Source organism: Lissotriton vulgaris, chromosome 2_1 (genome assembly GCF_964263255.1).
Source record: "Lissotriton vulgaris chromosome 2_1, aLisVul1.2, whole genome shotgun sequence".
NCBI classification, from domain to species: domain Eukaryota; kingdom Metazoa; phylum Chordata; class Amphibia; order Caudata; family Salamandridae; genus Lissotriton; species Lissotriton vulgaris.
The window spans coordinates 861,263,736-861,523,108 of NC_141687.1; the positions used below are offsets into that span (position 1 = coordinate 861,263,736).

The 259,373-nt window shown below is 45.4% G+C and overlaps 1 protein-coding gene across 1 annotated transcript; it reads right to left on the reverse strand.

The window, feature by feature from the left end:
• Positions 1 to 111,806: 111,806 nt before the first annotated feature.
• Positions 111,807 to 242,923, reverse strand: LOC147731308 (putative methyltransferase DDB_G0268948). The gene is made up of 7 exons (XM_086954179.1): positions 242,729 to 242,923; positions 233,241 to 233,369; positions 232,478 to 232,638; positions 210,904 to 211,117; positions 196,039 to 196,139; positions 195,475 to 195,612; positions 111,807 to 112,139 (listed from the first exon to the last, which is right to left on the reverse strand). Exons 1-7 carry the CDS (start codon positions 242,921 to 242,923, stop codon positions 112,049 to 112,051), a joined length of 1,029 nt encoding a protein of 342 aa, XP_086810305.1. The 3' UTR covers positions 111,807 to 112,048.
• Between the last annotated feature and the right edge of the window lie 16,450 nt (positions 242,924 to 259,373).

Consider the following 259,373-nt stretch of genomic DNA (forward strand, 5'->3'; position numbering starts at 1 on the left):
TGAAGTAACTATAACGGGGGAATTTCAATGGTTGAGTGAAATGTCCAGCTAACTATAACATGTGTAAAACCTATGGTTTTTTCAGTGACTTTCAAAGGTTTTTTAAATGCTACTTCCTAACTATAATGTGTATAAAACCTAAGTTTTTTTCAGTGAATTTCAAAAATCGTGACTGCAACCTATAGTTTTTTCAATGAATTTCGGCAAATGTTTTCATCAGAAAAAAAAGTTTTCTTGACTGGCGGAGTTGTTTAGGGACTCCCTGAAAAGCTCTAGGGGATCAGGGAGTGTCTACCTTGCTTCCTTTTTATGTTTTAAAACATTTATGTTATTAGAGCAAAACGCCATTTTAAACCGGAGTGCGCGACCCGGTGCGCGCACCCCGCTATATTTTTTTTAAAAAATTGGGTTTTTCGACCCATCGAGATTCTTCTTAGACCCCCTGAGAAGCTGTAATAGGTCAAGGAGTGTCTACCTTGTCTTCTTTTTAACGTTTTGAAACTTTTAGGTAAATGGAGCAAAACGCCTTTTTAAACTGCCATGCGCGACCGGGTGCGCGCACCCCGCTATATTGTTAAGAATAAAAAAGGTTTTATGGTTTATCGAGATTCTTCTTGGACCCCCCCTGAGAAGGTGTACGGGGTCAGAGAGTGTCTACCTTGCCTCCTTTTCACGTTTTGAAACTTATGTTAATTAGAGCGATACGCCATTTCCAAACGACATACGTGACCGGGTAATCTCACCGCGTAGACGTCCTGATGCACGCATGTCAAGTCATGTGACTCAAAAACAACACTTTCTATTGGTTCATAGTAGTTTCTGTTCTTGAATTTTCAACAACGCCTCCCACTTCCCTCACTATCTTTTTTACTCTCACGGGAGAAGAATCCTTTACATCTTTCCGGAGACTTTTGTGAAATGGCTGCCACACAGAATTCATCTTCTGAATCTGAGGAAAATTATCGGCTGCCTCTAACAAAAAGAAAGGAATCTTTCATCTGGAAATGTTTTACTTATCCTGAGGATCAAAAAAAAGTGAATGCCCCAAAAGTCACTTGCACATTATGTAACGCTGTTCTTTCAAGAGGAAATCCTTCAAAAAAGTATTCTTTTTCGATACATACGATGATGAGGCATGTCAGACAAGTGCACCCTGTGCAATATGCACACGCACCTACAAGAGCTCTGGCAACACAACTACCACCAGCTGTGGCCAGCACATCATCTGGGGGACGACCCGCATCTCCATACACTGCAGAGTTGGACTTAAGATCATTCTTGTCGAGAGTGCATATGAAATGCAACTTGTGTTCTGAAATTATTGTGTACGGGGAGCAGAGCCTCACTCTGATTGAGAAAAGAATGAATGAACATCAATGCTCCCAGAGAAGATGAATTTTTTCAAAGTTTCGATTTATTTTGTTCCTGTTTAACAGTTTTGCAGTTGAAGATTTCGGTTCCTGTTGAAAAAAATCAAAAACAATATAAAACTTGTCAAAAAAAATAAATAAATAAAACAACAAAAGAAAAAAAAAGTTATTTTCAGAACAAACTCATTGTACCAAAAAGAGCTCTATTCACAAGCTGAAGTATCGACGCTTTCTCAGCACAATTATTCATGAAAGCTGCGATACTTGGGGCATATTATCAAGGAGACGTGATACGTTATCGTCGCTTTTATCGGCAGGACACTTCCGATAAAGCGACGATAATGGCCTTCATAATATGTTCTATGAATTCCAATTGAAACCTATGTTAGATGTGTTTACATCTATGTTGGAACTGGGGTCACCAGCTCCCCGGGGGTAGCATGGCACAAGTGGGTAGGCATCCGAAAGCTTACGTGTAAAGCGACCATACATGAACGGACATCGCAGCGCCGCTTGTGATTGACGCTGGGCACTCCCCCCACCCACCGGAGCCGCCATCTTGGATAGGGAAGGGAGACGGTACAGTCTATCGTCCCTCCCGCCTTCCCAGACTACTTAAGGGCTGCAATACCTGACATCGGTATTGTCTGTTTCTATTCTCCCTGAGGCGGAAGCCGGGGATTCTCAGCGCTCTCTGCGCCTTTCTCAGAGATATAATACTATTGACTACTAATATTATTGTGGAACTTAGAGCTGATACGAGCGCTGCCTTTAGCATTGGAGGATCAGGAGCAATTTTAAAGAGTGTATATATTTTAATCACAGCTTTTAGCCAGATCCTTACCTGGGGCGAGATTGCTTCGCTCCAGGCAGCGTCACGAACGGACATCGCAGCGCCGCTTGTGATTGACGCTGGGCACTCCCCCCACCCACCGGAGCCGCCATCTTGGGTAGGGAAGGGAGACGGTACAGTCTATCGTCCCTCCCGCCTTCCCAGACTACTTAAGGGCTGCAATACCTGACATCGGTATTGTCTGTTTCTATTCTCCCTGAGGCGGAAGCCGGGGATTCTCAGCGCTCTCTTGCGCCTTTCTCAGAGATATAATACTATTGACTACTAATATTATTGTGGAACTTAGAGCTGATACGAGCGCTGCCTTTAGCATTGGAGGATCAGGAGCAATTTTAAAGAGTGTATATATTTTAATCACAGCTTTTAGCCAGATCCTTACCTGGGGCGAGATTGCTTCGCTCCAGGCAGCGTCACGAACGGACATCGCAGCGCCGCTTGTGATTGACGCTGGGCACTCCCCCCACCCACCGGAGCCGCAATCTTGGATAGGGAAGGGAGACGGTACAGTCTATCGTCCCTCCCGCCTTCCCAGACTACTTAAGGGCTGCAATACCTGACATCGGTATTGTCTGTTTCTATTCTCCCTGAGGCGGAAGCCGGGGATTCTCAGCGCTCTCTTGCGCCTTTCTCAGAGATATAATACTATTGACTACTAATATTATTGTGGAACTTAGAGCTGATACGAGCGCTGCCTTTAGCATTGGAGGATCAGGAGCAATTTTAAAGAGTGTATATATTTTAATCACAGATTTTAGCCAGATCCTTACCTGGGGCGAGATTGCTTCGCTCCAGGCAGCGTCACGAACGGACATCGCAGCGCCGCTTGTGATTGACGCTGGGCACTCCCCCCACCCACCGGAGCCGCCATCTTGGATAGGGAACGGAGACGGTACAGTCTATCGTCCCTCCCACCCTCCTCACCCAATCAATGGATAAATACACTCGCATCTCCCGTCCGCGCAGCGGGCGGGCGCAGCGGGCGCGCCTAAGGCAAGCCTGTCTGCGCCCGTCCGCGACCGGACGGGACCAGGGGCCACCCCCCCTGCTTGAACCAGCACAGACGGCACTCTGCCTATACGGTATGACTTTCACTCCCTGAAAAATCTAACCTATTCAAGATAACTGCTGCCACTCAATTCATCCGAACTCAACTACTGGCACTTGTTCTCACTGTAACTATACCCTTACCAGTCATAGAGGCTCTTCCCACAGCATCAAACATTATAAAATGTTTCTCCTAAACTGTCGCTCTCTAACTAAACATTCAGTACAGATGGCGCTACTCCTAGAAGAAACCAAACCTGATGTAATATTTTTAACAGAGACTTGGCTTAAAGATGCATCTGACCCAGACATCACTGCCCTTATGCAACTGGGAAATGCCCTTTATAGGATGGATAGACCACAACGTAGAGGAGGGGGCTTAGCTATTCTCCTGAAAAACCACTACCAATGCAGGATTAGTCCAACTACGATATCCAATTGTGAGAGTATGTACTTCTCCTTGGATTTTGAGCCCACCGCCACTTTCTCAGGCATTCTTATTTACCGCCCTCCTGACCAAATAGGAGATTTTCTTGACTCACTCCACGTAAAAGTCGCTGAATCAGTGATCACTTGTCCCCATTTCTCACTATTAGGAGATGTTAATATCCATCTGGATGATCCTAGCAACATGATGGCCAGATCCTTGGTAGATGATCTGGCAGCCCTTCAAATTACTCAGAAGGGCTTCCAACCTACTCATGAAAAAGGCCATCTCCTAGACTGGGTATTTAGTAACGACCAAAGATTAGAGGTAGGTACACCTCTGCCCCTCGCCTGGACAGACCACTACTTGGTTCCGATCCAATGGACACCAGTTATCTCTGCACCAGTTGTCCCCCGCACTGTTTTGCAGGGGAGAGAATGGTCAAAAATATCCTTGGACCAATGGACTGAATCCCTGTCCCGTGCTCCCCCCCAATTGGGAACAGACCCTACATCTCTTTATGACAATTACACCAATTGGGTGCATTCAACCTTGGATCATGTTGCACCCCTGAGAGAGCTCAAAGAAAAAACTAAATCAAAAAACTCACCTTGGTATACCCCCCAACTTAAAGAGCTGAAAAGATGCTGTAGGAAATTGGAACGAACCTGGAGGGTTTCCCGCAAAAACTCTGATAAACTCAACCATCAAGAGGCAATCAAAAAATACAAAGCAGAAATTAGAACTACGAAAGCTGTTTATTTTGAAAGCAAAATCATCAGCGCCTCGAATTCATCAAGGGAAATCTTAAAAATTGCAAAATTCCTCATGGATACCCCGACCATTCCCCTTGATCCTAATAAAATCCAACTACGGTGTGACAACCAGGCAGAATATTTTTACAAGAAAATACAGAACATCATCTCCAACTTTGAACCAGTTACTGGGGCCACTGATACCGGAACTATTCCATCATACTCTATGCCTCAGACACTGGATGAATTCCCTCTACTCAATGAGGACTCACTTGATATCTTAATGCGGAAGGTCAAATCCGGGGCACCTAGTGATCCCGCCCCCCCCTGTTATCTTATTAAGATCATAGACACCATCAGGCCTGTTATTCTTAAAGTCCTAAACGTGCCCAAGTTAGAGCACTATTAAAAAAAAACACCCTGGACCCAGATAACATGGCCAATTATCGTCCAATTTCACTTCTCCCCTGGGTCAGCAAACTGTTGGAGAAACATATTAATGCCTCCATTACTCAATATCTGGAAGACAATCTTCTGCTTCATGAGTCCCAAGCAGGTTTTCGACCAAAGTTAGGAACGGAAGCGGCGCTTCTGACAGTGACTGAGGTGGCTAGGAAACAGATGGATCGAGGCGGCACTGTAGCAATTATGTTGCTTGACCTTAGTGCCGCCTTCGACACCATCAATACCAGCATCCTTCTCCACCGCCTACGCCAAATAGGAATTTCGGGGAAGGCCATACTCTGGCTCCAATCTTTTTTGGAGAACCGCTCATTTGAGGTAGTTGAGAGCAACGCTCACTCAAAAATCTGGCCCCTTGATCAAGGTGTACCACAGGGCTCGTCTCTGAGCCCTACCTTATTTAATGTGTACCTACAACCCCTCGCTGAAATTGTGCATTCGTTCGGCCTAGATATTGTAACCTACGCCGACGATACACAACTGGTTGTATCCATGAACCAGCCTAATACCTCCCCCCCTAATCTCACTAAATGTTTAGTTGCAGTAAATCAGTGGATGACCTCCTCACACCTAAAGCTCAATGGTGAGAAAACTGAGCTTATGATCCTGGGCAACTCATTCACTCCTGGTCCCATGTTAGAATGGGAAACCCGCCTCAACCTAAAACCCAAATAAAGAGTCTGGGCATGTGGCTGGATACAAAGCTAAATTTCAACCACCAAGCTACTGTCCTGTCCGCCACCTGCTTTGGCTTGATGCGGATGCTTAGGAAAGTGTTGCCACTTCTACCTTTCCAAGCTCGGAGAATCATGGTGCAAGCCATTATTCTATCTCGATTGGACTACGGAAACTCCCTATACCTGGGAGCTCCTATCTCCACCACAAAAAAACTCCAGATCACCCAAAATTCAGCTGCTCGCCTCCTTTTAGGCTTGAGCCGGCGAGAATCTGGTACAGCAGCTTTGAAGGAACTACACTGGCTGCCCATCAAGGCCAGAGTTATGTTCAAATCCATGTGCATTATGCACAAGGCCATGTGGAGGACTGCCCCATCCATGATCTGCTCTCTGGCAACCCCTTATCTTCCCTATAGAACCCTGAGATCCAGTTCAGCCTTCTTAGCCACTGTAAACAGAATCAAACGGGCCAGATGGGGAGGGCGATCCTTCTCCTGGAATGCCGCCAAGGCTTGGAACTCCTTGCCTGATACTCTTCGCGGCGAATCCAACTTGTTGAAATTTCGGAAATACTTGAAAACGCTCCTCTTTATCTAAATCGGTCCTCTGGCCCTCTCCTGACTCAGATAATATAGCGCTACGAGGCCTCCGGGTTGTATGCGCTCAACAAAACACTATTAATAATAATAATAATAATAATAATAATAATAATAATAATACAGCACACGCAACGACTGAGACAGTAAAATGGGCACACAATGAGTGACACCACTCCAATTAGTTTGTATAACAAATTAGATAACTTTTATATAGAGCAGAGGCAGGGTACTCACACAGTGCAGTATCAATTACTTATTAGTTTTCCTTTCAAATACATGTGTTTCAACACTTGGCAATGGAGACTAGATAAATAAATATGCAATATAAGATAAATAGTAAATATTAGATAATATTAAGTGTAGATAACCACAGGCCTGACCGTAGCCTTGCTTCTTGTCAGCACCTGTAAGGAACACATTAAGGAGACAACCAAATGACATTGCATCACATTGGTACTGCAGGCATTTTATCCACTTCTCACCAAGCAAGGGTGAGCGTTTTACAGCAGAAAACATGTAAATAAATAACTGTAGGCTTCCAGTAATGCGGCACTAAAGGGGAGAAAACATTTCATTAAGGATAAATATCCCCTTGTGCGGGTTTAACCATTTTAAGAATCCCTCCCAGCAGGAATGAGCATTTAGCAGTTCCATAGTAGAAGTAGTACTTGTTATGCACCAACATTTCATCCAGGAAGTAACCACTTCTCTGAGCAGAAGTAAACATATAATCACAGGTAAACCATGCATAAGGCCTAGGCTGAGCAGGGCACTAGGCGAAATATGGATAATCCCTGGGTTTGGGCCTAGCCCTCGCTAATACTTTTCATCCTGGTACTGTAGGCATTCTATTACATCCTCCAATCAGGGGTTAACCTTTATGAATTGAGACCTATAAACTGTGGGCCTTGGGACCTCTATAACAGTCCAATACCAGGGTAAACACCCCCTTAATCTAGTAGAGACCTTTCATTAGGAAGTATCCTGTTCGCAGGTGAGAACAACATTTCATGTAGAGCCATTCATATTCTCATTAGCAGAAACATATTTCAATAAAGGTGAAAACGTTACATTACCCAGCATTAAACAATTCCTGGAGTTGTACTTAAGGAACACTTGGCATATAACCCTTCGCTATGCAGACACATTTCATTATATAAATGTAGGTGTTTCAGAGACCCTGGCATCAGGCAAGAGTAGAAAACGCTTCCTTAAAGATCAGGCAACATGTCATTATGCAAAAACCCACATTTGCATTTAACTGGGGGTCAACATTTCATTATGTGAGCAAAGGGAGCAAGTTATTAATCCCTGTAGCATCAATAACCAATTCATCAGGAATAAACATTACAGCAAGGAGATATTGCATCAAGAATAAACCTGGCATCAAAGATAACCATTGCATTAGCCAGCACTAACCCGGTATAAGGCCAAAATGAGCACTTAACTTTACTCCCAGGCCGGGGTTAACCATAGTGGCCCAGCCCCTTAACGTGTTAACCCTTCTCAGTGGCAAGAATCACCAGGGCCATAATAGACCCCTAACCGGGGGGATAATTCTTAAATGGGACAAGGCCCAGTTCAGATGCTTTTATGGGCCTGATCAGGGCCAACAGGGCCCAACTACAGTTTCTCCTCATAGCACTCTACACTTCCACAGCACTCGCACTGGCTGAGGTGTTCTGGGGCATAACAGCGCTCTTCCTCACAGTGCTCTCCACAGCCTCAGCGCTCACACTAGCTCACACTAGCGGCAATAATCTTGGGCACAGGGCACTTTCTGACACAGCGCCAGGCAGCAAATTCAGGTCCTGGGCCCACAGCGCCTCGCTGATCCAGCGCTTGAAATTAATGACAGATGCTGGATGTACAGCGCTTCACAGTACCTCAAGGGTCCCCAGGCAACAGCAGAGCTCACAGGTTCACAACGCTTCGCAGTCACAGCGCTGGTAGTGGGTTTCAGGGATCAGGTACACAGTGCGACCCATTCACAGCGCTGGTAATGGGTTTCTGGTGTCAGTTGTAGGGGAAGGGAATATGGCAGTCCTGGAGATAGCGCTTCTCTGGTACAGCGCTTCGCAGGGGCCCTTACCATAGATCAGTCAATCAATCAATCAATCATCGTATTTATATAGCACACCAGAGGGTCTCAAGGCGCTGGGGGGGGGGGGTCCACTACTGCTCGAACAACCAGGTCTTGAGTTGCTTCCTGAAGGCGAGGTGGTCCTGGGTCAGGCGGAGGTGGGTGGGGAGGGAGTTCCATGTCTTGGCGGCGAGGTAGGAGAAGGACCGTCCCCCTGTGGTGGCTCTGCGGATGCGGGGGACGGCGGCGAGGGCGTGGCTGGTCGAACGGAGCTGGCGTTTGGGAGCATAGAAGTTGAGGCGGCTGTTGAGGTATCCTGGGCCTTGGCTGTGTAGGGCTTTGTGTGCATGGGTGAGGAGACGGAAGGTGATTCTCTTGTTGACCGGGAGCCAATGCAGATCTCTCTGTTGTCCGGAGATGTGGCTGCGACAGGGGATGTCCAGGATGAGTCGTGCTGAGGCGTTCTGGATCCGCTGGAGTCTCTTCTGGAGTTTGGCGGTGGTTCCGGCGTAGAGGGTGTTGCCGTAGTCCAGACGGCTGGTGACGAGGGCCTGGGTGACCGTCTTCCTGGTCTCGGTGGGGATCCACCGGAAGATCTTACGTAGCATGCGCAGGATATTGAAGCATGACGAGGAGACGGCGTTGACTTGTCTGGTCATGGAGAGGGAGGAGTCCAAGATGAAGCCCAGGTTGCGTGCGTGGTCTGTTGGTTTGGGTGCACTGCCTAGGGCGGGGGGCCACCAGGAGTTGTCCCAGGCGGAGGGTGAGGATCCCAGGATGAGGACTTCCGTATTGTCCGAATTCAGTTTCAGGCGGCTGTTCTTCATCCATTCGGCTACCTCTTTCATCCCTTCGTGAAGGTTGGGTCTGGCGGTGGCGGGGTCGTTGGTAAGGGAGAGGATCAGCTGGGTGTCGTCGGCGTAGGAGATGATGTTGAGGTTGTGCTGGCGTGCGATGTCTGCGAGGGGGCTCATGTAGATGTTGAAGAGGGTTGGACTGAGTGAGGAGCCTTGAGGGACGCCGCAGATGACTTCGGTGGCTTCAGATCTGAACGGGGGGAGGCGGACTCTCTGTGTTCTTCCGGCGAGGAAGGAGATGATCCACTCCAGTGCCTTCTCCTGGACACCGACGTTGCTGAGGCGTTGTGCTAGGGTGCGATGGCAAACAGTGTCGAAGGCCGCAGATAGGTCAAGGAGGATGAGGGCCGCTGTTTCTCCGTTGTCGAGCAGCGCTTGGATGTCATCTGTGACTGCGATCAGGGCGGTCTCGGTGCTGTGGTTGGCCCGGAAGCCAGACTGTGAGGGGTCGAGGGATCCGTTCGTCTCGAGGAAGGCGGCCAGCTGCTTGTTGACGGTCTTCTCGATGACTTTTGCAGGAAATGGGAGCAGCGAGATGGGGCGGTAGTTCTTGAGGTCGGTGGGGTCAGCCGATGGCTTCTTGAGTAGAGCGCTGAGTTCGACGTGCTTCCAGCTCTCCGGGAAGGTAGCGGTGTCGAAGGAGGTGTTGATGATGTCCCGCAGGTGGGGTGCGATGATAGCGTCGGCCTTGTTGAAGACGTGGTGGGGGCAGGGGTCGGTCGGAGATCCGGAGTGGATGGAGTTCATTGTGCGGATGGTGTCTTCGGTGTTGATCGGAGTCCAGGCGCGGAGGGTGGTGGTGGGGGACGGTGGTTCGGTCGTGGTGCTAGTCGGTTGAGTGCTGAAGCTGTTGTGTATGTCCGCGATCTTGTTGTGGAAGTAGGAGGCGAGGGAGTTGCAGAGGTCTTGCGAAGGGGTGATGTCGTTGTTTCCGGCGTTGGGGTTGGAGAGCTCTTTGACGATGTTGAAGAGTTCTTTGCTGTTGTGTGCGTTGTTGTCCAGTCGTTCCTGGAAAGCAGTTTTCTTGGTGGCGCGGATGAGTTGGTGTTTCCGGGTGGCGAACTTAAGGGCAGTCATGTTGTCCGGTGTTGGGTCTCTGCGCCAGGTTCTCTTGAGGGCTCGGCAGTTCTTCTTGGAGCTCATGAGTTCGTCGGTGAACCATGGGGCTTTCTTGCTGCCGGGTCTGCTGGGCGGGGTCCTCAGGGGGGCGAGCTCGTCTGCGCAGTCGTTGATCCACTTCGTGAGGTTGGTGGCCGCCTGGCTGGGGTTCGTTGTGCTGGTGGGAGGGTTCGTGCTCAGGGAGGACGCGAGCTGGTCGGCTGTGATCTTGTTCCAGTTCCTGCGTGCCGCCTGTTGCTGGTGGTGGTGGATCGTGGTCCTTGCGAAGCTGAAGTGGACGCAGCTGTGGTCTGTCCAGTGGAGTCCGGTGGCGTTGCTGAAGGCGATGTCCTTGCTGGATGAGAAGACGGGTCGAGTGTGTGTCCGGCGTAGTGGGTGGGGGTGGTCACCAGTTGCTTGAGTCCCAGGTTGGCGAGGTTGTCCAGCAGGGTGGTGGTGTTGCGGTCGTTGTTGTTTTCCAGGTGGAAGTTGAGGTCCCCTAGGAGGATGTAGTCCGCGGAGCAGAGGGCGTGCGGGAAGTCGGCGATGTCTTTGCTGAATTGTGTGCGTTGTCCAGGGGGTCTGTAGATGAGGGTGCCTCTGAGGGTGGTCTTGGGGTTGATGTGGACTTGGAAGTGCAGGTGCTCGGTGGTAGAGAGGGTGTCATCAGTGTTGGTCGTGATGCGGATGGTGTTCCTGTGGATGATGGCGATGCCTCCTCCGGTGTGATTGATGCGGTCCCTACGGATGATCTTGTAGCCGTCTGGGATGGCGATGGCGATGTCAGGCACGGAGGAGGCGTTCATCCAGGTTTCCGTGAAGAAGGCGACGTCTGGGGCTGTGGTGTCGAGCAGGTTCCAGATCTCGATGGCGTGCCTGTGGACGGAGCGGGTGTTCAGCAGGATGCATCTCAGGTGGCTGCTGCTGTTGCTCGTCGAGGTCTTAGGTACTGCTGAAGTGGTGCAGGTCCGGATGCAGGTGAACTTGCAGGCATTGCAGCAGAAGTTCAGTCAGCACCGGCAGGACAGGTAGTCCAGGATGCTAGCGCTAGGGAATAGGGGCGCTTAGCCAGCAGACTGTTCATTTAAGTTGGAATCAGATCAGCAGGACCAACAGGACAGGCCACACAACAGTGGCAAACCAGCAAAAGGGGTCCCAGGTGGCGTCAGGGAGCGCGGGGAGCGACACAGCGCCAATACCTGGTTGATTTCTCAATAGTCCTGTGGTGGTTTGGTTTCTTCTTGGCGCTTTATGTTTCTTGCGCCCTTGTAAATAGCAGTCTCTGGGTTCCTTGAGGGGGGGGGTTGAGTTGTTGGCTGATATCAAATCTCCTCAGCCAGTACCCTTCAAGTGGTCCTTGGGTTCCCCTTCCGCCGGGCCAGATCAGGGGGCAAGTTCAGGATCCCTCAACACTTGGAAGGCAGCACCTAGGCCCTGTCACTCCCAGTGTCATAGGTCCCTGTCTAGGCCCCACTGCCTAGAACTCCTGCGTAGGTTCTCCCCCAGGTTAGTGTTCCCTCAATCTGACAGGAAAGTTTCCCTCCCTTTCCTTCTATAGTGCCAGTTGACAGTTGGTAGTGGCAGTTCGTGTCACCTCACCTGTTCCAGAAGGTTCCAGGAGGTTCTAGGAGGTTCCACCATTCTGGCTATGGCAGGCTGGCAGGCTAGTATGGATACTTTGTCTGAGGGTTCTAGCCAGCTCCTGTCTTCTAGAATATGCCTACAAAGACAGCGCTGCAGTAGCAGGGGTCACTGGTGGCCATGTTAGGGAAAGAAAGCACCTGCTCCTTAACATTAGTTTGACAATACACAGGGCTTTTTCCACTACACAAGGCCTATACCCTTTTATTACAATGTGGGACACCCTAAATTAAGGGAATGAAAAGCGAAAAATTTCCGGGTAAAGGGCCAAGTCCTACACGTCTCCCCCCCAGCCAAAAGCCAGGGTAGACCGATCATCACCTCGATGGGCTTCCCTGCTTGGGGCGGAAAAAGGTGGACGCAGGCCCGTTACTCCAATGTCATCCGCCAGCTCTTCGTCAATCAAACCACCCCACTGGTGTTCCATAGTGGGATGCGGCCAGGACTGACCTCTAGGCAGTTCAGAAGCCTCTGGCCCTTGCTTTCTCTCAGAGTGGGGGGCAGTAGCCCCAGGCCCGTGGTACCTTTGGACCACTCTTCTTCTCAACCTAGAGTCTAAACCCTTAGGTTGAACTGGTGACAGGGGTGAGTCCTCCCTCTCCCTGCACCCCCTCTCAGAGTTCTGCACCCTCCCAACTGGAGTAGTACCCCTAGGAGTCACAACCGGGGGGACTCTGATTATAGAGATCCCTCCCACTAGGTCAGGCAACTCCTGAACCTGGCCACCCAACCAGGGATCTGCACCCTGTGGCTAGTCCGGTGCCAGAGGAGAGTCCTTCCTCCCTCCGCACCCCCTCCCAGAGTTCCGCACCCTCCTACCCGGAGAGGTACCCCTGGGAGTCACACCGGTAGTGTCCTTAGTTACCGGTACCCCACCCTCCAGGTCAGGCAACTCCTGAACCTGAAACCCCATTCCAGATTCTACACCCTGTGACTGGTCTGAACCCCGAACCTCGGGTACGCTGCCACCATTAGGAGTACCTGGCACACATGATTCCAAGGATACCAGCTCTAACTCCTTTAGCTGAAGCCTGTGCACCAGCTTCCTTTCTTTCATTGCAAGATTCGCCCTCTCGTGCTCTAGCATCTTCGAGGAGGCACACCCCCAGACACTCTACTCCCTGCCCCGGAACATCTTCCCGGTAGCACATTGGAAGACACAACAATGTTGAGTAGGCCTGGGTCTTCTGGTGTGCCCGCCTCCCGGGGTGTGACCTGCCCCTCCTGTCCCCAATCCCCTCTCCCCTCTGGGTGGGCTCCTACCCATGCCCTCAAAGTGGTACGGAGTTCCTTATTCCCGGTTCTCCGTCCAACAGGCACCCCCATCCCCTGACAAAACTCCATTATGCCAGGTGGGGACTCAGATAAATCTGGGAAAACATACCAGGACGTGGGTGACAGGATTAGGTCAAACAGGTCTTGATACACTCTACAGGCTAGGCAGTGGAGGGGTCAATTACCTAGGCTTGCACACACAATAGGTGTGCAGCCTAATTGCTGTGCATCCTGTCCCACTGGAGGGTGCTGCATGGTCACAGGTCCTGGATCCCACCGCTCAGCACCAATATGTTGGAACTGGGGTCACCAGCTCCCCAAGGGTAGCATGGCACGAGCGGGTAGGCATCCGAAAGCTTACGTGTAAAGCGACCATACAGCACACGCATCCACTGAGACGGTAAAATGGGCATGCAATGAGTGACACCACTCCAGTTAGTTTGTATAAAAAATTAGATAACTTTTATATACAGCAGAGGCAGGGTAATCAAAAATTACAGTATCAATTACTTATTAGTTTTCCTTTCAAATATATGTGTTTCAACACTTGGCAATGGAGGCTAGATAAATAAATATGCAATATAAGATAAATAGTAAATATTAGATAATATTAAGTGTAGATAACCTCAGGCCTGACCGTAGCCTTGCTTCTTGTCAGCACCTGTAAGGAACACATTAAGGAGACAAACAAATGACATTGCATCACATTGGTACTGCAGGCATTTTACCCACTTCTCACCAAGCAAGGGTGAGCGTTTTACAGCAGAAAACATGTAAATAAATAACTGTAGGCTTCCAGTAATGCGGCACTAAAGGGTAGAAAACATTTCATTAAGGATAAACATCTCCTTGTTTGGGTTTAACCATTTTAAGAATCACTCCCAGCAGGAATGAGCATTTAGCAGTTCCAAAGTAGAAGTAGAACTTGTTATGCACCAACATTTCATCCAGGAAGTAACCACTTCTCTGAGCAGAAGTAAACATATAATAACAGGTAAAACATGCATAAGGCCTAGTCTGAGCAGGACACTAGGCGAAATATGGATAATCCCTGGGTTTGGGCCTAGCCCTCGCTAATACTTTTCATCCTGGTACTGTAGGCATTCTATTACATCCACTAATCAGGGGTTAATCTTTTATGAATTGAGGCCTATAAACTGTGGGCCTTGGGACCTCTAAAACAGTCCAATACCAGGGTAAACACCCCCTTAATCTGGTAGGTAGCTTTCATTAGGAAGTATCCTGTTCGCAGGTGAGAACAACATTTCATGTAGAGCCATTCATATTCTCATTAGCAGTAACTTATTTCAATAAAGGTTAAAACGTTACATTACCCAGCATTAAACATTTCCTGGAGTTGTACTTAAGGAACATTGCACTTGGCATATAACCCTTCCCTATGCAGACACATTTCATTACATAAATGTAGGTGTTTCAGAGACCCTGGCATCAGGCAGGAGTAGAAAACACTTCCTTAAAGATCAGGCAACATGTCATTATGCAAAAACCCCCATTTCTTTAGGCCAGGATAACCTTTGCATTTAACTGGGGGTCAACAATTCATTATGTGAGCAAAGGGAGCAAGTTATTAATCCCTGTAGCATCAATAACCAATTCATCAGGAATAAACATTACAGCAAGGAGATATTGCATCAAGATTAAACCTGGCATCAAAGATAACCATTGCATTAGCCAGCACTAGCCCGGTATAAGGCCAAAATGAGCACTTAACTTTACTCCCAGGCCGGGGTTAACCTTAGTGGCCCAGCAGCCCCTTAGCTTGTTAACCCTCCTCAGTGGCAAAAATCACCAGGGCCATAATAGACCCCTAACCGAGGGTTAATTCTTAAATGGGACCAGGCCCAGTTCAGATGCTTTTATGGGCCTGATCAGGGCCAACAGGGCCCAACTCCAGTTTCTCCTCATAGCACTCTACACTTCCACAGCGCTCGCACTGGCTGAGGTGTTCTGGGGCATAACAGCGCTCTTCCTCACAGTGCTCTCCACAGCCTAAGCGCTCACACTAGCGGCAATGATCTTGGGCACAGGGCGCTTTCTGACACAGCACCAGGCAGCAAATTCAGGTCCTGGGCCCACAGCGCCTCGCTGATGCAGCGCTTGAAATTAATGACAGATGCTGGATGTACAGCGCTTCACAGTACCTCAAGGGTCCCCAGGCAGCAGCAGAGCTCACAGGTTCACAACGCTTCGCAGTCACAGCGCTGGTAGTGGGTTTCAGGGATCAGGTACACAGTGCGACCCATTCACAGCGCTGGTAATGGATTTCTGGAGTCAGTTGTAGGGGAAGGGAATCTGGCAGTCCTGGAGATAGCGCTTCTCTGGTACAGCACTTCCCAGGGGTCCTTCCCATAGATAAGACAGTTCAGTCAGCACCGGCAGGACAGATAGTCCAGGATGCTAGCGATAGGGAATAGGGGCGCTTAGCCAGCAGACAGTTCATTTAAGTTGGAATCAGATAAGCAGGACCAACAGGACAGGCCACACAACAGTGGCAAACCAGCAAAAGGCGACCCAGGTGGCTTCAGGGAGCACGGGGAGCGACACAGCGCCAATACCTGGTTGATTTCTCAATAGTCCTGTGGTGGTTTGGTTTCTTCTTGGCGCTTTATGTTTCTTGCGCCCTTGTAAATAGCAGTCTCTGGGTTCCTTGAGGGGGGGGGAGGTTTGAGTTGTTGGCTGATATCAAATCTCCACAGCCAGTACCCTTCAAGTGGTCCCTGGGTTCCCCTTCCGCCGGGCCAGATCAGGGGGCAAGTTCAGGATTCCTTAACACTTGGAAGGCAGCACCTAGGCCCTGTCACTCCCAGTGTCATAGGTCCCTGTCTAGGCCCCACTGCCTAGAACTCCTGCATAGGTTCTCCCCCAGGTCAGTGTTCCCTCAATCTGACAGGAAAGTTTCCCTCCCTTTCCTTCTATAGTGCCAGTTGACAGTTGGTAGTGGCAGTTCGTGTCACCTCACCTGTTCCAGAAGGTTCCAGGAGGTTCCACCATTCTGGCTATGGCAGGCTGGCAGGCTAGGATGGATACTTTGTCTGAGGGCTCTAGCCAGCTCCTGGCTACTATAATGCTCCCACAAAGACAGCGCTGCAGTAGCAGGGGTCAGTGGCGGCCATGTTAGGGGAAGAAAGCGCCTGCTCCTTAACATTAGTTTGACAATACACAGGGCTTTTTCCACTACACAAGGCCTATACCCTTTTATTACAATGTGGGACACCCTAAATTAACAAACCTTCCTTTCCTGCCATTGTGTTTGTGGATAGCCAGTGAAGATTGCCCAGAGATAGGGTTGTTTCCAGTCCAACTCCCACTCGCGATGTTACTTGCTACATTGGGAGGACCGGACCACTTAACCTCTGGCATAATCATTGGACTTTAATTATTATTTCTCGCTCCATGCTTTTAAGGCAGACCAAAGCTTAACAGACTTCGCCCCTCCACATAGTGTATCTAATCTACTCACCGCCATGATGTTTTTGAGACAATCAGCAAATTTTGGAGGGAGTTCTGACTTCCACTCTTTACAAATCTCTCTTCTGGGGATGACCACCACATAAAAAATAAACTGTGATATATAGCTGTTAATGTCATAATCAGATTGAAAACCAAAGAGGACTAATCTGGGGGTACATATAATTGGTAATGACAGTACCTCTTCCAAGAAACCACACACTTGTATCCAATAGCTACCTACTTCAGGGCATTCGACAAACATATGTGTATCATCTGCTGCTGGAAGCTTACATCTGGGACAAGAATATTGTACCGTTGACATTTTGGAGAGTTTCGCCGGAGTCCAGTAAGCCCTATACACTGTAAATAGGTTATTTCTTCTCAGGTTTGAAGGTTTAATAATTTTTTGAGACATTATAAAATAATCTGTCCAAACTTTCACTATATTATCTGAGATCTGAGCCGTGGAGGTATCCCATAATTTAATAATTTCTGCCTCTAGATTGTCTTTACTTCCCACTAAGATTTTATACCACTCATCAGTCTCACCCTTCCATCCCTTATTCCTACTTATTAGTTCCAACAAAGGGCTCTCTTCTTCTGTATTCCAATTTTGACTCCCCCACCAGGCAGACAGTGGGTAGAATTTGAATCTTGTAAGGGTGCCCCCTGTTAAACTTACTAAGGATTCCCAGCTTAATAATGTCGAAGCATCACAAAGGTCCCCCCATTTTGTAAGACCGGCTTTCCTCAATGGAAGAGCTAATTGATCCATTCAGCATTCCTGAGTGCCGAGGGAGTCCCAAATTGGGGCTTGAGAGTGGTAATAAGGAATGCCTAAAATTTTCTGAATCTGTTGCCATTTATCTAGGGCTGTCCGTAAAAGCTTCAGGCGAATTTTTTGTTTACATTTTTGATCACCAAACTTAAACAAAAAAAATCTGCACTATGTGGGAGGACTAATAGCATAGCCTGAAAAAGTCTACCGTGTGAAGTAGAGTCCTGCTTATTGGCTAGAAGTCTAAAATTTTTGAATTGGAAGGCGCAGCAATAAAGAAGTAAGTCTGGAAGTGCCAAACCGCCGAGTTTTAATCCTCTCCTCAACTTCTTCCAAGCAATTCTGGGCGATTTTGTAGCCCAAATAAAATATCCTATCCTTCCTTGCAGGTTAAGGATATCTTTTTTATTAAAGATTAAGGGAATGGAATTGAAAAGAAATGTTACCTTTGGCAAGATTATCATTTTAATTAAATTCACCCTACCATAGATGTTTAAGGGTCGGGTGTTCCACCTAGTCAAGAGTTTTTTTACCTCTTTTATTACAATTACCCAGCTGGTCTTAGGGGTATCTTCCAGATTTTGAGTAAGTTGGATCCCGAGATATCTGATTGTAGGTTTTGCTTCTGGGATAGGAACAGGGTTATTCCAGCTCATTATATCAGTTTTGTCTCTGTTAATACTATACCCAGATACTGAACCAAAATCCTCGGCCAATTTAAATAATCTTGGTATTGCTTCCTCTGGATTCGATGTATAGAGGAGGAGGTCATCTGCATACAGGGCTGTCTTGAGTGTTAAATCTCCTATTTTGAATGGTTTGATTACTGGATCTTGTCTTAGGGAACAAACAAAGGGCTCAATATATATATCGAATAAAAGAGGAGATAGGGGACAACCCTGCCTTGTCCCTCTAAAAATGCTCAACCATTCAGACAGACTACCATTTACCAAAATCTTAGCTCTGGGGCCCCTATACAGAGTTTCAATTCCCTTAACAAAGATCTCTGGGAAGCCGAATTTTATCATCGACTTCCATAGAAAGAGCCAGTTCACTTGATCAAACGCTTTAGCCGCGTCTATTGCTACGATGGTGAGCGGCATCTTCTTCTCAATTGCGATATCTATAGCTCCGATAACTTGAAAGGTTAGTTCATTCAATTGACGGCCTGGTATAAATCCCCTCTGGTCTGGGTGGATAATTGATTTTATAACTTTAGCAAGCCTGGACGCCAAGATACCCGAGTATATTTTTGAGTCTGAACTCAAAAGCGAGATAGGGCGGTACGACTCTATTTTTTCCGGATCTTTGTTTTGTTTGGCTATCAAAGAAATTGTGGCATCTAGCCAGGAAGACGGAATTTGTTCTCCATGGATGAATATTTTGTTAAAGAGTCTCTGTAATGGGGCTAAAGTTTCTTCCACGATATCTTTATAAACCTCTATCGGGAGTCCATCAGGACCGGAGGCCTTATTTATGGTCATCTTTTTTAATTGTGAACTAATCTCTCCCTCCGTTATCTCCGTAACCAAGGAAGCTTTATCTATATCACTCAACTGTGGCAACTCTCTTAAAGTCCACCAATTATCCAATTCTCCCACCGACCAATTGATCTTCTCTTGGTATAATTCTTCATAAAAAATTCTGGCTTCCCTTTTGATCTCTGTGTCTTCTGTTAAGAACACTCCAGTCCCACGCTGTGTTAAGGATTTAATGTTGTTCCTGCTCCTCTCCGTCCTAGCCTTCCATGCTAGCAATGACTCACATTTCTCACTGTATTCAAAGTTACGTAGCTTACTTACTTCCCATTTATCTTTGAGTATTTTTCCGCTCTTGTTCTAAAGTTTGTTTGTAGTTCTAGTATTTCCTTCTCAAGTCTTGGAATACTAGCTCTATCATCCAAGGCAGCGGATTGAAGTTGCTGTTCTTTTAATTTATTTAAGTTAAGCTCTTGAATATCTCTTTCTTTTTTAAGCTTCCTGTTTAAAATCATTTGGGAGCCATATATTCCTCTTATGTAGGACTTAAATGTGTCCCATATAATATGGTCTGAGGCAGTATTTTCATTAAACCTGAAGAATTCCACTGAACTTTCCTTAATTTTATTTCTAAACTCGTCATTTAATAGGATGGTCCTGTCTAGTGTCCACCTATATTCTAAGATATTGTTTTTGAAATTTATTTTTAACTCAACCACAGAGTGGTCTGACAGGCCCACCGGGATATAGGAAACGGAGGAAATATTAGCTAAGAAAGATTGGTCTAACAAAAAGAAATCTATTCTTGAAAACTGGCGATATTTTTTGCTATAAAAAGAGAATTCTCTTTGGGTACCATGTTTGACTCTCCAAGCATCTCGTAATGTATAATCTTTCATGATATTTTTTAAAACTAAAAGGGATTTTTTTGGAGGGTTATATTTGGCTTTCGAAGTGCGATCTAGTTGGGGATCTAGCAATAAGTTAAAATCATCCCCTAATACGACTGGAATTGTATGTTGTAGCATATATTTTTCTAGCTTTTGTAGGAAGCAAGCATTGTCTTCGTTAGGACCATAGTATACCCCACAAAAAAATTTAGCATTACCAATTGAAACAACTGCGGCCAGCCACCTTCCTGACTGGTCTGTACTCCAGTCATAAACCCTAACCCCTTTATTAACGCTTACTACCATTGCTACCACTCTGGTGACACCAATTTGTTTCGAACACAGAATTTCCTGAACCCAATTATGCCTTACAAATATTTTCCTACATTCTTCTACTCCCAAATGAGTTTCCTGTAAAAGAAATATACGTGCTTCAGTGTTTTTCAAAAAGTTGCAGACATTTTGTTGTTTCTTACGGCTTCCCAAACCGTTCAAGTTCCAGGAAAGGATTTTACTGCAACTAGACGAGATCATCATATGATATAGCTACCCCTTCACCTACAACCAGTGGTGACCTGTAATTACATTTGGACTTAAAAAAATAAAGATTTATGGCAAATGAGGACATTTTTATATGTTTTTTCCCCTCTCCCCTGTGAACCCTCCCAACCCTCCCCCCAAGGAACCCAACCCTCCTGTTTGGCATAGATACGCCCTAGGAGGCCCTATACCCTTGACAGCAACGCATGTTTTCGCGCGGTAATGTTAACTGCCGCCGGCTGTTACAGGATTTACTATTGCCTATGTGTTCGCATTGATAATAACGCGCTAACACTGCGAAGAAATCCGGCGATAGCCGGCGATAGTCAAATGTGCAATGTGCATTCTTCAACACACATCTTGCTAATATGCCCCTGTGTCATCTTTCTTATCAATGAATGTGTAGTGTTTAAATAAGTAAATGAAATTAATGAGAAAAAATACAGTAAGGGGCTGACGAAATTAGTAAGGTAAAAGAAGTGTAGTGATTGAAGAAAGTGAAGTAAATGAGTGACTAAAGCAAGGGGGCTAATGTATGTTACATAGCGCATCTCTGCAAATCATCAAGGATGCACCATTGACCTACGACAAAAAAAAACACCCGTGCACCACCATTGATGTATCTCATTTACAATGTGGCACACCATGGGGAAAAACAGAACACATGTGTGACACATCTGTGCCGTAAAGGTGTTGCATTGTTGGAGTTGCACTGCATGAACAATGTAGCTTCAGCAATGCTCCTGGCGGGCCCATTCAACTAATACTGCTTCAAGCATTACGCCTGCTTCAAGCACGTGCAGAGTTTTCACATAGCATTGGCCTAAAAGTGATTGAGTAAAATCTTTCACTCACCCACTCTTAGCAGACGTTCCTGCACAGGAACGTCCCCCCCTGTACCAGAACGCCTCCTTAAGGCACAGGTCTTTACAACATAACACATCTCACAGATATATCAAGTTGTATATATATTCCACACCATGATCCATCTTTTGCACTGCTGCTGCATCACAAAAGTGACGCAATAGCGGCACAAAAGAGATATAAAGTTCTTTTAAATGTGCCAAGATGTCTAAAGATAGAGTAGTGAATTAAGGGAAATTAAGAATTAGAAGAAAAGCAGTATGGAAAAGAAAGGAAAAGTGACGAAGTCAGAAAAGGGGACTGAGGATGCACATATGGAAGAAAACTAAGGTAGAAAGAGAGATATATAGAGTAGGGTTAGGGGACTGAAAGTAAAACACATAGAAAGATGTTGAAGGAAGGAGATTTGAGGATAATAAAAAGTAGGTAAGTGAAAGTGAAGAGTTGGAAATAACTGATTTAAAAATTGATTAATGGAATGAAGGGACTTTGTAAACCGTAGAGACGGAATACAACAGAGACACAGATTTACATTACCCAACACATCTATGAAAAATAGCATAGATACGCCAGGAAAAACGCGACATACAAATTAATCTTTGCACCAGTCATGATGGACCACATTTCCAAATCAGTTTTATCATGTCGGAGGAATAAACAGATGCGTATCAGATCTAGGGCTGAAAGTTGACACAGTCTTTAAATTGTGTTCCATGCACAACGCAACTCCAGCACTTTCAAACTTGTTCTATCTGTAACGTGGTACATCAACCTTTACAGTTACGTCAATAGCTTCAATGATTTCACACATCAGCGTTGGTGAACTGACTCAATAAAATGTTGGTGATTTCATAAAATCACTTTTTAAAGGGCTTCTTGTGACAGAAGTGCCACTCCTGCGTGGAAGTGCTCACATAAAACATGACACTGGTTTGACCAGGATAGAAAAAGAAGTGAGACCGTCATGGAAAAGTATTTTTATTTTTTATGCTTACCTTAGAAATAGTAAACTTCTTTAAAAAGCATAGTATCTGTGGAAGAAAAGTAAAAATAAGTTTATAATGTACATTTCATAAAACAAAACAAAGTAGGAGTGAATGAAACAGAAAGTGAAAGAAAGGAAGAGTGAGGGAGAGAGAGAGACAGAGACAGAATGTGCAGTATATAAATCAATTGACTAAGATAATTAATTGAAAGAGATAATGGCACTGAAGGAATGACTGTGTAAAGGAAAGTATAGTGAGAGAGAAAATGAGAGTATGATGAGTGATAGTAGACGAAACAAACAGTCTCTAAAAGAAACAGACTAAGAGTACGGGAATGTGTTAAGGAGATAGATAAAATAAAGGAAGAACACTAAGAGAAACAGAGTGAAAAAGGGTGAGTAACAGAAGATGAACGGGGTAGAAACAGACAAGGACTGTAAGAGACAGATAAACAGAAATAAAGTAGGGTAAGGGAACTGAAGTATAGATTTAAGTTTGGGAAATGAGCATAAGTGATGGAAGCAGAGTAAGGGAACAAATATTAAGGTACGGTAAAAGAAAGGAATTAAGATTCAGGAAACAACGGTGATAGAGGGTCGATAAAGGTGAGTCACCATGGAGACAACGGGAGTAACAAACTAAAGAGATAGAAAGAGTGAAGGAAATAGTGACAGAAAAGATGTAAGAGAAGCAGGAAAGAAAATTAAACAACCACAAATGTGGATTGGTTAAAGGGAGTGAGCGTGAGAGAACGGCACTGACAAACGAAGGGGATGAAAGGAGTAAGGATAAGAGAGAGGGAGTGAAGGAACTATAGGGAGAAATATAAATAAGAAACTAATGAATTTTTTTTTCTTATTAGTCGTACTTACCTTATAAATGTAATATCTGTGGAAGACAATAAACAAATCTGTTATAATAAATATTTCTAAATCCAATCTAACAAAATAACTTGGACAACATAATACATGGTTTATTTTGAATGTCCTCAGAATATATTGATTTTCACTATGAGCAGTGATTTCAATAGTACTCATCATATGACAGCGGGCAAAAAAAAAACACAATCAAAATGATTGTGTTTAAAAAACCCGTACAACATCTCTATACATAATGTAATTACCTGAAAAAAACATGTCTTACATTTTTTTCTCTAATTCACAATTTCTTGAGTAAGGACACTACATCTTCAACAGTTACAAACTAATTAAACCATACCACTTACTTTTAAATACCTCTCAATAAACTTTTGTGCAAGTATGTTCTAAAAACATTTATCTCAAGTACACATTTTGTTGTCTCATACTTTTCCGCGTGGCCAAATAGCATGAGTAAACTCATTTTTCCAAATTACTTAATTGTACTCTTATCCATTCTTTTCTCGACCTTTCGAGTGAAAATTCCAACATGTTCTGTACCATCAAACATTAAGTAAACCTGTACCTGATACTATCAGTATGCCAAATACAAGTTTCATTTCTAAATTTGCACACCCTCAGTCACACAATATTTCTAAACAACAGAGTTTCTTTTCTTTACAGTATTAATCTTCCTACACCAAGTAATTTTACTGAAATTTGGGTTGCAAAATAGCAGATAAGAATTTGTTAAGTCAAAAGGCAAACGTTTTTTAAAAGTCAATTGACTATCATTGCAGTGCGTCCAGCCTGTTGGAGACTTCAAATAAGCTGTGTAAGTCCTGATGATGTTGAAGGGCCTTAATGAAAGATAATTGCTACAGTTACAAATGTTCTTCTAGAAATAGATATTTGAGAAGCCACAACATTTTTAATTAAAGTTGACAATTTACTTCCATCGGCTCTGCATCATTGAAACATTAAAATTACATACTGTCCATATCTTTGGATAAATTATGTTGATAACATTTCTGAGTTACATTGAGAGCAGACCATGTTTTGATGCACATCTTTAACTAGTTTATTAAAGGACACTGCTTTACAGTCTGGTAATGTTAAATATATAAATCTTTCTGTGTGTATGTCAGTACTACATGAAAATGAACAATTATCGCAATTATGTTCCCATTTATAAGAAAGGCCAAAAAGACTATCAATATCTACACCTTAATCTTCCAAAACTGCAAGCATATACATAATAAATTCCTGACAATCTTGCTGAATATTCTGAGAAAATTGATTTAGTCCAGCACATATGTCTAAAACATTCCGTAGTTCTGAAACACTTGCTACTTCACTATTATCACTGCTAAATTTTTCAAAGACAGAATTTAATGAACAACGAAATGTTTGCTCCCGATTTTGTACAATCTGTTGCTGTAAAGTTTTAAGAAAAAAAACAACATTAACCACTACATTTGCATAGCAGTTGACACCAGAACTGTTTTCAAATTTAAATCCAACAATCTCTTCAATAGTAACCTTTTTCTTTTTGCTACCAATGACAGCTTCATCTTTTTTTCTTCGTTTCTCTACTACTTCATTACATTTTCCCTCATATCTCCTTTTTTGATCTACCATACACTTTTAAATTAAAGGATATTGAGGTAAACTTGGAGCATATTCTCTTCTTAACCTATTATACTCCTTCACACAATTTAGATCTGCACTAATCTTTGTTCCATCAAAATCAATTAGATAAAGTCCAGATAAAGTTCTAGCTCGAGATAATGCAACATAGGCCATACCTTCTTTGAATACAGTGCTTCCAATATTTACCAAAGCACAATCTACACTTAAACCTTGAGATTTTTGAATAGTCACTGCATATGCCAAACAAATAGGAAATTTCTTCCGACGGACATATACATCTTTCACAAGCAAAAAACGAGTTGAACAACGACTGAATTGTTGAACTTCCTCAATTCCATCAAATTTGATTCTTAAAAATTCAATCTCATCTCTATTTGGGTAATTCACATAACCAACAACATTACCCATTGCTCCATTCACCAAACCTCTTTCTACATGTAAATTTCTCCATAAAATAATCCGACAATTTAAACATACATACAGATTCTTTTCTAAGCCAGCAGTTTTAGATATAGATTTCTGTAGAGAATCCAATTTTAGCTTCAACCTTTGGGACAAAATAATAGTACTTCCTTCATGCTCTATTCTATCTTTAGCTTCCAGTTTCTTAATTTGTTGATTTTCTTACTTCAACATTTTTCATTGAACACCGAACATTCTTGTAGAGTTGGCATCAAGCATATGACTGACTTATCTTCTGCCTCTTTAGTATATATTTTCTCAGCTACATTATCTTCTTTGGGGAACAAATTGGAAAGTAATCATGTTTGTAAAGTTTCTTTTCCATCTTCACTTAGTTTTCCAATTCTTATATCTTGAAGAATATTTCCATATTTAGTATCCTTTGCCTGTCGCATATATTTGAAATGTGACCATATATTAATATATCCAATACTGCCCGGCACTTTCTGGTGTTTTCATGTGTAAAAGTTTCAAATACAGGTTGTCCTTTTACAGGAGTTAGCTGCAATAGATCTCCAGAAACTATGACATGTTTGCCTCCAAAGAACACATCATACTCTGTTTTAAGAATCTGTTGCATTCTGAAATGCACAAAGGTAAGCATTAAATTTGATACCATGCTTACCTCATCAATAATGAGAAGTTTCATTTTTTTAAGGACTCTAGAAACTTCACAACAAGCTTCTCCAGATAGCTTGTGATATTGTAATTTATTTTCATGTTCAACAGGCAGCATCAATAAACGATGTACAGTAATACCTTTAATATTATGTCCTGCCAATCCAGTTGGAGCAGTAACAACACAAGACAGTGTTGACTGACTTATTTGCTGTAGATTTGTAGTAATTCCTTTAATTAGAAAACTTTTACCAGTTCCAGCTTCTCCACTTACATATAGTCGTACAGGTTCAAATGTCATACATGAGCGTTCTTTTTTCTCATGACGAAAACCATGCTCAATCTGCTCTGTCACTTCATCATATATCTGTTTTTGCTCAAGATTAAGTTGCTTCTCCAATTCTTCTAAGTTTATTACATCCTCTTGAGCTTGCTCCATTGCTCTTTCCACCTCATCCATGGCATTGGCTGCTTCATTTTGGATAATTGGTTGTCCCAGTGGATCTTGACTCAACGAAGCAGAACTTTGACTAACTGTCTCTAGCAATCTCCGCTGCAATTGTTGCTTCTTGCTCTATTTCGTCGTTCAACATTTGGAGATAATTACTTAAATCAGGTCATTCTATACTATTTTTAGATGCGTTGAATGAATCTTCATAACTATCAAACTTACCAAGTAGGTCCTCTTCTGTACGCCATGGTTTAAAGAGTTGCAAAAGAGCTAAATAGTAAAATAGTAAAATTCTCTTTTGTCAGGAGTTTTGCAACTCAGTTTTCGGTGATTAATCAAGTGTCCTTTTCTTTGTTTGACCAGACATCCTTCATGTCCAATCACAGCGTATACACCTTTTTCAATATTCTCTGTAATATTCCTTTTAAAAGTGTAGTTTTGAAGTATTTCATACAGACAAATGTTTTCAAGCAGAGTACTTCTATTTGGATAGTATGTATCCTACATATTTGTCTTCAGAATGTCTGTACTGTTTGGTTCTTTCTGTACTAAATATTCAATTTCTTGAACAGGTTTCAAAACACTGTTTCGTGTTCATGCAAGACCTAAACTCACCCACAGGATAGTCCTAGATTTCGCATAAAGACTTGCTGATGATAATCGATTACAACATTCATATGCTCCAATTTCTCGATGAGATAACATCTTCAAACTACGTATACAATTTCTTGCTTAGGCTCTTTTCATGAGAAATGTCTTCCTACATCTCCTTCAGTTCCGTCTTTTCAGATTTGGTGATATAAGACGTTACATATCGAGACACAGCAATAGAGTTGTCTGCAACATATATAATAGCCATGTTAGCATTCCACATGGACAAAATGACTGGGTTATAGTCATTTATATATTTAGACTCTTCACCTCTTCTTAAATTGTAGGTATTTTTGGGTGATCTTCTTGTGATATTATGTCGCAAAGATGACATAAAATTGTTGACTCTTCCTTTTGAAAGTACCGGTCATGGAAATCCAAAACGACATTTGGTATAGAATTTATCCTTTGATTTGAATTTTCGCCGAAAATATTTTTCACAACGATGGCTTTGAAATCGTAACACTTTTCCTCTTAAGTCCTTATCAGTTGTACTTTTAGGTATCTTACACGTTGCATATTCTTCAATGACAGACAGTACAGTGTCATCTGAGTCTGTTCCAAATTTAAGAGCATCCTTGATCCATAATAGCATATGAATATGAGGAGCACCTCTCGCTTGAAGTTGATACTCTTTTCTCCAAAAGAATTCCAGAACTTCGCCAAGAGGTGGATTTTTCTTGTTTGTAATAAAAGATATCATAGCTTCAAATCTATGATTAAAATATCTGCAAACATTAACCGGATCCAACAAACACAGTACTCCAGGTGTCTTGTAGTTTATATTTTCTATATTTGCATTTGCCTCCCGAAGAAATTCAAGTAAATCTTCCCAAGCATACTCAGCACAGCTTAGAGTTAAAAACCATGTAGGTGCTCCTAGGTTTCTTAGCATCCATTTCAAATCTCCATGACGACGGTGCCAATACTCATTAGTACCAGGCTGACATGCCATTAAATTAATTAGGTGAGCATCCAAAACACTGTCTTTCTGTTGCACTTTATCCATAAATTCCTTTGCTGAAACATTTTGCAGATGCACTCCACTTTTTAAGATATAGTTTACTGCATAAGAAAGTCCAGATAAGTCACTCTCAAACAGAAGATGAAACAAATATGGAATACATTGATGAAATCTCGGATCTTCTGCATATAATCTTGTTGTCCGGTACTCAGATGCAGGAATCTGCATAGGTCGATCATCATATCGTGCACCTTGACCTGTTGGAAATAACTGTGGGAAACAACGACCTTCCAAACTTTCTTCCCATACACTAATAGGACTTCCTTTTGCTTTTTTCATCTGAAATAGTTCAAAAGCATTCCCCATTGCTTCTTTGGAATGCAGTGGATGGACACTGTAATGTTCATAAATTTCTTCGCTTCTGGACAGGTCCACTTTTTCAATTTGTCCAATAGACAAATCATTATCCTCTTCTTCACTTACTTCCTCTTCTTCTACGTATACATTTTTATAGTATTTATTGTTTTTGACTAAATACAACATTGCCTTTTTGACTTTTCTAACATCCACTAAATCTTGCCAGATTTTCTTAATCTTTGTAGTTACACCATTAACTAGAATAACTAGAGGTTCCTCTTCTACATTTTCAACCCCAATTTTCTCAATATTTTTCTTTAAATCAAGTGGCAAATATACAACTCTACCCTTTAATCCTCTTTGTAAATCTGAAGGATTTAATTTCCCAGTCTTAGGCTCCATCCGAACATTAGCCTGAAAAGGATGTACACATTGAATCAGAAGAGTCTCATAAGAATTTAAATCCTTCAGTTCAGATGGAATATTTATCAACTCAAGATTATTATGTACAGCTCTAGCAGGCATTCTATTTTCATTTAATTTATTATAACAATATTTACAAATACGTTGCTCAAAACCCAAATCAAAACAGTTTTATACCAACAAATAAGTCGCAAAATCTATCCACTGACTATTATTTTCCTCTTCACTTTTTAAATATAAATCAACTAACCTAGTTTGACTTTTGTAATGAATGCGTCGACAACACACACAAAGAAAATTTGTTTTTTCTCCTGCAATGACCTTAAACTTTGTTATTTCCTGTTCAAAATCTTCAGTATTAAAATTTCCGACATTTTCTACCACATTTCCTTCTATAACTGTATCAGTTTCTGCATGTCTTCTTCTGGACCAAAGTAACTAACCTCAATTTCTGCACAAATCTTCTTAACATCTAATTCACATCCATGCAAAAGAGCACTATTTAACTGTTTAAGTTTAAGTGCTGGAATTTTGCATAATACAACTTTCTCACTAATTTCCTCATTTTGGTATGATGCACTGCTAACACCCTGAAGTGATGAAAAACACTTTGGCATATTTATTTAGAAAGACAAGCCAGAGAATGGCCTTGGAGACCTGTTTTTTCTCTCACTCTGCAACGGTCTAATTCTTGCAACATTACAATCTTTTTTTTTAGACTTTCCTTAATATACTTACGTAAGAAATTGCGAAAGAAATCAATTGAATCCTGTTGTACACTGCAAATACTACTACAATTCCAACTGTAAACAGGAACGTTAGGACGTGCCTCTAAAACTTCTTCAGCTATCACCTCTTCTGCATTTCTAAGCACAATTTTCTCTTTTTCAATAGAACAACCATCCTTCACCTCATATGCTCGACCACTGGTGTCAACTGTATGCAACAAATTGTTACTTTGAAAGTAACTCTCTTCATTAAAAAATGGCTCAGAACTTGAAGTATGCATCCATTTCCCAGAAAAAACTTTGCAAAAATTACTTCTATTTATGTGTCTCTTCCATTTACTCTTAGCTTTTAAAACTCTGATTGCCTCATTCAGTGTATTTATTCTATTAATTACTAAAATAAATTTAAAAAAATTGTCTCAAACGCGCGCTCAACAACATCCTCAATATATATTTTTTCTTATAAAAAGCTGATTTCCTTTTAGAAAGTTTTTTCTTTTTTAATAAATTCAAAACTACTCTATTATAAAACATGCGCTTACTGATTTTCGCAAACTGATTAGTACGTCTTTTACTGTACATATTTTCCTCACCGCAGAGTTGAGAAACATTTTTCTTTTTTCTCTGATTTCTCCTTATAGATACTGACAACTGTTTTTTGAACCTTATCCAATTTTTTTTTCCTTTGAGACAACTTTTTTATGAAATCCTTGCTTCTCTTACCAGGAGCACTCTTGTTTTTATCCGTCCTTTGTTGATTACGTAATTCTTCTAATTCTTTTCTCTTCGAATGGTATGTCCGTTTATACAGCTTTCTTTTTTCATTTCTGGTCGGCATACTGATTTATGTTTGTGATAAAAATGACAATCTGTTAAGAAAAAAGTAAAAAAAATGTTATAGACCTCTACTAGCATATAACATAGAAATTATAACCACTGGTTTACTTTATAAGTAGAATAAAGACAAAGCAACAGTCTCTGAACAGAGTAGGAAATGATGTAGTAAATGCTGTTTCTAAGTTTATGACAGTCCATAGCTGTGTCAACATTATAGACGTATTTTCTGATAATAATTTTTCAGGCTTATGAACAGTAAACTGATTTTCAGGCACTGTAGGTAATCATACTGCAATTAATATTTTTGACTATAATCTCTAACACACTTCATGAAAACATTTATTCTCATTCTCATAAAGCAGATCAACGATGAATAGTAGAAGAAAACTGACTTAAAGAATGTTCTTATATCAAAAATAATTGTATTCATTTAAAAATTCATATTCTAGTAATACTTGTAACATAATTTCATCAGGTACTTCTCTTCATAATCAAAATTGTGATCTTCCAAAATCTCTTCTTCCCCTTTTAATTCTTCCACCATTTCTAAATATGCACTGTCCAAAGTGTTGTCCATAAAATCCTCATTTTCAGAGTCAATATCCTCTTCAAAAACTCCATCTATTAATACCGCTATCAAGTCATTGGCAATTTCGAAATGTAAATCAATGCTCTCTGAATAATTTTCCATTTTACAATTTTTTTTTCTTCTTTGTCCTTTCAAAAAAATATAAAGACTAAATTATATCTTTTTCATGAATTGATAACTAAAAAGTACCTTTACTAATTTTTTAACTACATACATTATCATACTTTGTAACACATTAACTACATAGATTAAGGTAGCACCTTCCTCTTCTTGAAAATAAACTGACACTGTGATCCTAGACAGTAACACTATCCCTTTTAATTTTTTAAAATAATTACTGCAGTGAAAAGACATCTTACTGTGAAATTTGTTTTTAGGTTTTCTGGACTGTAGAACTGTTGAACGACTTTATAATTTATTTGTAGGGATCGATTTTCTGAGTTTACCACTATAAACTGCTATTCAAACTGTATACAGTCTGAAGGCGGGACTCATAATGTACAAATCAAAACACTCACTAAACAGATTACTACTTGCCACAGAGACAGTTGCTTTTACATTTCAACAGCATACTCAGCATCTGAATTTCACAGCATGTACAAAATGTCAACCATATCATAATAGACCCCTTCAAATGCATATAAAAGGGTGCAGACAGATGGTACAGCCACAGATATGCAGAGAAGATGCCCAACACACCAACAGCCATATCATAATACACCTCTGTAAATGCAGAAGAATGAGTGCACACAGATGGTACAGCATGAGTTAGAGAGAGAATGAAGACTTAGCAAGAATTAATGCACACTGACAGTAAACTGTTACAGTCAAAGGATAGTTGAAGCAGAACTGCAAAGAAAAGAACACATGGACCAGGCCCATAAAAAGATAGAGCCAACAGACAGTAAAAAAGTATGTCAAAATACATATGTAGTGCAAGCAGATACAGACATGGTAGAAATAGAAGATAAAATGCTCCAACAGAAGAGAAACAGTGCAAACATTCTGAAAAATGTTGCTTATTATTTTAATCTGCACAAAAATGAATTCCCTTTAAAAAATACCAACTCACCTTTAAAAATGGTTTTGAACGTTGAAAACTTTATTTAGTACAATGCAGATTCTTGCTTTTCAGCAGCAAACACTATAAAAAAGAAAAATACTCAAATTTATTAACATATTACACACATATGTATTACACAACATACACCCTTTGTGGCAAATAACAAGCCTAACAGATATATCCCCTAAGATTCTCTACCATTAGATATCCTAAAGCCTAAGTTCAAGAAATGTTTTTTAAACACATCAAATAACCAAATTTTTCACCCAGATTCAAATCAAGGGCACATCAAGGGGGGCATCTTGTGCCCCTAGTGTGGCAAATGCTTTTATGGGGGAATGGGAATTACGGAACATCTATAATGAAATGGCCCCATTTTTTGAAAATATATCTATTTGGAAACGCTTTATAGATGCTATTTTTTTATTTGGAGCGGACATGTTGGCATGCTACAGGCATTTGTTCTTTGGCCTAATGCCAGTGATACAAACCTTGAGTCCACAGTGAATTATAGCCACTCTCAAGTCGATTTTTTAGACATCAGAATTGATAGTACTAGTGGACAACTAAAAGTGAGTCTCTTCAGGAAAGCCCCGGCAAAGAATACAATCTTACAATTTGACAGCTACCATCCTAACTGCCAAAGGGAATCCATTCCCTTTGGTGAGTTCCTATGAATTCGCCGTAATTGCACAGACATGGCTGCCTTCCATGAACATGGAGATGCGTTGAAAGACAGGCTCCTGAAGAGGGGCTATCCCCATCGACTTGTACGACACTCTTACAAAAGAGCGAAGTACTATAATAGAGAAGCACTGTTACAGGGGTCATAGCGTTTAAACCAGAATCGGATCACATGTGTAATAAACCACTCGACCCTTAACTTCAAAATCAGGAATATCATAAATAAAAACTGGAGAATTCTGAACTTGGATGAGAATGTTCATCCATGCCATTACCCATGTTAGCCTATAGAAGAAATAAGAATCTTAAAGATATGTTGGTTCATACACGTAAGGTTAAAAAACTCACCCCTAGACGGCCAGCTATCTATTACAGGCTTACCGGTCATATTGGGTAATCATAGATGTGGTTCTTGCCATGCCTGTGATTCAGCAATGATATCTGATGTAATTAAATATAATGACAAAAGAATCAACCTACGCCATTTAACCAACTGTCGTAGTAGTAATGTCATTTATATTTTGTTCTGTCTTTGCGGGCTGGCTTATGTAGGAGAAACAGGCCGTGAATTTCGAGTACGATTCAACGAACACAAGTCCGCAATCAGAACTAAAAAATTGATGGTACCTTTGGTCCAACATTGCTTGAATATGAACCATAGTGAACAGGAACTTAAATGGTCAATTTTAGAGAAAGTGCAACCCAAATTAGGCCAGCCAATAGAAATCACACGTAAAAAACGTGAAACCTTCTGGATTTACCATCTTGACTGTATTAAGCGTGGCCTGTACGAAGAGATAGCCTTGTATGTCACAAAATAGATGTTGCCAATGTATACTCAGCTGTTATCTGTCATTCCAGCATCTGGGCTGTGTATTCATTCATGGTTACACTTTTTTTCACCTATCAAGTTGACATTGTTTAAACTTGATATAGACAAACCATATTGTGTGACTTGACTTTCCCTTAAGCGTATGTCCATGATGGCAATGCTTATTTCCACCATACATTGGTTTGTGCAGTTTTTGATAATTTTTTAGTTATTAAATGTATTCTATCGGCACAGATGTGATTTGTATGATAGTGCCAATATACTTTTTGGTCTTCAAATTGTTATTTCCTCTATTATCATGTCTTACATATGACATTGCTGTTGTATGGTCATAATACGTGACGTATTACTAATTGTTACTTATTCATAGTCCTTAAATCGGGGCGTGTATTACATGAAGACTTCAATTCATTAAATATCTAGGATTCCAAGTATTCATCAAGGGACATTTTGTATCCCTCGTTTGTCGTTTCTTTAATCATCCCCAATTGTTATATATGCACTGCTACTACGTGTTATATAATGTTTCGATTGCGACTATTCTCACTGCTGCCGTCGGGATTGTAGTCCGTTTTTTTATTTTTAGTCTTCTTTTGCTTTAATGACATCCTCTTCCGACGGTGACTTGTTATCGCGGGAATTTTTACGTACTCGTAGTGTTTAAAAACACAGCTACTCTTGGCGTTTGTCATCTTAAATCGTGTTACGTAGCTGGAGGACACGCTGGCCAGCAATCATTGTGGAATCTAGTAAGTACGAGCATGCATATGCTATGCGCGGCATACTAGAACGTAGGGGTATTGATCTTCGAATACTCTGCGCCTTTGAGTAATATCTTAGAAACATTGCTCGATTACCAGCAATAGGAGATTGGTTTTAAAGGAGAAAATCTTCTGCGTAGACACTTTATTATGTTAATGTAATATCAACGGTAGTCTTTCCCCTCTCAACAACCAGAGCTTAATGTGCATATAGAGGAGTGCATGTTACTGGGACTTATAGTTTGTCGTGTACTCTGCCTCGGTGTGTTTAAGCATAAGGATATGACCCCCAGCCGGTTCTATATTAGTCGCATCATCTGTACTTTGGGTGTTCACGCTATACATATGTGACTCTGAAATATATAACATCTTTCCTCGTCCTGCATATTTATGAGACCTACTCGCATATTTGGATACGTTTTCATGCGATTTACTTTATTGACTTTGGGCATTTTGATACTGTGACCAGGACATGAGCATCTTGGCACTTAGATGCAGGGTCTTTTTCTCGCACATGCGACCTGTCTTTAAACGTGAAGGTTAAGATACCGATTTCTTTTATAATTTGCATACATTTGAAAGCATAGCCTCACAATTGACCGGAAAGAGACTGAAGTTTTGGACGGAAGAGAAAGATGCTTCTGAACTACAAAATAAAAAGGTGGGTTTAATCTATCGTATACAGTCATAGAAGCGAGACACTTTTGGACATATGGATAGATCTCATTCCCCTATTATTATTTTTTGTAGCTGAGGGGAATATCACGATCTGAACCGCCGAGGATATTCAATACGATCCTTTAGAAAAATCCATTCCAGCATAAACAAAACGTCTCCTTGTTGGGGGTAAGAGAAGCCTTAATATCTAGATCTTAATTCTGTTGCACAAACAATATGGAGATCATGGTAGTTACTTTGATCTCTTGACTTCTAGGGAGCCACAGTGGAATCCTTCTGATCTGGGATATTCAGAATCATATACAGTTTATTTGTTGAAACCCTCCCCAATGGGCAAGGATTAGTAATCTGTTGTTTTTAACGTAAGGACCTTAGTGTTAATTAACAATGTGGAGCATGCTCACCATGTGAGATCTTTGGAAATAAATAGCGATATTAGGAAGATGAAATTGAATCCCTATTGCTATGATACTGTTATACCTTCTGTTATTGATCTATTTTTCTTCCTCATCCTGGGCGAACGATTACCTCTTGAGGATTTTATTGTTGGTTGGTCACATTGGGTTGTGTTGTGTTATTTTCTAGCAATGATACAAATTGGTGCACCCATTTTTGCTCTCTTTTTCGGATTATATATGGTGACTGTATTTATTGTATATATTTTAGGTCCCCTGGTCATATGGGTTTGGTTATCTGGAAGAGGTCCTGAGGAAGGTTGTCTTGCGCCGCCGAAACGTGCGTCGACCAAATGCAGTGTCTCATACTGTGACCTGAGACCTGCAGATTAGCAGGGTGTCTCTGCTAATTTGGTTTCAGTTTCCTTTTTTGCAGATGTTGTGGCTATGTATGTAGTGAGGGTATGATTGTGTGTGAATGTTGTGACAGACTGTTAGTTACCAGGGGCATAATTATTTAGGTGAATTGAATTTTTTTGTATATTGCTATGTATTGTGTTTACTTTATTGTGTTTTTTTCTCTTTTGTATGAATCACAAAATTGTCTATGAACTTAATACTGATGTTTGGAAAAAATACATTTCTCTACTACTAAATAACTATGAAAAAAGATTAAAATAAAAAAGAAATGATAAATTGGAAATAAAACTTTACACTCTTTGAAGAAAATGTATAAGATTGTTGTTTATCTGTCACCAATATTTTATTAAAAATTGGATACATACTTATATTGAAATATTGTGGCCATTGAGGGAAACTGTTCTCCTTGCTGTGCCTTTTCATTCCCCTCCTTTCCCTGGCAGTACTTAATTCTGAGGGGGTCCCATTAAACTTGCTGTTGCCAATGATTATAACAAGCCTCATACAAAGAAGCAGGCCTGGTTAGGCCCAAAGCCAATGCAGTAACAGAAGCCCAGGGTGCCTAGGTCGGAATTGGCTTTTTGTTTGTTTTGCAGACGCTAATGGTGGAATGAAGACAAAGAAAAAAAAAGAAAAATTGTGACGTTAAATTGTTTTATCTATCAACTCAAAGTCTATGTTTCTAACCGGGTTAGGAATCTTTTTTTGTTGTGTTTTCACTATTTTATTGTTTGAAGTGTTGCACAAATACTTTACACATTGCCTCCAAGTTAAGCCTGACTGTTCTGTGTGAAACTCGTGAGGGTGAGCACAGCTATATTATTAGATTGTGTGTGCCTTTCCCGAACTAGGATTGCGGTTACTGCTTCACCTGGGCTGATACCCCAGTCAACCAGAACTAGAGATGGGTGAAGCTCACTTGTTTGTACTCCGCTGAACTCCACGGAGTAACAAAAAAAACTGGTGAGATTCTGTGGAGTCCCTCCCACCTTAAAATAGTTGACGGCCATGATGATGAGTGGAAAAGTAGCCTGAAACTGTCCTTAGAGAATACTTTCTGCCCTTTGCTTCATAGCATGCCTTAAAAAACAGTGTGGATGCATGTGTTGTATTGTTAAACAGCAGCATTAAGCATGCAAAATGGTACATTAGTCATAAGATTTAGAAAATACCAAGATTACTCATTGAACAAGTGCAACAAATGAAACAATTTTTTTGTGTCGGGTGGCTGCATAGGTGAAAAGTTAAACTTAAACTTGAATTCACCATGAATGGCTAGATGGTACATACTTTACCTTGATGTGTATGCTTCTTTAATGCAACTCTGAATTCTGATTCTTATAAGGTTATTTTGTGGATGTAATGCATTAGTCAAGGTCATCAAATAAAAGTGTATCTCTGTCTCTAATAAGATGCTTTAAAACAGTGCAGGCATGTGTTATATCCACAGTGCTCACTAGTGTTGCTGTTTCACTTAACTGGAGTATGTTTAAGAGCATGTATGTCAGAATAACATATAAATATATATTACTCAGTAAATACCCATAGCTGAAGGCTATGTTTGTAAGAGGGAACCCTGAGTTAAGGGGTTCTCTGCCTCACTATTTGCTGTCCCAGCTGAGCTGCGGTGCTATTCGGGCACCAGATAGAAATGGTTGTAGCAGAATAATCACTGACAACTCAAGTAGACGTTCTGAAAGTGGGAGCAGAAGTGGCATTCTGGGTCGTGTGATGACACATTTCCTTTGCACGATCCCCCACTAAAACAGGGCATGGTGCCTGTTGCTAGGACTCTGTCACTGTGCTATTGTATATGGTCCAAAGTGTGACCAGAAGTGTTGACATCACAAATAGAGTTGGTGCCACATGCCGGTAAACTCTGGCATCAGGCAGTAGGCAGACTTTATGCCAAACTTTGTGCTCAAGCAGAGTGGCAAAACTCCACAAACTCTGCCAGCAGGGCGGCGTTTGCCACCCTCCCATACCAAGAACCCAATTTCTAGAAATAGCACATTATGATGCACCACTGTACATACTGTTTCTGGATCCACACAACCACCTGAAGGCAGCATTATATACATCAATATGATACAGAATTAATGCATGGGTCTAACTGAGGACTCTCGTATGATATGATATCAAGATATTTACCCCACTGGAATGAGGGGAGAATAGATTAGACTGTAATGAAAAAGGGCTCAAACAGAAAGTAAACCTAAATGTACCCTAAAAAGATAATATCACAAACTAAATACGGTGATCCCCAATACAGTAGTGGGGTCGGAGCTCCTGCATGAAGCGCTCCACAGGCTAAACATTACTAGTGTCTCCAACCCCCCACCATCTCGCCGGTGCCAGATGAATGATCTAATATCAAGAGCAGCACCCTGTAACTGTGAAGAATGGAATATTACCTCCTGCTAATCTCAGACTGTAAAGATGGTACAGTCGTCATGCTGACACAGGTCCAACACCGACCTCAGTGCAGAGAGCAGCCTTGAACTATAATGATGCTGACAGCTCTCAACCTTGCCGTACAGCTCAGATACTCCTTTAGTCATCCTGCCCTGCTCATGGCATGAAAAGGAGTACAGGTAGGTCAGGTGGAGGCTTTATGCAATGAGTCCAAAGATCAACTTTGAAGAGATAGAGGAGATGATGCATAGTCCTAACTACTGATAGGTTGTAAATAGCTTCTACTGCCCAAGAGGCAGTCAGCTCTATGCCAAAATAAAGTAACAGTCAACTTTCTTATCCAGCCCTTCTGTGTGCAGGAGTTCAGATCTCTTCTAGTGCAAAACGCTCTGATACCTATTGGTTCATGTTTGCACTATAGACAACTGCAAACTAAAAAAAAACTAAAAAGTAAATAAATATGCAATGAGCCAAAATTAAACAAAAAACATAAAAAGAAACAAAATTAAAATAAAAAAACAGCTATAATGATAAAATTACCATGGTCTGTATCGTCTGGAGAAAACCGAGACTAGCAATGCCAGTCATAAGTGCTACATGTGCTCTAACTCATATTTTGTTTACCTGAGAAAAATTACAAAGCATCCATATACTTGAGAAGGACGGTAGAAGTATGTGTCAAGTACCAGTGTTAACAGCTGTAAATTCCTGTTCTTGCTCAGCCGTCCCATTTGGCTCACACAATTGGCAGAGGGCAACTTGCCCAATCTTAACCTGATGAGAAACATTAACTAGACAGACATCAAGTGCAAGTTCAAGATAAAAACACTGCTCCCTTTATGGTTAAGAATTTTGAAAAGGAATAAGGGGCTGATTCACAGAACTAAACTGAGACAAAATCCTAAATTGACTACTTTTGGTATTCACAGAAGGCCCTTATGATAGTTAGTATTCACAGAATGCACTTACGACTCCTAACTTTATGTCTGCACTCGGGCCGTAATTTCTGCATCCGGGATAGAAATTCTGCACTTGTGCTGGAATTTCCACTCCCGGGATGGAATTTCTGCACGCGGGCCGCAATCTCCGTATCTGGGCCGGAATACCTACCTTGGGGTATGATGATCATTTCAAGTGCCTACCGTCCCCCACCATGCTCCAGCTGTAGTCAAATAGCAATATCTGCAAGACTAGCCCCACAAACCACATAAAAGCAACACACATTCAAGGAACAGGTTTGGCCATAGAGAGTTCCAATTTTTATTTGCTGTTTATTGCTACTGGAAAATGTATAAAATGAGGAGGAAGAAGAACTTCCCAACTGAGGAGACCACCATGATTGGTAGAGTTTATTGTGAGGCACCACAAAAGCCTTTATGGTCTCCCACCTTACAGCACCAGTTGCACACAGAAGGCAGCTCTATGGTAGCATTTAGCCACTGCTGTCACAGCATTGGGGGAGGATGTACGCACAGTCCATCCCATCAAGAAGAAGTGGCAGGAAAAAAGTGGAGGGTGAAGGAGGAGTACTCCAGGATCGAGTTGGACAGGATTCTCCCTGCCCCACTATCTGGAACCCACCTACCTCTCACACCAATTGAGGAGGATGTCTTACTACAACCTACCCCCAAATGCTCCAGTGGCTGCCTGTGATTGATGTCTGCAACATGGTAGCAGGTAAATGGAATTACATGAACAAGTATACAAAATGAATGTCTGTGTTGCTCTGCCATTGTGAGTAAGGAAGCTGTCCAAAGTTCATATAAAAATATAGTCAGTCAGAGGCTCATGTGTTTCCCTCTGTATGTTGCACCAGAATTCTAACCCTGGGTAAAGCACTACGCTACGCTGCCGTAGTTTGCGAAGTTTGCGCAACTTCACTCTATGTGAGCTGCACGTAGCACAGTGCGAACACGCGTAGTGCAGCGGTCATTTTTTGCTTGTTTGCGGTCCTCAATGTCATGTTCGCGACCGAGAGCAAGCAAAATGACATCCCGGTGAGATTTTTTATTGATATTGAGATGCCCAACCCTCACCTTCTGATTTCTTCTTTCTGGCGATTGAAGGTCCCTTCTTTATCAATGATGACTCCTAGGTATTTGTATTCTGTTGTTGGTTCAAGCTGCGTATCTCCCAAGTGCCATCTCCTCAGCTGGAATAGAGATTCCCCTTATCATATAATACCAATAAGGTCCAGCCCACAAGTGCAACCACAATATCCCATTAAACAAGATGCCAAGTCAAGTCAAAAGTGCTTTATTCGAGTAATTACTCATAAAAGCGACAAACAAACATATAATAAAATACAATTAAATTACAGAGTCAGCATGACTTTAAGCACAGACACATTAAAAAGGAAGTTTTTTTTTCCCTTTTTTTTTTTAAAAACGGATTTCATCAAGTTTTAAACATCAAGGTGAAAAGTTCATATTATAAAAACATACTTGATTAAAAATTAATTTGAATAAGATTTCGTCAGAAAGACACCAGGCATGGGAACAGGGAATAGATAAACTAGCAGTCCCTGAACAACTAGGCAGAGTGTAGTCACTCTACTAGCAATCTCTGCCTAATTACCCACGCCCACCCCAAATACTTTGCAGTTGCTATGACAATCCAATTTAAAGGGGTAGTTTTAATGATACGTAAGGCTACCATAGAACTTTTAGTACCCAAATTCCTGCACATGGGAGCCAACCAGACTCGTCTCGGAACAGAATATGCTTGACAGACAAACAAGAAATGCCCCAGAGTCTCTTTCCCTTCCCCACATGCTAAACAAGTTGCTGGGCCTCTATTTCTCCATTTGGATGTTAAATTCCCAAGAGGTAGAGAGCCAGCCCTCAGTTGGAAAAACAGTTTCCTATCCAGGGATTTAGATATAATATCCCAGTACATCTCAAACATTGGAAACAGTTTAGCTTCGAGGAAGGCAGTCGTCATAGACCCATTACTATTACTAAGAAGGCTCTTATTTGCAACATGTTCCCAGTAGAGATTTTTTATAAGCAACTTAGGTGGAAAGGAGGACCCGGTTGGATCCGACCACAGTTCACTCAACCCTAGTTCACTTAATGCAGTTCTCAGAGATCTAAACCATTCAATTTCATGAAATCGATCTGCCTTGATTACATCAGCAAATCCTTCTGCATATTGTGACAGTTCAGGGGTGGTCCAGATTCTGCGCCAATATAATATTGGTCGAAGTTTACACATTGCAGAAATTTCCTTTCTACCAAGTTCATATCTGAGTGGCAGAAGGGGAGTACTCTGTGGGGTACCAGTTAGTTTACGGAGGAAAGTATTCTCTGACCTCTGTAACTCCTGGAGATTTTCTTGCCCCCACAGTTCTGCCCCATATAGTGCAGACCCTATTGCTTTAGCCTCATAAATGATCAGTGGCGGTTTAATTGGCTTAGTTAAGGATTTCGCGTGCTCCTTAATGATGGTACCAGCAAGCTGTCTATGCCTTAATATAGCTAAGTCTAAGTGGTGGTTCCATCTGTTATTATTTGAGATATGTATCCCCAAATAAGTAAAGGAGTTCACGACTTCAAGGCAGCGCCCACTCAAGGTAATTTTGGGTTTGAATTTCCTACTGGGATTAAAGACCATGAGCTTTGTCTTCGCTGCATTTACCTCCAGGCCATGATCACAACAAAATTTATCAAAGATTGTCAATGCCTTTTGCAGACCACTTGGGGATTTTGATAAAATTAGGGTGTCGTCTGCGAACATTAAAATTGGAACTTTTGCACCAGCAAGAGAGGGAGCGTCTAGAGGCTCAGCTTGCATAAGGGGAACAATTCCATTTATAAAAAGAGTAAACAGTGTTGGAGCCATTGAACAGCCCTGCCGTACCCCCCGCTCGACAGGGAAGTCAATAGTGTCATTGCCATAGCCCCCCCATTGAATCTTTGCATAAGTACCCTCATGGAGTCTCATAATCAAAGTTAAGATAATCATCGGGACCCCTAGGGCAGCCAGCACCTCCCACAATTTTGCCCTTGGCACCAGGTCGAATGCAGCCCGCAAGTCAACAAAAGCTGCATACAGGCTGCTTCCACCCAGTACCACTGTCCGCCATTGTATAAGTTGAAAGCGAAAAACCTGGTCTACAGTACTTGTTGCTTTGCGAAAGCCCGCCTGAAAAGGGGATAAAATGTTCTGCTCCTCAGCCCAATCAAGCAGATTGTTGATGATAACACGTCCTACCACCTTTTGGACCGTATCTATTAGGCTGATAGGGCGATAGTTACAGGGTTGCGCCCGGTCCCCCTTTTTATATACTGGTATAATGACGGCACCCTTCCAAGAAACCGGAATTTCAGCGCCTCTGGCTATGAGGTTTAATAAAAGGCAGATGTACTTACTCCACCGGTCGATGTCATCTAGGAAGACATCCGCCGGAACACCATCATTACCCGGGGCTCTGCCCCTATGGACGGATTTCAAAGCAGACAGGATTTCGCTTAACATAAAAACATCTTCGTCTGCGAACAGATAAGTGGGATTAACATTACTTGCAGGCTGACCCCTGGAAGAATACTGCTCTTTAAAAAATGTAACCCAGGCATCGTGAGGGACATTATTATTAGGAGGCTCTGGAGGTCTATCATGTCCCCATTTGACGATGTGCCAGAATTGTCTAGAATTTTTACTTTCGCTAGCACATCTCAGTCTCTGCCAATGATCTTCGTCCCAGTCTTTTTTTGCCCTGGCGATACAATTTTTATAGTGCTTTCTAGCAGACCGAGTCTCAGTCAGAATGTTATTTTTAATTGCAGCTCCTAGTTTCGATCTTGCTTTCCTGCAATCTTGGTTATACCACTTTGCTGTTTTAAATGGACAAGCCTTGATGTTTCGTGCGGGCTTTAAGAATTTTTTTTTAACTTCGTCAAAAAGAGACGTATGAACATTTCTAACCTCACCTTGTCCATTTACTAAATCAGTGATATTTTCCAGAGCCCGAATGGCCTTGTCTGCAGCTGCACCTATCTTTTCCCGGGCCTGCTGGTCCGTCTTGACACCAGACCATCTTAGCCTACGCATATTATTGGATTGCGTGATCGTTGGTGGCACAAGTAAATGACAATTAGTTGGGGGGTTTACATTAGATGTCCACCAGTTATGTAAGACGCATAACGGGTCATGGTCACTTTCTATTCTGGCAGTGACTACCATATCAATAAGGGATGGCCATAGCGATGTACTACAAATAACGTAGTCAATACGACTTTTGCTTCGACCATTATTAAATGTCATGGCGGGTACACGGTCTGATTGGGTTCGGCCGTTCAGGGCGCGTAACCCGTGCTCCAAGCACATGGCATTTAGACCTAAGATGTCAGCTGTCCATCTGGTTATCGGGGGGGACTCAAGTGTGGGAATGTCCCAAAGTTTGTCTTCCTCTGATCCCAGGGGAGAATCACCAGTTATTAAAGGTTCAAATGTCCGATTCAAATCACCTGCAATTAAGATGTTTTTTCCTGCAAATTCAATGTCAAGAATATTAGAAAGGCTCATAAGTACCTCGGATCTACCTTTACTACCACCTCTGGCATAGATATTATATACATCCATGGAGAGGGGTAGATCACTGGACAATCGTATAAGCTGAATATCTTTTTGGTCAAGTTCTACACTTTTTACAGCAATCTTTAGGGACTGCCTAATCCATATTGTAAGGCCCCCCATAGGCCGCCCTTTGGGACCCTTGGTGGCCGGAACATAAAAGTTTAAATACCCCAAAGCAAAAGTAGGCTCACACGCCCAAGTTTCTTGGAAAATACAGAGGTCGTACCTATTTATAAATTCAAACCATTCTGCACTTTCCATTTTAGAAGATATGCCTGCTACATTCCAAGACAGGATATTCCCTGAAGTTGGTGTCATAGGAATACCATTGGTTGTAGAATACATGTTTGACACCATACCCCCTGTACCCCGGTCTACATTCGTAGTATTCGGTGCCCCAGCTAAGTCAGCAATCAAAGGCCCCAACGGGCTAGTTGTTATAGGGTCATGAGCTAAACCTGATAGACTTATGGCATGAGCAGGTGCAGACACAGCATTAGAAATAGGTGGTTGTCAATCACAGTCACTTAAATTGGATAATGAGGAAAATCGATTTTCTAGCCCCAGACCCCAGTCAACTGAGGCAACATCCTTCCTCCCCCTCTTAGACACAATGTTCCATTTAGTTCTTAGAATACTTGAATTTGGTCCGCTTCCCTTTCTTGGGTAAAAGAAGTCCAAAGTCAAAGGAACAATTGAAGTTGTTCGTCTTTGCGGTGGTAAGATATTTGGTAGGATGTTGGGCAAAACCCCGGGGTCAGAGAAGTGGAGAACAACACACTCCCCTTTAAACTTTTTTACTCTATCCCCTATCCACTGAACCCTTTGTGCTTTGACAAGTTCTTCAGAAAGTTGCTGCTTTCCCCAAGGAGTAATTACCATATTGGTGGTTAACCATGATAAAGATTTGTTTCGTAGAGAGGATGCTGTTTCCCTCTCACCTTGAGCCAGAGCTGGAACATTGGCAAGGACAAGTACCAGTGGGGAAGCTTCAACCACAAGTTCAAAGGTCCCGTTTTCAATAGGCGGGTCTTCAGCAGCAGGAGCAGGGATCGAGGCAGTATGAGAAACACCTGGGAGAGTATTATTCATTGCCGTTAGGGTGTTCGTTACTGGAGCAGTGACAGGGTTGAGACCACCAACGGCTGCAATTACAGACTTATTAACAGATTCCTCTATCTTTGCAAGGACACTTTCTGGTGGTTTTCCAGTCTCGTCTATTGATTTTTGTAGTAGACCTTCCAAACGGTTGACCTCAGAAGTTAGCTTGTCTATTTTGCTAACTAAGGGCTTCATTGCACCTTTGATTTTTGAGTCCATTAAGGTAATCAGTTTATTAAATTGCGCGTTCGAAAGTGTAATATAGGCTTCACTAGACAGATCATGCTCCTCCTCCTCAGAGTATTTCCTCGGGGGGTTTGCTACTCTATTTTTGGCTGACCTAAGGCATTCCCGTTTACCCAGAACTGGTGCTGGAGGAGAAATAGATTGATCCTGGCTAATAGTAAAATCAGCCAGTACCTCGTTGGCACTAAGATCTTCAACTCCAGCAACAGTACCACTTGGCTGTATAGTAATAGTATCTGGGAACAAATCAGGAGTGGCACTAATAGTGCTGTTATTTACTAAAAGGCCAAAAGGGTCATCAGCCTCGATATCAATAAATGGAGATTGAGCAGATAAGTCGATTCCCAAAGAGGCTCTTCTATCAAGGTTGATTTTTTCTACTACCTGCACCAGATAATTTTCCATAGTGTTAGTAGACGTGGTTAACTTTTTAGGGGGCATTATGAACTGTATGAGCAACCAGAGTCAATATAACTTACGTAACAAGCTGGTCGACAGTATTCGCAGCTCAGCAACAGCAACTCCAGGGCAGCGAGCCAAGAGACCAGGCCCAACCCAACCTTGGCCAACCTCGGACGACCTCAGACGGCCCGCCCTTTGTCCGGGCTTCGTCCGGGCGTCCCGCTCGCGTCCCGCGAAGCGGGTGTCAGCGCCGCTTTTGTGCGCCTCCTGGCGCCCTCGCGTCACTGAGAAGCGCGCCGCCGCGTAGGCTGCCGGGAATTGAAGTCCCGGAGCGGCGACGCGTGCAGACTGTGCAAAGAATGACTCTCGGCGGTGGCGGCGTGTCTCCTGTGCCCCTACAGCCAGGAATGAAAGGTCCGGTCTGTGGCAGCGTCAGCAGGTAAGTAAAAATGCTCCCCCAGCTCCGCCGGTGTCAGCGCCGCTTTTGTGCGCCTCCTGGCGCCCTCGCGTCACTGAGAAGCGCGCCGCCGCGTAGGCTGCCGGGAATTGAAGTCCCGGAGCGGCGACGCGTGCAGACTGTGCAAAGAATGACTCTCGGCGGTGGCGGCGTGTCTCCTGTGCCCCTACAGCCAGGAATGAAAGGTCCGGTCTGTGGCAGCGTCAGCAGGTAAGTAAAAATGCTCCCCCACTAAAACAGGGCATGGTGCCTGTTGCTAGGACTCTGTCACTGTGCTATTGTATATGGTCCAAAGTGTGACCAGAAGTGTTGACATCACAAATAGAGTTGGTGCCACATGCCGGTAAACTCTGGCATCAGGCGGTAGGCAGACTTTATGCCAAACTTTGTGCTCAAGCAGAGTGGCAAAACTCCACAAACTCTGCCAGCAGGGCGGCGTTTGCCACCCTCCCATACCAAGAACCCAATTTCTAGAAATAGCACATTATGATGCACCACTGTACATACTGTTTCTGGATCCACACAACCACCTGAAGGCAGCATTATATACATCAATATGATACAGAATTAATGCATGGGTCTAACTGAGGACTCTCGTATGATATGATATCAAGATATTTACCCCACTGGAATGAGGGGAGAATAGATTAGACTGTAATGAAAAAGGGCTCAAACAGAAAGTAAACCTAAATGTACCCTAAAAAGATAATATCACAAACTAAATACGGTGAACCCCAATACAGTAGTGGGGTCGGAGCTCCTGCATGAAGCGCTCCACAGGCTAAACATTACTAGTGTCTCCAACCCCCCACCATCTCGCCGGTGCCAGATGAATGATCTAATATCAAGAGCAGCACCCTGTAACTGTGAAGAATGGAATATTACCTCCTGCTAATCTCAGACTGTAAAGATGGTACAGTCGTCATGCTGACACAGGTCCAACACCGACCTCAGTGCAGAGAGCAGCCTTGAACTATAATGATGCTGACAGCTCTCAACCTTGCCGTACAGCTCAGATACTCCTTTAGTCATCCTGCCCTGCTCATGGCATGAAAAGGAGTACAGGTAGGTCAGGTGGAGGCTTTATGCAATGAGTCCAAAGATCAACTTTGAAGAGATAGAGGAGATGATGCATAGTCCTAACTACTGATAGGTTGTAAATAGCTTCTACTGCCCAAGAGGCAGTCAGCTCTATGCCAAAATAAAGTAACAGTCAACTTTCTTATCCAGCCCTTCTGTGTGCAGGAGTTCAGATCTCTTCTAGTGCAAAACGCTCTGATACCTATTGGTTCATGTTTGCACTATAGACAACTGCAAACTAAAAAAAAACTAAAAAGTAAATAAATATGCAATGAGCCAAAATTAAACAAAAAACATAAAAAAAAAACAAAATTAAAATAAAAAAACAGCTATAATGATAAAATTACCATGGTCTGTATCGTCTAGAGAAAACCGAGACTAGCAATGCCAGTCATATGTGCTACATGTGCTCTAACTCATATTTTGTTTACCTGAGAAAAATTACAAAGTATCCATATACTTGAGAAGGACGGTAGAAGTATGTGTCAAGTACCAGTGTTAACAGCTGTAAATTCCTGTTCTTGCTCAGCCGTCCCATTTGGCTCACACAATTGGCAGAGGGCAACTTGCCCAATCTTAACCTGATGAGAAACATTAACTAGACAGACATCAAGTGCAAGTTCAAGATAAAAACACTGCTCCCTTTATGGTTAAGAATTTTTAAAAGGAATAAGGGGCTGATTCACAGAACTAAACTGAGACAAAATCCTAAATTGACTACTTTTGGTATTCACAGAAGGCCCTTATGATAGTTAGTATTCACAGAATGCACTTACGACTCCTAACTTTATGTCTGCACTCGGGCCGTAATTTCTGCATCCGGGATAGAAATTCTGCACTTGTGCTGGAATTTCCACTCCCGGGATGGAATTTCTGCACGCGGGCCGCAATCTCCGTATCTGGGCCGGAATACCTACCTTGGGGTATGATGATCATTTCAAGTGCCTACCGTCCCCCACCATGCTCCAGCTGTAGTCAAATAGCAATATCTGCAAGACTAGCCCCACAAACCACATAAAAGCAACACACATTCAAGGAACAGGTTTGGCCATAGAGAGTTCCAATTTTTATTTGCTGTTTATTGCTACTGGAAAATGTATAAAATGAGGAGGAAGAAGAACTTCCCAACTGAGGAGACCACCATGATTGGTAGAGTTTATTGTGAGGCACCACAAAAGCCTTTATGGTCTCCCACCTTACAGCACCAGTTGCACACAGAAGGCAGCTCTATGGTAGCATTTAGCCACTGCTGTCACAGCATTGGGGGAGGATGTACGCACAGTCCATCCCATCAAGAAGAAGTGGCAGGAAAAAAGTGGAGGGTGAAGGAGGAGTACACCAGGATCGAGTTGGACAGGATTCTCCCTGCCACACTATCTGGAACCCACCTACCTCTCACACCAATTGAGGAGGATGTCTTACTACAACCTACCCCCAAATGCTCCAGTGGCTGCCTGTGATTGATGTCTGCAACATGGTAGCAGGTAAATGGAATTACATGAACAAGTATACAAAATGAATGTCTGTGTTGCTCTGCCATTGTGAGTAAGGAAGCTGTCCAAAGTTCATATAAAAATATAGTCAGTCAGAGGCTCATGTGTTTCCCTCTGTATGTTGCACCAGAATTCTAACCCTGGGTAAAGCACTACGCTACGCTGCCGTAGTTTGCGAAGTTTGCGCAACTTCACTCTACGTGAGCTGCACGTAGCACAGTGCGAACACGCGTAGTGCAGCGGTCATTTTTTGCTTGTTTGCGGTCCTCAATGTCATGTTCGCGACCGAGAGCAAGCAAAATGACATCCCGGCGAGATTTTTTATTGATATTGAGATGCCCAACCCTCACCTTCTGATTTCTTCTTTCTGGCGAGTGAAGGTCCCTTCTTTATCAATGATGACTCCTAGGTATTTGTATTCTGTTGTTGGTTCAAGCTGCGTATCTCCCAAGTGCCATCTCCTCAGCTGGAATAGAGATTCCCCTTATCATATAATACCAATAAGGTCCAGCCCACAAGTGCAACCACAATATCCCATTAAACAAGATGCTAAAGTACCTGTTAGAGAAATATTCTCCTAGTTGGATTATCAGGGAGTAATTGAACACTGTGTGGCTCAATGGTTAGAGTGGCAGACCCTGATGCAGAGTGCTAACCCGGGACCAGGGTTCAATTCCCGCCTCGTCGGGTCTCGGGCTCAATTTCCGTGGACCTGATAATTCTTGCCTCGGTGCCTATTCTAATCATGGGTCTCACTCTTAAACTCTGGGCAATAGCTTGCTTAATCTCCACAACGTCCCCAACAACGCTAGGATGCCTGGCTTCACCTTGGGGGTGCCCAGGAGTGGGCATTTCACAGGGAAAAGCCAGGAAGGGTTCCACAGCGGTATGCGTAAAAGTGCCTGAGACACCCCTTCGGGGGTCGATTCGGTGCGCTATACAAATACTACTACATTTACATTTACTGTGTTTCTCAAATGAATAATAACTTTTTTCCTGTTTTGAAACAGGAGCATTCATATCACATAGTCTTAGACTACAGACATTCATACAGTCATACACACACATTTGCAATACAAACACAGTACACCACTCATAAATAATATACTTTGTAAAAAACTATTTAAAACAAATATTATACAATTTCAATATCTTTTTTTCTGTCAAAATATAGTGCCTGAAAGCAGGTATTGGACTGCCTTCTCGACACTTGCCGTTCAGAGTCATTTTTGTCGACTCCCGATGGGGTATAATCACAGTCCTGGACTGTTTGTTGCGAGCATTGTGTCAATTCTACAAGATACTGACCCCGACATGTTCTCCTATGTAGATGATATCTACTTGACGGATGATGAGTTAAACACACATTTGGCCACAGTGGATCACATAATATTGGGATTCACCGACTTTGGCTATACATTCAACTTTAAGAAATCTAACATTCCATTTCTAATTGTCCGATTTTAAAGTTACATACTACACATGAAGGAAAAAGTCTAGAATCAGTCTTCCTAGAGAAGCGTGCTCTGCTGCAGCCTCCGAATATTCTAGAAAAACTGCAATCCTTGTTAGGATGCCTTAATTTGGCAGAACCTATTTACCTGATTATGCACAACGTATTAAATCATTATATGACTTGATTCATCTTGATTTTTTAAGTTCTGCTTGGACATTAGTACACACAAGCATACTCAGATCACTACAAGCTGATTTGTTTGTAACACAACACTTACATTCATGTGTCAACACAACAAAACTCGACATCCGTATAGTTGCTGGTGCCATTGGATTTACCCATGCCACCTTTAACAAAGGTGAAACAGTGTATGTAAGTGCATGTAAGTCACATGTATATTACTGTGTGGAAATGCATTCTGTGTCCACTTAAAAAATACTAACTACAGAGCAGATTGATATATACAAAGAGCAGCCAATTGCACAAGGAAAACGCATTGTTGTTGTTACTCCTGTGCGCCAGTGTTCTTGGTGTGATGATTAACAGAAAATTCCAACCACAAAAAATGACACAAAGTTCTTAAGGGCCTGCACTGCACACTTGGCTGAAATGAAAGCCTTGTTACATGCACTGGCACATACGTATTCTGAATTACCCATACTCATAGTGTGTGGTTTGTATTACTGTATCCAGTCTTGTAACACAAATATGCATTATTGGCACCAAAATGGATTCAAAGATTCTAAGGGCAAAACAATAAAGCATAAAACTCTTTCAGTGTGGAGTATTACCAACAGTACCTTCTTACACTGCAAGAGGTTAAGATGCCTGGAATAACTGCTACCTGTCTCCTTGGCAGGGTGGTGAGACTGGGCATCGAGGGGAAGGACTCCTAGTCCCAAGTAAACACACCATCAGAGCTGTCACCTTCTGAGCATTGCACCTTGTAGACATCATTCACCCTGCTGTTGTGGTCCATGTTTCCATATACTGATCTGCACTTGAATTTCTCATTCTAACCTCATCATGTTAACCACCATAACAGATTTCATCCACTACAACAGTTAGCTCATTCTCAGAAAAGCAAAGGACTCTCCTGCCTGTCATTGTTTGACTTCTATTGAAGAGTAGAACAGGCCTGAGGTGTGAGTGGCCAATTGATTTGTTTTTGTAAATTCTGTTTTGTAGTGGAGGCAGCAAGTGTTTGTAATTAGTAGATGTACAGCATGTGTGTTTTAAATGATCATCTACTTCATTTTGATGGATTTCTGCCATATGTTTTGTTGTCTCATATTGGCGTTCTCTGTAACATCGTCTCATCTGTCACCCCAGGGTGGCAGCTAACTCTTGATATGACGCACAGTGTTCTGTTACTCCAATGTCGATGGGCATGTAACTGCCAAAAAAATAAGGTCCAACCTCTGACAGAAGAGGGATGGACCGCCAATGATCATTACTGTTCCTTGTTGGTTGGCAGACATGACTACTGGTATGCTAAATATGGGAACTGCACTCTGATTCACATCAACATTCTGCCATACAGAAGACCAGTGGCACATCCGTAAAACTCTAAATAAGGCCCTTTATTTTGTGGAAAAAAACACTTCTGAAAATAAAATGCTTAGGAGCCACTCTAGCGCACATGCTTGTGATCTGTGGAAAACTTACATTTTGGTGGACTGAAATAGCTCAACGAATGTATTTGGAAAATTCTCTTGGCATTCCTGTTTCAAAGTTAAAGCTATTTTCTTCAAAGTAAGCATGATTGACATTTGACAAAACTCAAAAAGGTAGGAATGTCAAACGCCTAATGGTGGTAAAAAAATAATGCTCATAGCCTAAATATCCTCCTCAAATTTGAGAAAATAATCCTGCTCTTTTATGTTACAATGGTTCCTCACTGGGCCTATCTTGTAGAAATGCATGATGATACCCCAACATTTCAGTTCAACAAAGGTGACTCTGGGAACTCTCACTAAAAGTGCCCACTTTATTGTTGTTATACATTCTGTGTCAAGAACTTGAATTTCTTTTACATTCTTTGGAAGAAAAGCCTTCTGTTTTGTTGGATAAAAAGAGGGTGTTGTAATGAAGAGTTGATTGAAGCCATAGCAGCCTAAAGAGGACATCTGAAAGAGCAAGCACCCCAACTGGTTCTACAGTTAGTGACAGTGGGTCCATATCCCCTTTCTGAAAAAGTTAAATATGACGATGAGGAGGGACAAATAATACATGTTGTCTTTTTGTCGTCTGTCTATACACTCCCTCACATCCGGCCCCACCCCTCATACCTGCATGGGCTGGGGCTGCAAAGGACCTATGTGCAACTAACGTTGGTGTCAATCCAACAGCCTGTCTCCCGCAGGTGAGAGGATATCACCTGAAGTTTGTACTTTATGCTGGAGGAGCTCAGGATCAGTCTGAAGTGGCTAAACCCCACCTGCCTACCTGTTTAGAGAGGGAAAGAACCCGACTGGCCATGCAGGGAAAGAGACAGTCCTTGAGGAGAGAGGCTTGGTGTTTCACCAGGGACTAGGGGACATCCAGAAAAACTGACTACATGCGAGTCAGTGTATAGTTACCAGCATTGCAAATGGTCTACCTGTTCTCACTTCCCTGGTTCATGGTTGAAACCATTTAGGCTGTTGTGCTCTTCGACCTTTTGGGGCCGCCTCTGCCGTGATCATTTATTGCAGCAACTGCATTTGGCTCATTCAGGGTTGCATTTTCTGTGATTTATTTTGGGGCTGATTGGGGCTGCGACTGCTTTTGGCCTATGTGGGGCAGCCAATGCAAGGATCATATAATTGTTTGGTCCTAATGGGGTGGCAACTGTCATTTGCCCGGGTGGGGCCCTACTTGCCTTGATCCATGCATCTGTTGACAGGAGCCGCATCTGCCAACTTCAGTCCGGGTGGGGCTCATTACATTCCCATTATCAAAGAAGACTGCAATGGCTGGGACAAACCTGTACCAGAGCTACTGCATGACAAGAATGAGCAGGGTGCGCTTAAACCAACTCGACCTGTACCTAGCCTACGCAATAGCCTTGGGATATTTTGTTCTTCACTGTCCCTGCCATAACAGAGTTGAGGGGTCAAATAAATGACTCCAAAGGATGAACAAACAACCACCTACTTCCTTCTTCACAGGGAGAAAGAATTGAGGTTAATCACAAACTAAGGGAACGATCTACAAGGAAGTGCCAACATAAGCCCTTTGGCTGCGCCACGCTGCAGGACTTCCAAAGCACAGGAGTGCAGAAAATGTACAATAATATGTCGCATTCCTGTGCTTCTCCCTGCACTGGCGCACAAAATGCAGCCATACGCCGGTGCCAGCACCCTTGCACCATGGTGCAAGGATGCCTGCGTCATGGGGGAGATTGTTCATGTGCAGAAAGGTGCATATTCCGCCAGAAAAGCGATAACTACAGACATTTTCCTCTTTCAATGAGTGCTGTAGAATGCAGCACGCTTTAAAAGAGGAAAAACAAGGAGAAATGAAAACATTTATAAAGAGGAATGAGCTGGTGTAGCACCATGAAGAAAGATTACATCCAGTGGCACCGCTTTGTTTATTTGGTTAGTCTGTGCACTAAATACTGCTGTGTGAAAAAAGTCCTCTTTTACTTCAATGAGAAACTGGACATTAAAGTAATTGTGTCTGTTAATTAATTGTTGAGTGCTGAGCTCAGGGACCTTACAATTTCTCCCCTAGATGCTCTGACTGCATGGAACCACAATCTTGAGAGTGAATTGCAGAAATGGTTGTACTGTGCCCAGTTTTCACAACCATAGTAGGACAGAACTCAGAACACCAGTGGCAAACGACCTCAACCTCCACGGTTGAAGCCTAGTAGTCTCTGAATATGGTCTGACACTGCTCTACATATAAACTTGGATTTAATATCATCAGCCAGCCAGTAAGACTGCTTAGGGAGGATCACACTACATAAAGACCTCCTTCAAGTGTGAAAATAAATACAAAAGTATGATGCATAGCTGTCACACCTGACAGCCTTAGGGTGGTTCCCCACCAACTTTTGCCTGCTTCCTCCACTTTATCACTGGTACCAGTGCTAAAGTGCTCATGCTGTATCCCCTAAACACAGTTCATCCCCAGTTGCCATATTTAATGTACTATTAAGTTCCTAGGAAAGTGGCACCACATGTAAGCAGGGCTTGTTCATTAAATGCTAGTAGTGAGGCTGCAGGACTAATTGTGCACCGAATTAAGTAGCCCTTTGATCATGTCTTAGGCCCGCCATTGCAGAGTCTGTGTGTGCAGTTTTCACTGTCATTTCAAACTGGAAAAATGAACCTTTTTCCAGGTCTAAACCTTAAATTTTAAAAGTGTAATTTCCAATTGTTTGGAGATAAAACCCCCAAGTCTGGTGTCTTTGGAATCCTAATTTAAAATCCTAACTTATAGTTAGGATTTTAGGTATAGTAAAGTTGTATTTTAAATTATAATTCCCAAAATGCCCCTATTAGAAAGTTAGTCATAATAGGGGTTACGCCAGTCTGTGGCCAGATAGGGCGTGGTAAAACTTGAAACATTAAGAAATTACCTCACCACTTTTTTAGTCGCTGCTATTTTATTTAAAGCAGACTAAGAACCAATCTAATATTTTCTTGGTTTTACCAATTAATTGGCAAACATTAAGTCATGACAAAAACGATGCACTTTTGAATCACCAATAAATTAATATGTTTGTGCACCTTATATTTACATTTCTATGATCATGTCTTTCAACAAAATTAAATACAATTGAATCAAAACAACTTATAAACAACTTATATACTATGGAAAATCATGTTAAGCCATATGCAATTTGTCAAAAACAAGGGTAGTGAGTTATAGTAGATTAACTCCCATGACATTAGTTGCCTATTTCTTTCAGAGAATTAATAACCACGGGGATATTGACTAAGAGCCACTATTAATTATTATCCCTCATGGCTTTTGCCTTTGTCGAATCACCAAGAAAGGAATATGTGTGTGCACCTTATATTTACCTTCCTACAATCACATATTTCAACAAAATTAAATACAATTAATCAAAACAACTTATAAACAAATTATCTACTATGGAAAATCATGTTACACCATATCATATGCAATTTGTCACAGCAGTGAGTTATTGTAGATTAACTCCCATGACATTAGTTACTTATTACTTTCAGAGAGTTAATAACCACAGGGATATTGACTATGTTCAGCAGGCCTAACAGGGTCCTAGTAGCCAGCCAGAGCTCCATCACGGTCAGCCGGAATTAGTGACTTTGTCCCAGTCCGGCGCAACCAGATATTCCCAAGAGCGCTTTGTGGTTTTTGGTGATATTTTCCACTATTTTGGACTTGTTTATCCATCTTTTTTTTTCTTTGATTTTCATCAACCCACAATCTTTACAAATGAATCCAAAAAGCTTTTGCACAACAACCACTAATTACAATATTTTCATTTAACGTGGAGCGTACCCTTGCAGTCATCTTAAGCTTAAATTGAACCTAGCATTAGTTATTTTTGTGGTTTGGGTAATGACTTCATAAATTCGCTCTCTAGTGCACAAATGGGTTTATTTTTCTGTTTGATATTAATTGCCCGGAGGGATATCTGTAAACTGTGGAAAGACTCCAGGCCCCCGTTGTATGAGAACTGGATGAGTGCTGCATTTGGTATGGATCGTATGGACCTGGAAAGTCTGATGATAACCAAAGTATTTGGTCATCACTACTATCTTGGGGCATCGGAATTAGGTTGGTTTAATGCTTCCTTGGTCCAATGATTACAACAAGCCTCATACAAAGAAGCAGGCCTGGTTAGGCCCAAAACCATTGCAGTAACAGAAGGCCAGTGTGCCTAGGTCGGAATTGGCTTTTTGTTTGTTTTGCAGACGGTAATTGTGGAATGAAGACAAGAAAAATAAAATTGTGACGTTAAATTGTTTTATCTATTAACTCAAAGTCTATGTTTGTAACCGGGTTAGGAATCTTTTTTTGTTGTGTTTTCACTGTTTTATTGTTCGAAGTGTTGCACAAATACTTTACACATTGCCTCCAAGTTAAGCCTGACTGTTCTGTGTGAAGCTTGTGAGGGTGACCACAGCTAATTTATTAGATTGTGTGTGCCTTTTCGTAACTAGGATTGAGGTTACTGCTTCACCTGGGCTGATACCCCAGTCAACCAGAACTAGAGGTGGGTGGAGCTCACTTGTTTGTACTCCGCTGAACTCCACGGAGTAACAAAAAACCTGGTGAGATTCCGTGGAGTCCCACCCACCTTAAAATAGTTGACGTCCTCTGATGATGAGTGGAAAAGTAGCCTGAAACTGTTATTAAAGGATACTTTCGGCCCTTTGCTTCATAGCATGCCTTAAAAAACAGTGTGGATGCATGTGTTGTATTGTTAGAGCAGGAGCATTAAGCATGCAAAATGGTACATTAGTCATAAAATTTTGAAAATACCAAGATTACTCTTTGAACACGTGCAGCGAATGAAACAATTTTTTTTTGAGTCAGGTGGCTTCATAGGTAAAAAGTGAAACTTATACTTGAATTCACAATGAATGGCTAGAAGGTACATACTTTACCTTGATGTGTATGCTTGTTTAATGCAACTCTGGACTCTGATTCTTATTTTTTTTTTTTTAACATCGTTTTTATTGCATCACCAATATAATTGTACAGACAGTCGAATCAAACTGCAATTCAGCATAGAGCAAGAAAGGACATTGTGCACCGCACCCCGTATTAGGCGGCCCGCCCTCTCATTAAGGACAATTCAGCCCCCATCCGTTAAGAGTTCTTGCTGTATCTTACATTGTCTGACGCCAGCACTGCAAAAGAAAAGATGGGTTGCTTTTGTAATTTTCACCCCTCCCCTACCCCAAAATTTCGATCCCCAACAGCCCTCCAATTCCAATAACCTCCCCCCCGTGGTCTGGTCACGCTGTGCTAAATCACTGTCGAAAAGAGCGTCTGGTATGGCTTCGGAAGTTCATACATTTACTACGGTGTGTCCCCCGGTAAGGTGACGGGGTTAGCAGTACCCAGCTCCTCCCCTTCCCCTTGCTCCTCGTCGGCGGCCTCTCGGAGCGCCTGTACCATCAATTCCCATGCAGTCGCCCTCTCCATAGCCTTCTCATCATTCGTTCTCCATGCCATCTGGTACCTCAAGGTGCTTTCACATGCCGCCCACCACAAGCATTCGTTATACCATCTCTTATATGTGGGCCCCGTCCTCGATTTCCAATTTCTCGTTATCTCCCGCTTAGCCAGAATGAGCCCTAAGTCTATGAATTTGCTGGTATTCTTATTTCTAGGCGTGTGCGGAAACCAATGGAGGACCCCCACTGCTTTCGTGTACTGAATGTCTCTGTCTGTTGCATTATTGAGGGCCTTCCCAATCTCCTGCCAATAATCCCCCAAGGTAGGGCAATCCCATAACATGTGACCCAAGTCTGCACCAACTGTGTTGCACCTGGGGCAGGCAGCTTGTTCCACCCCAAAGTATTGTCGTACTTTCCCCGGCGTGAGGTATGCCCTATGAATGATGTAAAAATGGATTAACTGAAACCTGGCGTTCCTCGAACTTTTCCGCGCCCATCGCAGCAGCTGGCCCCAGGTCGTATCAGGGATCTCCAATTGGAGGTCCAACTCCCACTTGGCCTTCAGAGCCGCTAGAGGCTGTAGAGCTTCCCGCAGCATTCTGGAGTATAAGCAAGTGACGGCCTTAAAGGTCCCGGCTGCCATCATCGTGTATTGACACGCCATAGAGATGCCCGGTTCCTGCAAGCCTTCCCCCCAATGAGCCTGCATGATGCCCGTGACCGCCGCATGCAACAAGTAGTCGCCCCGCGGTAGGTCGAACCGCTCCTGCAGCTCCTGGGATGGCAGCAGCACCCCATCCTCGTATAAGTCGCCCAGCATTTGGATCCCCGCCTCTTCGCATCCCAGCAAACGCGACCAGTCCCCTCCGTGAGGGAGGGCCGTAACCATCCCCAACGGGATTTCAGGAGCATACATGAGGCGGACCCCCGCTCGTTTACGTGCCCGATTCCAGCAGAGTCGGAATGTCTGTTCCTCCACCGTCAGGTCCCTAACTAAGAGCTTCTGGTGCAATGTGATGTACGCCAGCACATGTCGCGGGGTGCCTTCTTCTCTTGCTTCCTCAGGGCCTCTAAACACTCTCGCGACTTCCTGAGTGAAGACTTGCAACTGCGCCACCAGATAATACCCTTCAAAATCAGGTACCGCTAAGCCTCCCTCATCCTTGGGGCGCATTAGGGTGTCCAGCGCTATACGCCTCCTCCCTGTGCCCCATAAGAATGCTATGACCCGAGACCTCAGGCGCCTGAAAACAGAGCTTGGGATCCACACCGGGAGCGTCCTGAAAAAATACAACAGCCTGGGCAGAGCCACCATCTTAAGCAGGGAGATCCGACCAGCCACGGATAGCGGCAGTGTGGACCAAAAATCCATACTCCCTCTCAGAGCGTTGATACAACGGGTGATGTTGCCCTCCAGCATATCCGCCGGGGTGTGGTAGACATAGACTCCCAGATAATGCAAACAGCGCGGTTCCCACCGGAGTTCCTGCGCCGTGAGTGGGCACGGTTCTCCCAATCTCATGGGGAATAGGCATGATTTAGGCCAGTTGACCCTCAGGCCCGACAATCGCCCAAACTGCTCCAGCAATCGTCTCGCCCCTAAAAGCTCAGAGCCCGCGTTTGCTAAGTACATCAGCAGATCATCCGCGTATAGTGAGATGAGGTGCGGCCTGTCCCTATATAACAATCCGGCGTAGTGGCGGCACGACCTGGCCTCCACAGCAAAGGGTTCCATCGCCAGGGCAAACAAGAGAGGGGAAAGGGAGCACCCCTGTCTGGTGCCTCGCCGGATGAGGTACTGCCTCCAATCAAAGTGCCAACCCGGACTCTAGCTACCGCGTCGGTGTACAGGACCCTGGTCCAGTTTATGTAGCCATCTCCCAGCCCGAAGCGCCGCATCACCTCATACAAGTATCCCCATTCAAGACTGTCGAAGGCCTTCTCGATGTCAATAGAGAGAACAAATGGAGAGATGGCGTCCGGCCAGTCAGCCCCCATCAATCTCGTGAGCCTACGGATATTGTGAGTGGTGTTACGTGTCGGGATAAAGCCGCATTGGTCCTTATGAACAAGGCCAGTCATGTGTATTAGCAGCCTGTTCACAAGGATTTTACTTAGGATTTTATAGTCCGTCGTTAGCATGGACAACGGACGGTAGGAGGATAAAGTCGCTCCCTCCCTGCCCGGTTTTAACAGCGGGATCATGAGGGCTTCACACATGGAGCCCGGGAGCCGACCTCTCGACTGTGCCTCGTTGTAGACTGCTTGCAGCTGGGGGGCAAGGTACTCCAGATATTTACTGTAGAACTCGATTGGGAGGCCGTCGAGACCCGGGGTCTTATTTCTGGCCATCTGTTTCACTGCACACCCTATCTCCCCGATCGTAATGGGCCGACCCAGCTCCTCTGCTTCCGAGTCTTCCACCCTCGGCAGTTGTAACCCGTCCAAGAAGTCGCCCAACTCGTCCAACCCCCCTGTCTCTCCACTCTCGTAAAGACCTTCATAATACGCCCGGAATTTATTCAGTATCCCGGTTTGGGTATGGCAAGGCTCCTCCCCGTCTCCTGGATCATCATGATCGGCATACCCCGCCTGACTGGGTTGGCAAGCCATGCCAGCATTGACCCCGCCTTATCGCCTTCCGCATGCGCCTTCGTCATGTACGCTTTATGATCAAAGCTGCGCAACCGTTCCAGTTCCACTGCCAGCTCCTCCCTGGCACCACTAAGCCCCTCCTGTAACTCAGGGTGATTCGGGCGACCCCTCTCCAATTCCCTCAACCGCTTCTCCGCCTTATCCAGGTCATCCATCAAAGTCTTACGAGCCCCGGCCGTATGCCCAATACAGTGCCCTCGCACCACCACCTTAAACGCATCCCACTCCACCGCCCTTGTGGAGGCGGAGCCACAATTCTCCTCAAAATAACGCTCTATACAGTCTCCAAGGGCCTCCCTAAATAACAAGTCATCCAGGGTGTCGGGTTGCAGGCGCCATGTTGGTACGCAGTTAACGTCCACCATCCAGTTCAGGGACAGCAACAAAGGATTGTGGTCCGACATCGTCCGAGCCAAGTATTCTGCCCCCCCCACTGCGGGAAGCACATGTGATGAACACAAAAACGCGTCCAGTCTAACATGCAGATCGTGCAATTGCGAGTGAAAGGAGTAATCCCTAGTGGTGGGGTGCAATGCCCTCCATGCATCTGTAAGAGCCCAACTCTCTTGCCACTCCAGTCTGCGCTTGGCCACCCTATGTGCTGGGGACGCGCGCAGCGGGGGATGGGACCTATCCAAAGCTACATCCGCCACCGAGTTAAAATCCCCCCCTAGTAGCCCGCCAGTTTACCCGAGAGTGCGGACAAAAATGCGGGCAAATCCACATTGGGAGCATACACACTACAGAGGGACACTACCCTGCCTCTCAACCTCCCCTCCACCGCCACATATCTACCCTCAGGGTCCACCAGTGTTTTAGTGACTTGGAAGGGGACCCCCGCACGTATCCAAATCAGCGTCCCTCTTGCAAAAGCTGAGAACGTCGTGTTAAACAGCTGCCCCCTCCACCTTCTCTGCAGGGCTATCCCTTCCTGCCTGTTAAGATGCGTTTCTTGCAGGAACGCTATGTGCACCCCCCTACGCTTGAGGTATGCCTGAACTTTGTGCCTACGTGTCATGGATTGCATACCCCGCACATTCCAGGACACACATTTCAAAGCCCCAGTACTAGCCATTCCCCTTCGCCCATCTAGACCGAACAATAGAAATCATTGACCATGCACGCCCCTCGACCACGGGTTGTCCCCCCCCACCCTCTCCAAACAGAAAAACATGCCCCCCATCTAACAGCAACAACCAGAGCAACCCCAACTGCTCTCGATTCCCTCCCCCCCCAGGACAGGCCCCCCCGCAATTGGAAGTACCCCCATCCAAACTAGCACACCCAACCACCCCTCAAAGAATGGCAATGAAATTCGCAGTCTACACTGCGATGACCATAAGGGCCAGTAGGGCGCGGATCGATGCGAAAGGTTCGTAAAAGCAAATCAGTCCCGCACACTCCGCCCCACAATGCCCACATCATAGCGCCCCAAAACCTCAATTAACAGTGTCCCGCTTCCACGGGCCCAACGCCCCAGCGCCAATCCAGCAAGTCCGCTCCTCCTGTCCAGTGTATCACGCCTCAAGGATCTCCTCCGAAGTCTGTGGCGTCACTATAGGGCCTCTGGCTCCACCAAATTCCGAGAGTCCCGTCTCCGACCCCGTGCCTGGGTCCTCCGATTCCATACCCTTCCCGGACTGGCTCCTGGTGTTGTTGGATAAGTTCACCACTGCCTGCAGGGCCGCCTGCCTCTCCGTCTCCGTTTGCGACACCGAAGGTCTGCCGGTCCTCCGGCGGTTCTTCCGGATCCGTTGAGATTTCCTGATCGGTTGTGCCACTTTAGCCGCCTCCTCCCTGGCCTTGGCGCCATCTGTCCCCGCTTTATAGGTGTCCCACCAGGCCCAGGCGTCCGCCGAGGATGTAAAGAAGAGTGCCTGTTCATCCACCACCACTCTCAACTTCGCTGGGAAGAGCAGGGAATAATTAATGCCCTCATCACGGAGCTCCCGCTTAAGGGACAGGAAACTGGCCCTGAGCTTCTGAGTCTCAAACGTGTAATCTGGGAACATAGTGACCCTGTTGTCATCCACCTGAGAAGGTCCTGCTTCCCTCGCTCTTTGCAACAACCAGTCTCTGTCCCTGTAGTGGAGTAACTTGAACACCACCGGGCGAGGTGGGAGGCCCGGGGCCGGCGGACACGCTGGCACCCTATGTGCACGCTCAAGGGAGAAAAAGGGGGACAAACCCTCCGGCGCCACCTCAGTTCGTATCCAGTTGTCGAGATAGCCCACCATATCGTCTCCTTCGATTTTTTCCGGCAGGCCTACGAGGCGCACGTTGTTGTGTCTATTTCGGTTTTCCTCAGCCCTCCGTTCCAGCACCTTCAACCGGTCCATCACATCCGCCATCTGTGCCTTCACCGCTGCGTGGCTCGGGGTCAATTCTTGAACCGTGATTTCCACGGATTTCACCCTGTCCTTAAGCTTATCATGATCAGCTTTTAGGAGGCCCAAGCCTGTCGCCACTTGAGCTATGTCCTGCTGCAAAGCGTCCTTTGTGGTGGCGATGGCCTCCAAGATCCGGTCTTGCATACGTTGAAGAGCCGACTGGTCCCGGTCCGCTCCTTCCGTAGCCTCGGTATCGGTCGCAGCATCCCCCTTCCCTTTCAGCTTCCCCATCTGTGTTGGAAAGAGTTGTGGCCTCCAAAGTCGTCACTGCACCGCTCCCCACTCCACTGGGCGTCGCCCTCCGGAGAGTCCCCGTACAGCCGTAGAAGGAAGGCCCACTGCGTTCCACACCTCGAGCACCACTCCAAACTCCGTGGCCAAAGCTGCCTCTTGGGGTTAGGGTCTCCAATGGGCCGTTGAGCCGTCCGGCGCCAATCGTGCTCAGAGAGCCAGGGCCATCGTCACTGGGTTGCCGCCATGTTGTCGCCTCTACTACCAAAGGCTCGACTCCCATCCACTCCAGGTGGTGCGTGCAAGGTCCGCTCTAGGCCCCCGAAGGAGGTTAGGAATGTCCGCCTACCCCCTCAGCGGGAAAGAGGAGCAGCCCAGTAAGGGGTCCGGATTCGTGTCTCCGTCGTCCCCGTTCTTCAGGCCACAGCCGCCATCTTAGCTCGATGACTTCATGCCTGATACAGACTTTCAGATACAAATCCCGGGCTGGGAACGGCCTTGGGTCGACCGCTGCAGGCGCCGGACCCTCCGTGACGCCTTCCAATATCGGATTATATCAGGTTTGTCGGGGTCCGATCAGGTATTCAGGATGATTTTCAGGATCGGGCGCGGAGCTCCGGGCTCCCGCTGCCTACCTCCTCGGCATCCAAGCCACGCCCCTGGACTCTGATTCTTATAAGGTTATTTTGTGGATGGAATGCATTAGTCAAGGTCATCAAATAAAAGTATATCTCTGTCTCTAATAAGATGCTTTAAAATAGTGCAGGCATGTGTTATATCCACAGTGCTCACTAGTGTTGCTGTTTCACTTCACTGGAGTATGTTTAAGAGCATGTATGTCAGAATAACATATAAATATATATTACTTAGTAAATACCCATAGCTGAAGGCTATGTTTGTAAGAGGGAACCCTGAGTTAAGGGGTTCTCTGCCTCACTATTTGCTGTCCCAGGTGAGCTGCGGTGCTATTCGGGCACCAGATAGAAATGGTTGTAGCAGAATAATCACTGACAACTCAAGTAGATGTTCAGAAAGTGGGAGCAGAAGTGGCATTCTGGAAAGTGTGAGGAAACATTTCCTTTGCACGATCCCCCACTAAAACAGGGTATGGTGCCTGTTGCTAGGACTCTGTCACTGTGCTATTGTATATGGTCCAAAGTGTGACCAGAAGTGTTGACATCACAAATAGGGTAGGTGCCACATGCCGGTAAACTCTGGCAACAGGCGGTAGGCATACTTCAGCTCTGCGTTCGAGGGGTAGGAGGCCAAATGGGTCCTGTCAAACCGTTGCTATATTGAGCTGGAAGACAACCCCCAGTACAACGCTAAGGCTCATGAGGCCATCTAGCCTAATCTGTGAAGTCTGACCGTATCAACGCCAATTGGGTACAACAGACTGATACATTAAAACACTATTAGGAACATTACACTAATAGTTCAATTTTGTATTCATTTTTATGTTTTTGTAGAGCACACTTTTACATTAACACTACATGTGAGTAAGGTGAGGGTAGTAGTGCATATCCTTGTCCTGAAGAAGGGGTCCTTGTACCCCGAAACATGTCGACGCACTTTCTGAGGTTGCTGTACCTAAATATACAGTAAACAACCTCACACTGCACCCTTTTAACAATACCAGCCGAGGGCTTAATACATTTGTATTTTTCCACACCCTACGAGCCAGGTATTTTTTTAAACTATCACGTTTTCACCACCTCACCACTCACACTTAACCACTCTCCACACACCGACACATAATACATCTGAAGTGCTCCTACTCAGCCGTTAGTCGTAGCACACCGCATTCCGTAGAGGGGTGCGAAGACCCCAGTGATGGTAGAATGACACCAAGGGGCCTGTTGGTGTGTGAGGGGTATTCTAACAGCACGCTGTGCTCCCCACCACTGTAGGGAACAGCACCACTACCTACCAGAGTGGATTCTATTTTGTTTATGTGAATCATCTGGGGAGAACAAATCCACTTTTTTCTCCCTCCCTCCTTTGTTATAAATATATAATGATAAAATGACCATGGTCTGTATCATCTGGGTAAAACTGTGACTAGCAATGCCAGTCATAAGAGCTACATGTGCTCTAACTCATATTTTGTTTACCTGAGAAAAATTACAAAGTATCCATATACAAGAGATGGACGGTTGAAGTATTTGTCTCGTACCAGTGTTAACAGCTGTAAATTGCTGTTCTTGCTCAGCCGTCCCATTTGGCTCATACAATTGGCAGAGGACAACTTGCCCAATCTTAACCTGATGACAAACACTAGACAGACATCAAGTGCAAGTTCAAGATAAACACACTGCTCCCTTTATGGTTAAGAATTTTGAAAAGAAATAAGGGGCTGATTCACGGAACTAAACTGAGACAAAATCCTAAATTGACTACTTTTGGTATTCACAGAAGGCCCTTATGATAGTTGGTATTCACAGAATGCACTTACGACTCCTAACTTTATGTCTGCACTCGGGCCGTAATTTCCGCACCCGGGATAGAAATTCTGCACTTGTGCTGGAATTTCCACTCCTGGGATGGAATTTCTGCACGCGGGTCGCAATCTCCCTAACTCGGCCAGAATACCTACCTTTGGGTATGATGATCATTTCAAGTGCCTACCATTCCCCACCATGCTCCAGCTGAAGTCAAATAGCAATATCTGCAAGACCAGCACCACAAACCACATGAAAGCAACACACATTCAAGGAACAGTTTTGGACATAGAGAGTTCCAATTTCCATTTGCTGTTTATTGCTACTGGAAAATGTATAAAATGAGGAGGAAGAAGAACTTCCCAACTGAGGAGACCACCATGATTGGTAGATTTCATTGTGAGGCACTACAAACGCCTTTATGGTCTCCCACCTTACAGCACCAGTGGCACACAGAAGGCAGCTCTATGGTAGCATTTAACCACTGCTGTCACAGCATTGGGGGAGGATGTGCGCTAAGTCCATTCCATCAAGAAGAAGTGGCAGGAAAAAAGTGGAGGGTGAAGGAGGGGTACTCCAGGATCGAGGCGAACAGGATTCTCCCTGCCCCACTATCAGGAACCCACCTACCTCTCACCCCAATTGAGTAGGATGTCTTACTACAACCTACCCCCACATACTCGAGTGGCTGCATGTGAGTGATGTCTGCAACATGGTATCAGGTAAATGGAATTACTTGAACAAGTATACAAAATGAATGTCTGTGTTGCTCTGCCATTGTGAGTAAGGAAGTTGTCCAAAGTTCAAATAAAAATATAGTCAGTCAGAGGCTCATGTGTTTCCCTCTGTATGTTGCACCAGAAGTCTAACCCCGGGTGAAGCACTACGCTACGCTCGCGTAGTTTGCGAAGTTTGCGCAATTTCGCACTATGTGAGCTGCACCTAGCACAGTGCGAACACACGTAGTGCAGCGTAGCGGTCATTTTTTGCTTGTTTGGGGTCCTCAATGTCATGTTCGCGACTGCGAGCAAGCAAAAATGACATACCGGCAAGATTCTCAATGCGGGGAGGTCAGGGTTCTCATTGTGAGTGGTTGCGCATGCTCGCAACTGCTCGCGATGAGAAACTACCAGTTCGCGTTGAAAAAACTGCAGTTCAAGTAAAAATCTACTCGAGCAGCAGAAAACTACAGCTCGTACTGTACAAGATGCCGTTTTCAATGATTGCACAGTACTGGATGCTTGTCCGCACTGTGCAATCATTGAAAACGCATCTTGCACAGTGCGAACATGCTACTACGTAGCTCGAGTAGTGCTACCGCGAAGTTTGCGTAGTGTGAAGTGCACTTCGCGTAGCTTCGCATAGTGCTACTTCGCGAACAACGCCCACCCTTACAGAAGTCCCAGAATCCTTTGTATCATAAATGGCAAATCCCTTTCCCACTATTTAAAACATGGGCCCAGTACTGCTGCTGTCTATACCTAACATGTTAAGTAGCAATTGTCAAAGTGCCCCTTCCACTTATCCAGACGTGGCTTGGTCAGTCAAGAACGTAAAGGGGCTGAGGTGTGGTGCAGAGGAAAATCCACAGATAACGGAATAGGAAAAATAAATACCAATTATCCTAAAAGTAACTCACCTTGTGCCTGCCAAAATCCTAAAGCAGAAGGTGTGAGAATCCTTATTTTAAAACATTGCATTGCCATATTCTATTGTCTATTTCCCAGCCGGCCACGCCATTACATCCCCAATGCCCTACTGCTCCTACCTGCACCGGCAGTGACAGTACTTCACACTACTGTTAGCATGCAGAAGATATGACGAAATGTCCAACAAGTTTCACATGTACATGTTCCATTTAGTGACTTTTCTCTCTTCTCACCTATTGACACATTCAGCCAGAGTACAGACAACCACAGAATCAGAGGTCCCTGCATCTTCTGGGAGGAAACAACATCATCCAGATCAACGAATTCCACCCTCACTAATTGGTGATTCAAACTGGTCAGGAGATGCTCAAAATGCATACATTGTCAGCAGACAACAGAGCGACATATAGTGTCCGAATCACAAAGGTAACTGGAGAGGAAAATCTAGCTTTTCAACTATTGGAATTCTTAAAGGACATTTACCTTTAGCAAATGACATTCGTGAATAGCGAAAGACAAAATATAACATATCTAATCTCAGCGTACCTTTGTGATTTATGAACATTACATGTATTCCACCAACAGTTCTAGAACTGGAAATCCAATCCTGGACTCGAGTGCCACTACTACTCAAAAAGGAGACTCCACTAGATCGTAATTGTTTTTGTAGACAAGAAATCCAATGTTAACAAATATAACAATAATGAACAAGAAGTGAGATACAATTGTCAGGAGGATTGAGAATGTGTCCACTGTCCAACTTAGAATGTTTTTTCCATACATGAAATGGTCTAGTCCACCCATCTGGTTATAGATGTTAACATTGGATGGCATGTTTTTAGGCATTTAACAAAACACAACAGTCTACCTTTTCAAGAATTGATGTTGTGTCAATTTTATAGACATTGTTTCTAGGCAGTGGGGCCATTATAAGTTGAATGTGTGGTCACTCATGATAATTAGTGCTACACACTTCTGCAGCGGTAGGGCCCACATTGCTCGCGCTCATCCTTTGTGCCTGTAATTGAGTGCAACACATGTGGCAGAAGCATAAATGTAAAAGTTGCCAACATACTTAACATTGTAGGTCCAATGATGTACTCCCAGATTCCAAGACCCACATTGACATCTGCTGCAAGGTTGACTGTGACATCTGGTTAGGGACCACACACTGGGAAGGTGCGGGCCATGGTAAGTAAACCCAAGAATAATATATCTGAAGGCTCATGCCCAAGAAATGTGCCTTTAATCCCCGCTGTATGTTGTATGTGTTTTACATCACTGTTGTCCTGCATCACAATATGCCTACTCATGGCACTTAACCAAATACCAGATCACACCATGGTGGCTAGTGAAAGAATGACACAAAATGTACGACAAGTGAAGGCAGAATGGACATAAAAATAGTGTATAGAGCTAAATTCCAATCCAAATCATATTGAAGTTGGTTTGGGTGAGACTCTCACTGATGCCAGTTGTGTACTTTTGTGATGGATGTATGGGCTGCTAAAGCTGTCTTCTTCCTGTGTGTGGTTGTCTCTATTTTGTTGTTATTAACAAAGACCTTAATATCCAAAAATTCAACTTCTTTAGACTTCCTCGTGTAAGTGAATTTTAATCCTACTTCGTTTGTATTTAGGATGTTAAAAAAGGTCTCAAAGTCTGCAGATGTTCCTTTCCATAATAGGAACAAATCATCTATAAAACGTAGCCACAAAGCTACTTTAGCCATATGTTGGTCGTTTTCCTCTCTCCAAGCTACACTCCTCTCCCACCATCCCATTATGAGATTTGTGTAGCTTGGAGAGAAGGAAACTCCCATGGCTGTTCCACAGCTCTGTTTGTACATTTTCTGATTAAATAAGAAGACATTGTTGTACAAGCACAACCTCATCATGTCGATCAGCATTTTTGAATGTTCCCGTTCTGTGATTGGTCGCTGCTTTAAGAAAAATTCAATGGCTTTGATTCCTTTTTCATGACTGATAGAGGTGTATAGAGACACCACATCGATAGTTACTAATACGTATGATGGTTGCCATTCTGTATCCATGAGTATCCAGAGGAAATCTCCCGTACCTTTAATGTAAGAGTTTAATGTAGGGACTATGGGTGCAATAAAATGGTCTACATAGTTGGCAATGTTCTCATATAGACTTCCACAACTCGAAATTATTGGTCTTCCAGGTGGTTTATTCAGCGTTTTGTGTACTTTTGGTAAAAAGTACGTCATTCGTGTAATTGGATTAATTACCATTAACTATTTCTTTTCGTTATCCGTAATCAAACCTTTTTGTTGCCAATGATCTAATTTCTTTTCCAGATCTGATATAAATTCTGGAATGGGGTTCTTCATTAATGATTTGTAATTCTTTGCATCACTTAGTTGGCGCAGGGCTTCTTCAATGTATTGTTGTTTGTCCATCACTATGATATTTCCGCCTTTATCGGCTGGTTTAATTTCGATCATGGTATTGCTTTTTAATGTTCGAATGGTAGCACGCTCTTGCTTTGAAAGATTTTCCTTTTTGTCAGGGTGTATGTTGTTCTGCATCTTTTCGATGTCACCCATTGCCAGATCATAAATAAGGTCAATTTTATTTCCTGGATGGAGAGTTGGATAAAATTTTGATTTGGCCTTAAAGTTAGTTGGAATTCTTTTGCCTGTTTCTATGTCCATTTCTTCTAGAATTTGGGTTTCTGTTATCTGAGAGCCAGTTGTTTCATTGGCAAGTTCATAAGCAATCCGTAACTGAGGTATTTCTTCAATATTAAATATATCGGTGTCTGAGGTGGTTTCTTGTATTTGGGTCATCTGTAGATTAGATGGCATTTTCGCAAAAAACTTTTTTAGTTTGATTTTCCTTACATATTTGTAGAGGTCTATTCATCTTCATCTTGATGTATTTCCAGGCACAAGGATAGGCCCTTATTGGGTAGTTTAATTTAGTTTAGTTTAAGTGGAGTGGTGTGGCTCACTGGTTAGAGGCGGCAGACCCGGAAGCAGAGGACGGCCAGGGACCAGGGTTCAATTCCCAACGCGGCATGGTTGTGGACCAGGGTCAGCGGACTCGATAATTCTCGCCTCGGAGCCTATTTTAACCAGGGATCACACTCGGCAACTCTGGGCATTAGCTTGCCTCATCTCCACAACGGCCCCCCACATACGCTGGGGATGCCTGGTTTCACCTTGGAGATACCCAATAGGGACAATCTCACAGGGAAAGCCAGAACGGGTTCCCCAGCGGTCTACAGCGCGGAGATACCCCATGTGGGGTGATTCAGGCGCTTTACAAGACATCATTACATTACGTTACATTACAATTTCATCCTTTGTGAGGTTATATCTAGACAGATTGATTACTAGATTAGGTGTTGTTTTGTTTTTTGCGGTTAACTTCTCACCGGTCTCGTTCTCAAATTGTATCTTGCTCCCTTGTTGTTTGCTTCGTCTGGTTTTGCGTTTTGTTTGCCTGAGAATTGGAAGCCCTTCCTCTTGCTCTTGTTCTCTGATATCCGCGTCCACCTGGATTGTGCCGTGTGTTTGCTGCTCGTGGCAGAGCAGCTTCATTTCCTCTAAAAAAGAAAATTTGCGTATACCTGCAGCTCTTTGTTCTCCATCACTAAAATCAGACTCTGAGCCGCTGGTTAGCTGACTTGTTCCCTTATTTGCATTTGCGTCCCACTGTTTTTAAATACTTCAAATTTACTTGCAAAAGTTAGAATTGTCCCAAATTTGTAGTCATCCTCATCTCTGTGGAATATACATTCCTTTCTTTTTTGCACTTCATCATCATGTTTGTCCAAATTTTTCTCCATTTCCATTCTTAGTTTTTTGACGATGGTGTTGTTTTCCTTTAAAGCTGTTATTTAAATTTCTGTTTCTGCAATTTTTTGAAGTAACTCTTCCACTTCTTTCCTTGCGTATTTTATAATGATCTTCATCATCCGCATTGGGCAGTCCATATTATTATTACCCCATTCTTCCAACATTTTGGGTTTAGTGTCAGAATGATTAGGGAGAGTAAATATGCGGATGCCTCCCTGTACCATGTTGCTTTCCACATACTTTTCAAAAGTTATTATCTCTCATCCTCGTGATATTTCATTTCTCATGAATTTTTCTAATTTTAGAAATAACTGTTTTATCGTGGTTACATTTTGTTGTGTCGTCTTTTCACCTCCTTCTGCATTCCTTGTTGTTTTTGTGCCTCTTTGGAACATAGTTTCAGCCTTGGATATTCTCCACGCTGCTCTCTCTTCCATTTTGGTATTCTACTTATATTTTGCTGTTGAGTGTGTATTTAAATCGCAGTTTGTCGCCACTGTGTAATTACTGCACAATTATTATTTTCTTTTGACTTGTGGATTACTTATCAGAACACCGGCGATTCTGTATTTTGGATGCGGGAAATCTGAATTACCCGTTGCGCAATCTGATTTGCCACCAAGAAAGGTCTATGTGAAAAATACTGTTCAATATTCACTGTTGAAGGGCTTTAATGGCCTTTGTTCGTGCATACTCCTCACACAGCTTTCATTCACGCGTTCTTGCACTCATTGACTCACCTGGGAGACTCCCGAACGTGTCCGCGTCCTCCGACTGAGCACGTCGACGCTCTACCAGGTTGTCCGTGAGGTGATGTTGTATTTTCTTTTGTTGCAGGATCCTCTATTCGCTTGTTGAGGAGCCTGTTAGTTTAGTCAATATCTGCTTTGTGCAGTTTAAGATAGTAATAAAGACTCACAAAGCCGATGGTATTGCTACAGCATCATCGGCATAAGTTCACGGTAATTCCGGGAATGTTTTAAATGCGCTGTAACTGTCTACTATGAGGCGAACGCATAAGTGAGCATTTTTCAGAACCTTAAACCCCCACAGAAAACACGATAGCTGAATAAGAATTGTAATTAAGAAAACAATAAAGTTTGGTTGAAACACTAACCATGAAGCCCATAATGCACCATCTTGACCATATAGATGTAAGAGTATATAAAGTGGAAAGTGAGAAAGGACAAACGTAGAACACAGCTGTAACCAAGAACGTTAGTCCGAAACGAGTAGGAGTTTTGAGCTTGATCTGATAATAAACAACATTTTTACCGCCAAGAAGTGTGCCGCGCCATCATTTGTTCATGAAATAAATGAGACACATTCCCGGTCTCCAACGCGGGCACCGACAATTTGTGTTCCCTCTGCGACGGGGAAATTTGGAATGAAATATATATATATATATATATATATATATATATATATATATATATATATATATATATATATATATATATATATATATATATATATATATATATATATATATATATATATATATATATATATATATATATATATATATATATATATTTTTCATTGGATGCTGTCAGTATGAAAGTGAATAAAATTAGATAGTGTGTTGCCTTAACAAGAAGCCTTATTAATGGCTGTTGTTTAAGAAAATAAATAAAATACAGACATGGATATGTTTTTGAATCTGTGGAATAAAGCACACCTGCTGTATCCTCCTTGGAAGCAGCATGGTCCCTCTAAAACATGCTGTGAACTTGTGACCTACTGGTTACACTGGATTGTTAGGTACACTGAGCTAAGACTGTATTGGTAGAAGGGTGTTAAAGTGACAGAACATTTTTTTTAAAGTTGAGGAGTGATAACACAATATACGTAATGGCAAGTTTTAATTTCAACTCAGGATAATGTAATGAACTGTAGTCTAGTATTTGAATTTCAGAAAAATGAAGTTAGATATTGGTTTGAACTCCCATTTTCTTTGCGGTTGCTCCGGGATGATCGCAAAACCATCGCTAAAATGAGCCGACAGGAACCTCGTTTTGTAAGAGAGGGAAAGGGTGCTAACCATTCACAAGTTGAGTTGCGTAGGCTGAAATGAAACACACAATTTCATTTGCTACTTTTCTCATGATGATAGTGTAGATAGTTAACGAGCTTGCCAGTTTAGAGTTGCTTTGTGTGAGAGTGGTGTACAATTTTTCTGCTTTGTGGTTACAAACGTTAACAATGTCAAAACTGTGCAGTAAAGAGCTAAAACAACAATATAATCTACAAACGGAGTTTAGTGGTATGTATGTAACTTTGTAATTATTCAAAAAATGTAATTTTCGAAATGAAGATGTATATGGGAGCTTGATTCAAAGGATTATCAGTGCTGAGAAAAAAAATATCAAATGAACTGTATGTATTAGCGGGTATGTGTTTAAGAGGTTAGTGGTGAATGTTTTGCTAAATGAATCAGTGCTTATTTATTAAATTGTGTATTTTATTGAGAAATAACAGTGTAGTCTTGTGGAAAGTTGCAATGATGAACTAAAAATGTTTTAAATGTCTAAACATCATGTACATAATAGATACATTTGTCAATTACATTTTTGGAGTTCTAGTACTTTTAGTAATATTATTAAACAGGAATAATTTTGTTATAAATAAAAGATGAGAACATGTTGTTCGCCTGTATATGAATTACAAAGAAGTGATACTTGTTAGGTATGTATTGGGAAGTGTTTGTCAATGTGATTTTTAACTTATGACCACTTTGCATATGCTAAGATGGTGAGATATGGTTTTTGTGCTTGCACATATTTATATATCTCGTGGGACTTTTGGGTTTGCTTAAAGATGCAGAGAGGTATATATTTTGGGAAAGATGGCTTGATGGTGTACATCTATTAAGAAATTGCATATATGTTTACATGGAATCTATGTTCAGTGAGGCTGATGAACATTTCATGTATATGGTGAGGGTAGTGTTTTTCTTTAAACATGATTTGTTTAAAATTGAGAAGGATTAATAGTTGAGAATGCCTCGAGGATTCTTGTGCTAGCTTCATTTCGAGTGTAACTTTTGCTTGAGATATGCTGAATATATGCTTTAGAAGCAGAAGAAGTATTTAAGAAAGTATATAGGTATGCCACTCGTAAATGGCTTTGTGCTTTGAAATGTTTTTACATGTTGTTTTCTGTTTTAGAAACTTACTGATGCATGTGCATGCTCAGTAACAAATCAATGTATGGTTCTAGAGGGCCATGTATGTAATTATATATCAAGTGTGATACCCAGATTTCACTCACATATATTTCAGAAGAAAATCATGTCTACAGTAAAACAGGTAGCTTGATACTGACAGAAGGAGATAACCAATGAGTGAGATATATAGAGATCACTGTTACATCTAACAGCAGTGAAGGTACTTTCATTGAGGCATTCAACTATCCAGAAACTACACATGTATTCTAGCAATCAGGCAGGTGGAAATTATGTAGTCATTGAAGTGTGCAGACACTACATAGACATTCATCTAATCCCCTAGTTACTAACTATTGACTTATGCAATTAACAAGGCTGTAACTATGCACTCATTATAATATTTGTATATAACCTATGCAGACATCTAAAGACCAACTTACAACCCATGGAGTCATTGAAATATGGAGGCACACATGTACACTAATTAAACACTCAGGCTCTACTCATGCACTGATGTAATTACGTACAGTACAATTGTAGTAAACCTATCACTCATCCAGTACGTATGCAGTCATTTAATTATTGAGCCAATAGTCTTGCACTAACACAATTACCTCAGCAGTATACATGCTTTCATCCCATCTCTCAAGCTTTAATAATGGACTCATGCAGTCAATCAGACACTAGGCATGCACTCATCTAATTAGGTAGGCACTACTTATGCACTTATTTCATTCTCCAGATACTTCCAATGTAGTGATGTAAGCATCCAGGCACTAACTCATCATTCAATGAAAAGGAAATGGGTGGTTTCCAATCGCTGGAACACTATTCATCCACTCATCCAATAGGCTAGGTGCTATGCATGGGCTCAAACAATCATGTATGCACTATCCATGCACAGAATAAATCACCTATATAGTATGTCTGCACTCTTGCAATTATCCAGGTACTAGCGTTGCACTCACTTAATCATCCTACCAGTATCTATGCATGTATTGAATCATTAGTCACACACTTGAATCATTCAGGCACTACTCATACACTCACCCAAACACCCAGATACTGATGGTACACTCATGCAAACATGCAGGCAGTAAGTGTGCAGATATGGTATGACTCATGGAGTTAGGACATAGTCAGGGACTCATCAAGGCACTACTTGTATCCTCACAAACAACCTAGGCACTACCTATGCACTCATTCAATCATCCAGGGAGTACTGATGTATCAACCACAAACCAATGTATTTTCAAGTTTATTGAGGAATATGTGGTCTTTAGACAGTATAGGTGATCGGTTTACTACAATATTATTTTCTACATAATTATATGAGTACAGACTGATTGTTCCATTAGTGCATGTGTGTGCCTCAGTATTTCAATGACTGCATGGGTTGTAAGTGGGTTTTTAGATGGCTGCATAGGGTTCTGCGCATATGTTATGTTATATATATCCTCTCCTTGCTTGTCTTCATTGTTGTCTACCAGCAATCAGTCCTGTCTATTGTTCGAGGTCACTTTGTCATTGTGAGGAATTCCATTTTTAGGGGTGGTCGGAATTTGCGTAGGTGCGCTACGCAAAGTTCCGCGAAACGGTAAAAAATCTCCACGAGCATGCAAAAGTTCCGCGAACACGCAGCATTGCTTGCCCGCCCGTTCGGGATGCTTTTTTCCTGTACACGAACGCTGTTTGTGTACTATGTGGGAAATATCTCACAAACACACATTTTGAAAGAGCGTACAAGTAAAAAAGTCAGCTAAGTCATGGATCGCAGAATTTTTCGTGTTCTCAGCGGAACTCGAAATTACCCAAATTACCCAAATTCCGGAAGCGGAACGAATTTACTGCCCAGGCCTAGTTCCATTGTCTGAAAGTAACTCTAGATGTTCTTTGCCTTCATACACCGTTCTGATTTTTCCTGTTTTCCCTTTTGATGTACAAGCTAGATCAAAATGGTAGTGCCACCTGTACTATATTTGCTTGTTCTGTAGTTCCATTGTGACTTCCAATATTGTTCTTCTCCTCGTCAGGATTGCTTGGAGACGTCTTAGTAAAGCTGCAGCACACACTCATCAAATTAAATAGTTGCTAGTCATCTGGCCCTTTCTCATGGTCAAATGACTGGATCCTTACTGGGGTGGCCCACACTATGCGTTTGCACGATAAAGATTGTTGGCTGCAATTTATATCCTATTATGAGGCAGACTAGTTTAATGCCGAAATACATCATGTGGCTTTTTTCCATATTTTCTAATTCTGATATTATCTAATTGGGACCCTCACATTTCCATGTGAGATATACCATCTCCTCGAACAGTATTCATACCATCATGTGTGTTGTCCATGTCTTTCTGCAACTGGGAGATGGACTCTTCATTTTTGCTCGCTCGTTCGCCCACTAAATACATTTCTTTTGCAGTGTCTGCCATTGCCTTTTACAAGTCTGTTTTCACTGTTTTTAATTGTTCAGATAAATTATTTGTTAGCGTCTCTTGCAGGTCCACTATGCATGTTAGCATGTCCTGTTTTGTGAGAGTCTGTTGGTCTCCCACTCTAGCAGATGACATCCTGGAGGTCGATGCTTATCCAGTTGAGGCTACCACTGGTAGTTTGCAAGATAAATGGTTCTTTTATTTGCCTGCAGAACCTGAGGTCAAATTGTACAATTGCAATTTGAAGGAACCTCCTGGTTCAGGGTTTTCAGATTAGTATCAGAGATCATGTTAATTTAGTCTCCTATTATGAGTAATGCTCAGCTCTCTAATTTGTTTCCTTCATATACTGGTGCACCTCGTTCACTACACCTGAAATTTCGCATCAGAGCAGCGAGCTTGAATAATGCTTGCACACAATTTATTGTAGATCATTGTTTTGGTGTGCTTAGATATGTTATTTCTCACTCCACTGGTTCCTGTGCAAAAGAGGATGCATTTTAGTATGTGTCAGTACCTCCAGTAAGCCTATTCTTGACTGTTGGTTTGTGCATTAATATTGCCTTATCCCTTTACATCTGCATATGCAGTCATCACAGAGGTTCTCTGGCAAGTGGGATCAGTATTGCTGTGGTTTGACTGAACTTCCTCTGAGGCAGCATAATACTTATGCAAGGATGCAGCTTTATAGTCCTCACCTCTCCACACTACAGGTTACAAATTTGGCCAGCAGCGCATCCACTGCTCCTTTGGACTCGGTGATTACAGACACATCTTGAGGGTGTGCAAAGCATTCATTCTTTGCTCAGATTTAGTGCAATTACTCTTAAGTGAAACTATCAATGGGGGCCTGCATTGTATAGCTTTATTTGGTCTCTCGATCAGGAGCTTCCCTCACGTGCATCTACGTCATGTTGTGCTGTCCACGCCCCCTGTTGGTCTAATTTTTAGTATGCCTATTCATTTTCAAATAATTATACTGCACATATGTGTAGACCTGAGTCTTAATTGCCTTATAAATAGCCCCTTCCTTTGCCTAAAGCATATCTAAAAGCATTCAATTTTGAATTAACATACTTCTTATAGCAAGCACCTCTTCATTAATATTTGCTACTACATCTTTAGCGGTTCACCTGCGCACTCCCTCGGAGTCTCCTCGCCATCTTGGGGGGTCGGAAGAGGACGGCGGCCAAACGCTATTGCGGTTAGCGCTCTAGCAGTCAGGTTGACTGGCTAGAGGAAACCGAAAATCTTACTTAAGGCGGAGTAAAATACAAGGTCAGTCTTGACAAGGCAACCCTTTACTGCGCGTAACGCTGTGACAATTTAGCGCTGATCGATATTTTTAATTCCCCGTTTTGTCTAATCTTGATTTAAATATACTTTAATGTTTCCCCTTGTTTTTAAACTTCCTCCACATACTTGCACTATAATTGTATCCCACATTGTAGTTTTAGCGGTTCACCTGCGCGCTCCCTCGGAGTCTCCTCACCATCTTGGGAGGTCGGAAGAGGACGGTGGCCGAACGCCATTGCGGTTAGCGCTCTAGCAGTCAGGTTGACTGGCTAGAGGAAACCGAAAAGCTTACTTAAGGCGGAGTAAAACATGAGGTCAGTCTTGACAAGGCAACCCTTTACTGCGCGTAACGCTGTGACAAATTAGCGCTGCTCGATATTTTTAATTCCCCGTTTTGTCTAATCTTGATTTAAATATACTTTACGGTTTCCCCTTGTTTTTAAACTTCCTCCACATACTTGCACTATAATTGTATCCCACATTGTGGTTTTCACGGTTCACCTGCACGCTCCCTCGGAGTCTCCTCGCCATCTTGGGGAGTCGGAAGAGGACGGCGGCCGAACGCCATTGCGGTTAGCGCTCTAGCAGTCAGGTTGACTGGCTAGAGGAAACCGAAAAGCTTACTTAAGGCAGAGTAAAATACGAGGTCAGTCTTAACAAGGCAACCCTTTACTGCTCGTAACGCTGTGACAATTTAGCGCTGCTCGATATTTTTAATTCCCCGTTTTGTCTAATCTTGATTTAAATATACTTTACTGTTTCCCCTTGTTTTTAAACCTCCTCCACATACTTGAACTATAATTGTATCCCACATTGTGGTTTTAGCGGTTCACCTGCGCGCTCCCTTGGAGTCTCCTCGCCATCTTTGGGGGTCGGAAGAGGACGGCGACCGAACGCCATTGCAGTTAGCACTCTAGCAGTCAGGTTGACTGGCTAGAGGAAACCGAAAAGCTTACTTAAGGCGGAGTAAAATATGAGGTCAGTCTTGACAAGGCAACCCTTTACTGCGCGTAACGCTGTGACAATTTAGCGCTGATCGATATTTTTAATTCCCCGTTCTGTCTAATCTTGATTTAAATATACTTTACTGTTTCCCCTTGTTTTTAAACTTCCTCCACATACTTGCACTATAATTGTATCCCGCATTGTGGTTTTAGCGGTTCACCTGCGCTCCCTCGGAGTCTCCTCGCCATCTTGGGGGGTCGGAAGAGGACGGCGGCCGAACGCCATTGCGGTTAGCGCTCTAGCAGTCAGGTTGACTGGCTAGAGGAAACCGAAAAGCTTACTCAAGGCGGAGTAAAATATGAGGTCAGTCTTGACAAGGCAACCCTTTACTGCGCGTAACGCTGTGACAATTTAGCGCTGTACAAACAACCGCAAAGGTGCACCACATAAGTTGTTACAGTTGTAATGGAAATGATATATCTTGGAGATGTGGTTGTTCTTCTTCAAAATCTTTATTTTCAAAAAGTATTCAGTCAAACATAAACAGCCGACGCGTTTCGTCCCAACCTGGGACTTCTTCAGGGCTTTAGGTTGTTCAGACGTCGCATGCGTGGGAGAAGTGCCGTGGCGTGGTCTTGGGTTCTCCTGGCCAGCTATAATAAGTCTTAATGTGACGGTACTTCCCGCTGTTAGTGATTTTATTCTCAAAATACTGGCGAGAAACAACAAGGCCGATATCTTAGTATATTCTTCCAATAAGTCCTGGATGGATACCAGCTTGCTATATGGATTAATTCTGTACGTATGCTGTATTGCGTGTATCAACGGTGTTGGACTGGAGGTTTCTGAAATTCCTATGGAGTGGGGTCGTGGGCACTGTATCCCAGCAGGCCGTTGTAATCAAAGACGGCCGGCGCCCATCCACAACCCTCTTCCTGACCTCCACAGCACACGACGTCGCTACGGGTGGAGGTCAGGAAGAGGGTACCGTCACATTAAGACTTATTATAGCTGGCCAGGAGAACCCAAGACCACGCCACGGCACTTCTCCCACGCATGCGACGTCTGAACAACCTAAAGCCCTGAAGAAGTCCCAGGTTGGGACGAAACGCGTCGGCTGTTTATGTTTGACTGAATACTTTTTGAAAATAAAGATTTTGAAGAAGAACAACCACATCTCCAAGATATATCATTTCCATTACAACTGTAACAACTTATGTGGTGCACCTTTGCGGTTGTTTGTACTGTAAAAAATTCCCTAGGGAAAAGGCACAGTGTTGATGGGTGCCATGCAGTGTGCACACAGTCCCCTTGCTTGAATTGAGGGGTGTACATACCATCTAGGGGATAATTAGTCAGGTGCTTAGCCTAGTAAGGGTCCATCATCCTTTTATTCCATCCATTATTATTTTTAATTCCCCGTTTTGTCTAATGTTGATTTAAATATACTTTACTGTTTTCCCTTGTTTTTAAACTTCCTCCACATACTTGCACTATAATTGTATCCCACATTGTGGTTTTCGCGGTTCACCTGCGCACTCCCTCGGACTCTCCTCGCCAGCTTGGGGAGTGGGAAGAGGACGGCGGGCGAACGCCATTGCGGTTAGCGCTCTAGCAGTCAGGTTGACTGGCTAGAGGAAACCGAAAAGCTTACTTAAGGCGGAGTAAAATATGAGGTCAGTCTTCACAAGGCAACCCTTTACTGCGCGTAACGCTGTGACAATTTAGCGCTGCTCGATATTTTTAATTCCCTGTTTTGTCTAATCTTGATTTAAATATACTTTACTGTTTCCCCTTGTTTTTTACCTTCCTCCACATACTTGCACTATAATTGTATCCTACATTGTGGTTTTAGCGGTTCACCTGCGCGCTCACTCGGAGTCTGCTCGCCATCTTGGGGGGTCGGAAGAGGACGGCGGCCAAATGCCATTGCGGTTAGCGCTCTAGCAGTCAGGTTGACTGGCTAGAGGACTATTTAATCCCTCATATGCATGCTCATGGCGCATGCGCACGGCGTGTGTGCCGTAGTAACGCCAGAGTCACATCAGAGTCCAGCCCGTCTGCGCCCGTCCGCGCTAAAGACGAGCTGGACGAGGGGGCGCCCTGACCTACGGGCAGTGGTTGCGGCCGCCTTAGGTACTCACATCAGTTCCTACGGAAATTTAAACCTTTCCGGTTATCGTGCCACTACTCGTTTACCCCCGAGGCCCTCCAAGACTTCCCTGTCTGTAGGTGTTCTAGGTCACGCTCCACTGGAGCTGTGCTATCTCTTGGATCCTTGAAGGTAGGCTCTACAGGGAAACTTTCCACTAGCATAATTAGGGAGCATGGTTTCTTGATCAATGCGAGATCCCGGATTAAGAATAATTTTTCCTTTAAGGATTTAGTTTTGGATAGAAGACCCTCTTGGGTCTTCATCACAGAAACATGGGCTCAGGTATCTTTGGGACCTGACTTAGTAGAGGCAGTGCCAGAAGGCTATACCCTAGTTAGGCAGGATAGAGTGGGTCAGATAGGTGGGGGGCTGGCCATTCTGTATAGGGACTCTCACTTGTGTCGCATTACCCCTCTATCAGCCCCTCGCGATTCCTTTCAGGCTTTACATTTCTCTTTAAATGCTTCATATGCTGCTCCATTTATGGGCATTCTTATATACAGACTTCCTGGGTCCAGAGTAGACTTTGGACAGGACTTGCTTAGTATTTTAGAACCTTATTTTGGTTGTGACCATGCCACGGTTCTGGGAGATCTCAATTTCCTTCTTGAAAATCTAGAGGTAAAAGAAACCCCCTCTCTCCTAGACACCCTATCGGCCTGTGGCCTGCAGCAATTAGTTAAGGGCCCCACCCACCAGGCGTACATTAGATGGGGTTTTTTCAAATGATAGTCGGTTGACCACAGAAGCCCCTATCCAGCTCACCTGGTCAGATCACTCTGCAGTCCCCTTGAAACTGGATACCACTCCTATAAATAATATCCCGAAGGGCCCTAGTAAAATGGAATCTAGGCGAAACTTGAAGAGGATAACTAATGATCTATTGGCCCCCCTTATTCCCACCACAGCGATCTCTTTGGAGGAGGATGTGGGTTCAGCGGTGAGCAAGCTGGAAATCGCTATCACAGTGGCCATGGATGAATTAGCATCTGCCTCCCTACGCTACTCGGCCAGAAAAAGGCCGTCGGCCCCCTGGTATTCGGAGTCGTTAAGACATCTAAGACAGGGCTGCAGGAAGCAGGAACGACTTTGGAGGGCTAGTTGGAACACACAGGATAGGAAAACCCACAAAACTCTTCTGAGGGAATATAAGGCTGAGGTGATAAAAGTTAAACAGGAGTACTTCTCGAATCTCACCGCTGCCCTTACTTCGCCGAAAGAGCTATTCAAGATTGTTGACTCGCTGACCACCCTGCAGACCCCGGACCCAGTCTCCTGCACTCAGAAGCTGTGTGACGATATTGCTCTCTATTTTCACACCAAAATTGCTGATATTGGCTCGGCCTTAGAGCTACAAAGGGCCTCAATATCTTCCTCCACCTCTCAGGCTACCACATCTCAGGCTATTCCCTCCCAAGTATCTGTTAGACCCGTTACCACGGTCCATCTGTCTAACTTTCCCCCCCTTTCTCTGCAGGAATTGGACGCCCTCCTGGCCAAGACTAGGTCGGGTTCTCCTCTCAACCCTTGCCCCCTTAAACTCCTTAAGCAGTGAAAGGATACCCTCCTGCCCTCCTTATTGGAGATCATGAACAGGGCAATGCGGGGTGGCATTTTTCCTTCTCAATGGAAGAGAGCGGTGGTCAAACCCCTCTTGAAAAAGCCTAGCCTAGACCCGGAGGTTTTCAAAAACCTTTGCCCCATTTCAATGCTCCCCGCCCCAGGAAAGATGCTGGAAACCCACCTTAACAGCATCTTGCATCCTTTCTGGAAGCCTCTGGTCACTTAGATCATTCGCAGCACGGATTTCGGAAGGGACACAGCACTGAGTCTGCCCTCACTGTGGTGCTTGATAACGTCCGCACCACAGTTGACAAGGGCACGAGTACCCTGCTGATCCTGCTAGATCTCATGGCTGCATTTGATACCCTCTCTCCCTTCGTGCTAACATCTCGACTGAGGGAGATAGGGGTGGAGGGGCCTGCCCTTAGCCTCTTGGCCTCCTTTCTGGGCCAGAGGGAACAGAGAGTGAAGCTGGGGAAGTTCCTATCTCCATCCGTGCCGGTCAAGTATGGGGTCCCACAGGGGTCGGCGTTAAGTCCGACCCTGTTTAACATCTATGTGACCCCTCTGACCAGGCTTATTAGATAATTCGGGATGGAGGTAGTCTCCTACGCCGATGACACCCAGATCTTGCTGTCTCTCGCCCAGCCTGTCAGCTCTTCTGCCTCCAATTTTAGACACTGTATGGAGGCAGTTGCTCAATGGATGATTGACAATTCATTGAGGCTAAACGACGAGAAGACGGAGATCCTCGTGTTTGGCGGGAAGGATGACATCTGGTCGACGGAATGGTGGCCTATATCCCTGGGGACTTGCCCTGCGCCTACCCTCCTAGCACAAAACTTGGGGGTTATGATCGATCCGGCCCTTGCGTTGGGTCATCAAGTCAATAGGACAATCTCCACTTGTTGGGGCACCCTTAAGATCTTGCGGAAGATCAAGCACTATTTGTCCGCACAAGCCCGTAAGCAAATTGTGGTTGCATTGATAGCCTCTCGGCTTGATTATTGCAATGCCCTATATGCGGGAATAAACAAGTGCTTGCTACAGCGACTACAAATTGTGCAAAATGCTGCAGCTAAGTTTGTTTTAGACTTGACTAGGAGGTCGTCAGCTGCTGCTGCCAGGAAATCCTTGCACTGGCTTCCAATTGAAGCCAGGATTTCCTTCAAGGTCCTCTGTTTGGTATATGGGGCCCTGACCAGAAAAGAGACAGGAGGAATAAAAGACCTGTTGATTCCCTATGCTCCTTCCAAAAACCTTCGTTCCTCAAAGAAGTTTCTTCTTCTGGTTCCCCAAGTGCGAAGAGCCAAGTGGGGAGGCAGAGCCTTTTCTAGCCTTGCCCCTAGATTGTGGAATTCTGTACCTTGTGACATTAGGACCTTGCCATAGATGCAGTCTTTCAGAAAGGCCCTGAAGACCTGGATTTTTGCCAAAGCTTACCCTTAGTTATTGGATTGCCTTTTATGATCTTTTTATAGGCGCCTTGGTGCCTTTCGGCAAAGTCGCGCAATATACGTTTTTATTTAATTCAATTCAATTCAATTCAATTCATCTTCTGTGGTATTCGATAACCACTCTATTAAGGTAGACAGCTTTCTAATTTCCAGTCATGTAAAGCAATCCCTAGAGGAAGAATCATTACAGAAACATATCTGACAGCTTTTGCCCTGTATCATCACACTTGATTCTACTATAATGCACATCTTTCAAACTATTCATGTTATTAATTTTAGGAAACGCTAATGCTAATAACACATTTCGTCCAGCCCATTACAAGAGTAAAATAAGCAGCCTTGACATGTATGGCAAATGTTCTAAACATAGGACCAGCACCTTAAAAAGAAACACTATTTATATTATCAGATACATGCATATCTACTACTTTCTACTTTGACTACACCATATTTCTCATCACATTATTAACATCTATCCTTCCCTTTATTTCCAAATTATAAGATGTATTTGTGACTTCTTAATCACAGCTTCTTCTCTAGTGTGAAGAGTTATCACTCCAGAACCTTCGGCAGCCCTGTCAAGTATCACGCATCAGGCTAGAGACTGACGCATTTTAGTGTGGTGGTGCGCATCACCGCATTAAAATGCATGGTCACGCATTCATAGCGCCCTTCAACACCATTTCCATTGGTGGCACAAGTGAGACTGATGTAGGAGCTGTGCTCCATTTGGTAAAGCAGCGCAAGCCTGGTGCGTGCAGTGCGCACACTGTGCTGCCTGACCATACCCTGCTGATGGGAAGCATTACAATTATCACCAGTTCCCAGTGCTTAATTTGTAAAATATTAAGTCCAGGTGCTCACATTTTTGTAGGATGCCACACCCACTCTTCCGCCTCCACCCACATCCTCGACGGGCTCCACCCTCTTACTCTATTTGTCGCAGACACATTAATATTACTCGAGCAGCACAGCAATCCGGATTGTAATGCACGTCATTTACAAAAAACAAACATGGGTAACAAATGAAGGGTGCACTTTTCCAGGGACGTACCTCAACCTTTAATAAACATACTTTGCTTCGCACCACAGTTCTAGCGTGTATTAAAATTAAATCATTACATACTTTGCCTTTTGGTTTTAATTCGAGGCTGTGTAAAGTTTTTAGAGAGAGACCCCTTGAACCAGGGGAATAGGGTACTTTTAGACAGTAAAATCAAAAATTCTCTTGGCGAGATTACTAAGAAGTAAATCCCAAATGTTAGTATTAGGTACTACTATTAGACAATCATGACAAAGCATATATATATATATATATATATATATATATATATATATATATATATATATGTAAAACTTATTTGAAATGTATTTGTATATTAAAAACATAATCAATAACACATTAAAAACAAATTAACATTCCATAAACACTTTATGCAATATCATCACAGTCATAATTCATCCTAAATTGTTCTACACTACACAAATTCTCATGCTTCACCTATTGTTGCAAACACAAGATATCAACCAGAATTAAACAATACCATGTAAAAATTATCGATTTAAAGAACAAAGGGGGGAGAGACAAACATAGACAGTGCAATTTGTCATAAAGGTTTGCACATCAAGTATCAAGTATTAATAAACATACTTCGCTTCGCACCACAGTACTAGCGTGTATTAAAATGAAATCATTACATACTTTGCCTTTTGGTTTTAATTCGAGGCCTGCTGCTGCGCGTGTCAGGGCGACACACGCTGCTTGTTTCCTGAGTTGACTCGACTGACCAGGGCTGCTGCAGTTGCGCAGTACTCTTGAGCAGGTAAAAAGTGGGACATTGGTCTTATCTGCATTGGTCCAACCACTCAAGACGAAAGATGATTCAACACTAACGAGGAACGGACGGCACCGTGTGCTCCCATTTCGTACCAGAGGAGCTGCTAATCTCCCTTGGGTAGGGTGGCACCAAAGAAGTGGATTACAGTCTTGTGTTAATCCCTGGAAATACATTTCAAAATCCTGGTGACCTCAGCCTCTCGCCTTGCTCTGGCAAGCTACCTTTGTCAACCCCAAGCCTATCTTTGGCTTACCTATGCCAAGGCTAGTCAGGCAGTTATCGCTTTCCTTTTTTGCCTAAAAGTTGACAATACTTGCATCTTCTGCGCTAACTGGCTATTTGTTGCTTTTTGGCAAGCAAGACCTGCGGCATACATCTATATCTATAGTACTATAATAAAGGAAGAACTTTCAGCCTTTGAGGCAGGTAAACTCGGGAACCACAGCGCCAATCCACACACCTGATACACCATTGGAATCGTCAGGGTGTGTAGATGGTTATAGGCTATATAAATTTTAAAAAAACATTTAAAAAATTTACAGTAAAAAAAAAAATTTTGTCCCTCCGAAGTACCGCCGGCCGCGACGTGCGTGCTCACGTCAGGAGCGCGGGGAGGAGCGAAATCCAGGAGTGCGACGAGGAGCGGCGGACATGACGCGGGGGAGGAGCGGTGACATGAGGAGCAGCGGACAGGCCAGCGGCGGTGTGAGCAGCGGACAGGCTGGAGGAGTGGCGGCTGAGGTAAGGCAGCAGCGGACATGGCGCGGGGGAGGAGCGGTGACGTGAGGAGCAGTGGACAGGCCAGCGGCGGTGCGAGCAGGGGACAGGCGGGAGGAGCAGCAGCTGAGGTAAGGGGACCCATGTCAGGGCAGGCGGGGACAGGCTGGGCGGGGGCCCCGGCTGCAGGAGAAAAGAGAATGAAGGCGGGGGTCGGGACAGGCGGGGGTCGGGGCAGGCAGGAGATGGGCCGGGCCAGGCGGGGGCCCGGGCTGCTGGAAAATGTCGGGTCGGGCGGGTTCAGGGAAGGCTGTTGCTCCTGGACAAGGTCGAAACGGGCTGCTAGTAAGGTTTATAAGAGATGAATACTATCTCTAAGCTTTCTTAACTCAAATGGGACATAGTGCCCATCCCAAAACTGCCCCAAAATTATTGTCATATATTATTTGTTATGTTATTTGCCTTTATCTATTCTAGCCCACACACCTGTTGATGCTAATTTATTTAACACGTCAGAAAAATTATTTCAGATAAATGCTAACCAATTGTTTACAAAGCCGAATACTTTTGTGACAAAATAAATCTGTGTGGAAAAACAAATTGAAACACTGTAATGAAAATCAAATTTCAATAACGCCCACATAATTTGCAAGGATCAACAAAAAGACATGACAAAAAATAAATAAATTATGAGCAAAACACAGATTTGTAGCAAGAATGCATCATTTAGTGGCAAAAAAGACACTTTGCTCCCTGACTCACTCGGTTTTGTGACAAATATATTTTGGCTTGTATCCGAAACGTAAATTTTTTTGACAATAAAAGAATATGTGACCTGAAAATCAGAATATGGAAAAGATTTCAGCCAAATTATTACGGCAAATTGACAATTTGTGGAGGCTTGGGCCCTATTTAAAAATCATTTCCCCTCTACTAATAATCGGACAACATCGATTTATACTTTTGTGAAGTACTGAGAGGAAGGGGTCCCAGTGATAGTAAAACAACGAATATACAAATTAGAAAAAAATCAAAATACACACTAAATGAATACGCATTGTTTTATTCACAATGGGGATAAGTATATTAAATATACTACCAATTAAATTATACAATATAGTAGGTTATACAGTGGCCCTGGGGGAGGGAGGGAGTGATTAGGTGAGGATAGTGTGATCAACGGGAATAGTGACAGTAAAATCAACCAATTATCAAGAATGTATTGGTAAATAAATTGTCATACACAATATACAAGGACCATTGGTTCAATATGGAAATAAACAATTGTCATACTTCACAAATACATTTAATGTGACAATATTGGCGTGAAGTTGACAGACGAGGTACTGTTGTCGACGTTTCGACCCTCAATGTATCGCAGGGATTAGTGGTACCCTTGCTGGGGGGTCTTCATCAGGACGGGGTACGGGGCAGGCATGGCCATTCCAGCAACGAGCGGTATTACACGCCAGATTCGCTCGGCGTCTGGTCGTTGGAGAAAACCCTTGGGAATCGACACTTTCGACCGCTGTGCCAGTGTGCAAATTATGAGGACACTGCAAATTTCACTCAGGGAGTCACGTGATGATATCACCATAGTAACGATCTAACCTAAAAGCCTCATTCACGGCTGTCGATGCGAGCGATTGTTTGCGCACAACGTATGACACTACGGAGCTATCCTTTAGACACCACGGAGTGATCTCTTTTTAGAATCAGCCACACCGTGAGACTACTCCACTTACATTCTGGGTTGCCTGCCCCGTACGCCGTCCTGATGAAGAGCCCCCAGTAAGGGTACCACTAATCCCTGCGATACATTGGGGGTCGAAACGTCGACAACAGTACCTCGTCTGTCAACTTCACGCCAATATTGTCACATTAAATGTATTTGTGAAGTATGACAATTGTTTATTTCCATATTGAACCAATGGTCCTTGTATATTGTGTATGACAATTTATTTACCAATACATTCTTGATAATTGGTTGATTTTACTGTCACTATTCCCGTTGATCACACTATCCTCACCTAATCACTCCCTCCCTCCCCCAGGGGCACTGTATAACCTACTATATTGTATAATTGAATTGGTAGTATATTTAATATAATTATCCCCATTGTGAATAAAACAATGCGGATTCATTTAGTGTGTATTTTGATTTTTTTCTAATTTGTATATTCGTTGTTTTACTATCGCTGGGACCCCTTTCTCTCAGTACTTCTAGAACCCAGGTCCCAGTGACTATGTTTGGGTAAACCCCCCTCGCAAATACACTATACTTTTGTGAGGCACCAAAACCTTCGCCATGAACTGCCTACTAGATCATGGCTAAATTAGGAATGCGTAGCCAAGGTACTGACATACTCATACTGACTAACGCTCTGCGCAGTGATTCTGCTGACCACCTATTCAGGTGGGCTGGTGAGAGTAGAAAGAGTCCAGCGGGACATAAAACCCGAATGCCTCTGCATGTTACAACTGTCAGCTCAGTGCACCAGGACACATTCCTGGAGAGTCCCTGCAGTTATTATTCTAACTTCTTATAATTTTCCTCGTTTTTAAGTTTATGAATTTTGGAAAGGGGCGACCACTCGGTCCCCCCGAACGTATGGTTGGGGGCCCAGATCCTCCCGGGAAACCATTTTGGGCGGGGGGCGTGTCGCGACTGGTATGCCCACAGCGGCGTAGTCGGGCGCGCCTTTTTCCCGCCCAAGAGGAGTTGTCCTAGACACCTACACCGATGGCCACGCCCAGTAGGCGTACCGGCGGAGGGTACACGCCCTCCCGGAGAAGAATAAAGAGAGCGGGAATCCGAAGAAGCATCCTCTTGTTCCTGTGCTTGGAAGCTGCACCCACTCGTTGCACGTGAGCCCTCGACGGAACAAGGAGCAATTTTGAGAACTTGTAATTCTTGTGTTCTTTCTTCCAGCGACTTTGCGGCTAAACCGACCCAGGACCGTCTCTGGTCGTCTACGAGTAACTACTTGAAAAGAATGCCGGACAAAAAAGCAGGAAAGAAGTCCGAGACTGAACAGATGCTCCGGATGTTGGTTGGTAGAATGACGAAGATGGAACGCACCGTTGGACGCGATATGGCGACCATGAAAAAGCAGATGGCCGCGATGAACAATCCGGGTAAACCAAAGAAGGTGATAGGCCCAGCATTGCCGGGTGTTGTCCCGGAGGGTAGGGGGAAGCGGGTCAGGAATAGGGCCCCAGGGGGGGAGGTCCCCGTCCCCGAGGTGCTCCCGGCGAGCCCCATCCCGGTCGAGGCGCCTATAATCCCAGACGCGGGTCAGCCGATACCGGTTGTGATTACGCCCGCTAGCGAGGAGGACATGCCGCCTGAATTGGCCGCCCAGTTGGCTGCATGGCTCGGCAAGAAAACAGGGCGTGCTACGGCACCTGGAGACACGGCCGAAGAGGCCAGGTTACTAATGCAGCAGTTGCGGCAGTCGCGAGATGCCGCAAAGGCGAATCTCCCTCTTGTCCCCCCACAGGTGACCCCGGAAGGACCGGCAGCTGGCGTGGAGAAAACAGCGGGAACATCAACCTTGCCGGGTAAGCAGGCATTGCCAATGGCGGGGGGGGGCTCATTGCCCTCAAGGCGGGAGAAAGTGGTTCAACATATCCCATTGGCCACGAAAGAGTTAATTTGGGCTGACAAGTATGTGAATATGTTCTCGTTGTTGACTGACCATCATGAGATGGAGTATGCTAAAACGCAGAAGGATTTATGGCACCCGAGTGTATGGCGAGCCAAGATGGCCAGTTTCAGAGTGGATGAGACAATAACGAATTGGGCCAAGGCCTTTGCAATGTTTACTGCCATTATTGGGGAACGTAAGCCTGAAGTTTTGTCAGAATTATCTTGCTATCAGGCACAAATAATGGATTTTTACTAAACGTATGAGGGTAATGAATGGATGGGTTACGACATGAAGTTCCGTAAGGCCAAGGAGTACGATTCATCTCTGACGTGGGATTGTCTCGACTCGATCTCGTGGCAGAAGCAGCTCCTGCCGGGCGCGACGAAGGCGTCCTCGTCTGGCGGGAATGGGTCGGGGGTTTCCCGCCAACAGCCCGTGGTGCCCTTTCGGGCGGGCTCCGGTGGCGACCACCAACCAAGGCCCGGGGGGAATGGGGGAAAGCGGGGGGTCTGTTGGAGCTTTAACAGAGGCAACTGCTCCAAACCACAAGGGGCATGTAAGTTCAGACATGCATGTGCGGGTTGTGGGAATTCCTCGCACCCGGAAATTTCATGCAGATCCAAAAATGGCGGATCGGGAGGTAAGGGGGGGTCCAAACAAGACTGAGGAGGGTCACTGTGTACCGCTACCTACCCCTGTTGATATTATGGCAATGACCCCCTGGCTAAACGAAAACCCTGATCATGTCTCCGCTGGAGTGCTGAGGAACGGATTCTTATACGGTTTCCGCATTCCGGCGGGGGATTTTCGTGGGGAATCACTTTGTAGAAACCAATTATTGGCCCGGCAGAATCCGGTGGTGGTAGAGAGGAAAATTGGAAAAGAAGTTTTGCTAGGACGGGTGGCGGGCCCATACCAGCACCCTCCAGTGGTAAATTTTGTCTGTTCCCCGTTGGGAGTAGTCCCCAAGAAAGACCCGGGGGAGTTTAGGATGATCCATAACTTATCAGCACCGAAGGGTCTCTCGGTGAACGAAGCGATTGACCCAGGAGTTTGTTCGGTGCGGTACGCATCCTTTGATGATGCCGTCACCATGTTGAATCGCCTGGGGCCCGGAGCGCTGATGGCGAAATCAGATATCGAGTCAGCATTCCGGTTGCTCCCGGTACACCCACAGGACCAGCGTCTGTTAGGCTTTGTGTTTCAGGGACGTTACTACATGGATAGGTGCATGCCAATGGGCTGCTCCATATCTTGTGCCTATTTTGAGAAATGTAGTTGTTTTTTGGAATGGGCATTCACTGAGGCCACTGGGCATAGCCATGTTATGCATTACTTAGATGATTTTCTGTTCTTGGGGGCAGCCGGCGACACAACATGTGCGCATGCTCTACGGGACTTTTGTATCCTTATGAAGGAATTCGGGGTGCCATTGGCACCGGGGAAGACGGTGGGACCATCTACTTCACTCGAGTTTCTGGGAATTGAGCTCGATTCGGTGGAGGGATGTTTCCGGTTGCCGGTGGAAAAGGTAGCAAAATTTAGGGCTTCCCTGGAACTGTGCCTTAGTAAGGACAAAGTGACCCTGCATCAGTTACAACAGGCAGTGGGTCAGCTTAATTTTGCCCTGAGGGTGATACCAATGGCCCGCCCCTTTTCACGCTCTATTGCACAGGCTATGGTCGGTCTCAGAGAAGGACACCACCGTACGAGACTGTCGGCAGAGGTTCGCCAGGACATGCGGATTTGGTTAGCATTCCTGGCGGACTTCAACGGTCGAGTGGTGTGGAACAAGCCGCCAGCGTCTTCGGACGAGCTGGGTTTGTGGACCGACTCGGCGGGGAGCGTGGGGTTTGGCGCCATTTTCGGCAATCGATGGTCGGCACAAACATGGCCGACATGGTGGCACACCAGCGGTCTCACAAGTAACAAGTTTTGCTTGTCCTTCTTGATCTCTCAGCAGCCTTCGACACGGTTGACCACAAGATCTTGGTCGACCGTGTCGAAAGGATGGGTATTCAGCTCACTGCTAGGGACCTACTTGCTTCCTTCCTAGCCAACAGAACCCAGGCGGTTACACTGGGCCCTTTTCAATCAGCTGATCTGTCGTTACCGTGTGGGGTTCCCCAAGGCTCATCCCTAAGTCCGACACTATTTAATATATATGTGTCGGACCTTGCTAGTGTCATCAAAGCATATGGGATGAGCCTAACCTCATACGCCGACGACACTCAACTGGTGCTGGCCATAAAAGGTGATGTGCAGGAGGTGGCAGGGAGATTCCAAAGCGGGATGATTGCTATCGGTGAGTGGATGGCAAAAAATTGCCTGAAGCTCAATTCCGATAAAACGGAGGTGGTTATCTTTGGTAACCTTTTGCCAGTCTGGTCTGTAGCATGGTGGCCATCGGCTCTAGGTACTCCTCCCTGCCCCACCGTTAAGGTCAGAAACCTAGGAGTAATATTCGATGACCAGCTTAACTTCATGGCTCACGCAAATAAGGTGGCAGCTAACGCCCATTTTAAGCTCAGAATGATAAGGAAAATTATACCTTATCTACCAGACTCGTCAGCCAAGACGTTAGTCACCTCCCTGGTCCTGACATCTTTAGACTACTGCACCGGTCTTTTGCTTAATGCACAAAACAGAGTCATCAAAAAACTACAGACCGTGTAGAACGCAGCGGCACGCGTGCTGTCCAAAAAACCTAAATTTGCACCCATCTCGGACACCCTGAAAAGCTACCACTGGTTATCCATCCAAAACAGGGTAAAATTCAAATCATTGTGCACAGTCTATAAAACACTGCAGGACCAAGGACCGCGTTTCCTTAAAGAGCAACTAATTCCTTATAATCCGCCCAGAAAACTTCGATCCACCTCACTTAACCAACTAGTGGTTAAACGCAGCAGAACAGTTTCTTGGGGTGACCGCCGCTTTTCAATTGCGGCCCCTAAAATCTGGAATACCCTACCAAACCACATAAAAACAAGCCCCTCACTCCTTCAGTTTAGGAAAAAACTGAAAACATGGTTATTTAATCAGTAAATCAAGCTTCTGAGTCAACTGATCAGGGAGAGACATTATCGCATATTAGCGCCGAGACGCCAACGGGTAATTGTACGCGCTCTATAAATGTCATCAAATAAAAATAAATAAATAACATTGGTTTCCTAGAACTATTCCCTATACTGGTGGCTCTCTGGGCATGGCCGGACGAGTTCAGAAATCGCTCTGTGGTATTTTGGTCAGACAATATGACTGTTGTTGAATGTATAAATAATCAGGCAGCACGCTGCAAGTGGATATTGAGATTGCTGAAAGAAATCGTACTAATTTGCATGAGACTAATTGTACAATTCAGGGCAAAGCATGTTCCGGGGTACTGAATCATGCGGCTGATGCACTCTCTCATTCACATATGCAGGCGTTCAGGGGCTATCTACCGACTGCGGACCTAGCGGCGGCACCATTCCCCGAAGTACTCTGGCTACTCGGTGCCCCGGATTACAAGACCTCGTGGCAGCAAGCTTAGCCCCCAGGACAAGGAAGGCATACGAAGGAGCGTTTCGTTCCTATTGTGCATTTTTAGGTCCGGCAGGGGATCAGACATGGTGTCAGGAGGATTGCTTCCTGAGGTTTCTGGTAGCATTACATAGGGAAGGCCGATCAGTAGCAACGGCCAATAGGCACCGGGCGGCCATTTCATTCATGGCGCAAGTGCATGGTGTCAGGGACCCGACATCTTCTGTTTTGGTAAAGAAAGCTCTTCGGGGCTGGCAGCGCCTTGAAGGTCGAAGAGTAGACAAGAGGCGCCCGATTGGGTTAGAAAGGTTGTCTCTGCTCATGGCAACACTACCAACGATATGTTCCTCCCAATTCGAGACAGTTCTATTCCGGGCCGCTTTTGCATTAGCATTCCATGGGGCTATGCGGGTGAGCGAACTGGTAGCAAAGAATAAGAACGATGCGGAGGGAGGTCTGTGTAGGAATCACATCTTGATTAGGGGTGATTCAATGGTTGTTACAATAGCTAAGTCCAAGACTGATCAGACAGCTATGGGAGATAGTGTGGTGGTTCAGCGCATGCAAGGGTCCCCCATGTGCCCGGTAAAGTGCATTAAGGAATATCTGGCGCTGAGGGCGGATACATGGGGTGGGAGTCTGTTGAGACACATCGATGCCACCCCACTGACGAGGTTTCAGTTTCAGAGGGTGCTAACATTTGCAATCGCAGCGGCGGGCCTAGACCCGGGCGATTTTGGGACCCACTCCTTCAGGATAGGGGCTGCAACGGAGGCTACAGCCAGGGGTCGGAGTGCCGAAGAGGTGAAACTGTTGGGACGATGGTCCTCAAATTGTTTTAAAAGGTATGTGCGGTTGCACATGTTGTGAAGTCAAGTTACATGCACTCACGCTTCTTGTCTTCTGTTTGATTTACAGTTTCGCTAGCATGTTATGCGGGGCGGAATTTGCAGTCGACCCGGCTCCTGGGGACCAGCGGTCAGAGATCACCAGCTGAGGAGAAAGTGGTATGGGTCGTGGGCCACTCATACGTGAGGCGGGCCGGGTATGTATTCAAAACAGGTGACATGACTCACGCAGCTGGGGAATACGGGTACAGAGTGACCTTCCATGGAAGGGGCGGACTCTGTATTGACCAGTTCGAATCTTTTATCGAGGGACTCTTAGGGCGGCAGAGGTCACCGCCATCTGTGATCATAGTACACCTGGGGGGCAACGACATGGTGACACTCGGTAAACGAGTACTACTCGAGCGAGTGTTGTCTACCGTTAGCTGGCTGGCGAAAAGGATCCCGGGGTGCACAATTGCATGGTCCCACATGATTCCCAGGAAAGTATGGCGAGGGGGCCTTTCAGTGTCAGCACTGAACCATTCAGTTAAGAAGGTTAACAACAAAATTGGTAGGTTGTTTCGCTCAGCGCAGTTGCACAGTATTCCGCATGGGTGTATTCGGGGCGATCACATGTATGTCGAGGATGGGGTTCACTTGTCCCGGGAGGGGAATGTCTTACTCATAGGAGACTTCATAGCATGGTTAAGGGGTTTAAGAAAGCATGACCTTCAGGAGGAGTTTGTGGGGGGGGCGGATAGCCGGTCAACTATCCGGCCTGTGGCGGTAAGGTCATGATCGGTGAGCAGTAATTTCAAGGTCCCTAGAGGGGGGCGCCACCCACTATGGATCGGAGCGCCTGGGGGGAGGCGGCCATTGGCCCCTCCCACGGGGAGGCGGCACCCACTAAGTATGGGTCGCCTAGGGGAAGACGGCCATAGACCCCTTCCAGGGGAGGAGGCGGATATATGCCCCTCCTAAGAATTTCCCGGGGCCCAGGATATCCGCGACGGCGGATGTGATAGACAGTGTGGGGTGGGAGGGGGAGTCCACGCTGCCTTCTTACAGGTCCTCGGACGACCTTTAAGATGGCGCCGAGTTTAGATGGGGGCCCCCAACAAGACAAGGGAAATTGGAGTTGGCACAGAGGGTGGAGTCCTCTGCGCATGCGCCACTCACACCGTGAGGGCGAGAGTTTGGTAGTAGGGATCTGACACCAGTTGCGACCTTGCCGTTGGCCCGTAATGCTAGGGATGTACAATTTTAATTTAGAAAGTATGCATTTGCAGGATGTTAGACTCAGCAAGGAAACCTTTGTATTAGAGATTTGTTAAGGTTAGCCAATGAACATGTCTTCATCGAAATGTAATAAATGAAAATTGTACATGATATGAAACTTTTATTTAATGTTTTAATTTTGTTTCATATTTTAATAAATACGGCCGGGAGGGTAACTCCCTCCCGCCTTCCAAAAGTTCAGAATGACGTCCGTTTCCCATCATTGGGGATTGTGTTGGGAGGGGGTGACGGGCATCCCGGCCATATGGAAAGGGGCGACCACTCGGTCCCCCCGAACGTATGGTTGGGGGCCCAGATCCTCCCGGGAAACCATTTTGGGCGGGGGGCGTGTCGCGACTGGTATGCCCACAGCGGCGTAGTCGGGGCACGCCTTTTTCCCGCCCAAGAGGGGTTGTCCTAGACACCTACACCGATGGCCACGCCCAGTAGGCGTACCGGTGGAGGGTACACGCCCTCCCGGAGAAGAATAAAGAGAGCGGGAATCCGAAGAAGCATCCTCTTGTTCCTGTGCTTGGAAGCTGCACCCACTCGTTGCACGTGAGCCCTCGACGGAACAAGGAGCAATTTTGACCCACCCACCAGCCCCTTATGGCAATGTTTTTCGGCAATAAAAGTCTTTTTTTTTCTTTTTGACAAACATCTTCTTCCCTCAGATGTTGCGATGTATGAAGGTCTAGTTTTATGATATGATTTCTGTTTGAAGGTACTGTTTTCTTGTGGCATAGACAAATATGCGAGTAGATAAGTGATAGTTTTTCTCTTTTTAGGTAATCAATGTCGTATTTATGATTTTTTGGTCGGGCGGTAAGGTCATGATCGGTGAGCAGTAATTTCAAGGTCCCTAGAGGGGGGGCGCCACCCACTATGGATGGGAGGGCCTGGGGGGGGGGGGGGCGGCCATTGGCCCCTCCCACGGGGAGGCGGCCCCCACTAAGTATGGGTCGCCTAGGGGAAGACGGCCAAAGACCCCTTCCAGGGGAGGAGGCGGATATATGCCCCTCCTAAGAATTTCCCGGGGCCCAGGATATCCGCGACGGCGGATGTGATAGACAGTGTGGGGTGGGAGGGGGAGTCCACGCTGCCTTCTTACAGACACCTCACACGGGTCCTCGGACGACCTTTAAGATGGCGCCGAGTTTAGATGGGGGCCCCCAACAAGACAAGGGAAATTGGAGTTGGCACAGAGGGTGGAGTCCTCTGCGCATGCGCCACTCACACCGTGAGGGCGAGAGTTTGGTAGTAGGGATCTGACACCGGTTGCGACCTTGCCGTTGGCCCGTAATGCTAGGGATGTACAATTTTAATTTAGAAAGTATGCATTTGCAGGATGTTAGACTCGGCTAGGAAACCTTTGTATTAGAGATTTGTTAAGGTTAGCCAATGAACATGTCTTCATCGAAATGTAATAAACAGTGGCGTAACGAAACTTGAGGGGGCCCCCCTGCAAACTACATGGAGGGGGCCCCCCTCCCATCCTCCGTGCCAATCTAGAGCTCTCAGGCCAGTGACCCGCCATACTGCAGGGGATGCGGGCGATTGTTATGCCACTGTCACCTTTACAGCAGTTATAATTAACACTGGAGGGTGGAGTTAAAGGTTGGGCTTAGTCTGCCCGCAGGCTATCATAGGTGGTGGTCCATTCATTACAGGGTCCCTGCCATCAGTAGGCCGGGGAAGTTTGCCCAATCTTATGTGGGTTTCCTGATGCAGACTCCTGTCATGATATACATCGGGCCCACTCATCGCTCAGTTTTGACAAAAGTGCATCCACTGCTCCTTCTCGTTTCTGTTTTACAACATTAGACAGTGCGACAATGCAGTATTTCAAAAGCAGATGTAACTACAAAGAGCAAATTTTGATAATACATTTTTATTAGTAGACAAGAGCAATCTTAAGAGGCATTGCATAGCTTCATACACACTTTGACCCCAATTCCATCACAGTCTCTCTCTCTCTCTCTCTCTCTCAGTGAGTCAGTCTCTCTCAGTCAGTCAGGCTCTCTCTCTCTGTCATTCAGTCTCTCTCAGTCAGTCAGTCTCTCTCTCTCTATGTCAGTCTGTCAGTCATTCGGTCTCTCTCTCTCTGTCAGTCTCTCTATCTCTCTCTTTCTGTCAGTCAGTCAGTCTCTCTCAGTCAGTCAGTCTCTCTCTCTCTGTCAGTTTCTCAGCCAGTCAGTCTCTCCGTCAGTCAGTATTCAGACTCTGAGTCAGTTAGTCTCTACTCTCTATCCACTCTATCTCTCTCTCTCCATTCTCTCTCTCAACTCTGTCCACTCTGTCTCCACTGTCTCTCCCTCCACTGTCTCTCCCTCCACAGTCTCTCCCTCCACAGTCTCTCCCTCCAGTCTCTTTCTCCACTGTCTCTCTCCCTCCACTGTCTCTCTCCCTCCACTGTCTCTCTCCCTCCACTGTCTCTCTCTCTCTCCACTGTCTCTCTCTCTCCACTGTCTCTCTCTCTCTCCACTGCCTCTCTCTCCACTGCCTCTCTCTCCACTGCCTCTCTCTCCACTGTCTCTCTCTCCACTGTCTCTCTCTCCACTGTCTCTCCACTGCCTCTCACTCTCTCTACTCTCTTTCCACTCTCTCCCCATTCTCTCTCTCCACTCTCCCTTCTCTCTCTCTCTACTCTCTCTCCACTCTCTCTCTCTCTCCACTTAGGGAGCGCCTGAGAACTCAGGGAGGGCTGGAGATGCCAGGGGTCAGTCAGTGTCATGACGTCCTTAGAAGCAGAGTGCCATGCGCAATCTCATCTAAGTGCTCTTCCATTCCTGCTGCTTTGCTGAAGTTTTAAAATCTTCTTGGAGTTTCTCTTTGCTCCATTGGGTATCATTTCTGATATTTATGTTTCCGTTGTCTAAATTTCTTAATTTTTATTGCAAGAAAGCGTCACTCATAGTCGTTGAAAATGTCACTCATAATTGCATTGGAATTATGAAAATGTCACATATAGCAATCTGAAATTTTGGCAACTATGGCTGGCCTCTTGGTTCCCATTTGCTTCGCTGTTGCTTCTTCCTATTAGCTGGCCTCTCATTGCTGACCTGCTCCCTGAACCTTGTCAAATGGCCTCTCTCTCAGCTGACCTATCGGCCCTTCAATGGCCTCTCTGCTGCTCTTACTTTCACCTGACCCTGGCTGGAGGCCCTCCCCTCCTCAACTGGACTCTCTGATGCCTTACCTCTCTCATCAGCTGCCCTCTCTTCCGATGTTGGCCTCTTTCCTGCCCCTCCCTCATCGGGTGGCCTCTCAGCTGCCTTCTCGGTCCTCCGAATATCTCTCTGCCGCCCCTCCCTCCTCCTGCTGCTTCTTCAGAGCCAGAAGGCAGAAGCAAGACTCAGAGAGTAAAAGGGGGGGGGGTGGGGCTGCTGCGAGACGACAGAGCAGACAGACAATAACACTTGGCAGCTGGAGCATCACCAGGCAGCGGACATCAGAGGCAAAGTAGGAAAGTTAGACGCAAACCCTCTGAGATATACATGAGTTAGCCAGCAGACAATCAGACCCGCCCACTCGCTCTTGGAATAAGTTAAAGTGGTTCGCATATCGGAAGGGTTTGTCATTTTTGTGAAGGAATAGGCGTTGGCAATCCTCTACTAAGTTTTCTTCTATCTGTCTTACCTGTGAATCGGCAGCAATTCCAGGCCAGGGCCCCCCAGGTCCGCTGTTGCTTCATTTCACTTTTAGTCCGACTCTTCTTCCACAGTTGAATTCACCATCCCGCGCGCGCCAAGAGGTGAAAGTTCCTTATGGACCCGCCCGGCCTGGGCCCTGGTGTGCGCATGCGCACCACCATTACCAAACAATTAGAGGCCTCTGTACCAAAACGGCACCGCTCCATTTAAATAATGGGGAGGCCGCCTCCGTGCGCACCATTTAATTCATGATTGAACTTCAATCATGAATTAAATGGTGCGCCTGCGCACACAGACTTGAGGATCCACTGAGACTGAGTGAGGGGGGCCCCGAGGGGGCCCTTGGAGCTGGGAGGCCCCCCCGCACTGCAGGGGCTGCGGGGGCCTGTGTTACGCCCCTGGTAATAAATGAAAATTGTACATGATATGAAACTTTTATTTAATGTTTTAATTTTGTTTCATATTTTAATAAATACGGCCGGGAGGGTAACTCCCTCCCGCCTTCCAAAAGTTCAGAATGACGTCCGTTTCCCATCATTGGGGATTGTGTTGGGAGGGGGTGACGGGCATCCCGGCCATATAGAGGATATGTATATTGATATAATAAACCTGCATTTAAGTACTTTTCTTTCGTTTTATTTGCAGAGTTATTGAAATCAAATGCTTATTTTAAGCCATTAACACCTACATGTTTTTTCGTGGGTTTCTGTAAGTGGGCAGTGTGTGTAGGGTGCAACATAAACCGTACCTTCTTAAAAACGTAGTTCATTTTAGGTCTGGTTTGACAGCTTAATTATTCATGACCTTATGTGATAAACTAGAAAAGAGCATTCAGGCACATTACTGAGAGGGAAACCCGGCGATGTCATAACACAGATGGAGCTTCATAATTTGTAAGCTACTGTTAATGTGTGACCTTCCCGTATCTGAGGCTTACTTTGAGGGCTGGAAGATGCTGCATAATGTATTCCGTGCATGTAAAGCGCTGTGCGGTCTCATGGTAGGTGCTATCTATGTAACATGATTGAAAAGCGCTGTGCGGTATGAGGGAAGAAAGAACTGTGTAATGTGTACCCTGTTAAAAGCAGTGTGAGATACGAATACAGAAAGTCTACTGTATGTAAATTATGGTGTTGTCTGTGGTAAGACAGTGCTACAGAAAGTGTAAACTGTGCTCAGAGTGCTGCGAAGACTGATAAGTTATACTGTAAATCAGCCAAACAATTTGGATTTATGGTGCGTCCATCCAGCGCCTTAAAGTCGTTACGTGGAGTCTGACGAAAGTGGAAACTTCGGTCCCTTCCTCCCTACCCGCCCTCAGACGAGTGTTACTCAGACAGAAATACAGCCTGAGGACTATCATGAACCCTCCGCTCACCTTCTCTTAGGAATTCGGGTCTCCTCAAGTCCTTATTTCGTAATCGTAGTGAAAGCCAGCACAGTGAGAATAGACAGCAGGGTGTCTGGCAGCCTGTGTTAGGAGCTGCTTGGCAGAAGAGCAGGGCCCTTTATCACAGTCGGCCACAGACCAGCTCTGAAGCAATACTGCATGTGTGTGAAGGCTGCAGTCTGAATTTAGGGACTATCTTAGTTTATCAAATAAAAAAAACTTTGCATAGGAAGAATGCAGAAATAACACTAAAAGCTTACATTGGCATTCTGGCGAAAGAATGTTTTTTACATATACCCAATGCAGCATACGCTCCCTGTGCTTGCTAATGTGACGTGCAGAGGAGATAGGCTCACAATAAACTCTAGCTAGCTAGGCTCCTGGCGTCATAAACACATGGTTATTACTCGAGTAGCCTGGCAATTGGGATTGTAAGGAAGTTCATTACATGAATATAAGAGTGCACAAAAAACAAAAGGTCCTCTTTTCCAGGCACGGTGCTTCATACTACAGTACTAGCGCATTTTGAAATGAAATGAGTACTCACTTTCCTTAGAGGCCTGCTGCTTACTCGAGTCAGGGTGACACACGCTGCTTGCTTCCTGAGATGACCCAACTGACTAGAGCTGCTGCAGCTGCGCAGTACGCTCTGGTGATGAAAAGTGGAGATATTGGTCCGATCTGCATGGGCCCGATTCCGAAAGTAAAGACGATTCAATGCTAATAAGACAGGGAAGGGGCTAGGCTTATAATTGATTATTTTTCAATTGTTGGGAGATCATCCAGGCAGTTTAAGGCGGGAGGCCGCGGCTCCGAATTTAAATATTTTAGGCACAAATCGATATAGTGTGTAGACCCGACCCTATGAAATAAGTGCTGGTGCTAAGCACCAGAAAGCATTGGCACAAATTAAGCACTGGTTGGGGGATTGACGCAAGCCATACCTCCCTGGAATTCCCCGGGTTTCTAGTTTTCAGATATGTGTGGGTTTGATAGGTTTCACTTGGTGCCAGCTGAGCTAGGGTTAAAAAACTACAGCTAGGCACTTTGACAAAAAAGGGTAATTTTTCACTGTGAAATTGTGGTGTGTCCACATTGTGTTTTGTGCCATTTCCTGTCGCAGGCACTAGGCCTACCCACAAAAGTGATGTACAATGTTGTGGATCCACGTAGATTCCAGAACTTTCCACAACAGAAATGTGTTTTTTTGACAATTTTTGGGGTTTGCAAGGGATTCTGGGTAACAGAACCTAGCGAGAGGCAGTCGATACACCCCATCCTGGATTCCCCTGGGTGTCTAGTTTTCAGAAATGCATAGGTTTGCTAGGTTACCTAGGTGCCGGCAGAGCTAGGGTACAAAAACTACAGCTATGCACTTTGCCAAAAAAGGGTCATTTTTCACTGTGAAATTGTGATGTGTCCACATTGAGTTTTGCGCCGTGTCCTGTCACGGTCATTAGACCTACCCACACAAGTGAGGTACAAAGGGCCCTGCTCTTCTTAGAAAACTTTGGGAAACGCGGGATGGTTAGAAATTTGTGGATCTACGCAGATTCCAGAACTTTCCACCACTGAAATGTGAGGAAAATGTGTTTCTTTGGAAATTTTGTTAGGTTTGCAAGGGATTCTGGGTAACAGAACCTGGTGAGGGCCAGTCAAGTCACCCCATCGTGTCTTCCCCTGGGTGTTTAGCTTTAAAAAATGTATAGGTTTGCTAGGTTTCCCTAGGTGCCGGCAGAGCTAGGGTTAAAAAACTACAGCTAGGCAATTTGCAAAAAAAGGGTAATTTTCATTGTGAAATATGTGGTGTGTTCAAGTTGCGTTTTGATCTGTTTCCTGTCGTGGGCACTATACCCACACAAGTGAGGTACCATTATTATCGAGAGACTTGGGGTAATTCAGATTTGTAAAGCAAGTGCTATGCCCTATTGCCTGAAATCATTTTGAAAGTGACCAATATTTCTCATGCTAGTATGAGTGTTCCCAATTTTGGAAATCTACTGTTTCTAAACTCTATATTTTGTTCCCATTTCAGAAATACATCGGTGTCTTTTATACCAATTCTTTCATGTATACATTTTCCCAGAGTAATTGCTATATAACCTGTATATAATAAAAAATCATTGCAAGTCGCTGCTCAGTTTTTGGCTCATGGGTTCGTGGGTTCTTGGTGAACCTACAGTCCTATATATCCCCACAACCAGTAAGGTCCTGCGGATGTAAAAGTATATTGCTTTCAAAGAGCTGTCATAATTAGAAGAAGTTACAGGTGAAAACGTTGAACAAAAGGCTGTTTTTTTCAACTAATTTTCAATGATTCCTATATTTAACTGTTAGTTTCTATAAAGAAACCTAAAAGGATCTACACAAATGGCCCCTTGCTGAATTCAGAATGTTGTCTACGTTTGAAAAATGTATCGCTTTTCAGGGTCCATTATTACTTTCATACCCATTTCTACCATTAACTGGAAGGAGGTTGAAAGCACACAAAATAGCAAAAATAGGCTATATCCCATAAAAATGTCAAAACTGTGTAAAAACTTTTGGTTTTCTGACAAACGTCTGTCATTCCCTAAAAGCTGAGAGAATGGAGATTTCAGCCCCACAACCCCTTTTTTGATACCATTTGCAGGGGAAAAACCCAGACGCTTTCATTTGCAGCACTTTTTTCCCATTATTCCAAAAAAATAAAAAAAAATATTTTGGCTAATTTATAGGACCCCTCCAGAGGAATCCACAAAACCTGGGTACCTTTAGAATCCCCATGGTGTTGAAAGAAAAGGGCACAAATTTGGCATGGATACCTTACGTGGTCAAACAATTACAGGGGCCTAAGCGCGAACTACCCCAAATAGCCAAAAAAAGGCTTAGCATGGGGAAAAGGCCTAGCAGCGAAGGAGTTAATATCCTGAAAATCATCAGTAAACATTCGCTCACCTGACCATAAAGCAGGTCAACAAACAACCTACCAAACCGCCTACATACTAACCTGACAGATTAGACCATCACACACTGCCTGATTGCCCTGTAGGTTAGTCCAACCCGGCTACTCTGTTATACATTTATTGTGCAGACACTGGATCCTTGTTTTTACAGGTAAAGTAAAGGACATGAATATAGGGTCCGATAGGGGCCTGCTTCAATGTTTGTTTTAATATATCACCAGGTAAAGACTCGAGGTAACCAGCACACTTAAAGCCCTCAATCCAGCCACTTTTACATTCTGATTCTCCTCCTCTGGGTGTACATCTAGTCTGGCTGCTGTACTCACACCTATCTGCTCTCCCCTCCTCTCACTTTATTCCATTTGTCCTACCCCTTTCATTCACCTCTGTTCTCCCTCATTTCTGGGTGAGCTGAGCAGTTTTCATTGTGATGCGCCATTATTCTATCTATCGTTCTGCGCCCTACAGGTTATCCTGCTTTTCATTCACACAGGGGCAGGGCGCACTTCACACGTAAGGGCTCTTTAATTACCGATCTAATTGCTGTTTTTCTCATGCAGATGCAGTGATTAGGCCCAGAGAGAGGTGCAAGCAGTGAAAATTGATAAAAATTAGAAAATATTAAAACTCTTAGGGGGGCCCCCACAGGCCTCGAAACTCAGCATTTTTTAAAAGTCCAAGGCCCCATGGCTGTGAGCAGGCACAGGGTCCTGGGCAGCTGCCCACGCTGCCCAGGCCTAGAGCCAGCCCTGGGTGGAACGAAGAGGGTGGGGGGTGGTAGCCTCCTTATATGATTGACAATGTCACTGATCAATCAATCAATCAGGAGTTTGTTAAAGCGCAACTACTCACCCGTACGGGGTCTCAAGGTGCTAGGAGTGGGGGGGGTGCAGGTTCCATTCCATCAAGGAGGGGGTCTGTCGAAGAGCCAGGTTTTGAGGTTTCTTGCGAAGATGGGGAGCGATGTTGTCTGTCTGAGGTGAAGTGGCCTCCCAATCCAGTCTTTCTGGTGCGGGGGACCTCGGCGTAGGAGAGATGGGCTGATCGTAGGGTCCTTTGGGATGCGTGGAATTTGAGTCGGCTGTTCAGGTATGCTGGTCTGGTGCCGTGGAGGGCCTTGTGTGCGTGGGTGAGCATCTTAAAGGTGATTCTCACCTCGACGGGGAGCCAGGTGCTGGGAGATGTGGCAGTGTTTTGGCAGGTTGAGGACCAGTCTTGCGGCGGCGTTCTGGATGTTCTGTAGCTTGCGGATGAGGTTTTTGTTTATTCCGGCGTAGAGTGCGTTGCCGTAGTCGAGTCTGCTGGTGACCAGGGCGTTAGTGACTGTCTTTCGGTGTTCGAGGGGGGTCCATTTGAAGGTCTTACAAAGGAGGCGGAGGGTGTGGAAGCAGGAAGATGAGATAGAGTTGATCTGGCGGTCCAATTTGAGCTCGGAGTCCAGGATGATTCCCAGGTTGCATGCGTGGTCTGTGGGGGTTGGCGGGTTTCCGAGGGCGGTGGTCCACCAGGTGTCGCTCCATGCGTCGGGGTTTGGGCCCATGATGAGTACTTCTGTTTTGTTGGTGTTTAGTTGTAGGCAGATGTTTTTCATCCATTTGGCGACAGCTTCCATGCCTTCTCGAAAGTTGCGTCTGGCGGTGTTGGGCTCGTTGGATAGGGAGAGGATGAGCTGGTGTCGCTGTGTATGACACGATGTTGAGTCCATAGGTTCTGACGATGGGGGCAAGTGGAGCCATGTAGACGTTGAAGAGCGTTGGGCTGAGGGAGGAGCCCTGGGGGACTCCACAGGTGGTAGGTGTGGGGTCTGAGAGGAAAGGGGGGAGTCTGACCCGTTGCGTCCTGCCGGAGAGGAAGGAGCAGATCCAGTCAAGGGCCTTGTCCTGGATTCCTGCGTCGTAGAGTCTGCGAATTAGGGTGCGGTGGGAGACTGTGTCGAACGCCGCTGATAGGTCTAGGAGGATGAGGGCTACTGTTTCTCCTTTGTCCAGTAGGGTGCGGATGTCGTCTGTTGCAGCGAGGAGGGCGGTTTCCGTACTGTGTTTTTTTCTGAAGCCGGATTGGGAGGAGTCGAGGATGCTGTGTTCTTCAATGAATGTGGCGAGTTGGCTGTTGATGGCTTTCTCGATGACTTTCGCTGGGAAAGGGAGCAGGGAGATGGGTCTGTAGTTTTTGAGGTCGGTGGGGTCCGCTGAGGGTTTATTCAGGAGGGGGTTGACCTCGGCGTGTTTCCAGTCGTCGGGGAACGAGGCGGTCGCCAGGGAGCGGTTGATGGTGTGGCAGAGCATGGGTGCGATGGTGTCAGCGGCTCTGTTGAAGATGTGGTGGGGGCAGGGGTCCATGGGGGCCCCTGAGTGGATTTAATTCATTGTCTTTAGTGTGTCTTTGGTGGTGAGGGCTGTCCAGTCATCAATCGCTGGTTTCCGGGTGTTGGGGGTGGTTGGTGAGGATTCAGTGTGTTGGTTGTCTTTGTCGAAGTTGTCATAGATGCTCTTGATTTTGTGGAGGAAAAAGGTGCTTAGTTTGTCGCAGAGGTCTTGTGAGGGAGGGATGTCGGTAGACTCGCTGGTGGGTTGGGCGAACTCCTTCATGATGCTGAAGAGTTCCTTGCTGTTGTGTGCGTGGGTGGAGATTCTGTCTTCAATCGCTTTTTTCCTCGTTTCCCTGATGAGTTGATGGTGAGCATTGGTGGCGGCTCTGAAGTTGTTGTGGGCTTCTGTGGATTTGGTGTTTCTCCAGGCCTTTTCGAGGCGGCGGCATGTGCGCCTGGACTCTCGAAGTTCGGTGGTAAACCATCTGGCTTTCTTGGCACGGGTATTGTTGTTTTTCTTGAGGGGGGGCTATGGTGTTGGTGCTGTCCGAGATCCATCTATGCAGGGTTCGGGCTGCGGTGTTGGGGTCATCGTTTTCCGCGATGGTTGGGGTGGAGTTGTTGAGTGAGGAGATGAGCTGGTCGTCGGTGATTTTGCTCCAGTTTATTTGTGGAAGCAGGTGCTGGTGTCTGTGGATGGTGGGTGTTCTGAAGGTGAAGTGGACGCAACGATGGTCGGTCCATGGGAGTTCAGTGGTGTGGCTGAAGGTGATGGAGTTTCCTGTAGTAAAGAGGGGGTCGAGGGTGTGTCCTGCTGAGTGCGTGGGCTCGGTCACAATCTGGCAGAGTCCAATGTTGTGGAGGTTGTCCAGGAGGCATGTGGTGTTGGGGTCCAGTTGATTGTCGAGGTGGAAGTTGAGGTCTCCCAGCAGGGTGTAGTTGGTGGATGCGATGGCCTGTGGGGAGATAATGTCTGTGATGGAGTTGGCGAAGGGTCCGCGGGGTCCAGGGGGTCGGTAGATGAGGGTTACTCGGAGGGCGGCAGAGGGGGTGGCCAGTATCTTGAAGGGAAGGTGTTCCATCAGTTCTGTGGACTCGTCAGGGAGTGTGCTCAGGCAGAGGCTGGATTTGTGGACGATGGCGATTCCTCCTCCTGGGTTGGTGGGGCGGTCCTTCCTGTAGATCTTGTATCCTTGGGGGATGGCGATGGCGATGTCCAGTCCTGAGGTGGCGTTGGTCCAGGTTTCGGTGAAGAATGCTACGTCCGGGGTGGTGCTGTCGAGGAGGTCCCAGATTTCTGTGGCGTGTTTGTGGAGGGATCGGACGTTGAGGAGGATGCATTGCAGGGTCTTCGGTTCGGTTGTGTTCTTGTGGGCGGGATGTGCTGGATCCGTGTTCTTGGCGGTGCTGCAGGTGTGCTGGCAGCGGTGACAGCCGAAGGGTCCATGGGTGTCGGCTGGTGATGCTAGCTTGCAGTTGTTGTTGCAGCCTGGGTTGAGTGCGTGGAGTGCTGCTGGGTCGTAGCGTTGGCGGGGCGGAGGTCCAGGGTTCCTGGTGCTGGTCGCGGATGGGTCGCGGACGGGCGCAGATGTGCTTGCCTTTGACGTGCCTCCGGTGCACAAGCGGCGCGCCCGCAGCCTGTGGCCTTTGCGCGGCCGCGCAGTGACAGCCATTAAGTAGGAGTGGGGGAGGGCTGGACAGCTGGGAGGCGGGAGCAGGGAGAGGAGCTGGATTGGGCCGGTCGCGCTGGGGGGGAGGGGCCGTGGGGGCAGCAGCGGCGGGGAAAGGTAAAGGGAGGAAAGAAGGGATAAAGAAAAAAGGAAAAATAAGCAGAAATAAGGCACAAAAGAGCAGAGATGCAGAAAAGGGCAGAAAGGTGAAAGATGGAAAGGGTAGAAAAACGAGTGAAAACTAGTGAAGGAGCAGAGGGAGAGAAAGGGAAAATGGGCAGAAATAAGGCAAAAAAGAGCAGAGGTACAGAAAGGTGAAAGATAGAAAGGGTAGAAAAACGAGTGAAAATGAGTGAAGGAGCAGAGGGAGAGAAAGGGGAAATGGGCAGAAATAAGGCACAAAAGAGCAGAGATGCAGAAAGGTGCAGAAGGGTGAAAGATAGAAAGGGTAGAAAAACGAGTGAAGGAGCAGAGTGAGAGAAAGGACACAGAGGTCCACTGGACCACCAGGGATGAGGCGCAGGGAAACCTGCAGGTGGAGGAGGGCCTCGATCACTAACACTCAAGAGTGCAGGGACAGGGGCACCTCACTTAATGGTGGAGCTGCGAGGGTGGGAGAGCAATTTCACTGACAATGAGTCAGTGGTCTTCACACACGTCAGCTGCTGGGCCTCCTTAGGTGAAATGCGTATGTCTAGTGGGAATTATGCCTTCCTCCCACAAGCCCTACTTGAACCCTTGCCTACCTCTGCAATGTAGGAGCCCAGGAGATTTCTGCCACAGCCCCAAGGCTCCTAGGAGGCCCAAGCAGTACCTGTACGAGCCAATCCTCACGCTTCTCTCTAACATAAACAGTGAGGGAGCAGTTCTAGGATTGGGTCAGGAGTCGCAGAGTGGGACAGGAACTGCTGGCTGGTAGTACCATGCACGTGGCACGTCTGGAGACAAACACACTTGAGACGGTGAGTGATTTAATTATTTATTTTGACATCTGTGAATGCAAATATTTAGTGCACTTGGCCCTCTGAACATGCTGTCCCAGAGACATATATGTGAGGGAAAGTCTCCCTTTACACACGTGCAGTTCCAGAGCTGCGGACGTAAAAGATACACGTGAAAGGCTTTGCTTGTGTGCAGCTCCAGTGCTGCATTCACACTTAAAGTCCCCCAGCATAGCAGAGCACTGTGCACTGATCTAATCAGTTTGAAAGTTCCTGACTAATGACTAGAACATACTAGGCTTGTTGGGTACTTTTTTCATTCCTCATTACCATTTTCTCCAGCAGATGTTGCTCCAGTCTTTCAGTCAATTCTGTTCTTTAAATGTGCCAATTGTGGGTTTAAAATTCTAGTAATAAATATTGTTCTTGCCGAAATATTAAAATAATACTTTGTAAGGTTGCCTCTTTCCTGATAAGTAAGTTAAACAATAAGGTTAATTTTATTGCATTTCAAGAAGTGTTCATGAAGGCCTGGGTTCCTCTCACACAGATATGTTTTGTTCTTTTCTCTGCTTCGAATATTGGCAACTATAATAATAATAATAATAATAATAATAATAAAGATATGTATAAAGCGCATGGTTACGCCATCTCAGCGTTTCCCCGCGCTAGGGTGAGATAAAGTGGCAGCACCCGGCTCCAAGGCGCTCAGTCTAACTAGCCAGAGAACAAGTGGGTTTTAAGCGCCTTCCTAAACCTAATTTCAGAGGTCTCCATCCGGAGATTTATAGGAAGTTTATTCCAGTTCTGAGCTGCCAAGACCCGGAAGGATCTACCCCCCATTCTGGCCTTCTTCAATTTAGGCACCATCATCAGACCAGTTCCACTGGATCTCAGGGACCTTCCAGGCACATAGCTGGTGACAAGGTCCTTCAGATACAAGGGGCCTGTGTCCTGGGTGATGCGATGGCAAGTACAAAGTGCTTTAAACATCACTCGCTTCCTAACTGGCAGCCAATGCAAAGTATCAAGGGCTCTTTTGGAGGCTGCCCTCCTCGGCTGCGCCAGTACCAGTCGCGCAGCGGGGTTCTGCACAACCTGCAATCTCCCAAGGCATTTAGCAGTAGCGCCCAGATAGAGGATATTGCCATAGTCTAGGCGAGATGTAATTTAACTATGCTTGTGTGTTAGCACAGTCTATACAGCTCTAACTTTTACCCACTTTAACAGTGCTCACTTTGACCGTAGAGATATCAATTTGCTTTCCAAAACATGAACTTGTGATCTTTAGATCACTGCAGATCTCAGAGGGGACAGTTAACATTGGCAGCCATCTTGCAGATGTTCATCACCATGCAGTATAATTCCATGCCCATCTCCTTTGCCAGTCATATGCCGGGATCCGATGGGCAGATTGAGATAGTGCAAACACAAGGAGAAGATGGATGGAGCGCTGAAACTTTTCAGATACCCATCCCCAGTCACAGATCCTGGTTGAATACATCATCATTCTTTAGCCCACTTCGGCACCCCAGTTCAGACCCAGCAATATGCATATCAGTATAGACTACCTTCCCCATAGGAACAGTCTAGCCCAAACTGCCAAGCCAGGTCTTACCTGGGCTGGAAACAAGCATCCAGGGACTGGCTTTGGGCTAACACCCATCATCAGCCAGGCAAGCTTGAATCTAGTGGCAAAGTCAGCAAGGGACCCACGGCAGGGCATCTCTGCCAACTTAGGATGAACAAAGCAAACACAAGGAAATGGACGGAGCGCTAAAACTTTTCAAACACTCACTCCCAGTCACAGATCCGGGTTGAATCCATGATCATTCTTTAGCTCACTTCGCCACCTCAGTTCAGACCCAGCCATATGCAAATCAGCATTGATTGTCTTCTCCATGGGAACAGTCCAGCCCGAACTGCCAAGCCAAGTCTTCCTTGGACCGGAAACAAGCATAATGGGACCTGTTTCAGGGTAACACCCCTCATCAGTCAAGCTAACGTGAATCCAGTGGCAAAGTGAGAAAGGGATCATGTCTGGGCATACCCTGCCGAATTACGGCATACTGGGGTGGTGAAGTGAGCTAAAGAACAATGATGGATTCAAAAAATTGTGACTGGGGTGAATGTCTCCAAAGTTTCAGCACTCTGTCCATCATCTCCTTGTGTTTGCTTTGTTCGCCCTAAGTTGGCAGGGTATGCCCAGACGTTGGTCCGTTGCTCACTTTGCCACTGGATTCAACCTAGCCTGGCTGATGAAGGGTGTTACTCAAAACCGATCCAAGGATGCTTGTTTCCAGTCCAGGGAAGACCTGGCTTGGCAGTTTGGGCTGGACTGTTCCCATAAGGAACAGGGTCAAGACTGATTTGCATATGGCTGGGTCTGAACTGGGGCGGCGAAGTGAGCCAAAGACCAATGATGGATTCAACCCAGATCTGTTACTGGAGTGTCTGAAAAGTTTCAGTGCTCTGTCCTTCATCTCCTTTTGTCAGCTTGAGACAGAACCAGGCCCACATACTTCCCTGTCACCCAGGCCCTCCCTGCTGGGCTCGGGCCTGTTCTAAAGGTTAACCTGCTTTGTGCGTGTCCTCCAAAGGTTACAGGCCCCTCTCAGAGCAGTTGCCTAAAGGTGTTTACAGCATGTCATTTTTCATGACCCGTCCATCACGTCTGCAATAAGTCATGCCACTCTCCTCCTCTGAATAGCAACGTCTGTGGACGCTGTTTTTCTGGCTCAGGAATGTAATTATTTTTTATTTCATTTTACACTCTTTTCATAGCCTTATCAGCTGTGTAAGACGTATGCAAAACCAACTGAAAAACTTAACAAGGAAAATAAACTCTAAACAGATTTTTAATAAAATATTGCCAGGTGAGGACAGCCTCAAGAAGGTCATCGCTTCTGAAAACTTGGGGGCAAAGTAATAAAATACAGCATCTCTTCTGCAAACACAGCACTACCAGCAGCACCTAAGACTGTCCAATAACACAGGATTTATTACAGAATAAAAGTCCACTGGACATTCATGTCTCATCCATGTGCATTTGCAAACTTACTTTTGTGGGTTTTTTTGGCCTATCGTTTTGTTGGTTCCTTGATCTGAAAGGTTGACTTTCCTGGTGGGTGTAATAGTGCATATATGTTTAGCATTGGTGGTCTTAGTGGCTCATTGTGTGTAGGCCAACAAACTGCTGGTATGTTTGAAGTTCATGGAGACCATGGAAGTGCCACCACTTCTTGGAGGGTCTTTTGTCATGAGTAGATTACACAAACATGACATGGAGCTCGTGGTGACCTGGGAGGCGCATTAATTTCCTGTTGTGTCTCTTGCAGTTACCAGATTATAAAAACATGACCTAAAGATTATGGAGACCTGAAAGTACAATAATTTCAAAAAGGGGTGCTGTGAGCAGACGAGTAGGTGCCATCACTTTAGACAATTGAGAGAGGAGGCTTTTGGTTACCTCTTTATACTAACATGCCTTAAAACTAATGGAGTCCTCGAGATTCACAATTTCCTGAGCAGTTCTTTGTTGTTACAAGGTTACACAAACATCAAAAGAAGCTGGTGGCCCCAAGGTGCTTCAATCTCCTGGGTGATGGTGGAACCCTACTCTTACACACTACACAAACACACCAGGAAATGAAGGGCATGGAAACCTTGACTTGCCTCCATTTCCTGGGCAATATGGAGGACCCTTCCTCCCTCATTACACAAGCATGGCATAATGTTGATATGTTGATAGAAACCAGAAGGTATTTCCATTCCCGTGTGATATGGGGGACCACTACACCTACATTACACACACACACCCATATTACACACACACCCACACACACAATACACACACACACACACACATTACACACGCACACACACACAGAGACACGCACACACACAATGAAAGTCGCAGAGACCTTGAATTGGCTCATTGAAATCTTTTGATTGATATCATAATTATAATTTCATAAGTTCTTTATTAACCTTCTAGCTTTCTCATATTTACTTGAAAATCCACCATTTACCCACTCTTTTTCAATTATTTTCCGCAGGAGCATCCCTCCCTCTCCTGAACCACTTTTATGAAATTCAGTCCGGTCACTATGCTCTCGCACCACAAACTTTTACGCCCCACCATTTTCAATTTTCACCAGCCTCCATTGGTCCTAAGCAGGTTTGCGAGCCAGCACACTGTAATATTGTGCCACAAAGTCCATCTTCGTATCCATGGAAGTGACGCCCAAGGTTTTCAGAATCCTGTGATAAGAAAAGGACACAAGTTTGAATCAAGATGTCCTGTTTTATCAATAACATAGAGGATTGGCACCAGATCAGACAGGCAAAGCTCTTCTGATTAGGAAAATTAAAATAGAACAGGCATTGGTAAATGCAATAGGTTTTGTCAATGTGATTAATATTAAGCAGTTTATTTTTTTGTAAATTGTAGCTTTGTGAGCAGTTGTGCAATATAAGTTGCTGAAGCCCCTTTTAAGATTGATATTAAATACAAGTGCTGTGCAGGCCAAACCTAAAAATGGAGAAAAAAAACAGACCAAGAATTTCACCGTTGGAAACATGTAAAGAAGAAACCATGCCGTGGGATATTCAGTGTCAGAGAGAACTCAGCCCAGCCTCATTTATTTACTTAATACAGAGTCCACACACAGTGAAAGTGATGCTGTGGGAGTCCCTCAAATAAAACCCATTCAAGCGTACTAATCCTATACATTGTTTAAAAACTCAAACACAATTTTCAACAAAGAGATGCTTTACGAATCACTAATTTGAGGACACTTTTGATACCTTTGATGTACCCCAAAAAATGAGTCTTTTAATATAGTTATATTTATTTAAGCATCCCATGTAGGCTAAGCAGGAAAGTGAACGATCACAAGTGGCATCTAAGCAGAAGTGCATGCAAATGTGAAACCTAAAAAGCAATGCTTCACCTAAGATTGCAATTCGCAAATGTCAGGCACTTTGTTTGGGGGTGCCTCTGCCTATTTTTGGTCCCAATACGACCCTGCTTCTAGGTCAGGAACAACTTTATGATTGTATCTTTTTCTTCTGCATGTGAGGTGTGGATTTTGCATGACTAGAGTGCTAAAACCGCAAAGTGCACACTAAGTGCATTGATTGCATCTGGAAGGTGCATGGTGGAAGGCAACATCTTAACTCCATATGCCACAGATAGCATATAACAAATGGAATGAGATGTAATTGTCAGTAGCCCTACATATTTGTTGCATTTGATCATAAAGCAGGCTTCTACCTTTATAAGTCGATGATGATTTTCTTCCAGTAAAGTGAAGAAGAGTTTATGTTTAGTTTATTGCCAGATAATTCCTAATATAGCTAAAGCTATGCGCATACAAATTAGCTAGAATGCAAATTATGGAACTGTTCCTGCTGGATTTACAATTAATTAGCATTAGTTTCAGAACTGTTTTTTTTAGCAATCAATTATTTTATGTCACACATTCTTTTTTAGTTCATGAATGAATGATTGCCTTTTTAATGAATCAGTTTGCTTTTTTTTAAACTTTATTCTTTTTCCCATTTTCCCAGGGTGATTTTGTGTGGTTAATTTGCAGCACAGCAAACTTTTAGAAATGTGTTATCTAAGTTTTCTTTTGATTTAATTAAACTCACCTAACCTGGTCAAAGCATTAATTAGTGAAGCAATGGCTGTTCATGTATTTGAGGATTTGGGAAATCAGATCTCTTTCTAGCTGTCCTGAATGGTAAACCTGTGGGAGATAATGCCGACCTCCATCAGTTTTGAGGTCGAGCATCAGCGCACATGCTCTGTCTGCAAGACCTGCTGTAATCACTCTATGGAATGTAAATACAGCTGCTGCCTGCCATTGGTTTAGAACTCTATTGCTCTTGTTTCCTGGCTCCTTATTGGCCGGTGCTCCTGATATATCATTTCCATTTGTAAACCACTGTAGGTTTTTGTTATGTTTATACTCATGCTGAGCGCGTGCCGGGTTGTTCTCGTGTCTGTGAGCTCAATGTTCGACAGAGAGCCATTAGACGGAATCGACAGCCTGGCACTGCTGGTCGGGTTTTTATACCTACTATCGTGAATAAAGTAAACTGATATTCATTGCCCACGAAGACTCCTACATTCTATGTACAACATTTTGTGGCGACTTGGACCACGCTGTGCCGATTTGAAGTTTTCAACGGGAGGCGTCTTCTGATTACTATCGGAAAGCAGTCGGAACGGAAGAGCGTAGGTTAAATAAAACCCGACAGCGTGTAACTCTGAAGGTATTAAACTGGGAATCTACCTTTATGAGGCTAAGGTACGTGGTAAAACATTTAGAGTAAAGAAAAGCCGTATTTTACCTTGGCGCAGCTACTGGATTTGGAGCGTAGGTGCATCCAACTGTGGCGCAGTCTCTTTGCTTAGCGGAAATTGCGGTGATACCACGCCTTTTCCGTTTTAGAAGGGAATTAAAACGGAAATTAGACTTAAAGCGGAAATAATGGGCTTGTGGGTCCCAGATATTGACATACTCTCTTCGCATCGCGGAGATAACAACAGTACTACGCCCCTACTGTTTTTGAAGGGAATTAAAACGGAAATATATATTAAAGCGGCGATACTCAAGTGGTGGGCCCCACTGTTTGGAAAATTGCATATTCCTCCACGGATATCTCTGTGACTGATTGCAAGAACATTTTGGAGTAAATTGAAATATTAATTCTTTGTGAATGTCTATTCAACTGTGATAAACACACAACGTAACGTGTATCATCTTTGTTCAAGTTTATTGGTCCACTGTGATACACACACATCGCCTTTTGCTGCACCCTGTACAACCTTACTCACAATGAATGTTAATAATACTAGTCAAGCTCTTGCTCAATTTTTAGTTGTTCCCGGGGAACCAGCCATGGAGTGGGATGATTGATGTGAGGCTTTTGAGAATTACAATATAGCTTTAGATGGCACGAAATTCTCATCTGTTAGGAAGAAGGCATTACTACTAGGAGTGTTAGGCAAGGAGGGTCAAAGGATCTTTAAGTATTTGCCAGCTCCACCAGTCGAAATTGACGATGTTTACAAAGATGCATTGTTCAGACTATATACAAGATTTGCTAAGCAAGAGAATATTGTAATGAGAAGGCACAAGTGTTACACCCAGCCTCAAAAACAAAATGGATGTATTTATGATTTTGTTTCCATACTAAGGGAGTTGTCGGTAAAGTGTCAATTTGGGGGTATGCAGGATGAAATTATCAGGGATCAGTTGATTGTCCAATGTCACAGTAAGAAAACACAAGAAAAATTGTGGGCTGCTAAAAATCCTACACTCACTGAGGCTATCACAATAGCGAAGGTGGCAGAAGAAAGTGATAGGTGTATGAAAGAATTAAAAACTATTCAGCAAGCTAACACCTCGGAGATTGCAGCGATACATGTTGAGAGTAATGAAACCATAAATCCCATACGCACAAAGCATGTACAGAGCTCACAAATTAAGACTACCAATAAAGGTGCTACTTCATATTCTAAGGCAATTCAACAGAGTATATACAAACAAAATGTACATTCCTGTACTAGATGTGGTAGTCCATTCCACTTAGCTGATTCAAGAAATTGTAGTGCTTTGACGAAAGATTGCTTGAAATGCGGAAGGAAGGGTCATTTTGCACGTATGAATTGATCATTTCGGATGTCATTCTAAAGGGTTATCAAGGGGCGAGCATTGGGGTGTTAGGGTATTTTGAAGCATGCATCACTTTCAAAGGGAGACTCACTCATGGTAAGATATATGTATCACCTCATGGTCCCGCAATTTTGTGCGGGTCACATCAATATGCTTTAAATATAAGAGTAGATCCCAGGGCTGATCCACCAGTTATGTGTGTTGATGACGATAACAATGATGTAGATGCTATTTTGTGTAAATATGGGAAAGCGTTCAACAGAGTGTTAGGAGAGGCACAAGGTTACCAGCATGTTATTAAAATTAAAAGGAATGCTGTGCCAGTGAAAGAAGTTGCGCGTAAAATACCCTTGTCTGCCAGAGATGAGGTGAGGAAGATTATCAATCAAATGTTGGAAGAGGACATTATCGAACCAGTGGAAGCCACAAAGTGGTTAAGTCCAGTCGTCAACGCGCAAAAACAGGACGGCTCATTGCGCTTCTGTGTTGATATGAGAAGCTTGAACAAAGCGGTAGAGATGGATGACTTTCCTTTGCCCAACATAAATGAAATTGTACTAAGCTTGAGTGGTGGTAAGGTGTTTTCCAAGCTCGATCTATGAAGCGCTTACCACCAAATCAAACTTCATCAAGATTCAAAGGAGTAAACTTCGTTTATCACCCTGGAAGGTACATATCAGTTCAAGAGATTACCTTTTGGACTATGCTCAGCCGCAAGTGCTTTTCAAAGGATCATTACCGATATCCGCAAGAACATTGAACAAGTGGTTTTTTTCCAAGACGATATATTTATATATGGCCTGGATTTGAATGACCACAATTGTATTTTGGAAAAAGTTTTGTTGTGCTTAACAAAAGCTGGAATGACATTACGCAGAGACAAATGTGTATTTGCAGCTAAAGAAGTAGATTATTTGGGTTATCATGTCACTGGGGAGGGTATTCAACCAAAAAATGACCTTGTTAGTGCAATATGTAATGTAGCACATCCTGATGACAAGGATAAACTTCATTCATTCAAGGGCATGGTGGAGTACTATGCGAAGTTTGTGCACAATTTTGCAGAGAAGGTTGAACCCCTGAGAGACATCTTGAGAAAAGGGAAAGTATTTATGTGGGGGGCAGCACAAAGGGATGCGTTTGAATTAGTTAAGAACAATATTGTGAATGCTAATATTTTATCAAGTTTCGTACATTCATTGCCTACATTTCTCACCGTGGATGCAAGCTCTGTGGGTATTGGGGCAGTTTTGACGCAGAAACGTGGTGGTCAGTTAAATACGGTTGCTTTTGCGTCTCGTTCGTTGACTATGAGTGAGAGAAACTACTCGGTCATCGAGAGAGGCATTAGCAGCCGCATGGGCAACAAGATATTTTAGGGTCTATTTGTGGGGTGTTTAATTCACACTCAGAACTGACCACAAACCTCTCTTGAAGGTTTTGGCTCCTGGGGGCATCAAAAATTGTTCCGGCAGACTAGCGAGGTTGGCAGTTAGTATTCAAGATTATACATGCAATGTGGAATATGTACCGGGGTAGTGCAACATTGTGGCCGATTGCTTATACAGGTTGCCTGACACCAAGGCTAGGCCAGAGGAGTTAGTTACTGAAAACGTTGTTGCTTACTTGGAAGACCTTGTAGAGGATCTTGCAAAGTCTATTTCTAAAGAAGAATGGATATGGGCCATGGAGGAAGATCAACGTATGGGAAGTTTAGTTAGGATGTGCAGGGAATGGGTTTCCAGGCAGAGCACGGTACCACTTAATCTTAGACCTTATGTACAATTGCAGGATGAAATATCTATGCATGGTTATTCCATTGTAGTGAGAGGGGAAGAGTACATTCCACCAACTTCATTGAGACCTCACATTATTGCCATAGCACATGAGGGTCATTTAGGCCAGACTCTCACGGCAAGACGTCTTAAACTTTTGGTGGCCAGGGATAGACTCCCAGGTTAAGGTTTGGGTGGAACGCTGCGAGCCATGTAAGGAGTCAGAGAAAAGGCTTCAGGTAGGAGCAAGTTCAAGGTTAGGTGGACATATTGTATCTGAGGAAGGAGTTTGGACAAAGGTTTGCATAGACTTTATAGGCCCTTTTCATGAACCTCCGGAGACTGAGAAATTTGCTATGGTTCTGGTTGATTCGACTTCAAGGTGGGTCGAGGTTGCGTTCATGAAGAGTATCAACACACAATCCACTATAAAGGTGCTTAACGATATCTTCAGGAGGGAGGGTATCCAAGACACGGTCTTGTCAGACAAGGAAACACAATTTACTTCCAGGGAAATGGAAGAATATTTTACTCATATAGGTTTGAAGCATTTATGCACGTCACTCTATAATCCCCAGAGTAATGGCTTGTGCGAGAGGGTGAATAGATTAGTCAAGGGCACAATGCAGCTTGCTTTAGCTTCAAATAGATCTATCCAAGGAGAAATTAAAGAAATGCTCTGGGCATATCGCACGACGGTACACCAAAACATGAATAAAACACCCTTTGAACTCATGAGAGGGAGACTACCTGGTACAAAATTACTTCCCACATGGTTGCAGAAATCGCATTTGGCAAGGGAGAGTCACATTGTCTCGTCTGGCAGAACGAAAATTACTAAAGGGGATTTAGTTAAGGTCAAGCCGGGCGGGAACCATAAAATGTTTAACAAATTCAAGGGACCTTTTCGAGTTAAGTCTGTGTTTGATAACTATGTCAGGTTGCAAAATGGTCAGACATGGAATTTGCGTAGGGTTGCTTTATACCAACAAGCATTTGCAATGCAATAGGTCTTGCATTATGAAAGTTTGAGCTATTGGTCTTGTAAATGACAATTTTTTTGTTTATGTGTTGTTTTTGAAAATAGCTAAATGAATAGCTTTGTCATTTACAATGACAATATTTAAACCTTTCGCAAATGTGACACCTATACCATTTGTAATGCAACATGTTTTATATTTACGTCACTTAGATGTATTGATATTACAAATAACAATGGCTTTTCATTTTTTTAAATAATTAATACTTAAATAAAAGTGATTGTAATTTATAATGGCAATAAGTTAAACTTTTGTAAATAACTTTTGTGAAGATTATGTTAAGTATCTTTTATTGTGACGAAAATCCAAGAACAGAAGTGAAATATTAACATCTTTTTGTGACATTTGTAATAAAGCTTGAAACATTGAGAGAGCATATTTGAACCAGCGATGCTGTGGTGGTGCTGAGTGATGCTGTGGTTGCGAAGAGTGATGCTGTGGTTGCGCTGAGTGATGCTGTGGTTGAGCTGAGTGATGCTGTGGTTGCACTGAGTGATGCTGTGGTGGTGCTGAGTGGTGCTGTGGTGGTGCTGAGTGGGGCTGTGGTGGTGCTGTGGTGGTGCTGAGTGATGCTGTGGTGGTGCTGTGGTGGTGCTGAGTGGTGCTGAGTGATGCGATGGATAGTGAGGGTGATAGATAGATAGAGGGAGGGCGATAGATAAAGGGAGGGCAAAAGATAGATAGAGGGAGGGCGAGAGATGGAGGCAGGGTGAGAGATAGTGGCAGGGCAAGAGGGTGAGGGATGGAGTGAGGGCAAGGGATGGAGTGTGGGCGAGGGATGGAGTGTGGGCGAGGGATGGAGTGTGGGCGAGGGATGGAGTGTGGGCGAGGGATGGAGTGTGGGCAAGGGATGGAGTCTGGGCGAGGGATGGAGTGTGGAGCGGGGGAGGGATGGAATGTGGGATGGGGAGGGATGGAGTGTGTGGCGGGGAGGGATGGAGTGTGGGGCGGGGGAGGGATGGAGTGTGGGGTGGGGGAGGGATGGAGTGTGGGGCAGGGGAGGGATGGAGTGTGGGGCGGGGGAATGGATGGATGGATGGAGTGCGGGGATTGATGGATGGAGTGGGGGGATGGATGGATGGAGTGGGGGGATGGATGGATGGATGGATGAGTGGGGGGATGGATGGATGGAGTCGGGGTGGATGGATGGATGGAGTGGGGGGATGGATGGATGGAGTGGGGGGATGGATGGATGGAGTGGGATGGATGGATGGATGGATGGATGGATGGATGGATGGATGGAGTGGGAGATGGATGGATGGAGTGGGTGGGTGGATGGAGTGGGACAGATGGATGGATGGAGTGGGATGGATGGATGGATGGATGGAGTGGGGGGATGGATGAAGTGGGGGGATAGATGGATGGAGGGGATGGATGGATGGATGGAGTGGGGTGATAGGTGGATGAATGGAGTGGGATGGATGGATGGAGTGGGATTGATGGATGGATGGAGTGGGGGATGGATGGATGGATGGATGGATGGAGTGGGGGGATGTATGGATGGAGTGGAATGGAATGGATGGATGGATGGAGTGGGGGGATGGATGGAGTTGGATGGATGGGTGGATGGATGGAGTGTGGGATGGATGGATGGATGGAGTGGGGGGATGGATGGATGGAGTGGGGGATGGATGGATGGAGTGGAGGGATGGATGGATGGAGTTGGGGGATGGATGGAGTGGGGGGATGGATGGATGGAATGGGGGATGGATGGATGGATGGAGTGGGGGAGCCAAAGGCAAGAAAAAAAGTACAATCAGGGAAGCAGAAGGCAAGAAAACGAGGTCAATCAGGGGAGCAGAAGGCAAGACAAGAAAAACAAGTGCGACTGAGACACTCTGCACCTTCCACAGGCCTCGGTAGTGTTTGACAGTCTCAAATTTCAGAATTGAAACATTTTTAATCATAAATATTTATAGCAAAATTATTGTTGTTACTTATTTGTCGCAAACAACTAACAACCATTAAAAAAGCGAATAGTCTGTGACTGGTTGTGGTGGCGTACATATCTGGATGTAATAACAGAAAGCTCAGCGAGACAGCAAAATCATGGTCGGGTGGGACATTAGGGCTATCACAGAAATCTAATTTACGTGTTTAATCCATGGCCTCAATTACGTAGACAACACCCCTTTTCAGAACACACAATCGACCCCACACAGCATCCCCAACATCCACACACTTTTTTCATCCCGCTTAAAGCTCTTCCGTAAGCAGTATCAAGAGACTCGTAGAAGAGTGAGTACAAATATTAGTAACAGGGGTCCGGACCCAATGTTTTACTCGGGGGGTGGGGGGCTGTCAGATGCACTAAAATATGTTCGGTCACGCAAAACCCGGTACGCATGGTCATCAGTGAACAGTACTCAGACTCGTTTGGTGCTATGTAACGCGCTCCGATACCTACGGTCTAGTTCTTACTGCAGAAAACTTCAACCAGAAAAATAAAATAAAAATAAACTCATTGTGAATGACAGTGTCTGAGTCGAAAAGATGGGATAAATTACCTGGCTTGTACTAGCGAGTATAGTATTGGCCCACAAGTAACGACGCGTCAGTCGGCGGTAGCTCACGTTCTGAAAGCACGTCCATGGTGACTGTAAGTGCTAATCGCCAGAGTGTGAGAGACCCTCCTGCTTATTGTACAGCCCAGATTTAGCGATTTTAAATAGTGTGCGCATGAGTCTTTCTTTCTGGATTCAGACCAGTCAAGATATTTTTAATAAAGTTTTTTTTTAAAAAATCTGAAGTTAAGTCTTTCTTTTGTCTTTATGGGGAACTAAACGTCTGTACCCAATCAGAACTAATCGTTCCTAAAGCACGTAATTTATTGTGTTGTTTGTACGTTCTGCAAGTAGGTTACAGTATATGTCCTAACAGGTACCAGCCCAAGGTTTACTATCATTTTCCTTAAAGGGTATCAGCCCCAAGTTTTGACGGCCAGTACGACAGAGGGTATTTCGGCACTGCGTGCTAGATTTTTCACTTTTTTATAGGTTTACATTGTTAAACCTATAAATAAGTCCCTCATGCTGAAGTTGCTGTGTTTACTCGAACGTTTTTTAACAATGAGAACCTGGCAACCTGCAATTTCCAGACGGATGGCTCTTTGTGTTCAACAGGAAGCCAGGCAATCTGTGTTGGGACGGGGGCGGGGCAGAAAATATACAGGTAGCTGACGGGAGCCTACCCCGCGCTCCTGTGCCCGTCGGAAGATTTGCGTGTGGAGAACCCCGCCTGTTGGCGAGAATGACCCACTGGCTGCCAAGGGAGAGAGGGACACGCGAAAACAACCCGGTGTGTGGGGTGGATGTGTGCGTGCAAGTGTGTCTGTGTGTGTATGCGTATACGTGTGCGTATGTGTGCACGTGAGCCTGTGAGTAGGTCGGGGGGGTGTGTATGAGCGTGTGTGTATGCAGTGTGTGTGCGCACAACAGAGAGGCATGGCTGACTTCCTGGCAATCTGAGATGTGCACGGCTCCGGGGGGCTGGGCGTGAGCACCCACGGTGTGAAATCGACACGCGTGCACAGGTCTGTCTCCCTTGAGAGGCAACTTCATGACAATAGGTCTTGAGAGCGAGACCTAAAAAGGTGAAAAGGGTGCTGGATCTCAACCACTTACATTGACCCCTCGTAAAATTGTTGGGGTAAGGGAGCACAGACCTGTTCGCACAAAAAGAACCCCTTAATATTTGAAAGACTTTATTTAAAGTGTAAGAAAGGGGTAGGTAGGAAGGCATGTTCCTTTTACTGTGTTTATATTTTTATGCTTTCATGTATAACATTTTTTATGATGTTTATCTTTAGAATGTCTTATGGTTTTAAGTTACTAGGTAATACAATCTTTGTTTATCCTGCTTTCATTATTTTATGTTAAAGGAAAGGAGATGTGTTATATTTATACTCGCGCTGAGCGCGTGCCGGGTTGTTCTCGTGTCTGTGAGCTCAATGTTCGGGTTTTTATACCTACTATCGTGAATAAAGTAAACTGATATTCACTGCCCACGAAGACTCCTACATTCTATGTACAACAGTTTTTATCTATTTGTTTATAGTCTACTTCGTTTTTTTTTACAAGTGCCCCATTCAGTGCTTTACCTTTAATGGGGGCACTGCCACTTTCTTTAGACATGTCCTATGTAAAATACTTTTTTTTGTAAAAGCCCCCCATGCCGCACTTTCACTTTAATGGCAGCCACCCTCCTTTCTTTAAACAAGCCGCGTCTAAAGAAAGGTGTGCTGCTGATATTAAAGTGAAAGCGTGCCATGGGCACGTTTACAAAAAAAGCACCCCATACCACGCTTTCACTTTAATAGCTGCCACACACCTTTCTTTAGACGTGGCTCGTCTTAAGAAATGGAGTAGCCAGCTGAGACCTATCGTATTGCAAAAGCATTTTATTAATTGCTCGAAACCGTTGCGTTATCAACCTCCCCTCTTTCCCCCTCCGAACACAAATCCAACAGTTGTTTGCAGTCTCCCTGCAGCAACCATCAATGACTAGTTTTTCTTTCTTAAGAATCGTACTATGTGGAGCCTCTCACCGAGATTCGAACCAGCTTCCCCAGTTTCACACCTAGCCATTCTAGCCGTTACGCCACATGCACATCGGTGCTTCAAATTCTTTTCAGATGTAAATCTTTCAATAATTTATGACAAAGGCAAAAAAGGAAACGCTAGTTCCTCCAAAAAGTTTCTTAATAGAGCAAAAAAAAAACTAACGCTGATGTTGTTACTTTTCAATGCATATGTTATCGACTGGCGGGTATCAATCGTGACAACGATAAAACGGGAAGGGGCCTTGCCGTTATCTTTAAGTCTCATTTTAATTTGACTGTTAGGAAACTTCCTAATTTAGGACTTATTGAAGCTATGTATTTCACGATTTTGGATTTGTCCACCATTATTCTAGCTGGCATCCTGGTCTACAATCCCCCCAAGGCCTCTACTTCTTCACTTGTCACCCTTTTGCACACGATAGCTGATCTCTCCCTCAGGCACGCTCATTTCACAGGATTAGGAGACTTTAACCTACACGTTGACAATCCCTCCTGTGCTCTAGCGTCTCACCTAATCGAGACCTTGCATGGACTAACTTTGCGCCAACTAGTTAAGGGCCCGACTCATACCGCAGGTCACACTCTTGACCTAATAATTACTAACCATCCTGGCATCTTCTCTCTCCCTTCTCTGCCCCTCACCTGGTCGGACCACTTTCTTCTGCCTTTTGAACTTACCATCCCTTCGCTGCCCCACCTTCCATTCTGAGTGGAGTCACTGGGAGAAAATGGCATAAAGTCACTTGTGACGCCTTTGATCCCTGTTTTTCCTATCAGTTTGATCCTTCCATGGACCTCAACGAGGAAGTGGTGAGATATAATTCCGCTCTTTTAGCGGCAATTGATGTCATCTCTCCATTAAACCCCATTGCCTCCTCTAGATCCAGGCCCTCTGCGCCTTGGTTTTCCCCTGTTTTACGAGACGAAAAGAGCCGCTGTAAACAGCTGGAGCGTAAATGGCGGCAGTCATACGACCCCGAGTTAAAAGCCATATATAAGTCGGCCCTGAACAAATTTCAAAAATTAAAACGTTCCACGATGAGAGGCTACTTCTCACAGCTAATTAGGAATGCTGAAAATTCTACCAAAATCCTTTTTAAAATAGTGAAGGACTTTGTCAACCCCCCTGCCTTGATGTCTCAGAGTTCCCCTAGCCAGGCTCTTTGCAACGGGCTTTCTGACTTTTTTCAGGACAAAATTACTAAGCTAACCTCCCCATTTGAACCAGTCCTAGCCCCTTCTTTGATCGCTGAGACTGATTCACAGATAGGTTTGTTTAATTCCTTTAAGGAGCTCACTCCGGAGACTGCCACTAAATTACTTACCCAATGTAAATCAGGGTCACCATTGGACCCAGCTCCCGCTAAGGTGATGGGCAGTCTTACTCCTGTTCTGATCGGCCCTCTTCTTTCCATCTGGAATTCCTCGCTAAGCTCGGGTTTATATCCCTTGGCTTGGAAACAGGCTATGTTGGTCCCAATCCTGAAAAAAACGATCCTTTACAATTCTGCAATTACCGCCCGATCTCCCTTCTGCCTAAGCCAGCTAAAATCTTGGAAAAAGCAGCTCAGTGGCAACTAGCTCACTATTTGGAAGCCAACCAGCTGCTTCATGATTCGCAGTCGGGATTTAGAACCGGCTACAGTACTGAGACCGCGCTTTTGGAGGTTTCGGAGACTATTCGTGAGTGTGTGGACAGGGGCGAGGAAGCCATATTGGTCCTCCTCTACCTGTCTGCCGCTTTCGACACAGTGTCTCACGAGATACTTCTGGACCGCCTACGGCAGGTGGGAATTGGAGGTACTGCTCTGACTTGGATCAGATCGTTCCTCACTGGGCGGACGCAGAGGGTATTTCTTTGGCCCTTTGAATCAGAGGGTAAACCTATTTTGTGTGGAGTGCCACAGGGCTCTGCCCTGAGCCCTCTATTTTTCAATGTTTATTTAGGCCCGCTTGCTGGGGTGGTGGAATCTTGAGGGGTCAGAGTGATCTCTTATGCTGATGATACTCAGCTTGTGTTTTCATTTAGAGATCACTCTGACACCAATTTTACCAATTTTCGTAACTGCCTTAGCAACATCTGCTCCTGGATGGCCTCTAACCATCTAGTTTTAAATACTGACAAAACCGAGGTTTTGTTTTTAAACCAAAAAACTGCACTTCCAAGCACATTGTGGTGGCCCACAGTACTGAATCCTCCTCCGGTCCCAGTTCAGACAGCTCGCAGTCTGGGCTTCCAATTTGACAATGCCCTGTCTTGTAAATCCCAGATCAATAGGGTCTCATCAGCCTGCTTTGGGAAATTACGCATGATCAGGAAGATTTGTCCTTACCTCCCTTTGGATGCTCGTAAGACCATTGTTCACGCCCTGATCACGTCGCATTTAGATTATGCCAACAGTCTTTATGCGGGCGCTCCCTGTACCTCATTGAACGTCTACAAATTATTCAAAACGCTGCTGTGAGACTGATTGGAAATATTCCTTTTCGCCACTCTGTATCATCTTATCGTAAAAAATGCACTGGCTCCCCATTTCTCGCCGCATCCAGTTCAAAGCGTTGATCCTGGCCTTCCGTGCTATCAACGGGTCAGGCCCGGCATATTTGAGAAAGAGACTTCAACTTTCTCAATCTGTCAGATCGTTGAGATCAAACAGCCTTCGCCTCCTGGTGGTACCTAGATTCCGCCGGGCCAGGAGTGGGGGAAGAGCGTTCGGAGTAGTTACAGCTAAACTCTGGAACAGCCTTCCACTGGATCTGAGGTTCACTGAGTCGGAGCTTCTGTTCCAACGCAAACTCAAAACCTGTCTGTTTTCTACCTTATAAGCAGCTTCCTTTTCCAGCATGTAATCTGCAGCGCCGGGACACACCCCTCTGGGGGTAGCTGTGCGCTTTATAAGCTTCTTAAATAAATAAATGTTATGTTATGTTAAAAAAGAACTTGTGGAGCGCACAGCTACTCAGCAGAGTGTCCCTGTGCTGAGACAGAAAGATACAGAGGCCATAGGCCAAGGAACAAAAGGGGAACATCATGCCCAAAGTGCAAGATCATTATCCTGCTTGTTGGAACATCCAAGTTTTCAGTTGTTTCCGAAAAGCCCATACGTTTGTGAACTGCCTGAGCGGGAGTATGAGCTTGTTCCAGGATCTAGCCACTAGCACCTGAAATGAGCGACCGCCGCAGAGGGCTTTAAAACTCCTAGGAATAGCCATTAGATGTTGGTGTTCTGACCTGAGAGCTCTACCGGGTACATAGTATGAGACTCTTCTGTGGATGTACTGTGCTCCCTTGGCATGCAGATCTTTAAAAGCCAGGACCAGAGCTTTGAAGAGTATTCTGCATCGGATAGGCAACCAGTGCAGATTTTTCAGATGGTGAGAAATCCGATCTCTAGGACCGAGGTTCAGCACTGCCCTAGCTGCTGCGTTCTGCACGACTTGTAGTCTGTTGAGAAGAAATTCAGGAAGGCCTAGGTAAAGGACGTTGGCATAATCCAATCTGGAGGTGATCAGAGCCGGGATTACTGTCTTTCTGTGGGGGATAGGTACGGAGCATTTTCAGGAGACCGAAGCACGTGCCCACTACTGACTGTACTTGGAGTGTCAGAGAGAGGGCATTGTCTATTTTTACTACCAGATTTTTTACAGTCTTAACTGCTGACTGGGGGGGGGGTGACATGTCTAAGGGCCAATTTTTTGTCCAGGATTCCAAAGGGGGGGTGCCGAAAAAGATGATTTACGATTTTTCTGAGTTACATTTGAGATGATTAAGTTTGAACCAGGCAAAGGTTCCTCTCAAACACTTGTTTATCTTCTCTCTGTTGAACTCCTCTCCCTTTTCACAAGTGAACACCAGTTGAGTGTCGTCAGCGTAGGATATAATTGTGATCTCACCTGCTTCAATCACAGAGGCCAAGGGTGCCATGTACAGATTAAAAAGTGCAGGGCATTAAATTGATTCCTGTGGCACACCTACACTTAGGGGCGGCATACTGGCTGAAAACAGAGGTGATCAGACCACTTGATGTCTTGCCTCCTAAAAGGAGGAAAACAACTGCAGCACCGTGCCCTTGAACCCACACTCCCGCAGTCTCTGTAGGAGGTGAGTGTGAGGCACGGTGTTGATGGCCGCAGAGAGGCCTAGTAAAACCAGAACTGCCTTGCCGCCTTTGTCCAGGGTCTCTTTGGTGGAATCAAAGATTTCCAACAGCGCCATCTCAGTGCTAAGATTCTGCCTAAAACCGGACTGACTCGAGTGGAGAAGATTGTTGGATTCAGGAAATTCGCTGATCTCTGAGTGGAAATATCTCTCAATTGTCTTTGCAAAAACAACAGGGATATAGATCTATAATTAGTTAAAATTGTGGGATCAGCCATGGGTTTTTTCAGTAAGGGAATTATTTTCGCGCTCTTCCAGCTGGCTGGGACCTGACTGCTAAGAAGAGACGCGTTCAACACACTATTCACTGTGGGGTTCAGAATCTCTGCCATTTCCGCAAAAAATGTAGCTGGACACAAGTCCACTGGTGAGCCAGATTTAAGGCCCTTTATTATTGACAGGGACAACTCAAGGGACAAAGGAGGAAACATGGAAAGGGTGGGCTTGGCTTCATCATTCTGGGAGGCCATTAGTAAAGGGTCATCGCATCTTTCCCACTCTTTTCATCAAAAGAGGAATGAATTGTTATAATCTTCGTATAGAAGAAGTTGGCTAATTTACCAATCCACTCAGCTGTGGGGGGTGGGGGGTGGGGTCTCGTCATAGCCCTAGGTGAAGAGAAACTTTTGACAATACTTCTTTACTTTTGTTTCCTACGGACTCTATTTTAGATGCGAGAAAGCTCTTTTTTGCTGCCTGTATCTTTTTGTGGTAGTGACTTAGGTCCTCTTTATAGTCCTTTTTATCCTTCAAATTAAATCCTTCCTCCGCGCTCTTTCCTGACGCTTACAATCCTTTCTACACAGTCTCAGAGTATCGTTAAACAAGGGTGGCTGATCATTTTGTAGTTTTATTAGAGCAAAGCGTTAGGGGGCGATGGCAGAAGTTCCTAGCGTAATCCATTTTTCAAGTGCCAGAGCATCCTGGTCAATATTGCCAGACGGAGTAAACGGGTGTTGGTCAAGTTCATATTTGAGGGTGATCGGGGTGGTCTTGTGCAAAGCTCTAGAGGTAAAACCAGGACGCTTGACCAGGGCCAGAGGAGTTTGTATTACTTTCGGAAATTTAAAACCCACCAGGTGGTGGTCTGACCATACAAGCGGTAGAGGTTCTTCAGTCTGAATTTTACAATTAGTAAATATTTAGTGAAGGATATGAACCTTTTCATTGATAGGGGAAAAAACCTGAGGTACAAGGTTAAGCCCATCCATGTATTCTCGCAACAGGATGGTCTCAGGAGTATCCTGGTTATCCATGTGTACATTGAAATCTCCTAATACCACAAAGTGTTTGAATCTAGAGGCCACAGGCGCATTGGCATCACTAATGGACTTCAAAAACGCCCCTGCGTGCCCTGGAGGTCTATATACTAGAATTCATGCTAAGCACTGGTGGGGACATAGAGTAGCCTGGAAACAGAGACATTCATCCCCTTCAATTCCTTCAATGGGGATGCAGGTAATGGCTATGTCTATTTTGCTAATAATGGCAATTCCCCCTCCCCTGCCTTCCGCACGATCCATCCTTAAAATTGAATAACGGGGGGGGGGGATCACTGACGCGATAGTCGGGTTCGATGTGTCTGACAGCCACGTTTCCGTCAAAAATCTGGCAAGGACTCACTTAGCATATCGTATAAATAAACCATGTTTGTTGAGCGAGCGACAATTTAACAATAGAGCATTTAGATAACCTTGCTTCTTTAACATAAAATCCTACTGCATCTCGGCCTTTGGCTGTAAATTAGGCTCTAACATGCTACTGGGGGATAAAGTTAGTGGCTCCCCAGTTGCAATACTGGCACCTTGGCAAGACGTTACGTGTCCCTATGTCTAAGATGACTTTGCATTTGAAGCTATGGCCCAGCTCCAAAAGGGTCTCCATGTCATAGATTATTACCTTCTTCGGGTGCACTGCGAAACTGGCAGGGTTCCCCGCCTCAGCCGCCTCCTGGACGCTGACGGGCGCAGATGAGCCTGCCTTTGGCGCACCTTCCAGGCACCTCATTGGGGTGCCTGGACTGACACGAGTTACAGTTACATTTTTTGTGTGAGCATGAATTGACATGAGCCACTTTGACGAAATGTGCTTACATTAGTATTATTACCTGTGACGTTCACTGATGTGCAAATCGTGGCACGAGTTGCATTCACTGAATGTGCAGAAGTTGGCTCCGGTTACATTCCCTGAATGTGGTTGTATGGAAAGCAGTGATTGATACAGTATGTGCACAAGGTGGCACGAGTTGCATTCATTGAATATTGACAGTAGGCTCCAGTTACGTTCATTGAATGTGGTTCTATTGTTCAAGGGGGGGTTTACTGTATGTGCACAACGTGACACGAGTTCCATTCATTAAATGTGCACAGTTGGCTCCAGTTACATTCAGGGAATGTGGTTGTATTGGCGGCAGTGATGGCACAAGTTGCAGTCTTTGAATGTGCATCATTTTAACTCTGCTTACATTCATGGAAGGAGTTTGTATTCTAGCAGTGATTGTCACTGTATGAGACCAGCTTGACACAAGGTGCTTAGAGAGAATGTGCCAAGAACAAAATAGCCTGGGCATAAATTACCAAAAGTATTACAAAGAAATAATGCCTGCGTGCCTGCGGATTATACCACCTGTTAACTCCGTCTACTTGTTTTCTCGCTCTCCTGACTTTTGCCGACTAATTGTGAGGAAGAGGACCTGTGGACGTGGGATGGCATGCCATGAGCCACCAATGGGTCACAATGTGCCTAGGCACAGAATAGCCACAGGCAGTGGACATATGCTACCAACCATCTCCTTGGAGCCACCTGGCAAGGCCTAGGTGAGCACCGTGCCATCCACGTAACTCTAACAGTCATGGGCGCTGAGGGCCACCTGTTACTGGAGCTGAGGGAGGGCACATGGCGGTCACACATTTTCGGCCTTTACTCGTGGAGTCTGTGAGGAATGTGCCTAACAGATTTCCCTTAGAAGTGCTTTTAGAAAGGCGTTAATTTCAATGAGGGAACGTGCTCTAAAATAATTTCTCACTTTAAGCTGCTGGTGTGGGTAAAGGGTGAATGGAACTGACATATTCGAAGATGCCGCAAAAAAAAAAAGTGTGTGTTCTTTTTCCAGTTTTTTTTTATTGCACAAAATTCAAGCAGTATCTCGCGATTCATGACATAAATGAGGTAAGAGATCTAAGAATAAAGTAAAAAGGTATGAAATATGACCTTTTGTAGTTATTTTAGTAAAATGAGGCCTGAAGCTCAGTGTGTCTAAGTCTGAACCAGTCTGCGATTCAAATTTAATGTTATTATTGTTAGCAATTTTTGATATTTTTTATGTTGAGCCTTGCATGCATATAAAGTGAATACTTCGTAATAATAACAATAACGGCAACAATTCTGCATACTATATTCTCGTTAGCAGTAATAATATAATAAAAAACAAAATAGCAATAATGATTATATTCTAATTTTTGTGTGAACCCCGTTGTGAACAGCATGATAACTTGACAAGTAGTCGGATATTACTGTTGAGTAATTAAGTTGCAGTCAGTGTCCCTGGGGAACGCAGCGACTCATGCCTTCTCTCGATTTCTAAAAGTGAGAGGAGGGGTGGGCTGCTTAGCTCACTGACATTTTCCAGGGCCTAAAAATGCAGTATAAACTTCAATACACTGTTAAAAAGATACATAACAGCATGCGGATAGAAGTCTGATTTTACCTCTCCCTGTGTGCGACCTGTCTAGCAGTTCTGCACATTTGAAGCCCGCCTGAGGCCCTTTCATTATATATTCCCCTGAAGAGCTGCGTGGGGGTGAAGCGATCGGGCAGGAACGGGCGCAGAAGCAATGCGTGGCTGTGGTGCCGTGATGAATCTCGGAGAAGGCTCCGGCAGCTGATGGTCGCCTCAGCCATGAACACATGGAACACAGGTGTCTGTCTACACAGTGGCACAGAACCACACCCTCCGTGTTAGCCACAAAACACAGCTCTGCAGAAACTTCGTGCAACGCCACCTTGTAGTTTCCGATCTAAGCAGTTTGGTGCAAAATGCCTAACCTTTGTTTTTAAACTACACCCAAAGACCAATATAACAAAATATTTAATTGTTCCACAATATGGTGCTTTATGTGAAAAAAACGCTTTTCTTTAATAGATTACTTTTGTTTAGAGGGCATGACACTTTTGTAGACTGGTGTCCTGCATCACTGGTTAGACAGAACCATTTCTGTCTGATCTCTTCTTTGGCGCTGCAACTCTCATCTTCCACCAGTGTGCGATATTTCTTCAAGTGTGAGATGTTCCTGGTTATTGTGTGAGCCTGTTACGACTGCGAAAACGGTGCCTTTGACTTTTTTGATTCTCAGTGGAATTTGATTCTCAGTGGAATTATCAGGAATATGGTGTCCGCTGTCCAGTTTTCACAGTGTTGCACCAGCACCAAGTCACCGTGTTGAATGTAAGCAGTCAGTTGCCAATGGGGTAGATCCAGTGGTCGAAGTGGGCGGGATCGGCAGGGCACGGCGTACCTCTACTTCTTTTATTGAAAAGATTCCGTTCCCCTACTTGTTCATTAGGTTTTGCCTGGCGATCCGCTGCGCAGCAGCGTTCGTGCAGGCGAAAACTTTTGTTTACAAGTATGGGGCTTTGTCCCGCCTCTCTGTTCCATTGGCTAGCTCCATAAATGGAGGCTAGCCATTGGAACAGAGATATGTCCGTCATTCCCCGAGCAGATCCGTGGGCGTTCCTGCGATTTTTTCGCATCCCGCCCCTTTTAGAACGACATGCGGCGGTGGGCGGTAGTTTTTTTTTTTCGCCATGTTTTTCTCATTTCCAATGTGTCTGTTGCCGGTGGAACTGCCCCAAGAGTGCCCTCCAGCTGTCCACCCACAACGGACTCAGCAGCGGTAAGGTGTTGCCCTTTTTCACGTCTACCGTGCAGAGAGCAGGGTCCGTTAGTGGTGGCTCCCGACTGAAGTGTTTCTTTCCCGAGCGTTCGGCTCCTCATGAATAATACAGCAGGTGGCAGCCAATGAACATGTGTTAAGAGCCGTGCGGCGAGAGCAGGAATCAGCATTTTGACCGGGCCTCTTGTCACCGCGCGCGGGGACGGCGCGAGAAACATGAAGTGATCATGTTGTATGTTTTTCTGAATTTGCCGTGTCAGAGAGAAAAGTCTTCTTGGATTTCTGCTGCTGAAATGGGACAAGGGCAAACTTTTTCCATTGACGTGACCTTGCGAGGCGAACCAGGTTTCAGTGGAACAAGTGAAAAATATTAAGTGTTCTGTTATGAATCTGCCGCGTAGAGAGCTGGAGGATATTACCAGGTGGAATCAGGCAGACCCTGCTAGCAATACGCGGGACCGTTCCTAAAGTGGAAGGGCCTACCATGGTTGGCCGTTTTACAGTGTTTAATTTGTAAACAATGTGTGCCAGGCCCGAAGTTTTGGTCGGATGCCCGCAGCTGGAAGTGTTCGCCCATTTTCACTGCTTTTCAATTTTTCTTTTTTTTACATTTTTGTTTTTCCCTCTTTTGCTATGAATGAAAGTCTTATGTGGAAAAATAAGCGCTGCCCCCAAATATGAGTGCTGCTGGTCCCCACCGGCAACCGTTCAAATTAAGCACCAGAGACTACTGTGGAGACGTCATGCACAGCACATACTTTGTACTATTGATCTGAAGGCTCGGAGTTATAAACTACATTGTATGTATGTATAGGCATTTATATAGCGCACTACTTACCCGGAGGGTCCCAAGGCGCTTCGACCGCTGCGAAACCCTTCCTGGCTTCCCTGAGAGATGGTCCCTTAATGGGTATCTCCAGGGTGAGACCAGGCATCCCCGGCGGTCTGGTGGGGCCGTTAGTGAAGATGAGGCAAGCTAATGCCCAGAGTTGCCGAGTGTGATCGCTGATCAGAGTGGGCACCGAGGCGAGAGAATTATCAAGTCCGCTGACCCTGGTCCAGAAACCTGCCGCGCCGGGATTCGAACCCTGGTCCCGGGCCGTCCTCTGCTCTCGGGTCTGCCGCCTCTAACCAGTGAGCCACACAGGGGCATTTGGCATTATGCGTCAATTAAATACAAAAATATGCAGCTGCGTTGAACCTCGTATGCAGCAAGGAATGACAAGTGGCAAGGAAAGATACATTATGTGTCAAGGGAAGAAATGTAAATACATTACTCGGCTTAGTGTGCAATTAAAGGCACATTATTTTACGTGGCGTTTTTTGTGGTATTAATATTATTAAAAATTTTCATCTTAATATACGTTGTAAATAACCATAGGGAACCTCGGGCTCAAATGCTGTAATAAAGCGTAGCTCTCTTGTAAAAGAAAATTCGATGCAAGCAGCAGATCACAATCAAAATGTTATTTACCAACAATTCAGGGTGTTGTTTAGCATGGAAACTCACATGGACACACCCGTTTCTGGCTCCCTGTATGAAATTGTTTGTATGCATTATAAAAATAATGTTGCACTCACCAGAAAGGCAGCAGACATGCCCGCATTTATGTCCACTGTTATATAAGACGTGCCTCGTTTATTCTGTGCACGGCAGTTACATTCTAAATCTAGACTTATGTTTTGGGAAAGCAGTGTTCACACTTGCCAAGGCCCTAAATAGTCTTCAAACCAGTAACATGCTTATTTGAAAACATTGTCTGCTAAGTAAACAGTAATATGTGTCAATAGAGAGACAAGCTATTTTTATGACAAGGAACATATCTTTGATTTCACCCTGTTCAAATTACGTTCAGGTATTTAAGGATTTTGTTTCCTAGGTCAGTGGGCAATATTAGATGTTTACCCTGTGTTGGCTAACTGATCACCTCTTTAAATGCCTGAATACAATATTCGGTACATGGAGATTGAGCACATAACATGGTTTTGAACACCATGAGCAAGATTTTTGATTGCTTTTGATCCATTTTAATTGAAAACAGATTTTGAGTGAAAAATTGTCTATTGATTATGTGGCAAATGATGGAGTACAGCCTACAGGACAAGTGTGACACAATCATATACACACAAGAAAGACCTAAGCATAGAATCAAATTATTCCATGGAGTTTCCTATATTATATTAGTTGCTTGCTGTGACACTGCCTCAAAAGCGCTGGTGAGAGGGAGTAGGAGATGGTGGGGTTGGGAGTCATTTTAGATGGAAAGGAAGAACAAGCTCTTCTCAAAAGGTTCCCTGAAAGGCTTGGAGGACATATGAACCATACATTAAATACGAGGGGCTTGGGCGAAAAGGGCTTTTGCCCCACCTCCCCGCCCCTATCAGCTGCCATGGGCTGGTTGGGCAGTGGATGGCTGTCTGGAGGTCAGCTTCATCTGGAGAGTTCCACTGGCCAGCCAAAGGCGTTTTACAGCTTGATGAGGTTGTATTTATTTTGGTATTACTTTCTGTACAACCTGCTGCCCTGTCTTGATCTGTCCCCTTGCAAGGTAACGATTAGCAAGGGATGGAGCACTCAAAATGAAATACTAATGCACAGCAGGGGTGTTATGCACCTCTTATGTACAACAAAAGTCGGAGCTACAAGCGAATGAGTACATAATTAAGTGAGGTATGATATGTACGACACAATATAAGAATGATATTTACTTTCAGAGTAAAAAAAATGTTAACAGTGGTTTGTTTTTTCTGGGACCTCTTTGTGTGAGACTTTTTTGGGGTGAGGATTGTAATCCTTGCTCCCCTGCCCCCCGTTGCTCGTGCTTGCTGTCCTCCCCCTCAGTGCTTGTTCGCCTTCCCCCGTTGCTTGTGCTCGCTTTCCTGCCCCGCTTGCTGTCCTGCCGTTGCTTGTGCTTGCTCACTGCCCCCCGTTGCTCATGCTTGCTGTCCTCTCCCCCCCTCCTCATTGCTGGTGCTTGCTGTCCTGCCCCCTCGTTGCTTGTGCTTGCTCTACTGCCCTGCTATTGACGTTGTAAATGACAATGCCATTTATTTATGTTTTAAAAAAAAAAACATAAATAAAAATAATGTCATGAGCAATGCCAATAGCTCTAACTTTTGCAAAGGCGAAACCATTGCATTGTAAATGCTTGTTACAAAACTGTCTCCCAGGACGGCAGATATAGACAAATCCTTCAGATAACGTTCTGCTTTAGTGGCCGTTCGGGGACGGGCGGGACTGGCAGAGAAGGAAAATGACTCTGTCTCCTTCCTGCCCAGAGAAGACACTGACAATATCCACTTCTGCTCTGCGCTGGCAGCTGCCCTCCTCCCCCCTCTCTCTTTCTCTTATCCCCTCTCTTTCTGTCTAGCAGCCCCTCCTCACTTACTGAAAGCCGTGACTTAAAGAAACGGTTCAGAGCCTCTCTTTACTTCTTTCATTTAATTGCCTCCCTATGAAATGGATCCCAAAAAGAAAAAAACAAAAACACTTTTGATGGAAATGCCCCCTTTTTCTCACATTTTACTATTCTAAAGTGCAGCCTCGGGGACGGGGAGAAATAAAAGGTTTAAAATATGAAAATTAAATACATAACTAAAGAAAGCAAGACATAGTGGTTGCAAAGTAGCCAGATAGATTTTATTCACACCCAAACACATCAGCTTCATTTTTAAGAGTTTGACAATGAAGCGCTACTTTTGTTTTCTGGTCTTTCTGTGAAAAACATTGTTTTCCGTGGGTGGTGAAGTGCACCATTCTTGGAGGCACTGCAATACCTGGTTGATGGGTGGATTGAAAAACAACATTCTATCCAGATCCTATATGTAGAGGTTGAAAAAAAAAATGGACCACAATACAGCCTTGCCGTACCCCCTCCTGATGTTAAAATCCCTGGAGACACATAGGCTTTTCGGCCCGTTAACTCCTGGTCTCCATGTATGCCGATGACATCACATTGTATGTCCGCCATCCCCAAGACAATCGCAGCCCTCTTGTGCAAGAGATAATTCGATTTGGCATATTATCCGGCATACAGGTGAATTGGAGCAAATCGGTGTTGTTCCCCCTTAGTGACGCAACCAAACCATTAACGGCAGATTTTCCCTTTGTTTGGTCCTCTGACCCGCTATCTGGGTATTTGGATATGTAGGGACCTGGATGACCTCTGGAGAGCCAACTTTGGGTGTGCGGTTGGCTGGCAAGAGTCTAAAATACCTCATTGGAACCGATTCCCACTGCCCCTTGCTGGCCGCATAGCTATCGCTAAGATGGTTGTCCACCCGAAATTCTTATACCTTTTTTTAAATATTCCCATTCTTCTCACCGCTCATTTTTTCGTAAACTTTGTTCCTTGCTCATCTCTCTCGTCTGGGCTGGTAAACAGTCTAGGATGGCGTATGATATCCTCACTTTGCCAATGGCGGTCAGCGGGATTGGCGCTCCTAATTTTAAGCTTTATGTCTTAAGTGCAAAGGGCATTATTTTACATTTTTGGATGCACCCCTCACCTTATCGGCCACATGTAGTGGTTGAGGCCAACATTGCAACACCCTGGCTGTTGACCACTGCTCTGTTTGACCCAGTGAGTCGCCCGCGTGCTGAGGTAGACATGGTTGAGACCCTTCGCTGGGCCTGGTCCGGACTGTGCCATCTCTCCAATGTTCTGACGTTATCGGTTAACGCCATGCCGATTATACGCCATCCTGCTTTCCCTCCTCTCCAGCCGACCGGCATGTCTAAACATGCCACTCGCTTGGCAGATCTTTACCCCGGTAACTCATTCTATTCTCTCCCTGTTTCCTCTGGCCCGATGGAAACAGCTTGGTGTCCGACAGGCTGGTCATTATAGCTTGGAAGGCTTCTAGTTCTAATACCACCAAAGGCTCTTTATTCGTGCCTACCGGTGCAGATACTATGGGCTTAGGACTGGGTTAGATTTAGGTTTCATGGCTTTGCCCCAAATAGTTTGGAGTTTCCTTTTGGTGCCCATACAGGGCTTAGGTGTCCCCTTTGCAGGCAGTTGAGTACACTCACTACTATGAGCTAGATGTGTATCCACGTGTTTTTTTGTAAAGTTACCATCTTTCCCTTATAAAGAGTGAAGAACACTGCTCTCCCTGTTTTCTATTATGATGACGGGAGAAAGAGGCCTGTGCGTAGCCTTAAAAGGGGCTTCCGGCAAAGAAAGCAACCCAACATTGGCCTGAGAGCCATCACACAGCCCAGAACAGTTGGATAAACTCACGAGTTCAGTTATAGTCTCCACCAGGGGTACGCTAGGGCCGACAGACATTTGTGTGGTATCCAGGTGTGTGGCATCTTTCACTTCTAGGTATTAGCAATAGTAGAATGCTAAATGTAGAATGTTATGATGTATACTTGACGATGTTCTAATGAGGTTCTAATGAATCCAAGACTGTGTCAGTTGATGCCTTGGTCTGCTGTGGATGAGATCTCTCATTACTTACATCTTAATAAAGAACCTATCCTGCACTACCTGGTCTTCTACTTCTTCACACTGGCTACGAGGATGGGATACGAACCCACGCGTGCAGAGCCGGAAACTGACTGGAGAGATGCTATGAGTAAGGATGCAGACTTACAAGAAATCTGTAAGTTAGTTCATGTAGGGTGGCCAAGTCTTAAAAATTTGAATGAGAATGCTAAGAAATTTTGGAATGTTAAGGATGAGCTTTCGGTGAGGGGGGAGTTACTTTGGAGGGGAACCAGACTCATTCCTCCTTCTCTCATTAGATTGAAGATTCTTCAATTAGCTCATCAAGGACACCAGGGCATATCCAAGACAAAAGAAAGGGTGCGTCTACTTTTCTGGTGGCCTGGCTTAGATATTATTGTTGAACGAGTGATAAGGGATTGTGTTGAGTGTAGTACTTCAGACAAAGTGTGTAAGACGAGAACACAACCTATGGTTATTAGAGAAGCCCCTGTACGGTGTTGGCAGGATGTAGCACTAGATATTCTTGGGCGTGTTTTCAACATAAGTGGTCAATTTTATATTTTAGTCTTGATTGACATGTTCTCCAGATGGCCAGAAGTGAAAGTCACTCAAAACATTGAAACCAAGGACATCACTAAATTTTTGCAAGATGTGTTCTGTAGGGAGGGTTTACGTGAAAAAATCCTTACAGATAATGGTGTACAATTGGTGTCAAGAGAGATGGAGGACTTCCTAGCCAACAAGGGCATCAGACATAAGCGTTGCTCTCTCTATCATCCGGAATGCAACAGAATGGTAGAGAGATTAAACCGGGTTCTTAAAGAATCTATTCAAGTATCTAGATATCAAGGCACAGATTGGAAAGCGAATTTACTTAAAAGAGTAATGGTGTATAGGATCACACCACATTCCACCACTGGTGAGGTACCTTTTGTCTTATTTCGAGGTCGCACACCAAATACGTACATGTTCCAATCTTGGACGAGGAACTTAGGTGTTGAGGCTAAGAGTTCCATTGTTGGTTTAGGTTTGATCAAACAAAAGGTTAGATCTACTAATAGGAAATTGAACTTTGGCATCAGACATTGCCCACACGAATGTTTCAGTTGGTGATCGGGTGAGAGTTCGTCTCCCTCTTAAGTCCTCTGGAACTAAGTTCTCCTCTCCTTTTCATGTCACAAAACTCTTTCGTAATGCTGTTAAACTAAATGACGGACGCATATGGAATTTGAATCGTGTTGCTCCTGTTTCTGGTTTGACATTAAAAGTTAATCAATCGAAAAATTCTGACATTTCTCCCAATTCTAGAAACAGCTGTGGTTAGTCTGTTGCTTGCACTCCTGTTAGGAAAAGTGTTCCTGTGACTAGGGCTCCAGCAGCTCTTTGTGATTAAGTTTTAAAATAAATGTTTTATTTATTTATTTATTTATTTTTATTTATTTATTTATTTGGTTTCCTCTTATGGTTTTGAACAGCTTTATAGTTGTTGTTTTGGGTTTCAGGGGAAGGTGTGTGGTATCCAGGTGTGTGGCATCTTTCACTTCTAGGTATTAGCAATAGTAGAATGTTAAATATAGAATGTTATGATGTATTCTTGAGGATGTTCTAATGAGGTTCTAATGAATCCAAGACTGTGTCAGTTGATGCATTGGTCTGCTGTGGATGAGATCTTTCATTACTTACATCTTAATAAAGAACCTATCCTGCACTACCTGGTCTTCTACTTCTTCACAATTTGATACAGGCTGTTAGATGGCGACCTAGAAAGGCGTCTGTTCACTAGCTCGATCTCCTTGTCAATTACAGTTGCTGCCCTCAGCAAAAAAGAACCCATAGTGGTAATAGTAGCATTAGAGCTAACATTTGCCCCTGCAGAGGCTGTTTGTAACTTCGGCTCCCCATAACTTTTTAGAACTGATGTGAAGCCAATACAGTGTCACAAATAAATACGTGCAGAATAAATAGATACGTAACCCGGGGTATGAGGATGCTCGTACTATTAGTCCAGCGTTTCCACCACGGCCCCCACTAAGAGTCTATGTGAGTCTTTATGAGGATTACTCTGGCCAAAATGGTATGCAGAACAGCAGAAATAGTCAAGCCTACCTCCTACAATGACCACAAGTCCTGATTGTCTGGGTGGCCACGGGCAGATCTATTGCCCGTGGCCACCCACACAATCAGGACTTGTGGTCATTGAAGGAGGTAGGCTTGACTATTTCTGCTGTTTGGTATATTAACCCTGGGCGTATTTCGCGTAGTAGCACTACGCGTAGCTATGCTAAGTGCACTTCGCACTACGCGAGCTACACATAGCACTATACGAAATGCGTAGTCTGCTGTTCGCAATGATTGCACAGTGCCGGATGCTTGTCCGCACTGTGCAATCATTGCAAACGGCATCTTGCACAGTGCAAGCGGTCGTTTTCTGCTGATCCAGTAGATTTTTACTCGAGCTGCAGCTTTCTCAATGCGAACTGGTAGTTTCTCATCGCGAGCGGTAGCGAGCATACGCAACCACTCATAATGAGAAACATGACCTCCCCGCATTGGGAATCTCGCTGGGACGTTTACTTTCCAACAACTTGATGTTGCTGATCGCAAACAATGAAAAAGTCTCGCCGGGATATCATTTTGCTCGCTCGCGGTAGCCAACTTGATGTTGAGGACTGCAGGCAAGCAAAAAATGCCCGCTACTCGTTTTTGCACTGTGCTACGTGCAATTCGCATAGAGCGTAGTTGCACAAACTACCCAAACTACGTCAGCGTTGCGTAGTTTTCCGCCCAGGCCTACAGTAGATACTGAGAACCAGCGAAGGGAATCAGCCAGGAGGGATGGCCCAACCTCTTCCAGTCGCAGATGCCCTTGGCCCGTGCTTCGCTTCTACAGCAGAGTAATAATAAAAAATGCCAAAATGCCAACAGCGCTTCCCTGCGCTAAAAAACTGTAATTCACAGCAGTGTTCAGGCTATATGTGGCCAAACAGCAAAAAATGGTGGTAGCACGTCCTCGCTCTGTATTCAAACAAGTCCAAGGCAGGGGACGAACAATAATGGCAGCGCGTCCTCACGCGCCAAGAGTTCAGTAACTCAGTTCAGTTACTGCAATGGCAGTAAGAGAGCGGATCACAGAGGCAGCGCTGAACGCCAATAGTTGAAGCAGGGAGCGGGAAGAAATGGCAGCGTAACCTCAAGCTGCAAGACGGTGCGCCCTTATAGACCTTGCTGCCTGGCATGGAAACCATTGATTTCTTGGCAGGTTCTGCCCTCTATTTGGGGCTATGGAGGGCTGACGCTCTGTGCTCTGTGTCTGACCCCTGCCTGCCGCCCGTGGCTCAAATGGAGCTTTTTGTTGGGCTCCCCTCTGTGTGGAAGTCAGCGGGCCGCGGGTTGAGAGCTGCGGGGTTGCTGGCGTCTTCCTCACTCCGTTGTTGGGCTCCCCGCTGTGTAGAAATCAGCGGGCCGCGGGCTGAGTACTGATGGACTGCCGGCGTCTTTCCTCGCTCTGATCTGATCTGATTTGCATAGAGTAAAATTTGGGACCTGGGAGAATGATAAGGGAAACACACAGAGGAACAACGAGAAATAGTATGCTATAGCCAATAGAAATAGAAAAAAAGTAAGTGGAAAGTACACAAACCAACGAAAAGCAAGGGCGGGATGTAAGCCCCTTTTAAGATTTCTAATGAATTCAATAGATTTCACAAGCACAGCGCAAATGCTGTGCAGGCAAAACCTAGAAACGGAACTTCTCTAAGAGCTCAAACCCAGATTGAGCACTTCTGGAAGACTCTGACATTGATAGTAGGAGAAATGTAAATACATCATAATTATAAATCTCAGTTTTCCATTTTTATGCATAAATACAGACCAAAACCCATCTTTCAGTTAAATGTATTGTTTTAAATGTGGAAATAAATAATGGTCTTATTCAGAGTTTGGTGGATGAGATGCTCTGTCACAATATCCCATCTGCTGATAACAAGTGCATTATAGCCTATAGCCTAACTTTGACAGCTATACATCACTTGTTGACATCCCATCTGACAAACTCTAAATGAGGCCCTCACTCTTCTTTTCCATTATTCTGATAGCTGTATGTCATGATTCCCAGGCCAAGGGCTCTGGAGACACAGAGGGGAGTATAAAAGGTTAATGCATCGTTAAACAGCCTCAGATGTGCATGCATTTATTCTACTATGTGAATGTTTTTCTATGAGAGCATCTCATATGGGTGATGCATTGTGCATCTCCTCTTTTAGCACTAAAACACACCAGGGACTGAAATGCTACTGTGCCCTCATCAGTTAAATCAAAGTGGAAATATACCAGATGCAGCTTAATTTTTTCAAAATCACATATTTAATTGAATAAATACAGGTCAAATTACCAAAGAATAAATGTGGACAAGGGCATAAAAGTTAGAAAAATAAATAACTAAAACCGGGAGCCCCAATTATTATATATAGAGACAAAATAATTGAGAGTTTCACAAAGGTAGAGAGCGCTGGATGTATTATGATTGTTAGAAATGGGGGTCTCTAGTTGGCAATGACTGGCCACTATCCAAGTAGGGACCCTTCTTCCTAAGTCAGGGTTGTAGGAGAGTAGGGTCTGCAATCCTATGATCACCCCAGATTTTTGCTTTTTGCTTCACTGGTTTACGACTTTCCCTGGCTGTGGGCCTGCTAATCAGACCCACAGCCTAGCTGTTCTCTCTCTAAATTGACACGTGTACTTTAGGTGCATTTACCAATTGGTACTGGGCCACCTTATCAGTCCCTGTACCCAGGGCATAGGTGTACCCAGGGCCTACCAGGGGCTGCAGCATGTATTATGCCACCCCTGGCTGGCCATCTAAATCTGACACAACTGGCTGCACGACAGCTGGGGCAAGGTGGTGTAATCACCCTTTGCTTTAGATATAGTATCTAACCCTAAAATGGACACATGTATTCCTATCAGTCACTCCTATGGCAGGCCTTAACAATCCTGAAGGCAGAGTGCTTGGAATTATGTGAGATGGTGCTCTGGCATGAGCTGAGCCCGTCTGCAGCTTGCGGAACCAAGTCCTAATAGCTGTTCTATGATAACGCGTACCATATACTCTTAAGTGCATTATAATCCTCGCGGTTATTTGCTATCTTTGGTATCGCTTTATCAAAACATGTCGAGTAAAGTGTCATACGAATTGGAATACTAACCCCTCACCAATTCTGGCGACGGGGTTAGCATTCCACCCTTCTAGAGGGACACGACATGTATGTAACTGTGAACCCCGGTTAAAGTTAATTCGAGCCTCAGCATCACAAAATGGATGCTGCCACCACAGACACAAGTCTGACCTCCTGCTGCTGGGAGTCCTTCCAGCGAGGAGAGCTTGGACAAAGGGTTTCCTGTCAGGGGCGGTGCTAGCACCATCCCAGACAGGGTTTTGTGTATCCCAGGTAGGCAGGGCTGAGGAGGAAGGTGACTGCAAGTGGCACCCCGGTGCTCACTATGCATCTGCCGGTTTGAACCAGTTCCAGGGGCACACCAGCCCCTGAGCTGGGGAAAGTCCGGACAAGGGAGAGGGGTGTAACCACCCCCCTCCTGGTCCCACCCATGGGCAGGACCTAGTCGCGTGCCAGCCCCTTTCTTTGGTATAAAGGTAGGAGCGGGCCCCCTTCCCAAATTGGATAATTCTGAATCTTGATGACTTTCCACGAAAGAACTCTTGAACCTTTCTGAAGACTCTCCCTTGTGGCTAAGGAGTAGCCACCCTGCACCAGCGGGCACCATCTAAGCGCATGCGGTTTGCTGCAAGTCCATCCTCCGGATCAAGACTGTCCAGCTCGACGAGACCCAGCTTCCCTGGCACCTCTGACCTCTACCTACGTCATCAGCCCAGCTGAGATTCGTGGGTGTGACGAGACCTCGAGGGACCGGCCTACTTCAAGACTGCACAACGCTTATCCAGCACGACCGCCGAGGGATCCTCGAGTGAGTGCTTCGGGGTTTGAGAAGCCCTAACCCTGAGCAGCTCCAGCACCGAAGTCCAGACCCCCAGCATCCACGAGATCTGCGTGGGGCCCTTCTGCTCTTTGCTGCTCACCGCGTTGCCGGCTACTTGCCTGCTGGCTGGTGGCCCTCCTGACGACGAACCACGACACTTTCATTGCTGGTCTGGTTGCTCCAGACTGGCCCTTGCTCCCCTCCAACAGAGGAGCACACCGGACCCTCCTGGTCCACTCCAGACGCCATCTTGAGTCCACCGCGTGGGCTTGACTTTGCCAAGGCTTGTTGCTCCAATCCTGGTTTCAGCAGCGCCGACAGCAGACACCTTCGTGGGACAGCCCGCACCTCCATCCTGGTCACCGACAACGCCTCCTGGTCCGAGAGACTGCAGAGCCCAGCGTCGCCCACTCACCTGGTCGAGGTGACTTCATCCGGTGCCATCTTGGTGCCCACCTAATCACTGGCTAGTGATTAAGAACTGAGTCCCCCCTGCTTTCAGGTCGTCTCCATCTTCGATCCAGGCTTGGATCACTCCGGACATCATCACTGGTCGCCTGCCAGCAATTTCTTCTTTCAGGCTCCATAGACTGTAACGAGGATTCCCGACGTCTTTTGAACCCTATGCAGCCGCAGCCCCTGGGCTAAGTAACTTGAGCATTTCGGTGCTCCAACGTAGGTTCACTATCTAAGTGTCCAGATCCTTTTTCGTTTTCAGCCTATCTAGTCGGATTCGTCCGATAACACTAACTTTACGTTTACTAGCATCCATAGACTTTGTCCCGCATCCCGCGTGAGAGTGCACACTCTGCACCCGTTCTCCCTAGGCCTCCTGCTCCTAACCTGAAGGTTCAGTAGTGTAGTCCTAGCGATCCTAAAGCCTCTGGATCTTGTTACTTACCTGCTAGTATTTCGCATTCCACTTTTGTAGTATATGGTTTTTCGTGCCCCTCGGGCATTTGTGTAAATTGTGCAACTTAAAGTATTTTCTTAGGAGTTTTGTTGTGTGCTTAGCTCCCTGACTCATAAAGAGTTCAGGGTAGACTTGTTATAAATAAATATCCTTTTATTTTCATAACAACTTGTGTGGTGTCCTTTCACTTGGTGTTCAAGGGGTATATGTGATGGTATAACAGCTGGCTTAACACGCCCTCTAGAGTTTAGCCTAAAGACTGCTCTTGTCCATGCTACTAGGATAGCTGGTCTATAAGGTTGACTTACAACCAATCATCAATAAGGGTCGTTTGGACTGATACATAGTGATCACTAGAATAGTGAGCACTGCATATCAGGCCAGCTTCTCACATTGGCGAGCAGCGGTTGGGATTTGAGCTTGCTGTTGTTTTACCACACGTATCCTAAGAATATCATTTGAAAGATCACATAAGTACCAAGGTACATATAACTTAGCTTAGAATACTCTGAGTTCTACTGAACCAGCTGTTGTAGTTCAACAGGGCTTAGCACACCCTGACTACAACTCTTAGCAAGGGATCCGTAGGCAAACAAATAGTGTAGGTAAGTGCACCACTTACACCTCACTAGAAAAGCATGTCAGACAAAGGAGGAAACTCAGAGGCCCCCCTTGTGTCAGTTGACCCTCCACAGGTCATATCAAGATATGCAGCTCTTAGCTTCCAGGAGATGAGATAAGTGTGTACCTCCAGGAAGCTAAAACAGGGTTCTAACCCTACCATCCCATTCCTGATTGGTCTCTTAGAGACTTATGATGCCAGGAGGGCTTCTAACACAGGCCCTCCTAATCCAGATGGGAGCATGCCCCTTAAAGGGAACCCTTGGGGACCCTGACCTCAACCTCAATGGAACAGTTAGTGAAGGAGAGGAAGAGGATCAGAAGTTGTCAGGGGATGAGGCAGAAAAGGGTCAGGTAGAAGTCAGTAGACTCACCAGGACCAACTTAAGCAGGCATGAAAATGGATTTGGGGGACCCCCAGGCCCACTCTCAGGCAGGCTTAACATTGGGAATGGACGAGTTAGGTCTCTATCCAGAGGCTCTAACAGATCCATTTGAACCAATGGCTCTCAGACCTCTTCTCACAGAGGGATGACATCCCCTCAGAGGAGAGAGCATGAAGCCAAGATGAGGGAAGTCAATCTGAGGATTGAAAGGGAAGAACTTGCCCTGGCCAAAGAGAGACTTGCCTTTGCTAGAGAGCAGAAATTGAGTGGGGCAGACCCCACTGGTGACAGCATTTTACCTAGAGAAAAGGACAGGAGTTTAGACACTAGACACCTGAGTAAGATAGTGCCCCCCTTTAAACAAGGGGATGACATCCACAAATGGATGACTGCTTTGGAGAGGGCCTGCACTGTCCAGTGCGTCCCCCAGAGTCAGTGGGCAGCTATCTTGTGGCTCTCCTTTGAAGGCAAAGGTAGAGATAAGCTCCTCACTACTAGAGCTGTGGATGCTAACAATTATCAAATCCTGAAAAATACACTGATTGATGGGTTTGGCTTAACAACTGAGCAGTACAGGTTGCTGTTCAGGGACACCCAGAAAACTCAGTCTCAGGATTGGTCTGACTTTGTGGATTGTGCCACTAAGGCTTTGGAAGGCTGGTTGCTGGGCAGTAAGGTTACTGATTACACAGGGTTGTACAATCTGATCATGAGAGAACAGATTTTAAATAATTGTCAGAACCAGTTGTTGCATCAGCACCTTGTTGACTCGGACCTCTCCCCAAGAATTGGGAAAGAAGGCAGACAGATGGGTCAGAACAAGGGTCAAGCAGAACCAGACTCAGAACCAGGGTGGTCAGAAGAAAGCAGACCAAAAGGGTAGTAATAAGAGTGAACAAAATGACCAGAAGTCTTCGACAGGTCCCCAACAAACCAAAGAGGGTGGGGGTCAGGCTTCACAGCAGAAAAAGAAGACTCAAGAAGGCCAGTCAAAAAGGTGGTGCCAATACTGTAAAAGTAAAACTCACTGGTTTAGTGAGTGCACCAAGAAAGGAGGGCAAACTCCTACCACTACAGCCCCTAAGGCACCTGCACCCCCTAGTACAGTCAGTAGTGGTAGTGCACCTCCCAAGGGATTAGTTGGGTTAACCTTGGGATCTGAGGGGTATGACAACCTAGTTGGCACACTCACTCAGGCTGTCCTTGTCTGTACAGGGGATGTGGATATATCCCCTGATGCAAGTCCCAATACTTTGGGCAAATACAGGCAGACACCTTTTATTAATGGAAAAATGGCTCAGGCCTACAGGGACACTTGTGCCAGTGTCACAATGGTGACACCTAACTTTGTGGACCCTGGACAGATCATGCTAGGTACAGACTACCTAGTGACCAATGCCAGCAATGTCACTACCCACCATAGTATGGCAATTGTTGATTTCTCCTGGGGAGGGGTAAGTGGCCAAAAGAAAGTTGTGGTTAGTTCAGACCTCCCAGTTGAATGTTTGTTGGGCAATGATTTGGAAACATCACTATGGTCAGAAGTGGAGCAGAGGACTCACATGGAAATGTTAGGTTTGCCTGCACATGTCCTTGCTGTGACTAGGTCACAGGCCAGAAGATGCCCCACTGAACAGGTGCTGGATCCTGGAACAATAGACCAGACACCTTCCAAGAGAAAGAGCAGTAGGGTTAAGGCATTGCCTTCCCCCTTGCCCCAGGTTGTGGATCAAGTCTCAGAGGAGGCTGACCTCAAAGAACTGAGGGAAACTGAGCCTAAAGAGCTTGAACCTGATCAGGTTGAGTTTCTGGGTTCAGGGGGACCCTCCAGGGAAGACCTGGGGAAGGCACAGTTAGACCGCCCTTCTCTTGAACCCCTCAGACAGCAGGCTGCTGCTGAGGCTGCAGGGAACGCCACAGGTACCCACAAGGTATACTGGGATGATGGACTCCTGTACTCTGAAGCAAGAGACCTCAACCCTGGTGCAACCAGGAAGCTGGTCATCCCCTTGTCACAGAGAGGTTTCCTTCTTACCTTGGCCCATGAGATTCTCCTTGCAGGACACTTAGGCCAGAATAAGACTTGGGGCAGACTTGTCTCACACTTTCACTGGCCTCACATGAATGAAGATACCAGGGAGTTTTGTCGCTCCTGTGTCACTTGCCAAGCCAGTGGTAAGTCAGGTGGCATGACAAAGGCCCCCCTATACCACTACCTGTGGTGGGGGTACCCTTTGATAGAGTGGGGATTGACATTGTTGGTCCAATGGAACCCCAGACAGCATCAGGGCACAAGTTTATACTGGTGGTGGTGGACCATGCCACCAGGTATCCTGAAGCTATTCCCCTTAGGACCACTACAGCACCTGTTGGCAAGAGCCCTAGTTGGAGTGTTCTCCAGAGTGGGCTTCCATAAGGAGGTTGTCTCTGACAGAGATGCAAACTTCATGTCAGGATATCTGACTGCTATGTGGAAGGAATGTGGTGTCAACTACAAGTTCACCACACCCTATCATATCCACAGTGCAATGGGCTTGTTGAAAGGTTCAACAGGACCCTAAAAGGGATGATTCATGGACTACCTGAAAAGCTCAGGCGTAGATGGGATGTCCTGATACCCTGCCTTTTGTTTGCTTACAGAGAGGTCCCACAGAAGGGGGTTGGCTACAGCCCTTTTGAACTTCTGTATGGGCATCCAGTAAGAGGACCCCTTTGTTAGGTGAAGGAAGGATGGGAGAGACCTCTCAAAAAGCCTGCAACCAACATTGTGGACTATGTACTTGGTCTCCGCTCCAGGATGGCTGAGTACATGGAAAAGGCTTCTAAAAACCTTGAGGTAAGCCAAGAACTCCAAAATGCTTGGCATGACCAAAAGGCTGTCCTGACTGTGTACAAGCCTGGACAGAAGGTGTGGGTGTTGGAGCCAGTGGCCCCAGCAGCACTCAAAGACAAATGGTCTGGGCCCCACACAATCATTGATCAAAAGGGAGAGGTCACCTACCTGGTAGACCTTGGAACTCCCAGGAGCCCCCTCAGGGTGCTCCATGTGAACAGGCTCAAAGCATATGTCGACAGCAAGGACATGAGTTTGCTCATGGACACAGATGAGGAACAGGAGGAGGAGAGTGACCCTCTCCCAGACCTGCTCACTCAGAACCCTGATGATGGGTCAGTAGATGGTGTTGTCTTTGTGGCAGCCTCTCTGAGCATCAGCAAAAGGATTGCAAACAAGTTCTTCAATCCTTTAGACATATGTTCACTCTGACACCCAATCAGACCAATTGGTGTACCCATGAGGTTGACACTGGGGACAGTCTGCCAGTTAAGAGTAAAATCTACAGACAGCCTGATCATGTCAGAGACTGCATTAAGACAGAAGTGCAGAAAATGTTGGAGCTGGGAGTCATTGAGCCCTCAGATAGCCCTTGGGCTAGTCCAGTAGTTCTAGTGCCAAAGCCTCACACCAAGGGTGGTAAGAAAGAGATGAGGTTTTGCGTAGACTACAGAGGCCTCAATCCAGTCACTAAGACTGATGCCCACCCAATACCAAGGGCAGATGAACTTATAGATAGATTGGCTTCTGCCAACTACTTAAGCACATTTGACCTGACAGCTGGGTATTGGCAAATCAGGTTAGCTGAGGAAGCCAAGCCCAAGACAGCATTTTCTACCCCTGGTGGGCATTATCAGTTTGTGGTAATGCCCTTTGGTTTGAAAAATGCACCTGCCACCTTCCAAAGGCTGGTGAATTAAGTTCTCACTGGGCTGGATGACTTCTGTGCAGCATATCTTGATGATATAGCTGTCTTTAGTTCCACCTGGGAGGATCACCTGGTCCACCTGAGGAAAGTGTTGGAGGCACTGCAGAAAGTAGGTCTCACTATCAAGGCCACAAAGTGCCAGATAGGGCAGACACAGGTTGTATACCTGGGCCACCTTGTAGGTGGAGGCCAGGTTCAGCCACTGGAGAGCAAGATACAGTCCATCAAGGACTGGGCTCCTCCAACCACCCAGACTCAGGTTCGAGCTTTCTTGGGCCTGACTGGTTATTACAGGAAATGTGTCAGAAATTATGGATCAATTGTGACTCCACTTAATGACCTGACAAGTAAGAAGATGCCAAAGAAAGTTCAGTGGACAGCAGGCTGTCAAAAAGCATTCGATGACCTAAAGCAGGCCATGTGCACAGCACCTATCCTAAAGAGTCCAGACTACTCCAAACCATTCATTGTCCAAACAGATGCTTCTGAGTTGGGTGTGGGAGCTGTTCTATCGCAGCTGAATTTTGATGGTCATGACCAGCCCATTGCTTTTATTAGCAGAAGGCTGACCCCCAGAGAGAAAAATTGGTCAGCTATTGAGAGGGAGGCCTTTGCTGTGGTTTGGGCCCTGAAGAAACTGAGGCCATACTTGTTTGGCACTCATTTCAAGATTCAGACCGACCATAAGCCCCTCTTGTGGCTAAATCAGATGAAGGGTGAAAACCGAAAACTACTTAGGTGGTCGATTTCCCTACAGGGGATGGATTTTACAGTGGAGCATAGACCTGGCACTGATCATGGCAATGCAGATGGGCTCTCCAGGTATTTCCACTTAGAGCAAGAAGACTCACCTGGTCAAGGTTAGTTTATTGTCCCAAACTTTGGGGGGGGGTCATGTAGGAGAGTAGGGTCTGCAATCCTATGATCACCCCAGATCTTTGCTTTTTGCTTCACTGGTTTACGACTTTCCCTGGCTGTGGGCCTGCTAATCAGACCCACAGCCTAGCTGTTATCTCTCTAAATTGACACGTGTACCTTAGGTGCATTTACCAAATGGTACTGGGCCACCTTATCAGTCCCTGTACCCAGGGCATAGGTGTACCCAGGGCCTACCAGGGGCTGCAGCTTGTATTATGCCACCCCTGGCTGGCCATCTAAATCTGACACAACTGGCTGCACGACAGCTGGGGCAAGGTGGTGTAATCACCCTTTGCTTTAGATATAGTATCTAACCCTAAAATGGACACATGTATTCCTATCAGTCACTCCTATGGCAGGCCTTAACAATCCTGAAGGCAGAGTGCTTGGAATTATGTGAGATGGTGCTCTGGCATGAGCTGAGCCCGTCTGCAGCTTGCGGAACCAAGTCCTAATAGCTGTTCTATGATAACACGTACCATATACTCTTAAGTGCATTATAATCCTCGCGGTTATTTGCTATCTTTGGTATCGCTTTATCAAAACATGTCGAGTAAGGTGTCATACGAATTGGAATACTAACCCCTCGCCAATTCTGGTGATGGGGTTAGCATTCCACCCTTCTAGAGGGACACGACATGTATGTAACTGTGAACCCCGGTTAAAGTTAACTCGAGCCTCAGCATCACAAAATGGATGCTGCCACCACAGACACAAGTCTGACCTCCTGCTGCTGGGAGTCCTTCCAGTGAGGAGAGCTTGGACAAAGGGTTTCCTGTCAGGGGCGGTGCTAGCACCATCCCAGACAGGGTTTTGTATATCCCAGGTAGGCAGGGCTGAGGAGGAAAGTGACTGCAAGTGGAACCCCGGTGCTCACTATTCATCTGCCGGTTTGAACCAGTTCCAGGGGCACACCAGCCCCTGAGCTGGGGAAAGTCCGGACAAGGGGGAGGGGTGTAACCACCCCCCTCCTGGTCCCACCCATGGGCAGGACCTAGTCGCGTGCCAGCCCCTTTCTTTAGTATAAAGGTAGGAGCGGAACCCCTTCCCAAATTGGATAATTCTGAATCTTGATGACTTTCCACGAAAGAACTCTTGAACCTTTCTGAAGACTCTCCCTTGTGGCTAAGGAGTAGCCACCCTGCACCAGCGGGCACCATCTAAGCGCATGCGGTTTGCTGCAAGTCCATCCTCCGGATCAAGACTGCCCAGCTCGACGAGACCCGGCTTCCCTGGCACCTTTGACCTCTACCTACATCATCAGCCCAGCTAAGATTCGTGGGTGTGACGAGACCTCGAGGGACCGGCCATCTTCAAGACTGCACAACGCTTATCCAGCACGACCGCCGAGGGATCCTCGAGTGAGTGCTTCGGGGTTTGAGAAGCCCTAACCCTGAGCAGCTCCAGCACCGAAGTCCAGACCCCCAGCATCCACGAGATCTGCGTGGGGCCCTTCTGCTCTTTGCTGCTCACCGCGTTGTCCGGCTACTTGCCTGCTGGCTTGTGGCCCTCCTGACGACGAACCACGACACTTCCATCGCTGGTCTGGTTGCTCCAGACTGGCCCTTGCTCCCCTCCAACAGAGGAGCACACCGGACCCTCCTGGTCCACTCCAGACGCCATCTTGAGTCCACGGCGTGGGCTTGACTTTGCCAAGGCTTGTTGCTCCAATCCTGGTTTCAGCCGCGCCGACAGTAGACACCTTCGTGGGACAGCCCGCACCTTCATCCTGGTCACCGACAACGCCTCCTGGTCCGAGAGACTGCAGAGCCCAGCGTCGCCCACTCACCTGGTCGAGGTGACTTCATCCGGTGCCATCCTGGTGCTCACCTAATCACTGGCTAGTGATTAAGAACTGAGTCCCCTCTGCTTTCAGGTCGTCTCCATCTTCGATCCAGGCTTGGATCACTCCGGACATCATCACTGGTCGCCTGCCAGCAACTTCTTCTTTCAGGCTCCATAGACTGTAACGAGGATTCCCGACGTCTTTTGAACCCTATGCAGCCGCAGCCCCTGGGCTAGGTAACTTGAGCATTTCGGTGCTCCAACGTAGGTTCACTATCTGAGTGTCCAGATCCTTTTTCGTTTTCAGCCTATCTAGTCGGATTCGTCCGATAACACTAACTTTACGTTTACTAGCATCCATAGACTTTGTCCCGCATCCTGCGTGAGAGTGCACACTCTGCACCCGATCTCCCTAGGCCTCCTGCTCCTAACCTGAAGGTTCAGTAGTGTAGTCCTAGCGATCCTAAAGCCTCTGGATCTTGTTACTTACCTGCTAGTATTTCGCATTCCACTTTTGTAGTATATGGTTTTTCGTGCCCCTCGGGCATTTGTGTAAATTGTGCAACTTAAAGTATTTTCTTAAGAGTTTTTTTGTGTGCTTAGCTCCCTGACTCATAAGGAGTTCAGGGTAGACTTGTTATAAATAAATATCCTTTTATTTTCATAACAACTTGTGTGGTGTCCTTTCACTTGGTGTTCAAGGGGTATATGTGATGGTATAACAGCTGGCTTAACACGCCCTCTAGAGTTTAGCCTAAAGACTGCTCTTTTCCATGCTACTAGGATAGCTGGTCTATAAGGTTGACTTACAACCAATCATCAATAAGGGTCGTTTGGACTGATACATAGTGAGCACTGTATATCAGGCCAACTTCTCACATTGGGTAAGGGGGGCTATACCCTTTGATAACCCCTGCTCAACCATGTGGTAACGGAGCACGAGCAGCTCGGCTTATCTCAGAGGCAGTGGGTAAAGCATTTATGATCATACACAGTAACACAGTGAAGAACACTACAAAGGGACACCACACAAATATTTATAAAAAATAAGTATCTTTATATATAGACTTAACACAAGACCAATAACGGTAAAAGCCACAATACTGAAAAATGGGGGTACTCTTGAAAAGCTGGAAAAAGAGTTCAAAGTGTTCAAATAGGGGTTCAGTTTAGAAGGGTCTCTGCGACCCTTCTACTTCGAAAGTACCTGGATTTCGTAGCAAAACAGACAAAATGTTGCAAACGGGCTGTAGCGATGATTTTCCCCACGCTAGGCCGGTGATACGTTGAATCCTTGCCGCAAGGAAGGATGATGCACCGGTCTGCGGGTGCGTGTGGGACGAAGCGACATACTTCTTCACGATAGGCCAGCGATGCGTTGAATCCTTGCCGCAAAGAAGGATGATGCGCTGGTCCGGTTGCGTGTGCGACCTTCTTGCATTGAAAAAGAAAATGGTGCCCCACGAGGGAGCGACTATCCGGGTGCGATGCGAGGAAAATGGTGGATGCACGGCATCCGCACTGCAATGTCGTGATGCAAGGATCTCGATGCGATGATCCGGATTTAGCGAGCCTTTGAAAAGCTCACAAACATGCAATGCGATGATCTTTGGGGTTAGCGAGCACTTTGTGGCCCGCAAGCGTGCAATGCGATGATGTTTGGTTTGCAAGCGCTCGGCGGCAGCTGCGCAATGATTTTTATTATGCTCTTCACCTGCAGCGGCTTGCAAAAGGCGTTATCGACGATTTCAGCACTCTCTTCTCTGTAGTAGAACTAGAGGCCCTGGAACTCACAGGGGCTTCACCTGCAGATAGAAATCCTCGCTGGGAGGAATCAGGAGGCTGGTGGGGGAGTCAGGTGTGCCTGTTACTCCAGCAGGAGGCTAGCTCTCTACTAGCCGTTGGGTGATTGCTTTAGCAAAATAAAAGTTCTCTCAAAGTCCTTTTCCCTCTTCTTCCAAGTCCAAGGGGAACTACTGCAGGACAATCCAAGAAATAGCACACAAGCACAAGGACAGTCCTCTCCTGCAGTTTCCTTCAGTAAAACAGACAGAGGTTCTTCTTGACATCCAGGAGCAATACAAGAATCAGGGGTTTGAGCACAGATATTTATACCCCAAAAGTCTTTGTTCTTAAAAGTCTGTGGTCACTGAACCCAGCCAGAACCAGTTCTGCTCAGGCCTGGAGAACTTTGTTTACCAGGCTGCATCCTTCCTTTCAGAAAGAGGGGGTCTGCCATCAGACGCACAGTGGGAGTTGGAGCCAGCATTCACCTTGCCAGGCGAAGCCCTATTCAGGTCAAGGAGCTATTCCTCCCCAGTACTCAATGCAGATCTCTCTATTCAACCCAGGTCTGACTCAGCCTGCCTTGCCCCTCTAAACCCAGACAGTCAATCCACATAACAGCAGAGCACACTGGAAGGCTTAGGCAAGAAAATACCTACTTTCTAAAAGTGGTAGTTTCAAACACAGAATATTAAAACCAACTTTGCTAAAAGATGTATTTTATTATTCTGAGCTCAGGCATACTTAACTCGAATTTCTACCATGTTCCCTAGGACAGTTAGGACTATAAGATGTAATAGCCAGCCTGCCCATTCTAACCTATGGAGAACAGGTAGCCTTGCAGCAGTGAAAAAGGGTAATTCACTGCCAGGACATGCTACACATATCAAGCCATGTCCTGCCTTACACACACAACACACCTACCATAGGGGTGACTGACATGATGCTAAGGGAAGGTTCAGGGGCTGGGAAGTGTGGGCACTTCACAGCCAAGATGGCAGTTCTAGACTGCACACAGACACCACAGTGGCAGGTCTGAGGTACACTTTACAAGCTGCTTCTGTGGGTGGCGCAAACCAGCGCTGAAGGTCCACCAGCAGCATTTGGGTTACCAGCCCTGGGCACACACAGGCCACACTACTATGGACTAACAGGTAAACCAAATAAGCCAATCAGGGATATGCCAATTCACAGATATATTTACACAGGGAGCATTTGTGCTGTGGCACTGAATGGCAGTGGCACAGCGCTCAGAGCATCTAATACCAGCAAAAACAGAGGAGACAACAGCGAAAAATGGAAGGGAGACCCACGTCAATGGTGCCAGGTCTAACAATGGTGGATTGTTCAACTTGAAATCACTGATACAAACTAGAAACCAGTCCGCTGAAGAAGAGCAGGAGAGAGACCATTGCGTCTCCTCCCACCCACCCACGAGCAATTCCGCCAACTAAGCGACTTAACCGCCCACCCAAGCGGCTTCTCGCCCGACCGAGCAGGGAGCAACGGACTCCCTCACTCTGAGTCCCAAACCCAATGAGGATTCGTTATACTACGACCCTTGTACCAGCGTCCCCCAAAAGGCAATTCAGCCCTCGGATACTGTAAACTTCGAACAACCAACTACGTCTGCCCAAGACCGACATAGAGACCGGACAGGCGTCCTTAAAAGAAACAGGCAGTGATCAATACAGTCCTGATGATGATCCCGGTTCACTAGGAGCCGAGGGATCGAAACGTTGACGCTTATAACAGTGTTGCATGATACTAAGTTGTACATTAATCTGTATACACTGTATGCCGGAATTTGCTTAGATTGATTATGATATTGCAAACGACAGTTGGCTCCAAAAAACTCTCTTTTGCCTGTAAGAAATTTTCCTCTTGATTCACGTACCCTTCTTTACTTTACGCTCTTTCTAACTCTTTGGATAGGTACAGGCTTGTGCCCTATCTGAATGTTTATATGTGACCCTCTTAAGGTCAATGTACTTTTTCTATTTTTGAATTAAACCACTCCTCGCCCGGCTGGGTCAGGACGTTGAACTTTAGTACTCATTGTGGGCCATAAGTTTATTTCTACAGTTACTGATTTTCCTGAGGACCGTTGTTCTCCTTAAAATAGCAAACTACCCATGGTCCAAAGGTATTTATTGGGTTCCCTTGTTTACATAAAAAAAACTACTAGAACTTGGGCATTTCTATGCTCTAAAATTCTCTTGTGTGCCTTTGTGCTTGGCCCCAGTCCACATTGAAGGTTGGTGGAGCACATCTGGGCATTCCCCAGCGACAGCTATAAAACACTGGGCATGCAACTGTAACAACAGACCTCGGGCCTAGATGGAGAGATTGGAGGGAGAGGTTTTAACACTTGGCCTCTAGAGCCAAAATATGGTCTCACTAAAGATTAGGATCTGCATTCCAGGTCTTCATGGTACACAGGACTGGCATTTAGGGGAGACATCTGTTGTTAAAAGAGAGACTTTTTGAACCACGCTCAACTTCAAAGACAAACTGTAGTATAACTACTGCTGCCACACTTCAGCAAAGGGTGAGATACACATGTGGGGATGTGGGACCGGAGAACCTGGAACTACATTGTACACACTGTCAGAGGAATCTGTTATGCACAAGGATTATAACTGGCATTGGAAGGGACCACGTGCCGTTCATGAATAGCGGCTGGCACAGGTCAGCTACCTGCTGCTGTGTGGCACCCTGAAGGGTGCTCTCCAAGGGCTTGTCAAGCTGCCCCGTGTTCTTTGAGGCCTCAGGGACATCAAAGATCAAAGATCTCCAATGAGGGACCCCCACCATCTACCTGTGACACCTGAAGAACAGTGTCCTCGCAAGTACTCACATCAGTCGCTGGACTACAACTGGTAGCTTGTGGGCGTAGTGGCTGGAGACCAGATTGCCTCTTGCGGAACCCTGAAGTCTGGTCCACATCAAAGGCTTGCTCATTGCGAGCAGTGTCCAATTCACAGGTTGTAGCCCTGCGAGGAGGGAGCTTAGCTGTGGTAGTGCCTTATTCTACCATATGAGGCATTGCTCAACTTGAGCCTATGTGTGTGAGCCCAGGTTGTCTGGTGTGACAAATATCAATGTGCACCGGACGTTATGCCTCATTTCCAAGGAGGTATGGAATTGCAACTCTTCGTTGTATGTGAAACGAACAGGATGGTCCGACTTGTATCATCGCTCAACAGACGTTGTGCCATGATTGTCTAGTATGACCAATATCACCATGCACTAGATGTTGTGCTTCCTTCCGATGGAGGTGCTGGTTTTGCGACTCTTCATTGTATGACCAAGACAGAATGGGGTGACTTGTATCATAATGCACCAAACGTTCTGCCTGGATTGCCTGAGTGTGGCTCTAATTGACATTTAGCTTACGGGGAACCTCTTCCGTCTGAGTAGCCTCTCTAGCCCATACCCTGCTTCACTCTTCATTCCTCATTTCCTTTCTGACCCTCATCACAGAGGACCAACTGCCCTCTCCTCACCTGGTCTTTCCCGATGACATTGTGGTGCCAGGTAGTATCGCCTGGCTGTGGAGAGTGATTGCCTGGGCTTGAGGAACGCTTCTGAGAACGATTGGCAGCAGGTCAAGATACTGTGTGACCCCTTTGTGCTTTGCGGTACTGGGCTGGTGCCGGAAGGACCTTGTGGACCCCTTTTGTGTGACCGACTATTGCCCTCAGCACATTCCTCCTCTGCATCCTGTGAGTGTACTTCTCGAGTGACTTCTTATTCCTTTTTGCCAACTTCCATAGTTGACCCCCACCTGCTTCCCTGGAACCCTGACTAAGAGTGTCTTCCCAAGGGGTGTAGGATAGTCAGGGTGAGTTGGAAGGTGGAGAGAGTCTTGGGGCCATAGGGTTTGTAGCGTGAAACCAATTGGCCTGCTGGGTATCACCGACACCGTATTAGGGTGCCAAATGCGTGCATGTGTTAGCGTGTTCCGTACAGACCTGCCTGATATTTGCTTCACTGCATAGGTGCGGAGTAAGTGTGTGCATGCAGGAGCGACAGTGAGCAAACCACCCGTGATTCATGACACTGGCTGGCAGACTGCCAAGTTTGTTGATTTCTGGTTAGGAAAGAATTAACAGCCAGATTCATCATTGAAAAATCGGCTCGCAAAGGGCCAGATTCTAAGAATTTGGCCCTTTGTGAGCACAATTTTTGCATTTGGGATTCATCATCCCAAATGCAAAAATCGCAAATTGCGAAATCGCTGAATTGCGAGGAATTGCATTTAAAGAATCTCTATAAGAGATTCCTTAAATGCAATTCATGAACCATTTTTGAATTGCGAAATCGCTATTTTTGGCCGCTATTTACCGCGAAGTCTGACTTCGTGGTAAATAGCGAAAACTTTGATAAAAGCACTGTAGTGCATTTTTCAAAGTTGTATGTTACACACACACATGTCCTTTGGACATGTGTGTGCGCAACATCAGTCTACATTTAAATTTCAGGGGTGCTACAGGGTGTCCTTTGGACACCACTGCACCCTTGAAATCGCAAACTCAAAATGCGAATCGCTAATAGCGATTCGCACATTAATATGTCTTCCCATTCATTCCTATGGGCCTTTAGGCTGAATGGGAAGTTATTCCTTATTTGCGATTAGCAATTAGCTAATCGCAAAAAAGGAAGCAGTAGGAAGCAGTAGGAATCGCAAAACAAATTACGATTTGTACATGAATCCCGTTTTGCGAGTCTGTAATAGCGATTCCTTAATAATCGCTATTACTGACACGCAAAACGGGACTTTGATGAATCTACCTGTAAGATTGACATTTGACTCATGTGGTCTTGGACCGCGGTGATGCTAGAAACTGATATAATTCGCTATATGTACATAATTTTGATATTGTTGTGAACAGAATGCATTGTCTAACTGTGTGGTGTTGAATTTTAATACTTGTTGGGTTGGGCCTGGGGTGGAGAACGTATTGCACTGCATAATGGTGCTTGGGACGGTGTAGGATAGACTCTTTCCCATGTGTGCATATTGCTGATGTCATTCTACCATGGCTGGGCCTAGAACTGCTAGAAATAATTCCTAATGTGCGTTGTGCCCAGAAGTACATGATGTTCATTTTATGTTGATTATTAAGTGTGTCTTGATGAATACATATATTATTTACATTCATCATGTGTGAAGTCTCTTTTGTGAAGCTCCAAGTACTTATTGTGCGCGAGTGCTATGTCAATGCTTTACACATTGCCCCTGTAGTAAGACTGACTGCTCAATGTCAACGTACCGAAGGGTGAGTGCAGGTTATACAGTGTGTGAAATCACCCGCCTCTGACAGGAGTGGTAGGTTTTGCATGGGTGGGGATTGCCTGAACCAACCAGAAAGGGCTGGTTCCAACAAGTGCACCAATCATGCCCAGGGCCTGTACATCAAATGCTACTAGTAGGCTTGCAGCACATATTGTGCCATCCAAACGAGTAGCCCTGCAACCATGGCTCAGGCCTGCCAAGGCAAAGCTTGTGTGTTCAGCTTTAAACTGTCATTTTGACCTGGAAAGTTCATCTACTTGCCAGGCCCATCCTTCCTTTCTATTACATGCAGGTTGTCACTATGGTAGGCCCAAGGTAGCCCTATGGGCAGGGTGCAGTGTATTCAAAAGGTAGGGCATCTACTTTGTGTTTTATGTGCTGTGGTAGTTAAAAGGGCTACGTTTGTTTTCACTACCACAAGGCCAGTCTCTTTCATAGGTTAACATGGGGGTTTCCTAGAAACATCTTTCAAGTGTAATTTTCCATTGTGGTAGTTAAAAACGGCTAACTTTGTTTTCACTACCACAAGGCCAGTCTCTCTCATAGGTTAACATGGGGGTTGCCTAGAAACATCTTTCATGTGTAATTTTCCATTGGGCGCAGATAGGAAATTAAAGTTTGGTGTCTCTGGACTTTCGGTTTAAAAACACTATTTTTTTGTGAAGTTGGATTGTACATCACAGGTCAGAAAAAGCCACTGTTAGAAAATTGACATTTTCTTACTTTAAGCATTCTGTGCTTCTGTTTGTCTCTAAATACTAGTCGGGGTCAGGGCGACAGCTTTGTGAATTCACTCTATACAGTCACATACGAAAAGAGTTGAGGTGTGCCCTGAATATCCAGATGATACATCACCAGGCTGCTGGGACTTCCTGAGCTAGAGTGGTGGTATGAGCTGACACTTATACCTGAATAGGGCTGTGCCTGTCCCCCCACAAAGAGTTGCATACCCACCTGTAGGGTGTCTGGAGCCAGGACAGGGAGGGGTAGGGTCTTGTGCACTACTAAGACCCCAAAACGGGTAAAAGGTTTGGACCTTTGTCACTATATACTCAGAACACTTCTAGATTAAGGACATTCTGCCAAAAAGAAAGGCTGTTGGGCTGTCAGGTGGGACTGCCACTTTGTTGCTTGTTTTGTCTTGTTGGCCTGCTGCTTCTTGCTTGGAATGAATGAATGAATGAATACGCTCTTATATAGCGCATGGCTACCCTGAGGCATCCCAGCGCTGCAAGACCATGGACAGAAGAAGACACTCAGTGAAACAGAAATGTCTTCAATCGCTTCCTGAATACAAGATGGTTCACTTCCAGCCAAATGTTATCTGGGAGTTTGTTCCAGCCCTTGGCGACATGGAGGGAAAGCTGGCGGCCACCCATCCGGGCTCGCTTCACCCTGGGTACCACCAGCAAATTTTGCTGATTAGATCTCAGGGATCTAGAGGCAAGATGCCGGCGAAACAAGGGCTTGAGAATAGTAGGACCAACATTACTTATTGACTTGTGCGCCATACAGAATGTTTTAAACAAGATCCTTTCCTGGATCGGAAGCCAGTGAAGTGACCGAAGTGCCGCCTTTGCCGAGCAGCGTCTGGGAAGATCCATAAGCAGCCGAGCTGCACAATTCTGTACTGATTGGAGGATCCGGATAGCGCCATTTGGGGCTCCCAGATAAACGGCATTTGCATATTCCAGCCGCGATAAAATTAGCGACTGGACCAGCAAGCGTCTGGCCTCAAAAGGTAGGAGGGAAAGAACTTTCCTAAGGACCCTAAGTAGTCCATAACAAGTCGCCGCCACCTTCTTGGCTTGAACCTGAAACCCCAAGGTGGAGTCCAGCCAGACCCCCAGACTCTTTATTTCGGTATTTGGGATGGGCGGGGAGCCCAGACACTGCGGCCACCAAGGGTCGAGGTTGATGGGAGCTTTGTACCCCAGGAGCATGATGTCAGTTTTTGCCCCGTTTAGCTTTAAGAAAGACGTTGTTATCCACTCCAGAACCTTGGTGAGACAGGGGGACAAGTTGTTATTCCCCTGATCTCCAGCGTCATCTCTCGCCAGAGAGACGACCAACTGCGTGTCATGGAAGTCAGAGAGTTGGACTTTTCTCACTACATCCTGCATTCTAAAATTTCTCCAAGGGCTTAAATTGAGCGTGACTCCTGTTGGAAGCCTCAGGACCCTCAAAGACTTCACCAGTAGCAACTGGGCTCTTCTGCCAAGAGCCCTACTCAGCCAAGTGGTGCCAAATTCAGTTCTGGGCCCTTGTAAGTGAGTTCTGAGCTGAAAGAAGAAACCAGCACATCAGCTCTGAGCGTCACTTTGGAACTAGCAGCTCTCTGCAAACACTGACGCCACTGCCTGCACGAAGCTGTAGTCCCTGCTCAACACAATGACTGTGACTTACAATACAAACTCGGTGCTGCCTTAGCGACCCCAAAGAATCGCCACTGTGTGAGTCTCATGCATCGGGTCACCGAAGTCCGTGGCACACCTGTACAGTTCCAATACAGCACCTGTAGTCTAGTGGGTCGACATCGACAGATATTATATTATTAGTCTGAGGTTAGACATGAAAATTGTGCCTGGCTAGTGTCCAGTGGGTCGACATCGACGGAGCAGAATCGATGACTTGTGGCTGACTGCTGACTTCACCATTGACACCATATCACAGTAAGGTACAGAGATTTTGCACCGCCAACCGACGCCTCACCTCCCCTCGGCCTCTCATCGTTCCCTGACATTAGCGGCTGAATGACCCTCCACAGCCACTAGGAACCAACGCCTCACGCGCTACAGTGACACCTCACCTCCTTTGTGCAACACACCATCTCCGAGTGTCAACGTGCCAACTACCGGTATAGCACTAAGGAACTAACGCATCAACTGCTTTAGCTACTCCTCACCTCTCCTGGACCCCGCCCCATCTTTGATTCAAGGTACTGCACATGGGTCCGCGTGGATCCTGTATCTGGCACATGCTTCTTCGCGGTCAGACTGAACTTGCGGATTTGTCCCGATCAAGAATGGCCAGTTAGCGCCAGTTGAAGCTGTTGCCTTCTAAGAACTATAACGTTATTTATTTTTTAGAGAATTCATATCTTGAATTGGGCAGGTTGGAGTTTTGTTGTTTTTGTCTTATTTTACTCAGATAAATATTGGCTATCTTTATAAACTGGTGTGGAGTACTTTCGTGGTGTTTTCACTGTGCTACTTTGTGTGCGTGGTACAACGAGAAAAGGTCCCAGTGTGCAATTACTAGAAACAATGAAAATTTCAACCAAATAAAACAAAATTATTTGGTTCAATGTTATTTAATCACATTGAACAATCCTCAGTGCTGGTCAGTCAGCATACGACAATAAAATATTTTACACAAGTGCCCCACAGAAGTGGGAGAAAGGAAAGGGAAGGTAAAAGTGCATTAAGTTAGGGTTGTAAAGGTGTAAGGGAAAGGTGGTGACATCGTTATCATCACAAAATTAATCACATTGGAAATGGATTGTATTTGCCACAAGATATTGTGATCATTTTAACATTGCCATGCTTGAAAATATACAATATCACAGTTGCAAATCACTGTTGATAGTGGCTGTCATAGAACAGAAACACAGTCGACGTTTTGACCCCCAATATAGTGTAGGCTGTCCTGATCCTTACAATGGGGTCTTCCTCAGGACTAGGACAAAGAGGCACCTGGGGAGAATGAAAAGGGAGTTCTAGGTCTATATTGTGCAATTCATAGTTTAAAAAGGGAGCGGGAGGGTAAAATAAATCATTGGGAGTGAAGCGTAGGACACATTCTCTACAGCACGTGCCTGTCGCTAATAATGGGGCGATATACCTTGTCCGTATAAGAATAAGCCGAGTATCTGAAGGAAAACCGGTTTAACAGAGAAATGTAAAAAGCGTTCTTTGAGGGAAAATCGAGCAGCTTCCTACCTCTGATCTGTCAGGACAGTCCATCTCCCTGTGTGGAGCTCCGAGACTAGATGACTCCGGTTAGGTACTTAGGTTAATGTTGGTTGTGTGCACGCACTAGATCGCGTTACAGCTGGGGAACAGGGCTAATCATAGTGACTCATAGCATTACACCGTAGACATGGTGAAATGACTCCATGAAAGGCAATAATAGCGTGTAACGGTGAATGGATCACGGACTTCAGTAAAAAATGTGTATACAGTGCTGTACATTAGATTGGCGAACACAGAAATACATGATGGGCTTGGTGATGTAATGAAAGCTCTCGAGTAAAGCGGCAAGGCGTCTTTCAAGTGTAAAGCTTATTAGTGGGCATACATAATCATTAACCCCTTAGCTGCGGCGGCTATTCCGCCGCAGTGCTAAGGGGGAGGGGGGTGGCGCAGCGCTCCGGTGCTCATGATGGAACCACTCCGTCACAAGCCTCGGGGGGGCTGTGCTTGTGACGGAACGGTTCCGTCACGGCCCCGCCCACCTAATAGAACCCTCAGCGCAGGTGCAGGTGCGGAATTCGCGCCTCGCAGGTGCGGCGGCCGGGGCCGTGACGGAACCGTTCCGTCACCAGCACAGCCCACCTGAGGCTCTTGACGGAACGGTTCCGTCACTAGCATGCAAGGGGTTAAAGAAGACAGTAGAGCCCATTACGACAAATACAGGGTGTTGCAAAATCATCCTGGGCCCTGGGAACCCCCCAACTTTTTGCTGACTGGTGCTGGTGGTAACTGATTTTGACTGACTCTGGGCTCTGCCTAACCCGGCCCAGAGCCAGTGCTGAGCTGAAAGGAACACATTAGAATTCAGTTAAGATACCCAACAAAAACTAGGGTACACTATGGTATGGTGGGGTACCCCTGTAATTGGCATGACCTACCCCATAGGCCCCTAATATATAATAGGGCAGGGGATTGAAACTACCTAGAAGTCCCCAATACCCTGAGGCATGGCAGTTTAGAGGCCATCAGCTTTTTGCTGAAGCCTGAGGTCAGTTTAAAAGCAGCACTGGGTGCCAGGACTGCTTTTAAGCAGTAAATTGTGCCCAAACTCGACTTTGGTGGTAGGGGCACTTTAAAATGGAAAGCCTACAATGTTTTGGCAAAATATGGAACCCCAGGGTCTCCCTAGGTATCCCAGGGGTAGGGGGTCAGTTATCTATAAGGTACACCCTTATATAATGAGTTTTTATATGCCTGGTAAAGTGAAATGTCACATTTCACTCCCCTCATTGTGTTAACGTGCTGCTCAAATTCGTCTTTGAAGCTAGGAACACTGGGAATGGAGGTTCTGCAATATTTCAGCAGATTCAGAACCCCTAAAGTCTCCCCTAGTAGCACAGTGGGTGGGGGTTCTGTAGAAATTAGGGAAATACTTATAAAATATCTTTTTCTAAGCCCTGGTGCTAGAAAACTGGCCAAGTCATTTTCACCATTGCAAACCACTTGGCCCATAGGTTAACATGGTAGTAAGTAATTGATTATTAAATATTGAAAGGAGAGGACTAGCCGGACCACTCAAAGACTTCCCAGAATGGTAGTAATAAATCCAACAATATTATATTTTTGAATTTTTCCTAAAGTGTAAATACAAGAATTTATAAGACTTTCTTGCTTGTAAGGCCAAATTCAGCCTTCCAGTGGTCAGCCCTGATTGATCAGAGTTAAGTGGATTAGTCAGGCTGCTTTGAAGAGGTGCTAAAGAACCCCTGCGGTTAACAACTCTGCTGGGTGGGCAGTGTGCTGGTCTATAGGAATGCCAGGCCAGGGGGTGGAGTCGTAAACCATGCTCTTCAAAGGCTGAGGGGAGGCCTGAGTTTCATTTTCACTCTTACACTGTTGACCCAGAGTCAGAGCTAGGGTCAAGGTAGGTATGTGCAGATGGTAAGGGGAGAGTACATGGAGATAAGCCGTCCCAGAGGGGATGTTTAGCCAGCTCTTACCTCCTTGCTGGAAAGTCAGCCATTATGGATTTGGAAGATTTGATGCGCTCTCGGACAAAATAATGCCACACGCTACAGGATGTGGTCATAACTATGAGGAGTTACCCTGCTCTGATTGATCAGAAGTGACCGGTTGCTTGACCCAGAGAATTTCGAATAAGTATCTGAGAGGGGCAGAGCCCTCTTGTTCTGCTGCTTGAAACTGAATGAAGCAAGAAGTGCCTTGCTGAGAAGATTTTGCTGTGCAAGGAACTCTAAGGCCTGACCTATGAAGACTGCACCATCTGAAACTGCAGCCCTGTGGATTATCTTGCTGGAAAAGAACTAAAGAGTGGGCTCCCTGAAAGCTACAGGTTAAAAGAAGCTCAAGTGGAACATCACCAACTAAATCTACACCTTGGAGACCCATCAGTGGATTTGTAAGGGTTTTGTACCAGTGGATTGTGGGAACTGAAGTCCTCAACGTTCAAGGACCATCTTGAAGCTTCCAGACCCTTGGAGTAAGTTTGATACACTTTGGGAGCTCAAGAAGTTTGGAGAACTTTGGACCAACTTTGAAAAAAAGCTCCATGGAGGGACTGACTCAACCTCGCCAGCCAGGCCGCCTGCCTTCAACCACGAGCCGGCCAAGCCAACCAGGTTCGTCCCGCTAAAAGCTTCATAGCATCGACTTCCAGAGATTGCCCGGGACTACAGAAAATGTGAAGCCGGCGAACCCTCACCCAATCAGGCTACATAAGGAGCTTTGAGAGACCCCACGAGAAAAAGCTCAAGAAACGTTTCTAAGTCCGCTCGTAGAAAAGTCGACCGGGAGCAACCACGAGAGCCAAGCCACCTGCCTTCCATCCCGTGTGGGCCTGGATTTCTGGTTTGAAATATTTTCTAAGTCCGCTCAAGGGAAGTTCACCGAAACCTCTTCACAAGTCAAGCCGGCGAACCCTCACCGGATCCGGACTGGCTGGGAGCTTCAAGTGGCCTCGAGAGAAAGAGCTCCAAAGAAGTTTCTAATTGTGAAGGTAGAAACTGAGGCCGGGACCTGCCGGGGGCTGTATCAGCTCAGGGCTCCATCGCACCAGGCCTGAAAGTTTGACTTTGGCCAGTCTATCACAAGCAGGTATCGCCATATGGTGCTATTATCTTCTAAGTGCTATATTTTAGTAAATCTTTGAAAATTCATATCTCCGGTTCCCTACATTGGATTTTTGTTGTTGCAGTGTCATTTTAAATATAAAAATAATTCCTATTTTTATAAATTGGTGTTAGATTTTTATTATGTGTTGTGTCTTAATTATTTACTGAAATGGTGTTGTTAAATGCTTTACATACCTGTCTTTGAAGTTAAGCCTGTCTGCTCGCAGCCACGTACCAAGGGTTGAGCATAGGAATAATCTTCTTAGACGTATGGTGGATCCTATCATGTGTTAGTGGCCTTATTGCCTTTGACAGACCTACATTTGCCCCTACCAATAACCCACTTTCCAACACAGGGAAGCATTGAAATCGACCAAAAGATTGTTTCATATATTCTTCAATTTAAATGTACATAAACTCATTAAACCTAGACTGGTAGGGAAAAACAGATGAACTGTACATTAGACTACATACACTTTTGTTAAAAATAAATATTGGGGAGCAAACAGATTACCTAGCGGATGGTTGCATGTGTGAATAAATATACATGTGCAAAGACTTAATCTAAACAGGTAAAAGCATATGAAATGCGCATTGGATTACAAACTCAACAAATTACACATAGGCTGATGGTTTATCGGGAAAAATAGGGCCGGAATCAGCCATAACACTTAAGCATTTATATTATTAGTCTGAGGTTAGGCATGAAAATTGTGCCTGGCTAGTGTCCAGTTCATTGAGGCCCCCATTGATGGAATCCAAGCGGTCCATCCATTTCCATTCTCTTCCATTGAGAATCGTCTCAATACTGTCCCCTCTGATACCTAGTTCTGCCTTCTCCAAAACTAGCCATTTGAGGGCTTCAGGTACATTGTTGGCATTTTTTAAATGTTCTACCAGGGGTGCACCTTGCACTTCACACAGTATCCTACTACAATGCTATAGTATGTGTGCCTTCACCTTTTGCTGCATCTGACCAATATAGATTTTGTCACAAGGGCAGATAATTGTGTAGATGACTTTGGAAGTGTTACAATTAGTGAAAGACTTGAGATCAATTGTATGTTGCTTAAAGATTAGTTATTTAATCTAAATTTTTATGTTAAAGGCCTTACAGTGCCCACATTTGTAGTGGCCACGGGTGAGCGAAAGCTCCATAGCGACTGAAGGGATGGTTCCTCAGATGGATCTAGGAGTGAACGTACAAAATGGTCTTTCACGTTCTTCGCCTTTTAAAAGGAATGCATGGGTAGGTCTCATTGTTGCAAGTCGTCAGCTATCAAATTCCAGTGTTTATTGACCACCTTCTTGATCACATTGCTTTGAGTGGAAAAAGTGGTGACACAGATCAACCTGTGTGTGCAGTTGCGTTCCTGTTCACTTGGTGTCAAGAGTGTTTCTCTGGGGCAGAACCATGCCCTCTTACATGTTCTCTTGACCAGTCATTTGGGGTAGCCTCTTTTCATAAGCAATGTTCATAGTTCTTCTGATTCCGCCATGAAGTCCTCCTTCTGTGAGCTGTTCCGACGGATCAGCAAGAACTTCCCAAAGGGTAAGTTGTCCCTTAGGCTTCGTGGGTGGTGACTAGTGTAATGGAGCAAGGAATTCCGTTCAGCTGGTTTGCTATACAGTGTAGTGAATAGTGTGTTGTTCTCATTTTTAATAGTGATTTTGAGGAAATGGATTTCTCCAGAGGCAGAGTGTACGGTGAACTGTATGTCATCACTCTTCTGGTACAGCCATTCATGAAAAAGGGTTTGTTCTGCTAAATCTCCAGTCCAAATCATCTCCTCCATAATGTGACCCTGCTGTTGAAAGGATTATTGTCACTGAAGATAAAAGAGCTTTCAAAATGGTCCATGAAGATAATTTATAAAAATAAGCACGCCTTAGCGAGTGTGTGAATAAGCAATACACACGTGGTTCAATTATTACCACTCACTTTTTCACCTTTGCACATTAATTATTATAGAGAGGTCCTGAAGAAAGCTCCACCAATTTTTTTCAAGAGCTGAAACATGTTGACTAAAGGATAATCCAGACACTTACTTGCAGTTCTGACATATTATCCATCTCACCATTTTTTAAACATACCCTGGGCCACTGGGAATAAAGTATTGAATAGTGAGTTTACCAGAGGTATTTTTTACATCGCCACACTCATAGCACCATCACACAAAAACAAAAAACCTGCTCCACTGTAATCAGGTGTTGTAGCACAGTTGGGTAGTATTTGGCTACCCAACTGGGAACCCAATGATGAAGCATGACACCAACCAGGTTGGTGTGTGAGGGTTCTTTTAAAAAAAACTTGTGGTGTTAGACACTACCTAGTTGACCTAGTCACTCTCTAGAGGCCTGTCTAAGTTCGTTATTCCATGAAGATAATTGCCAGGTCAGGGGCTAAGGCCACGCCCATCTTGACTTGTAGGTAGTAGTTGCCTTGGAAGTAAAAGAAGTTCCTCATCATGGCAATTTGGAGTAATCTGATGATGAATTCCGTGGGTACTGCCATAGGTGCTGGTCTTTGATCAAATACTAATCTCATCACGTCCAACGCTAGACCTTGAGGTATGCTAGTGTAGAGAGACACAATATCAAAGGTTACTAACAGTTGTTTCATAGGATCAAAGGGTTGCTGGTCCACCAGATTGATTGTCCCCATCGTGTCTCATAGGTATACCCTTGTTGTTTCTGAAATGGGTTTCAAAAAGAAGTCTATGTATCTGTTTAGGAGTTCCAGTAGGGATCCCCACCCGAGACAATTGGCCGTCCAGGGGGATTCTGGATATGTTTGTGAATTTTTGGCAGCTTAAAGATGGTTGGAATGCGTGGCTGCTTTTGGTTGAGGTAAATAAATTCCAGATTGTATAGGAAACCTCGTTCAAGCCCATCCTCTGTGATTTTCAATATCTTTTGTTGGGTCTGCTCATAGTCTTCTGTAGCTGGTCCCATCTTTTAACTGATTGAGGATCTCTGTCTTGTATTTGGTCGTATCCTGAATCACAATGGCCCCACTTTTCTCTGCACGTTTTTTTTAAAACATCTTTTTATTAAACAATAATAAGACATAACACTTTGCAAAAAACCAACAAGAGTACGTTTGTTGAGTGACTGCCGATATTTACAGTGAGAACATAGACCTCCACTAGTAATAATTTAACAGAATAATAATGTAAAGACTGGGTTAAGGTGTCCTCCGGCTCCACGCTGTCAGTATCTACAGCAGGTGGGGTGCAGATAGCTCCCCTGAAGGCATTCCAAGCTCCCCAGACTTTGCCCCACTTGTGAGGTCATCCCCTCGACACATACACGGATCTCTCCCGAAACATATACCAATAGAGGTCTCCCATCCATTTCCCAACCCGAGGCGCTTGAGTCGCACCCCAGAGCTTTGCTATGTTACGTTTAGCTATCACACAAGCAAGGGTGACCCAAAGTTTGCCATGAATCGAGAGATCGAAGGGCTCTTAAACATTCAACAAACAACGGCGAGACTCCACCTCAATCCGCAATCACCAGACTTCACTCATCTTCAAATGTATCCTGGTCCAAAAGTCACGGACCCTCTCACACTCCCATATGATATGGGGGAACGTGCCAGGCATTCCACACCCTCTCCGACAATCCCCAGATGCAGCCAACCCCATCTTCAACAAACCAGGGCCTGTAGTGTAAGAGCGGTGAAGAATCTGCAGCTGGACCAAGCAGAGTCTCATTGTGACCGCCACTACTCTAGGGGAGGAGACAACCTCTCTCCAATCTTCCTCGTCTAGGACCAAGCCGTCTGCTACCCACTGATCCCTTAGTCGCACCAGGGGGTCCCCGGAGTGATTAGTAAGTTTCCTGTAGGTATGGGCGGAAAATCCGTTTCGCTCGCGGATTTTGCGGATTTTCGGGAAATTCGCAATCCGCGAGATTCGCGAATCTCCCGCAAAATCCGCAAATCCCCGAGCAGCGGATTTTGCTCGCACTGCTCGCACTGTTCGCGTGAGTTCGCGGCTTCCCAGTACAACTTCGCGCCCCGCGAATAAGTGCTAAATTGCAGAAATACGATCTTAGCAAAACTGAAACTACTTACCAGGTTCAAAAGTTCAGGCTCATCATTAGTAGCCATTTCCTGTAGTGCTTCCTGAGGGGCCCCTCCAGAGTTCAGTTGCCAGTTGCAACTATTATGTGACCCTGCTCTGAACCTCAGAATAGTTACACATATGCCACAAAGGTCCTGAATTACAGCTAAGGGAGACAAGCAGGAGCCAGGCTGGAAGTTAAAATCCATTAATCAGCCCCTAATTCATTATCGTCAGTTGGGGCAGGGCAGGTGTTGTAACTAATTTTGCAACAATGAAAGCACTTAGCAAGTGCAAAAGATCACTAATCAGGGCGCACTAAGGAAGCAGGTGCCAGCTAAAAAAATATTCTGTGACACATTAATCAGCCCCAAATTAATTCAGGTCACTTGAGGCAGGGAAGGTGTGCTTTGCTTTGCCGAAAACAGAGGGTGGCATGGGTGGGCCAGAGGGTGGCATGAGTAGTCAGAGAGTGGCAGTGGTGACAGAGAGTGGCAGTGATGAAGAAGAGTGTCCCAAACAGGCTGGACACGTAGAAACAACAAGTTCGCAAAACTTGCGACCCGACAGGTAAGTTCGCAAATTGCGAAATTGTAAAAACCCTCGCAAACTGGCAGAAACACGGGCGAACACAAAAAAAAAAATCCGCAAATTCGCGGGAATTCGCGGATTTTGCGGATTGCGAGTTCGCAAATCCGCAAAATTCGCAAACGCGAGATCCGCAAAATTCGCCCATGCCTAGTTTCCTGTAGGTCAGAGATATCGCCTTGGTGGGTAAATAACCATCTAGCAATCTATCCTCCAATGGGGAGGCCACTGGCGCCGTTACACCACTAGGAACGACAGCATGCATGGCGTGTTTGACTTGAAGGTATCTTAACCGTTCCGCTTCGTGCAGCTGATACTTGGCCTGCAGCTCCTCAAACGTCAGTACCCTATCCTTACCCCACACATCTCGCACTTGAGTGATTCCACTCAAATCCCACCGGTCAAACACCTTTGTCTTCCAAAGAGTACCTAACTTCTCCATAGAGGTGTGGCTAGCGTTATTTGCCCCTCCCATTTGAGGGCCTTGTTGGCCTCATGCCATACCCTCGTTACCATCAATGGAGGGCCCACCAATGAGAAACGACCGCACCTCGCGTCCAAAAATCTAGTATACTCGCCACCAGGTACCTGGCCACGGTCCATAGCGTAACCTGGGTGAGCCGGTAAGCCATAAATGGCATGATTGTTAGGAGTCAGTTGAGACGCCCAATAGTATTTCCTGATATTAGGAAGACCAATGCCTCCATCATACCATGGCAACATCAGTTTTGACAAGGCGATACGCGGTCTCCCCACCCACAACAAGCCGCGCTGCAGAGATTCCACCTCGTTGAAGTATGACGGAGGCACCGGGATGAGGAAATAGAAATTTTTAGGTAGTCAGTGTGACCCCCACTCGCACCCTATACATGCACCCGTGCCCCATGTATGTCATGTAATTCCCTTCCCGTGTCCGCCATGATAATGCCTCTGTATTTCCGTCCAATGTTAACATGTCATCTACCAGGCCCTCCATGAACGAAACGATAATTCAGCCTCAAAGCCTACGTTTCCAATGCATTTACATGGTGCACTTTTAAATATCGCAAAGCACACGTTTTACACGTTTTTCTGGCTCAGTCGAGCCAGGCCCTTAATTGAGGCTCCGAGTCTTTTCTGTCTCTGAAAGCTGCAGTTTAGGTATGCATCCCTAACCTCTGCCTTACTTCCTGCCCAGCCAAGCGGTGCCCGGCTCGGCCTGGCCTGCCTGCCAAGACGGCATTTGCCTACAGTTATCTGCTCAGCCTCCGCAAAAACACATTCCAGTCTAGTGAAATAGGTAAACATATTCCCGGCTGCATAGCAAAGGGCCCTTTCTTCCTGTCTCCTTGCAAGTGATTTACCGAACCCGTTACCATGGTAGTCCCATGGCCCCCGTACATGCATGAAGAACCATATGCACACACTAGCATTCAGTATTGAACGGCCTCTGCCCGAGAGACCTTTAACCTCAGACAACACATCCTCCAAACACAAGATATCAGATATGTTATAGGTGCAGGTCGTTCTGACATCCCAGACACCAAGACTCCCCTACTAGTGCTAAAGTCAAGCCACCCAGCTCTCCCCAGTTACACGTCATGCTCAGTTGTGCACGCATCCAGGGTAAAGGTTTCTGCTGACCCTGCATAATTTCTCTATGCATCCACCCACCTATGACACTTCTGTGACGTTTCCAGTACACACCTCCGTGTACGCCCCTGTACACGCCTTCTTTTACGCCCATGTGTTCTTATCTCTTCTCTTTTCACTTGTTACGCCTACTGTATTCATTTCAATTATACAGTTTTACTATATATAATGTGTGATGTTAATAAAATGTTGAATATCCCTTCCTGAACCTTAGTGGTGATGGAACCCGATGTCCAGTGTCTCGAGCCACTTAAATTAAAGCCCGTATGACTCAGATACCACGGACTCTGCCTCTTATTTTATTGAGCTATCCTTATTGTCATTTAATGTATAGAAAAATAGTCCCGGTAATTTTATTTACCACATAATTTGGCGCCCGAATAGGGACCACTCCCCTTCCCCACGCGCCGGCGATGTAACGCAGGCCCCTGACCCCTTCTACAGCCGTGACGGACTCCTGTGCACACCTGCGGGTTTTCCTGCTATCTCCCTCAGGCCCACGGAGGGGACGGAGACTGCGGTCCGGCATCCAGACGAGGCGGTGAGGAATGCGGAGAGTCCCGACCAGAGCCCAAGCCGAGAGAGCAAGGTCCGAGGTATCCGGAGGCCCACCTGTTCCGAAGCGCATGCGTAGTAGCAGCCAGATGCTGTAGCAGTCCAGTCCAGTCCAGTGTCGAGTGTCCGAGGCCTTCAGTTCTGCTTCCCGGTGACTACCGTTGTTGGGAACGCATATAGACGGGTTCATTAATTTGTGCCCGGTCAAGACGGGTCTGGGTACGCAGACCCGGTCCAGACGTGTTCACTTAGGTGGATACGATATGACGTGTCTCTTTATGGGACCGGTATGTCTGTACTGTTTTAGCAGTGCATCCAGTGATCCAGTATTCTAGTATTGTTTCTCGAGATTTTCAGAGTTTGTGTTTTTCTATGTACCAGGTAGTATCTGTCCGAAATGTTTTAATGTGTTTAATGTCGTGGTATGAATGATTGTTTGCAATTCATTACTGTGTTTATTGTGTTCACGTCCAAGTAAGTTCAAACATGCCGCTGTTCTCGAAATTACGTCAGATAGGAACTAGGAAAGGGATACTCGAAGAAGCAGTTCCCGTCCCACCTAGGGACACTCCCGGTCATTTTATGTACCATAAACATGGCTTAGATGCCATACTGTACTTAGACTTATGGGTTGACTACACCAAGGATCTGGAAGAGAAATATAGATGGCCTGTTTCAGGGACATGGGATGCTGAATGCATCATGAGAGTAGAGGAAGCACTTTGGAAAAAGAAAGCCAGACAATCCCAGAAAGATGCCATAGAATTATGGCGTAAAGAAGCGCATAGAAGAACAGAGAAAGAAATTAGGAAAGCAGAGAAAAGCAGAGAATCATCAGAAAAAGCTCAAGAAAAAGAACTACTAGAAGAAGGTGAACGAGTTAAAGCAGAACAATTAGACAGACAAAGAAATGCCCTTATTAAAGGCATGTATCCCGTTCTTGCTGAGGGCCTGCCTAAAGCGACCCCGGAAGTGCCCAGTAATTTACCGCCACCATTGGTCCTGACTAAACTTCGTCATAAACAGACCGCAGCGGAAATTTTCCTTTCTTCCTACTTAGATGACACTGTCCCAGAGTATGTAAATACAAATCCTCCTCCAAAAATTCATCCTCACAACCCTGTTAATGACACGATTCCCCCCACTGTTTCTCCTGCCACTGGTCCTGGCAATCCTTTTAATCCACCTGTAACCCAGGACCAACCTACATTACCTACACCTACTTTACCAGCTACACTACCACCAGAGACAGCACAGCCAGTAATAGTTGACGATCACACTTCAGGAGGAGCAGTAGGAGGTACCCCTATCACCCCGCCTCAAGTAAAACGAACAACACTACGAGAAGCAGCATTACAGCGCACACCAAAAGTAGCTACATATGCAGCCCTTAAACAGTACCTTACTGATTGCAGATATGATCCAGTACCAGGCGAAGACCAGATGATTATATATTCAATACGTGTACGACGTGTTACAAACTATTTGACTATTTTACCAGATATGAGGGAACATTTAGACAACATATATCACTTTATTAGAACGGGGGAGAGATCAGAAAGTATTCACGAGGCCATGGCACACAGGAAGGTGGAGACTCAAAATATGATCTTACAGTTTTTGATAAATTGTTCGATAAGGGAACAAGATCAGCCAGGTAAAAGCAAAGAAGAGATGAAAGTCCTGGCAAAATGGAGTGACAACATAGCTGATGGTAAACATAGTAAACAAGGTTGTATAGAATCCATGTATAGAAAGATTCGTAAAGAAATTCTAGACATACACGAAAGGGAAAGAGCAGCGAGAGAAGCCGAGAAAGCGGAGGATGTAGTCTCAGAAGACGATGATATAGAAACTGGGAATGCAAGTAGAATAGCGTACGTAGGTAGGGCGAGACCCTTTGACAAACCCATACGCCCAGAATGCAAGAAACGTTTTCTTTCTCCCATACCAGAACAATGTTCTCTTGAGCATCTATTCCAAGCCACTGATAAAGTACTGAAACAACAAATAGGTTACAGTGAACTTAGTACCATGCATGAACAAGAGCTAGCCCGGTCAGCAGTACAATGGGCTGGCAATCCCAGCGTATAATTATAAAGATGACTCAGTAGCGCAAACATTTTTGAATCTTTCCCCAGACGAACAGCGATTAGCTGGTATGTACATGATTGAACATCTCATTACATTGTACGAAAGTCAGCATTCTGATCCAGGTCCCCTATATAATGTATTGGAAGAGTTACTCCTAGGTAGATGGAGAGGCCTAGGTACCGATTTAATTAATATCATTCTAGAACAGCGACACAAATACAGGACTTTCCTGACTCCCCATTTTGTTCCCGTTCCACCCCCAGTAAGGAAAACCTTTTACATAGACAGACAGAATCCCTTACGAGAAGTTCATTCCGTCCGGACAACAGGGGGTGAGCTTGAACGAGTATTCATTTACACCCCCTTAACGAAAATAGAATTATTGGAAATGAAAAAATTAGTACCCTGTCACGATAAGGATCCAGCAGGGTTTCACCGTGAATTAAAAGATATGCTCCGCATGGGGGAGTATACGTATCCCGACATCATTAAAACGTTGAAAGTTCTGTTGCCTGCAGGGATTTACGAAAAACTCAAAGAAAAAGAGTGGGAGGTGGGAGAGAAAAAGATTGATTGGGCAGAATTAGAACACGAAGACAATACACGAGTCCCTGGTACTGGTCTTGGGGAAAAAGCTAAAGCATTACCAGAGTTATTAGTACAGGTTTTGCCAAGATTACCAGAAACTAAAAAGGAAGACTGGGATGCAATCTCAGCCTGCAAACAGAAACAAGATGAAGACACTAGTGATTTTTATTCCAGATTCGAGAAATGTTTCATTATTAATAGCGGCCTGAAAACAAGCAGTGAATCATACCCACATCTTTTTGTGACCAAATTAGAAGAGAATTCCTTACCACAAGTCAAAAATAGAGTACTGAAAGTTGAGAGTACATGGCAAGCAAATAGCCCTTCCCAAATGTTACAGATGTTACAGTACCACCAGAACCGAATTAGAGAAGAACACGAACCTGAACAGAGACGTATTAAAGACACGAAAATGAAAGTACTAGTTGCTTAGTCTGTCCCAGCTGATAGTCAGAAGAGGGGTATGGCTCCGTCCAGTCATTCTGCAGCTCCTGTTAAAGGGAACTGCAACTACTGTAAACAGCCAGGTCACTATATAAACGAATGTGCCGTTTTGAGACACAATATCGCTACAGGCAAGACGAAAGAAAGACCGCGTACACCTAGACAAGAACATGTTCCACAAAATGTTCCGCAGAACACGCAACCTCCTCAGAACACGCAACAGACAGTAGCTGTACCCCAACCCATTGCTGCCACACAACATGTCACGCAACAAATGTACCAGTATGCTCAGTCAGACTACCCAGATTATCAGCAGTACTCATGAAACAGCCTAGAGAGGGAGGTTGGCTTGCCCCTTATCGAGGTTCCTGTAGATCAAGAGGGTCCCTATGTACATAGTCAGGTATTAGGGAAAGACAGAAAATTTTTGATTGACACAGGGGCGAGCAGAACTACCATCAGTCATGACGAGGTTCCAGGGGCACCCCTCTCAGGCTCACAGAATGTTTCCCTGGGATTTTCAGGAAAGCCTATTGTTAACGAAGTGTCAAAGCCAGTTTCCCTAGAAGTTGGTCCATTGTCTCGTACTACAGACTTGTTACTTACGAAATCATGCCCAGAAAACTTGCTTGGTATAAAAACATTGAAAGCGCTAGGAGCAGTGATTTGTTGTTCTCCGGAAGGAGTGAGATTATTTTTACGTGATTTTAAAGGACATTATGTGTTAAGAGATTTTGATCCACGATTACAGAATGTACCACAGCATTTATGGGCGCAAGGTCCAACTGATGTAGGTTGTATGCACATTACACCATATCGTGTTACTCTCAAACAAGGAGTTGTACTGCCACGAATCCGACAATACAAGTTACCACCTGAGGCTGTAGCGGCCTTACTGAAAATTATTGACGAACTCATTGCACAAGGAGTGGTTGTAGAAACTGACTCCAATGTGTGTAATTCCCCAATCATCCCGATTCTTAAACGAACTGACCCTAATGCACCACCGGTCTACAGACTGGTGATTGGAGAATTAAACAAATTCATAATATCCCAGTACCCAGTGGTCCCAGACATTTCTTCTTTATTGACTGCCATTGATTCCGAAGCTGCGTTTTTCACTGTAATCGATCTCAAGAACGCCTTCTTTAGTGTCCCCATTCATCCGGAAAGCCAGTATCTTTTCGGATTCTGTTTAAATGGCCGAAGCTTCAAATTTGCACATGCTCCTCAAGGGTTCACAGAAAGCCCTAGTATTTACAGCCAAGCACTGAAACGACAACTAGACAGTATTCACATGCCTACTGACACTGCCCTACTCCAGTATGTTGACGATCTATTGATTACCGCACGAACAGAACGTGACTGTGAACGTGCATCACTGACAGTCTTGTATTTTCTGTCCGAAAAGGGGCATAAAGTGTCCCCTTCGAAGCTACAATTCTGTGCCCAGCAAGTGGTTTACCTTGGACACTTGCTGTCCAAGAGGGGTAGACAGTTGACACCTGACCGCATTCAGTTAATTGCACATCTTCCACAGCCCAGGACACAAAAGGAAGTACGGGCCTTCATTGGCCTCACTTCTTACTGTAGACAATGGATTCCCCAGTATGCATATCTAGCCAAACCACTCATACAGTTGACAACACAGGAGGCAGCGACTTCGACTGTCCTCCCTTGGACTCAGGAACATACACAAGCTTTTGATGAACTGAAGAAAGCCTTATGTCAAGCACCAGTTTTAGCGACACCATGTTACAGCAAACCTTTTACACTTTTTGTCACGGAACGCGATGGCACAGCATTATCTGTTCTCACACAAGATCAAGCAGGAAAATACAAGCCTTGTGCTTATTTTTCTAGTACATTGGATCCAGTAGCCCAGGCTCTGCCTGCGTGCCTGAAATCAGTTGCAGCAACAGCTCTAGCTATCAGACAAAGCGACTCCATAGTATTAGGACATCCTCTGACAGTACAGGTTCCACACTCCGTGGAAGTTCTCCTAAACAGGACACAGACTCAGCACTTGACCATAGCACGATTGACAGGATATGAACTGACACTGTTTCAGCCACACATAGAGATCAGACGTTGCAATATATTAAACCCTGCTACATTGTTACCCTCGATTACAGCAGACCCTACACCACATGACGGTGTGGAAGTCATTAACACAACTACGAAACCAAGACAAGACCTGACAGACATTGCATTGCCCGACCCAGACCTGACACTTTATGTGGATGGTTCATGTATGAGAACAAGTACAGGAGAGTTAGTGGCCGCATATGCAGTGACCACTGAAACTGAAGTCATAGAATCACATCGTATTGACACCTTGTCTGCCCAAGCAGCAGAGCTCATCGCTCTGACCCAAGCCTGCATACGAGCCAAGAACATGAAAGTAAACATATACACAGATTCACAGTACGCATTCGGAGTCGTTCACAACTTCGGTGTTCTCTGGCAAGAGAGAGGTTTCCTGACCTCCCATGGAGCCAAAATCCAACATGGTCCCCTCATTCAAGCTCTGTTAGAAGCAATACACTTGCCTACAGTCATTGCCATCATGAAGTGCAAAGCACATACTAAAGTTACTGACACCATTTCCCAGGGTAACGACCTGGCAGATCGAACAGCTAAGCTTACAGCTCAGACTCATACAGACATTCCGACTGATACAACAAGGACTGAAGTAACTCCACTGACGCATTGCATGATAGTCAGTGATCCCACACAAGATGTACTCGACATACAGACACATGCCCCTCCGGACGAAATCAAGAAATGGACTGAACAAGGAGGGGTCTAGACAGATCAGGGATGGATGACGAAGGGAAAAGCCACATGGTTTCTCCCCGACTCTATGGTTCAAGTTATCATTAATACAGCACATAGTCCAGCACACTAAGGAGAGAAAGCCATGCTAGATAGCATCCAGAATATTTGGTTCAACAAGCATTTACGTGCAGCAGCAAAACAGAAAGTGTGTACCTGCATGATCTGTTGTCAGTTCAATCCAGGCAAGGGCATTCCCGTGGAACAAGGTGGATTTCATCCTCCTGACCATCCTTTTGAAGTCCTCCAGATGGATTATATCCAGATGGACAGATGCCGAGGATTCAAGTATGTCCTCGTAGTGGTATGTGCCCTATCCAGATGGACAGAAGCTTACCCAGTCCCAGATTACACTGCTGTAACCACTGCCAAGCAGTTGGTTCGTGAATTTTTCCCGCTATACGGCTTGCCCCGTGTCGTGTACTCAGATAATGGACAGCCATTCTCGTCCGAACTCATGAAACAGGTATCACTCCTGTTAGGATACCAGTGGAAATTCCACTGCGTACGACACCCCGAAGCAGCTGGTCTCGTCGAGAGACATAATCAGACTCTGAAAACACGGTTAGCGAAGGTCTGTGCAGAAAAAGGTGTAGATTGGATGGTAGCCCTGCCGGTTGCCCTCTTTTACATGCGTATGGTAGCTCATTCCAGAACCGGACTATCTCCTTATGAAGTAGTCTTCGGCAGACCCCCAAATATGTGGGGTACGCCTATGCCGCGTAAGATCACTGATGTCGATAGTAATATGCTGACAGATTACCTGGCTTCCTTGATGTCTGCACTACTCTCTTGTCGTTCACAGGTCGCGGCTGCCTTCCCGGACAACACCCAAGTGAAACCGCATGAAATCGTTCCGGGTGACCTGGTATGCATACGGAACTTCGATCACTCAAGCCCTCTGGAGCCCAGGTGGAGGGAACCGAAACTGGTGTTGATGACCACGAGGACCGCAGTAAAAGTAGAGGGAAGAAAAGGCTGGCTCCATTCCAGCCACATCAAGCGTTTTCATGGACTGTGTCCAGAGACATTTCCCAAGGACTGCCCCGATTCTGATACCGACTCTAAACTCCCCTTGTTAGAGAAAACTCCACAACAGGAGTATAAAGCAAAGCTAAGGTCTAGTAAGTCAGACAGCGTTTAATTGTTTAAGTCCCCCTCGGGTGAAGCGGTTAGACAGGTTTCTGACATGTATGAGACAGACTCATAAAGTGAAAGAGATAGACAGAAAGTCAAGAAAATGAAATACTGTAAAAATCTACATAGTAGATGTATCGTTACATTGCTTTTTATGTTTTTTCTGAGTATTACGATCATATGTGTAAGCTGGACGTTACATGTTTTCTTTCCTCCTCTTGGCTCACATGTACATTCTTCTTTCAATGACACTATAGAGCACACTTTCAGTGACCTGCCACCACACGAATTGTCCTATCGTCTAGCATTGCGCAACAACACTTTTATCCGTATGTTACACCATTCTCATCAGACCAGCAATGCCACGAATTGCTGGGTATGTGGCCGACTCCCTCCTTATCAGAAATACAAGGGAGCTCTGCCCCTCTTTCCCTATCCGTTTACACATAATGGTTCGTGCGGGCATGGTTTACTTTAATGTCCTCATTAGACAGTGAGTCCAAAGTTTCCCAAGGCAACTGGATATGGGGGAACCTGAATACAATTATGAATAAACCATGTTTCCCAGACAAGGACGGCCTTCCCCAAAGGACAAGGACCGATCTAGAAAATGAAGTGTATGGATTAGGACATTTTTCCCTTAACCTCATGATTCTGAACGTTCAGTCTGAGACTAATTCGGACTTGCCGTTTATAACAGTTTTACCAGTGAAAGGTGAATTATGCGTTAGAAAGAATGGTTCAGTACATCTAGGACACAGTGATTGTAATACTGTGGTCGAATTCAGTGATAAAGGAAAGTCTACTTTCAAAGCTTCCCGCCATTCCTATTTTATATGTGGTCAGACAGCTTATGTACGTCTGCCATTAGATTGGGATGGAACATGTTATATTGCATTCCTATTACTACCTGTTTTTCTAGCCCCATCCAATTATCATCGAGATACCCATCTTGTGCATGTAAGACATAAGAGAGACCTTCCTCCTGTTATCGATTATTCCGAGTCAGCATGGGATCAGTATAAGGATTACATTAAAGGATACTTCTGGTTCATAGGTCCCGTCCAAAACAGTAAAATAATACGCAGATTAACCAGAACTCTTGAAGCAGTAGTGAACGAAACTACTTTTGCTTTAGGTAACTTGACCGAAGAGCAGTCTGCTATGAGACTTGTTGTTCTTCAAAACCGCCTTGTCCTTGACGTCATCCTGGCCGATAGGGGCGGAGCTTGTAGAGTGATCGGATCTAGTTGTTGTGTGTTTATTCCTAATAACGCACCGACAGTGTATAAAGCAATAACAAGGCTTCATAAAATAGCTCACCAGATACACCAGAATCCAGGCACCTGGACATGGTCCGGTTGGCTCTGGAGTGTGATATCCGCCTGGGGATGGAAAGTACTGTCATTCCTAGGAATAATACTGCTCATAGTATTCAGTAGTTGTCTCTGTCTGCAATGTAGGCCAGCGATTTGCGGCTTGTGCGTCACAGCTTGTATTCCCCGTCCAAGTTCACGTTCCCGTTCCCGAATGAAGAAAGATGAGCAAATGATGTTATACGAACAGATAGATGGTCTTATGAAAATAGATATATCCTAAAGGGCACAGTAGGGGCCAAGGAGGGAATGAGGAAATAGACATTTTTAGGTAGTCAGTGTGACCCCCACTCGCACCCTATACATGCACCCGTGCCCCATGTATGTCATGTAATTCCCTTCCCGTGTCCGCCATGATAATGCCTCTGTATTTCCGTCCAATGTTAACATGTCATCTACCAGGCCCTCCATGAACGAAACGATAATTCAGCCTCAAAGCCTACGTTTCCAATGCATTTACATGGTGCACTTTTAAATATCGCAAAGCACACGTTTTACACGTTTTTCTTGCTCAGTCGAGCCAGGCCCTTAATTGAGGCTCCGAGTCTTTTCTGTCTCTGAAAGCTGCAGTTTAGGTATGCATCCCTAACCTCTGCCTTACTTCCTGCCCAGCCAAGCGGTGCCCGGCTCGGCCTGGCCTGCTTGCCAAGACGGCATTTGCCTACAGTTATCTGCTCAGCCTCCGCAAAAACACATTCCAGTCTAGTGAAATAGGTAAACATATTCCCGGCTGCAGAGCAAAGGGCCCTTTCTTCCTGTCTCCTTGCAAGTGATTTACCGAACCCGTTACCATGGTAGGCCCATGGCCCCCGTACATGCATGAAGAACCATATGCACACACTAGCATTCAGTATTGAACGGCCTCTGCCCGAGAGACCTTTAACTTCAGACAACACATCCTCCAAACACAAGATATCAGATATGTTATAGGTGCAGGTCGTTCTGACATCCCAGACACCAAGACTCCCCTACTAGTGCTAAAGTCAAGCCCCCCAGCTCTCCCCAGTTACACGTCATGCTCAGTTGCGCACGCATCCAGGGTAAAGGTTTCTGCTGACCCTGCAGAATTTCTCTATGCATCCACCCACCTATGACACTTCTGTGACGTTTCCAGTACACACCTCCGTGTACGCCCCTGTACACGCCTTCTTTTACGCCCATGTGTTCTTATCTCTTCTCTTTTCACTTGTTACGCCTACTGTATTCTTTTCAATTATACAGTTTTAGTATATATAATGTGTGATGTTAATAAAATGTTGAATATCCCTTCCTGAACCTTAGTGGTGATGGAACCCGATGTCCAGTGTCTCGAGCCACTTAAATTAAAGCCCGTATGACTCAGATACCACGGACTCTGCCTCTCATTTTATTGAGCTATCCTTATTGTCATTTAATGTATAGAAAAATAGTCCCGGTAATTTTATTTACCACAGGGTCAAAGGAGTTTTGTAAAGAGTAAAGAAAGCGCGGGAGGGCCATCATCTTGAAAAGAACCGCACGTCCCAACATTGAAATCGACAGTTCCTTCCATCTGGCGACATCACCTCGCAATCTGGCAAACGGGGGAAGCAGATTCAGGCTAAAACGCACCTTGGGATCTTTCGAGATATGGATCCCCAGGTAGCGGAAACTAATCAATTCTATCTTTACCTGGCAGCTCTCCGGCACCCTGGGTGGATCACCGCTTAACACAAAAATGACCGATTTCGCCCAGTTAATGGCGAAGCCGGAGAACCTACCAAAAATGGCGAGGATTTTTCACAATTCTTTGAGCACTGCAACTTAACCCTTTCAGTCTGCATCTCTATTGGTTGAGGGTCAACATGATGGTCCAAGTTTTGCTAGCCTTAGGTTGTTCCTAAGGAAGGGCACACTGGATACCACAATTGTCAACCATACTACCCAGATGACGATGCTCCGCTATTGAGCGGGCTGATGGGGATTTTTCTAGCACCTTTGAGGCTATCTTTCTAGTTTTCCTCTTCTCCTGCAGTCATACATCTATTAGGATTGCTATGACCTATACATTAACCTGTTGGTTTTGTTTTACAGAGTGAACACTATTTAGGTTCCTGTAAGCAGACTTCTGGTATCTCTCGTGTTGTCTAGTACTAAGTTGGGGGACAAGGTACCAAAGCAGTCTATAAACACGATTCCCCTCAGGCCCTCCCCTACCTTGTGTGTTTTGATTTGACTGTGCAGCCAAGGCTGCGGGCCTCTCTCCTTTATCCTCTTCTTCATTGTGCACCGAACTTGGTGCTCTTCATACGTATTCTTTGCCTTTGATCGCAACGCAATGGCTGACTTTGGGGGTCTTGGTTTCGATGACGACACTTTGACATCTATTCTTACTGAAAATCCCAGCATGCTAGATCAAATTCCCACACCTCCCCCACCAACTGTAGGTGATTGGGACACAGTTCTTAATTTGAAGAAAAGCCACTCTAGAACCATTATACACGATCAAATTATGGCCGAATACCTACATGGAAAGTGTGCTCCCACGGGCCTCATAGTCACCAATGCGCCCAGGCTTTTATTGACGGATAAGACCTTCATTAAGGACTGGTCCCTGATAGCCTGGCACTGTACCAGGGACTGGCTCATTCTGATTATCGCTACTGCAAAGAAAATTGCAGACGCCATTCTAGTGGAAATTCAGGTCTTAGAAGGTCAGATAAAAACAAAACTTACCACTAAGAAATTTGAAAAACAGCAGGAAGATTCTAATAAGGCCAACAAAGAATACAAAGACCCTATTTTCTTTGCTAAAATAGAGAAATTTAAGAAAGACCTGGCCAAGTTTTCACATGAAAAAGTGTACCCCTATACGAGTGACAACTATACTCCTACCGATGCGAGTAAACAGAAACAGGCACACGGATCTTCCTATGCCACATCCTCAGATGCAGAATCCTCTGATTCGGATAGCAGCGGTAACAATCAAGGAAGAGGGAGAGGCCGTGGTGGTCGACCAAATCGCAGACACAATACGCGTGGCAACATGTACCAGGCAGGACCGTGGTGGCCACCGGCCCCGTGGGGTTATCCTCAGTTTCCAATGCCTATGACAAACTACCCCATGCAACCACAATACCCCTATAATCAGCCCCCTTTTTTAGGACAAGGTCGGGGAGGAAATCGGGGCAGACGGAGAGGGCAGAATCCAGGTCAGGTTCAATGGGCAGACAATCTTTGATTTCAAACGAACCAGGATATATGGAACCGACAAGTGTCACATCTAGCACCACTGATGACCTTGTTGTGAACCTCAGTGCACGTGTACTAGCCCCTCTAGAGAAAGCAGTACTCAATAAAGGTCTGGGATTTGTCCCTACCAACACTGGCGAACCGTTCCAAATCCGAGAGGAAATGGAGCATTTTTTTAGGACTGTCAGATTACATTTTTTCTTTAAGGATAAGGAACAGGATACTATCCTGGACACTAACACTGGACTGAAGGTTAAATCTACTTTTATGCCCTTGCTCCAGCAGGTACCTTCGAAGGTTGGAGCTTTTGAAGCTGCAGTACTACATGACATGAGAGCCTTGAATTTCTCGAGTCATGTAGGTTATCAAAACCTGTCCAAGAAAGAGAGGACTGCACTCGAGACCCTCTCTAGAGATACCGCGATTACAATAAAACCAGCAGACAAGGGTTGAGCGATTGTGATTCAGGACACCACAGCGTACCGCACAGAATGCCTTAGACAACTAGGCAACACACAGTTTTATACACTGCTTGACCAGGATCCCACGGCAAGGATCACGAATGAGATCAAACATCTGGTAGAGGAAGCAGGCACGGAAGGATGGATCACTTCCCAAGAGGCGGCCTATCTGGTGGCTAAGTTTCCTACCATCCCTTACTTTTACACACTACCAAAGGTTCATAAGCCGACCAGACCTCCGCCGGGTCGGCCGATTATTTCTGGGATCGGCTCTCTCTTAGAACCCCTGTCATCATTTGTTGATGTTTTTTTACACCCGTTGGTTAAAAAAATGCCATCATACCTTCAGGACACCAAGGATGTCCTTCGCTTACTGCCATGGGTGGATTTCAATACGGATTCTGACATCTTAGCTAGCTTTGATGTAGAATCATTGTATACTTGTATACCTCAAAGAGAGACGTTACAAACTATCCAAGAACTTCTTGAAGAGTCTCCCCCGGACAGTATGACGCCTGTCCACTTTATAACAGAACTTGCCAGGATCGCGATGACCGAAAACTTTTTTGCTTTTGAGGATTCCCTGTACCTACAGACATCTGGGACCTCAATGGGCAGCAAGTTTGCGCCTAGTCTGGCGAATCTTTATGGGCACAGTTTTGAAACCCAGCATATACTTAATACCACCAACCCACACCACCAACAGTTGGTGGTGTGGAAGAGGTACATAGACGACATCCTGGTGGTATGGCGGGGTGATGAACATTCTCTGTTAGCCTTCCATGACTGGCTCAATGGCCTTAATCCATTTTTGAGGTTCACCCTGGAACATAGTAAAACAAAACTACCATTCTTGGATTTGGTGATCTTTCCATTTGATGGTCACTTGGCCAGCTCCCTCTATAGGAAGCCTATGGCGCGGAATTCTCTTTTAAGGTTTGATAGTCATCACCCCCGCTCACTTAGGGAAAACCTCCCTTTTGGACAGTTTTTGAGAGTAAGGAGAAACTGTTCGGACATGTCAGATTTCCGAGTTCAAGCCAAGGACCTTTCAGCCAAACTTAAGCTGCGGCAATACCCTAGCCGCCTGATTAAGACATCATGTAAACGGGCCTCAAATAACCATCGCGAGTCCCTTTTAGAGGCACCCGTAGAGAAACCACCTTTGAATCAATTGGTTTGTGTTACGACATTCAACACTTCCTCGTCGAAACTACAGAAAATTGTCAGACAGAAGTGGAAGATTCTGAATAGCTCTGGTGAAAAGATTCCCTTACCACTTTTCTCGTTCAAAAGAGGAACAAACTTAAAGGACGAGCTGGTTCACACCAGACCACAACAATCTACAGAAGACTCCACATCCACTCTGTGGAATCTTCCGCCTGTACAAGGTCATTACCCATGCGGGAACTGCTCAGTTTGTCCACAGACTAAGAAGACCACATCAGTAGATATAGGTACCTCTCGACCATGGATACTCAAACGCCATACAAACTGTAACAGCGAGAGATTTGTATACCAAATCACGTGCCCATGTGGGTTAAGATATATAGGGATGACAACGAGAAAAATAAAACTGCGCATTCAGGAACATAAGAGCACGATTCGACGCAGTAAACAGGCCACTCGGCTTACATCCCACTTTCTCCAAGCCAAACACCAAGCAGACGACCTCAAGTGGGTGATTCTGGAACAACCGCACATACCTAATCACATAACGGACATCTCCCAGTTTTTACTCAGAAGGGAACAGAGATGGGTGTTCAAGCTGAAGAGTGACACGGAGGGGCTTAATGATGAGATCCCATGGTTACAACTCTAAATACCATGTCTCTAGTCATTACTTCTGCAACACTACATTGAATTCTTACAAAACAACTTTTTAACAAGAAAATAGAGAGTCAATCTACTCTGCTCTTTGCTCTTTGTATTCGGTTGGCCTTCACATCTCTGCCATATAAAACAGGGTTTACACAGACTGATAATCGATGAGGTCTATGTGGTGTTATGAACATTTGAGCATTCACTTGTTTGTTCGGACACACGATTGGTTTTACGACCGATCTGGCATGAGCCCTAGGTAGCACTGTCTGATAGATATTTACGACTCATCTGGCTCTTTAAGTCACTTCGTGTCAGATTGAACGGGAGTTACACACTTCTCCAGCACACAGATCGACCGAATACATATCTACATAAAACGGTCCGATCACTGTGGGGATTTACACATGGGTAGGCTCCATGGATTGAATACAGCTATATTTGACAAACTCGTTGCTGCTTATGGATTCGATACTGCCATATATCCGTAGGGTATCGTTGTTAGTAAAATACATAATCAACGAATCCCGCTATTCCGATTGGCCCTTCGCTATCCAATAGGTTAGGTGCTCTGACAGAGTCACCCAATCAGGGTGCAGCTATGTTTATAATGGCTACGGGGGTTTTCCCTCTATACAACATCAGTGGCACTAGACAAGAGGGTAATGTGCAACCGTTTAATCTTGGTTTGCCGAAATCCGCATATTGATGTGACCCTGTGTTTAGAATGGGGATATAACACGCGAGTAAAACATTGGCGTCAATCCGATTGGCCACACGCTAACCAATAGCGGAGCTCCGTTTATCACGTTATCCAATCGGGGCTTATTTCTTTGTATGGATGGTTGCAGAAGCCAGCTGGGCTTTCTTCTTCTGTATTGTATTCTCTGATGGGACGCGAAGGAAACAAACGGTTCTCCTTAACGTCCGCAGTCATTGTATTTCTTGCTGCTTGACACACGCTGTCTTCACCTCCCCCTCGGCTCACTATTCGGAGCGAGGCAACGACGGAGAGGTGAGGACATGGGTCTCTCGCTTGTTTTCCCCGTGTTTTCCTAATTTCCCTATGATGGAGAGGAGGCATAGCAGTTAGCCAGTCCAGGACTCTGCCCTTTCTTCGCTAAGAATCTGGACACCAGGGAGTCTCTCTTGGAATTGCATATTCTATTTTTACATCTTTGCAGTTTCTTTTTTAAGGAAACTCTGATCTGGGTGCAGGTGCTGGCCTTAATCACTAAGTGGGTGTCCTGATGGGAGGCACTGACCACATTGGTCACCCTTTTTTTCAATCGGGCAGATATAATGTTTGTTAGTCGCCCTGAAATACGTGCCCTTCACTTATGACTTGAATAGAATGCCCTTATGTTAAGGTGTGTTATGGCTATCCTCTACCCCCCGCAGTTGCCACACTGTAGTTGCCATCACAGGCTAAACTTTAGGACTAATAGTCCCTTTTGTGGATCTCTAAATGAAACGTATGTATCCTACCCTTTCTTTTCTTCTTTTCTCTTTAGCGCGTGGCCTCCTTCACTGTGAGCTAGTGCCAGGTGAGGTGAGGCTATTCCTCCCTACAATTTGGGTGAGTAGATTAACAAGGGAGTAATCAGTGTACTGTACACTTGATAGCTTCTTGAAAAAAAGCAATAATGGTTGCCATTTGTATCTTTTCATTTCTTCACATGCAGGAGAAGACACTCCGACTCTCTAAGATTGAGGAGTTGGAATCACTTATTAGTTTCCGTGACACAGTAAGTTGTTGTTGCAGTAGTGCATCATAGGTCCTGAAGAAAGCCTATCTAGGCTGAAACATGTCGACCAAATAAGATTCATGGTGAATAGCAATTCCTTGCATGCTATTTTTCACTCTGCTTTTAACCATACCACCTTGATGGTCAGACCCAATAAAGATTTTCCAATGACATCAAGGTAGGTATTTTTAGAACACTTGGATTTAAAGTTTTTTCCTTTCCTTTTTCACAATTCTTTGAGCACTGCAACTTAACCCTTTCAGTCTGCATCTCTATTGGTTGAGGGTCAACATGATGGTCCAAGTTTTGCTAGCCTTAGGTTGTTCCTAAGGAAGGGCACACTGGATACCACAATTGTCAACCATACTACCCAGATGACGATGCTCCGCTATTGAGCGGGCTGATGGGGATTTTTCTAGCACCTTTGAGGCTATCTTTCTAGTTTTCCTCTTCTCCTGCAGTCATACATCTATTAGGATTGCTATGACCTTTACATTAACCTGTTGGTTTTGTTTTACAGAGTGAACACTATTTAGGTTCCTGTAAGCAGACTTCTGGTATCTCTCGTGTTGTCTAGTACTAAGTTGGGGGACAAGGTACCAAAGCAGTCTATAAACACGATTCCCCTCAGGCCCTCCCCTACCTTGTGTGTTTTGAAATCCATAAAGACCACCAGAGAGCTGCGAGGGGAGGTCAAAGACAGCAGAATGTCATCTGCGTAAAGTGAGATTTTGTCCTCCCACTCCGGTGTCCAGCGCAGCCCTCTAATCGAGCGGTCCCATCGGACCCAAGCGGCGAGTGGCTCCCGTGCAAGGGCGAACGGTGAGAGGGGGCAACCCTGGCGAGTGCCCCTCCCAAGTGGAAAATCACGGGATGTGTGGTTGTTAACGACTACACGAGAAAGGGGAGCAGAGTAAAGAAGGCGAACCCACCCAACAAATACGGGGCCAAACCCCAACTTCTCCAATACCACAAAGAAGTACGGCCACTCCACTCTATCAAAGGCCATCGTGGCATCTAGGGACAACAACACAGCAGGTTCGTGAATACGGGAAGCTCCCGCCAGCACCCCGTGGAGCCGTCGAAGATTGAGGGCCATGTTCCGGCGCGGTATAAAACCGGACTGATCCGGATGCACCAGCGTAGTAATGACCTTCACCAGGCGGGCGGAAAGCAATTTAGCCAATACTTTAGGTTCCACATTTAACAGGGAAATCGGACGATACGAAGAGCACTCCAAGCGAGGTTTGCCTTCCTTATGAATAAGTACAATATTAGCTATTCGTTGATCATACGGTAATTCCCCACGATCCCTGCTCTCGAGGTATATGTCTTTCAGATATGGAGCCAGACGGTCGGCATGGAGTTTAAACAATTCAATGGGAAGACCGTTTGGGCCCTATGCCTTGCCGGAATGAACCCCCCTAATGGCCATCGCTACCTCGTCGTTTGTGATGTCGGAATCCAAAAAATCTCTATGCTCAGCCGATAGCACCAGCATAGGAATATCATGGATCATGTCGGCATTTTTTCCCTCTGTGAAGTCCCCCGGAGAGGCATAAACCTCTTCAAAATAACGGGCGAATTCATCTACTATTATTTGAGGGTCCGACGAGACCGCCGCACCCGCAATGCGCAGCTCCGGTACGAATCGAGATCCCCAATCGCCTTTTTCCAACCAGGCTATCAACTTCCCGGCCTTGACGCCATGTTCATATATTCAACCCTGCATGGTGGCGTATTGCATCTTTGCTCTATCACGTGCCAGGGTCTTGTACTCATCCCGGAGCAAACCGAGGCGGTGCCCCTCCCCAGGGTCCCCCCTGGAAGAGAGAGCAGCCTCCAAAGCCAATACCTCCGCCTCCACTCTATCTACCTCCGCCCTGCTCTTTTTCTTCTGCCCAGAAACAAGGGATAGGACCTCCCCCCTTGCGACAGTTTTGTAGGCTTCCCACAGAGAACACTTCGATGTAACGAACCCACGTTCTCCCTGAAATATTGGTCTGTAATACACACCAATTCCTTCCTAACAGAGAGGTCTTTCAGACGCCACGCGTTAATGGGTGTCTCTCTACCCACATCACCCTGTCCCATCCTCAATCGAAGCCATATCGGTGAATGGTCAGACACCCCCCGCGTTAAGTGAGTCACTTCCTGAACAAAGGCCGCTTCAGACGCCGGCAACAAAACATAATCTATCCTGGAAAGGGAGTGATGCGCTGCTGAGGCGTGCGTATAGCTAACATCACTGGGGTGCCGAAGGCGCCATCCATCCACCAGACCAGAAGTGGAAGTAAAATCTGCCAGCCATCTACGGGAGGGCAACAACACACGGGAGGGATGCCTATCTAGCACACCATCTAATACTGCGTTGAAGTCCCCACCCAGCACCATAGTCCCAATGGGCAAAGTTAAAAACACACGGCTCAAATCACGGAAGGTATCAACCTGCAACGCTGGGGAACATATATAGACAGAAGGGTGACAGTCCTTCCCTCCCATAACCCTGAGATTCCAACATATCGTCCCCTGTTGTCAGACCAAGTAGACTGGATGGTGAGGGGAAAGGAGTTCTTGACCAAAATTCCCACTACTCTTGAGCCAGACGTAAAGCCAGCGTGGGCCACTAGTTTGTAGCCCCCTCTGTGAAGTGCCATACAGCGTTTACCCATGAGTTGGGTTTCCTGCAGAAGCACCACATCGGGGGAATGCCTTCAAATCAGTTGACTCACCATAGTGCGTTTGATCTTATCACCCAGGCCATTCACATTCCAACTAAGGACGGAAAACCCCAAACCCAAACTAGAGGTGGCCATTCCTATCTCGAAAAAGGTACAGGATAGCCTTAGGCACCCATCTCAAACTCTGGTCACACAAAACAGACAACTTAACAAACAAACCCTCCCAAACAAAGTCCCCCCAACCCCCCTCCCTGCACCCCTGCATGTAGCAATCGCACATCCCCAACTCGCAGTGTGCCTGTCACCCCCAACTAACTACGAATATCTAAATGTAGAAAACCGAGGAGGACCTTACGACAGGCCGCCCACCCCACCACCCCGAACCAACCATTGTTCCACCATTAGCCACGTACAAAAGTAAAATTCACGGATAATAGTCCAGGAGGGAAAAATGAAAGTAACCCCAGCCAGCGTCCCCATATCACTGGTAATAAATAGTACAGTGTTACGATAAGTTATTGTTCCCCCTCATCCGTCCGGGCCCGACCCGCAAAGTCCCAGCCCACGATTCGGTCCAGCCAGTCCGCAGCGACCTCATGATTGTCAAAGAACCAAGTTTTTCCCTCATGTTCAATCCGAAGACGGTCCGGAAACATCATCGAGTATTTCATCTCTCGGTCCCTCAATCGACGCTTGATAACCATAAAGCTTTGCCGCTGCCTCTGCACCAGCCGGGTGAAGTCCGGGAAAAACGATAGTGATGCGTTCTCGTAGGCCAACAGGCCCATTGATCTTGCCATTTGTAGGATCGCATCGCGGTCTCGAAAGTTCAGGACTCAGGCTATCATGGGACGGGGGTAGCCCCCGTCTTCGGACGACCACCAGGAACTCTGTGGGCCTACTCGATCGTAAAAAATTTACTGAGGCCCGTGGGCTTAAGATGTTGCATGATGAGTTCCTCAACAAAGAGATCCGGTGTCGGCCCTTCTGACCTCTCCGGTAGTCCCAGTATACGGACGTTATTGTGGCGAGCCCGTCCTTCATAATCATCGAGCTTTCGATCAAATTGGGTCCGGGCCGTCTTTATGTCTCGCACCTCTTTCTGTAGCTCCGAGACATCCTTGATGAGGCTTGTTGTCTTGATCTCCCAGCCCTTAACCTTCTCTGCCGTTTTGGTCAGATCCGCACGTATGAGGCCCACCCGATCGAGACTGAGTCTAATTTTGTGTCCATTTTATCCAGGGAAGAGTGGACCCCGGTGATCGCCGCCATTAGATCTTTCATTGTGGGGTCATCAACGACCGAGTCAATGTCCCGACTGCCAGTCGGAGGACGCCTCGCCTCCACCGGGGACCCCTTGGAAAGGGCATATTTGTCTATTTTGTTGGATTGGACCTGCCTAGTAGTCTTCGATGATTTCGACTGGGGCTTCTCGGAGTCTCCTTTCGACACCATCGTCACCACCGATCGCGTCTCTGCCACTTCTTAAGCGGCGTGACCCTAAGCCAATGTAGACGAGATCAGGGAATCCGATCAAGACTCTCCCAGGATAGGCAGGATCCGACCGGCCGCCTCCGGTCCACGCAGCCGATGTTGTTGCACTACACCTCGGACCCCAATAAATTCAGGGTCCCGGCTTTCACTTCCGTAGGCCACAGAATTGCAGACGATGATATTCAGCCACCAGAGCGTCCAAAGGAGCCAGAATTTCACCTAGTGACTCAGGTGCTGGTCTCCCACCCGATGGTAGGGACGGGTGACAGGATAGTATGCCGGATGGCTAGTCAGGATGCGGCGGCCGCCGGAGGCGAGACTCAAGCGGCCATCTTGGTCGCTGGCGCGCCTCCTCCCCTTCTCTGCACGTTTAATGACAATTTCCTTATTTAGTTTCAACGAAGTAAGGGCTTCACGTTCCAGGTCGGTGACATTTGGGTCGATGTATTTCTTGACTTTGAGAATGTTGGCGACATCCCTCATGACCACACTCTCATAAGCAAGGCTCTTGTTTGCCATTGTGTGGGCCGGTGGGTAGAAGGTCGATGGTACCCTTAGTCCTGTCAGTGAGGTGGTATGGAATGATGGCGATTGCCTGAAGAAATATTATAGGCGGACCTTCCTAAAGAAGCGATGGAGCTCCGTCTCAATGGTAAAGTGATTGGGGTAAGCAGTCGGCACAAATGCTAGGCTCTTGCTGAGCACCTTACTTTCCTCTTCTTTCAGAGTGTAGGAAGAAATATTTACTATGGGGTTATCTGGTTGTTTAACCATCTGTAGGTTTTCCGCGAGTTTGGATTTCTCCATGGTTCTCGGGCTGAAAACAGACTTGTTTCTGAGCTTGTCCCTATTCCCAGTTCCTGCTCAACTGTGTCTGTCCCCGTTGGGGTCTCTGTTGCTAATTGCCGTTCTGTCCTCTGGGTGGTCGCCATTTTACCTCGCCTAAAAAAAAGAGGGGTCCTTGGGGCACGTACCAATTGTCGTGTGGTCTGTTCGAAGCTGGGGCCAGGTTGTTCGTTATCACTGTCAGTGCTGTTTGATGCAGATGATTCAGAAAACGTAGTTTAGTTCCTGTGTCCCCGGTATCCTCCACTCGCTCTATTTGAAAACCGGCCTTGGTTGTCCTGTTTGAAATAATCCTCTTGGAGGTATGGGTAGATGTTCTTCTTGTTGTAATACCGAATATCTTTCGCTATTTTTTCCAGTTTCTTATTCTGGGTATTGGTTTCAAAGTCTTTTAAAGTTTTATCTAGACGTTCTAAGGCTTCCTTAGTATTTGGCAAAGCTGAGTTTCCAGAAATCTCCAATTTCAGTGCAGTAATCTCTCTCAGGAGGACCTGTACTTGCTCAGCCGCTGTTTCCACTCCCAGCACCAGCCAGTGCCAGGAGCAATTGTTGGCAACAAAGCTGAAACCTTCCTTAAATTTGGGTAGATCCACAAAGATGGCTGGTTCGTTCCTCACTTGTACACCGACTGGGATTATATTGCTCTGAAGATATTTGGTTAGAATGTGACCATGTAAACTGGTGCGTACCAGTTTCTTTTCTAGACGCTCCAGATGTGCCACCTTGTCGTTCAGTCTGAAATCAATAGTAGGGGTTGTGGAAGAAAGAAAATTATTTGAAGGGTCCTGCAATTGTTGATTAATATGGTCCTCAGAGTAGGACAAAGTCTCGCTATCTGTCATGCTCAGCTATAGAATAAATCAAAAACAAAAACATTGCAGGTTAGCACCTGCTCAAACGTAGTTATAAATAAAGGGTAGACCCAAATATGTCACTGGGACCTTGGTATGAAGCAGTACAATGAGTAAAAAGTTCCCAGTGTGTCATGTACAAATATTTTACAGATTACCTCTGGGCATGAGTTTTCCTGCTCTTTGCCAAGCTACCATGGGGTGAGCACGAGTTACTTTTCGTGTTTAACTAACTTACCCTGACTAGAGTGCCGGTCCCTACTTGGACAGGGGAATACCTCAGCTAACTATAGAACCCATTTCTAACAGGTCCCTTCAAAGAATTTTCTTCCGGAAACATTTATGTATTATAACATAAAACATAGTATCACCTGGGCCTTTACTGAGGTCAGTTTATTGAACAGCACTCTAAATAAAATTCCAGCACCACTGTCTCTTTTATGCATATTTGTGAACTTATTTTTTTATTCTTTTATTTGGGCTGGTTTGTATAGTGCCATCATGTAAGTAGACTACAGGGAGAGTCAGTGGGATTGGGAGGCTTAGTAAAGATTGGCGCATCTACATGCAAGCGATGGGAGTGTATTTTAATTTGGATTAACAATTTCAAGTCCAGTTTTGTATCCATCCTTGTAGGTGATTTCTGCAGGAGTGCCATGTCTAACTACGGTGTCTTTTAGCAGAGCTGAAATACAGATTGTTTTTTTTTTCAAATGTGGAGCGTTTCACAAAATTACTTTTTTAGACAACCCAACAGACTTATGCACAATTTAGCTTAAAGCTTACCCCTACCAGGCTACCTATACCACCATTTCATTCATACCTTAAAGTACGGTACCAACTAAAAATTGACCACAAACAAAAACAGGAAACCTTTGTTGGTGAAAGTTAAGTGGCTCCTAAATCATTTTTTTTGTCTATTTCTTAGAACTTTTTCTGTAATAAATTCTGATTTATTTAGGGAAAAAAGCAATGGTGAAAACAAAGGTAATCTACTTTGTGGCTGTTATTTTAAAGCTATTGTATTACTGCTACTCAGTACCTAAAAACACAGTTTTTGAATACTCAATTTCTTACATTTTTTGTGTTTTTGGCAGGAATTCCTTTGCCCCCTCTGGGTCGATAGCCTTGTAGGTCTGGTACATGTAGAGCGACTCAATGAAACCCATCAATTCTGCCACTGTCATAGGAAACGTCTCAGAAATGTCACCAACTCTTTAAGAAAGAGACACGTATTAGGTTATTGGCTGAGTCAATAAAAGCAGAGTAATTGAAGACACAATATACGTCCCTGCATTATGTGATTTAAAGATAATGGGTACTCTTCTCCTTTATTATTAGTTGAAACAAACAGGTCGAAGAGAGTTATGAGGACTGTTGTGACCGAGTTCCATCCATTCCAAAATGGCCTCGATATTATCTAAGATAGTACATACATTTGCGCTCCATTCAAAGATAGCTCATACGGTTACATTTTTAAAATGTTCAGTTATTTTGTGGCTATTACTGGTATGAGAGTTTGTGACATGCATGCTCACTCGAAACTTTAACTGCTGGGCACAGTGTTTGCCGGCGTTGAAACACAAACAGATATGCACACTCAGATCAACATACATGAACACACAACATACATTCTCTAACCTCTTTTTGTCTGTATATGGTACGGCTTGAAATATCAGCTGGTATTTGTTCCGGACATGATTAAAGCATTCATGGGCATACTTAAAGAGGAACTCCAAGGCCTGCAGAAAAAATAAAATGTAGTCAGTGCCCTGCAGACTTATGATGTTTTATTTCCTCAGCATTCTCTTGACTTCTAAATCTACATGTCTAAGTCTACATGATGTCACAAACAGGGCCGTTCTAGAGCAGTACGACTGTGCCACTTCACCGGGTGCTGACTGCAGGGGGCGCAAAGTTTGCAAGTTTGTTTTGGTTGTAACAGCAGCTGCTGCAGCATTTCATGCCTCCAGCAATTTCCATGCAACAATAAAAATGTCCAGAGAACTCCGGTGATTAATGTTCTTACTGGATGGGGATCTGAGTTTTATCTAGTTGCTTTTTTATTGATCTTAAAATCACACGCAGGGTTAATATGGCTGCTGCAATGAACGTTTACCATGCAGATCACAAAGTGCATGTAATGTAAATAGATCAGTGGGTTACTGCTTTTCTGAGAGATATACTTTTTTGATTTGCAATTTATGAGTTAAAATCATATTATAGAACAGTGGAATATTAACTGTCATCTAAAAACTATGCACACTGCAAAGTATTGATTAGAGCATAGATTAATGTTGCAAAAAGAGTTCATTTGGGAAGAAATAAATTATTATTAAAGAGAACTCCCAACTATGGTGTTCCATTTTCAATTCTCAGTTTGTGCTTCTCCAGACCAAGCACTCTTGCTGCCTACCAGTATGGATGACCTGTCACTCCTACTTGTAGTCTTCCGGTTAATGTAAAATTTCCTATACACTGATTTACATATTTATGGTTGATTGTCTCTGTGTAATATGTGTGTGATGCAAAGTGCTCTGATACTCTTCAATGGTATGAGTGGCGCTATATAACTAATTAAATGCATCTGAATGAGAGTGGTTTTGGAGACTCGATGGGCACTGTTAAAAGGTGGTGGTGAGTGGTCACCACCTTCACCACGGATGGGGGTTTCAAACAAACATTGTCTCCACAAGCGGTAAAGCCGGCCCTAGTCACATTTGCTATTATAAAACAGTTCAGTTCACATTGTGTGTGAGAAGACAACATACATGTAATATATTATATGTACATTTAAAAATACATTCCATATATTAAAAAACTAAAAGTAACAAGACTGGTGCAAGCCTCTCAAACGGTGTGGTAAAGACAGCCATCTGCCATTAACAAGGTGGTCCAGTTTGAAGTTTCTATTGACATGCATGGATGAATATTTTGGTGGGCAGCAATATGTCCTTTTTGACTGTATAAAGCAGGATCATCTATGACCTATCCAGCTGAAGCTTGGGTCAATTCGGGTCATGATAGAGTGCATGAGCACAGCATTGCATGACCTGACATAGTGCCTGGTTTAGTCTAAAAGTTAGCTTTATCTGATGACAGATCTGTAGGAACAGATAGGTATACGCTCTAATCCAAGCAAAGTGGACTGAGACTTCCTTCCAAGGCAGATTCACATGGAAAATAGTTTTAAAAATTGTCATTTAATTTGCCAGTTTGCATTATGGTAGGACTTCTGATATCCTGATTGCTGTCAGCATGAGGGACATAATGGTATGCTAGCTCATCAGTAGTTATTACCGTTGGATTGCATCCTTCTATCAATTACCAGGTACCGTTTTCGTAAGGCTCTGGTATTTTCCTTTGGTTGTGAGTAGTTGTGTTTGAGTACTGAAGATTAGTTGAGTCAATATTTTATGTAGTATTGGTTCCTCTTGCTATTAAAAATAAAACGTGTCCAAGCCTGGCAGAGACCTTTGCCGTATACTACGTGTATGGATGAATATGCCAAAGGACTTGCACTTTATTTTGAAACATTGGGGTTGTTAGAAACTGGGATCCTTGGTAGATGCCTCCCCACCTTTTGCTCCAATTAGAACTGCTGGATGCCTGTTTGTGATTCCGATTTTTTTTGTTTACATTTGTTTATTGAATTTTTAAAAATGTTGATTTTATTAAACAAGTATCAGCACGAGTCACGTATTTGCGCATATAATACAAATAGACAAATAGCATAGGGAATCTACATATTAATAAGAGCATATATGGTTTACTTGTTTGTGCGTCGCTAGGATGTGTCCTGCGTGCTAATGTTCTAAGAAACAGGGAATGCATGAGTTGCGTTGTACCACTTGGGCCTATGAGATAGCACCAGCCCGGCTCAGTGTTCCTTTGTTTCCCCTGCAATGCGTGATGTGATTATAGTCGCGTCCCATCTGCCTGCTGTGGGTACGAGATTCTGAACGCGTCTGAGTGAATAAATATGATGTACCTGGTTGTGTACGTGAGATGCATAGCCAGTGGGACAACCCAACTCCTTATTCTGAAAGTTGCCAAGCGTCTGATATAGCATGCGCGGACCATTGGGCCGTGACAGCCATCCTCGTTACAATGAGGTCCTGGTTGAGTCCAGGTCATCATGCCACGAGCTTCTGAAATCTAGTGGTATTGTGTCCCAGTGCGTCCTCCCGGCACAATGCCACGCTCTCCTCCTGTGCCCAGCATGTCATTGATTGCTGCCAGGCTTTTATATTAGGCGGTTCCGGAGATTTCCAGCGCCAAGTGAATAGGCGTTTGGCTTCAATAAGCCCGAGATCTATGAATCGGGACGTGACTTTATTTTTCTTGGTTATTCGGTACAGGCTCAGTAGGCAAACTTCCCGTGAATACTCTACCGCATGACCTGTGCAGTCGGCTAAATGCGTTGTGACCACTCTCCAATAGGGGGTGAGGGTTGCGCAGACCCACATCATGTGCAGCAGATCTGCATCTTTCAACTTCCATCTCAAACACCTGGCATCAGTTCGATTACAGTGTCTGTTGATCTTGGCTGCCATCATGTATGCCCTCTGAAGGATGTAGTATTGTATTAAATGGAATTTGGCATTCCTTGGGAAATGGGTAGGTCCTTCCAAGATGCCCGACCACTCATGGTCAGTGCATTGCCTCTGCAGGTCTGCATGCCAGCGCTGCCTGAGCGGCACCAGCGACTGTGCCGAGTGTGTATGCAGGGACTCAGCGAACCATTTGGTAATATGTCTGCCAGTGCCCAACTCATTAAGATATGGAACAGTGAGTGGAGTCGTGGGCTCACGAGCCATGTCTCCACACAGGACTCGCAGCGCCCGCATTAGTGCTGCGTATAACAGAAATTGGCCCCGCAGCAGGTCACTGTCTTCAGCTAGTGCGTGGAATGGCACTAATTGCTGGTCTTGATACAAGTCTCCCAGGGTCTGCAGCCCCGCCACATCCCAGGGGGCGAGCTCTGCTGCTGAGACCGCACAACAGTGGCTAAGTGTGTGCCAAGTATGAGCAGGGAGGGGGCATACGGAATAGTCCCTTTTGTGAGCTTTAGGCTCTGACAAAAGCATTTATATGCAACTGCCGCCAGGAGCCGGATTTGGGCTGCACCCCTCCTTCCACGGTGGATTACGGCTGTAATTTGTGGCTGTGTGCAGCCAGGTTGCTGCGATGCAGTGTCCGCCAGCTGCATGCCACTGATCCAACAATCCACCCACTGGAGTTGTGATGCCAAATAATAGTTCTCCATGTTGGGGACGGCTAATCTACCTTGATACACAGGTCTTTCACTAAAGCGTGAAAAAACGAGGGTTAGATGTATATTGGGAGGTTTGTGAAGTGGTAGAGCAGCCGCGGGAGCACCACCATCTTCAAGAGTGCAATGCGGCTCATGGTGGCTAGTGGGAGGGTGCACCAGAGGACATCTCCAATTGTACTGCTGTCATGACCCGCACAATGTTGCCTTCCAGAAGATCTTCCAGTTAGCGATAGACTCTGACACCCAAGTACAAGAATGCCGAATTCTTCCATGGCACCGGTGTACCCCCAGTACCAAACCTGGGTCTTGGGTTGTCTCGGCGAACAGGTACAGGCATGACTTTCCCCAGTTTACCCGCAGCAGTGACATCGAAGCAAACTCCAGCAACGGTCTCTCAACCGCCAAGCATGACTCACGGACATCCCAGAGGTATATCCGCAGATCAACAGCATACAGAGAAACCATGTGTATGCTGTCGCCTAGAGGGATGCCCCACTCCGTGCCAGTTTGGCGGAGAGACACGGCCAGCGGGCTTGATAGCAAGTGAGAATAGCAGCGGGGAGAGCGGACACCCCTGTCGGCTGATATGCTCGATTGGGACCACTTGAGACACATAGGGATCTGTTGTGATTTTGGCTATGGGCTGCTTATGTACCAGTTTAACCAGACCCAGGAAGTTTTACCCCAGTTCATACTTGTTATGGGCAGCAAATAAATAGTCCCACTCCAGGGTTTCAAACGCCTTCTCCAGGTCGAGGACCAGACAACCCGAGTGTGTCCAACACTCTCTGGAATAATGGGCCATACGGAAGCAGCGCCTTATATTCAGTGTGTGCATTGGGCAGACACAAAGCCATTTTGATCTGTATGTACCAGCTGTGGTACCAGGGGAGCAAGTCTGCACATGAGTATCTTGGCTAATACCTTGTAGTCTGTGTTCAACAGCGCCAGTGGTCGGTAGGACCCTAGCAGCTTCCTCCGGATCCCTATCTGACTTGGGTAGCGAGAAGAGCAGCGACTCGTGAAGAGAGTCCGGAAGGACAGATGACTCCTGCACACTGTGGCACATTGACAGAAGGTGAGGAGCCAGGGTTTTCTGAAACGCTTTGTAGCATTCAGCGGGGAAGCCGTTCCGGCCAGGCACCAGTTGCCAATGCCTGTTTGGCTGCCTGCACCTCCAGGAGTGTGATCGGCTCCTCTAGTTCTGCCCTCTGTTCTGCCGAAACCGCCCGCAGTGGCAGCGGGAGCAGGTAGGAGTCCAGACCCACAGGCACCACCCTAAGGGCTTATCTGTACAGTTTATCATAATGGGCTGTGAACTCACAATGTATGTCCTGTTGGCACGTTAACAGAGGACCTGCCGCCGATCGCAGTGCAAGAACTGGAGACTGGGTATGCTCTTGTCTGATTAATCTCGGAAGTAATCTACCTACTCTATCTGCCACCGCATGAGTGTGTGCTGCGTGTGCAGCATAATTTATGCACTGCAGCCATTCCATGACTCTGGCATGGTCATGCTTTAGTTCATCTAGCGCATGTTGGGTACCAGTTGCATTAGCGACCTCTGTCTCCAAGTGGATGAGGGCATCCTCGATGTGTATCGCCTCTTGTTCTAGTTGTCAGCGCATGATCCAGCTCAGCCCCATGCACTGACCCCGGGCTACTTCTTTGCACGCATCCCACACAATGCCAGCGTCTGGAACCAAGTCTGCATTTGTTTCGTAATATTTTCAATAGTAGCGGCCACTGAGGCCCTGAAGGGGGGGTCCTCCAGCGATGCGAGCTGTAGCCTCCACAGGCGGGTGACCTGTGCAGCACCCTCGTCGAACATCTGTATTAAGTGAGGATTGTGGTCCGAGTGTGTGCAACCTAAATATTCTACCTGAGCGCACTCAGTGATGAGCGTAACGCTTCCCACAAACCAGTCGATACGCACATGTAGTTTGTGTGTATGAGAGCAATATGAGTATAGACGCTCCCGTGGATGCAGTGCCCTCCACACGTCCGCGAGACCACAGTGGCTCAACCATTCCCCAAAAGCTCTGGCATTAGACGGGGCTGCAGTGAGCTGTAATGGTAGGAAGGACCTGTCTAAGCTGATGTCTAGTACCGCATTGAAATCTTCTCCCAGCAGCCAGGGGATGTCACACCAGCAGGATAATATGTTAGAAAGCGCCTACCAGAAAGTTGCCTGATCGGTGACGGGGCAGAGATGGACAGCCAGATTAATCTGCCTCCCACTTAGATTGCCCCGTGTTAGCACATAGCACCCATATACATCCATTTCTGTTTCTTCGGGCGTGTATCGGGTACTCGGGCGAATCCATATAAGGGCGCCTCTGGCATATAAGGAATAGCCGGTGGTCAATACTTGTCCCCTTCACCTATGTTGAAGTTTACAGATCTCCAGCTGAGCCAGATGTGTTTCCTGCAATAGTGCTATGTGAGTGGCGTAGCGTTTTATGTAAGCATATGTTTCGTACGATCATGCCCAATGCATTTCGAGACTCTTAAAGTCTCTTCATCAGGGGTGGACCTGTTGGGATAAAGGAAAAAAAATCAGTTGATGTGTTGGTGTAGGGAAAATCTCTGTCAGATGTATGTAACTGTGAGACTGAATGCCAATCTGTAGACAACACCCCGAGGTGCTACCCGTCTGTGGCATGCTACCCAAACGTAAGTAATAACAAAGGGGGGAGTGGAGAGGAAGTGGATTCGGTCTCCCCAACCGTGAAATACATAAACAAAAAGAATCCACAGAGGTATAGGAATGTGGTCCCTACAATGGTCGGGAGCACAGAGTGTTCTTTAAATACCCCACACACACCAAAAGGACCCTTGGTGTCATGCTTCATCAAAGGGGTCGTCTTTGCATTCCTCTACAGAATGCGGCATGCAACTAACCAGCGACTACGCGGGAGCACTGTTGGTAAATCTATGTGTGGTGTGTGAGGGTGTATAGTGCTAGGTTCCCTTTTTTCGACCCCTGGGTTTTCCTTGTTTCTAATTTTTATAATAGATAATAAAGCCAACATTTTGGTCACTCTTAACACCATCGATGGATGAAAATTGTACGCGTGCTGTTGGTAATAAAATGAACATAGCTTCTTAGAGACAAGCCTAGGCTCTATACAACGTTACTTAATCCAATAGTAATCAAAGCGGTGAGTTGATCTAAAAGCTGAAATGACATATAAAACTATGTCCTATTATACTCGATCACACAGCAGGAGTCATTGTCATATCAGTTAGCTCTCAAGAGAAAGTAACTCACCTCAGCTACAGGTAACTGTCGATGAAATGTGAACCAACTGCTCAATCTCGTAGAAAAAAAAACAATCCACTGCCTATAACGAGGGACGTATACAAATTACCCAAAAGTCACAAAAACTCAACAGCTTGCTAATCAAGACAACCCTGATGGATCTATCCACCACTTACCTCCAAATCAAGTTAGCAACCTCTCTCCGTAACACCGCTGTGAAGTATCCAAGCTCTACCCAATCTCTCAAGGCCAGTGAAAACAAGCGAGTGCGCAAAAACCCAGAAGAGTTTACTCTCGAGCTTGCGATAGTTATCCGGCGATTGTCACTGCAGTACCAACCACTGCACTTAAGTCTTGTATCTTGCAGCTCAGCACCTTTTTTAAATGTGCAAAGCCTCTGCCAACGTTAATATAATAATGATCAACTGTCGACGCAGAAGACTCAATAAGCACAAAAAAGTCACCAAAGTACTAAATCATTAATTAAAAATGTCACCTAGTAGCAAGTGTTATTTAATTATTCATTGCCAACTGCTAAAGCTCCGGTCCCGAGGTCAGGGAATGCCATCTTGGAATGGTATTACCATAGACAGGATTCTCAGGCTAACGAGTGTAACCCATAGCTCAACTATCAGCGTGAAAATCCTCAATCGATGCAGTGGAATTAAACCATCATATAGTTTTAGATCTATTAATGATTACCAGCCACCGAACGCCAATCCGTCTCACCTCAATAGTCAGTTTAGGTACCACCTTGAAATGGTGTTAACAGTTCATTAACAGGTGATTGTAAAAATGCGATATCAACTTTGCAACATGTAAACTTGTAACAACTCAACAATGTTAAAGAACAATAGTCATATTATATGCAGTTTTTGGTGTGAATAACCTCCCAACCTATTCTCCTTTGGTGTATGTGTGTATGTCTTCACTAGTCTCCATGGGGCATATTATCAAGACAGGCAATAAAATTATTGCCGCTTTAGCGGCAGAAAACTGCAGCTAAAGCGGTGATAATTGGCTTGATAATATACTCAATGGAATTCCAATCAAAGCTCATGTTAGATGTCCTTCACATTTAACATGAGATTCGATTGGAATTCCATAGAGTATATTATCAAGCTAATTATCTCTGCTTTAGCTGCAGTTTTCTGCCGCTAAAGCGCGATGATTTTATCGCCCGTCTTGATAATATGCCCCCTAGTTTTATAAGTGACTTATGCATCATTTAAGGGCGTAGTCTTGAAGAAAACAAGCCATCTCACATCTGTTGTTAAGCCCATTAGGGATTAAAGTGTTAAGCCTTTTAATCCAAAAAGTATCTCTCTGTAAGAGTTTTCTTGAATTATCTGTGTTTTCTTGTATAAGCACTTGTTCAATGATTTGGAACTTCAATTGCGCTATAATGTGTCGGCTCTGTTCCCAGTGTACCGCTATACTTGAGTTGGGATTTTTATGTTGAATCTTGCTTTTATGTTCTGTTAATCGCACTTTCATTTTCCTTTCAGTTTTCCCAATATAAATTAGTCCACAGGGAGATTTAATGGAGCACACAACATTTTGAGAATTGCAGTCTGTGATGCTGGGAAATCTTATTTGTTCTCCTGTTCTGGGGTGTGATAATTTATCTCCTGGTGTCACATTATTGCGTTCTGTCTAAATTCTCTTGAGGAATCCATAGGTACCATGTTTGTAAAAAAGTTTCTTAGTCTGAGAACCCGCATAAATTTGAAAAAAGCAACATCATTCTCCAATGCTGTACTATTATAGGTTGTAATAAATGATGGTCCCTTATTAAGTACCCCATATTAAGTACAGATTCCTGTGCTTGAGTAAGGCTAATGTGGAAATGTTGATTATGAGTCTTTCATCTGGCTCCTTAATCATTTTTTCCCTTTGTCTTTTTTCCTTTCCTCTCCATGTTTTTGTGGAACGGCGCTTGATTTTGTGGGTAGTGGGTGAGGTGGTTCTCCCTATTTGCTGACATCCTCTAAAAAAGACACCATGGGGGTGCTACCATGCGCTCCATCTTCACTGGTTCTGCTGGCAGTTTCCCTGGATGCTAGTGTGACTTTAAGGGGTACTCTCACTGTGTCTGTATCCTTATCGGATATGACACTTTCTTCAGAAGATGTGTTGGTATTTCTTCTGGTGAACCATTTTTGTGCGTAAACTTCAGCCCATGTATAAGCCTCATTTAGCTTATAATCTATTGCGTCCCTTTTACATTTCTGTAGTTTAGTTTCTTGAAGTTCTTTTCCATATTTATCTAGCTTAGTGTTCAATTCTTCTAGGAATTTTTGCCAAGGTTCTTTCTCCATCCTTTGTGAAAGGTCATTTCAGATAGTGTGAATCTCCTCTTCAAGATCCAGAATTGTTTTAGATAATTCCCCCATCAAAGTAAAATCAGATCGCACAAGCATTTTTTTTTTAAAATTGCAAACCACTTCTCCATAAATTGATGGTTGTGTTGAAGTCTAAAGACCATTGATTTTATTGGCAGCCTAAGACCGCGCGGGATTCGCTTAACTTTATGGTATTGTATAAGCGTTGCAGCATGAAGTCGTTGATTAAGTTCTCTTCTGGTTAGGTACTCTAGTTGTCTTAATTGATGTGTGGTGGAACCACTTTGCACATCAAATGATTTTGTTTCCCCTATTAAATCCTAGATTTCACTTGCTTCCTCTGAAGTGTATGCCTTTGTTGTTGCCCTATTGTCTGTAATGTTTACTATGGATTCTTGGAAAGAACGTTCAAATATTGAATATTTTGGTTATTATGATGTATATCAAAAAGAGTTGTGCATGTTATGTCCAGGTTGCCTTGGGGACTTGGCCACTTCACACCTATATTACTATATGCTGGGCAGGCATACTATTAACATAGCACACTGATCGATTAAACCTACTGAACTAGAGGATCAGAAAATAGAATCCTTGGGTGCACAATCCACACCATTGTATTTGCCTAGCCAGACATGGCATTGCGCATGTGCCTCCATCAGACATCATAATAGGTCATCAGTAGTTTGTGGACTCGCTGTACGGAGTCTCTCTGAGTCTTTACCAGACGGCCACACCGCGGATGAGCTGTCCTCACTAAGAGAGTACGCCGAAGTGGCTTCCGAGTCTCCAGCGCCTCCAGGGTTCCGCATCATGGCCACTGTGCTTAGGGCCACATGCCTCTCCTGCATCAACTGTAACAGGTCCAGGACTGGTTGTCGTCATGGGGTGATTTTCCGCCCCTCCCGCGGTTCCACATTGGATTGACCCTGGTGTTTGAGGCAGACTTGCAAGCGCCATCACACCTGCTCGGCATTGTGTAATGTCCCGCTGTTTTCAGCCAATTCAAGGCCTCGTCATCGGTACCGAAAAAGTGGGTGGACCCTTCTACACTCACCCACAGACACGCCAGGAAGAGAAGGGATATCAGGTTCTCGCATCCACCTCTTCACTGTCAGGAAAGTACCTTGTTGTCTCTGTACACCCAGGGCATAGTATGGGAAGAAGAGGATCATTGCATTGTCTACTTTGATTGACTCTAGCTTGCGCACTTCCCGCAGCACTGCGTCCCAGTCCTTTAAATTGAGTAGTCAGAACAGGAAAGGTCAGGGGCCAATGCATGGTGATGGGTGGTCAGAGGGCACTATATGGGCCCTTTCCACTGCGAAAAATGGGGAGAGTGCATCCGCCGGCACAGGATTCTAAGTCATTGCCCGTGTATGCTACTGTGTCACAGCCCTCCACTCCTTCCGGCAGTCCCATGACACAGATATTGTTGAGCGAGAGCACCCCGAGATCTCCGCTCCGTCCATTCTGTGCTCCAGCGCTCACACCTCCTCGGCAAGGTCTCGTACCTTGGCTGATGGGGTCTTGAGGGCTGGGAGGGCTTCCTCCAGTTCTGTCTACATTTCGGTGACGTTCCCCGCCAGTTTTCAGTGGTTGGCATGTAGCAATGTAAAGTCAGACGCGATCTTATCGATACGGCCTCCAGGGATGAGCGGGTCATTGATAGCGAAGTCCCAATCTGCTCTACCACTTTGAGTACTGTGTCAGTTTTGGATTCCAGCGTTGAGGGCCCATGTGATTTGTTCCCTCTTGGTCCTGGCCAGGCTGCTCGGCGAACTCGGTTGGCTGCATGGCTGGTGCGCCCGCACCAGCACGCTGCCTGCCCATCTTGCTGCTCGTCTGCTTAGTCCAGCCTTTTGTCTAACTGATGCCTGTTAAATCAGGTGGGATCACTGGCACTGACATTCCAGTACCCAGGTGCCTCGGAGCCAGCAGATCGGTGTCGCAGTGTTACTTGCCACCCCAAAGGGGGTTCCTGTGACTGCTCCTGATTGCCAGTTTCAGACGTGTGCAGGTTAACTGGGTCTCCGAGACTCAATATTCAGCGCCTACTGAGGTGCTTTGCTTGACGGGGTTTGCGGGATTAGGTAACAGGGGCTGTGGCAGGTATGCGGACCCCCGCTTTCCAGCCCCAGATCAGCCTCTACATCGCTCCTGCGGACTCTGTACTTTTTAGGGTGTAGCCCTTTCACCTTCTGCAACATGGCCCGGGCACGGCATAAAACCCAGGTCCAGCCATGTGCCAACACTATGCGATCAATTAGGATGCAGGACCACACCTCACAGGCCACTGCCGGGGAACTCCAGTCCCTGCAATGCAACTCTGTGGGCGTGAGCTCTTGTCGCTGCGTCTGTCAGGTCACACCGTGTGATGGCATTTGATGGGTGCGTTCACATGTGCAGTCTCTGGCACGTTTTGCCTGTCTCCTTCCTGGAGCCCTAGTCAGCTCGCCTTTTGACGGGGCTGCAATGGCTCAGGAGCTGAGCAGCAACTCAGCCTCGGGCTCCTGGGCTTGCTCATCTCCTGCTGCTTCTTATCTACGCCCACGCAGCAGGGCATTGTAGTTGGTGGGCAGGCACACCTGGCCTCGATACAGTCCCCAGGCCTCACTGCGGTCGCAACTGGGAGGGCCTTCACTTCTCCATCGGGTCACAGCCAGGCGCGGAATCTTTACTTGTGGTGGCTGCCTAGGGTGCTGCTACCAGGGCTCGACATGGCAGTGGAGAGGAGGAAGGGTGTGAGGAGGGCTCCCAAATCCCGGAGGAAGCCGGAATTTTCTGCTTTCCCCCTACTCCCCGCCTCCTGACCTGCGTCTACAATCGCCTTCCATTTATTGCCTGCAGTCTGCTTTCCTCAATGGATGCAGTGTGGTGGTTATGACGGGGGTCTCAGGCCGATCGTGCTGTGGTCTCCGCTCACCTCTCCAAAATGGCTGCAGGTCATGCTGTTGGTCGCTCCAGTCCCGGCAGCTAGCAAGACCCCGACCGCGATGTTTCTTGCGTTAGGCTGCTGTCTGCTACACAGTGGGCGAGTCATGAAGGGAGATGAAGCCGGAATAAGGATGATTGTGGTGGATTAATGGGCCCCAGGCACGGAGCTCCTTCAGGGTATGCCCGCGATCTTGGCTGGCGAGCCACGCCCTCCGCTGGTTTGGGATTCTGACAGTGCACTGGGACCTACTACCCAGGCTCTAGTGCCACTGCTCATTCCCCTAAAAGTGATGTGAATTGGTACACCCAATTGGCAAGGTACTTTGACCCCTTATAAGTCCCTAGCAGATGTATGGTATCAGGTTGGTAAAGGGTTCACCAGGGCTGCAGCACTATATTGTGCCACCAGGTGTGAACCAAGTAAAAGTATGTCTGCAGGTCTGCCATTGCAGCCCTGCACAAGCAGCCTGTCTGCTCAAGAATGACTCTGCACAGACCATGTGCTGCAGAGGCACACCACTGCCTTAATGCAAGTAAGTCACTTTTAAGGTTGTACTCCTAAGGCGAGGAGGCAAAGTGCATTATATTAACAGTGTGGATATATATGTTTCTACATATATATCCCTACAGTAACCCGGTAAAGCAAGGTTTTACTGTAAGTGACCGGCGGTCCGTAGAGTAACATGAGCTGGCTATCTGGCAAGCTCAAGAAAGCCAGCTCCATTATGGAAGAAAAACAAATTGTATTGCGTTTGGTGCAAAACACCATGCTTTTTCACCCCCAACACAATTCACGTGTCAAAGGTGAGCTAGCATGCACGTAGGTGCCACCTTGAGGGGGAGCCCACCTAAGGTTTAGTGCTCGAGTGCCTTTGCGGGTTTCCAGGAGTAGTATGCTGCCAAGAGTCTGCCCTCCTGATGGGATGTGCTAGCTCTTCCACAGGATGGAGACAAAGGCCTGGGCAGGAAGGAGGTCACACCTCTTTCATCCGAGGAAGGCTAATGTTTATAGCAATCAAGGTAGTGAGCCTCAAAGGCTTTACCGCCCTTGATATGCAAGAGTACTTGTCCCCCACTCGAGCACAAAACCCTTCCTGCCCAGTCCTGCCTGGAAGGTAGGAAAATGTATTATTCAGGAGGTGTACACCTCCAAAAGGCCAGCCTCTCTTTTACAGTGGGCTAAGAGGTCTGTATGGCCAAGGAAGGATTCTGCCATGTTGGAAGACCCTAAATTAGAACACTCTGGGTAGAAAGGTGACCTACAATCACCGGATGTTGTCACCTCAGGGTTGGGTTAGCCGCAGGGACCAGTAGTCCATTGGCCACAGGCCTTCATGCCCTTAACACCAACTAAACTAGGATTTAAGGGGCTACCCTGACACCAGAACCTCAGTTCTGACTTTGACTCCAAGAAGAAGCACAAAGAAGACGCCATCGCCAAAAACAGGACTTTGGACTCTACCGCAGTGCAATGAGAGGACACCTAAGTGCCCTGAAGAGACCATGTACTGGAACAGTGTGTTTGACGCTTGTATGTGGCATGAGCTTATTGCTCCCAGAAAGAGTGACTTCAGTGGACGACAGAAACTAAAGTAGACACCCACAGATTGGTGGGTCTAGTACCCTGCAAGCAGCAGGAAAATCAATGAGCTGCATCACAAGAGTTGCAACCTACTGGATCTGTCGAAAGAGAGTCCCAAGAGAAGTGATGTCCTGCAAATGCCCCGCTGCTGTGTACTTGTATGCTGAAATTGGACTAGTCCAGTGAGTGGTAACGCACCTTTGACACGACCTGCCCCAGTGATTGACAGCTTCCAGTTACCTCTGTACCTGGAGCCGCCGAGCAAGGTAGAAGAAATCCAGGTCTCTACTTTCTGTGGGTAGAGTGGAACTCTATCTCTAAGTGTGGTTTGTCAAGTACTGCAAGTTTGAAAGCTCCCGCAGATACTGTTCCGTACCAAAGACAGCCAAGTCACCTCTGCATGCGGACTTCCTGGGCAAGGTAACGAAGTAACGACTGTTGGCACTTGATCTAGGGACCTGCATGACCTTATCCACAAGAGGGTTCATTTGAACTGACCCTGCATGTGACCGAGTGCCACCTGTGTTTTCATTTCATTTCAATGGGAACAGTTCGACTTTGAACACTTTAAAAAATCCACAACTCCGGTTGTATGTATGATACAAAGTTAATTTGGGTGTCTATATTTATACATAAATATCTCTATTATTTATAAACGGGTGTTGGATTTCTTTAGAGCAGTCTCAATTACTTAGGCACTACGATGGTACTGTAAAATGCTTAACACATATCCCTCCAGTAATGACTGACTGCTCTTTGCCACACTACTAGGATTGAGCTAAAGATTATTGTTGTTGAATCAAAGGATCATCCACTGTCTATTGTGAGAATATTGTATGGTAAGGCCTCCCAGCCATACCACAAAGTATTCCACTTTGCAACAGGGGTGAACAGTTGTAGATTGCCCAGCTTAAGAACACCGTTCTCTAAACTTTATCACAGACTTAATGTATTGCTCTCCATCTGAGAGTGTGATATGGTTAAGTTAACTTGTTCTGCATTGTTATAAGACAGAACTACTTGTTCAGAATCCTTCAACTCAGACCCTGTCCTACATGTCTGTAAACTATAGAACCATAATTAGTTATGTTCCAGTTCTCACCTCCATGAAGACAGCAGTTACACTCTCTGATCGGTCCTTATAGAGCAGTGCAAAGTCTTCTGATAGGGTGTGCAGAACTAGGCATCCATTGGGTTTGAGGACACGGTCCGCCTCATTCATAAACTTCTCGAAGTTGAACCAGTGGACTGCTGTTGTAGACGTGACCACATCCACAGACCCATCTTCAAATGGTAGCTGTTCTGCTTTGGAGATGCTGTAAGAAGATGTAAGAAGCTCTGAATGTGAACACAAGAGCATTTGCACCCATCAATATTTATAATGTAACAAGATGAACAGATTTCTTGTATTTACATTTTGGATGATCTCCAGGGATGTTTAGGTAGAAGCTAGAACTTCCCAATCTTAATCTACTTCTAGGATATCGACGTGCTTTAAGTGCACTCTAATTTGACTTAATTAAGGGGATCTTCTTTTAGTTACTGATGTGAAGTAATAGTGAGTGCTATGTGCTGCTTTGCAGGGGTTCATTTTGTGGATCTCCTCTCTGCTGAAGCTGACAGGGACACTGCAATCCCCAGCATAAGGTTACCAGACAGCTTCATGTCATCCAGAACACATTTTCCAGTCCAGTAATGTTCTTTATACTATTGTGATGCAGACGTTTAGATGAATTTGTTCAATTAAGTTAAACCAGGACTACATCTCCCAGAATAAATTACATTGTAAAATGAAAGTTTAGGGCAGGAAAGTGATGGCACCTCTATCATGGCGTTACCTACAACCTTATCCCAGGAGCTGCCATAGCTCGTGACTGACGAATTAGGCAGATACTTGGCAGTCATGGTACATTGTAGATAGTCACCATATTGCTTTGGGTGAGCCACTAAGTGAAGATGAGGAGGCCCAGAGGATCACTGCAGTATCTGGACATACTGTGCACCAGTGAAACCTCATGACAAGTCGTGGAATAGCATTGGCTGAAGTCAATGGGTAGTGTGCAGAGAGGAACAGGTGCATTCCCGATTCAAGATGTGCATTCAGAATATAATATCGGCAGAAGCCCTGAAAGCAGCTCCCGGACGTGAGCCGCAATGTGTGGCATTGTTTGATACCCTGAAGAGGCTTGCAGGCTGCATCTTAGGCGCAAAAGTGTTTGAGGCCTTTTCTGGCACCAGGAACATGGAAGAAAAGGGAATGGATAGACAGAATGTTCTGCAATAATACATCCATCCTGACCTCTGGCCATTCCCATTGCGATGTAAGGACAAGAAAACTTGAGTGGCTGGACGTCATCTGAAAAATGCTTTGTTTAGCACAATAAAATATATTTTCTTGTAAGAAACAGAGTTCAAAATTCAGCTTGAATGTAATTAAATGTAATGATGTAGTAAAGGTGAAGAAGGGGGTGTTAATTATATATATACATATATATATATATATATATATATATATATATATATATATATATATATATATATATATATATATATATATATACATATATATATATATGCGCAAACAGAAGTCTTTCACCACAGAACCACCAGACAGGCAGCAACGAGGAAAAACCACGCAAGTCCCAGTCTTCTTTCGGCAAGTTTATTTAAAAAGGCAAGTTCACCAAATCTGACGCGTTTCGGGCGTCCGCCCTTGGTCACAGATCGTCAGGCAAATGAAAGAACATCCCTTTTAAAGGGTACATTGCACGAATTTAATTAGTGATTTTTTTTCTTTTTGCAACACCATGTGATTAGAAACTGAAAACTGAGGACACACTACATATAGCTAACATAGATAGTCTGTTTTCTAAATCACAATTTGATATATATAAATCGAATAATGGGAGGTATAATTACAATATTTACATTTTGTTGCCCAAATTTGTGTTAACATTCCATTGTGAGTTGCCATGTTACATATTTTGTAAATTTTATATCAGACAATTATTGTCGGTGTGCATTGAAAATGGCACATGATATCCGCATGAATGCGCTTATATAGTAGATTGCAAAAAAAGACACAGTGTTACTGGTGGTCATTTGTCATGAAAAAGTGCAATGCGCGTAGATAAAGTGCAAATGCAATTGTGCAAATAATGCAAAATATTCTGTGCAAGCATAGCATATAAATAAATATAAATATTTATAAATAATTTCATATTAAAATCATCTAAGCTTCTCAATTCATGAAACCTGATGCTAGGCATATGACCATATAAAAATATCATCTATGTTTTACTCTTTTGCAATCTCTCAATTAACTGCATGAATGCAATAGACATGTAACGACAATATGGAATGTAATGATTTACAATCCATTCCTTTATATATATTTAGATAAAGCAACAGATATCGACCACCTTCCAAAAAAAATTTACTCTATACGTGATTCAAAAGGAGGAAACAAACTAGAAAAACTATCTTAATGTCTGTGTCCCAAAACTTAAATGGGAAAAGTAATGTGAATCCATTGAACCAGTGAAAAAAATCAATTGTGCATGTGATACTAAAAAAAGAGATGATATACAGTATGTGTAATAAAATTCATAATGAAATTAACAGGGTAAAGGCAGAGAAAGCAGATAATGGCCCAAAACAAATCATTGAACAGGGATTGGTTATAAAAAAACATGTAAGTCTTCCGTTGTGTTCAATCCATTGGGGAATCTGCTGTCTAACTCAATAATAAATTGTGACTCAAGTCTTCTGAGCATTTTTTCCCTATCGCCACCCCGTCTAGATTTAGGGACCGAGGCAATGACATAATATTCCAAGCATTGTAGGTTGTTGTTATGTCTTGCCTTGAAATGTCTGGCAACAGGATAAGTGCCATCGTTATTAACGATGGCACGTAAATGCTGGAGTATTCTGGCATGCACCTGTAGCTTAGTGCTGCCCACATATCTGAGGCCACAGGTGCATGTCAGAATGTAGACAGCAAAATCAGTTTTGCAATTAAATGTGCCCTTGATGTTTTTGGCAATAGGACTGAACGGTGTCAAGTATTGGGAAGTGTTTTTTCCAAATTTACAAGCTCTGCAAGTTGAGCAACGCTTGAATCCCGGCCGGGATTTCAACCAATCCTCTTGTTTTGCTAGCTCAGGGAATTCGTGACTGATCTGGGTTTTAAAGGAGGGTCCCCTCCGATAAGTAACCACAGGGTTGTCTGGAAGCCTGGGGGTCAGAACCAAATCTGTTTTTAAAACAGGCCAGCGCTGTTTTATGATGGATTTAATTTGTCTGGCCTGTTTGCTATACCCGGTGATAAGCCTGGGAGTTTGTTCCTCCCTTGAATCAGTTGATGCAATTGATTCACTGTTAGTAAACAGAGACTCACGGGTTCTAGCATTGGTTTTCTGGATGGCAGTTTTTAAGACTGATTCTTTGTATCCCCTACATCTGAATCTGTCTAGGGCTTCATTTGTGCAGGCCTGTAAATCAAGATCAGTGCTACAAATTTGTTTCAACCTGAGCAACTCCCCAAATGGAATGTTGTCAATCGTGTGTCGAGGATGTGAACTACTGGCATGCAAGATGTTATTGCCAGCAGTTTTCTTTCTATGTAGTTTAGTGACAAGACGGCCATCTTTAACGTATAGTTTAACATCCAAGAATTCAGCTTCATTTGCACTTACATTGGAAGTGAATCTTAAATTTTCTTGGTTGTTATTAATACAAGACAGGAAATTGTTGACACTTTCCAAATTGCCTCTCCACAGAATAAAAACATCGTCTATAAAGCGTATCCACTGTATGACATGTTTTCTGTACATTACACCATGGGTGTGCATGAGGACCCGTTCCTCCCACCAGCCTACGTGCAAGCACGCATAGCTGGGGGAGAAACAGGCCCCCATCGCCACACCTCGCTTTTGTATGTAGATGTTGTCACCAAATAGAAAGAAATTGTTGTTTAAACACCAACCAGTAAGTTCTAAAATCATCTTATTATGCATATAGCATTCAACAGGTCTCTTACCAAGGAAATGTTCTAATGCACTCAAACCAGTTGTATGTACAATACTGGTGTAGAGCGACTCGATGTCTAGGGTGATCAATAAAAGATCGTCGCTCCACGGAATATCCTTAATCTTGGCAATGAAGTCTCCCGTGTCCCTTATATATATATATATATCCTGAACTCCGTTTGACTACAAGCTCGCGCAGCTCACACAGCCAGCAAGCAGACTCCGGACACGGACCTCGAGGTACTTCACAGATCTTTATTCAGCAGAAAGAGTCACAGACGTTTCGGCTCAGCGGAGCCTTGATCAACGCGTTTCTGGGCTCGCTGGACCCTTCTTCCTGGGCAGGAAAAACACGAAAATGAGACCTTCACTGTTCATTATGAACTTCACTCCCCATCATGCACCATGGGCTTATGATATGAGGACACGCCCAATGGAGGGAAATGCCGGAAATAAAAGGTGGTTAATGAACAGTGAAGGTCTCATTTTCGTGTTTTCCCTGCCCAGGAAGAAGGGGCCAGCAAGCCCAGAAACGCGTTGGCAATCTTAATCTTAAAACTGATGGAAATCGGCAGGCTGCACAAACAGAGCTGGATGGCAGGAAATGGTTGTGTGCTCTCCCGAGCCCCAGGGCATTGCTTAAACATATATATATATATATATATATATATATATATATATATATATATATATATATATATATCCACACACGAAAGGAAATCCAGCACTCCGCTCGTTGGATGCTGTTAAGTTTTATTTCAGCACACTGTTACAGCCTACGCGTTTCGAACCAGATGGTTCCTTCTCACGGCAGTGTTACACAGTTGTCCTAATTTGCTTTCAATTATTTATATCTGTGCAGCTACAAGTGCATTATGGGACATGCAGTTTTAAGCTTAGTTTGTTGTATGAAAACATTTTTTGCATGTGCATTATGCTGTTACATATATACATTATCATGTTTTTGAAATGTTCTATGTTTAGAGGCTGAGTGCCTGCTAATAAGCAACATGTCCTGATTGCACTATTGTTTGGTGTCTCGGCAGTGTACTCAACTGTGCACATTGATGGAAGTTATTCATATTGTTCAATTGAACTACATAGGTTAGTTCTTAGTTGAACTGTGCAACAGTCTCTATATCTCGGGCTGAGTGCCCTTGCCACTGCCTTTAAATAAACACCAGAATGTACATTAGCACCAATCAAGAAAAGAGCACATGTTGTTTTGATCATTTGTTCTCAATGGCTATTGAAATTTCTAGTTATAAGGCAGTTTGGAGAGTACATATAATTAAAGATGAAAATAAAGTTCCTCGTCCCCATTCAATCCTGTCGGTTGTTTGGTTTTGAAGCAGTTAATCAAGATCTACAGAAGCTGTCCAAACTTGAAGACTCATACAAGGGTAACATCAAATGGAACCTTTCATTTAAACAGAGAGAAGCCATCACTAGTTTGGAACAAGACGGCTCAATCGTGATAAAGCCTTCGGATAAAGGCGGGAACGTTGTTATCCAGAGTCGTGACAACTACTGTAAAGAAGCCCTGCGTCAATTACTGGACCGTAACAATTACATGCCTACTACGGAACGTGAATATCAGGAGAGTATTCGGAACTATCACTCCCTTGTTGAACACTGGTATGGGAAAGGTATACTAGGAAGGGAGGAATACTTATTCTTGCAAAACAAACAACCGAGACTACCTAGTTTTTATCACCTTCCAAAGATCCACAAGGATGCCACTCAACCACCAGGGAGACCAATCGTGTCATCCATTGGAGGACTAACTGAAAAAATGTCGAAATTTATTGACTCATTCTTGGCCCCATGGGTATCTCAGTTGAGTTCCTATACGAAGGACTCCAAAGACTTCCTCAGGCAAATACAAGATGTGGAGTGGGAAGATGATTTGGTGATGATAACTATGGATATTTCGAGTCTCTATACGAGCATTAGACACCACGATGGAATTGCAGCAGTTAAGACTTTCTTGAACCTACGACCCGCCCGCTATCTGGAACATAGCAGAATGATTTTGGACTTTATATCTTTCTGCTTAAACAACAGTATTTTTATTTTTCAGAACCAGCGGTATAGACAGGTTAGGGGGACTGCGATGGGCACCTGCTTCGCCCCCAGCTATGCGAACCTCTTCGTAGGCTGGTGGGAGAAGCAGGTGGCCTGGGCAGACGACAAAACCCCATGGGTGGACAGGGTGATATGCTGGAGAAGGTATATCGACGACCTCTTCCTTATTTGGAGAGGGTCCGAACTCTCAGCACAGGAGTACATCAAGGTTCTAAATCGGAACGATCTTAACCTACAATTCACATATAACATGAGCAAGAAAGAGGTCAACTTTTTAGACCTAAGGGTATTTGTTGATTTAGGCACCATTCAGACCGCCCTTTATAGAAAGGAGACGGCAGGTAACTCTGTCCTACATGGACGCAGCAGCCATCCGACTTCCCTAGTTAAGAGCATCCCCTATGGGGAACTGTTGAGGATAAAGCGCAACAGTTCCCTGGAAAGAGATTTCACAGAGGCCGCACTAAAAAGTATGAAACGCTTTAGATCTCGTGGCTACTCCAGAACTGTCCTCCAACAGGCTGAAGAGAAAGCTAAAAAAGTTGAAAGACATACCCTACTGCTGGATAAAAAGACTGGTACTTCTAAAGGAGGGAATGGCATTTTTAGATTTATTACAAACTATTCGGTGGCAGCGAATAAAGTCAGAGCCATCATGTCAAAAAATTGGGGATCCTTCAATCAGATACCATAATTGGGAGGGACTTGCAAAAACACCCAATGATACCATTCAGAAGAATAAGATCACTGAAAGACAGATTGGTCACAAGCCATTTACCAAAGGAGAGGTCCAAAGGGGAACTGCACGCCATGCATGGCTCATATCCATGAGTGAAATGCAAGGCCTGCAGTAACAGCCAGAGGGTACTTACCTATCAGGTGCCACACAAGGATTGTAAAATCAAAATTAACAAGTTCATCACTTGCTCTACCACATTTGTGGTGTACTGTCTGAGGTGCCCCTGCGGACTTATGTACCTGGGGAGCACAACGAAGGCAGTCAAGCTGAGAATCCTAGAGCATCAACGGGCCATCGCCAACAAGGATGAAAGTTATCCGATGGCCCGGCATTTTGCTAGCCACCATAATAGTGATAGGACTCTACTTAGCTTCTTCAGCCTAGACTGCATCCCTCAAGACATTAGGGGTGGAGACCTGAAACGTAGACTTAGACGATTGGAGTCACGATATATTATCGACCTCCAAACGAAGTCACCAGGAGGACTGAATGCAGGGGAAGAATAACTATCATACTTATAACATGATCACCTTATGAATTGAACTGTGTTACTGTCTGAGAGATTTACATCTACGGAAAATGCTTTAAGAAATTGATTTGGTATATAGTTTGATCTCTTGTGATGAATTAATGTTGGAATTTGATTTATTAGTGTTATGTAAGGATCTGGTCAATTATGATTTGCAGTCTCACTAATATGGCCATCCAGGCCTTAATCATTGATTTATTCATCCAAGGTTCATGGGTTAAAGAAATTTTTCTGAACTGCTTACCAATGAAGTATACTGATTAGTCGTGCAATGCAACTGATGCTGACTCAAGAAAATTAGGTTTTGATTCGAAACCAATGAATTTGCCCATCCAGGGCTGAATGTCAATATTAGATAATTTAATTTGCAATGAATAGAGTTGAATGATCTGCTCAGCATTATAAGCTTTGCTAGGAAACTGGTTTTGTTTTGTTTGTAAATGAGCGTTATTTCACCATTCAAAGATGGCGCTTTAATTATGTTAATTGTCCGTTTTCACTTTCAATGGTTAATGCTTTATTTTACTTCCGCCTTGCCGTCGCCAGCTGACACTGACAAAGGCAAGTGCTGAAACGCGTCTGTTCTATTTGATTTGTGCGCTAATAAACCGTATCTGGTTTATACTGCTGTGAGTGCTGATTTATTGCCGGTTTTCAGCCTGCGGAGCTCGAATATATATATATATATATATATATATATATATATATATATATATATATATATATATATATATATATATATATATATATCCACACACGAAAGGAAATCCAGCACTCCGCTCGTTGGATGCAGTTAAGTTTTATTTCAGCACACTGTTACAGAGCCAGACAATGAGTGTAAAGTATTTGTGCACAGCTCGCAGCTTTAAAACTGCGTGTCATTGTCGATAAAGTTTTGTTGACATGCGAGTTGAACATTAGTAACGCTCGCACCAAGAATTTACTATAACATTCAGTTAGGCTTAAATTTAATGAACTGAAATACGCTATGCATTTTCTTAAATTGTATTTATTAATGTTGAGGCAAATGTGTAAAAATGACATATTACGAACAAAGTGAATTGTAAGTCTGTCTTTCCTGTCGATTGACAGGTAGTGTTGATGACGTAGTACGAATACTTTTTTTCTTTAAAAATGGCGCGCGCTCTTTAAACAGTAACCAGTGATCAAGGCTACTGTGTAGTCGAAACGCGTTTGGCAGCGGCGAAATAAAGAAACCTCTGAAATTCTCACACGGCGTGGTCGTTTAATGGTGGAGTAAGCGGGACTCGGTCCAAGGAGTCTTATGGTGACGACGCAACTCTCGGTATGGTGGAGGCAGTGAATGCTTGGATAATTTCAGCATACGTCTAACTGCCACCCCCCCACAATGCGGGAAGAAGACAAACGGCTGGATCTACAGGAGGCAGCCCTAACACCACGGATTTGTTCGGAGTTCCTCCGGTGACTCTGCAGCATAACCAAGGTGAGCGGGTAAGACTGACCCTGTGAATACCTGCGGGGGAGAGAGTGAAGCCCTTACGAACTTGTGATTTAACACATTGAACGTTGGGCGGTTGAGATTGCAGCGACAACGCTGACTTATCCATTCTGACCATGGATGCCGCGGAGGTCAACGAGCGCGAGCAAGCAGCGCTACAAGTATTTACCGATGAGAGTTGTCCCTTGAGTGACGGCGGAGTACCGGGCACAAGTGGGAGTGTACAAAATGACCTAATGGTACGACTAAGAAGGCTGGAAAAGCTCCAAAGATCCGAAGTCTCAAAATGGTGGGAATCCAAGTCCCTGCAAAGATATCTTGAAGTCCAACGCATACCCGAGGTCTCCATGTGATGGTTGCACCGAGCTATGAAGACCCAAACCCAGAAATGTTGAAGGAATGGGCAGTAAACAATAATGATTCTTCACGGAGAATGTTAGGCATTCTTATTAAATACGCCTACATTGATAGGAAGAAGATTTTGGAGGAAATAGAAACAATCATGAAAGACTTAAGCAAAGAGGAAGATCAAGCTACCATCTCCAAATTCAAAGCCGAAAGCAAGGAAAGAATAAAAAAATTGGAATTATCAATAAAAGATCGTAAAACACACAAATTCCAGCGTGATAAACAAGATTACGATCGAGGTCAAATATACACCTTTGCAAAAAAGTTTGACGCCATCAGACAACAAAAGCAGGCGCAACCGGCCAACCTATCTAAAACAGGTACTGAACCTGCATCCGACCTAAGCAGTGTCACAAGCTCTGATTATGACACGGAAGGAGAAACCAACAGACCGATACCGAGTGCAATACCATCTGTAGTAGATGAACTAGGCTATTTAAACGTGGAGCGACGCTACAATCTGCGTCAAAGGCCACCAACACAGAGTGTAAACTCAGTACCACCAGGAGGAAGAGGCAGAGGGCAAACCGGCGGAAGGGGTCGAAACGCCGGGCGCAGTTATCAAAAGCAGAAGAAGAAATTGACGAAGCAATAGAAAACTCCACCAAAGAAATGACCATCATTAATTTAACAAACATCCAATTGACAAAGGGGGAACAGAGAATTTTGGAGCTAGGCTTATCATTCTGCCCAGAGGCTGACATGGACTTTGTGCAAACTCACATTGATCTTTTTAAGTTCATAAGATTACTCAAACTTAAAAAACATTTCCTTGTAAACCCGAGCCGCAAGACAACTGCGACCCCCGTGGCTGGCACTGCAATTGAGGATAACCTAAGGGTGGATGATATGGATTTAATGATGGAATTGAGAGCAACAAACATGGAAGCTCTAAATGTGGAACTAGAAGACATTGCGGATAAAATTGCCCAGGAAGAAGACATCAATATCAACCAAGATGCCCCAACACCTTTTAGACCAAGATCACGTTTCACACCGTCACCAGCTAAAGACACTGTTGATGCTTATAATGAATTGGTCTTAAATGAACTAAAGAAGTTGGGAAAGGACATGAATCCAAATAAAGCAAACCATAAGCAGCAACAAGAGTACTATGCTTTAATTAAAAAACTGCTAGAGTGCAACAACTGCGTAGTGCGTAATGCTGATAAGGGGGGCAATGTAGTCCTTTGGGATAGAACTAAATACTTAGCTGAAGCATACCAGCAACTCAACAACAAAAAATGCTATGTATGTGTTGAAGAAAAAACGATGATAGAGAGTCATGAATATTTCAATACAGAGCTGAAGCAATGGTATGACTCTTCACTTTTGACACATGATGAATACATGTATCTTAAGATTGATTTTCCAACCACACCTGTATTTTATTTAATTCCAAAGGTACACAAGGATTTATTAAACCCCCCAGGACGTCCTATTATTTCAGCAATAGGTAGCGCACTAGAGCACACTTCCAAATTTGTTGACTCCTTTTTGAATCCTTTGGCAAAAACACTTCCTTCGTTTTTGCTAGACACTGGTGATTTTCTGAAATTTTTTTACGACACACCATGGGAAGATGACTACCTATTGATCACTATTGATGTGGCCAGTTTGTACACAAGTATTAGGCACGTGGATGGAATTTGTGCCGTTAAACATTTCTTGGGTACAAGAGCAATTAGCTTGTGGTCACATACACAAATGCTCCTGAGAAAGGTGGAAAAATGTTTAACCAGCAACTACTTCCTATTTTATGGTCAACTGTTCCATCAAACGTGTGGCACTGCCATGGGCACCTGCTTTGCCCCCAGCTATGCTAATTTGCATATGGGCTGGTGGGAGGAGCAGGTGGTCCGGACGCAGTACCAGAAAGAGTGGGATGAAAACATTATTCATTGGAGTCGTTTTATCGATGATCTATTTTTGGTCTGGAAGGGTACTGAAGTTGAGGCTAAAACATTCATAGCAAATCTTCAAAAGAATGAGTTAAATCTATCCTTTACCAGCACCATAAGTAATAACAGTGTCAACTTCTTAGATCTAACAGTGTATGTTGAAAATGGGAAAATTCAAACTAAACTCTACAGAAAACCCACCAGTGGCAACACTTTGTTGCATGCAAAAAGTTTTCACCCCAAGGACCTTAAGAGCAGTATACCCTATGGGGAAAGTCTCAGAGTCATGCGAAATTGCAGTACTCCCTTGGAAACTGAGAAAGAACTAGAAATATTGAGTACACGATTTAAAGAACGGGGCTATCCTACTACTTGGATAGCAGAGGGAATACAAAAAGCCTCAAAACTGAAGAGAGAGCAAATCCTCTTCGGTAATACAAAAGCCAGCAATAATGAAAACCAATGCAGATTTATAACAGGTTTCTGCAACCAACATGTTGAGGTGAGAAGAATACTCAACAAGCATTGGCATATCATTAAGAACGATCCCGTGCTTGGGAAAGAAGTCCCCAAGAGACCACAAATCACTTTTAAGAAAGCAAAATCCTTCAAAGACTGTTTAGTGAGTAATGTGCTGAAGAAACCCCAACCCAAAAAGACTTGGCTTGACAAGAATGGCTTCGTAAAATGTACAAAGTGTAAGGCATGTAATCACGGCGTAAATTGTAGTAAGTACAGATTAGGCCTTTCCAATAGACTGGAAAAGATAAAAAATAAATATACATGTAAGACTGACTATGCTATCTACATTCTCGAGTGCCCTTGTGGGCTTCGATATGTGGGCAGCACAATCAATGAAGCCTATAAAAGGATATTACAACACCTGCGAGCAATTAAAAATGCAGACAGGGCTTATCCTGTAGCCAGGCATTTTGAATTAATGCACAACAAGGACACAAAAGGGTTGGCATACTGTGTAATTGACTCTATTCCAGCTAGTCAAAGAGGGGGAAATAGGCTGAATAAGCTAAGGAAACTTGAATCACGATATATAATCAAGTTAAATTCCATGCAACCTAACGGTCTGAATATTGAAGAAGATTTGCATAGACATCTATGATATCAGTCAGTCGGTAATCAACGAGTAGCAACTGCTGTAAATACAATTGACAATTATTATGATCATGTTTAATTTTGTGGACAGTACTTTTGATAATGTTAATTACACTTGGCAGTCAACATTTATTTAAAAATCGATTACAATGCCAGCTTATTTATAAGGTCATAACTTGTGTGTTTGCTCACTAGAGCTCTATTAGATTCTCATATTTTATGTAATTGGTACGAGTGTGTACAACAACTCATCAATTAATATTTTGCCGAGACGATAAATTAATAATGGGAAATATAATCAAAGTATGAGTCGGCGGGCCCACATGGGCAGAATTTGTTGGCATGTGACATGGCCAGACAATGAGTGTAAAGTATTTATGCACAGCTCGCAGCTTTAAAACTGCGTGTCATTGTCGATAAAGTTTTGTTGACATGCGAGTTGAACATTAGTAACGCTCGCACCAAGAATTTACTAAAACATTCAGTTAGGCTTAAATTTAATGAACTGAAATACGCTATGCATTTTCTTAAATTGTATTTATTAATGTTGAGGCAAATGTGTAAAAATGACATATTACGAACAAAGTGAATTGTAAGTCTGTCTTTCCTGTCGATTGACAGGTAGTGTTGATGACGTAGTACGAATACTTTTTTTCTTTAAAAATGGCCGCGCGCTCTTTAAACCGTAACCAGTAATCAAGGCTACTGTGTAGTCGAAACGCGTTTGGCAGCGGCGAAATAAAGAAACCTCTGAAAATCTCACACGGCGTGGTCGTTTAATGGTGGAGTAAGCGGGACTCGGTCCAAGGAGTCTTATGGTGACGACGCAACTCTCGGTATGGTGGAGGCAGTGAATGCTTGGATAATTGCAGCATATATATATATATATATATATATATGTATATATATATATATGTATATATATATAATTAAATCCTATTTTTTCCCGAACATCCTGAGTGGTGCTTTTTAGCAGTAAAACCGATAAGGAAAGAATCGAGTTCCTTGACCTGAAACTTGAAGTAACAGGCCAACGATTAAAGAGTTGTCTATACCGTAAGGACAATGATGGGAATAGCCTGCTCCTTGTGGAAAGCTGCCACCCGATTGTCGTGTCCACGCTGTGGGCATCATGCAGCACAATCACTAGCAGGACACAGGTCGGTGCATTCACGATTCTTTATTTATATGTTACATGCAGCTGGTTACACACATGTCTTTCCCCGTGGTCGTCCTGGTCGAATCTGTCCTCTTCCTGTCCCCTGACCGGATGTGGTGTCCGGTGACCTGGTCACCTCCCTCATGACCCACAGGGTCCTAGTGTCCTCGTCCCTACTCGTCAGGTCACCACATCTCCCCCTTTGTTGCAAACAAATGTTCATGATGCTGTTTCCGAGAGAGAGAGAGAGATAGAGAGAGAGATAGAGAGAGAAAGAGAGAGAGAGAGAGAGAGAGAGAGAGAGAGAGAGAGAGAGAGAGAGAGAGAGAGAGAGAGAGATAGAGAGAGAGTCTGTCAGTCTCGTCGACCCTTCTCCCCAGTCTCGGTCTCCTACCCTTTTAAACGTAGTTTCTTTATCCCTTTGCACCCCCTCTTTGGTCGTCGTTTTCTGCCATCATTTTTGTTTCTGCTTTTCAGTTGTCCTCCGTCTGCTCTCAGTTTGTCAGCCGCTCTTTCTCTTTGTCGTTGCTCTCTCCTCTTAGCCTTGTTTCTGTTCTTCCGTTGTCCTCCTTCTGCTCCCTTTTTGCCAGCCTCTCGTCGTCTTGATCGTTGTTCTCTGCCCTCTGTTTTGCTTCTTGCTCCTTTCTTTCTACATCCGCCCTTTGTTGTATTTGTTCCCTCAATGATTCTTTTTTGTTCTCTTCCTCTTTCTTTGTTCCCTGAGTCTTCTCTTTGCTTGCTCTCAGCATGTCTGTTGTCTTTTTTTATATGTCATTGTTATAAGGCCCATCGTTTGGGCTGTGCTGTTGCTCATTAGGCATGGCCCTGGGACATCACCCTGTAGAACATGAATGTCCTCCTTGTTTATTTTGTCCTTGTACCTCAGTTCCTCTGTGAACTTTCCCAAATTGGTTACTTGTTTCCTTGCTCCCCAGGTAAAAACCTTTACCTGGGACGCTCTCAGTGTCGGCTTTACTTCCATTCTCTCATACTCCGATACACACATGGCGTTGCATGTTGCACCACTGTCCAGTACAAAGTCTGTTTCATGCGCTCCTACTCTTATCTTTGCATAGTCCGTCTTTCCTCTGGTGTTTCTGTCTGCGGGCTGTGTTGTTTCTCCTGCTTCTTCTTCCCCGCTCCGCTCGGTGTGCCCCTCCGACATGTGGTATAGTCTTTCCACTTTCTCTTCTTCCTCCTCTTCGCCTGACCCTCGTGATGATCTTCTCCTTTCATTGTCGACATACCTGACATATCTTTTTGTCGATTCCTGTTGTCTTCCTGGTCTCCCCTTGTCGTCTCTGAATTGTGCACCTTGGCACATACTGGCGTAGTGATTTCTTCCACCACACCTTCTGCACGTCTGGCCAAATGCTGGGCATGGACCTCTGTGTGGAAATTCCATTCCGCACTTGTAGCATGTTCCTTCAGGTCGTCTCCTCTCTTTTTGTTCCCTCCAGTCATTCTTCCATCGGTCTGTGCGATATCTGTTTGTCGTAAAGTGTGCGTTTTCGATTTCAACACTCTTCCCTCTTTCCATTTCCTTGGCATGTTCCGTTGCTCTCGCTTCTGCTCTCGCTAGTGACAAGATGTTCTCCAATGAGGTCGGTTCCTTAAGTATTCTTGCTCTGAATCCTGTGTCGCGACAGCCTTCTATGATCCGTAGCCTTATTGCTTGCTCGTTATCAAATTTGTCAAACTCACAATGTGTCACCAATTTTCTCAGCCTTGTCGCGAAGTCGTCTAGTGTTTCACCGACTTGTTGACATGCAATGGTGAAAGTATATCGTTCGAAGTCAATGTTTCGTTGTGGGTCGAATTTGGCTGTTAAACATTTCTTTAGTTGTTCATATGTTTTTGTTTCTTCGGTAGGCAGTTTCACCAGGAGTTCTTCAACGTCATCCACTACTAAGTTCAACAGTAATCCTAGTTTCTTTCTATCTGCTACATCTGTATCTTCTACATATCTTTCAAACCGTCTGATCCACTTTTCCCACCTTATTCCTGTTTGTGGCTCCGATAGGTTGAACGGTAGTGGTCTCCTGTATTGTGCGCTGGGTTTTGGGTCTGCCATTCTTTCCTTCTTCCTTTATCTGCTCTTTCTTCTTTTATTTCTTTTATTTCCTTTTTCTTCTTCTTCTTCTGTTCTTTTGCTTTATCTTCTTTTCTCTTTTGTCTCTTTTATTCCCCTTGTTGTTCTTCTTCTTCTATCTGCTCTTTCTTCTTTTATTTCCCTTTTCTTCTTCTTCTTCTGTTCTTTTGCTTTATCTTCTTTTCTCTTGTGTCTCCTTTATTCCCCTTGTTCTTCTTCTTCTTCTTCTGTTTTGTTTTAACCTTTTCTAGTTTCCTTTTTCCTTTTTGTCTCTTTTATTATTTTCCTTTCTCTTTCTTCTTTTATTTCCTCTTTTTCTTCTTATTTTTCTATTACTTTACTTTTGTTTTAGCCTTTTCTAGGCTTTCCTTGTCTTTTCTTTGTGTTCTTCTGCCTTTTTCTCTTCTTCGCCTGACTCTGTAATGGCCGCTCTCTTTATTCCTATGGCTCTTTTTCTATTGTCCTTTTCTTAAAATGGCCGCCGCTCTTCTCGCGAGATTTCGCGATCGAAATCTCGCTTGCCTGGCCCCAAGATGGCCGCTTCCCCGATCTCGCCTCTGATTGGCCCAGCCGCCTGATCCCAAAATGGCCGCCGAGATTCTCGTGAGAGCTCGCGCCTGTTTTGAGATTTCGCACGTTCTTTCGCGCTTACCACAGTTTTTGCCGGTGATTCGTCAGAGGCGGTCGGGTGGGCTCCGATGTCGCTTCTTTTCTCTCTTCTTCTTTTGCACATCCAGGGTGGGCACCTGGTTCTTCAGATGTCGATGGCGTCGAGATGCACGCCGGCTCGTCTCTCACCCTTCGTCGCCAGTTGTCGTGTCCACGCTGTGGGCATCATGCAGCACAATCACTCGCAGGACACAGGTCGGTGCATTCACGATTCTTTATTTATATGTTACATGCAGCTGGTTACACACATGTCTTTCCCCGTGGTCGTCCTGGTCGAATCTGTCCTCTTCCTGTCCCCTGACCGGATGTGGTGTCCGGTGACCTGGTCACCTCCCTCATGACCCACAGGGTCCTAGTGTCCTCGGTCCCTACTCGTCAGGTCACCACACCGATGAACCTCAAATGCAGTATCCCTTTGGGAGAATTGCCGCATGCCAAAAGGAACTGTAGCAGTACTGAAAACTTGAGAGAGGGTACTGTCAGAAAGACATTACAAAAGCATGTACCGAAACTGAAAATAGATCAGGAAATCATCTTCTAAAAATTAAAACAGTGCAAACCAAAGAAAATGACTCAGAAACCAAAATTAGGTTTATTACCACGTTTTCTAATCAAGCTTACAAAGTAAGGGAGAGCTTGCAAAAATACTGGCCAATTCTTAAAACTGACAAAGACCTGGCAGATGTGGTAGAACATCACCCACAGGTAACCTATCGAAAGGCCAATTCTCTCAAAGACACTTTGTGTCTGAGTACAATTCCACAAGTACCTAAATCGGTTAATCCAATTTGTGGATTTTATACATGTCAAAAATGTAAGGCCTGTAAGTACAGTAAGAATTGCAAACAGGTAAAATTGTCTCCCAACAACAAGTCATATGTGATAAAAAAAACATGTTAACTGTAACACTGATCATGCAGTATATGCCTTGAAATGTCCCTGTGACAAGTTTTATATTGGCAGCACCATCCATCCGGCAAAGAAGAGGGTTCTAGAACATTTTAGGGCAATTACAAAAGAAGACAAGCAATACCCGATAGACAGACACTTGAAGGAAGTACATAAACAAATACGAGTCTCCTATCATTCTGTGTCCTAGACACTATCCCTGTAAGAGAGAGAGGTGGCAATAGGGTCTAAGAAGTGAGACGTTTGGAGTCTAGGCTAATAATACAATACCAAACCACACAACCTTTTGGGCATAACATTGACGAGGAATTGTCGGTCCACTTGGGCTAAGATACAAGAAAGAAGCATTTAAGAAACATATGCACATGTTAATCCTTAAAGAGGGAAATGAAAGCCATGTGTTGAGTATGTAGTAATTTTTTGAAAAGCCGCTCGCTTGTATTTCTGCATGTATGTCTTTTTTAATCATGCTATTTGAGCCACTTAGAGACCATGTTTTTATTATGTGTGTTCTTCACAGGTCTGCCAGCTAACAAGTTTTGGATCACGAGTTTTGAATTTTGGATGCACTGATTGAGGAAAGCATCGTGGTGTTAAGGAATAGACTTCGAGACAAGTTGTGTTTGATGTTGGGGATTATAATCCTTGGACAACTGTAGTTGTAGGATACCTTAAACACCTCAGCCCACTTGGGCTTTATCATGCTTGGAATACTTCTGATTATTGCGCACTGGCCCGTACTTGAGGTCTTTCTTATTGATTGATTTACATTTTTTTAATTGTTATTATTTCTGTTCCCTGTATGACGAAAGGGATCCCTTTTAATATCGGGACCCGTTACAGTTACACCGATGGTTGGGTGCAGAATGACACACAGCCGAATTCCGGCACTGTGTCATGCTCTAGGCGGCTTACTACTTCGAAGGCAGTCCATGAACGGGGAACAATAAAGTTTTCGTAGCAGGCGAATGCATCATTTGAAATGTAGGTGAAACGCTGCTTTAACACACTTGTGATTATTATGATTACATTGCATAAATGCTAAACTCTATGTGATGATAACGATGATGAAACACTATGATAAAATATATTGTGATGTGCTGGTGGAGGTCTGCCTTCACTGTTTATTATTTTTCACTAGTCACATTTTGTTTATTTAAATACCATTGTTGACATATCGCTCTTACTCGTGAAGAAGGAAACGTGGTTTCCGAAACGCCTGGAGGGTTTGCCATCTAAATAAACTTTTCCTGAAAGCAGCTGTGGTGCCATGGACCGTTGTTTTATGCATGGAAACAGAAATACGATGGAGTTTGTGGATGTATATATATATATATATATATATATATATGTCAATTTCTAAGCTGTACATGTACTACGGTGAGAGAACTTGAGGTTGTATTCATTGTTTTGCAGACCAAGGCATCCTCCAAAAAGTGGAGGATGTCCTGTCTGTGGTATTTAAAATGCCATGGACAACAATACACTTGTAATAGGGTGTAAAATACAACAATATCTCAATTGGATTCACTTGAGTAACAGAAACGTTTGCATGTACAGGACATTACAAAAGATCTGGACAGAAAAGAACAAGAGACTCAGAATTTCAGTTGGTTTAGAAGTGCATATAGCATCATGTATTTAAGGACATATTTACGCAAAACAATCAAGGAACAGTTTAAGATATCAGCACTGGAGGCATATAATGCGTATGGCAACCCAAGGGGACTTTGTGCGCTACGTGATAGTGAGACAAACGGTGACGGCGCAAGTGACATATGGGTGAAAAAAACAGCGAAGGACGCAAAATAACAGAAAATGAAATACACAATATATACAAAGTTGTTGGTTCCTCTTTGGTGAATGGGTATTTGCAACTAGTTAGGGAACCAAAGTAGGTGCTGTGCCATGAGTCGCGCTGTATTGCGGGTCGACGGCGTTTCGATCCTATTGATTTAGGATCTTCTTCAGGACCGGGTTGCCGATTGACGACGGTGCTGTAAGGTAAAGGAGGGATTGGTAAGGGGTCGGAAGGGAGGTTGGGTACGCGGTGCGTGGGTGAAGGAGGGGGCAGTAGAAGAGGGAGAAAGGGGTCGGGGCAGTGGGTTCACAGGGGTACTGTTTGGCGGCAAGGTAGGAATCTATAGGGGGTCACGAGCGGGGGGTTAAGGTACAATGGGGGCTGATGCGAGAACCAGAGTCAGCTTGGGTTGGGCGGTGTTTATTTAGAAGGTGGACGGAGTGAAAAGAGAGGAGGGACTGGAAAGGGTGAAAGGATCGGGGGTAAAGGGGAGATACTCACTAAGAACAAGGTGCTGGTCCAGAGACGGGTCCCCGTTCTGGTTGGGAAGTGGAATAAGTGTAGAAATGTCCAGAGGCTTAATCCGAAGGAGGTGACTGAATAAAGGAGGAAAGTGAAATAATGCATGCAAGGTCAAGCTGAGGAGGGAGAGAATAGGGAGGCAGCGGCGCGAGCCACTTACATGGAGGAGAAGGGCACAGTAACGGAGCCCGGCTATGGCCGTGGACAAACTGAAAAATGGAGATTGTCAAGATGAGGTCCGGTGGCAGGATCCGATGAATGGACCTGTTAGGAGAGTCCTGGACAGGTGGAGAGGCAAGGGGTGATTAGTGGTGGGCGGGAGCGGAGAAGGAATCGTGATGGAAGAAACGGGCGCGGTCGGTCCCTTACGTGAATTAGCCGACAAACGGAGCCCCGTTCTGGCTATGATGTACAATATAGGGAATAGGTTCAATAATTTGAAGAGACAGGGTCTCGGAAGGAGAACCTGGAGAGGGCGAGAGAGAATGCACAGGGTAATCATAGGTGGGCGCGAGTGGACAAGGGACGGTGGAGAAAGAAATGGGCGAAATGAGAAATTCAAGTGAAGGAGCACAGGAACCGAGCCCCGTTCTGGCTTCGAGGGAAAAAGTGGGGATTACAATATTTGAGAGGCAGGGTATGGGGGGGGAGAGAGAAATTAACCGTTTGGCGGTTTGGCCAGTAGAGCCGTGCACGAGGAGCAAAGGGACGGACACCGGGGGGGGATTGAGCGGGCTTACAGTGGAATCGACCACTAATTTCCGTCAAAGTTCGGTGCTCATGGAGCGGTCGTGCGATCTGCTGGGTGGATCCTGATCCTCAAAAATGCTGGAATACGAACGGGCCACGAAAGACTGGTGTGTTATTTCCAGGGTGGGCGGGGCCTGCTGATGTGAGGGCAGTGTCGGTGAAGGGGCGGGAACACGCCTGGTGATGCGAGGGCTGTGTCATAGAGGGGACTGGAGCAGGGGTGGTGACGAGTGGAGGTCGGCGAATGAATGCATAAATTGCAATATGACAGTGTGTGTGGCATGATGGCACAAGAACATGCACCAAGGGTTATAGATACACACATTTAGATATTTGCTATTCATTCCAACATTTGTGAGTAAACAAAGACAATTTGGGAAAGGATGCAAACTTTGGAGGAAACACGTGTATAAGGCATAATTGCACGAAAATCCCGGGTGACAGGCAAGAAACGTGCACAAGAGGTCATAGACCTATGCATTGAAATTTCACTTTTCATTCTAACATATGTAATTAATTGGGGAAAAGGGTACAAACTTCGAGCGTAGGAAAAATTACAAATTGTTAAGAAACAGCTGACTGATTGGACAGTATATAACAGTCGTATAGGCGGTACATCAAATGCAATCATAGTTCAGCTTGAGTGGGATGGTCATTGTGTTGGGAATTAAAAAAGAGTTTGATATAATCAGTGTAGGTTCATACAGAGGGCTAAGGGACGGCGATCTTAGGCCAGGCAGGCACATTCAGGTTACAGTGTAGGTGTGCCGCAGTGGTTTAGAGTAGTTGTGAAATTCAGAGTGGGGTTGTCGGGACAAGAGGGAACAGACAGGGTCCATTGGTGTTTATGTATGTATGGTACTGTTCCATTCATCAAGGGTGTTCAGTCCCTGGTTCACCGAATTGCAGGTAGTTATCCACTTACACTCTCTGCGATTTAGGAGGCTTTGGAGATTACCGCCTCTTAAGGGTAGAGTAGACTGTTCAATCACTTGCCAAATCATATTGAGTTCTGTATGGTTATTCTCAACATAGTGTGTGACAAGGGGCGCTGTCAAGGTTTTGCAATGGATATGGCTCTTATGTTGTATGATACTTTGCTTGATCATTTGGGTGGTCTGTCCAATGTAAATGAGGTCGCAGGGGCACCTGATTGCGTAGATCACATTTTGTGACCTACAGTTGGTGAATGCTTTCAGGGGATAAGTTTTGCTGTTATGTCGGAAGTCTTTATTGTTTTGCGTCAGATCACACACAATGCAAGATTGGCATCGGTAATGTCCCACTACTGGTGGGAGTCCCCAGGCAGTGGTTAAGGAGTCAGGGTTACTTGGTCTGATTGGCCATGTGATAGCATGTACCAGATAGGTGGACAGGACATCTACAACTTTTTGGGCGACGTTTGGCATCCACCCAATTCCAAATATTTCCTTTATAGTCTAAGTTTATTTATAGCACTGTGATTCCATCGGAAGATTGGACTTACCAGTAAGAAATGTTAGAGTCCAGGGTGTTTTGTTTTGCTTCTGAGATCTGAGCTTTGCTTTCATCAACTCCAACCACTTTCTGAAAGTATGGTGCCAGGCCTCTAGTGCTCTGTCCGGAGCCGCAGCCGACATCAGCTACAAGATGAAAGGGGGGCTGTCTCTGAAGATGGAAAAAAGAACATTCCATGAAGTTTCTTTCCATTTTATTTGCCCTTCGACCTTAATGAAAGAGCTGTGAAAGTTCTACGTACACTATATACTTCCTAGGTTAGGACTGATTCACATGCTGCATTTTGTTGTAGTATGTAAAGTAGTACTACTCATGTGCTATCAAGATGCAAATCACAACCTTATGGCCTGAGACCTGCGCTTCCACCTCTGTCGTCTTATCTGGGTGGACATCTCCACTACGGAACTCGATAGCTCCCTACACGCAGGCTGTAATTTGGCAATAATAGTTGAGGGACCCTGGTGGTAAGGGTACGCAAAATGTGAAATAAGTGTTACTAAATGAGAAGGATTAGGAAAGTTAAAGGAGGGGTTTGGGAGGGACATTCTATTACTAATGTGGGGCCTGTGGAGTCTGTTATGGGAAGGAAAGGTGCTGTGGTTTGCAAGTTGGGAGTCCCAGGAAGTGCTGCACACTTATCATTTTATTGAAAAACTCAAATGAATTGGACTGCACCACAGGCAAATGTGCCTTTTGTCTTAGACTTCTCTTGATTTCCCTCATCTGCCCTTTACAACTCATCCTCAGCTCACCTTTTCCTTGAGGTATTTGTACACTATTTCAGGGAGGTCCGGCGAGGGTGCAAACATGTACTTGCGGTAGAGTTGAGCATGTTCTTCACTCTTGTGGGAGTGGATGCTTGGGTTGGAAATTGCCTGCTCCTGAAAAGGTTCAAATAAATAGTCATATTTCGATGCTTTACCCGCTAAAACAAACACTTTATTATCTCAATTTCAAAATTGCTTAGTAAGTTTTGCAACAAATTTTCTAATTTTGTTCTCGACTAAAGAGTATTCGAATTCCATTGGTTCCTGCATTGTACAGGATGCATCATAAACGTAATCGAAATACAAGCTAAGGGTCATTCATGGTTATAGTAGCTGTTTAAACTGTATAAACCACTGGACAGTGGGAGAGGTTCTCTACGAAGGTGGTTCCTCCATCCTGATCCATTGATTTAAAGGAGAGCTGCATGAGTTCACACAGAGGAGTGGCATTGATGGGCACTATCATATTTGAACTATCACTACTGAGCAGTGCCTAATTTGTAAAAGAATTAGTCCTGGTGTCCAAAGCTTTATTCAGAAGAATGTGGCCAGTGAATTTAAATGTCAGGCATCCAATACCAAGGCTGCATAGTATTGAATCCACATCATTTCCCTTTAATCCACTACAAGACACTCCCTACCCCTTTTTCTCACTCCTGTAGATTCCTACTTACTCCCCTTCATGACAGTTTTATATGTCTTTCTCTTCCTTCATCATTCTGCTTCGTTTGCTTTTCACTCTCATGTTCTCGGTAAATGTCTGATGCAGAAGAATAAGTGTCGGTCCACAGAAATGGGGCCCCCATTGGCAACCACCGCTCCAATTAAGCACTGCCACTAAGGGATGCAAAACCGGCTGTTCGATCAATAATTAATGATTGTATCTATTTTTTTTGGAACAACATTTGTAAAGTTTACATTAATGCTCTTTCCCCGCGATTCCTACTCGTAATTGGCAAAATGCCAAAAATGGGAAAACAGTTGAATTTAGTAGACCTGGATTTGTGTCTTTTTTTATCTATTGTATCTTCGTAACTTATATGAAATATACCAGGCGGCAAATGGAACCCTGTACCTGCTGTTTGTGTATTGGGGTGTGAATGGCCCCTCTCATTCCTGTGCCCCGGTGCCACTGCACCTGCTGCACTGTTGGTAGCTATGCCCATGTTACTACCCATATGCCTTTGCTAGCGATGTTAATTAGTTGACCGTGTAACTACGAATCTATACTGAGTAATTACACTAATTATGTCGCTATATAACTATTTCCGTTAACTGTAGCATCTGGTTAGGTTCATTTGTTGCCTAGAGTCCCAAAAATCTTTACGATGTACACGAGGAAAAGCCTTGTGAAATGAGTGCTCGGAAAAAAACATAATTTTATTGCAGGTGGAGAACAGTGGCTTTCCAAACAAAAGAAAAGGATCCATCAGAGAGGGAGCAAGACGGAGGAGCCAGGGACCGAGATTCATTAAGGACGTAATAGGGTGGTTTGATGCCAAGCTGTGACTTATGGCAGCGAGTGTTCTATAAATACCTGTTAAGTAGTCATGGTTGCAACTTCTGACCCACGTTTTTATTAGGAACACACCCTATTGATGTTTGCCGTACTTTTGCACCCATGTTATCAGTTCTTTGCAATGTTACAAACAGCTCCCGGGTTGCGCATCTACTCAGAAATACGCGTTTAGTTTTGCTTATTGTATATTTTTAAGATCAATTATTTGTTACGGATCTGCAAACCTCGCTCATGTCGTTAGGCAATTGTCTGCACTCAAAAAAAGTTTAATAAATAACATCCATCGTGAATGTCACCTGTGACCTGTCAGACTGCGTTCTATTGCATGCAAGTAGTCAGGCTGCGTTCTATTGCATGCAAGTAGTCAGGCTGCGTTCTATTGCATGCAAGTAGTCAGGCTGCGTTCTATTGCATGCAAGTAGTCAGACTGCGTTCTATTGCATGCAAGTAGTCAGGCTGCGTTCTATTGCATGCAAGTAGTCAGGCTGCGTTCTATTGCATGCAAGTAGTCAGACTGCGTTCTATTGCGTTCTATTGCATGCAAGTAGTCAGGCTGCGTTCTATTGCATGCAAGTAGTCAGGCTGCGTTCTATTGCATGCAAGTAGTCAGGCTGCGTTCTATTGCATGCAAGTAGTCAGGCTGCGTTCTATTGCATGCAAGTAGTCAGACTGCGTTCTATTGCGTTCTATTGCATGCAAGTAGTCAGACTGCGTTCTATTGCATGCAAGTAGTCAGGCTGCGTTCTATTGCATGCAAGTAGTCAGACTGCGTTCTATTGCATGCAAGTAAACAGCGTTTGATATCTGTATTACATCCAAATGATAGGGTGAGATAGCGTCAAGGCTGGTGTATAAGCATATGTTATTTGTATGTAATCTACAAGTCACACATTTCCACATGATTCCAGTGTGGGTTGCAACGGCCTCGACAAAAATGAGATCATGGCATATAGCAAGGGGGAGGTCTTTGGAATAACAGTTTCTGCCCACTGATCTTGGCACCAACCCTTAGCCAAGGACGGAGCGAAATCCCATGGAATTGAAAGTAAAAGGTATTTCTCACTTAAAATCCATGTGACGCTGCCACAATGGCTTCTTATTTACACCTCAAGATGGTATTCCAGACCATGCCTTGTCTCACCCCAGCACCTATTACGGTGGCCATTGAAAAAGACACTACAGTCAAACTTACATAAACTCTTCATATTGGATTCACAACTTTTCTTCTGGATAAGAAGTAGACCTTTCAGAACACCTTTGAAGCCACCCATATTAAGCATGTCATAGACGGTGGAAGGTGGAAAAATGAAAAATCCAACAAGTCACGAATTTGAAAAAAATGAAAAACATTGGGCCCTTTCATTATGCAGTTGCAGATGTGGCCTTTGCGTTTGCATTATCTGCCATTTGCCTGCCACCAAGGCATTCATTAATTTGACAAGCCTCCGAGATACTCCATAGGCTACAGATAGCACAGCTCAGACACAGAGAGCAGTAATTGCCTCTATCTGTTTCCGAACTGTTCTCTTTTCAAGTCAAAATAGATAAAGTGTTGGATACAAGCATGCGTTTTCTTTAGGAAAGGGGGGCCGCTCGGCCCCCACGCATGCATGGCTGGGCCCGGCCCCCCTCCCCCTCCTGATTGGTGGGTCCCACCATTGACCCGGAAGCGGTGTGAGTGCTTCCGGGTCAAGGGGCGGGACCAGGGGGGTTTAAGAGGCCTGGGTGCGCGGGAAGCACCCTCTTGTACCCGCGCTTCCCAGGCTCGCTCCTCACCCCGGTGTGGGGCCGATACATTTTTCTTCCTTTTTCTCCTGCTACAGGTAGTTGAGCAACATAGATGGCTCATTTGCAGTTCACCGGATATTCGCACGTCAGGAGGTGAGCAGAGTGAAGAGAACTCGACGGCACTCGGTGACGCGCGTGTACAACAGAAGCAGCTTCAATTCCTGGTGATGCTCAGAGGCGGCGAGGGTCCTCGGCTATCTGGAGGACAAAGAGGGGAACGATAGGCAAAGAAGCTGCCGAACCGGGCGGAGGAATGAAAACTCGTCAGTCGCTTAGTTAGGCGGGTTGTGCGCTCCAGAGAGACCGCACAAACTGGATGTGGCATGGTTAATAAGCTGGTTTACGCGGCATAATCTAATTGAAATACTTATGCTGGATGCTGGTCTGTGTGATGGGATATAAATGCGATGAATACATGTTATTGGCCTAATATATATAATATAACTCTATAACCGCACGTTAGCATAGCACTATTCACATTGTATTATTGTAGTAGGAAATGATTCGCTTAAGTGCTGCTTGAACCTATTGGTATGACCGGAGCCATATTGTTTCATTTCTCCATGTTAAGTACTGTTTCCCTGAAATCCCGTGATTAGGCTTTCTGCACGAAACCCCGATGGCAGACTTAGCTGTCTGCTCCACTCGATAGTTAGTAGCTCGGGGAACCCAAGGTCACACCTGCCCGTCTTGTGGGATGCACACATTCTAGTAGAGTCCGTTCCTGTACTCCCGAGCTACAGATAGACAGGGAGGCACCTTACTGACCTACCCCCGGAATAGCTTAGGCCCAGCTACTAGCAATCAATTGTGCCTTATATGGGTCTTTCTGCTGGCTCACTGACAAGTTGTATCTTTCCAAGTAAGGTGACATCGCTCTATGTGTGAAACGTATATATGCTTTGCCCTGTTTTTATGTATTCAGGCTCCTCTGCGCACCTCCGAGGGTCGTGTAGACTGAGGCTCCCCTGTCAGGGCCTGTATCTGCAGAATAAACGATTGAACCTTCTCCATTGCCGCCTGTCTTATTACTTATGTATATGGTATATGGACTATTGGTGAGTATAGTCCACTAGTCTAATATTTTGGTTCCTTCATGTGTGCTGCAAGTGAGTACCCACCTTTCGTTCTCATACAGTAAAATCAATGGACAGTTAGGGCCTGTGATCTGGAGTTAGGGCCTCTGATCTGCCCTGCAGTATGTGAGCGGATGACTGGAGCTAATGTCGGGGCTAAGGCACATTGTAGACTAAGCTGCCTCTTATCAACAAGGGTCCTTGTTCACTATGGAACAGGCGGGCATGTCCATGCATGTGTCGCTGATCGCATCGCTGTCTGAGGATTTAGAAATGTGTGAAGTTCTATTGTTTGGCAGCGTAAAGCATAATTTAAAGCATGTTTGGCCTATGTGTATTACACTAAGCGTAAAGGGTGATGTCCGAAAGAAATGGCTGTGCGCAATCTGCTCTCAGAAGACTAGCACCTCGGTAGGTTATCCGGTCGGGGCAAAAGCACTTTCAATGGGGTTTCTTTACAATTGAAACGCAAATGAAAGCCACACAAGATATATAAAAGCTTGGCGGTGTATGCAAGAACTGCGATTCTACGCGCAATGCCGCCCGGGTTAGGATCGCATTAGGGCATACAGCTGGCTGAAAGCAGATAATTAAGATGGAGGGTAATGCCACGTCGATAGGCCTCTCCTTTTCCATTGCTCATTTTGTCGAAGGCTTTGTAGGTAGCAATTTTCAACGCTGCTCAGACTGTCATGATTTAATGAAAGTGTACGGAAGCATTTATAATAGCAGGTGGTGAGAGTCGTTCGTGATACAGAAAATTAGATTAAGCTGGCTGTGCTGACATCTAGTGTGCCAATAACGTCACCGCACGCACAATACCGCAAGAATAGATAGTCATTGTAAGGCACATCTTTCATTAAGTGTTATGGTGTTAGTCCTTGGCATGGGTTTGGGATATTAACTCCTAACATTTAGAGATGAGTTGTGCAAAGTACTGTTTGTTCGGTTTAGGCAAAGATAAATGAAATGTTACATAATAGTGTCTCATTTCTCTAATGAACACTAATGGTAAACTTGGCTAGCCACAACACTGTCAATGCTTGAAACAAAACACAAACTTTTTGCTCAGCAGAGGATTATCCAGTTTCTTGTTTCATATTTGCTCCGCAGCAAAGTTTCTGTTCATACATTAGTGGATAATGATGATCAATATAGACTCACCATTGCAATCAGGTCAGACAAACAGCTACGTCTTCAATGTATTCTAAATTCACAGGAGCATGACACAGAGGCATCTTTAGCCTCATCCGGTGAGCTCTAGACATAGATGACAGGGTGAAGATGAAGGCTTTGTTACAACTACGAAGACTTCATTTTGCAAACAAAGATGGCTCAACTATGTCAGAATTTCCTGTTATAAGTCGAACAGACTTTAGTGACCCTTTCCAAATGAAATGGTATCTTGCTCAGGGGAAAAAGAATGAATAATGTGATCTGGTAAAGCAGTAGCACACCTGAGCAGCAGAGGATTAACCAGTTTCTGGTGTCATATTTGCTCCACAACAAAGTTTCCGTTCATACATTAGTGGGTAATGATGATAAATACAGACTCACCATTGCAATCAGGTCAGACAAACAGCTACGTCTTCAATGTATTCTAAATTCACGTGAGCATGACACAGAGGCATCTTAAGACTCATCCGGTGAGCTCTAGACATAGATGACAGGGTAAAAATGAAGGCTCTGTTACAACTACGAAGACTTAATTTTGCTAACAAAGATAGCTCAACTATGTCAGAATTTCCTGTTATAACTCGAAAAGTGACCATTTCCAAAAGAAATGGTATCGTGCTCAGGGGAAAAAGAATGAATAATATGATCTGGGAAAGCAGTGGTACAAAAGGGGGTGTGATGGACGGAGCATCTGAATTCATCAAACACTCACACCCAGTCAAAAGATCTGGGTTTAATCCATCACCGTTCTTTAGCCCACTCTGCCACCCCAGTTCAGACATGGCCATATGCAAATCAGTCTGACCCTGTGCCTCATGGGAACAGTCCAGCCTGAACTGCCAAGCCATGTCTTCCCTGGACCGGAAACAAGCTTCCGAGGACCGGTTTCTGACATTCCAGCCGTCTTCAGCCCGGCTTGCTTGAATCCAGTGGCAAAGTGAGCAAGGGACTCACGTCTGAGCATACCCTGCCACACGTATGGCAGCCAAAAGCGGTACAAAAGGAAGTGGTGATGGACGGATCATATGAATCAATCAAACACTCACACCCATTCAAAAGATCTGGGTTTAATCCATCACCGTTCTTTAGCCCACTCTGCCACCCCAGTTCAGACATGGCCATATGCAAATCAGTCTGACCCTGTTCCTCATGGGAACAGTCCAGCCTGAACTGCCAAGCCATGTCTTCCCTGGACCGGAAACAAGCTTCCGAGGACCGGTTTCTGGCATTCCAGCCGTCTTCAGCCCGGCTTGCTTGAATCTAGTGGCAAAGTGAGCAAGGGACTCACATCTGAGCATACCCTGCCACACTTATGGTGGCCAAAAGCAGAACAAAAGGGGGTGGTGATGGACGGAGCATCTGAATCAATCAAACACTCACACCCAGTCAAAAGATCTGGGTTTAATCCATCACCGTTCTTAAGCCCACTCTGCCACCCCAGTTCAGACATGGACATATGCAAATCAGTCTGACCCTGTGCCTCATGGGAACAGTCCAGCCTGAACTGCCAAGCCATGTCTTCCCTGGACCGTAAACAAGCTTCCGAGGACCGGTTTCTGGCATTCCAGCAGTCTTCAGCCCGGTTTGCTTGAATCCAGTGGCAAAGTGAGCATGGGACTCACGTCTGAGCATACCCTGCCACACTTATGGCGGCCAAAAGCGGTACAAAAGGAAGTGGTGATGGACGGAGCATATGAATCAATCAAACACTCACACCCAATTCAAAAGATCTGGGTTTAATCCATCACCATTCTTTAGCCCACTCTGCCACCCCAGTTCAGACATGGCCATATGCAAATCAGTCTGACCCTGTTCCTCATGGGAACAGTCCAGCCTGAACTGCCAAGCCATGTCTTCCCTGGACCGGAAACAAGCTTCCGAGGACCGGTTTATGGCATTCCAGCCGTCTTCAGCCCGGTTTGCTTGAATCCAGTGGCAAAGTGAGCAAGGGACTCACGTCTGAGCATACCCTGCCACACTTATGGCGGCCAAAAGCGGTACAAAAGGGGGTGGTGATGGACGGAGCATCTGAATCAATCAAAGACTCACACCCAGTCAAAAGATATGGGTTTAATCCATCACCGTTCTTTAGCCCACTCTGCCACCCCAGTTCAGACATGGCCATATGCAAATCAGTCTGACCCTGTGCCTCATGGGAACAGTCCAGCCTGAACTGCCAAGCCATGTCTTCCCTGGACCGGAAACAAGCTTCCGAGGACCGGTTTCTGGCATTCCAGCCGTCTTCAGCCCGGCTTGCTTGAATCCAGTGGCAAAGTGAGCAAGGGACTCACGTCTGAGCATAGCCTGTCACACTTATGGCGGCCACAAGCGGTACAAAAGGGGGTGGTGATGGACGGAGCATCTGAATCAATCAAACACTCACACCCAGTCAAAAGATCTGGGTTTAATCCATCACCGTTCTTTAGCCCACTCTGCCACCCCAGTTCAGACATGGCCATATGCAAATCAGTCTGACCCTATGCCTCATGAGAACAGTCCAGCCTGAACTGCCAAGCCATGTCTTCCCTGGACCGGAAACAAGCTTCTGAGGACCGGTTTCTGGCATTCCAGCCGTCTTCAGCCCGGCTTGCTTGAATCCAGTGGCAAAGTGAGCAAGGGACTCACGTCTGAGCATACCCTGCCACACTTATGGCTACAAAAGAGCAGTATTAAAAAATAAAAAGAAGCTTAAAATGGATAAGACGTAAACTTATTTAAAGTCTAGAGTTCCTTGGACCATTCATGCTCGTCCGTCAATCTTGCCTGAGCACACTCAGAAGGGCTGGTAAATCTTGATGGTATGCGAGTTCACAGTCGTGGTCAATGGCCTAGCTGTAGGTGTCCATCAATTTCCTACGTGACTGTTGGATGAATTTGCTGAACATAGCCATATCTTTCACTGTTTCCATTGTGAATAGGTGATGAATGGCCTCCTTTATTGATCTGATCCCGCATCTGAGTAAGATTGGCTTTAGGTAGAGGTTACGCTCAGAGGACAGCGCCGGGCAGCAAAATAAGATGTGTGCAAAGCTATCATGTTTGTATTTACAAAGCCGACACTCCGAATGCCTAGTCCAGGATGACCTCGAGGGGTAAAGTTCTTTAAGGGGGAGAGGATGTCGTCTGAGCGCTAAGATCCTATTTAACGCCTGTTTCCCGACCGCCTCGGTAAGGTGGAGTTTGGAATTCTGTACAGTATGTGGGAGTTTTGAAAGACTCGTTGAAGCCTCTTGTTTCCAAAGATTCCAGATCCGAGATGCGCGAGCAGAGGCAAACCTGTTTTTTTATCGCGCTTTTAATGGCGGCGTACTTAATAGACTCAGGGTCCCAGTTTTCCACTGCGAGGTTCAGGGTTTCTTTGGCGGCAGAGAGGCTGTTTGACCACGGGTTGTCTGGTTCCAGAAAAATACTTTTTATGGTAGATTTCAGGGTGTTCTCTAGTGCCACAGTGGCAAGGGAGGAGTATTAGCTCATTGAGGCCAGCTCTTCATATTTTTGTTGGGTCAGATCGAATTCGAGCCGCACTAAGGTGTTTCTGGTGCAAGCGGGTAGATGGAATAACTTTTTATATGCCGAGCAGTGGATTTTTTCTAGCACGCTGGGTAATTTTCCAGGGAAGGCCTGCTGTGCGTAGTTCAAAGATGGTATCAACTTCGCCCTTAGTACTCTTTGAATTGCTGTTGTTGTAGGGCTGTGTAAGGTAGCATGCAACTTGCCGAGGGCGTATGTAATGCTTTTCCCTTTTGTCCGTAGTTTGTCAAGGTGTACTCCTGGGCGCCCTGTCTCGCTAAGCCAGACTCCCAGATAATGATAGTGTTGTGTACAGTCCAAGGACAGCTTTCCTATCCTCCATTTTGTCAGTTTTTTTTCGGGTAAGGCCCAAAAATTATTATTTTTGATTTGGATGGACTTACGATCAGTTTGTTCTTGGCGTTGTAATTACCCAGGGACGTTAGTGCTTTTTGTAGGCCGATTTTGGTGTGGTCTAAGCGCACCAGGTCGTCGGCATATTGCAGTAGTTGGATCTTAGTGTGTCCGAGCCGAGGTGTGGCTAATGATGCTCCAGTCAGGGCTTTGCCCAGGTCTGCGGTGTATAAATTAAACAGCATTGGCGCCAAGACGCAACCTTGCTTCAATCCGCGGTTGGTGTAAATTTTCTCCGAGGCTGCCGTATTTGAAAGTTTGATTCTAACCCAGGTTCTTGTGTATAACGATTGAATGGCTTTTAGTAAAGGGGGGTCAATGTTCCAGCTTTCCAATTTCTGACAAAGGATGGAGCGGTCAACGCGATCAAAGACCGCCGTATAGTCAATGGAGCAAGCAAAAATCGGGAGGGTTTTTCGCGCCATAGCCTTCTGTGATAGAAATGAGAGAGCTATAATATCGTCCACTGATGAGGCTCCTGGTCTGAACCCTGTTTGGTAAAAGGGCAGCAGGTCCTCCTTGCTAACCCACTTTGTGAGTTCCATTAGTAGGGTGCTTGTATAGGCCTTACCCTCGATGTCGAGCAGGGCAATCATGCGATAATTTTGAGGGTTAGATTTCGGCCCTTTCTTGTAAATCGGGTGAAGTAGCGACCCTCTCCAAGAGTCAGGAACGTTCCCCAACAGTCGACATTCAGCATATAGCGTGAACAGATTGTCAGTCCAGAAGTCTGTGTCTTGCCGGAAGAGAAAACCTGGCAGACCATTAAGTCTGGGCGCTCCATTTGGTCTGATTTTTTTAAAGATTGTATTAACTGTCTTTTGATCCGGGAGAATCGGCTAATTCACAGTTTTTGTTGGATTGATAGAGTTGGTTAGTGGAGTCGCATTGTCCAGGTCTATATTTAGTAGAGATGAGCTGTCTTCCTCTTTGTACAAGGTTTTCACGTGAGCTGCCCAGGTATCAGAGTCAATTGAGTTCTCCCTCTAGATGCCTCCTTGATTTAAAGTGTTAAGGTATTGCCAGAACTCTTGTGATTTGCTGGGACTCAATAGACCGAAGATCTTTAGCCATTTCTCCTCGATATAGCCCCGTTTTGCGGCCCAAACTTTCTTCGAGTGTGATTTTGTGGTTTCATGGAGTTGACTTTTATCATGAGCTGAGCCAGTTTTCAGGGAGGCCCTTCGTTTACTTCTTACTTGTCTCGCACTTTCTTTAATTGCAGGGATGTGGCCAAAATTATACCTGGGAACTGCGTAGGTTTTAAGTGTTATTCCTCCTTGTAGATGTAGTACTAGGTTGTGGGCCAACTGATCCCATTCTTCTATCATGCCCCTTTTTGTTTCGTATAATGACTCATCAGCCCATTCTTTTTTCCATTCCTCGAACTTGTTAACAGGCACTGTGCCCCATTTAATCCTCCTCACCAGCGTAAACAGTTCAGCACCGTTTGGTGACCCTACGTGTTTTAACGTGTAGTGATTATCTGCTGTAGAGTTTAAATTGATTATTAATGCAGCATGGTCACTTTCCTTGCGTTGTTCAACTTTGTAGCCTATCATTAGCTTCTGAAGCTGACTGCTTACTAGAATATAATCAATAGTGGTGTGATTGTTATACGTGGGCGGGCATAGGGTACCTGGGTTGTCCCTTAAGAGTAGGGAGTGGGCTGATGACAGCTGATAAGAGAGCATAAGGGAATTGAAGGCCTCTGTGGCTGAAGAGTTGTTGCTTTTCGGATGACCTAACCCCAATGTTGTGAGTATTGAGGTCCTCGAGGATTATTGATTCCATGTGAGCGAACTGTAGGAGAAGAGTTTCTATGTGGCCTATTAGCTGGGAGAGTTTGTCCTTGGCTCCCGAACCATGCGGGTTATAGTAAACGTTAATTAGTAGTATTGTAAGTTGGCCCTTACTTGTTGAGAAGCCTTTCAGAATGCCTGCCATGTACATGTTTGATGATGTTTTTATTTCACTAAATTGTATTTTGCGAGAGAGCCTGATATATATTGAGATGCCTCCTGAAGGTCTGCCAAACATGTTCTCCTTGACGGCTAGATTATAGTACTCCGCGAATCTTCTTATTGGGACTGGTTTAATAGCCCACGTTTCTTGGATGCAAATTACGTCCACCCCTTCAAGAAACGGGGGTATGGCCGGATGTTGTAGTAGCTTTACGATCCCAGCTACGTTCCAGGACAAAATAATCGTGCTCTGACTACCGATTTTCTCAATTTTGTTTCTGGCTGATGGCTCCACTTGCCAATACGGGGAGAGATTCTTAGTTACAAAAGAGCTGGAGTCAGGAGTTGTGATTTAAGGCCCTCGGCACCCAAGACCAGTCTTCGCTAGAAGTGTTATGTATTGAGCAGCGCCGGGTACCTTTGCCCGGGTTTGTGGTGACTTTGATTAAACCATCACTTGTTAGTTTCGTGTTTGTGCCACTGTTGCTCCCGTGAAGAATGGACAGTGTTTTTGGAAGTGGCTGAGGTAGCTCCAGCCATGAGGTCTTCCTTTGTGTGTCCGGGGTCCGGGAGGCATTTAGTTGGTTCAAATGGCAATGTTTTAGGGGCATAGGGCGGCTCGTGATCTTTATGCCCCAATCTTCCAGTTGTTTCCTATTTCTTTTTAATGCACGAGCCATATCTGGGTTACAGAAAAGCAATTCTGTGGTTTCATTGCTGTCGCCTGGTCCTTGGGTAAGGAAGGAAATGATTTAGATGTCTGTTGATTTTATGGTTTCCAGACCTGGGATAATGGTGCAGAGTTTTAATATGTTGCCGCGATTGAGAATATCCCAATTGCCCTGAGAGACGTATTCCGGTTGGAGACATAATTTCAGGTCGTCCTGTGTGAAGGGGATCAAATTCTCATGTGTTATGGCTCCCTGCGAGTCTTGGTGAATTGAGTCATTTGAAAATTTCTGTGTCAAGGCTTCGGCGTTGCCCTTTGCGTGGTTTGTGGTGGCTGGCGTCAGCTGATCTGTCTTGTCCGGTTTTACTGGCGGGGGCAGTGTATCCCTCGTTCTGCAAGAAGCTTCGTTCACCGCTTTCGTCCGCGAGGGGCTCCCTGAGTGGGGTGCCTGGGATCCTAGCGAGATGTGCCTGCCATCCTAGGGTATTTGTTCGTGTTGATGGTTAGAGCACCCGCCGGCTTTTACCTCGCTTGTATCCACAGGTTAGGGCCATTGGCCTATGCACGCATCCATGTTGTCGCCAAGGGTTAATTCAAGGTTAGTTTTACCTGAGTTGGATGACCTGGTGGCTTTTTCATCTGGAATATGCGGTTTTAGAGGGATGTTGGCCTCAAAATCGTTGTTGCTGTGGGTCGCAAGCTCTTTGGTTTCCGGCAATAACCACTGCCTAATTGAGCCATTTTGGATGGAGTTGTTTTTTCTTTGTTTATTTAGCTTCTTTAGTTTTTTCTTATTTTTCCGGGAGAGATAGCCGGTGTCTAGGGATGTCACGGGCGGGGTGTTTTGAATTTCTTGTTCTTTAACTGTAGTACTGCACGCGTCTGTTGTTGTTTCCGACACCCTGGCTGGGTGCTCTTCTGCCGTCCTTGTCGTGTCTTGCTGGAGTTCTTTGCTGTTCGGTTGGGGGATCTGCGGAGTTCAATGCAAAATGGGGTCCTTGATGTTCAGTTGAGGAGGTGCAGTGTTCTGGTGCCTGCTGGTTTCTGTCTTTAGGTCTTCAATTAGTGTGGTCATTATCCCTGGGATCTTTTCCAAGTTGCGCAGCACAGGGCTGCATCCGAAGTCTTGCGGCTTGAGCGTGACTGTTGTATTTTCCTGAGCTCGTAGAATCAGCGAGTTCAAGTCTTCTAATTTGGAGTCTATGCCTGAGATCAGTCCAGCGACTGTGTGAAGAAGGCTTATCTGAACGTCCAGTTTGTCGGCGGGCATTATTGCAGCATTTACCATTGATGACAGAACATCATTAATTACCACTAGATGATGATCCAGTGTGGCCGGCTGCTGTTTCGTTACATTTTCCACCCCCTGTCCTTGTAGGCTGAGTTTTGCACTTGTGTTGTCAGGTGCAGGGCTGCCTAGGTTTGCGGAGTCGGTTGATGTTGCTACAAAAGGATCTGCGTATGCGTTAAGTGCTTGGGCACTGATTGCACTAGCCCCCCTAGTATTAATCTGCCCCGTTACCCAAGGATCTTCATTCTCTCTGTCGGTCAGAGCGCCCATTTGCGTGTCATTTAGCTTTTGGGTTGCTAATTCGGGAGGGCTATTTTTACAGGTGTTGTTGATCTCTAAATTTGGTGCCTTTGTTCCTTGAGCTATTGAGCCACCCGGCACCTTGATTATTTTTGGCAAAAGTGGAAGTGGAATGGCCGGGCTCCTAGGGGAGATAGTTCCTGATGGTATAATCAAGACAACTGTGATCGGGCTAGTTGTAGCGTTCACTTGACCTGTGCCATGGCACACGGAATTTGGCGTTGTATTGAGCAAGAAGTCTCTAATGTCTCTGTTCCTGGCAATGTTTGTTGATATTTTCCTGTTACTACTGGAAATTGAGCACTTGTTAAGCGTTGGCACCTGTGGAAAAGCATCCTGTCCTTGTTGGAGGTTGGGCGCCCGTAGCGGGATTGAGGGCAGATCTCCACCTCCACCTCCACGGACCCGTCCTTATGGCATGCCCCCATATTTGAGGCCCCTCTACCAGAAGGGTAGAGCATTCTTTCCTTTTGGTGTCTTGCTGACTTGTGAGGCGAGGATTCTCTTGCCGTTGTAGAAGGTTCGAGTTTCTTGTTCTCATCTTTGTAATTCGTCCTGGGCCTGGTTTCCGGGGGTGGTAGGAGCCGACCAATGCTTACAGCAACCCCCTCTTGCTCCCTAGCTCGCTGCTCTCTGTGCTTAGGCCCAGGCCGTTTTTTCTGGGCTCTGCCTGGTCCTTCCCAACCCAGGCCTTCTCTGATCTTGCTGGCCTGCCACCTGGCTCTCTCCTCACTGCCTCTGCCTCACCCCCCGCCTGGGCAGTTCAGCAACCGTGCGCCGACCCCAGTATGGCGATCGTGTCAGAGGCAGGAGCAGGATAGGGAAGGTAAGCTGGCTGAGGTGGAGGAGCCACGCGAGCTACTCGCTCTCCTGGGAATTCCTTAGCTCCAGGTGACCCAAACGCCCGAACGCGCCAGGGAAAGGCGAACTCACCGTCTGCAGCTTTCCGGGCTTTCTCCGGCCTCTCACCAGCTCCAGCTGTCAGCACCGCTGTCAACACGGCAACGCTGCGCCGCACCGCAGTTCACGGATCCTGCCGCGCTGTAGGGTGCTTTTGTCCGTTAGGGAGCTACTCACATCCCCCGCCACAGCGTGTGAGCTGCTGCCCACCACTACCACGCTGTGAAATTGAATTATACTGGGAGGCTACTTGGTTGCTTGCTCTCCCCCTCTTCCACTCTTCCACTAGCCCAATGTGCTCCAGCTGTGCCACGCCTGCAGCTCCTTTGGGGCGTCCTATGGTTTTAAGAACCTGATGCTTGGTTGCTCAACGGGGGTCGTGGTGGGCACTCTGCGTCGGCTACCTCGGTGCTACCTCAGTGCTCAGGTAAGCCACATGAGCTTGCCTTGGCTTGGCTTGGCTTGGCTTGGCTTGGCGGGGTCACTGGGGGTGTCGGGCTTACGGTGCAGGTACTCGCCACCACCTCGGCTCCAGCTCCGGGCACCGCACCGTGGTCCGTGCTCAGTGCTCTTCTGCTGCTCTTGTGCTGCACTGCCACGGATTTCCTGGGCACAGCCACCCCTCCTCCCGGCACCTCGCTCCTCTCTCGCCCATCTCTCCTCACTTTCCAACTGGCCGCGGCTAACTGCGGCACGTTGCTCCTCGTTGCTCCTCCTGCGCTCAGGTGCACACAGAGCAGTGCCCGTGAGCAGGCCCCCCACCGCCGCCGCCACCAGAGTCAGCACAAAGGACGGTGCTGGTACTCGCTGGTTGCCGCCCGTAATCGGCACCTTTTGGGGGGGGCAGCTCAGCTCACGGCTCACGGTTCGCGGCTCGCTCCGCGGCTCTGCTTACTCCTCGCTCTGCCTGCTCGCGTCTCGTCTCACGTGACCAGAACACCCGGATGCATTGTATTTTATTGTGACGAAAATCCAAGAACAGAAGTGAAATATTAACATCTTTTTGTGAGATTTCTAATAAAGCTTGAAACATTGAGAGAACATATTTGAACCAGTTGTTGTTGAATGGTTGCACAGATTGATGCTGTGGTGGCGCTGACTGATGTTGTGGTGGCGACGAGTGATGCGGTGGCATTCAGTGATGGTGTGGCATTCAGTGATGCTGTGGTAGCGCATAGTGATATTGTGGTTCCCCTGAGTGATGCTGTGGTGGTGTTGAGTGATGCTATGGTGATTCGACAGATAGATAGAGTGAGGGCGACAGATAGAGGGAGGGCGACCGATATATAGAGTGAGGGCGATAGAAATATAGAGTGTTATGTGGCACTGAGTGGTATTTGGAGTGTATGTTCCATTGCAGAGTGTGTGAGGGTGCGCAGGGTGTTTGAGGGTGCGCAGGGTGTGAGGGTGCGCAGTGTGTGTGAAGGTGCGCAGTGTGTGAGTGAGGGTGTGCAGTGTGTTTGAGTGTGCAGTGTGTGTGATGGTGCAGTGCAGTGTGTGAGGGTACAGTGTGTGTGTGATGTTGCAGTGTGTGCAGTGTGTGTGTGTGAGGGTGCAGTGTATGCAGTGTGTGTGAGGGTGCAGTGTGTGAGGGTGCAGTGTGTGTAGTGTGCAGTGTGTGAGGGTGCAGTGTGGGCAGTGTGTGTGAGGGTGAAGTGTGTGAGGGTGCAGTGTGTGCAGTGTGTTTGAGGGTGCAGTGTGTGTGAGGGTGCAGTGTGTGCAGTGTGTGTGAGGGTGCAGTGTGTGCAGTGTGTGTGAGGGTGCAGTGTGTGCAGTGTGTGTGAGGGTGCAAAAAAATGAGAAAGGGTGTAGAGAAATTAAAAGAAGGAGGGTGAAAGAGAGGGGAGCTATGACAGAAGAGAATAAAGGATCTAAGAGGTGTGAAGACGAAAAAAGAGATGAAAGAGAAAGAGGGAGGAAAGGGTGGGGCTGTGGACGGTGGGAGAGATAAAAGCCATAAGGAGAAACGAGTAAAAGTTAGGGGCTTGAACTGGAATTAGAGAAAGCACTAGGCGAGAATGGAGACAGCAAAATGGCGGCACAAGAGAGTGGGGGTGTAATCGAGTAGGGATCGGTGAAATAAAGTCTGACAGAAGAGAGCGTGTGTGCTTGTGTTTTACAGCGAAAGTAAGAAACCCGATATCGGAAAAGTGAAAAGACGAACGAGATGGGAAGATACAAGTTATCTACACATTACACTGCCCAGTGTTTGAGCATCACACACTGCACGATCAAAAGGGCTAAACCGTCGTGTTATTGAATCCCACTAGCGCAACTGGTACCCACGCCCCTTTCTATACAGAAGTGGGAACTGCATTTGGTCAAATTCATCTTTTCTGGAAGGTAATGCCGAATAAATTACTTCTAAGCACTACTCTGAGTTCTAGTGGAAACTGACGTATCCTGCTAAGTCACAGGGTTGAACCGGTGTTACCCGATTCACTCCCGTGTTTAGGTGTCGAGTCTTCCGCCTCTAGGCTGCAGTGTTAGGTTGGTCACTTTTGGGTCATGCTGTTAAACATGTCACCTCTGTTTTGCGAGCTCACTGCACCAAACTAAGCCAGGAAGCATCGGAAGCAGCGCAGATTGTCAGAAGTACGATCTTTGTCCTCTTTGCTGAGACTGCCTACTTCACTGCCAATGTGTCCCAACAGCCATTCTGTGCCCCCACCACCTCTTACCACCATGGCTTATGTTCTTTAGCAGGAATAGGCAAATTGCCTCACTGCCTTCGATATAAAGGTTTCATTTACTCATTCTTTCATGTGCTAATTAATTATATATTGTATCCATTCGAGTGAAAGGTATAGATAATTGTGCTAACCTATTTATGGATGCACCTATTGATTTGGAACGTCTTTAGCGCCAAATGCTGAATAGTGCTGTGTTTAGGTACCAGCAGAGCTACCCCCAGAAAACTGACTGCTCTGTTGGAGAATGTTGTGACTACAAGTATATGCTGAATAAAAAGTGCTAGCATGGCTAGAATGGAGTCAGTCTCCTGCCAGGATGTCACCATAACCTCAGAAAGTCTGTTGCGGTAGGAAAGAGTCAGCCGTTAAGCTGCGCTCCTCACCGCCATTAGCCCCCAGAGAGACTGATTCTTATCTGGCCAGCGAGGGAAGGGTCTGGTGAAGTCTTGTGGGCTGATTAACTGTATAAATGATAGAAGTGCATAAACCCCATTAGGAGACGGGTGAGAAAGAATCCGGATTCACCAGGAAGAAAGGGAATTTCTTTAGCAAACGCCGCATGCAGCAGGGCAATCTGCCAACCCAGCAGCCACCCGCAATCTTAAGTGTCACCTTAAAATAGATAATTATTTTTTTCGTTGATGAGAGCGTGCAGTGAGGGACAACAATGGGGTGGGGAGAATCAAACTCCATAGGTGGGATGGAGAAAGTTTTTGTTGGCGGGCTCCTCACAGAGAGGGCAGGAAGTGGGACTCGAGCAGGGAGGCTGGGCACGGCGAGGATTAAGAAGACACATGGCGCTTGGTGTGCGTTGAAGGGTGAAACATTCATTATCTGAGTCACCGGCTCCGGGGGAAGGGCTTGTGGCTCCCTACGAGTGAGGGCGGCGTGAATCCAGGTGGAAACCCTGCTACTCGCCGAATCAACGCAGGATAATATGAGATTGTTTTTATGTGGGTGTGTTAGGGATATCGCACAACACAGCACAAACACTTCCCTATGCCGGCCCTAGGTCAGCTTTCAGTTGTGGAGTAGTAATGGCCCAGCAAGATGTGCTCTGTTTTCAACTCCTCAGCACAGCTGGGTCTCTGAATCTTACTCCTGTGTTGGCCGTGATAGAAATGGCCTCCGCCTCTCAAACTAAAATCTCACTCCTCTCTTCGCGCGTACTGAACATGTATTCTTATGCAATGTCAAGTTACTCAGCAGTGTTCTGGCCCCGATAATAATGTGATTTTTTTTGTAGTGTTTGCCACTACAGTGTTGTTTTTAGTGGTGTAAATAAAGGCTGTTAGTATCAACAAATTTAAAGCATTAAAAATATCTGCACGAAAAGGAGTAATAGTCGAATATTTTGTTACAACCAGGCTCTATTTTAAAAATGAAATTAAAAGGATTCCTCTGCGTGTGCGCACTTGACTCTCTAGTGCGGCACAAATGTATCAAATAAGCAGTTGAAAAAAATCTCACCAGCATACCAGAGTTCTGGGTAGTGTGACATTAAAATGCGTTGCACCAACGGGTGATGAGTTTTCATGCTTTACTCGTCGCTTGAGTTTTAAGAACCGCTCCAGAAGTGTCCTTAAGAAATGGCCCACCGAACAAATACAACATATTAACCAGTGATGCGCGCGCACCACAGAGGAGCAGAGCCGGGAATCGAAAGTAGTGGTGTGCGCGCATGACAGAGAAGTGGGGGGAGGGAGGGAGGCGAATGCACGCTGCTGTGGGAGGGGGCCGAAGGGCAGGGGCTTCGAATCTTGAGCAGCCGCCGTCCTGCCCCGCCTGTGCACCGCAGCCGCCGCTACCGTAGTAGAAAGTTAACAGACTGGAAGTTGTTAGCCTGTCCCTGGCCGCGTCACCTTCGCCCACCCATCCACCCATCCAACCATCGGGAGCCGAGGACCCGGCGCTCCAGAAATGATGGTCAGCAGCCGGAAGCAGGTGAGAGGGAGGCCCCGCGGGGGCCCATGCAGGAGCGGACTCCCTAAATTCAGACTCCACCCTGCATGTGTGTGTGTGTGAGAGTGTGTGTGTGTGTTTGTGTGTGCATGCGTGAGTGTGTCTGTTGCTTGTGCGCGTGTGTGTGTGTGCGTGCGTGCATGTGTGTTTGTTTTTCGAATGCTTGAGTGTGGCTGTTGCATGTGTGTGTGTGTGCTTCCGTGAGTGTGAATGTGGAGCAACAGATGTGCATGGCGCCGGCTGGACGTGCACGTCCACAGACCAGAAGTGCGTGCCCCAGTCTGTCTCCCTTGAGAGGCATCTCGACGACAATAGGTCTCGAGAGCGAGACCTTAAAAACAAATAAACGGTGGCACAAAAAATTACGTGTAAAGTGAAAATATGGTATAAGAATGCTGTATGTATGAAATTCAGTATTTCCAATAGTAATGTTAATACACATGATTGATATCAGTAAATTGGTCTCAAAAGACACAGTGTACACCAAAAATGAAGCAAGGTTACAGGCAACTAATATAACATCCAGTCCATAACGATTATTATTTACAAATAGCAGGCCAATTCTATTCGGTCATTGAGACCATTAGGTCTGCTCGAACTTAGTCTCTATATCCTAACATTTTCACGATGTAGTAAATGTTTGTTATTGTCTCTCCCCTCCTTTCTTTCAATGCATTCCAATATAGTAAATTTCAACTGCGAGATGTTGTGCTGCTCTTCCGCAAAGTGTGCCGCAACTGATGACTTCATGTTCCGTGTGCAAATGTTTGACTTATGTTCTGTGATAAGTGTTTTAATTTGTTTTAATACATTCTTATAATCCTAACTGACTCAGGGAACATGGTAGAAATTCGAATTTAGTGTGCCTGAACTCTGAATAATAACATACATCTTTTAGTAAAGTTTATTTTAATATTCTGTGTTTGCAAATACCACTTGCCTAACCATTTGAGCCTGCTTCTGCTGGGTTGTGTATTCCTTGTCTGGGTTTGTGAATGACAGGGCTCGGGAATTCCAGGAGACAGACTGGGGCAGCCCAGTGGTGAATAGAGAGATCAGCATCCAGATGGGAGGGAGGAGTACACCTGGGACCTGAATAGGGCTGGGCCTTCCCTCTACAATGCTGGCTCCACCCCCTGTGGCTCGTCTGATGTCTCTGCCCTGTACTGTGAAAGGAGAGCAGGAATCATGTCAACAGAGTGCTCCAGAGCTGCATCTTCCCTCCCCTGTGCTGGCTCCACCTCCTGTGGGGCGGCTGATATCTCTGCCTTGCACAGTGAAAGGAAGAGGAGAGTCATGTAAACAAAGTGCTCAGGAACTGATTTGAACTAGGCAGATGCCTCTCTGCCTTCAGAGAACAAAGGATTTTGGGGTATAAATATTGGGACCCAGACCCAAGAACTTTAGATCACTTCTGGAACAAGAAACCTTTCTGCCAAGGAGAAGAACCAAGGAAGCTGCAGGAGTTTGGACTGCCCCTCTGCCAGTGTGCTGTTTGCTGGGTTGACCTGCAGTTGTTGCTTCATTGCCAAAGGAAAGGAGAAGGAACTTTTAAGGACTTTCATTTATCTACAGAATATTCTCCAAGGGCTTGAACTGTGCTTGCCTCCTGCTGAAGTCTCAGGGCCAAAAGACTTTACCTCCAGCTCCCTCCTGAATTTCCTTGCTGGGGATTCTGACTCCAGTCACTTGCATGCCGCTGGGAGCTGGAAGCACGATGCATCAAGAAGAAGCGTGTCACCGCAGCTGAAATCATCACAACGCCGGAGAAGCGAGCCTTTGCCGCATCTCCCTGGAAGCGTGTGTTCATCGAAGCTGCCTGCTGTCGCATCACCGTAGAAGCGTGACGCCATCGAGAGAGTCGCCATTGCATCACCGGAGAAGCGTGTCTCAGGGCCTGTCGCGGCTCCAAAGTACAGAGTATTCGCATGGTTGCCAGGGGTCATCGCCGCATCAAGGGCTCCATCTTCTTGCATCGCAACCGGATCATCGCATCGCATCAAGGCACCATCTTGCGCACCGCAACGGCTCGCAGGCCGAGAACCTATGCATCACCTCCGCAACGGTAAGGCTAACGACGAGTCCCCTACTCTGTGCAAGCATTGAGGAAGGACGCAACCGTTCCCCCGGGTAACGGAACCAACGCATCTCTCATTCTGCGAGCCTTTTGTTTAATTTGCGTTTCGCATCCAGGTCCTTTTTTGTTAACTTTGTCGCATTCACCATCAACTTGAACTAAGAGACTTTAATCATCTTTTAAGTAATCTTAAGTGTAGTATTGTGGATTTTTGTCGGTTGTGGTCTTGTGTTAAGTCTCTATAAAGAATACTTATTTTTATAAAACCTGTGTTGTGTCCATCTGTAGTGTTTTCACTGTATTACTGTGTATGTTCACAAATGCTTAACACACTGCCTCTGAGATAAGCCTGTCTGCTTGTGCCAATCTACCAAGGGGGTGAGCAGGGGTTATTAGTTATTGAGTTTTCCGGGGAGCTTGAGGACTGCGATGCTCTGGAGTTCTCACTGGTTATGTCCCCCCACTTTACGCTAGGCAGTATGTTGGTCTAACGCCCCCCTGACCCTCCTGGCGTCTTTTTAAAATCTCTCGAAAATGTTATCACCTCGCAGGCGCTTCGTTTCCCCAAGTTTCTGGTGTTAGGAGATTTTAATATTCACTTGGACAGTCCGGAAGCTCTGGGAACCAGAGATCTGCTGGATGGCTGTAATCTGGCCCATCTGACCCAGTGGCTCAGGGGTGCCACACACAAATCCATCACTGGTTTTTCTCCTTTTACGTTGTTACAGGGAAGGATTCCATGTGTGAGTTTAATACCTCCATGGACTAAGAGTAAGCTACCCTTCATCAATCTTGAGGTTATGAATAATAAGGTCTGTGAGGGAAATGGCCTTGCTCCGCTACAGTCCGCTGTGAGGAGAACGGCCTCTCCAGTCCTCCCTTTGCCGTGAGGGGAATGGCTGCACCACTACTGCCAGCGCCGTGAGGGGAACGGCCTCCAGCAAAACTACATCCCCCAGCAACCCCGGGCTGGCGCAGTGACATCATCCACTGGGGCCCAAGCAGCAACATAAGCGCTGACTGTCTCCCGCAGTGTGGGAAGCGCTCCTACCTGTCGTGAGGGAAACCGCCATGCTCTGCTTCAGTCCGCCGTGAGGGGAACGGCCTCTCCAGTCCTCCCTTTGCCATGAGGGGAACAGCTGCACCACTACTGCCAGCCCCGTGAGGGGAACGACCTCCAGCAAAACTGCATCCCCCAGCAACCCCGGGCAGGCGCAGTGACATCATCCGCTGGGGCTCGAGCAGCAACATAAGCGCTGCCTGTCTCCAGCAGCGCGGGAAGCACTCCTACTTGCCGTGAGGGAAACGGCCTTATTCCACTTCAGTCTGCTGTGAGGGGAACGGTCTCTCCAGTCCTCGATTTGCCATGAGGGGAATGGCTGCACCACTACTGCCAGCGCCATGAAGGGAACGGCCTCCAGCAAAACTACATCCTCCAGCAACCCCAGGCCGGCACAGTGACATCATCCGCTGGGGCCCAAGCAGCAACATAAGCGCTGCCAGTCTCCCACAGTGCGGGACGTGCGCTGGTGGTGCCCGGGCAAAGCCCGGGCCAAGGGCGGGCCCGTCTGAGCCCGTCCGAGACTGTCTGAGACTGGCCTTGTCCACTACTCTTTCATTTGTATTCCGTGAGAACCATGGTGAGACTATTCGTTCCTGCTGAGCTCTATCGAACTGGGTTGAGACTTTGGGGGTACCAGTGATCAATTACCCAAATATATACAAGTCAACTGAAAGCTATTGGGGTTTGTCTTTTGCAGTAATCCAGTGACAATAAACATTTATTGTTAGTTGCTGGTCCTGCTTGGTCAGGATAGGAAAGAACTATGGGGAAACCCCCCTCCTCGTACAAGGCCCAATACTAGACAGAAAGCCCGTATCTAAACCCCCATTACCCAGCTGACTGCGATCGATAGAATGCTGCAACAAGTCACTAGCGAAATAAATGCACAGAAAGGCGTCTCTTATTAACACAGAGTATGACAAGTATTTCACAACTTATGGAGACAGATACTCCTGTTATGTCCAACTCGCCAGTTTTGTCCACGTCCTCCGAATTACCTCCAGCCCAATCTAACAAATCCCCAACGAGAACTGTCAGGTTGGTAATGGTAGGGAAGGTGAAAAGGAAAGGGGCCTCGCAGAAAACAAGTACCCTTAAGGGTGCAAAACATGAAGAGCATCATTTAGGGCTAATGTCAAGCAACACACCAGGGAGTGAAGTTTTGGATGAAAGCAGCAATAAATCCTTCGGGCCCCCGGGTTGGGTATCGCCATTGATATTAGAGCTTAAATCACATATGGAACAGCTCATTAAATCCAAAATCAGAGATGCTATGAAAAGTATTGCCAAATTAAAGCTTTCTATAGAGGCATGGGGAACCAAAATTGATGCTGCTCTGAATACGATTGACACTATCAAACACACAAAAATACAGGTTATTCTGTCTCCCTCTGTGCAGTATCCTTTACCCGAAGGTCCTAAGAATGCTCTACAGGCGAATCCGCCCATTATGACTAACTGTTCTTCCCACCCGAGCCAACGATCAAGTAGCTCTCATTGTAAGGTGCCCAACTCCCTTCCCCCTGCTAATGCACAAAAACCTAGGGCCGAGGGGTCCATTACAGTAATACCAGATGACCACCAGACACTTGCAACAGAGTCAAATACAGATAGGAATCAAATACTATTGAATCCAAGATTGTCAACGCCTACTCTTCCCTGTATTGACTTGCCTCCAGCCTCAACACCTTATGTGGTAATATTAGCCGCAGTTCTACCATTGGAACCTGGTCATGAGGAAACATATTGCGAGCTAAAAAACAAAATCATTCACTGGCTGAGTAAAAATAGATCACTCCACCATTCAGTACAGTTGGCTTGGGCATAGACAAAAAGATATTCCAGGGGATTGTGTCCTGATCAACTTCAGAGATAGAAGGGTGGTTGAACACATTTTTAAATGGGGACCATCAACATTGACTGGTGGTATCCAGACAGTTCCCTTGGGCTACTTCTATCCCCAGAGCCCTCTCTCTGACAGAGTAGGTAGTGTTTACAATAAAGGGAACTGCGTGCACAGAGTAGGGCCTTGCTACAGATAGGCCAGAACTGGGGCAATAGAGTGCAATTCAATATCCTTGAGCAATCGATTTAGTCCCTTGAACCTGGTTGACTGACTAGCACCCAAGAATAAAAAAAACTAATTTGGTACGTAATCCTTTTAGAAATTCCCACCCGGGGGGAGGAGCTACGCGGGCATCCAAGATGGTCGCGTGAGCAGAGAGCTCCCGAGACCCGCGCCGCCCTCTTGCATCTATCCTTTTTATATCCTGATTATTTCGATGGGCTTTTGAAGTTCTACTTCTGCTGATCCCGCTACACTTTCCAGGGCTGAGATTGGACTTCGGGAACCATTTCTACGTCGTCTTTCACTTTCTGGCCTAACCCCGGACGGGACCGGGGTCTCTGCTGCTCTGGCTGGCCGAGGCGTAACTCAACAACAGCGGTCACCGGACATCTGCTCCACCGGTGTCATTGTCACTTTCACTTTCGGTTTCCCTTCTACCTCCTAATTGACTGGTCTGGACGTGCTCCTCTTCTCGGACCACAGTAGCCTGACCCGCTGTACGTTCTGGCCACAACCCTGGTCTCGCAGGCTACAATTTTGGGCGGAAGTGTTGTTTTGGCGACCTACAGATCACTGCCATTTACACCAGGTCCAGAAAAGCCCTTCGGGCGCTGCTTCCAATATGGCGACTAAACCCGATATTGAGAAGCGCAAGACAAAGGTGCCGACTCGTGGGGGCTCGGTTCAGTCCAATGTCATGGAGCGCTACACACAACCGAAAGGTTCCCCCAGTGCTGCTGGCAGTAGTCTTGAGGACCCGAAGACGGACCTGGCGGTGACGTCGGAGATGTCCCTCCAGGATCTCATGGTTGCAATCGCTGGGATCAAAACGGACATGGGGCACCAGTATGAGGCTATTGTCTCGAAGATAGACACTGTGGCGATTGATGTCACACTCATAAGAGCGGACTTGGCTAAGACCAATGAGAGGGTCAAAGCCTTGGACCTTAAGGCCTCCAGTCTTGTCACCGACATGGCGGACGCGCAGTCGGAAATCGGCAACCTGCGGTCATCGCATGATCTGATGGCTAGATGTCTGGAGGAGTACGAAAATAGGGCCCGACGGAACAACATTCGCTTAGTCGGGGTACCTGAGAACAGTGGTGATACTACCGTGGATCTACTGGTGGAGGACTTAATTGTGACTCATCTTGCTCCCGCAGGCCTTAGTAAGTTTTTTGCGGTTGAGCCTGCGTACCGCTTCCCGGGTGGACAGACCAAGCCGGGGGCTCCCCCGAGGCCTATCATCGCTAGGCTATTCCACTTTCGGGATAGGGACGATATCCTCCAGGCCTCTCGTAGACATGGCCCACTGAAATACGAGAACAGCTCCATTTCTATTTACCCTGATTTCACTCCTCAAGTGCAGCGGCAACGGACGGGATTCCAGGGAGTGAAACGTCGATTGCGGGAATTGGGACTTAAGTATGCGATGCTGTTTCCAGCTCGACTTCGCATTGAGTACCTGGAACGCATTTTCTTTTTTGACCGACCGGACAGTGTTAGCGACTGGTTGGACTCGTTGCCTAATGAGGACACTGGGAGTGGAGGCCCCGGAGGTGCGGACGGAGGTGCATCGGCACAGGAGTGACATTTTGGTTCTGGATGTCCGGTTTTGGGTCGCATTTATCGGCAGAGTTTCGTTTA

What these genes read in the sequence shown, in the direction of transcription:
- LOC147731308 (XM_086954179.1), bottom strand. Translation starts at nt 242,923, where the DNA reads ATGCTGTTTAATTTATACACCGCAGACCTGGGCAAAGCCCTGACTGGA. An exon ending in TAACTGCTGTCTTCATGGAG is followed by an intron (nt 196,140 to 210,903) that starts GTGAGAACTGGA and finishes TTTTTTCTGCAG; the next exon opens with GCCTTGGAGTTCCTCTTTAA. An exon ending in CTGCCAAAAACACAAAAAAT is followed by an intron (nt 112,140 to 195,474) that starts GTAAGAAATTGA and finishes TTCTTATCACAG; the next exon opens with GATTCTGAAAACCTTGGGCG.